Raw genomic sequence first — 288,358 nt, 5'->3', positions numbered from 1 at the left:
GCAAAGATGGCCCGGGCGCTGGGGATGGCTCTTTGGCCTCTGCCCCAGGTGCTAGAGTGGCTCTGGTCGCGGCAGAGCATCGCCCCCTGGTGGGCAGAGCGTCGCCCCTGGTGGGCGTGCCGGGTGGATCCCAGTCGGGCACATGCGGGAGTCTGTCTGACTGTCTCTCCCCATTTCCAGCTTCAGAAAAATACACACACACAAAGAACACACAGAGCGACGTGAGTACATCTCACCGATGTTCGCTGAGCAGAAGAATACAGACACACAAAAGGTACACACGGCATGATCCCACTTATGTGAAATTCAAGGAGAAATGGCGTGCTTTATTTTATAGCCATTAATCTCAAATGAACAAGAACGTTGCACCTGTATGGCATATTAGGATAAAATAATCTCTGTTCATGACATAAATGGGCATAAGCAAAGACATCATTTGTACCGACCATCTGCACACAAAACCTTAAATCTAATCACCATCTAATGGGAGAGGCTGCGAAAGAGCGTGATGTTCTTAGAAATCCATAAAAAGCCAGGAAAAAAAAAAGCCCTCAGCACTCAGCAAACATTACATCCCAGATCCCTGTGGTGGAATAATATTTTAAGATATTACCTACCCACTGGGCTCCTACCCGGCCCCAGGATTTTCCCACAGCCCTTCCTCCCACTCCAGCCCAGTGTACTCTGCGGCCAGCAGGGGCGACCCAGCGAGGGGGAGGGAAGCCTTTGTAGTTCTAAAAGCCTCACCCACGGAGAGAAGGAGGGAGGGCGAGAGCACAGAGCCCAGGAAACTGATCCCCAAGAGTACATGATGATCTGGCCTGTTCTTCCCACTCTCAGAACCAGCTCTACACAATTCCCTGAATCGATAGGAGCAAAGGACAGGGCGGTGGGAGGAATACAACAAGCTGGCCCCCCAAAGAGGTGCCCTGTGCCCAACCTCCCTGGGCTGCATCCCGGGGGTGCAGGTGGGAGGCATGATAGCAACCCCAGAGAGGTCAGAGGGGTCTGAGGGCAGAAGGTGACCAGTCTCACTCTCCAACTGGACCCTGAGGAGTGGTAAGCCTCCTCCATGTTTCCTGCACCGAGCAGGAAGACAGTGATGGCTGAACACGGGCACGGGGGCTGCCTCACAGAACTCCCGCAGGCTTGCAAGCAGAAAAAGGGAGGTGCGCCTAGAAGGGGACCCGAGAGCGGGCTGAGGGGAGCAACCAGCATGCGCTTGGAGAGGCCCAGAGCTCTGACCTGGGCCTGAGATCACAGCGCCCCTGTGGACCCAGGAGGCGAGGGAGGGCGGTGCCTCTGAGAGCGTGCCCTGGGCATGGTTGCCAGGAGCCAGCGGTCCCTTGCCGTCGTGGGGCCCAGCCTCAGCCTCGGAGCGCAGGAAGAGCCTGACTTCACTGAGACTCAGTCTCTGCCACCAGACAGGACGCAGCTAAAACAGGAATCCAGTTAAGGAAAAGCAAAGAAAGTTACATTTCTATTGTAACACGAGGCGGGACATGTCCTGGGGTCTGCACACTTGACATTTCTCTAAAGTGCCAGCCTTCGTTCGGTTTTGCTGTATTCTGATTCTCAGCTTCTCGGACTCTCAGAGGCTGCACAACGCAAGCGGTGTGGAGACTGTGGGTTTCCCTGTGCAAATCCCACTCGAAGACGCGGTGCAGCGTAGGACGGGTGAGGCGGCCTCACTCACTTCTGGGACCGGTGGCCACACAGAAGCAAACCTAGGAGAACTCCCCGGTTTCCTCTGCCAAGCCCTTTGATGGGGGCTCTGCCTGTCCCCGTGCAGCACTAAGCAGCAGCGAAGCCCCTGAGAGAGACCCGCCCAAGGCAGAGAGGCTCTCCGAGGCTTCCCCACGGCAGGATCGAGAGGCACCGGGACAGGGGGAGGCAGACAAGGTCTCGCTGGAGACCCGGACAAGGACTTGGTCGTTGATGGTGGGATGTTACCAAGTGTGCAAGGCATGAAGCCAGCGGGTGGGGAGTGTAAAGTATTCCCTCTCCCCCAGAAGAAAGGAAGAGGGCTCGGAGCCACAAAGTGTGGAAGAACAAAAGGCTTTATTGAGTACAGAGCGCGCATCCCGCCTGGCAAGGTTCCCTGGCCCCGAGGTAAAATGGAGGCCAGGGAAGTTGCAAGGATTAAACTGCATGGGAGATATTTAAAGGGGTCCCTCTAGGAAAGTCAGCTAACATAACGTGATGAAATCCCACTGGCTGGTAGACGGTCGCTTTTTTTTTTTTTTTTTGTATTTTTCTGAAGCTAGAAACGGGGAGAGACAGACAGACTCCCGCATGCGCCCGACCGGGATCCACCCAGCACGCCCACCAGGGGCGACGCTCTGCCCACCAGGAGGCGATGCTCTGCCCCTCTGGGGCGTCGCTTTGTTGCGACCAGAGCCACTCTGGCGCCTGGGGCAGAGGCCAAGGAGCTATCCCCAGCGCCCGGGCCATCTTTGCTCCAATGGAGCCTCGGCTGTGGGAGAAGAAGAGAGAGAGACAGAGAGGAAGGAGAGGGGGAGGGGTGGAGAAGCAGACAGGTGCTTCTCCTGTGTGCCCTGGCTGGGAATCGAACCCAGGACTTCTGCACGCCAGGCTGACGCTCTACCGCTGAGCCAACCGGCCAGGGCAGACGGTCGCTTTTTTCCAAATGGTTCCTGTGAAGCCTCCTTTGGCGCGCTTGGTTGTGGGCGGTCCTAGCCAAAGTTCGGGGGTCTGAGTTCCCCACGTGACCATCCCCCATTATCCACCGACCTTACAGGGAGGACGTGCAGCCTTGCGGACGATGGTGTTTAAACTTCACGGTGTTTAAACAGTATAAAGTGCAGATGATTGGAAACCACTAGGAGACGGTTGAGGTTGGACCCCTGTTGGATCACGGTGATATGCAGCCAGTGTTCTTAATAGTAAGCAACAGCAAGCTGTCCATGCTGGGGGATTTCAGCCGAATGACGTTTATTAACAGGGCTGGGGGGTAGCTCACGGAAATTGCAAGGAAGCCAGAGAACTGGACTTGGGGTCTACAGACTTGGAATGATCCCCCAAACTTCAAGGCAAGTCTTCCTGCAAGCTGTATCCCACGGTTTGTCTCAGCTGGCGGGGGTTCCAGGTCCCGGCGGGTGTGTCTGGGAGGTCAAGGCCAGGTCACGCACCTGCAGTCTGGGGAAGTATGTAGTTGCCACTTGAAGCTTCCATGGTGGGTGGTGGGCTTTCTCTGACACGTTGACCCAAAAGGAGGAGGCATTTCTCCGGACAGTGAAAGGGGTCATCGGCTGGGGAGCCAGGAGGATGGCACTTACCGGCCACCGAGATCAGGTACCTCACCGGCCCGACCCAGGGTGCTGGGTTCGGTCTGTAGTGCTTGTTAAAGGTGAGGACTGCCCGTCACTTCCCCTGAGCTGCCGACTCAGAATGGATGAGAATGAGGTCCTGCAATGGGCATTTTTTAAACCAGCATCCCAGTGAGTTTTGTGTACCTCAAGCTTGAATATACACCCCATCGGTTCACAGGTGTACCTGATAATCACTCTGGCTATCAGCATGTGTTGGAAGCATTTCTGCCTTCCCACCCAGGTAACCAAGGAAAAAGGTGTAACTCTCTATATGGAGGTTGTCCATTCTGTGACTTCAGAGTCTAACAAGCATTAGTTTGAATACCAGTCTTACTCCGTATAGCTCTGTGATTCACAAAGTTACTTCATCTCGCTGAACCTTACTTGCTTCCTCTGTGTGCTAGGCTAACAGCAGTGCGAAGCTGCATTCATTCCGGTGGGACAATCTGTGCTGCTGTAACAGCCTAAAGTCTTAAGTCTTTTTTTTTTTTTTTTTTTTTTTTGTATTTTTCTAAGTGAGAAGCAGGGAGGCAGAAAGATAGACTCCCACATGCGACCAACCGGGATCCACCCGGCATGCGCACCAGGGGGTGATGCTCTGCCCATCTGGGGTGTCGCTCTGCTGCAAATGGAGCCATTCTAGCGCCTGAGGCAGAGGCCACAGAGCCATCCTCAGCGCCCGGGCCAACTTTGCTCCAGTGGAGCCTTGGCTGCGGGAGGGGAAGAGAGACAGAGAGGAAGGAGAGGGGGAGGGATGGAGAAGCAGATGGGTGCTTCTCCTGTGTGCCCTGGCCGGGAATCGAACCTGGGACTTCTGCACGCCAGGCCGACGCTCTACCACTGAGCCAACCGGCCAGGGCAAACAACCTAAAGTCTTGATGGATTAATATAAAAACAGTTTTTTCTTTTGTTTAGACCAGGCTTAATTCAATTTCTTTCTCTTGGGTAGAACTGTGTGGTGGACACAGCTGGAGCCTGGGTTCTCTGTGCAGAAACTCTGGTGTGGGTCTTTAGGAGGTGGTCAGTGACTTCCTTCTAGGGAGGCGTGATGAACACAGTTTCTTCCCAGAGGTCAGGGGTGAGACACCTGTAGGTTTTAGAGACAGCATCAAAGGCGGTCTTGGCGAAGCTGCCCAGCGTGGCAGGGCAGCCCCTGGCCGAGATGTAGCAGTCGCCCCGCTGGCCATCAATTGCACCTTCTTGGGCACAGAGGCTGACACGATGCCAGTGTCCCTGGGAGTGGCACGAGGCACCCCAGCACAGAGCCACAGCGGAGGTCACCTTGCAAAGGGACAGTGTGGGGTTTGCCCATCTTGTCACCCCACCGGCCTCACCGCACAGGGACAATAGAGAGCTTGGGCAGGATGACAACTCTACAGGTGGCAGTGGCGACCTCCTGGGAGCACTCGCCACTCAGGCCAGGCTGGACACCACTAGGAGACGGCTGAGGTTGGCTCACTGTTGGATCATGTCCCTTGTAGTCCCCAGTGGCGACAAATGCCAGGAACCACGTCCTCCGGCCAGCACGGGTCTGCCTTTGCCCCAGCCTACTCTTTAAAACTTCGTCCTTGAGGGACGCCCTTAGGAAAAAAATTAATGACCTCAGATTCCTTGATGGGCAAGAAGAGACAGGTCTCCAGGGCCTTGATCTTCATGACCAGGAGGCGTAGCTGGGTGAAGGAGACCCACTCCTTGTCCTTGGCCGTGAGCTCTGTGACCTGGGCCAGCCCGGCTGCTGCTGTCAGCCCTCCACGGAAGCCGCTGTGGCCCCCGTTCCAGGGCTCCAGGCCCTCCCACAGCACCGTGTCCTCGCCATTCGGTGTTTTCTGGGAGAAGAAGTACAAGTTTATTTCTTGTTCTCTGGGTGGGTGGCAATGGATGGCTCTCCTGAACCGCTCTCTCTGAACCTGTGGGCTCTTTCCACGGGCACAACTTGAAGTCCTTTGCTGGAAGTTGTGTAGGTGAAGAGAGAGAGAGAGAGAGAGAGAGAGAGAGAGAGAGAGAGAAAGAAAGACTATGGGAAGTTGGCGGGGGGCATATTCCATCTGCCGGGATGTGATCAACCCAACTCCAAGGGAGTCTTGTTCCCCCGGGAGCCGAGAAGCACACATCCTGGGTAGGATACCATTGGTTTCAGCCACAACCATGTCTTAGGATTGCCGTGAGAGCTAAACGAGCAATGCATATGAAGCACCTACAAATGTTATTACTTTTAATCCCTTTCACCTCGACGCTCTTGGTTTTTGCTGCCGCTTTCAGAGAGGACAATGCCAGATGGCCAAGTTTTCGTGGTTTCAGTTACCGCAAATACCGTGTGCACCCAATCCGTCTATTCACTCTCCTGGCTGCGCAGCCTGGCCTTGGGAATGGTGACTGCGATGGGCCCGGGGCTGGCTGTCCCGCAGAGGCCTGGCGGTTCTCTGAGGGGACGTGCGAGCAGCCTCGGCCCAGGGAGCCCTGCTGCCCACCCGCAGCGCGGCCGCCTCCCGGCCGCATGGACCAGGAGCTGCTGCAGGCCACCGGGCAGCGTGTGCTTGGTCCTCCTGTTGCTCCCACAACTGGTGTCGGGCACCTATTCCGGCCCGTGCAGCCTCTGCGCACCTGTCAGTGCTTCTGGGTTCCCCCCGGGTCCACTTAATTTTGACATAGTGGTCAGACTGGTGCTAGATGGACCATGGTCTTGCACTTCAGGAGAGGGCTGAGAGTAGCCATGGTGCCAAATAAGAGACGGCCGCCACCTCTGTCGCCTGCACCCAGGAGGCAAAAGAGGAAGGCGATTTTCATCTTCTGTTTCCTTTTATTTTATTTTTTTTAACATAACCATGGATACAACATGAATAGACATTCACTACAGAAAAATTACAAAGTACACATAAGGAAAAGAGTAAAGTAATATCACCTATAATCTCACCACCTAGACATGATAGCAATTAAATTATGGGCCTTTCATTTCTTTTACAAAAATCAGATTTTACTGGGCACATCATTTTGAAGTTTGTTTGTTTGTTGTTAAATGTAATGATATAGTACAACTCGCTTCGGTCATCATGACATTCTGTTCCACATTGTCATTTGCAACAATTATGTGGTAGTGAGTGTCACCGATGTACTATAATATTTTTAAAACACTTTACCAATCGTTGGGCATCCTTACTTCCATAATCAACACCACGACACTCAGTTGATGCTAAAGCCTTGCGCACATCCTTGGCTACGTCATCACCAGCCTGGGTTTTTCCACTTCCCTCAGCTCTCCGCGTTGGAGCGGGGCGTACTGAGCAGAGAACACCTGGCTGGTCACGCTCGCTGGTCATTTAATCAGACATCCGGATTGGAACCGGTGGAACAGGTTGGATTTTAATGCCATAAAAACAAGCCAACCCTAGCTTTGACTCTTAAAATTATTCTTGTTCCCCAGAGAGTATGCCCCCAGCTCAAACACTCCCTGGCACACAGAACAAGGGAACAGCCTCATGCCTTATCTCATACCTTTAAGAGAACACACTGTCATCTTTGCCTGAGTCAAGAGAAGGAGCCCCTGGCTGCGTGGGCTGTGGGCTGTGTTACTATTTATGTAACACGCTTTCTATGCGCTCCAGGGTGCCGAATGTGTCAAGCCAAGGAGAGTGACTTGAAAGATTGCATGTGGGATCGGTATATAAAACGATTTGAAATATACCTTTTTTGTACAATGAATCTTCTTATATTACATGAAATCTACAGATCAGCTTCCAAACAGAAGTTTTTGTAATATGGCCAAAGAAGACCCTCCCCCTAAAGACAGTTTCATAAGCACAATTCCGCTCCTCCTGGATCTTTTCTTACGCTCGCCCCTGGTTCGGCACGGCCCAGTCGGAGGTTAGCGGAGCTCTGAAAGGACTGTGCCACCCCTTAGCTGTAACGTGTCCCGGCTCCTTGGCTGGCTTCACTGGATGAAGTTCCAAGCCCCTCAGCACATGTGATTTCCCTGTCCTGCCGTGTCTGGTCCCAAACCTTCCCCTGCTTTCTTAGTGATCCGCTATGGAGATAACACCTTATAATTGGTTTAAATGTCCGTCTCCTCCTCCCATAACTTGTCTTTTTAACCACAGTGTTGCAGGAAACGCCACCCAAAGGGAGGATCATAGACGCCCAGACAACTTATGGAGGAAGAAGAATTTATTAGTAGCCAGCGGAGCATGTGAAGTTAGTAGCACCAAAGCACGAACTCCCCAAAGTGAGATTTCTTACATCTTATGTATCTTTTACAGTGTCCATGCAAAGGGCACGTGATTCCATTGTCTGAGGTCCTACGTGCACCTCGTGACACCAGGTGGGATGGGGGGGTTTGGGCGGGGCTGCAAGGGGGAAGGGGTGTCCAGACCCCTGGTCCTATCTGTTTACAGATCCTATTTTTCTCATGAGTACTGTAAGCGTCTCCGAGAGATCAGTTAGAGATCTATAGGATGTGGATAATCTTTGACTGGCTGTCGCATCTGAGAACCTCGTGGCTGGTGCACAGGTGGCAATCAATAAGTGTCATTAATAACAGCTAACGCATGATAAGAAGGGTTAGTGTTTATCATGTTCTAAGAGCTTCCCATGTGTAAACCCGTAATCCTAACAGCAGTGCATGGTTTGGTACTATCATCGTCCCCATTCATGGATGAGGAAACTAAGGCTCAGAGGTTGAGCAATTTGCCCAAGATGACAACAATCCATAGATGGTAGAACTGGGATTTGAACTGAGGTTCTTAACCTGTAGTGAATAAAATTCATTGTGGAATAAATGGCGTTAAGCATGTCGTGGGGACAGAGACCACACGTGGGGAAGTACTTCGGTTTTCTCGATAGGTCCACAGGCTCCATGGACTGGCTATTTCTGTTTAAATTGTTTTCACCATTTAGTAGCTTTGCGAGTTTGGAAAAGATTTTTAAATCTTTCTTAGCCTCTATTTTCCCATTTGTAAAATGGGGATAAAATTGGCTCCATTCTAATTAGATTACCATGAACATTAAATGATGCAATCCTTATTCAGTGCCTAGCATACCATAAGAGCTCAATAAATACTGCATACATAAAGCTATTATTACCAGATCATGAGACTCATACTTACTGCTGTTTTTCTGGCCTGAAATGAATATTTAAAATGCCTTGGCAAACGGGACATTCATTCTCCAGTCACCTGCTTTGCGTGTGTGTGTGACATGAATATGAAATGACAAAGTCCCTCGTCCACCTAGAGGGCCTCCGTCAGTGTGTTCTGCACAGTCATTCATATGACAGTTTCCAGGGCAACAACAGAAAGGGCTTCGGAGTCACCACTGCACGACAGCTCTCGGGGACCCTCTAGTTCCAATATTTCATGAGTCAAAGATCCAGGCCCCTTCCAGCCCTCGGGACACCGTGAGAACTTGGAACTTGTGCCAGGACTGGAAGCAGCTCCACCCAGCACCCAGAAAAGAGCTCCCCCTTCACCCCTCAGCTGGTAAGACACCAGCATGCGGCGTCCACCCCACGAGCCTGTTTGGACTCAACCTTCCAGTGACTGACTACATTCTCGTTTAGTTCCTCTCCCACCAGGAGGGAGGTTTGCCCGTGACCTCAGATGCCCTCTTGTTTTATTTCTAGTGGGTCTAAGCAGCTGTGCCCTGAAAATACAGCTCCCACTGGAAGAAATGTGATCTTTTTTCTTTCATCATGGAAGCTCCAAGTTCAAGCCAGAAGTAAGCTGAACTTCTGAAGAGGAAAGGGAGGAGTCAGCCAGCTCCATTGAGAGGGGCGCCGGGACAAAGCACGGAGAGTCCTCAGAAATGAGGGTCCCTGAGGCTACGATGACACCGGTGCATGCAGAGCCCCACCCTGCACTGGCTGGGAGCTGTGCTCCTCCACCCCAACGTCTGGCGAACCCAGCCTTGGGTATCAGTCAGACGTCATCGGTGAAGAAAGGGCCTGGGAGACACAGTCATCTGCCTGGGATCACGGAGTCAGAAGCCTCCGTGAGGCTCGGCAGTTTCCTGTCCTTCCAGAGGAAATGGTCGCTGGGACGGGGCACAGACGCACGGAACCTGTGTCAGAAGGTGTTGGTCAAATAAGTTTTAATTATGATATATGTTTGCTTGCTTATAGTTTGCATTGGGTGTGAGGGACAGGCTGTAAGCAGGCCGGGTCGTTATACCCTAAGGCAGGGGTCCCCAAACTACGGCCCGCGGGCTGCATGCGGCCCCCTGAGGCCATTTATCCAGCCCCCCACTGCACTTCCAGAAGGGGCACCTCTTTCACTGGTGGTCAGTGAGAGGAGCATAGTTCCCATTGAAATACTGGTCAGTTTGTTGATTTAAATTTACTTGTCATTTATTTTAAATATTGTGTTTGTTCCCGTTTTGTTTTTTTACTTTAAAATAAGATATGTGCAGTGTGCATAAGGATTTGTTCATATTTTTTTTTATAGTCCGGCCCTCCAACGGTCTGAGGGACAGTGAACTGGCCCCCTGTGTAAAAAGTTTGGGGACCCCTGCCCTAAGGCTTAGTTTTAAGACTAAGCCTTTCCCACCCTCAGTGACTTTGTATCAGAGACTTCTTTGTTTGTATATTGGATTAAAGGTTTTCATTTCTACACTATAAAGTGGGGCAGACTGGGAGCTTGCTCTCTCTCAGTTCCTGAGATTAGCATTAGAGAGGAGAGCAGAGAAAGGCCACGTGGAGGAGAGAAGCAGCCAAGATGGCGGAGTGCTGAAGGAGAAGCCAGTTTGAGCAGAGTTTGTGCAGAGAGAAGGAGATGGGGAACAGAGGTGAATAAGGCTGGTGAACTAGAAACTTTTGATTCTAGGAAACTCGGATAAGTCAGTGGCTTTGGGAGCCCTGAATGGAAAGGGAAGTGTTTTTTCATTGTGTGTATTTCTTGCCCGCCAGGTGCAAGCTAAGATAAAGATGATGGCCCACCAGTTCTTGTCTCCGTTGTCTCATTACTGTCTGTCGGAATCCAATGCGAACCTGCATGGGCCAGGCGGCTGGGATGGTGGCTACGGCCACTGGCTTTACAGAAGGGCTCTACCTAGCTGTGCCCTTCTGTCTTACTGGGGAGGAACCAGGGGTCAGCGTGAACCCATTTGCCCCTGGTCACAGGGTGACAAGGTCAGAGGATGACTGCCGGTCCATTGTTCTGTCACCCTCACGGGGACACTTCCTGCCTCCTGCGGCAGACCACCCCCGGCCCTTCCATCCGACCCACCATTCCTGCCTGACAGGACTGACGCAGGCTGTGCGTCAGAGTCGTGACACCTCGGTGTGCTACAGAGCGGACAGAGGAGATGTGACAGTTTCATAGGAACTGTTACACCGTCTCTTTTTCTGTCTACTTGTGGAAGTAACTTTCATTCTGGACCCTATATATAGAATTAAATTTCCACCAAAAGAGAGACCACAGAACACCCCCGCCCCCCTTCTCCCCCGTCTAGGGTTACACCACCCAGGGAGAAGCTTTAGGTAATCAGAGGGGGCGGCCAATAAAGTTACCAAACACTTGATATAACCATTCTCTTGCTACATGTGGCTAATGTTAGCAACATTTTCTTAGTGAGAGGAAAAAAGAGAGAGAGAGAGAATTGTTATCGGGATGCTTCATAACTTTGAGTCTTTACAGTATGCAGGCAGTATTATTTAATTCTCAACAACACCAACAGCAGGTGGCTACTGTTATTACCATTTTAAAGAAGGGAAAATCGAAGCACAAAAAAAAAAAGGTTACCTAACTTGCCCAAAGCCTTGCATATAGTAAACAGTCTGACTCCAGAACGGGACTCTTGGTCGTTCTTTTGTTAACCTGCCTTATAAAACTGGGCGCTCTCCCTTCCTCACATGACTTCAGTCGATCTCCTCAAGTTCTGTTCTCCTTCTCTAGGACTAAGTTAAACTACCCCTTCAAGTATCGTGATTGAGCAAACACCTGAACCAAGTTGGTTTGTAACTATGGAGATGCTGGTATCCGATTAATTTGCAGTTTTTTACAAAATGCTGCTTTGGCAAAACTTATTTCCTATTTGAACGTGCTCCGTGGGACATAAGCAATGTTAGCATGTTGGTGTATTTCCTTTCTGCCATTTTCTTTATTTTATTATTTAACACGTACAGAGGGGGAACAGTGCTCTTCTCTCTCGCTAGGTTCCGCGCCAGAGGCTGGGCAGTGCAGACTATCAAAGGACAGGTCAACAGGAGGATGTGCGAGTTTCTTCGTGCGCGCCACGGGCACGCACACTGGGGAGCTCAGTAATGAGTCACTTAAAGGGGTGCTCAGAGTTTGGGGCTAATATTACCATCCTAACAAAGGATCAGATAAATTATAGATTAGGGCAAAACAAAGGGAAGGGGTTTGGGGCTTCTGGGGGCGGTCAGTTGTGGGGAAACTAATGGAAGATTACAGCTATTTCAGTAAGATTTGCTTGTGCAGACTCATCTCGGGGCCCCTCTGTCTCCAGTGAGAACAGGTGCTCTGATCTGGTCCCGGAGAGGGGAGGGGGGACGCTTCCACCCAGGAAAATTGATATCTTGCCTTATACACAGACGGAAGAAGGGCAAAGAGCTCTTTCTACGCTTGCTGCTTCTTAACCGTTTTCAGCTTAAAACAGTTATTATGCCAAAATGGCACCTTTGGGTCCCCTTCACATGATAGGGATGCTTTCAATTTCTAACTGCCTCTTCCTCTCCTTGTTATGTAATATGTTGTTTGGTGTGGTTATGTAGTCTTTATAACTGCCAGTTTTCAGTGCACAAATAACATTTCATGATAGAACACGTAACATTTATGATAGAAACGTGAGTAGGTTTCTGTCAGAATCTGCTCACGGTGATGGATAAATAGGGCATCTAAAACCTGATGATGAGATGTTTGGACCTGTCCCAAATTTCTCCTGTTATCAGTGCCACTGAATTGCATCTTTAAATTACCAGATATTTTTTATTCTAGTTTAGCAAAGTTTGAATTCTCTTAAGGAGGCGCAAAGCACGGTTTAAGTCTTGGTGAGTTTAGGTAGGAAGAGTTTGAGGAAATGCAGATGTGTCCTGAGCCAACCCAGAAGCCCCGGTCAGCTCAGGGAGCCACGGCCTGCGTAGATCGGTAGCCACGAGAGCGGCGCGTTGCCGCAACAACCGAGAGAACAGGTACACGCGATTTAGGAAGGCCGGACACATCACCAGGTCTCAATATTCCATCTGGAAAGACAACAGTCATATGTAACACAAGGAGCCTGCCTAGCCATCTATCTACACAGGAGCAGCTTTTTCTGAAGATGACAAGCTCATCACGATCCCCAGATCACCAGGGACATTCTCAGTTCTTCGCAATAACCCAAGTGCACACAAGCGCATGCGCAGGCAATCCAGACGGGACCATTTTTTTTGCTCGTTCCTGCTTGAGAGGTGAGCGACCTTGGGATTCGGAGTCCGGAAGAACTCAGGATCTCAGCCTCATCCCTTCTCACCACTAAGACTGTTACTGAATGTGACTGTTTCTCAGTCTTCTCACATGGTGATGTGGGAATTGCATTTAAGGAAATGATTACATGACTTTAAAGAAAAAATACTTTAAAAACCACAACACAGTACCTAATGCGAGCTCTTAATTGTGAGGGCATTTAGAAATGCGAGCTTTATTATCTAATCATTCCCCATCTCAGGGGCTGAGGGTGGAACTGATCATATCCAGAGTAGTTTGCGAGTTTTCAAACCTAAGATATTGGTGAATGCTGCTATCTATCTCCGGCCGCAGGAGATCCAGAAGAAGGCGTGGCACACCCTCAGCCTGTCCCACGGGCGTGCGGAGTCTGAGCTGCCCGTCTGCAGGGAACTGAGCAGCTCTCCGGGTCGCGGGCAACCAGAAGAGCATCCCCTTTGCTTTCTTGCTGAGGTGGTGGGAGCCCATTTTGCTCAATTACTTTTCTACTGGATCCCTTGGATCCCCGTGAATGTCTGAGCCTGTGAAACTCCTGGGAAGTCATGATTAAATCTTGGCAGTGTCTTCCACCTCCTTGCCCACCCACTCAGTAAATTTAGGTGCCAAATTCTTTGGTTCTGTTCTTTCAAATGAGCGTCCCCTCCCTGGGCCTCCAGCTGCTGCCCTGAGCTTTCTCCACGGTACACTGCCTCTCGCTTTGTCTAGTGTCATCACCTATTTGGCCTCCCAGCTTCCTGTTTCCTCATTTCAACCCATCACTGACAAAGACGGATTATAGTCCTAAAATAATACCACAATTTTTGCCTCAAAATAATCTGCTGTCTCCAATCGCCTGATGAATTAAGTACAAACTATTCTAACATTTTCAAGGCCTCATACAGAATGTCCAGGCAGCAGAGACTGCTGAGTTTGTCTCTCTTCCTTAACAAGGACTGTTTTTCTAGTGAATGTTAGCTAGACATATGGCTGCTCTGAATAAGGACTACATTTCCCAGCCTCCCTTTTGGTTAGGTGTAGCCATGTGACTTAATCCTGCCAGTGAGGTGTAAGAAGGGATTCATGCAAATTCTAGGAAGTACCTTAGGAGAGAGACCCCTGTCTTCTGCCTTCCCCTTCTTCTTTCCTGCTGGCTGGGATGCAGATGCAGTGGCTGACACACTGGCAGCCACAGTGAACAAGAGATGACAGCGACATGCTGAGTCTGATGGAAACCTGGTTCTCTGACCCTGTAGAGCAGTGGTCCTCAACCTTTTTTGGGCCATGGACCGGTTTAATGTCAGAAAATATTTTCACGGACTGACCTTTAGGGTGGGACGGCTAAATGTATCATGTGACCGAGACAAGCGTCAAGAGTGAGTCTTAGACGGATGTAACAGAGGGGATCTGGTCATTTTTAAAAAATAAAACATCATTCAGACTTAAATATAAATAAAACAGAAATAATGTAAGTTATTTATTCTTTCTTTGCGGACCGGTACCGGTCTGCGGCCCGGGGGTTGGGGACCACTGCTGTAGAGCACATAAGTCCTGAATTCACTATCGTGGGACTTCTTTTACATAGAAAAGAAATAAACTTCCATCCTTACTGTTTTGTTTTACTGTACTTTTCTACATATGCATTTGCACAGCTTTATTGAGGTATAATTGATATACAAAAGAAAAAACTGCACATATTTAACACACACGATTGGACAAGTTTGGACATATGCATACCATCACCACACTCCAGGTAATGGGCATGTCCATCATTTCCAAAAGTCCCTTTGTGACCTATTACAGTTGTTGTTAACATGAGATCTGTTGTCAACAAATTGTAAGTGCCCAACATGGTGTGGTAAGCTCTGGGCACTGTTGTACGGCAGATCTCTACAACGTAAGTAACTGGCATAGTGACACCTATACCGACTGAACTACTGCCCACTCCCCACCCGCCAACCCCTGGCGGTCACCTTTCCGTTCTCGCCTATGAGTGTGGTTATTGGAGGGGCTTCATCGGAGCGTAACCACGCTGTGTTTGTTCTGCCGGCACATGGATCTGTCACATGGCGTATCCTCCTGGTTTACCCACGTTGTCACAGAGGACGGGCTTTCCTTCTTTCTTTTTAAAGAAGCTGAAGAATATTCTATTGTCTGACCATACCACTTTTTCTTTATCCATTCACCTGTTGAAGTCGCGTGGGTTATTTTCATATCAAGTGAATAGTGTTATAGTGCCCATGGGAGGGCAGATCTCCTCAAGATCCCGATTTCAGTTCTTTCAGCTATCTGCCCATTAGTGGGACTGAGGTCAGAACACGCATTTTTAAGAACAGATTTACTGAGATATCATTTACATACCATAAATATCACCCTTTAAGACTGCTGTCTGCTTGAAGATTTGTCACCTACCCTTTGGACCCAGAACTTTTTTGTTTATTTATTACAGTTAGCCTTTATAGTTATTTATGTACCTGTCACATCTTTTCTACTCATATCCTATACTACTTGGCACTTTAAAAGGCTCAATTGTTTATTTGTTATTTAAGACTTGGTATGCTGATTATATTTCTAAATGTATAAAAATATTGGTTAAGTTCTAATTCCAAAATGAGAAAAAATAAAATACTATATTTGAGAAACCTATACATACTTTGACTTGTCCCTAGAAAATGGATTTCTACTCAACGCAACACACTGAATTTTAAAAGTTTATTTAGAATAGAATTGAAAGCAGGATCTGAATTAATAAAATTGTCAATTGTTCTTTTATTATGCACATACTAGTTAGATTCTTGACACAGAAAAAATATGGGACATCTCTAATGGTTAGTTAATATTAGTCATTGCATTTTGCAAATGAGGAAACTAAAGCCCAGAATTTTAAAAAGTATTATTTCAGGAAATGGTACCTCAATATTCAATACTGTCTAGATTTTAATCATAACCAGTTTCCTTCACTATGAGGATTTTACTTCTGCAGCATTAATCAACACTTCTCAAAATGTGGTCTGGTCCTGACCTGTGCTGGCGCAATGGATAAAGCATCGACCTGGAATGCTGAGGTCACAGGTTCAAAACCCTGGGCCTGACTGGTCAAGGCACACACAGATAGGAGTTGAGGCTTACTGCTCCTCCTCCCCGTCTCTCTCTCTGTCTCTCCTCTGTAAAATGAATTAAAAAGAAATATTCAAAATATGCTGTGTAGAAGACTACAGATGCTTGATTAACACGTAGGTTCTGGCCCTGCCCCATACCTATGAATTAGTCTCTGGGATGGGGCTCTGGAATCTGCATTTTTAATGAGCCCTTCAAAAGATTTTTTGGCACATTGGTGTTTGAGAACCTCAGCTCTCCATAATTAGTGATACAGTAAACCAGAGGACCTCAGCCCTGGCCAAGCCTCAGAAGCCTTCATGTAGCTTGAATTACCTTCCTCTGCACCCCACCGTGAGAGATTCTGAGGTGTCAGCTTTGTAGACTGCTGCATTCTACTCTCACTTAACCAAGGCTCAACTATCCAGAGGTTTGGGATACATTTGACCCCTGAACAACACAGGTTTGAACTGCACGGGTCCACATAAATGGGTATATTTTTTCAACAAATATTCAGTCAGCCTTCCACATCCATGGTTGTGTTAGTGTAGATAGCTAGATATTAATAAAGGCAGGGAGCAAAAGGAATCGGACTTCATTAGACATCATCAGCTAACAGAATCTGACAATAAGCCTGCTTGCTTCATTCTCTGCCCTTGGGGCCTAATCCCCTGAAGCAAGCAAGAAGGATCATTATGGGGAAAAGAAATAAAAACAGCAGGAGAAATTCCTCTGCTGGGCGCTTGCTCAGTAAAAGTCAAGATGGCCAGGGAGGTGGTTCTACTTTGAGGCGTGCAACAGTAAGAACCAAGATGGCTACCATAGAGACCTGTCAGTCTAGCCTAAGAAAATGATCTGATTGGATAAGGGACACAGAACCTCAGAAAATCTAGGAAATAGACGGATTAGGGGCAGGAACCAGTAGAAGACCACAAAAGATTGGGAAACTGATTGGTTAGTTTGAAAAAGCATATGGTCTTTCTCAAGCCCAAGGTAATATAATCAGCCTATCAATGGAGCTAGTGCACTCTCTCTCTCTCTCTCTCTCAGAAGCGCTCACCCTTGTGCTCACGTGTTCTCTCTCCATAGCAGTGAGCAGCTAGCAACCACCCAGACTCCAAATACAGCACCAGCCAAAGCACAACAGGGAATAGAGACTTCGCTAGCCAGACAGGAACAAAAGCTGAACTAGACTGAGCTTTGATATAAACCGAATCAAAGGCACAGACTTTCTGGGACAGACAGTCCCACCGTGAGACATCGGGAACCCGGGGAAGCCTCCTATTTTCAACCAAATAAACTTTACCACCAAACCTCGACCTCCCTTACGTGTCTGCTGGAACGCTTTCCCTGTGACTCTGTGAGAGGACTCATTTCCACCAGCCTCAGTTTCACAGCCGAGGATTTAATCAACCGCAGGCCAAGAAACAGCACATCTGTTCAATCTGCAGTTAGGAGTCCTCGGATGCGGATGGCCAACTTTATGCACTTTTCTATGCTATTTTATATAAAGGACTCAATCATCTGCATATTTTCGTACGGGGAGGAGCCAACCCCCCCGTGGGTACCAAGGGGTAACTGAAGTTTTTGAGTGGTCAGAAGTTATACTTGAATTGTCCACTGGGTGGGGGTCAGCAACCATAACCCCTGCATTGTTCAAGAGTCAACAGTAATTGTTTAGTGGACTATGCGTTTGGATGAAAAAGCAGTAAAAGATTTTTGTAAGAATCTAACATTTCACCTTAGGCATTGAATAACATGTGGAAATAGATAAGATTTCTGTATGTTCTTCAGGCTAAGCCTTCCTGGCCATGGAGGAAAGTTGGAATATTACATTTTAGAAATATTTTCAACAAGAGGGTATTAATTTTCCAAAAGACCACTAGAAAAAAAAAACACCTGTTAATCAAGAAAAACTAAGCTTCTTGGCCTCATTGTAGTGAGAGAAAACATCACCTTGACATCCAGGCTGTCTCAGAAAGGGACAGCTGAAGGGGGATATTCGGAGGGCTTGAGGACCCGGGATGAATGACCGCAGCAGCTGCGGGTGGTTAGGCGGGGAGGAGAGGGTCTTAGACTGGCTGCTAAGCAGTCCCTCTGAGAAGTCATTTTAACTGGTTCTCAGTCTTCTCCTCCAGGAGCAAGTATTTCTTAAACCAAGTCGGTAAATTATTTGGTCTGGCCCCCAGGATTGTTAAACACAGAAGAACAAGTACCTTTGTTGTCATTCTAATTTCATCCTAATGAAAATATTTGCATGAAGCCTCAATTATCTGTAAAGACCCACTTTCCAGAATTCTACATTCTGTAAGCACTAGGGTAGGGTAGCAATCAACATTTGTATTTTATTTAACAGTTTACAGAAAGATTCACATACCTTGTAATGTCTTTTGATACAACTTGTGAAATACTATAGTTAAGCCATATGCTTTAACCTTCCCATTTTACAGATGCAGACATGAAAACTCAGGGAAGTTACACTACTCACAAAAATTAGGGGGTATTTCAAAATGAATATGAAGTAATAAAAAAAGAAGCATTTGATTTTTTTATTAAACAAAAACATCAGAAAAGCAAACAACAAGTCAAAGAAAGTTGTTTGATTATGCAAATGAGATGCAAAAGCAACTTTTACTTCATTGGTGAAAATGCACCGTACAAAAGGCTGACAATACTGGAGCGTCTGCACCTTCCCTGATCCCCATGCTTTTGTGAGCAGTGTATATAACTTGCCCTAAAAGTAAAGTGCTTTACCTAGGAATGAAAACCTGGTACCCAGACTCCAAAATCCACAGTCTTCAATAGCACTACACACAGGTTTTATTATGTTATACTGTAGGATTAAAAAAGAAAGAGAGAAAACGAGAAGGGAGGGGAGGGAAGGAGAAAAGGGAAGGGGAGGAAGAAGAGGAGAGGGGAAGGGGAGGGGAGGTGGGGAGAGGAGGGGAGGGGAGAGGAGGTGGGGAGGGGAGAAGAGGTGGGGAGGGGAGTGGAGGTGGGGTGGGGAGAGGAGGTGGGGAGGGGAGGGGAGGTGGGGAGGTGGGGAGGGGAAGGGAGAGGAGGTGGGGAGGGGAGAGGAGAGGAGGTGGGGAGGGGAGGGGAGAGGAGGTGGGGAGGGGAGGGAAGGTGGGGTGGGGAGGGGGGGTGGGGAGGGGAGGGGAGAGGAGGTGGAGGGGAGGTGGGGAGCGGAGGGGAGAGGAGGTGGAGAGGAGGTGGGGAGGGGAGGTGGGGTGGGGAGGGGAGGTGGGGAGGGGAGGGGAGGTGGGGTGGGGAGGGGAGGTGGGGAGGGGAGGGGAGATGGGGAGGGGAGGGGAGGTGGGGTGGGGAGGGGAGGTGGGGAGGGGAGGGGAGGGGAGGTGGGGTGGGGAGGGGAGGTGGGGAGGGGAGAGGAGAGGAGGTGGGGAGGGGAGGGGAGAGGAGGTGGGGAGGGGAGGGGAGAGGAGGTGGGGAGGGGAGGGGAGAGGAGGTGGGGAGGGGAGGGGGGGTGGGGAGGGGAGGGGAGAGGAGGTGGAGGGGAGGTGGGGAGCGGAGGGGAGAGGAGGTGGAGAGGAGGTGGGGAGGGGAGGTGGGGTGGGGAGGGGAGGTGGGGAGGGGAGGGGAGATGGGGAGGGGAGGGGAGGTGGGGTGGGGAGGGGAGGTGGGGAGGGGAGGTGGGGAGGGGAGAGGAGAGGAGGTGGGGAGGGGAGGGGAGAGGAGGTGGGGAGGGGAGGGGAGAGGAGGTGGGGAGGGGAGGGAAGGTGGGGTGGGGAGGGAAGGTGGAGAGGGGAGGGGAGGTGGGGAGGGGAGGGGAGGTGGGGAGAGGAGGTGGGGAGGGGAGAGGAGGTGGGGAGGGGAGGGGAGAGGAGGTGGAGAGGAGGTGGGGAGGGGAGGGGAGAGGAGGTGGGGAGGGGAGGGGAGGTGGGGTGGGGAGAGGAGGTGGGGAGGGGAGGGGAGATGGGGAGGTGGGGAGGGGAGAGGAGGTGGGGAGGGGAGGGGAGATGGGGAGGTGGGGAGGGGAAGGGAGAGGAGGTGGGGAGGGGAGAGGAGAGGAGGTGGGGAGGGGAGGGGAGGGAAGGTGGGGTGGGGAGGGAAGGTGGGGTGGGGAGGGGAGGTGGGGAGGGGAGGGGAGGTGGGGAGGGGAGGTGGAGAGGGGAGGGGAGAGGAGGTGGGGACGGGAGAGGAGGTGAGGAGGGGAGGGGAGAGGAGGTGAGGAGGGGAGGGGAGGTGGGGAGGGGAGAGGAGGTGCAGAGAGGAGGGGAGGTGGGGAGGGGAGAGGAGGTGGGGAGGGGAGGGGAGGTGGGGAGGGGAGGTGGGGAGGGGAGGGGAGAGGAGGTGGGGAGGGAAGGGGAGGTGGGGAGGGGAGGGGAGGGGGAGGGGAGGTGGGGAGGGGAGAGGAGGGGAGGGGAGGGGAGGGGAGGGGAGAGGAGGTGGGGAGAGGAGGTGGAGAGGGGAGGGGAGAGGAGGTGGGGAGGGGAGAGGAGGTGGGGAGGGGAGAGGAGGTGGAGAGTGGAGGGGAGAGGAGGTGGGGAGGGGAGAGGAGGTGGGGAGGGGAGAGGAGGTGGAGAGTGGAGGGGAAAGGAGGTGGGGAGGGGAGAGGTGGGGAGGGGAGAGGAATCTGGGAAATAGCCCTTGAAGGCTGTTTAATGTAATTTGGTTACAGGAATAGTTGAGAGAAAATTATACAGAAGAAGCTATAACAGGTCAACAGTAGAGCAATAATTAAAGTATAAGTCAACCGAGCTATAAGAAATAAACCACGGCTCTCTGCGCGCCCAAACCACTGCACGGCACTTTTGTCTTGGTTGCTGTCAGGTTTTCAATGCAGACAACCTGGAAGCAAGCTCTGTGGGTTCCACAGTATAAAGTCTTACAAAGTTAAAGGTGCTTTTCAAGTTCACAAAGACTCCCTTCCCACCCACCTCCCCCAAGCCGGACCAGGAAGGTATAAAGCTTTTCAAGTGGAAACTTCCTGGTGGGGCTTAATGGACTGTGTCAATTCCATTAATGGCATGAAATATTCCACATTTCCAAATGTTCCTTTAAATTTCAGATTTGTCTAAATGGGTGTTTTCAGATAAACAAATGCCACAGTTCCTTCTGGACTAGAAAAGCACCTTCTATGGTAATCTGGAGAAATAGCTACAAAGCCACATGAGGGGAGATATCACAGAGATCATGGATATAGCATATATAATTAGCTATCCCTTAGGAACTGAATGTCCAAAAAGATTAATTAAACATCCACTGCTTCTTCCAAATGGAAAAGCTCAGTGGTGCCACGTGCTTTTCTCCAGGGGGCGCAATACTGCAAGCTGGAGGCTCTCAGCCCTCTCTGTGCATTAGGCTTCTGCTGTGCAGGCCTCCCACCAACCTGGTCAGGTATTTCCATTCCCCAGTAATTCCAGTGTGGGGCTAGAAGTTCCCGAAATGTGGTCCCCGACCAGCAACATCACCATCACCTGGGAACTTTCTAGAAATGCAAGTTCTTCAACCCCACCCAGGCCCCTATGTATCAGAAATCCTGGGGGTGGGACCTAATTGTCCGTCTTCTTCTGTGCTAAAGCACTACTAAAAAGCCCTGCTCTACATGAAAGGGCCGTATCCCTTTACCTGCAGCTTAAGGATCACAAGCCCACCCTGCCTCAAAAACTGCTCCAGACATGTGGCTTTTGTCTAAAGACAGAAGCTACTGTTGACAAAGAGCTCTGGCTTTGAGGTGAACTGCAAAGTACCACGGAAACATAAACTGTGGGGCTTTAGGGCAGAAGAGGACGTGGAAGTCCCGGCCCCAACCCCAGGGCAGGTCCTGTGAGGCGAGCTGGTCTCCTACCGAGTCTCTCCCGGGGGGACCACGGTCAGTGACCATGGCCAACACTTGAAGGTTGACTCCTAGCACATATGACACCTTCTGACTGCGAGGTGTTCTTCAGGGATCCGCCTCTCCCCATCCAGTCCCTGGACGAAGCCAGAGTCCTCTCCGCTCCGTCGCCTTACCTGCCCGGCGACACACGCGTCGCCCTGGAGGACCATCGAGACCCTTGGCCACGTACTTCCTTCCAGTCTTCATTTCCAGCGGCCTTCCGCTGTCCTCATGCTGGACCATTCCTGCTTGCAGATCTCCTAGACGCACTCACTCAACCACCCGTCTCTGGCCCTTCGCCTCCTGTCCGTCTGGTGTCTTCCCTCCAATGCCCCTGGTCGGTCTCACCCGCCCCTCCCCTCGACAAGCTCCTCACTTTCTAACTCTATTGCTCCTCCTGAGAGAATGCGTGCCCCTCCGTCAATGACAGGGAATAAAAAATATACCTGTTTCATGTCTCAAAACACACTTCCCATCACTGCTGTTTGAGTGTCATCGTTCTCCTGGACTCCCTGCCGCCCCAACGTGACGGAGGAAGTCCCTTGCGCTCCCAAAGGCGAACCTCCCCAGGTGCGTTCCGGTCTCTCCCTCCGCCCCTCCTCTACGCAACCGCGTGCTGCCCGAAGCAACCCTGATCCTCCCACCTTTCCAGGGTTACTATAGCAGCGGGTGCTTCCTGTCAGCTGTTCAGTGAGTCCGATCGGTCCTCGCTGAATCCTTCCCGGTGAGAAGACACATAAAGTCATTGTTTGATTCCCAGTCTCCCCGCTCGTTCTTCCCACGGGAGCTGCCTACATCTCCTCCTCTCTCTCACTGGGTGCATCGCTTGTTCCATTGCCATTCCTCCCCTGGACCGTGTCCCCACCACTGTCTGTCACCACGGAGCTCCGTGTGGTGAAATCCAGGCCTCCCTCCCACCTCCTGCCTTGTCATCCCCACTTGGTAATCCCCACTAGAAGATAAATGTCGTGAAAACAAAATCTTGCCTGACCAGGCGGTGGCACAGTGAGTAGAGCATCGGCCTGGGACGCTGATGAGCCAAGTTTGAAACCCTGAGGTCGCCAGCTTGAGCACAGGGTTGCCAGCTTGAGTGTGGGATCGTAGACACGACCCCCGTGGTCACTGGCGTGAGCCCAAGGTCCCTGTCTGGGCTGGAGCCCCCCAGTTAAGGCACACATGACAACATCTTTGTCTGGTACCTGCTGTATCTGCATCCCAGAATAGTTCTGGCACATAGTAGGTACTCAATAAACATATGAATCACTCAAGTTTTTAAATTCTCATCGCATTAGAGTGCATGGAGGGAAAGTAGAACATAGAAAAAAGGCACAAAAAGGATGAAAGGAAACAGGTGAAAAGAACTTGAATGAAACAGGGGCTCTACCCTCCTATCGGGAACAGCCGTGATCAGGAAGGGCTGTGGTTCCCCTGAGGCCATGCTCTCTCCAGCTGGCCTGCCCACCTTCCCAAGCTCTCCTTGCGTCCCCTCTGCCAGAGGCCTTCCCCTCCTCTGGCTTTGGTGGTATTGTCACTCCTCACACCGCCCTCCCTCCCCAGGAAACGTCAGCAGCGTCGCCTCCCGTCTGATACCCACACCACCTCCCAGTGAGATGCCCGCAGCCTGGTCCCCTCTTCTGGGCTCCAGCCCCACATCCTCACACATCCCAGCCTGCCCAACACCTCCACCTGCGTGTCCACTTCCCCATCCCCCGTGTTTCCCGACTTTCCCTCGTTCTCTTTCTCAGCAAGCCGCACGGCCTTCCGCCTGGTGACTCGGGCTAGTTATGCTCTTGGTCAAAGAGACAAGAAAACTCAACGCTGTCTTTTTGTTTCAAATAAGAGTGGTACTATTATTTTTAAATGTTAGTTCAATATGTTTGTGTTTTGGTTGCATCAGTCACACCATAATGAAAGGGGGGAAAGAACAGGATCCTGAGAAAGACGAAAGTATCAGTCAAGTGCATTTCAGCGTGGCCGAGTGCAAGGAATTGTGTTCTAAGGCTAACAAACGAAAGTTGCCGACCCAGGGCCGGAGAAACCTAATAGCCGCCATAATTGTGTCTGCTGGGTGAGGATCATTTAAGTAACTTTATCTGGGCAGGACATTTGGAGTCTGGCCTGTCTTAGGAGCTGACACGCTCCCCTTAGAGAGAGAGGGCTGGGAGAGGCTGGGCCCGGGCGGGGGGGGGGGTCCCACATCCTTCCCACTGACTCCGGGGTTCTTGTCCTCATAACTCCTGCTTCCTTCGGCCCACGGTGTTTCACGCCTGATGGGGACCCAGCCCCACTAAGGTGTCAAATTAGGTAACCTCACGCTTAGACAGTGACTCATTTGGGTCAGGCCTGTGCACTGGGGCTCAGACAGGCCTCCATTTTGTGCATTTTGGGGGGTGATGGGAGGTAGAAGGAGTTGGATTGTGTTGGGAAAGGAAATGTAGTGTTTGAACTGAAAGCATCTTTGTGAGGCTGTCCTTTTGGACAATTTTTTGCCTGGCTGCCTCGGTGCAAAGCTACGGGGAAGCCATTGCCCATTAAAAAAAAAAAAAATTATTAGATTTTGAAAGATGTCTGTAATTGTGGCAACAACAACAACAAAAGCTTGATGTCTCACTAAAAAGACTTTAGAATTAGACCAAAAGAAGATTTTTAAAGGGGACAAAGGGTTGTGATGGTCCTCTGCAAGCTTCTGGAGGGGGCGGGAGCTGGTTTATCAGAAGCATTCAGATACAAAGCCAGTAGGTCTGTCAACAAGAATGGCTGCATTTAGCTAAGGAGACTCGGGGCCGCTGGACACTGGCCTCGGGGGCTATGGCATGGACACGGGCTTTCTGTCACAAAGACCAGCTCCCTTAGCTACGAGTCCTGGCATTCGGGGTTTTTCCTCACTTTACACACAAAGCCTTGAACTTTCCCACTTTCCAACATGTCCTGGACGACAGCTGGGACGTATTTCTGAGCCTCGGAATCTCTGGAATTCAGGTGGCATTCCATCAGGGGCGTGCTGCCCAGCAGAGCAGGGTGGACTCCGCCCGCTCTCCGGGGCTGAGGGGCCTGAACTTGTTAAAACTCATTTCTGTGTTCCCTGAACAAAAACGCGCACATTCACGTAATGTTTTCCTCTGCTCGCAATATCTCAGGCTTCCTGGGATCCCCACGGTGTGACCTCGATGACCTCGTGTGTTCTCGCTGGCAGACTGGCCGTTTCGGTTGGTACACACCCAGTGGGACCCGTCTGCCTCACTCGCTGCTCCTGCAACAGGCCTGGCTGGACGCAGGAGGGAAAGGCCGGCCCCTCTGGACCAGCTGGCCCCTCCGGATCCGAGTTCCAAGACTGTATTTGTGTCCTGGGCTGAGCCACTGTCCCTGCTGCTCACAAATAGGACGGCCAGGCGTTCACAGAGACGGACACGCACACACGGGACCCCACCTTTGGCTTCCGGATCAGAGGGTCAGCGGTGTCTTTTTTATTTTGTCTGCACCTTGACATTTTCCAGTCCGGGCCAGTCTGCAGACAAATGACCCGCTCCTTGTCAGACCGCGGGCTCAGGCGACGGTGGTGGCCGCACCTGGTTTTCCCGATGCCCGCCAGGCAGTCTTCTCCCACAAGCCTCTCACACTTCCCAAAAGGTGACGTGTTAGCAGTCTGTTTATAAAACTGCGAAGGAACATTGTCATGAGGTGCGAACAGAAGAGGTGCTGGAGGGGAGAGGAATGTTTCCCACCAGGTGTGTCAGCACTGGCACCTGCCTCCCAGGTCCCTGGGACACGTCTCTTACTCTGCATGGCCCGCCGGGCCTGGTCCTGGTCCCGGTCCCAGTCCCGGTTCTGGAGGGGCAGTCTGGGCCGAGTGGGGCCCGGGAAGGCAGACACACAGTGGTGAACACTCGGCTCGGGTCCAGGATGACTGGGCCTGTCAGAATCCACCACTGTGTCTGAGAAGTGATTTAAAGTCCATGCTGAGGGGAACTTCTCTGATCACAGCAGGAGGCAAGAGTCCCAGAGGTCAAGGGTCTGCGGAGTTCAAATACCCCTGGCTGACTGTAGTTGCCCCCAGCATTATATTAAACTTGGACAGGCCATCAAGCAAATAAAGACTCCCTTCAAGGCAATGGTGATGAATCAATCATTTTCGGGAGCAGTGGCCACTGGGGCGTGGACTTCAGGAGTGTCACACGGTTTTCTCTAGTGACTTACCCAGCTTGCTGTCTGCCACCTTGCTTTTTGAACCTCTTTGGGGAAATCCCAGCATCAGAAGTTAATGTCCTGGGTAGAAGCTGCCACAGACCAGCGCGGCTCCTAAGAACTGTGCGGAATGAAGGAAACAGACTTATTAAGAAAAAATGGGACCAGAAGGACTCTTCAAAATGCTGATGGCAATATCCGAGTGCCCCACAGCCCCAGTTTGCTTTATTATATAGCCATATGCAAATCAAGGAAGTCCTTGATACAAAGTTACACATCGAAGCTAAAACAGGAACTCTCCCAAGGCATAAACAGGAATCCCCCCACCATGTATAAGTGAAATCAACCAACATCTGAACAAACAAAGAGTAAGAGGAAGGGCATGTAAATTGCTTCCAGCAACTTAAGCAAGCAAGTGAAGTAGGTGCAAATACTCAGCTTCATAGCCAATATGGCGGTGAAGGGGGGAGAACTTAGCCTTTTGCTAAGCCCCAAATCTACAAAGGCTTTTTGCCATTTACGGTCCATAACAAGAAGCTACCATCAGAGATTACTCATCAGGTCTGGCAGCAGCCACTGGTGCCCACATCCGGGGAGACTGCTTTCTCGTTCCTGCGGGGGTCAGACCAGGCTGTCCCCGACATCCCTGGGGGTCAGGGGGCTAAGTGCTGACGGATTACCCCCTTGTCTTGTGCTTCGTGTTTGAGTTCAGAAAAGCGTCGAGTTGTAAGGTGTTCCGAGCACCACAGGACCCCTGGCCCTAACCTCAGTCAAATGATTGTGACCGGGGCACGCGCCTATCCACCTCGGAGCCGAGACCCTCTGGGCCTCCACTGGACTAAATGCCCTTCAGTCTCCAGTTTACATTCTGTTCACTCATTCTTTATTTTTATTATTTTTTTAATTTATTTATTTAGTTTTTGTATTTTTCTGAGGTTGGAAACGGGGAGGCAGTCAGACAGACTCCCTCATGCACCCGATCAGGATCCACTCGGCATGCCCACCAGGGGACAGTGCTCTGCCCATCTTGGGCCGTCGCTCTGCCGCAATCAGAGCCATTCTAGCGCCTGAGGCAGAGGCCACAGAGCCATCCTCAGCGCCCGGGCAAACTTTGGTCCAGTGGAGCCTTGGCTGCGGGAGGGACAGAGAGGAAGGAGAGGGGGAGGGGTGGAGAAGCAGATGGGCGCTTCTCCTGTGTGCCCTGGCCGGGAATTGAACCCGGGACTCCTGCACTCCTGCACGCCAGGCCGATGCTCTACCACTGAGCCAACCGGCCAGGGCAGTTCACTCATTCTTATTCACCACTCCTTCGGTTTAGGATGATCGCTCCTCCCTGTGCTTCTCCCTGAGCGGCCTCGGAGCCCAGTGAGAGCCCCCAGGAAGGTGCAGGTTTGGTCCACCGTTGTCTGCTGGCCTTGCTGCCCTCTGCTGAGCTGTCATGGCTGCCACCAGCTCTTGGGCGTCCCCCTGTCCCTGCTGCATCCACTGCAGGCGGTCCACACAACCAGGAGGGCCTCTGTTTGGTCTTCCGTCCGTATCTGCACTGCTGCCCCCACCCCAGAAGCTCAGAAACGCTCATCTGCGTGTATTTCCCCTGAGTCAGCCGGGACGTGCAGGGCCCCCTCACCGTCGCCACTCTGACGCTCCTGGGCCACGCTGCCTGCCGTCACAGCCTCTCCTGGGAAGCCAGGCCATGGCGTCACTGCTCTGGGACCCTTCTGAATGTATCTGGGGGGTTTCCATTATCCCAGCCTGTCCGGCCCCAGAGTGTGCAGCATGGATCTCCCTTCCGGAAAGACACTTGCCAACCGGATACAAGCAGGGCATCAGCTGACAGGCCCAGCTATTTGTCCCTGCACGGGCAACCTCCGCTCCGGAACCCCCCTGGGCTGGCAGAGACCTTGTTCCCACCCTTCTTCTTCCCTGCCCTGTGGCCAGTCCTCTCTCTGTGTTTTCCGCAGGCCCCCCCTCCTCAACCTTCTCCCCCCACGGCTATGCACTTCTAACTGCATCCCAAGGGCCCTTCCGCTTTCCCAGGGGCCACCAGCGTCTGTCTAACCCCTAGTCAGTTCCCTCCCGTTTCCCTTCTTGTCCCCGGTCACTTACATTTATTTCCCTGGGCTGAGAAGTGGACATGGCATCACCCTCCCTCTCGATGCGCTGGGACCTCCTGTCATCTCACATGTAGTCCTCAGGGCCACTGACCCTATTTCGTAGATGCAAAGGGCTGGTAGATTCAAGGTCACCAAGGTGCCACACGGACCACGTGCCCGTGACGTACCAGGGTCCCAACTAAAAAGAAGGGGCTACAATATTTTTTTTCTTTCTCTTCTTCTTTTTCTTTCTTTTTTTTTTTTTCTTTTGCCTGCACTCATTTACCCATTAAGGGTCACTGGTATGTAACTTATATGACTGTTAACTGTTATATTTAGGACAAATTGATTTCTAAAACTTCATAGAGGCAGCTGAGCTCTTGATTGACTGTTCTTCAGGATAGCTGAGTTTACTGATTATGAAAGGCCTCAGGGTACTGCTAATCACCATCCACACTTTGATTAAAAAAAAAAAAGTCTGGGAGATGTGGTTTAAAAATGGCATAAAGAAGGAGTTTAGGCAGTGGCCGGTTGGCTCAGCGGTAGAGCGTCGGCCTGGCGTGCGGGGGACCCGGGTTCGATTCCCGGCCAGGGCACATAGGAGAAGCGCCCATTTGCTTCTCCACCCCCCCTCCTTCCTCTCTGTCTCTCTCTTCCCCTCCCGCAGCCAAGGCTCCATTGGAGCAAAGATAGCCCGGGTGCTGGGGATGGCTCCTTGGCCTCTGCCCCAGGCGCTAGAGTGGCTCTGGTCGTGGAAGAGCGACGCCCCGGAGGGGCAGAGCATTGCCCCCTGGTGGGCAAGAGCATCACCCCCTGGTGGGCAGAGCTTCGCCCCTGGTGGGCGTGCCAGGTGGATCCCGGTCGGGCGCATGCGGGAGTCTGTCTGACTGTCTCTCCCCATTTCCAGCTTCAGAAAAATACAAAAAAAAAAAAAAAGAAAAGGAGTTTAGCCTGACCCAGCAGTGGCACAGTGGATAGAGCATCGGATTGGACACAGAGGACCCAGGTTTGAAACCCTGAGGTCGCTGGCTTGAGTGTGGGCTCACCAGCTTGAGCATGGGATCATAGATATAACCCCATGGTCGTGGTAAGGTCTCTGTAGCGCAGTGGATATAACCCCATGGTCACTGGCTTGAGTCCAAGGTCACTGGTTTAAGTAAAAGGTCACTCGCTCTGCTGAAGCCCTCCAGTCAAGGCACATGTGAGAAAACAATCAATAAACAACTAAGGAGCCGCCACAAAGAATTGATGCTTCTCATCTCTCTCCCTTCTATCTGTCCTTCTCTCTGTCCCTCTCTCTCTCTCTCTCTCTGTCTCTGTCACAAAAACAAACAAACAAAAAAAACCCCAAGGAGTTTAATCTGTGTTTGAACTAATGAATGAATGAATTATAGGATATAAGAAATGTAATAGCAGAGAAAAATACCCTTAATGGTGCTAATTCATCTGGCTCAGTATCTATGACTTGTACAGCCGTAAGGTGAGAATTCTGGTGATGGACTGAGATATTCTACTCATGATGAAACCCCAAGGAATTGACAGAAACTGGCACTTCTGTGGAGATGGCTTGTTTGCTGTGGAGGAAACAGAAAGACGACAGAGCAGGCAGCCGTGGGCTAGAAGTTGGAATGGGCACCCCGCCAGGGATGGAGCTGTCTGTGAATTCAGGTTCTGCACCAGTCAACTGTTTAATCGTTTAAAGTAGCTCTGATTGGTGATGTGCATCTAGGACAGTGCTTCTCAAAAGCGCAGGCGCGTGTAAATCCGAGAGCATCCGCTAAAGTGCAGGTTCTGATTCCGCAGTTTCAGGTGGGACCTGAAACTACACTTTTAAGAAGCCTCCCAGGTGACACCGTGAATGCTGCCGGCCCGTGGGTCTCGCCTGAGTCCCAGTGACTCAGAAAGACGCAGAGAGCTCCATGCTCAGGGCCAGAGGCACAGAGCCTATTTCGAGAACTTCTTCTCTCTCATTCCTAGCCCACGCTTTCAAAGATTCTTGCAGAAGTCCAAGGGCAGCTGGCAATGTCCACTTTGAATGTTTTTATTGAGAAAAGTTATCGAGAAGTGAACAGAAGCTACAGAGCCTACAGCAGCTTCGTGTCTGTTGAGCCATCCTCTCTCCCAACCTGCGAAAAATGTTTCCAGAGTGAGAGTGTGTGCCACTAAGATGGCTTCGTTTGATGGATACGCATAGCATTGAATGACCTTGAATGGACAAGGATATTACTACTCCCTGATTATATCAAGGAGGAGGTCTCTGTTGGGTGCTAGTAAGTCTCTGAACACTTGTCTCTTTCCCTGTATGGGGATGTGATTGGTTGCTAAGATCAGAAGGGCAAACTCAAAATGTTCTCAGTAACTAATGGGAACAGCAAGGGCGGGGCCTCTGCCTGGGGCTCTCCTGTGCTGACCTCCCTCTGGGGCGGGATTTGTATTTGTGCTCAACATTGGTTCCAGTCAACATTCAGAAGAAGAGATGCATTCTCTTCCAGGGGTTCCCAAAAGAGAGAAAATACTCCCCCCTCTCCCCAGAGCCTCCAGGAAATTTCCCCTGTTTTCATCAGCGCACATTGGTTCACAGGCTTCAGTCTGAAAATCCCAACAGCCAGGAGTAGCCCGAAGCATTCACCCTAGGTCCCTGGCCAGAGGACTGGGGGCGGGGCGGTCAAACCGAGAAAGACTCTCTTCACTGGCTGGGTGCCCTTTGGCAGATAACAGTGTCTGGCTTGATTTGAATAATATGAGCGGTGGTTGTTTTTTCTTTCTTCTTTTTTTTTTTTCCAGTTGCCCTCTCTGGGTGGCAAACGGTACTGATTTTCTAGTCACCGTTGAAATAAGAAGTTTTGTTTTGAATGACTTCTATTTCAGGTAAAAAATGTAATTTAATTTAGAGGAAGAAAACATAGAATAGAATACATGATGCATGAATGTGGTAACAATTACGAAGGCGATGAGAAAACGAGACGTTCGAGAACTCGCGGGAAGCTCCTCCTCCCTGGCTGACGGAGAGCGGCCGCTCTGAAGACAGCGGATTCGCGGGAAGGGGCTGGCGGCGACAGCGGCTCAGTGTTTGCAGCTGTGGCCCGAAGGGTTTCCAACCCAGGATGGATGTCTCAGTCTGTTTGGGCTGGTTAACTCTGTCCTACAGGCTAAGCAGCTTGTAAACAATAGAAATTTATTTCTCACAGTCGCGGCGGCTGGAAGTTCAAGAGCAGGGTGCCATCGTGGTCTGGCGAAGGTCCTCTTCTAGGGTGCAGACTGTCTGTTGTGTCCTCACTTGGGGGAGGGGATGAGAATGCTGCCTTGGGCCTCTCTTGCAAGGGCATTCTCCTTCGTGAGGTCTCTGCCATCGTGACCTCCATGACCTCCCAGAGGCGCCATGTCTAACACCACAGCATCGGTCACTGGGGTTTCAGCGTAGGGCTTCGGGGGGCACACGAACACTCAGGCCATAGCACTGGATTAGAATCACGTAGGGTTTTGATAAAGCAAATGCCAGGGCCCCACCCCACAAAGATTACCAGTGGTCTTCCACGGGGTCTGGGTAGCCATATATATTTTTTTTAATTTTTTATTTTATTTTATTTTTTTTAAAGAACACTTCACAGAGTATTCTAATATATGGCTAAAGTGAGAACAGCTGCGTTGGAGAATCCTTTATTGGCGGTTTAAAGGAAGATGGTGTGGCCGATCGCTAGGCTGTTTCCATCCCAGAAATGTCGTGTGCTGTCTGCACCCACTAGGAGTCCAGTGCAGGAGAACGGGGCGGCGTGCGCTGCTGGCCAGACAGAGGGGACAGAGCTTTGCTGTCGCCAAGGTGACTGCGGCACGTTTTGGAAATATCGCTTCTCAAGCAGCGTTCTCACAATAAACTTGCAAGGCTGCTTATTAATGTAAGAAGATGCTCATGATAGATTGCAGTGTCTCTAGTGTGTGCTTTTGGGGAAAAGGCATATATTAGGGCCTGGAGTATTTGTAAACTAGTCTAAAAAAACACACACACACAAAACTCAATGTTGCTTTTGTAATTATATTCTTGGTAATAAAAATATTAACCTAAGGGTGTTCAGCTTCGTTCGTCTGCTCCAGATCTTAGCTAGGGGGTTGAAGACGGGCACAGTTGCTGGGAAACCAGTCATACGGTTTCGTCGTGCAATCATTGTCCAATTTACCCAAAAGGTCGTCCACGGTGCTTTTCTGCTGCTTATGGCATTTACAAAATGAGCTGCCTCGCTCCTCCCTGGCCAATAGTAAGATCGATATAATTTAGGAGCTTGCTAATCCACTTCCACACTTCCTCCCCACAAAATTACATGAGTACCTTTGGCCTTCCTTCTGTGTCATAAGAGCATTGACATTGTTAATTCAACTACCTTGTAGCATAAGTGAATGTCAACAAAGGTGCTTTGTGTTTCTATGTTAAGAACTGTTAAAAAACGAATAAAGAGACAAGTTAAGTGATAACAAACAAACGTTGAGGCTTCCCAAAGTAGACAGTCTCCTTTCATGGAATTGTAAAATGGGGCAGAGTGGGACGTGTTATAGGATAAAAAAAAATAAAGAACAAGAAAGAGAAATAGAAAGTATTTGATGAACTGGGACCTCGTAGTCAGCCTTGTCTGGAATGAGAAGGCCCACAGCTGGCCTGGCGTTGGGGGACCGGCAGACCGTGCTTCCGGTCAAGCGCACACTCGCAGGCACCTGACAGTTATCTGAGCGTCGGGCAGGAGCAGCTCCATCTTGGGCCTGGAACACGATTTCAGCAAAACTAAACGTGAAAGGCGAACGAACATGGATGACACCCAGGTGCCGAATGGACCTTCTGCAACTCCGACAGGTGCCTGTCTTGCTAAGGAGGCTCCCAAGATGCCCCGGGGCTGGTTCAGGTGTGAATGACCTGTTGAAGATGGGCCATCAGGTGGAAGAGAAGGTGCCACCACCACCATTTGCTCCACTTTCCATCCTGCTGGCAGTTTTTATTCAACATTCATGTAGTCAACAAATGTTTATTTAATACCTACCTGTGGCAAGCTGCCCCCACTGAGGTAACAAATGTGCACGTACAGTTCCTCCTTGAAGGTTCAGCCCAGGCCAGAAGCCAGGCCTTCATCGCCAGCTAGAGAACTCTTAGCATGAAGCTGACGTTCAGTTCCAGGGGACAAGACTTCTACTGGGGACCATAACACGCAAGTAGGAGTGGAAGAATGGACGTCCTTCGGCGGTGTCAGTGTAACTTCTCTCCTGGGGTGAGGTCGTGTCCCTGGGCTCCTCCAGCAGGCATGACTCGGTCCCAGCTGTGGTTTCCTCCCTGTGCCCCCAATCGCCACCGCCCCTCACGCCACCGCCCCCCCTCACGCCACCGCCCCTCAGGCCACCACACCTCACGCCACCGCCCCCCCTCACGCCACCGCCCCTCAGGCCACCACACCTCACGCCACCGCCCCTCACGCCACCGCCCCCCCCTCACGCCACCGCCCCTCACGCCACCGCCCCCCCTCACGCCACCACACCTCACGCCACCGCCCCCCCTCACGCCACCGCCCCTCAGGCCACCACACCTCACGCCACCGCCCCTCACGCCACCGCCCCCCCTCACGCCACCGCCCCTCACGCCACCGCCCCCCCCTCACGCCACCGCCCCCCCTCACGCCACCGCCCCCCCTCACGCCACCGCCGCCCCTCACGCCACCGCCCCTCACGCCACTGCCCCTCACACCATCCCCTGACTGTTCCAGGAGCCCAGGTCCTTGGTGTATCTTCAACATTTGTATCATTTTTCCCCCTCCTTTCAAAATGTGTATCTTTTGTCACACGTCATTAACATAGAGACTTCACTGACTATTCCGGAATTGCATCTGAATGTCACTTTTTCACTTATACATTCCGCACTGAAGTGAACGTTTTGTCTAGAATTTTTTTTATAAAATTTCCAGAGCATTTTATTTTATTTTTTATTTTTTATTTATTCATTTTAGAGAGGAGAGAGAGGGAGAGAGAGACAGAGAGAGAGAGAAGGGGGGGGAGGAGCTGGAAGCATCAACTCCCATATGTGCCTTGACCAGGCAAGCCCAGGGTTTCGAACCGGCGACCTCAGCATTTCCAGGTCGACACTTTATCCACTGCGCCACCACAGGTCAGGCCTTGTCTAGAATTTTTTGCTTTAAGAATTTAAAAGACAGGAAGTTAATGCATAACCTAGATCAACGGTACGTCTTGTTGCAACCATACTACGTCCACATAGGGTCTTATACCACGATACACACAAACACCGGGACGCTGAAACGACCAAGTTACATGATGGTCGCCTGTCAACGATATTCAGAGGTATCAGAAGGATGTGTTAAAAATAGTAACATTATTTCAAGTGATAGAGCAAGTCCCTGAGCCTGACATCCTTTGCAGTGTGATAGCACATTGACAGGATACCGAACCGCGGAGAAAACCCACGCATTGGCACCTGCCTGCTAACTAGCCAAGCTGTGCTCCATGTGTGTGTGTTTCAATAGACTGTTACTTTTCCTCCAGTCTTACTTTTTGACCGGTGTGCACCGAAATGCACGTTTTAACTGGATGCTGCTTTATGAAATATTTACTTGTTCCTTGCCATATCCTCTGAAATTTACTTGTTCCTTGAATATCCTCTGAAATTCAACACAGAAAGGGACGGCGTCGAGGGTTGAGGCGCGAGGCGATGTGCTCCCTCTGACGCGTCAGCGCCGAGGATTGTGTGGTGAGGTTTGTGTGCAGAGGAAATTACAGGGGAAAAGTCGTGCGGAACAAACTAGGGCTTGTCAGATTACCGTTTCTCTTTTTAATGTAACATTAGAGGTTACAGCCCCGACAAGTTTTCTCTAGCTTCCTACTGAGAAGCCCTCTGTCCTTACTGAGGCTTCGGGCTTGCACACCCACGCCCGAGGGAGGCTTTGTGTGCGTTGCTGGACGCTGCCTTCACTTAAAAGGGTTCAATGTTGTAGCCCTGGAGGGCAATTCATTCATTTAGTTTCCTTTGGTCGAATGGCTTCTGGGCACTTACTTTAGAGGAGTATCGATCATTCGGCCCACTAAACTATTTGCGCAGAGGCAGATGAAACCACTTTGTGCCTTTTGTAAAAATCCTTTCAATTATAGTTGAAAGAGATGTATTTACACCTGCCTATGCTGCCTTCTGTGTCTCCGCTCTCCTTTCTGCAGAGCTGAGCTTCCCTCCATCATATCTCTAACGGGTGCAGGTCCCCGTGATGGCGATCAAACGCAGGAGGAAATGCCGGGCTGTTGCAGAACTCTGCTCCGGTCCCCTTCTCAGATAGTCTTGAGAGCTGTCCCCACACACAGCAGGTCCTCCCCTTCTCAGATAGCCACGAGAGCTGTCCCCACACACAGCAGGTCCTCCCCTTCTCAGATAGCCACGAGAGCTGTCCCCACACACAGCAGGTCCTCCCCTTCTCAGATAGTCATGAGAGCTGTCCCCACACACAGCAGGTCCTCCCCTTCTCAGATAGCCACGAGAGCTGTCCCCACACATAGCAGGTCCTCCCCTTCTCAGATAGCCACGAGAGCTGTCCCCAAACACAGCAGGTCCTCCCCTTCTCAGATAGCCACGAGAGCTGTCTCCACACACAGCAGGTCCTCCCCTTCTCAGATAGCCACGAGAGCTGTCTCCACACACAGCAGGTCCTCCCCTTCTCAGATAGCCACGAGAGCTGTCCCCACACACAGCAGGTCCTCCACTGACATCCTCTCAGTGGGACACCGGTGAGGGGCTGGAAGGACTGCACTCCTGTTTTCATCCATTGGCCTGAGGTGAAATCGGTTTTGTTTACACGTCATCTCGCTTGTGGTTGCAGAATCCGTGGACAGCTTAAGGAAGGACTTCCCTGTACCCCAGCTCCCCCTCCTACCAGACTCTAGGGAGGTCCGCACTTCCTGCCGGCCATAGGCGGGGAGTGGTCATCAGACTGGCTCCGCTGGAGAGAGAGGGATGTGGAAGTGGTGTGTGCCCTCTCCCCAGACACAGTGGGCGCTTTACAGACACAGTAGGTGCTTTACAGACACAGTGGGTGCTTTACAGACACAGTGGGCGCTTATCCACATCCTCCTTTCCTTTCCCACTCCTATCGTGACCAGCCGCGGTCCACAGCATGGCTGTCCTTCGGCCTGGCTCCCGGACAGACAGCCACAAGGAAGGGAAACAGAGCTCCTACTGCCAGGTGACAGACACATGGCCTAATTATAAACCTTAGCTGTGCTAAACTCTGTGAAGGGGTGCTCTTTGTTACAGGAGCATAACCCACACTCTCCTATGACATCTTTTGTTTTGTTTTTTTTTTGTTTTTTTTTTTATATGATCTTTTTTATTTTTTTTATTTATTCATTTTAGAGAGGAGAGTGAGAGACACAGAGAGAGAGGAGAGACAGAGCGAGAGAAGGGGGGAGGAGCTGGAAGCATCAACTCCCATATGTGCCTTGACCAGGCAAGCCCAGGGTTTTGAACCGGCGACCTCAGCATTTCCAGGTCGATGCTTTATCCACTGCGCCACCACAGGTCAGGCCCGACATCTTTTGTTTTAAGATTCTCTTATGAGCACCAATGGAAAAGGAATTTGGTTTAAGAGTCACAATAACCAAATGAGAGTATCGTCCCTTACCTACACGGAGCAAATTCATTCAGGTTCTGTGTTTATATACTGAGCCCCGCAGAAGTGTCTCCCTCTCTCTGTAATAGCTTCCTTATTAAACAAAAGGAGAAGTCAGGGACCTTGGGGCCACCAACCGCCATTGCCTGTTTCATTTGGAGGTTTATTTATTTATTTTTTTTTTACAGGGACAGAGAGAGAGTCAGAGAGGGATAGATAGGGACAGACAGACAGGAATGGAGAGAGATGAGAAGCATCAATCATCAGTTTTTTGTTGCAACACCTTAGTTGTTCATTGATTGCTTTCTCATATGTGCCTTGACCGTGGGCCTTCAGCACACCGAGTAACCCCTTGCTTGAGCCAGCGACCTTGGGTCCAAGTTGGTGAGCTTTGCTCAAGCCAGATGAGTCCATGCTCAAGCTGGCGACCTCAGGGTCTCGAACCTGTGTCCTCAGCATCCCAGTCTGACGCTCTATCTGCTGCGCCATTACCTGGTCAGGCTATTTTTTTATGCCAATTTTATTACTAAAGAATATGTTGTCCTGAGCAAGTCACGGCACTTTTTCCGGCCTCTGTTTTCTTACTGTGGAGAAGGACAAATTAAAACTGGGAGAAATTAAAGCAACAATAATCTGCGCTTAACGCGTGGTTCACAGAAATCACCCAGAATACTGAGTGGAGCCCAGACCTCAAGACGTCTGGCTCTTCTTGTGGGTTCTGTGTTACCAAAGCGTAAAGCCATTTTGTCATAGATCTATATGTTCTTGCAAGAGAGGGGCCTAGAAAAAGGATTTTTCAAAGAAATAAAAGTATTTAAAATTTTGGTGTTTTGTTTCTTCTTTGTATTTTTGTCCATTTTTTGTTTGTTGGCTTGTTAGTTTGTTTTAGTATGTGTTTGATTCAAGGATAATCTATCTACATCCGGGAAACACACAAGTCCTAAGAGAAGAGCTCGGGGGATTCTCTTTCACACAGTGAACACACTCGGAACCAGCACCCCGAAACCCTCCCCTGTCGCTACCCCCTGACGTGGGGGGTCCACCATCCTGACTTCCACCAGGCTGACTGCTAGCAGTAGTGATTCACTTTGCCGCGTTTTAACTTCATTTAAGAGCGCCGGATGGTGAGCTCGGTGCCGTCCTCCCTTATTGAAAGGAGACCTACCTGTGTCTCTGCGCGAAGTCCCGGCTAGCTCACTCTCCTCGCTCCGGAGTATTCCGCTGCCTGACCTCAGCACGGCCCACCCCGGTCCACTGTGTGGGAGGCTTGGCACGTTTCTACGTTGGAGCTATTATTAACAGTGGGCATTTGAATGCCTGCCTTTTGGTCAAGGAAATATGATTTCCTTGTATTTTCAGGTTAAGGTTTTAGAGGGTAGACATCCTGACACTTACGCAGGGGATCTAGGTCTGCGGCAGGAGACTGCATCTTGGAGCATCTCCGTAGGGGTGAAGAAGAGGGAGCAGCTCTATGGTCCCAGGGCCCCAGGTAGGGAGCGCGGGAGAGAGTCACCGAGGGAGGGAGGGGAGGGAGGAGAGGGAGGGGGAGGGAAACTCTAGGGAGCTGGAAGATGAGTGCAGTTGATCTCCCTCCTCCCAGCAGGAAATGCATTGTTCCTTTAGTTTAATCCTTGAGCCTCAGGCAATGACACTGAGTGGAATTCCCAGGGAAGCATTTTCTGGACCAGCATTGCTGAGCTGTGTCAGACAGAGTGGGCAGTCAGCAAAAAAAAAAAAAAAAGATAGATACTTAGAAGGAAAATATTTTTTTTCTTAGACTTGTTATTTAAACTTGAAGGAATGCTGTAGACAAACACAACATGTCAAATACTAAATAGAAATGCACCCAAGTTCACACAGGAGACAGAGCAGAGCGGGAGCGACCCAGGGTTCACCTGCCTCCTCTGTCGGGAGATCGGGGGCTCACAGCCCTCCTCCTGCACATGCGACGCTGGGTATGTAATCGTGTCAAAGAAATTGAAGCTGATCCTTAAGCATGACTTTTTCTTTATACTTTTCTGCAGAAAACCATGAAATGATAAAAGAATAAATGAGAGGCAGCGTGCCCCTAAGCTGGTCAGTTGCAATGTCGTACTGGCTCTCATCCCTGAAGCGTGGCGCCCTCCTGGGCCTCCCAGACGCAGGGGCGCCCTGCTGCCAGCCCACCTCACCCCTCCCCACCGCAGCCTGATTGACAGCTCCTCTCCTTCACAGCTGGTGCCCTGCTGAGCCACCGCTGCCAGCTCGAAGAAAGCAGCTGTTTAGTCCACTTCATGTAACCGATTGAATACTTGACACGCATTCTCTCTAATCCTCCTGACCATTTTGAGCGTTATTGTCCCTGTTTCGCAGATGAGAAAGCTGAGGCTCGGCAAGGTTAAGATCCGTGGCTTAAAAAAGACGCAAAGTCACTACTTGGACAGACGCATCCTCTTGCCTTCCGTCTTTCGGGGGGCGGGGGGGGGTGTCTCCGTGCTGAGACTCACACTCTCAAGCCAAGGCCATGGCAGCTGAGCAGATGGTGCCTGCTATCCTGAGAGCACTGGTTCATATCAGAAGGCTATTTTGTCCCTTCACCCCAAGGGATGTGTGACAATGTCTGGAGACAGCTGAAGGGAAGGAGATACTACTAAAATCTAGTGAGCAGAGGCCGGGAATACTGCTGAACATCTTCCAGTGCACAGGGGAACCCCACAGCAAAGAATTCCCTAGCCCAAAATGTCCACAGTGCTGAGGCTGAGAACGCTGCCTCACAGAGTGCTTTGCACATCATCATGTTGCAGGAAAATGGCACCTGAACAGAGGGTAATAGACACCCAGGCAACTTAATGGAGGAAGAAGAATTTATTAGTAGCCGGCGGAGCACGTGAAGTTAGTAGCACCAAAGCATGAACTCCCCGAAGTGAGATTTCTTATATCTTATGTACGTTTTACAGTGTCCATGCAAGGGGCACGTGATTCCATTGTCTGAGGTCCTACGTGCACCTCGTGACTCCAGGTGGGACGGGGGAGTTTGGGCGGGGCTGCAAGGGGGAAGGGGTGTCCTGACCCCTGATCCTATCTGTTTACAGATCCTGTTTTCTCATGAGTACTGTAAGCATCTCCGGAAGATCAGTAAGAGATCAGTTAGAGATCTATAAGATGTGGATATTCTTTGACTGGCTGAGTCAGTCATTCCTGCAGGCCCCTCCTCCTGCATCCTTTTGGTTTCTCCCCTCTCAATAATGGTATTTATTACATTTAGAAGAGTGATAGGTTGTATTTGAAGGGGGCAGTGAGGGATAATTGAAAACACATCGAGAATCAGAAGGTTGGCCCTGGCCGGTTGGCTCAGTGGTAGAGCGTCGACTTGGCGTGCAGAAGTCCCGGGGTTGATTCCTGGCCAGGGCACACAGGAGAAGCGCCCATCTGCTTCTACACCCCTCCCCCCCTCCTTCCTCTCTGTCTCTCTCTTCCCCTCCCGCAGCCGAGGCTCCATTGGAGCAAAGTTGGCCTGGGTGCTGAGGATGGCTTCACGGCCTCTGCCTCAGGTGCTAGAATGGCTCTGGTTGCAACGTCCCAGATGGGCAGAGCATCGCCCCCTGGTGGGAATGCCAAGTGGATCCCGGTCAGGCACATGCGAGAGTCTGTCTGACTGCCTCCCCATTTCCAACTTCAGATAAATACAAAAATAAAAATAAAAATCAGAAGGTCTGTGTTTCAGTCCAGGTCCCTGTCAACTAGCCTCATAGCATTATGAAAACAGACACTCTAAACCTCCATTACCCTATGAGCAAGGAATGATAATAGTGTCTGCCTTATTTATTTACTTACTAATTCATCGAGTTTTTATTTATTACCTACATTGTGCCAGGCACCTTGTTAGACACTGGTTATGTGACAGGGAACAAAGTAGGTAGGCATTGTCCCTGCCTTTGAGTAACTTGAAAGGAAACAGAGCAAGATAAATGGAACTGTGAGAGGCTCTGATAACCTAGAGCAGTGGTAGTCAACCTGGTCCCTACCGCCCCCTAGTGGGCATTCCAGCATTCATGGTGGGCGGTAGTGGAGCAACCAAAGTATAAATAAAAAGATAGATTTAACTATAGTAAGTTGTTTTATAAAGATTTATTCTGCCAAACTTAGCAAAAATTCAACAGAAAGTACTTGGTAAGTAATTATTATTATATGCTTTAATTTGCTGTAACTCTGCTTTATAAATTTTATAAAGTAAAGTTACTTCCCTACTTTATAAATCACCATTACTGTGGAACCGGTGGGCGATTAGAAAATTTTACTACTAACAGAGATAGAAAAGTGGGCGGTAGGTATAAAAAGGTTGACTACCCCTGACCTAAAGAAAGGACACCTCTTCTAGTCTTGGGAAGTCAGAGAAGCAACATCTAGACTCACAACTGGACAACAAGAAGTTAGGCAGGAAAGAAGGCAAAAAAGTGGAGAGTGTCAAAGCCCAGCAGTGAGAAAGAGCATGGGACAATCACGGAACTGAAGAATGTGCAGTGTGACTGGAGTGTAGAATGAGAAGGGAGGACCTAGGTCCGCCCTGGGAGGGGCGCAGAGGTCAGATCCTAGAGGGTACTGTGAGCCAGGCTAAGGAATAGAAACTTCAGCCCGGGGCAGAGGCGAGGGAATGAAAGGTTTGAAAAGCAATGGGATGACTCTGGCCGGTGGCTCAGTGGATAGAGTGTCAGCTTGGAGTGTGGAAATCCCTGGTTTGATTCCTGGTCAGGGCACACAAGAGAAATGACCATTTGCTTCTCCTCCCTCTCCCCTTCTCTCCCTCTTCCCATCCCGCAGCCAGTGGCTCGATTGGTTCGAGTGTGGCTCCTGTTGCTAAGGATAGCTTGGTTGCTGAGCGCATCAGCTTCAGGTGCTAAAAATAGCTCAGTACTGGAACATTGGCCCCAGATGGCGTTGCTGGGTGGATCTAGTCAGGATGCATGCAGGAGTCTGCCTCACTGTCTCTTCTCCTCTTGCCTTAAAAAAAAAAAAGAAAGAAAAGAAAAAAGAAAGAAAATGAAAAGGAAGCAATGGGATAACATAATCAGATTTGAGTTCCCAATGAGACTCAGTTCTCAATGAGAGCCCTCCTGCTGGCTTCAGATCAGGGGTCCCCAAACTTTTTTCACAGGGGGCCAGTTCACTGTGCCTCAGACCGTTGGAGGGCCGGACTATAAAAGAAACTATGAAAAAATCCCTATGCACACTGCACATATCTTATTTTAAAGTAAAAAGACAAAACTGAAATAAATACAATATTTAAAATAAAGAACAAGTAAATTTAAATCAACAAACTGACCAGTATTTCAATGGGAACTATGCTCCTCTCACTGACCACCAATGAAAGAGGTGCCCCTTCCAGAAGTGCGGCGGGGGCCGAATAAATGGCCTCAGGGGGCCGCATGCGACCCGCGGGCTGTAGTTTGGGGACCCCTGCTTCAGATCATTTAGGCTGCAGGGTAGAAAAATGGATTCTAATCACTCTAGGGACTGGGAGCCCAGATGGAAGTTCATCACTGTCCCAGAAGAGGTCATGGTGACTTCAACGGAGGTAGAGGCAATGGGAGAGAAAGGGGACCCTGGTGTCTCTTCCTCTTCTTACAGGGGTAATAATCCCATCCTGGGGGCTCTACCCTCATGACCACATCTAAGCCTAATTACCTCCCAGAGCTCCCACTGTCAGCTACCATCGCAGCAATGGAAGTTAGGACTTCAACATATGGACCTGGAAGAGACACAGACATTCAGTCCATAGCGTGATCCCTGAGGCCGTGCAGACTGGTCAGCCAGAACCCAGGCTCTGCGACCGGACTAAATCCTGGTTCTGCCATTGACCAGCCATGTGAACCTGGCGAACTATTTAGACTTGCTACACCCCAGGCTCCTCATCTATAAAATGGGTTAGGTACAGGATCAATTTCATAAAGTTGTTATGAGAATAAATTAGTCAATACACAGAATGGCTACTGAGCAGCGCCTTGGTCATACAAAGAGCTCAATCAGTGTGATTATCATTGTTCCCTTCTGAATCCAGGTATGTCTTAAATCAATCTCTTCTCAAAATACTTAACCTGGTTTACGCGTCCCAGCAGCTTTCTCCTTCTACCCCAGCCTTTGGTTGAACCTCCCAGTTGAAGAACAAAACAAAGCTGTATTTATTACACAAACAATGTTATAGTAATGGGGATTCATGAAGGACATGGCTGAAATTCCTGGGGGTGGGAGAGGGAGGGAGGGCAGGAGGGAGGCATTTCGGAAGTTCTGCACAGTCATCGCAGGCTGGGGACAGAGGGAGGCTGCTGCACCCCGGTGCTGTTCCCTACATGCAGTGTTGCTCTTTTTCCCGTTTCCAGAAGCTCTATTTAGCCATTGTAATTTGTGGTTCTCTCCAAAGCTAAGTATAGAGCAAAGCATAACAGTGCAAACGAGCTCGTGCTGAGCTGAAATGAGTGGTGTTCTCTCACCAAATTCTGTGGCGAGCTCTGATCCCTTCTTTAATTTCTCTGCTATTTTCCCAATGTTGCGTCCCTGTTCCAGAAGTCCTCATTTCATCTTGGCTGACCTGGCTTTTCCTACGCTGGGAGAATGACCAAATCATTCTGCTCCCGACCCCCTGCCACACCTCTATTTGGGGTTTCCGGCTCCCATTCTGGGTTTGTAACCAAGTTAGCAGTGATTGATTATGGCGAGAGGCTGTCACCGAGTCAGTACTGGAGAGGGAGTGACTTGTCAGAACATGTTATTAGAGGAAAACCATGTCCAGAGCAGGAGGAGAGAGGGTGAGCAGGCTCTCCATACTCACTGTACTTGCTTGGGAACTGATGGAGTCGTTTCTTTGACTTCATAACACACTCTTCCTTTTTTATTTTTAAGATTAATATTAGCCTCCGACAGAAGGCAGGAAAGTTCCCTGCCTGCGTGGAGACACAAACACTGTGTTTACACTGTAAGCTCCCAGAAAGGGCAAAACACTGATGCCCGCCATGTCACAGGAACTCAGGAAACACGAGTTAAAGTCTGCAGGCAGAAAGAGTCGTGCTTAGAAAAGACACTGGGTTGGACATTGGTAACCATTTGGCAGCTTTACCAACTATGTTGTTTCTATGATCGGATCTTCCTACCCCCCAAAAAATAATGTCAAAAGAGGCAGGAAATGGAGACGGAAAGAGACTTCACTCGGGGCAGAAGGTGTGCAGATGGTGTTGGATGGAGCTGTGTACTTGAAATCCGTGTGGTTTGGCGAACCTTGTCATCTCAATAAATTAAAAATAAATTAATTAAGATGCTCTTCTCCCCACACCCACTCTGCACGGGGTCGCCCTCAGCCCCTGAGCCCTCTGCGTACCTTCGCTTTCTCTTCCTGAAACAGTTCTTCCCACAGGGGCGCCCACTGCCCCCACCCGCCCCATCCAAACAGTGCCAAGTCACCTGCCCACGGGAATTAGTCCCGCCTCTGGGCGGCCCCACAGCTCTCACCCCACCCCTTTCTCATCCCACTCCCCTGTCCACCTTCTAAACTCAGACCCAGTGCTGGGGAGTTGGGTAGAAGAGGCTATTTGGGGAGAGATCCCAGGAAGCTTTGAGGGAGTAAAGGGGACGAGACCAAAAAAAAAAGAAAGCTAATAATGTGCTGTTTTGATGAGCAGTTTACTTCGGTGGGCGACCAGGCTCTACCCCGTTGGACACCCCTTGAGATCCTAGGTGGGGTGGCACTTGCTTAAAAGAGTCCTACTGAAGGGCAGAAAGCAGCCATCCTCCTGGGATGCGAGCTGTTCTGGAGCTGCCAACTCTCCCACACGTCGCCTCCGCCTCCAGCTCCTGAGCTGCTCCAGGGCTAAAGAATGCCTTCCTGTGGAGAGATGCTGGAAGCGTGGCCTCTAGGAGAACTACCCAGAATGAGAGGAGGCGGAGGTGGGAAAGATGTGGACCTGACAAGGACAGCTCGCTACAATGGCATTAAACAAATACATATAGAAATACTATGTGCCAGAGAGTGGACAGATGGGCCTTGTTCCTCATCTTGGGGAGCTGACAGTCTCCCAGAAAAGATCGGCAATGGGCCTGGCCTGTTTGCTCAGTGGTAGAGTGTCAAACCAGTGTGTGGAAGTCCCAGGTTGGATTCCCGGTCAGGGCACACAGGAGAAGTGACCATCTGCTTCTCCACCCCATTTCTTCCCCCCTTCTCTCTATCTCTCTCTCTTCCCCTCTCGCAGCATGACTCAGTTGGAGAAAATTGGCCATGGGCTCTGAGGATGGCTCCATGGCCTCCGCCTCAGGCACTAAAATAGCTCAGTTGCCGAGCAACAGAGCTGCAGCCCCAGATGGGCAGAGCATCACCCTGTAGGGGGCATGAAGGGTGGATTATGGTCAGGGTTCATGCAAGAGTCTTTCTCTCTGTCTCCCCACTTCTCACTTAAAATTAAAAAAAAAGAGAGAAGAAAAGATAGGCAATAAACAAATAATTACAATGAGGGTGACGAGTATATTGACTGACACCATCCACGTCTTATCGCCGTTGGCACCCCTCTACCACCCACTGAGACAAAACCTGTCATTCGATTCTTAGCTGATTAGATTTTTATCTTCTAAGAAGGGGAACTTCATTTTTTTATTTTTCCTATAGAGTATAGAGACCAAGAATAATTCTGATGAATTTTTGGGGGGTGTCATTTCATATTCCGGTTTGATGGATCAGGTGTGAGAGACATGACAGGAAATGGGAAATGGAAATGTGGAGACACAACCTGCTGATTCCTTTCAATTATTTTTCTTGAAGAATGATCTGTTCAAATAGCTAAGTAGATTCTTGATTCTAGAAAGCAGAAGTAAAAGTCCATTTCCTTGCCTTGTCTGATAAATAAGACTCCGTGAATGCTGAAAAGAAGCTCAGAAAAAGGAAAGGGGAGAAAAAAAAACTGCCCTCTAAAAGTGGGCTGTTCTGTTCTGACTTCCATTCGAGATGAAGAGGCTGAGTGAGACAACCAGCGGAACTGAGGGCCACAGTACTTCAGGTTTCTAGAACTTTAAAAATAGTGACTTTGAGGACTTCCAGTTTCCAACCCGGCCTGCGAGGAACTTGGGATACACTCAAATGAATCGGAAACTTGTGTTCACACCAACGCCGGCGCGAAGACGTTTAGAGCAGCTCGACTCACGGTTGCCCAAACCTGGAAGCAATGAAGACTTCCTTCAGCAGGGGAGTGGATGCAACGCTGCAGGGCCGTCAGGATGAGGGGCTGTTATTCAACGCTGGAAAGAAATGAGCCGCCAAGTCACGAAACACACGGGGGAAGCCTGCGCCTGTTTCTAAGTGAAAGAAGCCCGTTGGAACGGACTATATATGGTACAGTTCCAACGCCAGACATCCTGGGAGAGGTAGAACTTTGAAGACAATAAAAAGAACAATGGTTGGCAGAGATTGTGAGGGAGAGAAGTAGTAGGCAGAGCACAGAGGATTTTTAGGATGGTGAAACTATTCTGTATGGTACGACAATAGCATATATTGATATATATATATATATATATATATATATATATATATATATCAATATATACACACATTGCTGACAAAAACTAGGGGATCAGGGAACGGGCAGATACTCCAGGACACTCAGCCTTTTGTACAGCGCATTTTCACCAATGAAATCAAAGTTGGCTTTGCATCTCATTTGCATAATTGAACAACTTTCTTTGACTTGTTGCTTTTCTGATGTTCTTGTTTATAAAAAAAAAAAAAAAAATCAGCCTGACCAGGCGGTGGCGCAGTGGATGGAGCGTCGGACTGGGATGCCGAAGGACCCAGGTTCAAGACCCTGAGGTTGCCAGCTTGAGCGTGGGCTCATCTGACTTGAGCAAAAAGCTCGCCGGCTTGGACCCAAGGTCGCTGGCTCCAGCAAGGAGTTACTCGGTCTGCTGAAGGCCCCGGTCAAGGCACATATGAGAAAGCAATCAGTGAACAACTAAGGTGTCGCAACGAAAGACTGATGATGGATGCTTCTCATCTCTCTCCATTCCTGTCTGTCTGTCCCTAACTATCCCTCTCTCTGATTCTCTCTCTGTCCCTGTAAATAATAATAATAATAATAATATCAAATGCTTCTTTTTATCACTTCACATTAATTTTGAAATATCCCCTGATTTTTGTGAGCCATGTATATGTATGTATGTAGCCTAAGTATGTAGTCTCTCTATACAGGTATTCTATGGTTTCCATTATATATATACATATCCACTATTGTATATCTCCACTGTTGTAGTGTGTGCATATGGATATATATATATATATATATGTCAAAACTCATAGAACGGTACATCGAGTGTGAACCATAATGGAAACTGTGGACCTCGGGTGATAATAACGTGTCAGTGTGCGCTCACTGATTGGAACAGGTGTGCCACTGTGGAGATGCTCCTCGTGGGAAGACTGTGCATGTGTGGGGACTGGGAGTCTGTGGGAACTCTCTGTGCCTTCCGCTCAATTTTGCTGTGAAGCTAAAACTGCTCTAAAAAAATTAATCTCATTGATTAAGTAAAGATTGAATTGTTAGAAACACAAACCTGTATTTTGCCAAATTAAAGATACTTTTTCTTTTGGAATCATGGCAACACTAATTAACTTCAGGGTGACATAATTTGACATGAGAATTCATGGTGCCTTTTTACATTTATATTTAAACTACATGTAATTCAATAAAGTACTTATTATGGATTCTACTGCCACTCACTTTGACAAGAACTATTGAGAAATATTAATCTAAAAATACATAGTTCAGAGATGCTAGATCATCTTTATTCATGAAAGGATGTTCCCAGAAGCAGTCTGGGCTTCATGTACACGACTGTGCTTCCCTGCATTTCATTCCCGTTTGCTGTCTCCGCCTTCCTCCCTGAGCATACGGAGGGCTCCGCATAATGGTCCAGGATTTGCGATATACATATAGAAAGCAGTCCTAACTTGCTTCGCATTTTTAAGTTCAGAGTATGTAACTGTTAAACTATTTATATATTATTCTAAATACAGGTAATAACTGTTCTAGCAGTCTTACCTATCAACCACAGACGTTTTATCCACGGGGAGATTAGGCAACTGAATGATCACCCTTGTGCCCTACTCTGTGAGAACAAGGATGTGAACACATTTGGGGGCCAGCCTCACCTACCTGCTCCATAGAGTCCAAGAGTGTTTCGTTGATAACCAGCGCTGTCTTCTCCTGTAACTTACCCTGAGTAGCACACATTTTTAAGTGGGATCACCAAGACTTTTGTTTTTATGGGTTTTTTTTTTCTCCCTACTCTGTTTTTAATAAGTTTGTATTATGGGTGCCATGAAAACCTTGTGGGACAGGGACAGGGTATTTGTTTGTTTGCTTGCTTGCTTGTTCGTTTGAAAAGCTTCTGTAGGAGGGGTTTCTCTGAACAATTCTTAACCACTCTTGCTCTTTGGCCCCCTGTGGCAATCTGGGGAGACGTGAGGACGCCTCCCAGAAACAGATCTGGAAAAGAGACAAGCTTGCTCTTTGGATAGAGTGGAAGCCGGGGTGGCACCCTGCGCTCCCAGCACTGATGGAGAGAGTGAGTGAGTGAGTGAGTGAATGGGCAAGCCAGGAAGGGAACTGCTGACGGGTTCTGCCTGGAGCTCCCAAGAACGCTGTGCTTTGTCACAGCAAGTACCCCGAGGCCGTTCCGGGCCCTTCTTTTTCATCCTGTGAGGGTTCCAGTCGGGACATCTGAAATATTAAATGTCTGCATTTGTCACAAAGCTGGTTTAATTTGCAGACTTTCACAGACAAGAGGTTAGAGCAGTGGTAGTCAACCTGGTCCCTACCGCCCACTAGTGGGCGTTCCAGCTTTCATGGTGGGTGGTAACGGAGCAACCAAAGTATAAATAAAAAGATAGATTTAACTATAATAAGTTGTTTTATAAAGATTTATTCTGCTAAACTTAGCGAAAATCCGACATAAAGTACTTGGTAAGTAATTATTATTATATGCTTTCAGTTGCTGTAACTCTGCTTTATAAATTTTATAAAGTAAAGTGACTTCCCTACTTTATAAATCACCATGACTGTGCAACTGGTGGGCGGTTAGAAAATTTTACTACTAACAGAGATACGAAAGTGGGCGGTAGGCATTAAAAGGTTGACTGCCCCTGGGTTACAACCTGACAGAGGACATTGCTCCCAGAGAGTCCCTCCCACTCGAAGGCTCAACGGGGCTCCAAGCTGGGCATCATCAAAGACCCTGCCAGGGGCTTACTGCGACTTAAAAACAGCAGAACGTCCTGGCCCTAGCATTCGGCGGGGCCCTGGGCATCTGAGTGCAAGGCAGGAATTCACAATGAGAAAGTTACTGCGCCCTGTGCTGGACAACCTTTCAATTAAAGCTTTTAGCATTTTCCACAAGCAGACCCCAGGGGTCAGTCGTTCCCAGCGCCGGCTTTGATGGCTGGCCGGCTGACACAGCACATGACCCACTCAGCTCACCGCAAACACTGCAGCCTCTCACAGAGAACTTTGCTTCCACAGACGGCTCCCCATGCTCCACACAGACGTGGGTCGAGAAGCTTCAAGAAAGTGTATTGTACTTAGACGAATGCGGACAGGCCAACGGGAGCAGAAACTCTTCCTGTCGCGCGTTTTTGTCTTTGAGTCATTTCAAGATGAAGAGAAGAAGCACATCCTATGGCCGTCGTGTCACAGACCGGGTGGCGCCTTGGTATCGAGCAGAACGGACCCGATTAAAACGATTAAAACCCCAGGCGGCTACTGACCGGTGTGGCTCCGCAGGCCAATCACTTCATTTCTCCAAGTCCCCCTTCTCTCATCTCTGCGATGGGGGTAACATGCCCATCTCGTAGTTTTCATTCCAATTCAAAGCAGGAGCCTACCTAGTCAGTACCTAAGGTGTAGTCGCCATTTCTCGTGGGTCTAACTGTAAGGAGCCGTGTGTACAAATGCTATTATGTGTGTATGTGTGCATGTATATACATACATACATACATAATCTATCTAGCCAGCTACACATATTGTACACCCATATATGAGCTGACATTTAAGAACTAGAAAATTGCGTACACACATCTCAGATTTGCTGTTTCCTTTGAAAGTAAAATCAGAAGGTCCGGCAACATCAGGCTGCGTCTGAGTGGCACCCGCCCCTCGAGTCACGACAAGTGTGTACAATCCCATGCTGCCTGGACCGCTTCGCCTGTGCCGGGCTCAGCCTTTTGGTCATTTTCTGTCTGCACTGCCCCCTACCTCCCACCCTTGTGGTGAGAACTCTTCAGAAAAGCAGAAGCAAACTCCGGTGAGATAGATGTGGCTTCCCGTGAGGGGCTGCTTTGTCCGTCAGCTCGCGGGGTGGCTACACTCGGAAGAGAGGGGTCCAGAGGAGATGAGTCTGTTCTTCCAATCAGGAAAATTTCCAGTCTAACCCTGCTCCCCAAGGCCTTCTCCTCTGCGCAGATGGTGTTGCTGGGGGTGGCGGGGGCAGCCATGAGTCCCCGGATAGATACTATATTTCAGCTCTGACAGTGCTTCTCCAGTCGGAGGGTGTCGATAACTCGGGAGACTTTGTTTCGGTTGTTACAATGATGGAAGGTTACCACCTGCAGTCAGAGGGTTGGGCCAGCGTGGTGGGTCCCTTGAGAAGTGCAGGAAAATCTCCCGCAGTAAAGGATTTGCTCTATCCTTCGCAGCTTTTGAACGCCCTGCCCGATATTCACGTAGGTGAAAAACTTAAAACCAGCTGAGCGTAGAACCCAACTCCATTAATACATACAAATATTGTACAAAGTGTTCTCAAAGAGTTTGAATAAGCACGGAATTTTCTAGGAGTCCGGTACTGCATAAATTGAGAGAAGGTGTGTGTGTTCTTTCCTTCTTTGGAAATTTACCAAGAATTGGTCTCCATTTCAGAAACTACCCTAAAGCATCACTGTTCAATATATCTGGGGTTCCCTGGCCGGTTGGCTCAGTGGTAGAGCGTCGGCCTGGTGTGCAGAAGTCCCGGGTTAGATTCCCGGCCAAGGCACACAGGAGAAGTGCCCATCTGCTTCTCCACCCCTCCCCCTCTCCTTCCTCTCTGTCTCTCTCTTCCCCTCCCGCAGCTGAGGCTCCACCGGAGCAAAGATGGCCCAGGCGCTGGGGATGGCTCCTCGGCCTCTGCCCCAGGCGCTAGAGTGGCTCTGGTCGCAACAGAGCGACTCCCCGGAGGGGCAGAGCATCGCCCCCTGGTGGGCAGAGCATCGCCCCCTGGTGGGCGTGCCGGGTGGATCCCGGTCGGGCGCATGCGGGAGTCTGTCTGACTGTCTCTCCCTGTTTCCGGCTTCAGAAAAATACAGGGGAAAAAAAAAAAAAAAAAAAAAAAAAAAAAAAAAAAAAATATATATATATATATATATATATATATATATATATATATCTGGGGTAACAACAACTCAACCAGTTGAATCAGTCTGCCTGTGTAGAACCTTCATTCTGGGTGTTTTTACCTGCAGCAGCAAATGTCTGGTTATTTCATTATTTCATTCTCATTCACAATGTATGGACGGGGAAAGCTTGTACTTCCATGGAAAACGATCTACACTTAGCACGCTCGTCTGGGTCATCTGATTCTGGTTCCATGGGAACTATTCTACAACTCTGTAAAATGTAGCTAACTGATAACAATGCAGAATAATTTTTGACCGCAGACTTCCAAATTCTGTCCTGTCTGGTAGAGGTTCAGTTGACCTCTCTTCCCCGCTGTTGAAGAAACTCCTATAGTTTTGACTATATTGTACATCATTCCAGTATTCCTGATCTAGTATATGTATGTGTCCATGCTGTGGTTTTTCTCTTAAGCAGGTTATAAGATTTGCCTACTTCCTCCGTTTTGAGTTAATTAAAATATATACATATGTTCATTTTTATATCTGGATGCGAGTCGTGAGTTTTACCTGTTTTCTCAAATTACCTACTAACAGTATTCTTTCTAGGTATTTGCTAATTGAGATACGTACCTTAATTGAAAATTCCTTTACTTCTCCTTTAATATAGGATGTTATATTTATTACATTTTAATGTGAAATATTTAAATATCATTTCAGGAGAATAAAAAGGGCATTCAGATATTTGTTATAAAAGGGCACATTATTTGTTATAAAAGGTATGCATGGTTTGCAATCACAGATTCCCAACAGAAATTCTCTGAACAAGCCCACATGTGTAACTGATCAGCTGAGTCATTATTTTCCCCAGTCAGACAGAAAGTTCTAGAGCTGCCTGCTATCTAGAGTGACCATTCAGCTGTGAATTGTTTCTGAAACCACTTCCTTGCCCCCAACTCCAGCTCAGTTTAGAGAGGACAGTTATAAAGTAGTCCCTAATGAGACCCACTAACCCAAATTTCTGCTTTTTTTTTTTATATTTCCCCCCAGACCATCAAAACCAAGCAAACCGTTGCTTGGCGATCTTGGGGAACACCAAAAAAAGATCAACTGAAGGCACTTTCCCTCATTCCTCCTTCCCTGAGACATTTACTTTCATCCCATGATGAAAAGCCCGCGTGGAGTCCACGTCACCCGCGTCACCCCCAGGCAGCCCTGGTCCCCACCTGCAGCCCTGCAGTGACTCTTAGGCTCGAGGATTGGAAAACACTCACCTGATGTCACATTTTAGAATCTAGAAAGGGTGAGATTTTAGGCTGAAATTTCTTTATTGCTTTATTTATTTATTTATAAGTTTTTCATTGAGCCTGGCCTGTGGTGGTGCAGTGGATTAATCCTTGACCGAGAATGCTGAGGTTGCCGGTTCGAAGCCCAGGGCTTGCCTGGTTAAGGCTCGTATGACAAGCGGTCAGCGAACAACTAAAGTGAAGCAGTTCTGAGTTGATACTTCCTGCTCCCCTGCCCCTTTCTCCCATCTCTCTGTAAAATCAATAAATAAAATCTAAAAAATAAAAATCCATTGATCTGAGAGAGGAAAGAAAGGAGAATAAGGGGGAGGGGAGGAAGAGAGAGAGAGAGAGAGAAGCATCAACTCATTCTTCCACTCAGTCATTCCACTTAGTTGTGCACTCATTGGTTGCTTCTCAAATGTGACCTGACCAGAGATTGAACTTGTGACCCCAGCAAGCCAGGACAATGCTCTAGCCACTTAGCCACCCAGCCGGGACTGGGCTGAAATTTTTCTTAGCTCAGAAAAAAAAACAAAACAGTGACGTGGCTCACCATCTTGATGCCATAAATTTCACCCTTGCCGCTGTCTGGGAATGTGTCCAGCTGACAATGACGAATGAAAGAGGAAAAAAAATCCACTCCTGGTTTACTACTAAAATAGCCTTATTTCAAGATATCGCTGTTTTTTTCATTAAACAAGCATTTATTCCCCCCCCAAAAGTACAGAAGAGCTTAAAAAATAAAAATAAACTTTAGAAAATTTATGAGCCTGTCGTATAGCTGGCTTTATTTAGAGGATGATTTGCACGTATTTCTTTCCTTCTACCTACCAAAAGGAACATGCATAATAAATGAAACTCATCTTGGCAGGAAATCTATCAATAAGGCTAACTTAAAATGTAGACAGGGTAGCAAGTATCCATATGGACATCAAAGGGCTTGTTCTTAGTTCAAAGACAACTGACTCACACAGGACCTGAGCTCCTAGACAATTCCTCTCTGAAGAACCAGGTAGAAGGAAATCTCAGCAATTTAAACAGCCCCATTCTGATAGTGCCTTTTAGGAATTCACGTTTAGGATCACTTATAGCACAGGAGCAAAGGTGGCCCTGGCCGGTTGGCTCAGTGGTAGAGCGTTGGCCGAGCATGTGGATGTCCTGGGTTCAATTCTCAGTCAGGGCACACAGGAAAAGCAACCATCTGCTTCTCCACTTCTCCCCCTATCCTGTCTCTCTATCTCTCTCTCTTCCTCTCCCACAGCCATGGCTCAGTTGGAGCAAGTTGGCCCCAGGCACTGAGGATGGCTACATGGCCTCACCTCAGGCACTAAAATAGCTTGGTTGTCAAGCAACGAAGTAACGGTCCCAGATGGGCAGAGCATTGTCTTGTAGGGGGCTCGCCAGGTGGATCTTGGTCGGAGCACATGCAGGAGTCTGTCTTTCTGCCTCTCCGCTTGTCACTTAAGGAAAAAAAACCGGCCCTGGCCGGTTGGCTCAGTGGTAGAGCGTCGGCCTGGCTGCAGGAGTCCCGGGTTCGATTCTCGGCCAGGGCACACAGGAGAGGCACCCATCTGCTTCTCCACCCCTCCCCCTCTCCTTCCTCTCATCTCTCTCTTCCCCTCCCGCAGCCAAGGCTCCATTGGAGCAAAAGATGGCCCAGGCACTGGGGATGGCTCCTTGGCCTCTGCCCCAGGCGCTAGAGTGGCTCTGGTCATGACAGAGCGACAACCCGGATGGGCAGAGCATCACCCCCTGATGGGCATGCTGGGTGGATCCCGGTCGGGCGCATGCGGGAGTCTGTCTGACTGCCTCCCCGTTTCCAGCTTCAGAAAAATACAAAAAAAAACAACAAAAACCACAGGAGCACAACTGAGGCTAGACATGGCACTGTGCTGGTGAGCAGGAGCTCAAGGCCTGGGCAGCTTGGGTTCAAACTCTGGTACCGGCACTCACAACTCAGAGTTTGTGAGATACAGAAATTCCCTTTGCCTCTGTTTCCTCATCTGTAAATAACGACAGCATACAGTGCTATATAATGTTACATATCATATGCGGAGCTGAGCAGAGTATACTATGAGATAATCCATAAAAGTTCTTAGCATTGTGCCTAGCATTATTATGATTATAAATTAGTGAAGACAATTTTTTAATACTATAAATTGGTGAAAGGCCGAGGGCAGAAATATGAAATAGCATCATGTTAGAGACGGGTGATTTTAAAAGAGCAGCTTCTCCAAAAAGGAGATAAGAAAATAAGTCCTCAGAAAATGATAGAGAAGTTTTGGGGTTTTAACATGAACAAATCTGTTTCTCCCTGAGGCTTTACTCTTTTCTCGGCCTAAGTCCTCCATCGAAGACTGTACTGAGAAGGGCTCTGAGCTGCAAGGAGGAAAAGGGGGCTTTCTTATTGATTCTATTGAGATTAAGTGTGTCCCTAAAACACAACAGACAAAAACCTTGGGAAGAAAAGGCTTTAAATGTCTTCAGTAGTAAGACACTTCCTAATGCTTCAATTTCTTAAGCCATAAAATAAAAAGTGTTAGAGCCAGTGCAATAAGCCAAGAAAAAGAAATAAAAGGCATCTACATTAAGAAGGAAGAAATCAACTTATCTCTCCACAGATGACATGATCTTGTATGTACAAACCCCTAAAGATCCCCCACACAAAGAAAACCTGTTGGAACTGATAAACAAATTTTTCCAAACTGCAGGGTTCAAAGTGAACACACACAAATTAATTGTTTCTGTACACTAACAATGAACAGCCTAGAAAGGAGAAATAAGGAAATGGTTCTATTTGCAATAGCATCAAAAGAATGAAATACTTAGGAATAAACCTACCCAGGAGGTAAAAGTCTTATGTGCTGAAAACCATAAAATATTTCTGAAGAAAATTAAAGAAGACACAAACAAATGAAAAGACATCACATATCCATGGGATTAGAAGACTTACCATTGTTAAAATGTCTATACTACCCAAAGGAATCCACAGATTCAACACAATACCTATCAAAATCCCAATGGCAGACTTTGCAGAAATAGATAACTTCATCCTAAAATTCATATGAAATCTCAAGGAATCCCAAACAACTGTAATAATTTTGAAAAAGAAGAGCAAATTTAAGGGACTCACACTTTTTCATTTCAAAATATATGATGAAGCTACATTAATCAAAACAGTCGGCTACAGGTATTCTGACAGACAAATACACTAATGGGATGGAATAGGGAGCTTAAAAATGAACACTTGCATGTATAATCAAATGACCTCAAACAAGGGAGCCAATGGGGAAAGGACAGTCTCTTCAACAAAAGGTATTGGAAAATGGGATATTCACATGCAAAAGAATAAAGTTGGATTCTTGTTTCATACCATTTACCAAAATCAACTCTAAATGGGTTATAGATCAAAATTTAAGAACCCAAACAATAAAACTCTGAGAAGAAAATACAGGAGGAAATCTTTATGATGTTGGGTTAGCAATGACTTCTGGCATATGACACAAAAAGCATAGGCCACAAAAGAAAAAACAGGAAAATGGGATAGGTTAAATTTTAAAACTCTTGTGCATCAAAAGACACAATCAACACAGCAAAAAGGCAACCTGCAGAAAGGGAGAAAATATTTGCAAGTCATAGATTTGATAAGGGGTTAATATCCAGAATATATAAATAACTCCTATAGCTCAACAACAAAACCTTAGACAACCTGATTCAAAATGTGCAATGAACTTGAAAGGACATTTTTCCAAAGATTATATATAAATGGTCAACAAACCTATGGTAAGATGCTCAACATCACCAATCGTTAGAGAAATACACATCAAAACCACTATAAGGTATCACCTCACACCCATTAAGATGGCTGCTATAGAGAAGGGAGGGAGGGAGGGAGGGAGGGAGGGAGGGAGGGAGGGAGGGAGGGAGGGAAGGAAGGAAGGAAGGAAGGAAGGAAGGAAGGAAGGAAGGAAGGAAGGAAGGAAAAAGGTAAGTGTTAGTGAGGATATAGAGGAATTGGAACCCTTGTACACTGGTAATAGGATTGTAAAATAGTGCAATCACTATGCAAAACAGTATAGAGTTTTCCAAAAAATGAAATAGAACTACTATATGATCTAGTAATCTTACTTCTATGTATATATCCAAAAAAATTAAAAAGCAGGGTCTTGAAGAGATATTCGCACACTCATGATTATAACAACATTATTCACAATAACCAAGAGGTGGAAGCAACCCAAAGGTCATATATATGTATATGAATAACACACACACACAAACAATGGAATACTATTCAGCTATTCAGCCTTAAAAGGAAGGAAATCCTGTCACATGCTACAAAATGAATAAACATTGAGGACATTATGCTAAGTGAAATAAGCCAATCACAAAAATACAAATATCCTGTCATTCCACTATATGAGATATCTAAAGCAGTTAGATTCACAGAAACAAAGTACAATGGTGAGTACTAAGGGAAAGCGGGAAAGGAGTTGTTACTTAGTGGGAATAGTGTTTCAGATTTACAAGATGAAAAGTTCTTGGAGATCTGTTTTTTTCTTTTGTTGTTTGTTTAGTGAAAGAAGAGAGAGAGAGACTGAGACAGGCAGGAAGGAAGAGTGATAAGAAGCATCAACTTGTAGTTGCATCACTTTACTTGTTCATTGATTGCTTTCCATATGTGCCTTGATGGGGGGGTGGCTTGAGCCCAGCCAATGATCTCTGGGATCCAAGCCAGCGACCTTTGGGCTCAAACCAGAGACCATGGGGTCATGTCTAGAATCCCGCACTCAAGCCAGTGACCCTACAATCAAGCCGGACGAGCCCATGCTCAAGCTGGCGACCTCAGGGTTTGGAACCTGTGTCCTTACCGCCCTGGGTCAATGTTCTATCCCAGGGGTCCCCAAACTACGGCCCACGGGCCGCATGTTGCCCCCTGAGGCCATTTATCCGGCCCCCGCCACACTTCCAGAAGGGGCACCACTTTCATTGGTGGTCAGTGAGAGGAGCATAGTTCCCATTGAAATACTGGCCAGTTTGTTGATTTAAATTTACTTGTTCTTTATTTTAAATATTGTATTTGTTCCCATTTTGTGTTTTTACTTTAAAATAAGATATGTGCAGTGTGCATAGGGATTTGTTCATAGTTTTTTTTATAGTCTGGCCCTCCAACGGTCTGAGGGACAGTGAACTGGCCCCCTGTGTAAAAAGTTTGGGGACCCCTGCTCTATCCACTACCATTATCAGTAAGGCTTAGAGATTTGCTTTATAACAAAGCTAATATACTTAACACTACTGAACTGTACACTTAAAAATGTTTAAGGTGATATATCTCATGTTTTTAACACAATTTTAAAAATGAAGAGTTCAATCAACAATTTTAAAAATGAAGAGTTCAATCAGGTGCATGTAAAGGATTTGGGAAGATTCCTGACATGTAGCAAATGTACATTAAATGCTTAACTATTAGTTACACTGGGGAACAAATTTTTTTTTTTCATTTTCTGTTGCATGAGGTTTTAGAACTGTTTCTATATATTTCTGCATCGCTGATTCCAAATCTGAAATCTGTTTTTTGGTGCATGCTCTAGTTTTTATGCAATTTTAATTTCTTTTTGTTACAGTTAATGGCCTGCATTGGTTTTTAAATTGGAGTTAAAGGGCAACGACTCTTGGATTGAACATAACCACAAGGCAATTAATGTTTTACAAACATCACTTTTACATAATTGTAGTTGTTTTTAAATGTAAAAAATTATTATCTGATAAAAACACCCTCTTATTTTGTTTTAAGATTGAATCATGGCTTCTTCGAGTGGGCATAAATGTAAGAATAGTCCTGACACCTTCTGTTATATATGTGGCTGTTACACACTTCAACGTCAAAGGCGCAATATTTCATCATTTGTCACACATGCATATTTTGCCTATTTTCAGGTTCCCCTTGGTGATCAAGACAAGAATTGGGCTCCTCATATTGTCTGTCATAATTGTGAGGAAATGCTTTGTGACTAAACAAAAGGAAAACACAAAGGAATGCCTTTTGGTATTCCCATGGTTTGGCATGAACCTAAGGACCACAGCAGTGACTGTTATTTCTGTCTGATTCATACAAAGGGCATCAGCAAGTAAAAACGGCATATGATCAGATATCCTAATATTCCTTCAGCAATATGACCTATCCCACACTCTGAGACACTCCCGGTTCCAGTTTTCAATGGTTTTATTTCTTCTAAGAACAAAGAAAGTGAACATGGTGATCAAGTGTATTTTGATAAGATGCATGAGGAAATGGTTGTAGAATCTGAAGGGTCTTCTGATGCCAAGCAGTCATTAACCTCTCAACAGTTTAGCCAACTCGAATTGAATGACTTAGTAAGAGATTTGGGCCTATCAAAGAAAGCAGCTGAGTTATTAGCCTCCAGGCTTCAAGAAAGGAATGTACTTCACCGGTCAGCTAAAGTAACCCATTCCAGGAAGCATGAACAAATTTTCATGGACTTTTTTTCCGAAGACAAACACTTTGTTTACTGTCATAATATTGGTAGTCTTCTCAGCCAGCTAGGTGCTACCACTTACAGTCCAACAGAATGGTGGCTATTTCTTGACAGCTCTAAACAAAGTCTGAAATGTGTTCTACACAACGGTAATGTTTATGCAGTGGTTCCAATTCATTATTCAACTCATCTGCGAGAAGATTATAATGACATAAAAATTGTCCTCAACTTTCTGAAGTATAAGGAACATAACTGGATCATTTGTGTGGATCTTAAAATGGTCAATTTCCTGCTAGGACAACAGAAAGGTTTCACGCAGTATCCTTGCTTTCTGTGTTTGTGGGACAGCCAAGCTCGAGGGAAACACTGGACACAGAAGGAGTGGCCAAAACGTGAAGCTCTGGAGGTAGGGATGCAAAATATTGTGAATGAACCTGTAGTTAATCGAGACAGGATCGTTTTTCCCCCACTTCACATCAAACTTGGCTTAATGAAGCAGTTTGTTCAGGCTTCGAATAGAGAAAATGAATGCTTTCAACATACTGTTTCTGCTTTTCCTGCCTTGTTTTTCAAGAAGAAAAAAGCAGGTGTATTCGATAAACCTCAAATACATGACGAAGAATTTGCCAGGAAGATGAATAAGGAGGAGAAAGCAGCATGGCAGTTTTTTGTGGCAGTTACAAAGAACTTTCTTGGCAACAAAAAAGCAGAAAACTATGAACTTCTGGTTCAAAGGATGCTGTTGGCTTTCCACAACATTGGATGTAACATGAGTGTTAAGATTCACTTCCTGAACAGTCACCTTGATAAGTTTCCCGAAAATCTTGGAGCTGTTAGTGATGAGCAGACTACTGCTGGAGCATCAAACGAGATTGTCTTCAACAAGTACACAAATGCAAGAGCTACAAATGCAAATTTTTGCCTGAATAGAATTTAAATAAGTTTTGTGCAAATTTTATGATTAAAATAAGTGTTTTAATATGTTCTATTTTGAAATTGTAGACAAATTCTGATGCAATCATATCTTTTAGTATATTAGTGTATTTACTACAGTATATAAATTATTATATTCACAAAGATGATGCCCAAGAAGACATTCTACTTCATTATGTTAAACTAAATGTTGAATATTTTACGATAAGATGAAAACCTAAAATCTTGAATTGCAAAAAAAAAAAAAATGTAGCTTATAGAGAAAAACTAATGTCAGATTTGAGATCAGCACACTCGAATTAGGTAAGAACAAGTGTTTTTGTGGATGCAACAAAAATTTTGTACCCCAGTGTTATTAATTGGGTTATCAAATGTTAGTCCTCCAACATGGCTGGGCATTTCTTTTCTTTTTCTTTCTTTCTTCTTTTCTTTTTTTGAGAAAGGTAGAGAGAGAGACAGGAACATGGACCTGTCTCTGTATATGTCTTGACCCAGGAATTGAATCCAGCAACTTCCACACTCCAGAAGGGTGTTCCATCCATCCAATCCTGCCATCCAACCCCGCCAGGGCTTGACTTATACTGAGTTTTAGAGAGACAGAGAGAGGAAGGGAGAGAGAGGGAAGGGGGAAGGGAAGCATTCATTGTTGTTGTTCCACTCAGTCATACCTTCCCTGGTTGCCTCCAGTGTGTGCCCTGACTGGGGATTGAACCCACCACCCTGTCGTTTGGGGACAATGCTCTTAACCAGCTGAGCTAACTGGCCAGGGCTGCTGCAGCCGGGCATTTCTGACTCACTCCTGTAACTTCACTCGGCTACTTTCTCAACCCCCGTTTCGGACTCTGGTGTTCTGCTCCCCCTCTCCGTGCAGTGGGAAGGGTGCAGCGTCCCATCACTAGAGAGAGCAGGAGGGGCTCCAGGCCTGCCGTCCCTGCGCTGCTGGGCTGTCCCGGGGAAGGTACAGTCCACCTCTCGGCTCTGTCCGGCCCTGGGCTCTGTGTGTGACACGCAGAGAGACGCGCACGGGATAGTCCGGTTTCTGCTCCGGCCTTTAGGAACCGCGTGGGTGGTGACTGGGGCGACCTGCCGATGGGAGGAGTGAGCGGCCAGGTCCCGGCCGTGGAGAAGCAGAGGGCAGTGAAGGCTGACCACAGAGTCCGCAGGAAGTAAGGCTGTTTCTGGAGCCAAGGGCCAGTACGGTCCCCAACGCCGGGCTGAGGGAACGCTCCGAGCTGCAGAGGCTCGGAGCATTCGCACTGCTGGGCATTTCCTGAAATTACTAGTTACACTCAGTTGAATAAGCACCCCTAAATGCAATTACGAATGTATTATATGTTAACTTCACGAATGAGCTCGGGGAAAATACTCATTATCTTGTCTCTCTGGGAGGGACTACACTTACTTCCAGGCTTTGTGTTCGTGTCACAGTTGGAGGAGACACACCAGGAGGGGAGGGCCCGAGCTCCCCAGCCCTGCTGGGCCTGCCTTTCCAGCTCCCACGCCCACACACAGAGCTTGTCACCCCGACTTCCTGCGCGCTTGGAAGCCCTCCCTGAGAACGTGTGAGTGGCGAGGTCGGGAAGGGCGCCCTCCCGCCGGGTCCCAGGAGCACCCCCACAGCAGGTGGCCTTCAGGGACCCCCAGGTGGTGGCTCCCAGTGAGAGCTGGGCCCCTGGGAAAGGCAGAGGCCTCAGAAAGGGCGCGGTGGGGACTCCTGGCCCCCCAGGGGAGCCTCCCAAACCCGTCCTCCCCCTTTTCATGGGAGAAGGTAAGCCCACAGGCTCCCTTCCTCCGCCTCTCCCCTTTCACAGCTGTGAGGAGCACCCAGAGGGCAATAGGGTTCCAGGCTTCAGCTCCTTCCGCAGAGGAGTTTCGCCATTGGTTTGACAACCAGCTGTGCCGGCACTCACTGTCCACTCGGAGGTCCTCACCCCTTAGCAATCTACATGAGGGGCTTTGTGGCCTCCTCACTCCAGGTGACGCCCCCACGTCAGCCCTGGTCGCATAACCTGAGGGCTTGTCAGCCACGCAGAGCCCCCCCGGAACCCCTGACACAGAATCTGAGTGTCACATGGACCTCTGGGGCGGGGGGGGGGGGGGGGGGGGAGGAGATTCGGATGTTAGTTTGGGCAGCACTGACCTCAGGTGAACTAACCTGAGTTCAAAGTCCAGCTCCCCCATTCAAAGCAAGTCACTACCTCTCTGAGCCTGGGTTTCCGAGTCTATAAAATGGAAATAGAACTAGGTCCCACCTCACAGGCTGTTGCGAGGAGAAAGTGTGGTGCTGTGTGTAAACCACAGCATGAGGTCAGTGCTCAGAAAACCATGCCCGGAAACGCTGCCCCGCCCAGTTGGGGACGGAAGGGCACCTCAGCTGCCTGGCCTCCTCTCTTCTCAGCCTACATTTGCAACAGTTGATTCATAACACTTAACCTGGGGGTGATGGTGAGAGGCAGCTTTAATACATCTCAAAGACCACCAATGGGATTCACTGACTGTCCTCTTGCTCGAAACAGAGAAAACAAATTCGGTCTTCCACCAGTCACCCACGGTGGCAGTATAAAGCCAGTAGCCACAGCCACCATCACAGCCGCCTGGCCCATGCAGATTCGCATTAGATTCAGACAGATGGTAATGAAACAATGGAGCCAAGAACTGATGGGCCATCATCTTTAATCCTAGCTTGCACCTGGCGGGCAAGTAAAAACACTCACTGTGCTCCAAAACCCACACATTCAGTGCTCACAAAGCTACTGACTTATCCGAGTTTCCTAGAATCAAAGGTTTCTAGCTCACCAGACTTACTCACCTCTGTTCCCCATCTCCTTCTCTCTGCACAAACTCTGCACAAACTGGCTTCTCCTTTAGCATTCTGCCATCTTGGCTGCTTCTGCTCTCTTCCATGTGGCCTTTCTCTGCTCTCCTCTCTAATGCTAATCTCAGGAACCGAGAGAGAGCAAGCTCCCAGTCTGCCCCACTTTATAGTGTAGAAATCAAAACCTTTAGTCCAATATGCAAACAAGGAAGTCTCTGATACAAAGTCACTTATCTGAGGCATAATGGGATTCCTCATGAGAGTGCACCAACCTACATCATGCAATCAGTCAAGGGTGTGGGGAAAAGCTTAGTCTTAAAACTAAGCTTTAGGCTGTAACGACCCTGCCTGCTTACAGCCTGTCCCCCACACACAATACAAACTATAAGCGAACAAACATATATCATATTTAGAAACTTATTTGACCAATAGGCAGCCAGACCTAAGGTGGCCCTCTCATCTCTACCTCAGTCGTCACACACCTGGGGTGAGCCCCTCACCCTCGCAAAGGGCTGACCTGTGTAATGCATGAGACTGCAGAAATGACAAAGTGTGACTTTCAGAAGTCAGTCATGAAATGCCTGGCAGTTCCTGCTTTGCTTTCTTTCAGATGGTCCTCTCTTAGAGGACCAGCCACCACACCATGGGGACACTCGAGCAGCCCTACCCAGAGGTTCACAAGGTACAGAACGGAGGCCTCCTGCCCACAGCCATGGGGAGTGTCACCTTGGAAGTGAATCCTGCAGCCCTAGTCCAGCTCCAAATGACTCCTGGCTGGCGGCCCCAGGGAGCGGTTTAGACACCCTCTGGAGAGATCCTGAGTCAGCACCTCCCGGCACAGACATTCCGGGTGAGGGAAGAAATATTCATTGTTGCAAGTTACTGTGGGGGGGTCATTTGTTATGCAACAATAGATAACTAATACATCCACGATTGCAGCCAGATGTGTGCGTGTGTGTGTGAGAGTGTGTGTGTGTGTAGTCTTTCCCAAAAAACCCTCATATCTAAAAAAGAAGAGAATGAAATTCCCTTTTGCTCTCATTTGATAAGGCATTCCAAGAGTTCCAGACAAGCAGAAAGCAAGCAGACTCGAGATAAGAAATGTTTGCAAAGGCGACACATCCTCCCTGCCTCCTCTTAGGTTTTGATGAAAGGAATGGATTAACCACTCCATTTCCCAGGAGGAGAGAAAGCATGCCTGACAGCTTCCCTGCCACAGCCTGTGTCCCCCACTCTCTCGGCCTGGGGCAGCAGGCTGACCCGGAGGACACCTTTGGGAGAAGGCACTCACTACCCGTTCTCAGCTTGGCCCGCCCGCCCTCCCAGCTGCAGGGAAGGCGGACTGCAGCCCCCGTGAGTGGGGAGAAGGGGAGAAGAAGGAAGAAGGGGGAGAAGCGGGGAGAAGGGGGAGAAGCAGGGAGAGGGGGAGAGAAGGGGAGAAGCGTGGAGAAGCGGGGAGAAGGGGGAGAAGGGGAGAGAAATGGGGAGAAGCAGGGAGAAGGGGGAGAAGGGGGAGAAGGGGAGAGAAGTGGGGAGAAGTGTGGAGAAGCGGAGAAAGGGGGCATAAGCAGGCCCTGCAGGGCAGGCTGGCAGGGGTGTGCCCCTTCCACGGAAGCTGTGAGGACTCTTAAATTAGGTGGGGTATCAGGATCCATGTGCCACATGCTTAAGCTGCGTCCTCCAAGCCAACTTTGTCATTAGCAAGGTGTCAGTCTGATCTCTGTCGGTGTGAGTTTGTGCCTACCTCTCCGTTGGTTCCAGATTTGGAAGAGTAAGGGAGGGGTGTTCCTAACCTCAGTAAGAAGCACGGACATCCAACCCAAATATAAGTTATTCTACATTAATTGTTTATGGCCAGTCATCCTCAGCAATTTTCCAGCTATTGTTCCTTGTGCCACCGCCAAAGAAAGAAACTTCTGGTACATCCTAATTCCAGCTTCGCCTTCTGAATATAATCACTAAATCCTCGCCGTGCTCGGCACGGGGAGAAACTAGGGGCTGAGGAAGCCAGACCACCTCAGTCACAGTCACAACAATGACACCTACCACGCACTGCAGTGCTATTTACGGGTCTCTCCTTTGACCTTCCTGATAACTTCATGAGGTACCTGTCACTCGTTCCCACTGTCTGGAGGGGGAACCTGAGGCTCAAAGAGACGGCTTATCCTGTACATAGAAATGGCCGAACGTCCTAGGATCTGAGCCCGTGTCTGGCTGGCTCTGAAATCTCTTCTGTTTCTAATTCATAATGCTACATTGTAACTCGACTTTAGAACCCAGTCCTTAGTTTAAGAAACATTATTTTAATTCTGACCTAAAGGGTCAATTCAATAAATGGAATTGCATCCCTGGCTGGGTAGTTCAGTTGGTAGAGCATCAGCCTGAAGCACAGAGGTTGCCGGTTCAGTCCCCGGTCAGAGCACATACAGGAACAGACTGATGTCTGCCTCTCTCTCTCCCTCCATTCCTCTCTCACTGAAATCAATAAATTACAAAATAAAAAATTTTAAATAAATAGAATTTATGCTCTTTTTATTAGTAATTTACACAGCCCGACACCATGCAAAAGTAAAGTCTTCTCTTTAAAACAGTGGTACTCAACCTTTTTTGGGCCACGGACCAGTTTAATGTCAGAAAATATTTTCACAGACCGGCCTTTAGGGTGGGACGGATAGATGTATCACGTGACCGAGACAAGCGTCAAGAGTGAGTCTTAGACGTAACAGAGGGACTCTGGTCATTTTTAAAAAACAAAACATCGTTCAGACTTAAATATAAATAAAACGGAAATAATGTAAGTTATTTATTCTTTCTCTGTGGACCGGTACCCAATGGCCCATGGACCAGTACCAGTCCACGGCCCCGGGGTTGGGGACCACTGCTTTAAAACGATGGTATGCCAAGTGCTTTCATAGCATAGCGTTACTAAAAGTGGAAATAAATGAACAAACCGAGTTTCAGAGAAGCATGGCACTTCTGGTCTGAGAAGGTTTTCGAATATCATCAAGTCCGGCCCTACCCCCTCCATTTACAGATGAGGAAGCTCTCGGAGAGATTAGATCACTTCCTAGTAACTCAGTGGTAATCTGTAAAAGCTATGAGTAACCCAAACTGCTTATATGACTACTGAGTTAATTGTGCAGAGATTTTTATTCACAGGGGTCTTGGTATTTGGCCATCCAAGTGCTGACATAGACCCTGGCCAACCAGCTCGGACGCATGGCGCGGGTCCGAGACACTCAGACAGCCAAGTCGGTAAGTGCTCTGTGCCCCAAACCCCTGCCGCTGCTTCGAAGGCAGGTGTAAGAAGGAAAGATACATACAATTCTTCCACAGACCAACAAAAACATTGGGTTTCTCTCCATCCACGCTTTGAATTTCAGCTTTTATAGTGAGTCACAGAACGGTGAGAACTGGGGCCTCTGGACAGAAGAGACCTGAATACGTGCACAATTAATTACAAATGTTTAAGAAGGCCAGTTTGCCCCCAATGCAAACTCGGACGTCGTGTAAGCATGTTGGATTCGGTCCGCGTTGGAGGCGGCTCATTGCTGCCACAAAACCCATCTTTCGTAGCTAAAATTGACTTAGAAACTTTACTTCTGACGCTTTCAAGAATTTCCTTGCCATGTTACCAGGAAACAGCAACGTATTTTGAAAGGAAAACGACTCCCACACTTTCCTGATATAAAGGACCCATTGCAGCGTGAGGAAGCCTGGATTTACACGGTCCCCTCCCATCCCCGCGGGGCCCCGCCCGCTCAGACCCAGGGCAGCGGGGCCCCTGGCCAGCACCGCCGCCGCCCAGCGGGAGACACGTCCAGCACTGTAGGGCTCCGGACTTCACCTCATTGTCTGCTAATGCCGCTGCGATGGCCCGGGGACCAGGCTGCAGCTCGTGCCTGGCACCCTGCGGTGTCTCCTTCCCCTTGCTGTTCTTCCGGGTCCTTCGGGCATGGGGTGCGAAGCAGTGAAAAGAGCCGACTTCCAGGTCAGAGGGTCCGAGCGCGCTGGTTTCCCTGCCAGGATCCGTCCAAGCGCTGCGGCCTTGGAGACGATGAAGGGCCGGTGTCTCTTTACCCTCCGGCCCTTGATTGCCTCACCTGTGAAATGGGAACAAAATATCTCATAGGTAGAGCTGTTGTGTGGACTAAAGGAGATGATACTTGTCTCACATCTAACACAAAACTCGTCCTGTATATGTTCCCTTAAATCAGAGTTCTCCCTCCCAGTGATCCCTCGGAATCAACAGTTTCTAAAAACATCCATGTACAGGACCCACGACCAGGGGGTTGACCTAATTATAGATTTTGCAAAGCTCCTCCTGTGACTCTATGGCCCCAGCCAGGTGGCTCAGTGAATAAAGGATCGCCCCACACACCAGAGGTCGCGGGTTTGACCCCAGTCAGGGCACATACAGGAAGCAATCTATGAGTGCACAACTGAATGGAACTAAGAGCAACCACAGGGTGATGTCTTTCTCTGTCCCCGGCCCCTCTCCCTCTCTCTCTCTCCCTTTCTCTCTCCTCTCTCTCAAATCAATGGGGGGGAAACTTTTTTAATTAAAAGCTCCCCTTGTGAATCTAATGTGCAGCCAGGGTCAAGTACCCACAGACATAAACCTTTCTCCCTCTCTTCCTGGTTCCCACAGTCCCTTATGGAGATGACAGTTATTCATCCAGTACGGTTCTGTCCCTAAGCTGACTCCTTGCCGGAATCGGACTCAGGACCTGCCACCCTCGGTCCCCAAGCATTGCGATGTATTCAGGTTATCCCGTGGCAGCTGCACATGTTTTCAGTTCCTTGTATTGTACCAGGCCTTTTAACACATCTGTTAAAATATTTAAATCTCAATTAATCTCCATTTTTAAGCCTTTCAAATAAATGATATTATTGGCTCCATTATTCAGAGTAAAAAAAAAAAACTGAAACTCATAAATGTACAATTTTCTCAACAAATATTTATTGCATGCCATAAATAGTAGGTGCCAGCCACTGCTCTAGGTGACACATCGAAGTGACACGTCTAGGTGAACAAGCTTGCCAGGGTCACACAGTCTTAAGAGAGGGAGCGTGGGTTCCACCTCAGACCATCTGAGTCAATGTTAGCATTGCTCAGCCCAGTGTCAGGACCCTGGAGAGGCTCGTGTTTAATCACCCCTTCCACCTTTTACCCTCCAGGGGGCGCTACTCACACCATGTACTGCCTGAATGGTGATTTCCCCAAGTTGTGCAAGCCAGCTGCCCTGTCTTTTCCATCACTGCCATTTCACAGCTGGGGGAACCAAGGCACGTAGAACCAAGCTGGTGTCTCCCAACCCTCAGGCTGTTTCGCTAGCTAGCTTCCAGGGGACAAGGGGCCCATCCTCTGTTAGGTTAGGCCATGGCCTTGTGTGCTGCCAAGGTGTCTAAGCCACATCAAACCACGGCTGAGCCCTGCCAGGCAGGCCCTCCTGTGGGAGCCGGTGCCCTGGGGACAAGGGCGGGCAGTGAGTCTCACGGTTGTAGGTTCCAAGCAGAGGCCAACCCTCGACATGTGGTGGTTGTGTCTCTTCAGGATTATAATTAGCCGGTATTGCGTCGCTTGCTCAACCAAACATATGAAAACACAGTGTCCGTGTCCAAAGGACGAAATATTGTTAGGTTCGGGGAGGTGTGCTGTGGCTGCCAGAGTCTAACTCTTGGAGGAGCAGGAAGAGGGAAGTGCTGACAGGGTCCCTGTGAGGCCAAGAACAAAGAGATCAGCACAAAGCTGAGCAAACATCCTGCATTCCATTGGTTAGAGACCTTTAGCAGAAGTTTATGTTTGAAATTCGCCACTGAGCTAAACCCTTCCCCTGTTGCTACGCTGCGCGCGACCCTCCTAGCGCATAGCAAACTGCCACATCTGCTTCTGTATAATGCTTGCTCACTTAGGATATATAAGGACCTAGTTATAAGCGCCAGGCGCGACTCTCGTTGGCAGCCCCTTGTGGGTATGGTGTCTCCAGACGCCTTGAGAGTTTGCCCCTGCGCAGGTTAAACTTGGCCAATAAAGTAAGATCTAAACCCCTGAAAGTCTCCGACGTTTGTTCTAGCGCTTGGTGGATGCAACAAATATACCAAAAGACAGCGAGGAGACGGGACGTGTCAGGAGGAAGAGGGTGAGCCGCTCCCTTCCCTGCTGTTCCGGGGTCTGGTTTGCCCTGAGAGCTGCTTCTGCCCACAGCTGCTCCCATCGGGCGTCCCTAACACCACGTCCTGCAGCGCTGGCTTGTCTCCGCGGATGCCACATCTCCCGCTGTTCCCTCTGCCCCGCCCACACTTCTGTAAGGGGTCCCTTCTGAGACGTCTCTGACTTTGAACTTTCTGGAGGTGAATTTGGTTTCCTGCCAGGATCCTGACTGAGAAAGGCAGGAAACTTACCATTCACTGCATATCCTTTTTGTATCATTGAGATATCGAGCCATGTGCCCGTCAGGCCAGTAGAAACGGCACGTGTTAAAAAAACAAGTCATTGCACCGAAACTCCACCTTGACTGGTCTAGATCAGGAAGTTCCAAAGAGCATCACTAATGCACCGGTCTCCGTCAGGAGTTAGCATCCCCTCATCTTGGCTGGCTTTAACCCGATGCCAACAAGAAATCGTGATAGGCCCTGGCCGGTTGGCTCAGCGGTAGAGCGTCGGCCTAGCGTGCGGAGGACCCGGGTTCAATTCCCGGCCAGGGCACACAGGAGAAGCGCCCATTTGCTTCTCCACCCCTCCACCACACTTTCCTCTCTGTCTCTCTCTTCCCCTCCCGCAGCCAAGGCTCCATTGGAGCAAAGATGGCCCGGGCGCTGGGGATGGCTCCTTGGCCTTTGCCCCAGGCGCTAGAGTGGCTCTGGTGGCAACATGGCAACACCCAGAATGGGCAGAGCATCGCCCCCTGGTGGGCAGAGCGTCGCCCCTGGTGGGTGTGCAGGGTGGATCCCGGTCGGGCGCATGCGGGAGTCTGTCTGACTGTCTCTCCTTGTTTCCAGCTTCAGAAAAATGGAAAAAAAAAAAAATCGTGATTTATTTTCTTGTATCCCAGCCCGGCTGGTGCCGCTAATGGGGGACTTCCTGGGGGACAAGGACCACAGGGGATGTTTGCAGTGCACACAGTACCTGGGTAGCCAGGGGGTGATGGGATGCCGGGTCACTCTCAGCTTTGGAGTCACACACACTAAATTCACACCACATCAGTGCTACCTGCTCACTTTGATTCCATGGACCTCCTGTCCCTCCTGGGCCCTTTAGGGGACACATCCCATCACACAAAAGGACTGTGCAGTTTGGAGACGGCCCCTTGCATACCATGAAGGTAAATACTTTTCCATTCTTTCAGAAGCCTGAGAAGCAAACAGTGAAACTCTTAGCTGTTTTCCTTCCCATAACTGTGCGACAGACCCTTGCCTGGGGCGGAGCCACACCCCTACAGACTGGAGTAGGACGCCCCGGGGCCAAGCATGGGGGGGAGGGAGGGCTGGGACCGAAGGCGCTGACATTTAGAGGACACATCACATGTAAATAACGATTCTGAAAGCTTAACATCTACTTAGCAAGAGTAATGGCTTCAAGTGGAAAGCCGCCAGATGGTGCGCACTGTTAATAACGCCCATCTGTGAGCCCGATCATGAATTATAGAACTGGTTTGGACGAGAACATCTCCTGCTGTCTGCCCAGTTGCCACACTGTCCCCCGCTAGGTCTAGGGGTTGGGTGTGGGTGAGGCAGGCTGAGGCACACGTTGCTTTAAAATAATACTATATAATATTTTTACATAATAATACTCACTGCTCATTTTTGCATGCTCATTTCTTTTTTCCTATCTCCGGCCTCCAGAGGGCCGTGTCAGGACCTCCCACGTCACACCCCGCCTGCCACGAGCGAGGGACACAGGAACACCTGGCTGCAGGCAGGGCGCTGTGCCCGGTGTTGCACGGAGCCAGCTTCTGACCAGCCCTGGCTCTGCCGCCCTGACTTCTGGCCTCCTCCCCTTCACCCGGGCTCCTGACAACGGCCTCGGGTTCTCTCGTACCGAAGGCCACTTCACCGCTGCTTCTCCACCCGGACCCTGCAAACCCGGGCCACCTGACGTCAGAACACTCCGTCCTTGGGCCCCCAGGGCTCAGTCCCCTAGGGGCAGAACAGGCTCCGTAACCCTCACAGGCCCAGACACTTCATCCGTACGGATACTCCCCGAGCTGTGACGGTGACCCTCACAGGCCCAGACTCTTCATCCGTACGGATACTCCCCGAGCTGTGACGGTGACCCTCACAGGCCCAGACTCTTCATCCCTACGGATACTCCCCGAGCTGTGACGGTGACCCTCACAGGCCCAGACACTTCATCCGTACAGATACTCCCCGAGCTGTGACGGTGACCCTCACAGGCCCAGACTCTTCATCCGTACGGATACTCCCCGAGCTGTGACGGTGACCCTCACAGGCCCAGACTCTTCATCCGTACGGATACTCCCCGAGCTGTGACGGTGACCCTCACAGGCCCAGACTCTTCATCCGTACGGATACTCCCCGAGCTGTGACGGTGACCCTCACAGGCCCAGACTCTTCATCCGTACGGATACTCCCCGAGCTGTGACGGTGACGACTCGTGCCAAGAGCCTTCCCGAGGGCAGTGATGGCACCAGAGGAAGCCAGTCGGGGGCCGTAGCCCCAGGACAGTCTGCTCGCTATTCCCAGGCCCCAAGCTTGCTGCTTGCGTGGCTTTCTGTCTCGGCTGCGGGGAGTCCCCTCCCCTTGCTCCCTGGGGTGCACAGCCCTACTCGACACCTCCCCCGTGAGCCTCCTGACGACCCCACGCAGTGCTCCTCCTTCCCAGCATCCCGGCCGGCATGGCACCCGCCGGCTACCCTGTGCCCTGGGCTGCCCTCAGTCCTCTTCCCGTGTGCCACCCTGTCTCTCAGATGGACTCCTAGACAGTCTCCGGAGAGCCGTGCCCGGGGACTTGGCACCTTCTCCCATGGCGTGCTGACCCAGAGCTGGGAAGACACAGGAGCATGATTATTTCTGTTCACTGTGCAATTAGTGCATCTTGTCCCGTTGTATCCGCGGCCCTCAACCCCCACTGTGCACCAGAACCAGCCAGGACACTGTCAATACCCAGCTTCTCAGGCCCCGGAGATGCCAATGAGCAGCTCAGCGTGAGGGCCACCATACTGTATGAACCAGGGTGACTCGCATTTGTGCTCTAGACCAGTGGCCCCCAACCCCCGGGCTGCAGACCGGTACCGGTCTGTGGGCCATTTGGTACCGGTCCTCAGAGAAAGAATAAATAACTTACATTATTTCCGTTTTATTTATATTTAAGTCTGAACGATGTTTTATTTTTAAAAAATGACCAGATTCCCTCTGTTACATCCGTCTAAGACTCACTCTTGACGCTTGTCTCACTCACATGATACATTTATCCGTCCCACTCTAAAAGCCGGTCTGTGAAAATATTTTCTGACATTAAACTGGTCCGTGGCCCAAAAAAAGGTTGGGGACTGCTGCCCTAGACACTTCAGTTTGTCTCCTGGCTGCACTTTCACCACTTGAACATTTCAAAGTATAGCTTACAAGTTAAAATCGCCACCCTCAGCTCCTCTCTTGGGGTAACACAGAAGGTGTCCTCTGCGGGCAAGTGAAAATTTCCTGCCCTTACCTCACTGGACAGAGTCGGCCTGTAAAGCACCAGCCGAGTCAGTCCCCTCAAAATGAGACCGGCGTTCATCAAGGAGCCACCCCCCAAGCGCCCGCATGCAGCCAGAGTGTCAGCACTGTGACTTCCTACCTTCCCCCAGGTGAGTCAGACAGAGAAGAGAGCTGGCCACCAGCACGGACCAGACGTGCCTGTATGCGTTGGGGTCAACAATAAGGAAGGGTAAGAGACGAGGAAGACGGAGGAAAAATAAGGATGGCGAGCGAATGAGGTCATTATGACAAAATGATTGAATGGCAAACACGTGACCCCTAATTAATGAGGCTTTGATGGTGTTTCCAAGTTCCGCTGCACTGAAGCAGCCCAGCGAATTCTGTATCCCCTGGAAAAATTTTAGAGACATTCTATTTTGAAAACTTCTGCTAACAAGACAGAAAAAAAACAGCCTTGAGGAATATATTTTTCTCATTTGCGTCTTTTCGGTTTACGGCAGTTTTAACTGCTGATGAAAAGAAATCATGAGTTAAGAAGGAAAAAAAAAAACAAAACCCAACAACCCACAGAACTCTCAAGCAGTCAGGGTGCTTTTAAATGTAACTTTCTGTAAGATGGTTAAAAGAAAAAATAAAAGGTGACCTTGAAGAAGTGTGCGGCGTAATGGGCTGGCCTCTACAAGTATGGTTTTCAAAATTTTCCATCAGGCACCGGTAAGTTCTAAATATTCTGTCAGATCATTGTCTTAACAATTCCTCTGAAAGCTCTCTTTACCCGTTCAGGACCAAGAGAGCTGTTGCACTTTGGTATATTATAAACTGTGGAGCTGCTTTATTGAGGATCTATAACTTCCACTGTTTCTCTGCAGTGTACAGTTAAACTATATTCTAGAATATCATCCTTGTCTTCTGCACCTACCCAATCATTCTTTTTCTTTAAATTTATCGGGGTGACATGGGTTAATACAGTTATATAGGCTTCAGGGGTACAATTCTATAACACATCCTCTGTATACTGTACTGTGTGCTCCCCACCCCAATCAAGTCCCCTTCCTTCACCATTTATCCCCCTTCACCCTCCTCTACCTCCCCACCCTCCTTCCCCAATCATTCTTTTCATGAACAAAGCTTTCATTACTCATGAATCTTTGGTATTGAATGGCTTGCTTATTTCCTTGGAAATCATTTCAGGATGTTGTTTTCATTAAAATTTGCCATTTTTTTCTTCTACAGAGAAGACACACGCTGGATGACCACACTGCTCACAGACCCCTCTAGGAGGGACACACTTTCACTCCCCCCTCTAAAATGTCCACCGAGGCCAAGGATCACCAACAATGAGAAAAGGCTCCAATGTGAAAGAGAGTGGCTCAAACACAAATACAGATTTCCCCGCCGTCGGAAAATAGAGCTTTCTTATGAAAACTTTCGTAAGCCAAAATGACGTAGAGCAAAGAAGCAGTTACCACTAATTTGTATAGAAAATTCTTGAGCTTTCCCAGACCCAAAATGTAACCTATGAAATTATGCCAAAGAGCACTAACATATAGTAAAAGCAGGAATGTTATGATAAATACACAGCTCATATAAAGTAGCGATAACGTATTATAGCAGTTTTGCTCACCAGGGTGGACTGCCTCCAGGATGGCTCAAAACAGACGCTAAAGGCTATTTTTGCTTTTTGCCTTTTTTGGTAAAAGTGAAAACCCCCTTAGGATTTCTTTCAATTAGCAAAAGCAGGTACCGTTGACCCTTGAACAATGTGGGGGTTGGGGCACCAACCCCTCATGCAGTCAAAAATCTGCAGGTAACTTTTGACTCTTCAGGGGGCTCTTCTCATCCATGGGTTCTGTTGCCCTCAGACTGAGACAGTATTTTTGATACACAACTGGGATTCCTCAGTTGTGAATCCGCAATTAGGAATGCAAAAACACCGTTTTCAATCTGCAGTTGGTTGAAGCCACAGATGCAAACCCTGTAGATATATCCAAGGCCAACTGCACTTATTGAAAACACTCCGCAGTTCAAACCCATGTTGTGCGAATGTCGACTGTACCAATGTCGGTCTTTCATAAAAGCAAAGTGATGTGAAGCAAACCTTCAAAATGTGTGGAATACCTGTATACAGGCTAAAGGGATACAGACAAATGAGAGATAATGAAGCAAGCAGAAGGAAACATGGGAACTTTCTTATCTCTCAAGAGAAAAGGGAAGATACTGCATCCATTAAAAAAAAAAATCAAATCTGGGGAAAAAGATACAATCAAATAACAAAAAAGAACTCATAAAAATTTAAACTATAATAGCCAAAATGAGAACTTTAGTAATGACATGATAATAAGTCAAGGGAACCTATCACAAGTAGAATAAAAAAGAAGCACACACATTAAAAAAAATAAAGAATAAAAGAGGTTCAACAGCCACCTCTCATCCAGAATAGGGAAACAGGGGTGCATAGTGAAAGGAGGAGGAAACGAAGCAAAAATTGTCCAGGATTGAATGATGTGAATTTTAGGTGGAAAAGAATGGGTTCCAGGAAGTCAGTCATAGTGACTTTCTGAACAGGGACACATGGGGTGGGGTGCAGGAACCCAACAAAGTCAAAGCACTTAAAAGTTCTAGAACAGCAGGGATAAGGGATAAGGAAAGATCTTAAAGCTTCTGGTAATCGTTTTCTTTCAAGTTTACATCCAGTGGAACAAGAATTAAGATGGCCCCCACTTTATCAACAACAATGCTAGACTCTAGAAGACAATGGAGCAGTGCCATCCAAATTCTACAAGACCTCAACAGTTTAACTCTATCCCCCTTTCTTAAGCAAGTATTAAAATATATACACACACACACACACACACACACACACACACACATACATACTAGCAAAAATAGGAAATGAACTAATAATCAAACTCATTGATTCAAAGAAACAAGAGATCCACCACGAGGGGGAAATTCAAGGCCAACATCTATGGCCAGATTGGAAGAGGTCAGAAATCTCTGAAAGTTTTCCAAAATAGTAATAACAATAATAATAATAATAATAAGTAAAAAGAAATTTCCAAAATTAAAGTTCCAATTTATATTTCCTTTAGTAACGTTTAAGAGTTCTAGTTGTTTCATCTCCTTGGCAATACTTAATATTGATATTATCAGTTTTGTTTTGTTTGTTTTTTTTTAACTTCAGCCATCTGGTAGGTTGTACTGGTATCTCATTATGGTTATTTGCATTTCTCTGATAATAAATGATATTGGGTACCTTTCCATTTGTTTATTGACCATTTGGTTATCCTCTTTTATGCCTGTTCAAGCCTTTTGCTCATCTTTTAAATGGTGGTGACTTTTTCTTTATGAGAGTTATTATTACAAAGAAAAACAGATAGAAGGTGACGGAAGACAATTTGACTTTGGGTGATGGGTATGCAACATAATCAAATGTCAAAATAACCTGGAGATGTTTTCTCTAAACTTATGTACCTTGATTGATCAATGTCACCCCATTAAAATTAATTAAAAAAAAAGAATTATTATATTTTTTGTATTCTAGGTTTTTCTCTGTCAGGCTTGCCTTTATACCTTCTTTTTTATTTATTTTTTTATTTTTATTTTTCTGAAATGAGAAGGCAGGGGCAGCAGACAGAGTCCCGCATGTGCCCAACCAGGATCCACCCGGCATGCTCAATAGGGGACGATGCTCTGCCCATCTGAGGTGTTGCTTCATTGCAACCGGAGCCATTCTAGCTCCTGAGGCAGAGGCCATGGAGCCATCCACAGCACCTGGGCCAACTTTGCTCCCATGGAGCCTTGGCTGCAGGAGGGGAAGAGAGAGACAGAGAGAAAGGAGAGGGGGAAGGGTGGAGAAGCAGATGGGAGCTTCTCCTCTGTGCCCTGGCCAGGAATCAAACCCGGGACTTCTACACGCTGGGCCGACACTCTACTGCTGAGCCAACTGGCCAGGGGCTATAGCCTTTTAAAGATCTCTTTTTATGAATAGAAGCTATTTGTAAATTCCAATTTATCAGTGTTTGTTTTTATGGTTTGTGCTTTCTAATATCCTATCAATGCTGAAGTTTTTGTTCCAAAATTGGTATTATTCCATACATACTTTTTATAACATTTATAAGCTTACCAATACAATACAAAGCATTTAATGCCATAATATTTCTTCAAGAAGGCTTTTTAAAATGACTACATAGTATTCCATTGTGTGGTTGTGTCATTTCTTACGTAACTCAACACTTACTCTTCTATATTCAGATTGTTTTTTAGAACAGCAATTTTCAACTGGTGGGCCGCAAGAATTTTTCAAACATGCACTACCTGACTATTCAGTCAGGGGCATTGACCTCTTTTCCCTCAGACTGTCAAATTTAAAAATGGCAACAGCCAACACAACAATAGCCATCCATTGTGAATGAATCAAAGTTATACCTATTTTCTTTTGTCAGAGTGGCAAAAAATATACTTTTTTGGTGTGCCTCAGAATTTAAGTAGTTAGCTTATGTGTGCCACGAGATAAAAAAAAAGGTTGAAAATTGCTGTTTTAGAACATTATTTAAATAAAACTATAAAGGTCGTGGGTGCATTACAAATTAGAAACCCAAGATTTTTAAAATCCAAGTTTGACGACTTCCAATACTCATTCCCCAGTGAGTACTCAGGGAGCACCTAACATTTCTTCAGCACTGTGCCGAATATTCTAGGGGGGGCAAAGAGAAAACTTAAGATACGACCTGTTTCTAAGAAGCTGACAACATGTTCAGTGGTCCAGACTTCACCTGTTAGCAATTTACGACTAAGGAATGGCTCGGCTGTTAATAGCCGTATGTGGGACAGGTGGGACAGGAGGCAGGCGGGCCTTCGAGGAAGGAGTGGGTCTTCAAGCTGCTTCCCATGACGGGGTGAGCGTTCCACAGGGCAGAAACTGCCGAGTCACGGGTGTGTCTGAAAAACAGAGGCGTCGCCCCACGTGGGAAGTCAGGAGAAATGTGGATGAGCTGTGGGACACAAGAATGGACAAGTAAGACGAAGCTACGCTGATGAGGATGAGGTCTCTGACAGGAGAGTCTGGGATTTGGTTCCGTAAGCAATAGGCCCCGTGAGGCGCGGGTGGGGACCCAGGATATCACACTGCAGTTTGGGAAGTTCCTTAAGGTGAGCAGCAGGTGGGCACAGGTGAGTTCAGACAGACAGGTTAAACTTTATAGGGCTAATCCAGGGGCCCAGGGATGGTTAGCTTAAAATAAAATTTTATATCTATGATGCAATTTTCAAAAGAAACAGAAAACTGGCTATTGGCCTCCACAATCTCTTACGTAATTCTAACCAACATCCTGAGTTAGGTTTTAAGTGGCATTTCAAAGAGAAGGACGACGCCTCGGCAATAATTATCAAGAGATCACTACCGAGTGTTGTCTCTAAAAAGGGTCTAGAGACAGGAAGATTTATGATTCCGTCCCCGTTTGGGGGAAAAAGGAAAAATAGGACTGACTGAGCGAGCACTGTCTTTTTGCTGTACTCACATAGGAAAGCATCAGAAGCTAGTGGTCTCAGTTCACATTCTGAGCTGTGCCATTTTGAGAAGTCATGGAACCCCTCCGAACCTCGATTTTCTCTTCTGTAAAACGGGAATAGTCATAATTAGGAAAATACCTGTCCCATAATAAATGTTAACTGTTACTAACTGTGAGCTATCAATGTTGTTTTTATAGGTTCATTAATCAAAGTACTGACTGCATAGGGGTCATTTATATTAGAAAGAATACTGTCATTTATTGCAGTGGCAAAGACGGAGTCAAAGGATGTTGTGGGTAATAGTTAGATAACCACGGGGAACTTGATCCAAGGCTCTGCTGAGGGCAGAGCACCATCCTTGGCTTTGCGTCTGTTATAACTATGGCGTTATTCATAGTCATCAAGCGCTTGGTTTCTACAGCACCTAGGACTTGGAGACAAAGCCAGGGGACATATGTATAGGTATATTTATTTAATCGTGGGAGACCTGGCACATATGGTGACAGGCATGGTGTCCCACTAAGTGGGACGATATGCATGCCTCCTCCCGGCTTCTATAGAGGGACCGCTATTCATCAGAGCTGGGGCACTTCCTTCAGAGAGCTTCCCCCGCCCCGGAATGGAAACGGCACACTGGCAATTTGTACACAAAGGCCAGCCCACGCTTGGCCTTGCACACTCACTGGGAAAACTGCGTTCAGTCTGTTGTTAGTTATTCATGGACATGCTCCGGTTTCGGATGGGAGTCCTGTGGTTTTGTTTGTTATTATTAGAGTACAATTAGAAAGCAGCAAAGAAGGAACTGAAGGGCTGGCATGTAAGACATCATCTAGCTGACAGATCATTCTGTGTGTGAGTTTTCAGTTCAGTTGCCATGTAAAAATAGTGGTAATTCCCACAGCCCTGTGTTTGGAGTGTGCACACTGGTCCTTGCCAGGACTGTCCAGCCGTGCCCCCACCTTCCTCCGGTGAAATCACCTACCCATCACCCACCCTAGGAGAATTCAACCTGCCCTGCAGAGACACTGTGGCTCTGGATGCATGAACACCTGTCTCTCGAAGCAGTGTCATTTATGTTACTCTGTTGGAACATCTCTTCATTAACATCTAATGAAATGGCATAACCAAACAAAATTGCTTTGCCGTAGAATCTTGATTCAAAAAGAATACTGTCTCCAGCCAATCGGGCAGCCAGAATCGTTTCTCACCCCTTAGTTGGACAAGTGCCTAAATCTAAATAAGATTTCTTTCCAGATAACATAGTAGCTCACATCTGCAGAGGATGATGAGCACATTCACAGGACCATCACATCTGATATTCACAAGAAGCGAGAAAGAATGACAAGGCACGCGTTGTAACACTCATTGTACAAATGCGGACTCCGAAGTCCAGGAAGATGAACCGATTTAGTCCAAATCTCACAATGAGGAGGGGCGGGAGTAGAGCCCGAATTCAGTGCCCAGTATCGATCCTGTTCACCGCTTCCTGCCACTTCCAGAAATGTGCTTTGCCAAGGAAATCGGGCTTTGTCTTCGATAATAATGAGTTAAATCCCTAAATAATAAAGAATAAAAATAAGTCGTTTCTTCAAGTCCCAGCAGGAAAGCAAGCGTGATACTAGATTGCTTGGGCATAAAATATATAAGAAACCTAATGCTGTCATTTTGTTGGTTGGATTTCCTCATGGGATCAATTCTGTGCTCACCTTAGTTCAACCAACCTTGACCTGAGCAACCGCTATGGAGCAAACAATGTGCGAGACACTGAAGACACAAGAGGGCGAGTTTCAGACCTTGTCCCGACAGCCCTCGGTGGAGACAGAAAAGCCAACAGGTAATATTTCACGGCACTCTAGACACTGTGGTAGAGAGGTGTGTCTCGCTGCTAGGGAGAACCGGAGGAGAAGCTGGGTGGGTCAATTCAAGTGTTTCCAAAGGAACATCTAAGACTAGTTTTGAAAGATGACTAGGCGTTTTCCAAGCAAAGAGGAGAGAAAAGAAATGAAGATAGAAGACAACAGGAGTAAATACAGTTTCTGCTGAGCAAAGAGGTGGAGGATCATTTTAAAGAGGAATGGCATGTAATCATGATAACAGCTAAAGTTCCCATCGCGCTTACCATGTGCCAGGCTCTGTTCTAAGCACTTGACGTAGACAAACATAGTTAATCCTCAATAACTGCTTTGGGAGGTAGATGTAACCACCATCCCCAATTTTGCAAATAGATAGTGGAGGCACAAAAAATATTAAGCAACTTGGCTTGTCGCATGGAATACAACATGTCGCATGGAATACAACACTTGTGAACACTTTGCTGTATCTCCTGTCAAAAGAGTGGTGGGAGGGAAGAGGGGAGAAAGGGAGGGAGAGGGGAAAAGAGAGGAAGAGGACAAACATAGAAAGTTTCCAAAGAGAGAAACAGACATGAGCAAAAGTTTGAAAAACATATAAATGGTAGAGAAAAAAATAATCGAAGGGCTTTGCTCTGGAAAAACGGGCTGAGTCGGCAGTCTGGAGGGACTGAAGCTCAGTGTGAATAAGGAGCCTGTAAAGTAAGCTCAAGTAAGAATTTTCTGCCGATTGGAAGGAAGCTGTGTCAGACCCGCATCACCCAGGGCGCTCGTCAAGCCCCCTTCTTGCCGGCTGGCCTCCTGGGAAACGTTCTGACCCGTCAGCACACGCGGACAGGTTATCAGGGTGGCACACGAGAAGGACACATGGCTCCGCTGGAATGTGTAAGCCCTTTGAGGGCCGATGGTCTGTAAATACTGATTGACAGCCAATTGTGTTCAGTGCTATCACTAAGATGAGTAAAAACAAATCAGAAACACATTGAATCGTTGTTATGATGCATGGCTAACAGGTAAAAATTCAGTAAGTGAAGTTTTATACTTTTCTCTTTTTTTAAGGACTCTAGGTGAGCAGTCACTAACTATGAAGTTCAACGTTAAAACCGTGGTCCACTTCTGGCAAGGCAGAAAGAACTTTGTCATATGTGTTTTAATTGCTAATCTTGCCCTCATTTTATCTTATTTTTTCAGTGCTTATCTCCTCTCCATATTCACTATTTCCTTCTTAAGAATTTTGTTGCATTCTATGTAGCTCTGAAAATGATTGCACATTCTTTTGCAATGAGATATGGTAATAAGTAAATGTATACATAAACCAGATGTTACTTTGAGACCCCTTAAAGCTTTACTTAAAATTGCTTTCCCTTAATCCAGGGACCTCAGAGATCCGCATGATCCTCACACTCGTGTGGGCCATGGTAGTTCCCACTCATTCATTTATTTATTTATTTTACTCATGCTTTCAATGAGTATATTTCTTGACCACCTTCTACATCCAGGTATTACATATACTGCTCACAAAAATTAAGGGATATTTCAAAGTGAATATGAAGCGATTAAAAAAAAAAGAAGCATTTGGTTTTTTAATAACCAAGAGCTTCTGAAAAGCAAACGACAAGTCAAAGAAAGTTGTTCGATTATGCAAATGAGATGCAAAACCAATGTTTACTTTATTGGTGAAAACGCGCTAGACAAAAGGCTGACAGTACTGGAGCATCCCTGGTCCCCTCATTTTTGTGTCTAGGCAATAACAACACAATGGTGAAAACTACAATCGAGTCCCTGCCTTGGTGGGACTTACACCCTACTAGGTGAGAGGTAGGCGAACAAGCAAACAAAAGTACGAGAATGCGGTGCGTAAAAAGATAGTTTCAGACAGTGAAAAGTTTGAAGACAATGGAACAGCATAGCATGAGGTGCTGAGATGTGGAGAAGAGACTGTCAGTGAATTTCCCCTGGCGGTAGGGGGTGGTGGTGATCACGGAAGTCCTCTCTGAATAGTGACCACTGCCTGCGACCTGAATGGTTCGCTTGGTGGCCTGCAGATCCCAGGGCGGGGTTCCCAGCACAGGGCAGCACCAAGGCTTTGAGGCAGGGCTGAGCTTGTCGTGGTGAAGGCGAGGCAGGGAGGGGTCCGCAGGGCTGGCCAGGAGGGACCAGCAGCTGTCAGGGAACGGGAAACAAATGGCGCTGTCAAAACCCAGAGAAAGAGATGGTAGTTGACTCTTCGTGGGGGTCTGACGGACCTGCTTCATGATTTTTAAAGACCAGTGTTTCTGTTCTGTGGCGTGAAGACTAGGCAGAATTAGGAGGCTTTTGTCGTTGTCCAGGGGACAGAGAGTGGCCGCTGGGACTACAACAAGGTGTTAGACACACCGGTAGAAATGGGGGGAGGGGCGTTCAGGTTCAGAGATGGCGGAGATGGGCATCTTCTACCCTCCAGCCCAGCCCCACCTACTCCCCGCACAATAAATCCAACTGCACCAAGACTGTAAATTTTGAAATTTTACTTAAGATTTGTGGGGCCAGATGGAGGGGCTCACTTAGGGGATATGGGGGCATCTTTGCTAGGGACACTTTGTCTCGCTTTGCCCTTCTCGGGATCCATGGCGCCCCCCTGTGACCTCCTGTCTATACAAACCCTCTGCCATGTGCCGTCCTGTCCCCGCAGCCGGCTTCCTCGGAGGAGCCAGGCCCCTCTGCACGCGCCTGTCGTCGGGATCACTGCAAACGTGTGACGCCCTGGACGCCTCCCACACTCCACCCTCAATACTGTTCACATGTGAGTCGTTTTCCGGCTGACTGGGCGATATGCCGTGATGGGTTGCAGGCCTTTAATTTGACGTTTATTTTTATTTCATGATTTTATTTATGGTTTGCCTGTGATCTAGTCAATTTATTTTTCAGGCCTCGACATTCTGTAGCCCATGGCGAAGCTTGCGTCCTCTGTGCCCGTGCAGTTTCCTGTTTTCAACGGCCGTGACCAGACTGCCTGCGTGGCCCAGGCTCGCCGGCCTTCTGGCGGACGACACCGCGTCCCTGTCGCTGCGCCCACACACAGAAGTCGTGTCGGCTCCTGCAGCGTCAGCGGGATTCCCTGACACACACAGTGCAGACACCCCTCCCGCACACGCCCCCCTCGGGGGCCCTGAGAGGGCAGACAGGGCTTCCCGTGCAGCCCTGCTCCTACCACGGCTGCTCTGCACCCCCACCCTCCCCCACTCCCGGGACCCTGGGCTTGGGGCGGTCAACTCAGACCTCGAGGGCGCAGAAACTCTGGGCTCCGGGTGTTCCACAGCGAACTCCGGGCTGGCATGGCCTCCACTGAGGAGCCCCATGGCGGCGGAGGGTGGGGTGCTGTTCCGGCCAGAGAAAGAACCCGGAATCTCGGGGCAGAAAGTTGAGGACAGACCAACAGCCTGACCTGTGGTGGCGCAGTGGATAAAGCGTCGACCTGGAAATGCTGAGGTCGCCGGTTCGAAACCCTGGGCTTGCCTGGTCAAGGCACATATGGGAGTTAATGCTTCCAGCTCCTCCCCCCTGTCTGTCTGTCTGTCTCTCTCTCTCTCTCTCTCCCCCTCTCTCCTCTCTAAAATGAATAAATAAAATAAAATAAAATAATTTAAAAAAGAAAGTTGGGGACAGAGCTGGATACATGTGAGAGGAGGTGAAGGGGCAAGAGCACAGTGAAGGGCCGGCCACACAAGCCCCCCTGCTCCCTCCGTTCGCGAGCCGTTCCCATGCCTGTCCCGTCACTGCCCCTCCCGCTGCTCCTTCCCGGGGGCCTGCTCCACGTGTGCAGAGTTTTGAACACACTGGCTTTAGAGCCAGTTTGCTTGGGCTCAAACCCCCGCCCTGGGCATGCCTCTTCAGACGCTCAGGCCTCAGTTTCCTAAGTTGTAAAGTGGGATACCAGTTCCTACTTCACCAGGTTGTCGCGAGGTTCCCTGCAACGTGCTTAGCGTACAATCAAGACCCGTGAATGTTCAGCTATTGTTATTTTAAAGAATTGTCGAAACAGGATCATGAGATTGCAGTGTATTTTAATGTTGACATTAATAAATTATCATTTTAACTCAAAAAACACAATGGTGTGTTAACTGTGCTATTCACAGGTAATGACCAAAATTCTGGTTTTGGTTTTTGTTTTTAATTATTAATTCATAGCACCGAAAAGGTTCAATCATAGGACACAAGTTAGAATCAAATGAGAAGCATCTGCGTTTATAACTTTATTTATACATCTCATTTGAAAACAATGCCAAAAGTCTAAATTTGAGGTCTTTTGTGAATGTTTGTCTCCAGGCCAAATGCTTTTCCCGATCCCTGTCTGACCCCCACTCCTACCCTCATTCGTATCTTAAAATAAATTGAGCGCATTAACGTGAGGAGTTGGAACAGACTCCACTTCCTGTCTCTCTGATTTCCACATTAGATAAATAGGGCACAAGACCTTTCATTCTGTAATTGGGTGATTTATGTGTGTTTGCATATATCAGATAACTGTATCTATATACAGCTCAAGATGCAAACGTGGTGGGGTGGGAACAACTGAGGTCAGGCCAGCAAGTCCCCAAGGAGAGCGCAGCGAGTAGGGGAGGCGAGCAGGGGAGGTGAGCCTCCACTGTGGGCCGGGTTTGTTTTAGCGCAGTCTGGTTGTACGCCCAGGAGGAGCTGTGTGTAACCAGCAAGGCGCGGATGATTTTCCCCCAAACGGCACTTCACAGCTACGCACGTGACCCTAAATGACAGCAGCGCCCCATGTAGGAGCCTGGGAGGGACGCAAGGTGCACGCTGCTGCGTGGTGGTTTCCCTTGGAAACGCCAGAGCCGCGCTGGGAGGGCGGAGCGGGCCGACCCGGGGGGACCGTGGCTGGCAAAACCCTGAAACGGGAACCTCAGGGGCCCTCCGGGAAGTGTAGATGAAAGCCTCCCTAGGGGAGAGCTGACTGGTTGACCTTTCCGAGGCTCTTTTATCCTTCAGAGTCTATGGGTTTGATGTCGTGTTGAGTCTCTTTCAGCCTCCTCTCAAGAAGAGTCAGTGAGTATGAGAAAAGTGTCTGGTTATTTACTGATGCCCTCTAACCCTAGAGCAACGAAGAAATGTCGTGGTTATTCAAAAAATAAGAATTCCAACAAGAGGAGAAATGGAAAATTTTCTACTTTGCAACCTTAAGAGTTGAAAATGCCTATGGAGAAACACGTAGTGAGAAAATACACTTTTTAAAGATGAAAGACAAGGCACCATCGCTCTCTGCACAGAGTAGGAACACAGCACGTTTCAGAAGAGGGGACGAGTTGTGGAGGGACACAGGCTTCCACGTCTTAATGTCAATTATTTTGGAAAAATAAAGTCAACAGATAATGATGATAACTTTAAACATTGATGATACTTATTGAATGCATTTTATGTCAGTTCTCTATTGTTGTGTAACAAACCACTACAAAACGTAATGGCCTAAAACAATATTTTATTATTTCTTAGGACTTGATGGGTTGATTGGGCTCAGCTGGGTGGCTCTTCTGCCCCACGTGGCATCTGCTGGGGTTGGCACATCCACGATGGCTGCCTGGAGCCTCAGCTGGGATAGCTGGGACAGCTAGGGTTTGACCTGGCATTTCTCTCTCTCTTCAGGGGTTCTGTCCAAAAGGATACCCTAGCTTTTTTATATGGTGGCTCAGGGCTCCAAGGGCAAGTGTCCCAAGGGGGCAAACCTCTATGTGCAAGCACTTAATAAGACTCTGCTTCCAGCCTGGCCTGTGGTGGCGCAGTGGATAAAGCATTGACCTGGAATGCTGAGATCCTGGTTCAAAATCCTGGGCTTGCCCGGTCAAGGCACACACAAGAAGCTACAAGCTGATGCTTCCCACTCCCCCGTCCCCTACCTTTATTTCTCTCTCTCTCTCTCTTTTCTCTCAAAAATCAGTAAATAAAATCTTAAAAAAAAAAAAAAAAAGCCTGACCAGGCGGTGGCGCAGTGGATGGAGCATCAGACTGGATATGGAAGACCCAGGTTTGAGACCCCACGGAGCGCGGGTTCATCTGGTTTGAACAAGGCTCACCAGCTTTAGTCCAAGGTTGCTGGCTTGAGCAAGGAGTCACTAGGTCTGCTGCAGGCCTTCCCCCCCCCCCCCCCCCCGTCAAGGCACATATGAGAAATCAATTAATGAACAACTAAGGAAGGAACCACAATGAAGAATTGATGTTTCTCATCCCTCTCCCTTCCTGTCTGTCTGTCCTTATCTGTCCCTCTCTCTGACTCTCTGTCTTTGCCACACACACAAAAAAAAGACTCTGTTTTCATACCACTTGCTAGTATTCCATTGGCCAAAGTAAGTTACCCAGCCAAGTCCAGAGTCAATGTAGGAGGGAAGTAAATAAGGATCTCAACACTGGTTCATACGGCACGGTTCATTTGGGGCCACCAGGGTAACAGTCAACCACACAACATATATGCATGCTTGTGTTGAACATTTTACATCAATTCATCCTCTTCTAAAATCAAAACAACCCTCCAAGGTTGACATTACTTAGAATCTTCGTTTCAAGAAGAGAAAACTTAGACACAAAGAAGTTAATGACTTTATTACCCAATGTCACACTGGTAAGAAGTGACAGCTGGGGTTCAATTCAAGCCATCTAACCCTAGAGTCAGAACTCACAAGCCTAAGGCCTAAGTACAAGAATAAAAAATTATACACCTTGGCCAGTTAGCTCAGTCAGAGTGTCATCCTTAAACGCTAAGGTTGTGGGTTTGATCCCCAGTCAGGAAACACAGGGAAGTGATCAATAAATGCACAGCTAAGTGAAACAACAAATGTTTTTTCTCTCTTTCCCACTCCTCCTTCCTCTCTTTCTCTAAAATAACAAAAAGGAAATTATGAACTTCCATAATATACTGCTCACAAAAATTAGGGGATATTTCAAAATGAATACAAAGCTGTAAAATATCCCCTAATTTTTTGAGCAGTATATTTCGATAATATTTGGTTAGCAGGTCTACACCTTGCATAGCATTTAGAGGAATGTTGTCCCCCTTTTTCTAAGAGAGGTCATGAACATCTTCCCTCCTGAAAGAGTTGTGAACCAACAGAGAGCTAGATGAGTTTCATGGACCTGGGTTAGGATTTTTTTTGTTCTTACTCATCACTCAATGACTTAATTTCCTCAACTATAAAATGAGAAGGATAATAATATCTAAGTTACAAGGTTGTGGTAAAGATTTAAGGAGATAATATCATGAGCATAAAGGATCTAGAATGTTCCTGATGTATATAAGGTGTTCATAGCCCTGTATAAATATGGATATTAGACAAAGCTAACCATGGTAGGACATGTAGGAACAGAATTTAAGGAATTCATGAACACCGACATGAACTCCCCAGAGAATGACTACCACAGTGAATTTTAGCCGCAGCATGGACTGATATGTCTGCCCACGCTGGGAAGCACGGACCAGAACAAGATCAGAAATATTACTGGTCTGAACCGCCCCACCATAGGAATATCAGAAAAAGAGATACCATGGTTCCTGGCAGCCCCAAGACTGGAATCCTCCCAGAACTAGCCTGTTTAACCTAACCCAATTTGACCAGGCTCTATTATCCACAAATTTAACCCAGCTCTCCAAGGACCTTTTAGGATAGTCCCAAATTCGGGAGCTCTGTGCTAGCCCTGTGAGGATCAGTTATCTAGTCCTGGTCCCATTCCAATGCAGAAAACTATTTTGACCCTAGTGGAGATGTGGAAAGAGGGAGAAAGGAAAAACCAATTCATCATGGGTGACTTCCCCAAACTCCCTTTCTGTCTCCGGCCGTGCCAGCAGCTGTCTGCTGCTCCTGAGACGGCTCAGCTGCGAGAAACAGGACCCGCGCTTCCTCCTTTGGGTTTTTGGTTTTGCTTTGTTTTGTTTTTGAATGATGGCTTTTTCCATGATATGATAGTCCCAGCTCTGTACGTGAGTTATGGTAGCTTTGAATCACAGCCACAACGGTATGGGGGGGGGAGGGTAAATCCCTCCCTGTCTTCCTTTATCTCTGAAGCAGTCGGGAAGCAGCGAGGAGGCCACTTCCCCAGAAGAGCTGAAGTAATGGCGGGGGGTGTGTCAGTGCCAGGAGAGGCAGCTGGCGGCAGGCTTTGCTGTCAGGCCCTCAAAAGCCAGCGTGTTATTGTACCAACCTCCCTTCCCCAGATGCAGGAGGAAGGGCAGAGGGAAAGAGGGGGTGAGTGAGGAGACGGGGATGAGGGCAGACTCTTAAAATCTGCTCCTGCCACTTAGGTCTTTGGTAGCATATTGCCCAAACACTGCTCTCCCAGGGCTGAGGGCAGCCCTCCCAGGGCAGAGCTGTAGGGTTAAGGAAGTCTCCCATAACTCATTAAATGTGTCCAGCGCCTCGATCCGGTGCCATGGTTTCCACCCTCTCAGCTCTGTAAACACACGGCAGTCGTCTCACCTCATTCAGCTCAGTTTTGTCGTCTGCGAAATGGACGTCGTGGCAGCTACATCCCAGTGTTACTGGGGTAGCCGACTGAAGTTGTTTGCACCTTCCTTTCTCTCGTCCTTCTTCCAGGCGTCTTACCAATTCTGCCCCCACGTGTCCCCGAGCCGGACTCTCTGCGCCCTCTCATCCTGCTGACCACTGTCTCTCACCCGAGCCGCGGCGGGAACCCCCAGCAGGTCCCCTACTTTAGAGAGCTGGGGGATTTCCAGAGCCCACAGGACCCTCCTCCACCTGGAGCTCTTTGCTCAGTCCTGCTGGCTGTCAGGCCGCATCCAAACTTCAGAGCCGGGCCCCGCGCCTCTGGCTTGGCCTTGTGCACCTCCCCACGCCACCGCCCCCCATTTTCCACTCACAGGTGGCCACTGGTCGGAGGCTGGTGTGACGTTTGAGAAGAGAACGAAAGCTATCCGTCAGAGGGCAGAAGTAAGAATCCACAAGATTCGGGCAACGGTGTGGTCGCCTGGAATGGTGGCTGAATGCCGAGCTCTTGGTTGATGTTTCTGGGTGGAGTTTGTGGTCAGACCCCGTATCTTGGTCCTTGGCAGACCGTCAGCTACGGTCTGTTTCCGAACAAAGGCATTCCCTGGTCATCTTCCTCCAGCTTAAAAGACTAGCTTGCTCGTTATAATTTTTAAACAAAGTAAAAGCGAGCAGTACTCTTCAGCTTTGATTAGAAAATTCCAAGGAAGGCTAGTTAGTCCCTGGAAGAGGCAAACGAGCTTGGAGGCTACAGGATGTAGCTCGGACGTCACCGTGTGGCACAGAGATGACACTGTGGGGTCAAACACTCTCGCTCCACGTGGGCTCCTTCAATATCTGCGTTTCAAGGAAGAAAGATGATTATTTGAGTGGAGAGCTTTACATCCTAGGCAGGAAAGGGTCAGAAGCTAAAGGACAACTTTGGAAACCACATGAGGACCACAGACTTCTATGTCACGATCAGGAGGAACAAATGACCGACACAGGCAATACCTGGGAGACTCTCAAAGGTGTTAGAGTATGTGGAAGAAGTCAGGCACAAAAGGTTGCATACTGCATGACTCCGTTTACTCGACACTGTGGAAAAGCAGAACTTCAGAGACAGACGGATCAGTGGTTGCGGGACGTGGGGGAGGGGGACTGACTCCAAAGGCACAGGAGGGAATCTGAGGGTGATGGCGCTGTTCTGGGTCTTTACTGTGCTGTTATCACGAGACTGCGTCAACACTCAACTAACTGCCCATCTATAAAGGGTGAATTTTACTGTGTGCAAATTATACCTCAGTAAGCTTCACACACACACACACACACGCACACACACACACACACACGCGTGCACACACGCGCGCACACACACACACACACACACACACACTCATTCAGGACTGTCCTGCTAGAACTAGCTGGAATCAGGTGTCTAGGAAACGGCTGTGGGGTGTTGCTTGTGTTATCCATTAAGATTCTGTGGCAGATTTTGTTTGTAATAAGGGTTCTGCTACGAAAAACATTCAGAAACCACTGGGTGAGATTAACCTCATGTCCGTGGGGCGCAGCTGAGGTGTCTTAAGAGCGCAATCCTCTTTCTGTTGTTTTTCTCAGAGGTGTCTTACTGCAAGACAGAAACCAAAAGGAGGGGAGGAACTATACACATTTACTCTTCCTGAGTGACCCTCAAAGTGTTTTCTGTTCCCTGAATTCAATCGTCATAGGAACCCTGTGCTCTCACCTGACCTGTGGTGGTGCAGTGGGTAAGGCGTCGACCTGGAATGCTGAGGTCGCCGGTTTGAAGCCCCGGGCTTGCCTGGTCAAGGCACATACGAGAAGCAACAACTATGAGTTGATGCTTCCCAATCCACCCTCTGCCTCTCTCTAAAATCAATAATAAAATCTTTAAAAAAATAATAAAATAAAAGAGAAAATCAAGAACCCTGTGCTCTCTATATTTGGGAGCAAAGGCTTGGAAACCGCCTCCCGTCGCCGGCTTGGGGGTGGGGGCATCAGAAGGGCGCCCCCCCCCCCTCTGGAGCCTTCGTTCAGCCAAACCAGTGTTAGCAATGGGAGCGCAGCAACACATGGGCTGGGAACGTGGAGCAAGCTGGGAAGTCGACTGAATAAATCATCCCTGCAGCTGTGCTTTGGCTCCCAGTCCCCGACAGCCCTCCTGAATGCCAGCTGAGTGACGTGCCGTGGCATTTCCTTCCGTGGGCTGGTGTCCCCTTTCCACAGTCGCCAGTGCCTGTCCCTGCCTCCCCCTGAACCCCCGTTTCCTGTCTGGGCCCTGGAGGTGTTAGCTTTTATGAAAGCTGTTCAGGCTTGCTGGCAAATGCTGGAACTCACGGTAGCCATTGGAAGATGAAATTCCTTCTTCCAGGGACATTTCACATCACATGGGCAGGTGGCTAAGTGCTCAGTCGTCCTTGGAAGTCCAGACCTCCTGTGTCACCCGTCCTCTCTGGGACTCTTACCTCATGCTGCTCGGGACGTGTCCTAACCCCTCTCTGTCTCCCCCTCCTGACCGCCCACACAGCCCCTGGAAGCCACCATCGGACACGGCTCCTGCTGCTGGCCCCGTTTCTGGGCTCCTTTTCCTCCCGGATGCCAGGGACAGCACCCCCTCCCCCACTCCTCCCGGGTGGGGCTGTGACAGCCTCCCTCACCCTGCCCACTCCCTGTTCACGGGCCTCTCATCACATTGTCTCCAGCTAAACCCGTCCACTGTCTGATCTGACTTCTGTCAGGGAAGCGACCCTTACAGTTCCCTACTGCACAGTCTAGAGCAGGGGTGGTCAACCTTTTAATACCTTCCGTCCATTTCTGTATCTCTGTTAGTAGTAAAATTTTCTAACCGCCCACCGGTTCCACAGTCATGGTGATTTATAAAGTAGGGAAGTAACTTTACTTTATAAAATTTATAAAGCATAGTTACAGCAAGTTAAAGCATATAATAATAATTACTTACCAAGTACTTTATGTCGGATTTTCGCTAAGTTTAGCAGAATAAATCTTTATAAAACAACTTACTATAGTTAAATCTATCTTTTTTTTTTTTTTTTTTTTTGGTATTTTTCTGAAGCTGGAAATGGGGAGAGACAGTCAGACAGATCCACCCGGCACGCCCACCAGGGGCAATGCTCTGCCCACCAGGGGGCGATGCTCTGCCCCTCCGGGGCGTCGCTCTGCCACGACCAGAGCCACTCTAGCGCCTGGGGCAGAGGCCAAGGAGCCATCCCCAGTGCCCGGGCCATCTTTGCTCCAATGGAGCCTTGGCTGCAGGAGGGGAAGGAGGGGGGAGTGGAGAAGCAGATGGGTGCTTCTCCTATGTGCCCTGGCCGGGAATCGAACCCGGGTCCCCCGCACGCCAGGCCAATGCTCTACCACTGAGCCAACTGGCCAGGGCTAAATCTATCTTTTTATTTATACTTTGGTTGCTCCGCTATCGCCTACCATGAAAGCTGGAGCGCCCCCTAGAGGGCGGTAGGGACCAAGTTGATGACCACTGGTCTAGAGTGACTTGTCGGTGGCCTTGGGAAAAAACTGAAACTCCTTTATGCCCCAGGCCCCCGACCGCATGTCCTCCTACCCTCCTCTTGTCCACCAGGTTCCATCCCGTTCCCACATTGCCCCGTGTGGGGCCCTTCGCGTTTGCTGTTCCCATCCGGAATATTCTTTCCCCACATGTTTGTGCAGCTGTCTTCTCCCATCCTGTTCTTTGGTCAGATGTCACCACTTCAGAATGGCCTTCCCAGGCCACTCTAGATCCCCAGCCTTCTCCCCAGACCTTCTCCATCCATTACCCTAGTCTGCCTTTTTTAGGTCTCATCACCGTCTCAAACTTGACCAGTTGTATGTGTGATTGTGTCTGCTGTCTGTCTCTCCTCCGAGCTGGTGGGAACCCTGACTTAGTTGCTATTATTTGGTCGTGGCTACAGCCAGACAGCGGTGACGGCACGCTCACACGAGTCCAGTGAAAAGAGGTTGATAAAGGAACCATTCAGACAGATGACGGTGCGAAGGATGACACAGTCCCCTGAGGCTGGTGACACCGAGTAATCAGAGGGCTTGCCAGGACTACGGGAAGGTGGCTGAGTGGAGAGGCTGCCGGACAGGAGCTGTGACCTTCAGCGGCAGACCTGCAGCAACCGGCAGGGAGGCAGGCCGGCCGGCCACTTCCGCCTTCCCTTCCCTCCCATCTGCTGCGAGTGCTTCCCACTCTCTGGTGGGAAGGTGGGGGCCACAGAGTGATGCCACCCTGGCAGGCCTGCTTGCTGGAACATGGAACAGAGTGACGAGGATGAAAGAGCATGCGCCATGGAGTAAAGACAGCCCGGGCAACACTGGGCCGGCCGAGTCCGGGACAGCACTCTGTGCCAGGCCACCACACCTGACAACCCGGAGCATCACTTCTGTAGAGCTGTGTGTGACATGGTGGCCCTGCCTGGCGGCCAGGTCTCAGAGAAAGAGAAACGGAATGAACTCATGAATTCCTGTGGGTCTGGCTTCAGGTTCTGGGGACTGACGGGGGACCCTTTACTCCCTTCTTCCTAGGAGACAGTCGGAGCACATAGAGCCACGCTGCATGGTGGGCTTCCTGAAGGAGGCTACCAGGATCTCAGCCCCGGCCCTCGCAGACGGAGAGAGAGAATTCTCGTGACTGCTCTAGGTTTGTAGGTTCCGTGCCAAGAACATTTCTGAAGTTGAAGAACAATCTCTATTTATGTGCGGCACAGAAACATGAGATTGTTTTTGCATTATGTTGGGAGGCAGAGAGGAATCAGGTAGCAAACTGGCAACTCCTCTGATTTGTCATGGTGCGTGGAGTTCTCCAGGCTTTGTGGGGGTGGGGACAGGATCTCCACTGGCCGGTCAGGCAGGGAAGGAGCCAAGCCATTGCACTCGGCTGCCCTCAGTCTTTAGCAAGGTGTGGAGTTACCATGGTGACGCAGAGGGAGCAGGTTGATATTGAAGTGGAATTATTCATCAGAAATCCCCCTTGAGTGCCTACTAGGTATGGGAAGCGGCAGGGATTCACAACAAAGCGAAGACAGAGGTTTGCCTTCCGCCGCAGACCACGGTTGGACGCGTGATTAGGAACCGGCGACAAGGGGCATGTTCCACTGTTTCTGAGGGTGGAGTGGGTCACACTGTCAGGAGGGTTTGAACATTAGGCTAGAGAGTAGGATGTCGTGATGGAAGCTGCTGCCGACACAGCTTCCCCCATTTCCTCAGTTAGGACAGGTGGAAAGAGGATGTGACGTGGGCTGGCCGTGGCCGTGGCCGTGGAGGAGCAGGGCAGGCAGGCAGGACTGGCGGCCAGGGTGGACAGCTCAGGCACCCCGGTTAGAGCAGCGTGGTTTCCTTCCAGAAACAAACACGACAGAGTGGCGCACAGCGGCAGGCTCCGTGCGGCGGCATTGCTGGGTAACTTTCATTCCCAGCACAGCTCTCCTGCGCTTGATCCCTGCTGTGTGACCCGCAGGAAGGACGTTGTCCTCGCTCTCAGTTCCTGCGCGTTAGCTTCGCTGCAGGAGGAAGAAGACCAACCACCTCACCCGCCTGTGTTCATCTCTGGTGGGAGTGCTGTCTCCCCATAAGGAAAGCGGCTGCATGCTTGTTGACCGAGGACACCAAAAAAACACACAAAAACCTCAAACCAGAGATTCCATATCCTCTGGGGACTTCCACTTCAAACTTAGGATGCTGAAACTTGTTCATTCATGCCAGAAAGCCCCCCGAGGAGCCAGCTGATAATAGATTAAGAATTTACTTTCTATATAAGATTTGCATGTGATAAGGAGGTCTTCACCCAACATTTATGGAGCCTTGTCTTGTGCCAGGCATGGAAGATACAGAGATGAGTAGGTTGGGCAGATAGCACCCCCGGAAGCCTGCAGCCCAGTGCAGGGGGGGGGGCACAGCAATGGTGACGGAGACTGGAACCAGGGGGCAGGGAGAGTGTATGGGGTCTCCCACCTGCCTCTCCGTCCTCCTCCTGCCCTGGGGCCTGGTTTGCAAGGGCTGCTGCTTCTAGTTGGCCCCGGGTATTAATTCTCTGGGAGTCCTCATCTCAGAATCACAGCAGAGGGGCTGTTTCCCTGCCCCCACCCCGTCCAGTGGCCCTCGCCATACAGCTCTTTCCTCTGGGGTCTAGAACCTTCTCTCCGCTGCTCCTTTCTGGCCTCTGGGATGATCACGGTTCTAGCCATCCAGTACGTGGGGCGCTGCTGCACCATCACCTTTTGGTTTCTTTCAACCCCGTTCACACCTTTCCAACTAGCCATCTCCTTCCTGCTGGATTCTGAGAGTTAAGGAAGATTTCCAGGGAGAGGGAGTGCCTGCGCGGAGAGGGACGGGGGTGAAGGGTGGGGAGGGGCGCTGAGAAGACACGGGAAGACATGGAGGGAAGGGAGGCCCCGAGCGCTGCAGACGCCGGGCATGAATCCTGGACTCTCCTTTAGCCCCGGCGTCCACCTACCAGGACACCGAGCCCGCACCTCCGACGTCCCTGCCGGCAGTCTCTCCAGCCCGCCCCTTCTCCGCGGTCCCCACCCCCCGCGGAGTGTCCTTCCCGCTCACCGCCCCAGCTCTGCAGTCATCCTCGCAGACCCGCTCACAGCCTGTAGCGTTTCCTCCTAACCCGCCGGATAAATGCACTCCCCGCCCCGTACGACCGACGTCAGCTTTCCTTTTGTGCCTGTATTCTTTATTACTTTTCTGTAAAATGGGAAATAAACGTGGTGAGGAACACTGAGGGCGGGCACGATGATTACACGAGAATAGCGTGCCTTACGCAGAGAGCTCTGGTCGCGCAAAAGTAAAAGCTCCGGCGGGTCCCAGGAGGCGAGTTTCTCTCCGGAGTTGCAGGTCTCGGCCCTTAGCTTTCAAAACACGGAGGGGCATTTTCTCCATTAGACACGGTGAGTATGAAAATGCATTATTTGTTTTAAAATCAGAAGAAAATGGAATAAAATAGTAGTGAGTATGGCCTGGATGACATTCATCTTTTATACCAAGGCAATTATAATATATGAGTTTAAATCTTTTTTTTTTTTAATTTTAAGTAGAGAAAGGACTCCAGGAACATTCAAGTGCCCAAGGCTGACAGAAGTCAACTGTCTCAGTTTCTCCTGTCGTCCGATTATTGTTCCAATGGGTAACTTGAGTTGAATTGCTGTAAGCCAGACCGTGTGCTATACCGAGTGAAACCTAAAGAAGAGTGAAGGGGGGGCTCCCTGATCTCGGGGTGTCACCAGGCACAGCACTGGGTGACGTAGGGTGGAGACAGAGGACAAGACCTGGCATAATGCGGAGAGAGGTCCTGTCGCCTCCCAAAGCCGGCGATGCGGGTGTTCCCAACACGTGATCCCAGTGTGATGAAGCCCGTGGCTCCAGAGGTCAGCGACACAGCACTGTGCATTGTGCCATTTTCCAAGTCAGGAGCCTGAAGCTAAAAATAAATAAGTAATCTTTTTTTTTTTAATATATAGATGATTACACATAGCAGGCGTCCCCAAACTATGGCCCACAGGCCGCAATGTGGCCCCCTGAGGCCATTTATCCAGGCCCCACTGCACTTCTGGAAGGGGCACCTCTTTCATTGGTGGTCAGTGAGAGGACCACTGTATTTGGCAGCCCTCCAATGGTCTGAGGGACAGTGAACTGGCCCCCTGTGTAAAAAGTTTGGAGACCCCTGTCTTTTTTTCTTTTTTTTTTCATTTTTCTGAAGCTGGAAACAGGGAGAGACAGTCAGACAGACTCCCGCATGCGCCCGACCGGGATCCACCCGGCACGCCCACCAGGGGCGACGCTCTGCCCACCAGGGGGCGATGCTCTGCCCATCCTGGGCGTCGCCATGTTGCGACCAGAGCCACTCTAGCGCCTGGGGCAGAGGCCACAGAGCCATCCCCAGCGCCCGGGCCATCTTTGCTCCAATGGAGCCTTGGCTGCGGGAGGGGAAGAGAGAGACAGAGAGGAAAGCGCGGCGGAGGGGTGGAGAAGCAAATGGGCGCTTCTCCTGTGTGCCCTGGCCGGGAATCGAACCCAGGTCCTCCGCACGCTAGGCCGACGCTCTACCGCTGAGCCAACCGGCCAGGGCTGATTTTCCCTCTTGATGTTGGCAATGCGTCATGCCTGAAATTAATCTTGATTGTGCTGAGCTACCTAACACATATATAAACTCTGAAAGAAAGAGAGTAATGTGCAGAAGGGGAGGGCATCTGTGGGTTTTACCACAGGAGTATCCAGGGAAAATTTCCGTCACTTGGGGCAAACAGCAAAACAAAAGAGAATTATTAGAATACTACAATGTGTTCTAGCAACTCTGGGTGGGCAGCTGTAGCTTATCTCTAGGGCGTGGAATTGTGAGTAATTTTCTCTTCTTTTAGCTTATCTCTCCATCTGCTTCTGTTTTTGAACATCTGCAAATTTTCTCTCTAAAAATTAATACAATTTTCCAAACCCAGCTATACAAATTACAATGTCAGCCACTAAAAAATTTCTTTCAAGAAAATAATTAGAAGTACATGATGGGGTCATTTACAAAACTAAAAAATGAAAATAAACTAAGTATTAATCAAGACAGAATTGATTAAATACATTTTAGCCTACCTTTAAATGGTCATTAAAAATTATTATCAAGATTGATATTTATTGATATGGAAGACATTCACAATATTGTTAAATATAATGTACAAAAATGTATAAAAGAGTATACATGACATAATTCCTTTCTAAAAAAATTTAAATGTCCTTTTTAGGACCAGAATGGATATACATTAAAATATCAGCAATAATTTTGTAGTGTTAGAAATACAGGTAATTGTTACATCTCTGGATTTTTGTTTCTAGTTGTATTTTTTTTTAGCTTTATCTTTTTATTCATTTTTTAAGTAGAAAATAAACCAATTCTGGCAGGTTGGCTCAGTGTTATAGCGTTGGCCCAGTGTGTGGATGTCCTGGGTTCGATTCTGAGTCAGGGCACACAGGAGATGTGACCATCTGCTTCTCCATCCTTCCTCCACCCCTTCTTTCTCTCTCTCCTCCTCCTCCCACAGCCATGGCTCAATTGGTTCGAGTGTATTGGCCCTGGGTTCTGAGGATGGCTCTGTGGAGCCTCTACCTCAAGCTCTAAAAATAGCTCCTTTGTGAGTATGGCCCATATGGGCAGAGCATCGGCCCTGAATGGGGGTCACCAAGTGGATCCTGGTCAGAACGCATGCCAGAGTCTGTCTATCTCCCCTCCTTTCCCCTGGAAACAGAAGGGATAAAAATGAATGGAAGTAATTCTACTTTTTTAATTAGAGTTGAAGAAGATTGTCAGATGCCCGTCACACAAAAAGTTTTAAGAAATATTTCCTCTGAACAGCATGTCTTCCATTGAAACCTAATGTGATTTTGAAAGAAGAAACAAAGAAAAGTACTACTGCCACAGCTTTGATATCTCTAAGATCTACCAAATCTTTCCCCTATGAAACCCGCTTCTCCTTTCTTTTATTGTGGCCATTCTTGAGCTCAGAAACTCAGGCACTTGTCACCCAAACCAGTGTCACAGTGGCTATCATGACTTCATGGCTAGAAGGAGGGTATGTTTAGAACAGGCTGGGGGACAGGCATGCCAGGCAGGGGGAATGGTGTGGACAAAAGCTGGGAGTTGAGAATAGGCACACTGTCTTTGGAAAATAGCAATGAGACCCCAGTGGATAAATGAAGAGTTTGTGAGCAGATTGGTGGGTTCGATAAAGTGGGGCCAAGTAGAGGGTCTGAAATGTCAACCTGAGGGGCCCTCGGTTTACCTAGGATGTCATGGAACCACTGGGGTTTCTGAGTATCAAAAAAACAAAAGGTGCCTGACTGGGCGGTGGTGCAGTGGATAGTGTCGGACTGGGATGCGGAGGACCAAGGTTGGAGACCCCAAGGTCGCCAGTTTGAGCACCAGCTCATCTGGCTTGAGCAGAAACCTCACCAGCTTGGACCAAGGTCACTGGCTTGAGCAAGGGGTTACTCGGTCTGCTGAAGGCCCGCGGTCAAGGCACATATGAGAAAGCAATCAATGAACAACTAAGGTATCGCAACAAAAAAACTGATGATTGATGCTTCTCATCTCTCTCTGTTCCTGCCTGTCTGTCCCTATCGATCCCTCTCTCTGACTCTCTCTCTGTCTCTGAAAAACAAAACAAACAAATTTTTTTAAAAAGGTGATTAAAATTTTAAAAAGACATTCGAGGGCTAAAAGCAAAAATACCAGTTTTAATGCTGTTGTTTGTATATGAAATGAGAAGAGTCTGGATTAAGACAGAAATAGTGGGAGAGAAAAGATGACAAATGAGAGACCTACATATTAGGGGTCTCCAGAGAAACAGAACCAGGAGAGTTCATGGATGGAGAGAGAGGGAGAGGGATTTAGTCTAAGGAATTGGCTCACACAGTAATGGGAGCCGACAAGTTCCGAGGTCTGCAAACTAGGCCCAGGAGAGTGGACAGTGTGAGTTCCAGTCTGAAGGTGAGTAGAATGAAGACCCAGGAAGAGCTGATGTTTTAGTTCAAATCAACAGCAGGAGAAGATCAGTGTCCCGGTGTGAAATGGATCAGACAGAAGGCGTTCCCTCTTACTTCTCCGGAATCAGTCTTTTTGCTCTGCTCAGGCCTTCGACTGATTAGATGGGGCCCACCAGGCTGGGTGGGTGGGACAATCTGCTTCAATTAGTCTACTGTTTCAAATGTTCATCTCACCCAGAAACACCCTCACTGACACACATAGAAGAATGTTTGACTAAAAGTCTGGGCACTCTGTGGCCCTATCAAGTTGACACATAAAAATTAACCATCTTACTTTCCAAAGGAAAACCGTTTCACTATGTCCATGTGCAAGGAGCATATCCACAGGTATTTCCCACCTCCGGGAAGTCACACCTCCTTTTACCTCAGACACAAGCGTGACACTCTTCTGTGACACAAGGGCCACGGCTGTGACGTCCACCACTGAGCCCTCGGGCAGGTGTGAGAGCAATGGCCGGCGCCCATAGATATAGAAACATCTGTCTAGACACACCTGAGAACTTCCCAGTGATCAGCTGGTATTGTGGTCTTCTACCCAATTTAAAGACAAGGAAAACCGAGGCCAGGAACATTTAAGTAACTTGCTCAAAGTCTCATAGCAACTAGCAGCACAGGCAGGACCAGAAAGGGAAGCAGGCTTCTGAGCACCAGCTATGGACTAGGCCACGAGCCAGGTTCTCATTATCCATGACTGTGGTTAATCTTCACGGTAACCCTAGATGCTGCTATTATTATCCCCATTCTGCAGATGAAGAAACTGAGATTTAGAGGGATGAGAAATCTTGCCCAAATTAGACAAGGAGACTCGGATTGGAGCTCATGTCTGTTTGACTCTAAAGTCCCATGCTGCGTTTCACTGGTGATGAGAAGTCACATGAGCGCAGAGGGAAGAGTTAAATGTGACCAAGGACAGCAAACCAACCTAGCACAAATAACTAAAGTTAATGAGCCAAAAAAATTCCAATTCACTGTTTGGCGTCTACGAGCATCAAGTTCTTTCCCCACGGCTCAGCCCTGCGGTTTATCCCAGGCCTGTCTCCTGACGCTTTCCTCTTCCGTCCCACACACGGGCCTGTAGGCAAACGCTCGCTGCTGCTGGGAACCCCCAGAAGGGCTGGACTCTTTTGATCACGACAGAGAGGAACTCAGTGTTAGCAAACTGAAAGCAGAGATCCCAGCTGTCAGAGAAATTCACACTTTGCCTGATGCCTACTCCCTTAAAAGCCAGGCAGCCCTAAGTCACCAGCTGGCTGACTAATTAGCAGAAGATTCTTTGCACGGAGAACTCAGAATGAGCCTCCAACAGTAAAAGCAAGGTCAGCTCTTTGGAATCGCCTTTTTTTTCCTCCCTTACAGGACACATCTCTAAACGGGAACACTTTGTGAGCAAGCTTCACCGGGGTCTTCAATTTCATTTCTTCGATGTGGAGAGATCAGTGGATGAAGAGAAACAGAAGCATTGGAAGCTCCCTTAGGAGTCCTGTCCACCCTCTCTGCTGGCCTCCCGCCATGTCACCCTGCAGGGGAGGACAGGAACCTACAACCGGGCGGGACTGGTTGGGGCCGTGTTGCTCAGGTTCCCTCGAAGTGAGACGTCTGTTCCACCTCCTCACCTATGGGCACCTACTTTCCCCCAGAGTCCTTTATATGATCCTAAGGTCTAGCTACCCAAACAATTTTTAAATTCCCAAAAGCCGCAGCAGACGTTTGTATGACGTCAAAGCGCCTGGGCCCCCCTTGCGGAGAGGTGTCCTGTGCCAGCAGGTGAGGGCTCCCGTTCCTCCAGTGCCAGCCAGATGCGCCCTGTCCAGCTTTGTCTGCACTTCAACTTACACGTGACAGCGGGTGCTCTTGACCGCCCCTCCCCCCTCAAGGAAATAGTTGATGTTCTCAGATTCGACCTCTGACTGGGCTCTTCTGTCCACACAGACTCAGGGAGAGGCCTCCCTCGGAGACTGGGGGGCACCGAACTGCACGCCTTTCAGAGGAGTCTGGGTGTAGAGGCACGATCCTCTCTCTCTGCAGCCGGTTTACCTCGTCCCTGCGGGCCTGAGCCCCACGCGACCCGGTCGGAGGAGGGCAGTCAGCAGACAGAAGCTGCAGCCCAGAGCACAGGGCAGGGCGATAGCGAGAGCAGCAGCTAGGGCAGCGGCCGGCCGGCCGGGGACCGCAGCCAAACGCCGGGAACACTAAAGCTGTTGCCGTCCCCGTGATAACGCTGACTTGGGTCTGATTTTGCCTCCAAGCTCCAGCGGTGCAGGAACTGAGCCCAAAGCAGTGTCAGGTGGCTGCGGCCGGCCGGGAGGCCAGGCCACCGCCCAGTGCCAGCTAATGAACTGACCCGAGAGAAAGGAGAGAAGGCTGAAGAAAGCAGTGAGTCATGCCCCACCTCTCCCGGCCAAGGGCTGATAGCCCTGCAGACAATCGGAGCGGCGACAATTACCACCAGTCCTCGTCCCCTTGGTTTTGGTGGCACTGATCTATGCCACAGTCTCCAAGCCCTGGCAGGCTCGGAGAGGGCAGAGGAGACATTCGCCTCTGCGTGCGGATTTCCACAGTGTAGGTACTGTTTCTGCTGCTATATCAGAGACAATCCGTCACAACTAGGCTGTGAGGGCTTCTCTGTGGTGCTGTTCCTTTGCAGTGGACACTCTGCATTGTAAAAGACACTTTTTCTGTTCTTCTTTGTCTCAAGCGGTGATTCACATAGCTATTACTCCATGCTTGTGGTCATGATTATATAGCAGAAGGGTGGCTTCATTTCTATTTAAGCAAGCAGCCAGGCTCAGTGATCTTTTTGAAGAGTACCATACTTGTTACCAAAACCATGTGTTTTACAGAATGCTTAGTAGTAAGGGCAGCTCCAAAATTTCTACGCAGCTGGGGCTCAGGGCGCTGATATGTTTGGAAATAGGAGGCCGGACACTGCATTTGCACGGCCCCTTTCAGGACCTGGAGCAAACATCACCCGACCCTCTTGGGGTGAGCAGGGACTGGAGTCCCCCCACCCCTGTGCCCTCACTGCTTAGCTGAGTCTAAGATCTGTCATCTTTTCCCACTCCTCCGCAAGGAGAGTTTTGTTTACGTTTAGCATTTTATGCTCAAATCAGTTTTTCAGTTGATTTCCAGTATGTTTGTTTCCACCTACAACTTCCATCACGGTCATGAGGCACCCTTGACTCCTCTCTTTTGAACCCCCCTATCCCTGGGCCATCCCCCCCCCAGTCACAGATTAACGTCAGGGCCGTCCTCTCTCCCCTAGACCGTTGTAGAAGCCTCCCACCTCCCCCGTCCCCCTGCCGCCTGCAGGCACCCTCCTAATGTGTATTCCAGCCAGCGGCTCCCTTCTTCACAGACCTCTGTGCAGTCCAGTCTGACTTCCTTCACATGACGCCTCTGGGCTGCGGTGGTGTGGCCCCCTTTCAACCATTTTCAGCAAAATGAGAGGCGTTCTTCCCGCTGGGGCGGAGGTGAGCGTAAGGAAGGCTTTTATCGTAAAACACCTCCATGCCTAGTCCTTGCGGAACACATCAGCGTTCGGCGGCTGCCCTGCTGCTGACTGGCTTCCAGGGGGTAATCTTGACGCCAGAGATAAGGATAATCATTTATTTGGTTCTGTCCAGAAATGAGCTTTCTTAGGCTCTTCCCAAGGTCAGCCCGGCGAAAGCACAGGGTTTCAGATCACGGCAGGCCACACAGCTGCACGCCTTCCCAGGTAAATGCCTCTGACATCAGACACGGGCTTACACTACTTCTCGGCGTTATGAAAGCTTTGAAGGACTGGAATAAAAATAGCCAGTCTAATTATCCACTCTGTTCAGAAGCTCATGACTCAAGGACAGGCCTGTTCGACAGCAAGAGGGAGAAACCCACGTGGGCCCCACTGAGCCCCGTCTGCCCTAAACGATGCGTTGTGCACTGGGCTTTGTGCTTGACGACTGAGGCCTATGGGCGTACTTCCTCCTTAGGCCTTGAGACCCGTATCAGTCATTTCTTAAAGACGGAAGGTGACAGCAGGCACACTCTTACTCTAATGAGGAGAGACCCAGGTAGGCCTCAGAACTAAGTAAACGGGGAGGGGCCAGCTCTTGGCAAAATGCTCAAGAAAATGTGTTTTGTGTCCTCGGCCACGGCCTCCCACATAGGATCCTTCCATGACGCCTCACCAGAGCAATGTGGGGACAGTACGGGGAAGGTGGGCAAGGGGTCCACAGCCTCAGGTAGTCGGATGACTTAGCACAAGCCGACGCCATCCGGTCTGTCCCAGGCCACTGCCTCCCGGGTCCCTGTCAGCCAGCAGCCTCCACTTCCAGCCCCTGACAAGGGGAAGCCCATGATGTCTGCCTTTGTATCAAGGGCTTCCGCCTCAGACCAGCTGCTTGTGCTTCTCTCTCGGAAGCCTGCTCGTGGGAGTCAGCCCCTGCAGGTGTGGCAAAGATGTGTGGTCAGGCTCCCGTGGGGGCTCATGTGGACGCCTTTCCTTTCTTGTGGGAGTCAGCCCCTGCAGGTGTGGCAAAGATGTGTGGTCAGGCTCCCGTGGGGGCTCATGCGGACGCCTTTCCTTTCTTGCAGACATCTGGATTCGTGAACCTCTGCTTGCCTTCTGGGACCAATGCCCGCTCCTGTGGGGCACCTCCTAGTCTGGGTGCCACTTCACCCCGACTCTACTCCTGGACCACTTCAGAGCTCAGCCTGCCGTGCCCAAAGCTAAGGCTCCCACTGGCCCTTGCCAGTGACTCGGCCAACTCGGAACAGCTCCGGGCGCTACCTCTCTGAGCCGTGCACGTGGGACCTGCATAATGTGCTCCAGAGACGGGCTAGCAGAAGGGGGCGGGGCTGGCATGTCGCAAAGGACTGAGGAGCTGCGGGCGAGGGGAGAGAGTGGCACGACAGAGAGGGCCTGTGGGGGACGTTGCCTGCCAGCACCGGGGGTCACAGATGTGTCTGACAGTCCCTGCTTGAGGCCTGTGTCCCTGGCCAGGATTGGAGGCAGCTGACTCAACCAGTAACACCACTCCTGAGCCTCTCTCCACCTGGTGCTCTCTGGGGGGACAGGAAACACCCTTGAACTTGAAGCGAACAACCTCCTTTCCTCCGTATCCCACAGCCCTTCTCCAGTAATGGCCAGGGTGCAGAAATCGAGGCAGAAAGCCTCAAAAAGAGTAAACAAACAAACAAAAATGTCGCCAGCCACAAACAAAGCTCAGCTATACTGCTCACAAAAATTAGGGGATATTTCCAAAATGAATAGAAAGCGATAAAATGTCCCCTAATTTCTGTGAGCCGTTTATCTTGTGCACCTGTGTGTCGTTCGACATGGACACCGCTCTGCACGTTTACAGAAGGAGAGCAGAGAGGACCATGGGAACTGGACGGTCAGAACGGAGCCCTGCTCTCTGGATCCTGAGTCATTACCTGAATGAATAAGCCCCAACCCCGTGCCCTTGAGGCAAAGGCCTCCGCACAATTGCAGGACTGACTCCAAAACCCCCGTCAGCCCCTCCTGGCGGGAGGTCAGAGCCAGCAGCCCTCGGCTCACAGGCTCTGCTCTCTTTCCCTCTCACGAGCCCCAGCAGACACCACAAGCAGATCCCAACCCGAACAAGCGAAGATGCCAGGGCTCACTTGAACATTCAAAGATCAATGCAATTATAAGCATCTTTGTACTTTCAACAGACTGCTTCATGATTAACGGGAAATTAAAGCCTGTTCTGAGCTCTCGCAATCTGGTGTCCCGTAATTGTATTTACTGCTACTGCCCTGAATTTGAACACTTGGGAACAGAGATAATAAATAAAGGATGTGGCAGGTCCTCGGCATGATTCCTTTCAAGTGGGACAAGGGTGGCTTTGAAGGGCTTTGCCGCTTGTTTGAGACACCTGAATTCTCTGAGCCTTAGCTTTGTGTCACCAAAACAAGGACGGTTACACCAGCCACCTCGGCTTCCACTCTGCGTTAGTGCCAGTCTCTTCGCCAAGGCATTTACCACGTAGTCGGTCCATCCCCGGGCAACTGTGCCTGTAGCAAATGACATACCGCCCACCACTATCACCAGCCACCTTGCTAATTTAAAGTCAGAAGAGACTGTGGCAACTCTATGAAATTCCAAGCCACTCAGATCAAGAAAGCTGGAGCTGCCTGACTAAGTGGTGGCGCAGTGGATAGAGCGTCGGCCTGGGATGCTAAGGACCCGGGTTTGAAACCCTGAGGTCACCAGCTTGAGCGCGGACTCATCTGGCTTGAGCGCAGGCTCACCAGCTTGAGCATGGAGTCACGAGCTTGAGTGTGGGATCATAGATATAACCCAAAGGTCATGAGCTTGAAACCCAAGGTCGCTGGCTTGAGCCCAAGGTTGCTGGCTCAAGCAAGGGGTCACTTGCTCTGCTGTAGCCCCCCGGGTCAAGGCACATATGCGAAAGCAATCAATGAACAACTAAGCTGCCACAACTATGAATTGATGCTTTTCATCTCTCTCCCTTCCTGTCTGTCTGTTGTGTCTGTCTTTCTGTCTCTCACTAAAATAAAAAATCATTTCTTAAATAAATTTTTTTTTAAAAGGCTGGAGTTCATCCTGAGATTACTCTAGTAATAACAAATTTATATCAGAGCTATCCTGGCCAAATGAGTAACTAACAATCCCGCTTTTAAAGGCATCTAGTTGTCAAGCCCATGATCGTCCTTGCTGTGCTATTCCAGAACTTAAATAACGACAAGAACAGTTCAGGTTCTCTCCTGTTCCGCGCCTAACGCCCTCACACTGCCGGGTGCGCTCTTCCTCCCGCTCAGCCTGCCGGGAAGCTCAGCACGTTAACCTCTCCAAACATGAAATCACAGCAACGAGCAGACACAGTGCTCGCTCGTCTGTTTCTTCGCAGGTCATTCGTTTCATCCTCACAGCAACCCCAGTAAATACCGTTCTAAACCCCCCCTCACAAGCAGGACGCTGAGGTCGGAGGCCACACCCAGGCGGAGCTGGGATCCGCCCCCGGGCGCCTGGCTCCAGGGTCCACGCCTACACTCGCCTCACACCGTTTTGCCTCTCACGTAGTTAAAATCTCTGCCTGGCGTGCTATTTGCAAATTTACTTTTTTGTTTGTTGGTTTGTTTGTTTAAGTGATTCCTGAAGAAAAGCCAGAACTTTTTTTCCTCATTATTTAACAAATAAATGTAAGCCCAAGATCAAAACTTTCAGAAAGGGTCTTTTGGTCACTGATGGAGAAGAGTCCTTGCCACTGCCAGACGAAGCCAGCGTGGGTCCCCTCGCCGTCTAACTGCCAGGGAGCGCGGCACCCAGCCCTGGAGCGGCAGCAGGAGCCCGCTGGCCAGTGTGGACACGCAGGAGACCACCCACGTGGACTGAAGAACCCAGCGGAAGGGTCGTTTAGGTTTGTACCGCGTGTTAGAGGCCCTCTGGCTGTTCCACGTCATTCACTAACTGGGCTGGGCAGAGAACGGTGGCTCAGACTCTACCTGCCTGTCCTCATTACACACTGCACACACCTGCACCAAGCACACACGCATGCACACACACAATTCCTTTTCATTTCCTTATTGTAAGCCACTACAATAAGTTCCTGTTTGGCCTGTCCTGTCTCCCCGGACTTCTCATAAACAGAGAAATCCGCTGTCCTAATCGTCCACCTCCCTAGCACATTTCCAAGCCAGAACCAGAAACTAGAGAATGCACATAATTTAAGTACATAAAATGTACTTGATATCTATCATCTAGCAAGCTATCATCTAGCTAGCTAGCTGTCCAAGACGGACGTGGATTTCAGGTCACAACCTTAGTGGTTTCAATAGATAACTTTATGTCGTCTCCAAATAATCAAACGTAGTGTGTTACGTGGAAACAATCTCAGTCAAAGAGGATTTCTTCTTTCTTCTAAGCGGCTGGGGGAGGACTGTGTGCCCCGACATTGGGTTGGAGGGGGTGCCCGGTGTGGGTCATTATCCACCCACGGAATGAGGCATCTGCCACTGTCTGGGAAGAGAGCCCCTGGTGGCCCGGAGCTCGGTTTCCTCGGGGGCCCTTGCCAGGCTCTCGTGCTGCCCAGGGCACAGCCATCACTGAGCTGCTGGGCTGGGCACCCAGGGCTCCCACATGGATGGGTGATTCCCGCGGCTTCTGCTTCTACCTGTTTCCCAACCTGAGAGTAGTTTGCTGGGGGAAGGGAGTAGAGATACTCACCACTCAGATCTTATGACTTCACCTAGTATTTTTTTTTTTTTTACCCTCCTTTGTACTGCCTGCCCAGAGCCTCAGCCTGCAGAAGGGAGAGTGCTGGAAACCGCTCTCAGGCCACACGAGCCGGTCGCTGCTGGCTCTCCAAGTCTCTTTGTTTCCCCCTCCCCCTAACCTGTAAACTTTCATGGGGGGGGGGGAGAGGGGAGAGGAGTGGAAGGGAAAACTTCCTCTTTCTTAATAGGATTCTTCGATCCCCCAGCCCTCCGACTTCTCAAACACAAATGTTTTTTCTCTGCTACAGTAACTTGAGGCAAAGAGTTCTGTGCCCAACTGACACGGTGGGGGACCACGGGAACCACGGGAACACAACACGCAGGGTGTTGTTCTCATCCGGTCATGCGTTCCCATACGGGAGCGCAGAACAAATGCCTGCCGCCTGCGTCCCAGAGTGATATATATGTATATGTACTCAGAACACAGGGACTATATTTAAGCATAGAGGCATGACTCACCCAATGTGGTTTTAGCCCATCAAGTAGAGTGCCATGACCAGCGCGGGGGAAGTGACGACCTGAGTGGGGGTGATGGAGGATGAAGGAAAACACAGAGACATAGAGGGAGTTTGGGCCAGGTGGGACCGTGTGCTCTGATGGGGACACAACGACTCCAAGCCTGTTTCCAGCCTGGCGACCTCTTGGGGCTTCGAACCTGGGTCCTTTGTTATCCCAGTCCGACACTCTATCCGCTGTCACCACTGGCCCCGCTTTTGGCGTCAATGCCACGAACAACCTGCACGTTGTTTCAGTGACCTTGCCCTGCCAGGTCCCTCGAGGCCCAGGAGGGCCCTTCCTCTGCCCTCAGCTGCCCGTGGGCCGGGCGCGTTCATTTGCAGTGGCTCTCTACGGGACGGCTTTGGCTGGAAGGAAATCCATGGATGAATACTTCTCTCTAATTTTTAAATATTTAAGCCACAAGCATTTTATTTATGTTTCTAATTTAGGGTTTGTAGGATATTGGGAGAAATGGAGACACAGAAGATGATGGTTGATGGCCAGGTAGGTAGATAATAGGTAGATGATGATAGATGATAGATAGATAGATAGATAGATGATGGATAGACTTCTCATCACCAGTTACAGAAGAATTTCTGACTCAAGCACCACTCTGGAACAGTTAACTCACCACAACCCCACCATGTCATTTAACTTTATTAACAGTCTTATTCCATCATTAATAAGAGCTTTTAAGTGCTCAGATACATGGCAGATATAAAATCACAGATCTCAAATAATGAAGTTGATTGTGCTTGAGGCTTAAATAGTGGTTTCTTCGTGAATAAGACACTTTTAAATACTAATCAGGCCGTGAAGAATTTACAGTTCTTGTACCAAATGCCACGGTTCAGGATATTTTTCTTGGCATGAAATTGCCATCACGCTTGATTCAGACACACCTAGAAAAAAGTCAGATCTTATAGGATCCTTCTATACAAACTGTTTGCAAAAGGAGCGTTGGGGGAAAATAGCAAATCCATCTTAGATTGGACTGATCACATCTTTAACTTAGCACTACTGACTACTTTAAGTCAAGAATTCAATTTATTTCCCCCTAAACATGCAAAGGAAATATTCCTCCTGTGGGAAAGGAGAGGGGAGAGATGTGACAGCTTCTGGTTACTTGTGTCGAGGGGCAGGACAACTATTTAGAGAAAAAATACCCCATTCTTCTGACAAGCCTGAACTTTTTTTTTTTGTTTTTTTTTCATTTTTCCGAAGCTGGAAACAGGGAGAGACAGTTAGACAGACTCCCGCATGCGCCCGACCGGGATCCACCCGGCACGCCCACCATGGGGCGACGCTCTGCCCACCAGGGGGCGATGCTCTGCCCATCCTGGGCGTCGCTATGTTGCGACCAGAGCCACTCTAGCGCCTGAGGCAGAGGCCACAGAGCCATCCCCAGCGCCCGGGCCATCTTTGCTCCAATGGAGCCTTGGCTGCGGGAGGGGAAGAGAGAGACAGAGAGGAAAGCGCGGCGGAGGGGTGGAGAAGCAAATGGGCGCTTCTCCTGTGTGCCCTGGCCGGGAATCGAACCCGGGTCCTCCGCACGCTAGGCCGACGCTCTACCGCTGAGCCAACCGGCCAGGGCAAGCCTGAACTTTGAGAGGGAAAACTCCTCTTTCAAGCTGTAGAACAGGCGATTGTTTTTATTTCTGAATATGTAAACACTGTAAATTCTAAACAATTAAGATTTAGGGAAAATGCTCTGGCCGGATAGTTCGGTTGGTTAGGGCATCGTCGTCCAGAAGCACAGAGGTTGCCAGTTCGATCCCGGACAGGGCACAGACAGGAACAGACTGATGTACCTGTCTCTCTCTCTCTCTCTCTCTCTCTAATGCCAATAAAAAAAATATAAAAGATTTAGGAAAAGTGGTTTTGGAGGAATTACTTGGAGGGGTGATAGGCAGAATCCTGGGGAAGTGCCCTGAGGTAAGGGTTGCCAAATTTAGCAAGTAAAAAGGCAGGACATCCTGGTCAATTTAGATAACTAAAATTAGATAATTTTAGATAACTAATATAAGGCACTCACAAACATTGCACAAAGCATGACTAAGCTAGAATTATTTGGAGACAAAGAGTGGCCCCTGAGTGAACGTTCAGTGGGAATATGGGTGCCAACCAAAAGAGGAAACAGGTGACCCCTGCATCCACTGAGCCCTGGGCGTGCCGGCCGCAGAGCGTAGCTGAGAACCTGCTTCCTCCCACAGCACAGGGGGCCTTGACAAAGCCAGCGGCAGACAGGCAGGCGGAAATGGTGCCCCTAACCTGAGCCTGCCTTGCCGCTAGCCTGAGCAGCCTGGCACAGCGATCCAGTGCCAGGGAGGGACGAAAGGGGGAGCAGCAAGCCCGGGAGCCCAGGGTGGCTTTCTGTCACGCCGCTCTGGGACCGGGGTTTAAGTCACCCTCGCGCACAGAACCTGTTCTCGCGAACCTCCTCGGTTTCTGTGTGTTTATAGCTTTCATTTTCAGTCTTCTTACGCTTTCCTCTTATTCCTCAGGCAAGTTTAATTTTTGAAAATCCCAGCATCTGTCTCTACGTGATTAACATCTAGGTCTTTAGTCTTGATCATCCTCATCAATCCCTCTTCTTTGTGGTAACCACAGTGTGTGTGTGTGTGTGTCTCTCTCTTTCTAAAATTAACCATATTGAGGTATATTTTATGTGTAACAAACGTCACCATTTTATGTGTATATGCATGAATTCTGTGCATTTTGAAAATGTGTACAGTTGTATAACCACCACCACAATCCAGATTACAGGACATGTGCATCCCACCGAAAAGCTCCTTCGCGGGCAATCTGCTTCTCCCGTACCTGCGCCCCGGCACGCACTGTTCCGTTGGCTGTCACTACAGGCTGGCCTTCTCTGGAATTTTCTATAACTGGAATTATATTGTCTGTAGTCTTTTGTGTCCAGCTTTTTTCACTTTTGCATAATGCTTTTGAGGGTCATCTCTGTTGTTGTATCAGGTGTTCATTCCCTTACACCGCCTTCCATATATTTTGTTAGATTAATATCTAAGTGTTTCATGATTTTAGATGCTTATTATGCAAATGTTATTTTTTATTTCGATTTCTAATGTTTTATGGATAGCATATAGAAACAGAATGTGTTGTTTTATATTGACATTGAATCTTGCCAAGTTGCTAACTTTTTTATGGAGATTTTGGATATTCTTTGACTTTTTTTTTTTAGTTGAGTAAATGTTTGGAGAGTCTTTGACCTTTTTTTATATAGACAATTATGACAGCTATGAATAGAAACAGTTTTACTTTTCTTTCCAATTTATACGCATGTTATTTCTCTTTCTTGCCGTATTATACTAATCAGGACTTCTACTACAATACTGAATAAGAGTAGTGAGAGTGATGGTAGCTGTAGTAGGTATGCAGTAGTTGCACAGAATGTTACATGTGTACTTAATAAGACTGTATATTCTGCTATTAGGTAAAATGTTCTAGAAATGTCAAATAGGTCAAAAGACACTTGAAACCAATATCATAATGTCAACTGTAGTATAAAAAATAAATGAATTTTAAAAATTAGGTCAAAAGGGCAAAGATACCTTTTATCAAGTTGAGGATTTCCCCCTCTATTTCTAGTTGGCTGAGAGTTACAATATGAATACATGTTGATTTTGCAAATGCTTTTGTTGCATCTGTTGAAATGATCTCGTGCTTTTTCTTCTCTATATTGTTTTGATAGGATTAATTATATTGACTTTTTCAGATGTTGAACTGAACTTAAATTCTTATGATAAACCCCACTTGGTCATGATATATTTATTATCTTTTTATAAAACTGGATTCCATTTGCTAGCATTTTGTTTCAGGTACTGGTGTCTAGGAAAATTGGTTTGTAAGAATATTGGTCTGAAGTTTTCTTGTAATGTCTTTGGTTTTGGTATCAGAGTAATACTGGCTTTACAGAATGAACAGGGAAGTGTCCCCCACTCTTCTAATTTCTGGAACACATTGTATAGAATTGCTCTTATTTCTTCCTTTAAGGTTTAGTAGCATTCACCAGGGTAGCCATCTGGGCCTGGATTCTTCATTATTGAATGGTTTTAACCATAAATACAATTTCTTTAACAGTTCTAGGGCTAGGGTTATTCAAATTGCCTATTTCATATTGGATGAATTGTGGTCATTTGTGCTTTCCAAGGAACTGGTCCATTTTATCTAAGTTGTCAATTTTATGCATGTAGAGTTGTTTACAGTATTTCCTTATTATCATTTTGATGTCTGTAGGGTCTGTAGTGATACCTTCTGTTTCATTTTTTATATTGGTGATTTGTTTCTTCTCTCTCTTTTTTTGTCAACTTTACTGATTTTTAAAAAAGAACCAGTTTTTGTTTCTTTGATTTTATCTTTTGTTTTTCCATATTAAATTTCATTGATTTCTTCCCTTTTCATAAATATTTTATTTCTTCTGCTGGTTTAATTTGCTCTTCTTTCTAAATATAAGTCTTAAATTCTATAAATTTTCCCCATTTTGGCTGATATGCTGTGTTTTCATTTTCATTTAATTAAAACAATGTTCTTATTTACCTTGTGACTTCAGAAAGGTTACTTACATACATGCCTTCAAATGGAGGCTATGTGCCCGAAGCCTGGCCGCTACAGAAGGTAATCACCCAGATGTGTTTCATATACTTGTTACATGTCATAGTAAACTATAAGCAGAGTGATTTTCTTTGGATAATTTAACATACTATCACAGTATCATTTTCAAAAACTTAAAAATATAGCACTTGTATAAATATAAAATAAACATGTCAAAATTTTATTTAGATCATTGATAAGAAAATTCTTAAGATGGTAAAGCTGGTGAGAAAAGCATGGGGGAAACTGGGTATTTACAGGCAGTAAAAAAAAAAATGAAAGAGGCCTTGGCCGGTTGGCTCAGTGGTAGAGCATCGGCCTGGCGTGCAGGAGTCCCGGGTTCGATTCCCGGCCAGGGCACACAGGAGAAGCGCCCATCTGCTTCTCCACCCCTCCTCCTCTCCTTCCTCTCTGTCTCTCTCTTCCCCTCCCGCAGCCAAGGCTCCATTGGAGCAAAGCTGGCCCGGGTGCTGAGGATGGCTCTGTGGCCTCTGCCTCAGGCGCTAGAGTGGCTCTGGTCGCAACAGAGCAACACCCCAGATGGGCAGAGCATCGCCCCCTGCTGGGCATGCCGGGTGGATCCCGGTTGCGTGCATGCGGGAGTCTGTCTGACTGTCTCCCTGTTTCCAACTTCAGAAAAATACAAAAAAAATTTAAAAAAAATTAAAAAATGAAAGAGATTACTAGATTAGATACAAAATTGGTTATAAAATCACAGTCTTTGAGGATATCTTTTCTATCAGACAGAAATCATTTACATCTCTACCAGACAAGAAAAAATCCACAAGTTACATGTAATTTCACAAAGTCTGGGAACATTTAATGTTAGTATAAAAAATGAGTTGAATCAAGACACATTTCCCTAGACAATTAAATGCTGATTGGTGGGTTTGTTAAGCTATGCCTCAATATGATAATAAAACGCTGTGTCTTTCAGTGAATCAACTAAGACTTCTGTGATCTTATTTTCAAGTTTTTCTTGATTGTTTTTCTTAAAAACACACTAGGAAACCTATTGTACTTGTGTCAAAGCCTTTGACAAGGGTGAGTGCTAATTGTGTGGGTGCTGTAACTTATGTAAGATTGGGCTCTTTTTTTTTTTAAATGCAAAAATATTTTAGTTTTACAAATCTTACAAGAATAGATAAACATAAGAATCCGTGGTTTATGTTTCTCCAGGACCTTGAAAGGACCATGCACAAAAGGGTCCCTGACACTTAAGATACATTAAGCTTCATTGTAAATTTCCTTTGCCTTCGATCATAACATTATTTTAGTATTAAAATAATATAATAAAAATAATAATAATATAATAACTGGTGGGAAAGAATTTTCTTTTTACCTTAAATCTCAGTCTATAATCAAGCATCTTTAATTCTGGTTTAAATATCACCAACCTGAATACCTATGATTTCCTGAGTTACCTAATATAATGTATCATGTTAGGATCACTCAGTTCACTGACCCAAGTTATTAATACGGGCAATTCAGTTGAATGGATTAACCACATCTTGCAAAGTATCTCAAAAATCTTATACTGGCCCTGGCTGGCTGGCTCAGTGGATAAAGCATCGGCCCAGTTTGTGGGCATTCCAGTTTCAATCCCTGGTCAGGGCACACAAGAGAAGGGACCATCAACCTCTCTTCCCCTCCCTCTCCCTCTTCTGAAATTCTTCCCCACCGCAGCCAATGGCTCGACTGGCTTGAGCGTCAGCCCTGGGCTTTGAGGACAGCTTGGTTGGTCTGAGCAGATGGGGCTGCCGGGTGGATCCCAGTTGGGGCACATGTGAAAGTCTGTCTCACTATCTCCCCTCCTCTCACTTAAAAAAAAATCTTATACCAGGAAATATCATATATGCAGACATTGAATTTTCACTGGCTAGGAGACATTAAGGGCCAGTGTGACTAAAAGGATTTAGTTGTGTGTTGTCCACCAGTGACAGACTTAAGATTTTTAATGAATTGTGTTCTCAGCATTCTCTTCTATCCCCATTCACTAAAAAGGCTTCTGCACATACATACTTCCCAGCCCCAAGCTCTGCCTTTAGGAGACTAGCTCTTCCACCTATTGGTGGAGACTTGGAGTGTGAGAGAGAGGGGGCAAGGAAGAAAGAAGGGAGAGGCAAGGGAGTGTGAGAGCACAAGTGTAAGTGTACTGAGTGCTTCCTGTGTGCCACACACCAGCCTAAGGGCTCTGCATGGATTAACAAGCCAGGGGCAGGAGCTACTCCTCTCCTTATAATACAGAAGAGGAAACAGGCCCTGGCCAGTTTGGTCAGTAGTAGAGCATGGATCTGGCCTGTGGATGTGCCAGATTCAATTCCTGGTCAGGGTACACAGGAGAAGCGACCATTTGCTTTTCCTCCTTCCTCTCCCCTTTCTCTGCCCCCCACCCCCACCAGCCATGGCTTGACTGATTCAAGTGCATTGGTCCTGGGCGCTGAGGATGTGCCTCTGCCTCAGGCACTAAAAATAGCTTGGTTGGGAGCATCAGTCTAAGATGGGCAGAGCATTGGCTCCAGACGGGGATTGCCACTCTAAAACTGGTGTATCCCAGTCAGGGCACATGAAGGAGTCTATCCCTCCTCTCATGTAAAAAAAAAAAAAAGAAAGAAAGAAACAATGATGAAATAATTTTCCCAGGTAAAGCCAAAATCTACATATTTCTATCCCAAAGCAAAGTAACATTCAAAGAAACACAAAAGATTCTGTTTCTTCTTTGTAGGTCCTTTGAAAAACTTAAAATCCTTGAAAAACACAGAGTTTGTGTCTATTATTATTAATAAAATCCATTTGCTTCTCCAGCTCTCTAATTCTGTGTGCCTTTGGTTCCATATCACAAAAACCCAACTCAAACTTTCTCAAGCCAAAGGGGTTCTGGTGAGGCTCTTCGTAAGCAGGTGTGTTCTCCCTCAGGTACTGCTGGATCCAGCAGCTCTAGCGATGCCATCAAAGCTGTGTGTGTGTTTCTCTCTCTACCTCTGGGCTCTGCTTTCCTCTGTGTCCTGACTTTTCTTTCTACAGGCAGTTTTTCCCATACTCCCAGGGAAAATTGCCTCTGGCGGACCCAGGCTCATATAATCTCTGCACTAAGACACCCCCAGGGTAAGTCAGACACCTTTTCTTTTCCAGTGTTCATACATCATGTCACAGGGAAGGCCAGTGTCCTGAAGAACTGAGACCTCTGGTTGACTACCTGAGGCCTTAGGTGGGAGATCATGAGGGAAGGTCTTCCAGGGCCGCATGGAGTCTGGGAAGCATACTGCCTCAGTTGGCCTTCCTGCAATGCCCTCCACCCCCACCCGGCTCTCCCCATGAGCCCTTGCCCGCCCCAGATCTCCAGCTGGCTGGCTTTGCTTGGGGAGGGTGAAGTAAAAAACATACTGCCCCAGAGAAAACGAAACGTGCTATGATCTGACCAAGAAGACAGAATACCAATCAGAGGAAGTCAGCCCGTGCTCATGAGATCCTGACCTGCTCTGCTGGTCCCCTCTGCTGACACAGTCCTCCTCTCTTCCTCGCCGTTCAGAGATCACCGTCTGACACCCGACAGGCCTGCCTGGATCTGCCCCCCTCTCCACAGATGTCACTCTAATCCACCGCTCCCGGAGGCCACGGCCCCTTCTGACTTAGACGTACAGTCAATCACTGACGTTGTAAGGTGATTTGTTTCACTAAGCACTGCCCACCCAATAATATTCAGACTCAAAGTCTAAGCAAGCAAATAAAACCTACATTCTAGTATAAATTAATTGTAACATAAACACACGACTGTCCACAGAGGTCCATGTTTCCCTGTGCTAGCCACTGTCGCTCAGAGCCAAGGATGTCAAACACTCCCACTGACCACACACCAGACCATCCGGGTAGAAAATCCGAACCTGACTGAAACCTATACACAAAATTCCATCCACAAAGAGCTATAAGTTGCGTTGTTATTGTTGTTGTTTTAGCCTGAGACGCGTGGGTAGCAGCTTCTCCTCAAAGGGACTGATTAGGACTCAGAATGATCTCTCTTCCTCCAGTTGTCCGAACCCAATAGCTGGCCAGACCACATTTTATCCAATGTCACCATAGCTGAGCAGCCCCTCTTCAGTGTTCTTAAACAATTCTCTTTCTCGACGTACTTCCTCTCTCTGTAGTAGCAAGAACACTTTCTAACCCCTTACCGTAGTCGTCTTTGACCAGTTCTATCTGCATAGTAAACCCTCGGATGAGCGCCGCCCCCGCGATGAAGGAGGGAGGATTGTATGGTCCGGTTGGTGGAGCAGCACCTCAGACGCTACAGATCGTGGGAGGAGATGGAGCACGCCGTTCCTTCTCCGGCACTGGGCGGAGGAGGCTGCTCTTAAACCCGCTAAGAGCTCGCTCCGCTCGAGAGCGGCAGCCAGGAGATCCCACTGCTGGGCCAACCTGTGGTTCTTAAATGGGTTCGGCCCACAGGTTGCCCTGTGTTTTCTCCAAGTTCTTTCTTGTCAGCAAATGAGCTCATCCTTCACCCCCCATTTTTCACCCCAAAGTGTTGCAAGGTCTACCTGCGCCCTGCAAGCAACACGGAGTGTATTTCCAGTGGAGTGAGACGCACTATCCACGCCTGTATTTCTCCCACCTTCTTCCGGTAGGCTTGGCACCCATTCGTGCCCAAGCCTACTCTCCAAGGGAAGGGCTTCGCTAGTGTGGAAATGCTAACTGATACACACATCGCCAGAGTTTGTTTTCTTCGTTCTGTTGGTGCCATGGGTCCCCATGGGCCCGAACAATAGGAGCTTGCTGTACAACACGCTACTATAAAATATTGCCTTCCCGCCTGACCTGTGGTGGCGCAGTGGATCAAGCGTCGAACTGGAATGCTGAGGTCACCAGTTCAAAACCCTGGGCATGCCCGGTCAAGGCACATATGGGAGTTGATGCTTCCTGCTCTTCCCCCCCCCTCCTCTGTCTCTCTTCTCTAAAATGAATGAATAAATAAAAATAATTTAAAATATTGCCTTCCCTTCCTGTCTTCCTTAGACTCATGTTTCTCTATCAGCCGTGATCATTGTTGCTAAGGCCCCAGGGACGGCTCAGGCTGTGTTTCCAGGATATCCACATACCTTGGAAACAGTGTGGACTGCTGAGTGGAGCCCATTTGAAAGTCCTTTTGCATGAGGGTTAAGAACTAATGGGAAAGACCCCTAAAAGAAGGAGAATCAGTGTGGGTATGTGAGCAAAGGTGAGTGGAGGGGGGATTCTGCGTACAATGGAGAGGGCGGGGCTCGCCAGGCCCTCCGGATTGGCCTTCCTGCAACGCCCTCCACCCCACTGGCTCTCCCCTTAAGCCAGGGGTCCCCAAACTACGCCCGCGGGCCACATGCGGCCCCCTGAGGCCATTTATTCACCCCCCACTGCACTTCCGGAAGGGGCACCTCTTTCATTGGTGGTCAGTGAAAGGAGCACATTGACCATCTCAGTAGCCAAAAGCAGGCCCATAGTTCCCATTGAAATACTGGTCAGTTTCTTGATTTAAATTTACTTGTTTTTTATTTTAAATATTGTATTTGTTCCCATTTTGTTTTTTTACTTTAAAATAAGATATGTGCAGTGTGCATAGTTCATAGTTTTTTTTATAGTTTGGCCCTCCAACGTTCTGAGGGACAGTGAACTGGCCCCCTGTGTAAAAAGTTTGGGGACCCCTGCCTTAAGCCTTACCCCTACGTCTCCGGCTGGCTGGCTTTGCTTGGGGAGGGTGAAGTAAAAAACAAAGGAGAGGCATTTCAGTTAAAGCTCCAGAAGGAGGGCTTTGAGAGCAGAAGGGCCACGTAGCCTGTGTTGGAGGGGGGAACGCCAGTGGACATCAACATCAGGGGCATCCTGGGAGCCCAGCAGTGCCATCCAAGTTGCAGAGCCAAAGCCACCTGGCCCAGCCTGGTGCTGCCTGGACGGACAGAGCCAGGAGGATGTCACAGAGGACAGGGGCAAAGCCGCGGAGACACGTTATGATCACATCTTACGGCGGTTGCCCTGACCCTGCAGTGTTTGGGGGTAGAATGGTGTGGGGCAGGGGTGGGAGGGATGTATAGCTCGAGTCCCTGTACTTCTGTGATTAGAGGCAGAGTCCAGAAAAACTTATTATTTCTGTGATTCTGTTTCCCCCAGGTGTAGTGTGGAGAAAGAATGAGATTCATACTTACGATAACAATGCATGTGTTCAATTGTCTGTGAGTTGTTCACCCCCCCCAAAAAAATGTATTTTTGACTCTAAGTTGCTCCATTTTCTAGTCCTTACATGAGCTGATGTGTGGGATCAGTCCAGTGTTTCTTTCATTGGCGCTGAATTGTGCACCATTTCCAACAGGCCCTACAAGTATTGAGAGGCAGATCGGTCCAGAGATTACGATACTGGTTTCAAACACCAAATCCACTTTCTGCGGGGTGAAGAGAGCAGGCCAGACCCTGAGCCGAGCTTCCCCTGGGTGGCCCTTTTAGAGACTGCAGTTTGGGTGCCTGCAATTATTGGCATTTTTGTTGCTAATTACTCCCGCCTTTGGTGCAACCAGCCACTTTCGGGTGCAATTACCCCCCCCCCCCCCCCCGGAAGCAATTGCATATGAAAACAGGTCTGCACGTGCAGCTAATGACCACCAAACAAAGGAGGCTGGAGAGGACAACTTGGCTCATCGCGTCCGAACTCCAGCTTCACCCGCGTGCCAGCTACAGGAGGCGCAGCCGTGGGACAGGGCCCTGCGTGGTACAGGCAGCCGCGCTGCGTCCACCCTTCCCTAATGCGGTGCGAGAGCATTAGATTGTGGGTGTATTTCATTAGAAAAGAACAACTCTGCTGGGCCTTTTGTTAAAGCCAGTTCTGGATATTAAATCGAGCCCAAAGGCTCTCCAATTAAGCATGCAGGCTCCTAGGTCATGCCAGATTCTAATGAAAGTTTCTTTTTCCAACAATAACACTGACACATCCACCCCGCTGACTTATACTGTGCTCACAGGTCTCCCTCCCTTGTCCCTCTCCACTGGATTTGCCTGCACAAGAACGCTTCAGCCTTAGGATTGGGAATGACAGTTTGATGGGCTGACACGGGACGTCTGACTACCAGGAGCAGTGGCTCCAATGGGCGAATGTATCCAGCATTTTATATGAAGCATGGCAGGGTTTCCAGGAAGCCCACATGACAGACAATTGTCTATCATATCTTGTTGCCTGCTTCCAATTTTAGATTAGAAATGAAAAATTGGACCACCTCTAATTCCATGATCGGACTATATTTCTAGTTCAATCAAATTACACTCACACACACACACTCACACACACACACACACAGCCTATGGCTACCCTACTGTGCCCATAGCAATTCTGTTCATGGAGACAGGTGAGCCCACAGGCTTTGCGGCCAGAGCACCCTAACCTCCTCCCCTGTAAAATGAGAGCAGTCGCAGGCCTGCCTCCTGGCGCCGTGACAATGACTGAAAAAGCTAATCCGAGAAAACACGTAGGACAGCGTCCAGCACTCCGTCCACGTTGACGGTTTTTATCATCGCCTATGACGTTGTGCCGCAATGATGTATTTCTAGATCTGCCTCCTCTCTGAATTAAGAAAAATTATCCAAAACAAGATAACCATACCGTGTTAAGTTATCCTCAAGCATTATCTCACACGCAGGCCTAAGGAGAAGGTAACTTTGTTTGACCTATTACTTTCTATTGACTAGAGGCCAGCTTTGGGAAAGTTCAGCGTTCATTTGTAGAAGGTTAATAATGAATTTTAAGCAGTAAAGAGTAAAACTCTTCCTGGCCACGTAGTGGTGCAGTGGCAGGGGTCCCCAAACTTTTTACACAGAGGGCCAGTTCACTGTCCCTCAGACAGTTGGAGGGCTGCCACATTCAGTGCTCCTCTCACTGACCACCAATGAAAGAGGTGCCCCTTCCGGAAGTGCAGCGTGGGCCGGATAAATGGCCTCAGGGGGCCTCATGTGGTCCGCGGGCCGTAGTTTGGGGATGCCTGGAAGAGCGTCGGCCTGGGACGCTGAGGACCCAGGTTTGAAACCTCAAGGTCACTGGCTTGAGTGCCAGATCATAGACATGACCCCATGGTCTCTGGCTTGAGCCCTGAGTTTGCTGGCTTGAAGCTCAAGGTCACTGGCATAAGCAAGGGATCAGGATCACTGGCTTGGCTGGAGCCCCCCCACCCCCCCGTCAAGGCACATATGAAGAAACAGTCAATGAACAACTGAGGTACCACAACAAAAAATTGATGATTGATGCTTCTTATCTCTTTCACTTCGTGTCTGTCTGTCCCTGCCTGCCTGTTTGTCTCTCTCTCACTCTTTAAAAAAAAAAAAGAGTAAAACTCCAATAAAAATAAAAAAATTAAAAAAGACAAAAGTTGCCTGCCCGGGTGGTGGCACAGTGGATAGAGCGTCGGACTGGTATGCGGAGGACTCAGGTTGGAGACCCCAAGGTCGCCAGCTTGAGCGCGGGCTCATCTGGTTTGAGCAAAGCTCACCAGTTTGGACCCAAGGTCACTGGCTTGAGCAAGGAGTTACTCGATCTGCTGAAGGCCTGCGGTCAAGGCACATATGAGAAAGCAATCAATGAACAGCTAAGGTGTCGCAACGGAAAAACTGGTGATTGATGCTTCTCATCTCTCACCGTTCCTGTCTGTCTGTCTCTGTCTGTCCCTCTCTCTGACTCTCTTTCTCTCTGTCCCTGTAAAACAAACAAAAAAAACAAAAACAAAGACAGAAGTTAAGGTGTTCAGGGTTCTATAAGACATTACCAGTTTTGTACGGAACTTTGCAATCTTAATCCAACATGTTCTTTTTCCTGCTGACCACCGTTAGCTGTATTTTTCCTGTCCTCTTGTGAACCAGCTTCACCACTTTGTTGATCCCTTCATTAGTGAATTGTCTTTGACACACACTCATTAGGTATTTATCTGAACTCATGTTTTTATCTTTTTAAAAACAGTAGTCGTTGTCCGGAGCGGGGTTCGGAAGGTCTGGGCAGGAGCGGGACAAGCGGAACTCCTCGCCAGCGCTGCTGGCCCAGGTCCGGAGACAGTGCCTGGACTTGGAAAACGTCTGCGCAAACACCCGCCCCTGTGAGCACACAGCGGGAATTACTCCTTATGCCCCTCCCTCCAATCCCTGCATTTTCACAACATAACCTCCAGGATGCAGAGGGTCTGACTCGGGTGGGGACTGTTAGTAAACCTTGCTCATCACAGTGACTGGTTAAATAAGAAGTGATCAAGAGGGCAAGGGGGGAGGGGAAAGGGCTCCCCAATAATAGGAAAATATGATGGTTAGGATGTCAGAACTCAGCCACCTGCGATGCTTATGGGGCCCCGAGCCCCGCAGACCCCCCATGACAGGACCCTCAGCGATAGGGTGACCCCAGCGCACTGCCCTTCCTCTTCCCCAAAGCCAAGGGGAACCTCCCTGAAGCGATCTTGGGGTCAGAGAAGTGAGTCACAGCTGGCTTTGCAAACACTGTGGGGACTTTTAGCCTGCTGCTTTGGGGTATCCCACCTTCATGGGGCATCTTGTATTAATAATTAACAAGCCGTAAAGTCTCCATTACTAGAAAAATAAAATAATCCATGTACCTTGTATGAATTTGGGAAGAATCGTGCGTGTCTAGTGGATCTCAACCCTGGCGGCACAGGAAGATGGGAGCGGGCATGGAAACACGCCTGTGTCCGGGTGTGCCCTCTGGATGGCCCGCTGCAGAGTCCAGGTGGGAGCAGGCATGGAAACACGCCCGTGCCCGGGTGTGCCCTCTGGACAGCCCACTGCAGAGTCCAGGTGGGAGCTGGCATGGAAATACGCCTGTGCTCAGTGTGCCCTCTGGACGGCCCGCTACAGAGCCCGGGTGGGAGCGGGCATGGAAATGCGCCCGTGCCCGGGTGTGCCCTCTGGACGGCCCGCTGCAGAGCCTGGGTGGGAGTGGGCATGGAAACATGCCTGTGCCCAGTGTGCCCTCCGGACGGCCCGCTGCAGAACCTGGGTGGGAGCGGGCATAGAAACATGCCTGTGCCCAGTGTGCCCTCCGGACGGCCCGCTGCAGAGTCCAGGTGGGAGTGGGCATGGAAATGCGCCTGTGCCCGGGTGTGCCCTCCGGATGGCCCGCTGCAGAACCTGGGTGGGAGTGGGCATGGAAATGAGCCCATGCCCGGGTGTGCCCTCTGGACAGCCCGCTGCAGAGCCCGGGTGGGAGCGGGCATGGAAATGCGCCCATGCCCGGGTGTGCCCTCTGGACAGCCCTCTGCAGAGCCCGGGCGGGAGCGGGCATGGAAACACACCTGTGCCCAGTGTGCCCTCCAGACAGCCTGCTGCAGAGCCCGGGCGGGAGCGGGCATGGAAACACACCTGTGCCCAGTGTGCCCTCTGGACGGCCCACTGCAGAGCCCGGGTGGGAGCGGGCATGGAAATGCGCCCGGGCCCAGGTGTGTCCTCCAGACGGCCCACTGCAGAGTCTCGGGTAGGCCTGGCCAGGAGCATCCTCAGTACCACACTGTGTCCTCAGGGGAACAAGCCATGGCAGCCACAATGCCCTTCAGGTGCCTGGGAAGGTGTTGCTGTTGGCTGTCAACTCCGCCAACCATTCCAGCAACACCTCAGGTCTGAGTGTCTCCAGTCACTGTAGGAGTGGCAGATTTTCAAAGAGTAATTTTAATTCTCTGTACTTTATAACGTTAATGTCCAGAGATGGCTTTGGAGGGAAAAGTCTGTGGAAACACCAGGCAGTGACACGTGAGGCCTGGCCATGAGGCGTGACTTCCCCCAAGAACCTGGGAGTAAAAAGAATAACACTCCCCCTGAGGCTGAAGCTGACAAAAGTCCACGTAAAGTGGATAGAATGAAGCAGCTGAGAAATGATAAGTATAAGTATGGGATTCGGAAGGGCTTTTTGCAATTTCCTTTTACAAACTACTTTTTTAATTGAGATATTAAAATACTTCTAAAAATAAAAGGTGTCGCCTTGAGAAACAAAGCTATGAGATAAGAGCATAGAGCCCCCCATTCCCCACCCCCTTCCGCAGCCCACTTCTCGTCCTGCTGGGGGAGGGGGGTTGCCTGGGAGATGGGGGTGAGGAGAGCTGGCTTCGGCCCTCCATTAACGACGGGGACGCCTCTGTAGGACTCCCGTCCTTGTCCGAAGGTTTATTCCAGGCCCGAAACAATTGCGAAGGTGCCGGTGAGGTGAGGAAGGTTGGGAAGAATAACGTCCAGCACTGTAGGAAGATGTCAGTACAGGCCAGCAAGAGGAACGCCAAGTGCAGACTCCTGTCGGGAAGGAAAGGGGAAAGGAACGGAAGGACAGCTAAGACAGAGCGAGCAAGGGCCAGCAAGCCTGTGAGACGAGGCGTGGCCACCACGTGCTGGCACTGAGCCGGGTACTTTCCATGTGCTGTTTTATGCAGTTTTCAGGAGAGCCCACCGCAGTGGGGGTCGCGGCCCACATCTCTCAGGTGAGGGTCTCTTTACTGTAGTGACGCTCAGTCAGCATCTTTCCCCACTCCGCCGACTTTAGATCATTTCCAATTGTGATGTCAGGGAGGGGAGGGCACAGCAGGTGCCTGAGGCTGGATGCCTCTGCGGGGACAGAGAGGGCCCTGAGTACCTCCAGAAAAAATGAGCCCCAATAAAGAAGGAGGCTGGGCCCCTAAATAAGCCCAGGGAAAACCAACAGACCAGGAACACCCACACTGGACTGTGAGTGAGCAAGAAACAAATTTTTACCCATCCATCCATCCACCCATCCATATACCCATCCATCCATCCACCCATCCATCCACCCATCCATACACCCATCCATACACCCATCCATCCATCCATCCATCCATCCACCCATCCATCCATCCATCCGTCCATGCATCCATCCATACACTCATCCATACACCCATCCATACACCCATCCATACATCCATACATCCATCCATTCACCCATCCATCCACCCATCCATCCACCCATCCATCCACTCATCCATCCATCCATCCAACCATCCATCCATCCACCCATCCACCCATCCATACACCCATCCATACACCCATCCATCCATCTATCCATCCATCCACCCATCCACCCATCCATCCATCCATCCATCCATCCACCCATCCACCCATCCATACACCCATCCATCCATCCATCCATCCAACCATCCATCCATCCATCCATCCATCCACCCATCCATTCAACAACCACCTACATTGATTTGCTGTGTGTTGGGCACTGTTATAAGGCCTTTTAAACATAACTGCTTTAGTACACAAAGCAACATCAGGAGGCATGTGCTAATATTATCCCCATTTCATACATGAAGAAACTAGCAGGCAGAAAAGCTAACTAACAAAAAGACAACTGTTGTTCTACACCACTGATTAGAAGTTGTACTTATATCTGTTACAACGATGAGGTTACCCTAACGAATACAGTGTCACTATGTTGATATTTTCTATCCAGATTTACAGGAATAATTTTGTCAAGAAGTGACAAAGTCCAGAAGAATGACTTCAAAGACATTAGAAGTGAGTTTCAAAACACATATCACAGCCCTGGCCAGTTAGTTCAGTGAGTTAAGAGCATCATCCCGAAACAACAAGGTTGCGGGTTCGATTCCCAGTCAGGGCACATATAAGAAGCAATCAATGAATGCATGACTGAGTGGAACAACAAATGAATGCTTGTCTTCCCCCTCCTATTTCTCTCCCTTCCTCCCTCTGTCTCTAAAAATCAATCACTCGATAAGTAAATAAACCCTGGCCAGATAGCTCGGTTGGTTGGAACGTCATCCTGGTGTGAAGGTTACACATACAGGGATGGACTGAGCTCCGTGTTCCTGCCTCGCTTAAAAACAAACAAACGAAAAACCACAGATCACATTGTAGCGTGGCTCAGTGCAAAACATCTATGACAAGGATGAGTTTATCTGGATGGTGGAGAGGGGGAATAATAAGTTGACAACTAGTAATTTTTTTTAAGGGATTGATACAATTTTACCTTAAAATCTCTTGTGAAATTCACTGTCTTTTAAATAAAATGATTAAGTTCATCATTCAGATCCTGGTGCCCAAGCGTATTTTTATCTGTTAAATGAAGGATGGGGACTGGGGAGCTCGAAGTACAATCCAACATCAACATTAAGCAACAGTGTTAAATTTCCCCTCCTTCAGGCCATCTCAACACAGGAAATTTAAAGGAAAGGAAGAGTAATTGATTTCATGAACAGCTCCCAATCTCAAGACCAACTCTGAGCCTCTGACCTCAGTCGTAACTCTGAGCCGGGAGCAGAAGGCATACGTCTGTGGAAGCGTGGGGGTGTGTATAGTTTCCCGCGAATGGAAAAGGACGGTAACCACACCTTCAGTTTGCTATCATTTTTTTAAAAAGTATAACACAAAGAGATGTATGACCTGTGTACCTTGGGTGCAAGGACACACAGTACTGCGACATCCAGTGTCTAAGAGGAAACGTATCAGAGCTGCAGAGACAATCTGACTTCCTCTCTCTCCCATTGTTTTCAGCTGCCCTTCGTTCTGTCCTCTTAGGTCCCCTCCTTGGGGCCTCTGGCTCTGTAATTCTGCAGTCCCACCGCGTGACATTAAGTCACCTTTCCTCTTGACAGCCCTGCTGCTTTCTAGTGTCCCTTTTCTAACTCCGCAGAGATAGGAATCTCATTCCTCAATGAAAACTGAGGTTGGGACACAAAGTATCAGTGGGAATGCACTTAACTGGCAATGAAACACGAGGATGATTGGAGGAGCCACATAACTGACTCCAGCCCCAAAACGCAAGTCTAAACCTGGCATAACTATTACCTTTCATTCCATGTCAGAACTGAACCGAAATCACTAGCTTTTGAAGGTTTTGTGACATTTAATCGAGTATTGCAGCAGGCGCCTGAGAATGATGGTGTTTACAATTGTCGTCGGAAACCACCTGCACTGCCTCTGGCTTGAACCCAAACCAAACCGGAACAACCTTGGGTGTAACTAGAAATTAAAACCCAAGCAGAAAAATGTCAAGTTCTGCTCCATGCCGGGAAAAAGCAGCAACTGCTATTGATTTTATCAAGTCGACTTAGTAATCTCTAAAACAGGGGTCCCCAAACTCTTTACACAGGGGGCCAGTTCTTGTCCCTCAGACCATTGGAGGGCCGGAGTATAAAAAAAAACTATGAACAAATCCCTATGCACACTGCACATATCTTATTTTTAAGTAGAAAAACAAAACGGGAACAAATACAATATTTAAAATAAAGAACAAGTAAATTTAAATCAACAAACTGACCAATATTTCAGTGGGAACTATGCTCCTCCCACCAACCACCAATGAAAGAGGTGCCCCTTCCAGAAGTGCGGTGGGGGCCAGATAAATGGCCTCAGGGGGCCGCATGTGGCCCGCGGGCTGTACTTTGGGGATCCCTGCTCTAAAATCAAACACGTCTGAGGGTTTGATTTTACCCTTCAGATAAGTAGATTGATGCCATAAGCTAGTTAGATACCCAATTTTCTAATCTCTCTCTCTTTTTCTCTCTATCCATCCTCCCACCTTTCCCTCTTTCCTTCCTCCCTTCCTCCTTTCCCTCTCTTCTCCCAGATCCTCTCCCTCTTTCCCTCTTCTTTTTTTTTAACTTTTGATTGGGTGACGGAGGTGGGAGGGGACAGCCCATCAAGACTCAGCCCCTTTACAATTTCTCCCTTAAGGGATCCAATACATACTTTCTCATAAATTCAACTCTTTGTCTTGGTCTGTAATTTCCACTTGCTGCCTCTAGTTTTAGCCTCTCACCTGAATTCCAGGTCTACAGGACACATTCACACGGATGTTGTATCTCGTCCCCAAGAAAGCTCCATCCATTTCTTCTCCTGTGGAGAGGTGGAGCCTGTTCCCTTACTCCCTCCGATCAGGGAGGGGCCCGCGGCTGCTGTGACCGGCAGAATAGAGTGGTTGCAATGCAGTGAGACTTCTAAGGGTTGGTTTCCAGGAACCCTGCGACTTCCACCTGGCTCTCCAGGAAGACGAGTTTGGGGAAAAACCAGCCCTGGAAGAAGCTAACCACCATGAATAAATCCGACCATCCGAAGACCACCATGCTATGAGGAAGCCCAAGCTAGCAAGGAAGAGGCCGAAGAGAGAGACAGTCGCCCAACCAGTCCCCACAGGGCCCAGATACCGCAGCCCAGCGCCAGACACACAAGTAAAGAAGCCATAACATAATTCCTGCTTTGGCTGCCAGAGGACTGCAACCCATGAGGAATCCCGGGTGAGTACTGCCCCGTCGGGCTTGAAAGACCGCAGAACGGCGACCGATACCAATAAACGGCTGCCTCGCGTCGTGAAGTTAGATTCTCATCTCCTTGAAGACAGAGAAATCCCCAAGGTCGTGTTGTGTGCGAGCACCCCAAGAACGCTGAGGTGACGCAGACGGGGTCCTGGCCCTTGGCATGTTCACGGGCTGGTGGAAGGATGCCCGCCTGCACCCCGCATCCCGCGCCCTGGGGCACGGAGGTGGGCTAACCACGGGACAGGCCGGGGCTCTGGCGGCCCCCGCGCTGGGCTTCCTGGAAGCAAGGCCGCACGGCTGTGGTTCGGGAGGAGCGTGAGAATCAGGTCTAGAAAGTAGCAGGTAGAGGGGACTGTAAGCTGCTCACCCCGACCCACACCGCCTGGGCCTCCTCTTCCTGGGGCACATTCAACGCGAGACCCAGCTCAATATCCAAAAAGCCCTGCAAAGGATTTTCAACACATTCCTGAAGTGTTTAACACAGGCCTAAAGCAAGAGGCACTGTGTGACTCACAGCAGATGATCCGAAAGTCCCTCCTGGCCATCTGTGCCTCTCTGCGCAGCTGCCACTCAGAAGTCCCTGCTGGCTCTTGGCCATCCTTCCTTCGCAGACTCTGCCCTGATCTCCTCCAGCCCGGGCTGTTCCCTCCGCCTCCGGCCTGCGCTCCGCCCTTCACGGGGAGACATATTTAGCTCTTCTCAGTCTCTTCCGACTCATTGTTTATTCTCAGCAGCAACCCCAAGCCAGGCTCCGAACCTCCCTAGAAAGGAAGGTTGGAGGCGGCTGCAAACGTGTATTATTATTATATACTTCTTCTTCGGCCCCATGGCAAGTGCCCCCTACGAAAGTCCCGCAGGTCACCTTCCAAGCCCACGACCCACCCAGCCGATTTCACCCAGCCCTCCTCTCTGACTCCTCGGACACCCCTGAGGGGCCGGGGTGGGGGTGGGGGACGCTGAGGCTGCCTGTGAGACCTGCTGGGTCCTTCCGAGGATCTTCTAAAACAATGACCTTTGACCTCTCTTGGAGACGCATTGTGAACAATGAGTTTTCACTGCAGCTAAGTAGACAGGTGCAAACACGCACGGGCGAAACAAGAGCTAATAAAAGACGACTTAACCTTCACTCTCTATTTTCTATCCCATGTACATCATTTAAAATAATAACAATCATCACTTAAGAATATATAGCAAAGTACACACAGATGAAATGCTGTGAGGTCTGCAACTGGCGTCAGAATAAGGCAGACAGAGGTCTGGCGTGCAGAGGGAACCAAACTGACTCTGAGGAGATAACTGTTGAAATCGGGTGGCAGGCCCATGGCGGCACATTACATACCGTTCTTTCTAAGGCTTCGTATATTTGATCTTCTCCATAACAAAACATTTAAAGCAAAACAAAACTACTGGTCCCACTCACTTGATTTCACACTCCGTCCATAGGCCAAGAACTACGTTTTGTAAAATACCTTCTAGAAAACCTAGGAATTGGGAAATTGGAAACCAAGTGACAGGGAAACGCATCAACATCCACACTTAACCTCATACACACACCCCACCCCCAACCTGGGTCTGGTTCTCCTCCCAGGCCCGTGAGATGGGGGGTGGGCAGCATGTGGCTTCCCCTGGGGGGAGGGGGCAGTACAGTGGCTATTCAGCTGTCTCTCTCTTTGCCCAACGGAACCTACACTGTAGTTCTCTCCAGCCACCAAGATTCAAGTCTGGCCTGACCTGTGGTGGCGCAGTGGATAAAGCGTCAACCTGGAAATGCTGAGGTCGCCGGTTCGAAACCCTGGGCTTGCCTGGTCAAGGCACATAAGGGAGTTGATGCTTCCAACTCCTCCCCTCTGTCTCTCTTCTCTCTCTCTCTCTCTCTCTCTCTCTCTCTCTCTCTGTCTCTCCCTCTCCTCTCTAAAATGAATCAATCAATAAATAAAAATTTAAAAATTAAAAAAAATTAAATAAAAAAAAAAGATTCAAGTCTGTGTCTTGTGAACTGAGATCTAGACATTAAAGGATTTGTGTCTGAGGCTCACAGCCGCCCAGTCAGACTGGAAGCAAATTAGGGGACATGGTGACCCAAGCCATGAAGAGATGCCGAGAGGGCTCAGGATGGCACAAGAACCTGCTCATTCATCACCCACAACCAACAGCTGATCACCACTTCCGCTCCTCGGGTGCCCTGCTGTGCCCCCGCCCCCCGCAGTGGTCTTGGCAAACCTCTGTGTTAACTCCATCCTCTTCTTCTAATTAGTTTATCAAAGTGAGAGTTCAGACAGCGCTTTGGTTTGTGAAGGCTGTTCACTATCTCTTAGTCACAAGCTGCTCTGGACTGGCTTTGACGCCGCTTCTCCAAAGCTCTTGGTCACACTGTGCCCGGTGGATGGAGCCGCCGTCCCCTGTGTCTGAAGGCATGACTGGACCAGTTCTCTGCTCCCTTTAGTGCGCAGCTATGAGCTCTACATAGAAACCCCGTTTGAGTGAAAAATCTTCCCATCATGGAGGCGATTCTGCTGTGAAAAAACAACAGAGGATTCCGGATTTAGAGTCCGCAACGCTACCCGTGTGGACCCACACTCCTCGCACCTGAAGCCTGTCATCTTCACAGCTCAGGGTTCCACTCTCCGCCCCTACCACACTCCCTCCAGTTTCTAACAGCAGAGAGCCTTACTGGTGGTTCCCAATACTTACCACTAAAACCACCACAGCATCCCAAACAGCCTCCCGTGGTACCGGGCACTAGGGACACCTGTAAAAATTATACGGTTAAAAAAAACTAATACGGCAGAGCAGGCAAAATGCGTGAAAAAGGTGTGAAAAAACAGCCAAGACAGTCCTGTACAGTTCTGTTTTAAGTAAACAACGGCAACAAAAAAAGGAGGTGGTTGTCACACCCAATCTGGACATGACAGTGAGCTTTAGCAGGAATACGGACAGCTGAGCTCGTCAGCTGTCCTCCAGGGGTGCTGTTCAAAGCTTACAGTTGATGACAAGTTGCCAACCCCTTGAGATATGACCTTCGCTGAGGAGTTTGCTGCCCTTATGAAACAAGGCAGACTCCTGGTTGAGGCAGGATGGCTCATGACTCTTACCTGTAATGTGGAGGGTGCGGCCCCATGTCCTATCTAAGCCAGGTGGCTGTGTAGCCCTCCTGGCTGGCGTTGACCGGACAGTGACCGATCGCCTCAGGAGAGCCCTGGCTGTGTGGCTCCCGACTGCGGACCTGCACAGCCTGTGACCTGTTAGATCCCCTGAGTGGGGAATGGCATGCGACACCTGCACCATCATTCTTGGAAGCCATCAGCAAAGAAATTCAAGCCCAACCTTCCAACTCCTAACCAGGGACATGGGGGGGGGGTAGGCCCCTCAATATGCTACTGAATTATTCTGAGTCTACAGTGTGTCCGTAAAGTGATGGTGCACTTTTGACCGGTCACAGGAAAGTAACAAAAGACGATAGAAATGTGAAATCTGCACCAAATAAAAGGAAAACCCTCCCAGTTTCTGTAGGATGATGTGGCAGCATGTGCGCATGTGCAGATGATGACGTAACACCATGTAGGGAGGGAATGGGGGGAGGGTAGGGGCACAAAGAAAACCAGATAGAAGGTGACGGAGGACGATTTGACTTTGAGTGAGGGGTATGCAGCATAATCAAAGGTCAAAATAATCTGGAGATGTTTTCTCGGAACATATGTACCCTGATTTATCAATGTCACTGCATTAAAATTAATAAAAATTAAAAAACAACAACAACAAGGAGCAAAGAAGAAGCCACAACAAACCTGGTCACAGAGAGACAGACATCTCTCCAGCTCCAATCAGCTCAAGACACAGCTGAAAACAAGAAGTGGAGAGGAGGGGCACTAACTCAGGTCTCCATGGAGATCTGAGATACACCTTCCCCTACTGAAGCTGAGAAAGCAACCTGCCCCCAGAGTCATTAACTGGCAGAAGAGGACTTCAAAGCCTCAGGTCACTCCCATCACATTCCTGGATACAGTTTCAAATAAGCCCTCTGCTGAGATAAAATAAACAAGACAATCGCCTGTTAAAAAAATAAACAAATCAAGACTTCAAAGCGGCCCAAATCCGAAAGTGGATTACAAATAATAGCTGATGCCAACCCAAGAAGACCTAGAAATAACACAATTGAAAACTGGAGGCAGACAACAACAAGCCTAGACTCAACCAGCTCTACAAATAAAACACCCAAATACACAGATACAATGAGAAGACAGAAAAGTGCAATCCAAATGAAACCACAAGAGAAACATTCAGAAAATGAACTGAGTGATATGGAAATAACCAAACTTCTGGATGCGGAGTTCAAAATAATGATTGTAAGGATGCTTAGGGATCTTAGAACAACAATGGATGGTCGTTACGAACACCTAAATAAAGAAATAGCAATTTCATTGCAGCATTGTTCACAGTGGCCAAGACATGGAAACAACCAAAAAGCCCTTCAATAGAAGACTGGATAAAGAAGATGTGTCACATATACACTATGGAATACTACTCAGCCATAAGAAATGATGACATTGGATCATTTACAACAAAATGGTGGGATCTTGGTAACATTATACAGAGTGAAATAAGTAAACCAGAAAAAACCAATGATTCCATACATTGGTGGGACATGAAAACGAGACTAAGAGACATGGACAAGAGTGTGGTGGTTACCTGGGGGGGGGGCACAGGAGGGAAGGAGGGAGAGGAGAAGGGGGAGAAGGAGGGGCACAAAAAAAACTAGATAGAGGGTGACGGAGGACAATCTGACTTGGTGTGATGGGTATGCAAAATAATTGAATGACAAGATAACCTGGACATGTATTCTTTGAATATACGTACCCTGATTTATTGATGTCACCCCATTAACATTAATAAAAATTTGTTCATAAAAAAAGAAATAGCAATTATAAAAAAGGATATTGAAATATTAAAAAAGAATCAGTCGAATATGACAAATACAATATCAGAAATGAAGACAACAATGGAAGGAATTAAAAACAGTATGGATAGAGCTGAGGATCGAATCTGTGAGTTGGAGGACAACTGGAATGAAGGCATGAAAGAAGAGAAGAAAAAAGAAAAGAGACTCAAAAAGTCTGAGGAAAAAAATAATAAAAATAAATAAATAAATAAATAACACCGTGTATACACAGCAGCAGCCCACGGCCATGCCAGTCGAGATGTGGACGGTACAGAGGAAAGTTCAGTGTGTTCTGTGGCTCGCTAAATTCGAATCCGTGACCAAAGTGCAACGTGAATATCGGCGCGTTTATAACAAAGCGCCACCACATAGGAATAACATGACTCGGTGGGATAAGCAGTTGAAGGAAACTGGCAGTTTGGTGGAGAAACCCCGTTCTGGTAGGCCATCAGTCAGTGACGAGTCTGTAGAGGCTATACGGGATAGCTACCTAAGGAGCCCTAAAACATCTGTGCCTGAGCCCACATCAAACTGCACTGAATAGGTATGAAACTGGGAGAGTTTTCCTTTTATTTGGTGCAGATTTCACATTTCTATCGTCTTTTGATGCTTTCCTGTGACTGGTCAAAAGTGCTCCATGACTTTACGGACACACTGTATTTCAACAAGACTGCAGAAGGGTACTCTTGGCTTATAAATATAGAGACTGACTCCTGGAAGAAATTACAAACCATTCCCAATCCCATAAAGGAGACAATGAAAAGCTTGCTGTCATCTCTCATAATAATTTACACACAAAGATTAGAGATTCTGGTGGTAACGTCAGGAACTACGGTAACCCACCATGGTGGGACCTCAGTGAGCCCTCTGGTTTTACATACCGCACCCCCTGCGGGAGCCTATTCCCAACCTGCCTTCCAGTCCCACCCCCACGCCCCACCAGCTCCCTGGAGACGCCCCCAGGGCAGAACCCTCCTGAGTCACCGGCTCCTTCAGCTAAGACACGTGCTGACCGGCTCACGGGGCTCTGAGGGTTCAGACTCCGCACCCGGACTCGCTTCCCCTCCCCCAGATCGCGCACGCTCAGCAAGCTGCTTCTTTACCAGGATGCTGCTCTGAAAATGGACACTAGCCCAGCTTCGCTGAGGTCATGTTCTGGGCTCCAGAGTCCCTGGCCCGTGGGGGCCGGGGAGGAGGTCTGGTTTAGGACTAGGTCATAGGACAGCCCATTATATATTAAAAATCTGTTTATACCTAAGAGTTTTCTCTTCATTTTAAAAGATATTAAAACATTTTTATGGATCCTTAAAGACATCGTGTGCCCTGGATACTGTGCCTGTTGGGTCTAAGTATGTGTCAACCCTGTCTGGAGGTGCCCCTGGTAGTGTCCGTACATGGGTGGGGCTAGGATATTGCGGAGACGGAGGTCTGCAGACTGTGTTTCCTTCCGCCTGGCCGGGGCCCCAAGCTTCCGGTCTCGGCCGGGACTGCCGAATCTCCACTCACTGTGAAGAAGGGGAGAGTGAGTGTGTGTGAGGGACGTGTCATTTCCCACACGTGAGTCACCCCAAAACTGTTGTAGTAACAGAGGATTACCGTTTCCAATTTTAAAAGGAAACGCACTGAAGCTCAACAGAAATAATCATGTGAAGAATAGATTTTTGTCCTTCGTTCCGCAGACATCCCTGCAGATGCCGGAGCGTTAGAACACTTTCAAAGACGTTTACAAAGCTACCTCCAGAATCTTGGGCTGAGTTATAATATTTTTCAGCTGTTGATTATGTATCCAGTTTTATGACCCACTGAGCTGCAAATAGAAAGACATAAGATTGGCAATGCCTTCTACAATATTGCACATTTGTCATTTTCAGAATTTATTACCAAGAGACCATCATAATGTTCTTTGTCACTTTAGTTCTAGTTCGCTTCTTCCTACCTTATTCTACAGGTCTGCCGATGGTCAGAATTTAAGATGCCATCCTGAAATTTCCTACTCTTTTCAAAAGTCATCTTAGTGCACTTGAGCCTAACCCGGGGTGGCAGTCAGGATACTTAGCAGTGTGCCAGTGTGCGGGCACTCCGACAGGATGGGGGGAGGGGCGCTACTAAGATTGCTATCGTTGGAGAGGAGAAAGTAATTTTCTCTCTATCCTCCTGGGTTCTTAGCTGAAACACTCCCCCTCCCACCCCATAATAAAAAGATTAACAGGAGAAAAACAAATTTAATTATGTATGTATGGGGACCCCACAAAGATAGAAGACTCAAATTGAAGCCAATATAGCATCCTGAGCTAAAAAATGGGATAAGGGCCTGGGGCTTCCAAGGGGAGGGAGGGCATTCACAGGAAGGTGAGCAGAGCAAATGCTTGGGAAACAAATATTTGCCCTGCCCAAGCAAATAAGTCTCTGAGATGAAAAAGTTACCACTGGGCCTGACCTGTGGTGGCGTGGTGGATTGAGTGCTGACCTGGAACACTGAGGTCGCCGGTTCGAATCCCTGGGCTTGCCGGTCAAGGCACATATGGGAGTTGATGCTTCCTGCTCCTCCTCCATCTCTCTCTCTCTCTCTCTCTCTCTCTCTTTCTCCCTCTCTCTCTAAAAATATATAAATTTTAAAAACCTTTAAAATTAAAAAAAAAAGAGTTATCACTGGGAATAGCTCTCTTCCCAGTGTGCCAGGGAGAAGAAGTTTTTCCTGAGTCAGCTGGGTCTTGAGTGCCTTCAGCTCAAAATAACCACAGGCCGAGGCGGCCCGTCCTGAGGTTGCCCGCCCAGAACTCCGTCCTGGCTTTGGCAAAAGGGGGCAACTACAGCCTGTGGGCCAGGTTCAGCCCACCTCCTGGTTTTGTATACCCCGAGGGATAAGAATGGTGTTTTATGTCTTTAAAGGGTTGAAAAAAACAAGACGAAAGGAGAAAATATTCAGTGACGTGAAAATCGTGTAAAATTCAAATGCCGGTGTCCGTAAGCAAAGTGTAATCGGATCACAGCCGTGCCAACTCATTTGCAGGTTTTCTGTGGCCGCTTTCATGCCGAAGGGCGGAGTTGAGTATTTCTGACAGAGACCATATGTCCCACAAAACTGAAGAATTTACTGTCTGTCTCGTTACAGAAAATGTGTATTGACCTCTGGCTCACTGTTGCCGAAGGAAATACGGTTCTTTCACGGAGTCTCAGGAAAGGAATTTGGGGGACTCAGCATCGGAGAATTTGAGGTATTGCGGCAAGATTTATTGGAGAGAAAACAAAAGGCTTCTCCCAGGTGTCGGATGTCTGGTCCACAACCAGGTGCCTCAGCTCCGAGTCTGCGGAAGCCCAGCCTCTGCACAGGACTGCACCCACACTCATCAGTCCACAACCCAGTCCACAACCAGGTGCCTCAGCTCCGAGTCTGCGGAAGCCCAGCCTCTGCACAGGACTGCGCCCACACTCACCAGTCCACAACCAGGTGCCTCAGCTCCGAGTCTGCGGAAGTCCAGCCTCTGCACAGGACTGCGCCCACACTCACCAGTCCACAACCAGGTGCCTCAGCTCCGAATCTGCGGAAGTCCAGCCTCTGCACAGGACTGCACCCACACTCACCAGTCCACAACCCAGTCCACAACCAGGTGCCTCAGCTCCGAGTCTGCAGAAGTCCAGCCTCTGCACAGGACTGCGCCCACACTCACCAGTCCACAACCCAGTCCACAACCAGGTGCCTCAGCTCCGAGTCTGCGGAAGCCCAGCCTCTGCACAGGACTGCGCCCACACTCACCAGGCCCAGAAGGGCCAGGACCCAGAGACGCAGAACGTCTCTGTGTCTCAGTCCCACATCTGCTCGTCTACTACTGAGGCCCGATGGGGCCTGGGTGGTGACTAGCACTGAGCTTCCGTCCAGGCAACTGCCACACCCAGGCCTGTGGGGCTGCTCCAGAGAGAGAACGCAACGCAACTGGGGCCTTGGGTAAACTTTAATTATATCTCCTTGGTTTGGGGAAGGAGCAAGCTTTTCTTCAGACTCACCAATCTTCTTCCTAGCCTTTCTTTCTTTCTTTCTTTCTTTCTTTCTTTCTTTCTTTCTTTCTTTCTTTCTTTCTTTCTTCCTTCCTTCCTTCCTTCCTTCCTTCCTTCCTTCCTTCCTTCCTTCCTTTCTTTTCTCCTCTTCTTCTTCTTCTTCTTCTTCTTCTTCTTCTTCTTCTTCTTCTTCTTCTTCTTCTTCTTCTTCGAAAGGAGGATAGATAGTGAGGCAGACTTCAGCATGTGCCCCAACTGGGATCCACCTGGCAACTCCACCCAGGGCCAATGCTTGAGTACTGAGCTATTTTCAGTGCCTGAGGCTGTCATGCTCCAATTGTGCTACCCTCAGCACGTGGTGCCACACTTAAACCAGTTGAGCCACTGGCTGTGGGAAGGGAAGGTGGAGAGAAAGGGGGAAAAGTGCGGGGGAGAAGCAGATGGGCACTTCCCTTGTGTGCCCTGAGTGGGAATTGAACCCAGGACGTCCATACACTGGGATGATGCTCTACCCATTGAGCCACTGGCCAAGACTTCTAATTTTTCCAGAGCTTCTACTGGCCCCTCCCTCAATCCAATTATTTTCTTACATCTTCTGGGGTTTTGTGCCCTTTTCTTATCAGATCCTTTCCCCAGAGATTCCCAAGCTAGGCTCCTTTTATGGTCAACCTTTTGGCTCCCACCACACATGCCTCAAAGTTCTCTTTGCCATCTGCTTGTCCTGCACGTGTGCACTCGGTCGAAGCGCCTCTCCCTGTGCCATCTTGGCTTCTCCTGCTCATGGTCCCAGCAAAGGAATTTCCCCCTTGTGAGCTGTCCTTCCCCCCAGTAATCTGGGCGAATGGGCCAGTTATTCCCCAGGGCGATTAGAAAGCTGTCCCTTTGGCAGAGGATGCAGCTGTCCCCTGGGGTGTCTGGGAAGCTGTCATTTCCCAACTTAATTAAGCTTCACCAGCCTACGCTAACCTTAGAGTGTAAGAATTTCCACAAAGGATCAGAGCCACAAAATTTCGTCTAGTAATCCCATTACCGGAACCCTTACCCAGAATAATACTGCTAGTTAACCTCTGCTGACCTCTTCACTATGTGCTGGACCCTGTGTTGGCTGTTTTTATCCATTATCTGCCTTAATCCTCACAACAATCCAGTGAGGTCGATGACGTCACGACCTCCGGTTTCTGCAGGAGAAGCAGGAAGCTCGAGGGCAGCTGATTGGCCAGCGGCTGCCCTTAGCAGCTGCGCTCACTGAGATCCACACTCGAGACCACCTCGTGCCAGAGCGCACACCCATCAGCCAGGCTGCCACTCGTCCTCACTCCGCACGCTGGTCTCGGTGTTATTGCTCTGTTGTCAAGATTTGCATGAGACTTACTAACTGCTGTTCACATTAAGGCTTCCCTTTATCTGTCCTAATATGCACCTTTTCCAACTCCACAAGCACGCTGGGTCTGACAAACCTGCTCTCGATGAGTCTGTGTCCCTCCATAGCTTCTCTTATTGCGTGTCCTGGAGCCTGTCTTAGCCTGGGGGAGAGGCAGTCTCCGATCTCTGCACATCGGGGCCCCCTCTACCCTCCACGCCTGCCACGGCTTTGCTTTCGTTTCGTTCAAGTGCACTGCCCAGAACAACATATGATATCCCCGCGTCGGTAAACTGCCCAGACAGGGCTGATGTCCATTTCCTGGGTCTTCCTTAAGGATTCTTTGCGTTTCTCTGTTGTTTTGTTTTATTTTCTTGTGGCCACAGAAGCAAAACAAGGCAACATTTTCAGCTTAGAGTGACTTTCCAGTCCCGTTCCAGGACCCTAACTTTATGAGCCAAGAGCTGAGGATCCGATTACACTGCTCACATCAGTTTTCTCGGAATCGCTTCGATAGCATTTTCCTGCATAGTTCGAATTTTTTAGTTCTCATCTTAAAGGGAAAGTTGCGTGTGTCTCTGTGTGCGTGCGCACGCGTGTGTCTGTGTGTGTGCATGTCTGTGGGCACCGCGGAGGGCTGCCCAGCGAGGCAGAAGGCCTCCATTCCTTTGCAGAAACTGGAGCTTCCAAACATCTCCCCGAGAATACCAGACGCAAGCTGACCTCCCAGCTGGAAATCGGCCGACTGTTCCCATGACTCGTGGCTCTAAATACATCTTTTAACAATCAGGCCTTCACTTCACAGGCGTGGGCGTATCCATCACCTGAGCAGCGTGGACCAAGCAGATACTTTGTAAAGGCTCCCACTGCGTCCAAAGAATAGAAACAATATTTTGATTCACAAACATTATATCCTGTCTTCTTAAATGTCTTTTCTGAAACGTGAGTCAATCTTCATGGAAGCGTGTCTTCAGAGGCCACAGCACAACTGCCCGTTGGCCGTCACGGGCTGACCCTGCCACAGCTCCCCGAGGGGGCGCGCCCAGGTCTCCACGGTAATCGGTCTCACACGCTGTGTGATAGGAGATGGTGTCATTCCTCCAGCTGGATGAGAAAGACTGTGTGATTCCTGCCTAGCAATTCATCTCCACAATGAAAAATTCCTTCTGGGCACTCATGCAACTTTTTCAGTTTCCTGAAACGTTTTGGGTTTTGGGTTTGTTTGTTTTTTTGTATTTTTCTGAAGTTGGAAATAGGGAGGCAGTCAGACTCCCGCATGCGCCCTACCGGGATCCACCCGGCACGCCCACCAGGGGGCAATGTTCTGCCCATCTGGGGCATCGCTCTGTTGCAACCAGAGCCATTCTAACACCTGAGGCAGAGGCCACAGAGCCATCCTCAGCGCCCGGGCCATCTTTGCTCCAATGGAGCCTTGGCTGCGGGAGGGGAAGAGAGAGACAGAGAGGAAGGAGAGGGGGAGGGGTGGAGAAGCAGATGGGTGCTTCTCCTGTGTGCCCTGGCCGGAAATCGAACCCGGACTCCTGCACGCCAGGCTGACGCTCTACCACTGAGCCAACCAGCCAGGGCCAGTGAAATGTTTTTTATTACTTCTCTATGACGGTCTTGCGTATTCCACCTAATCAGCTAGTTCTTTACACGTAAACTTCTCTCTGTTCCTTTTTGGAAAACCTAACAAAACTTTCATCTACTCTCACTGTTCAACACATTTTCTATCTTATATTGTGGGGGTTTTCTTCATTTCACTCTGTTTTGTCCTTTTAGAAAACCAATGTCAGAATATATAAAATCAACGCGTTTAAAAAAATGTTTATGTAATAAACATCCCCAAGTGTGTGGCCAGTATCCACACCTAACACCTGGGCCCACTGAGGACCAGCACACACATTTCTCAGGTGGTCAGAATTCCACAGAAAACAGACTGCCTTGCCCGGCTTTATTAGGACTCATACAACTTCATCAATAAATGCCATACATTGACAATCGATTTATTGAAACTTGGTATGGACCTTGTGTCACAAAACCAGCCAGCAACTTCAGAGGAGGCTCCCAAAGCATTTATGGACAATCAACGTCTAGGGATAAGGGATCCAGGTGACATCAAGGCCAGACTCAACCGAAAGCACCCAGAACTGAGAGCCCACGCTGAACAGCGGCTCGCTGTTCCCAGGTTCAGCGGGGCCTGCAGGAGACAGCCTGACACTGGACTGCAGCCTGTGAACAGTATCCAGCCCGTCAGAACCTTGAGTCAAAGTGAAGAAGTCATGAAGCTGGCCGAGCTGGAAAAGGCGAATCAACGCTTTCAGTCGTGTCCGAAATAGCTGGATGCTGTGGGTCTCTAAGCTTGTAATGACCCATACTGACTAGAATTCTCCGGAACTGGGTAAAGAAGGACATGTGGTCTTGAGTTTTCTGTGCGTGCACACTGTGCAGTGAGCAGCAAGACAGAATGAAAGACTGCGAATCCCAGGGCTGCCTCTTTTACAGAAGATTTTCCTGACCCTTTCAAAAATCACAGAGTGGCCCTGGCCAATGGCACAGTTGGTAGAACATCATCTTGGAGCTCCGAAGTCATGGGTTCGAGTCCTGATCAGGGCACATATGAGAAGCAATCAATGGATTCACAACTAAGTGGAACAATGAGTTGATGTTTCCGTCTCTCTCTCTCTCTCTCTCTCTCTCTGTCTCTCTCTGGCTCTTCTCTCCCTCCTTTCTTTTCTCTCAAATCAATGGGGGGGGGTTAAAAATAAAGTTACCCTTGGGGAAGAAAAAGGATCACAGAATGTTACTTATCATCTAGAAAGGTCGCCCTGGATAGGGTGCCTCTAATATATAATATTAGGAACCCAAGTAACCAGAGACAGCTTATATTAAGAGAACCATTTGCAGATAGCTCTTGAAACAAAGAATTTCTACAATGTTGGTATCTACCTGTTTTATTATTAAATGCAGTATACATTTGAACTCTTATCTGCTTTTTAAATTTTTCAACTACAAAATACCACAATAAAAAAGACAGAAAGAAGAGGGTAACAATGCCACCCCGTGCTTGTCATGTGGTCATTTCTTGCTCCTACAAACAACCGTGTAAGAAACAAGCTGAAAATTACCACTGTTTCTTATACATTTTCAAACTTTCTATTTATTAGAACTTTTTATATCCTCATTAACTGATTTCCTAGATCAACCTCATTATTGATAATGCTATTGTATGCAGACAGGGAAACATCATCATAAACATGGAACATTTGTACCTAAAAACCTCTCACATGTCAAAACATACTATCACCCATCAGCTTTGGAAATAAGAATGTATTTTTCAAATTGGAACAAACAATCTTTTTTATTCTAGTTTAAATCACTTTAAAAATATTTCGTATTTAACATATTTTACACAATCTGTTCATTGTTCAGTAGAGCACTTTGAGGGCAAACTCAATATGTAGACCTTGGTGTCATATAGAATAATCAAAATTAGTTATTTTCTTTAAAAAAATAACTTGAATCAAAAAATTAAATTGATGCTTTAACATTAGAAATTGACTCAGAGACCTAATCTCTCTGATTTTTGTGTAGCAAGATCCTTTCCAATAGTAATATTGCTAATACCTTTATCAATGACTTACTCGGACAATGTCTTCATAAAATACAATTTAGAGTTCTGGTTCTGATTATGGCCGACAAGCTTATATCAAACTAATATTCCTGCAGATAATAATAATAAACTTCAGAAAAAAATACTTAAAAACTATCATTATAAAGCAGCGGGAGCAGCCAAATTCTGGCAGAAATGGAAGAGAATAAGGAAGAATGCGATTTGCATTAATACAGTTTTGTCCCTGAAAGTATCAACCCCGGTTTAAACTTCTCAGAGTGGCTAAGATTCAAGTGGAAAACAGCAATTTTGTTAACTTAGAATGTCAAAGGACTAAGTTCAAAGCTGCTTAAAAACACCTGGAAATTAAAGGAGGAAATCCCCCAAAAGAGGGAGACACAGGAGAGCCCTAAAATCTGGGGATAAGCCCCTCTAAGTCCTTGGCTGATTTCTGATCTCTGCATGTGTGGGAGAGGCTTCCAGGAGCCCTGGGGAAGCAGCAGCTCCAGGGCCATGAAGCTAAGCAGATACTTCATTTGCCCTGGAGTACGGGGAGACTGAATTTAAAATTGTGAGTTCTGCAAAATTAGAAAGGCTGGTACATACCTTACACCGAAACAGACCTGCTCTGTATTAGCTCAAGTCTGCAGAAATTCAAGGTGATTAATCAGTCAATAATTAAACTGATGATTACAAGAAAAATGAATACTGTTCAGAGGAAGACAACACAATCCAATGTCTATCACATATTAACCATAATGTACACTATACAGTTTTTAAATTAGTAGATAGGCTAAACAGGGGACAGAAAGCATCCACTAATTTAAACACAATAAAAGTTTAATATAAATAATGATTAGATAGGATATAACAGTAATTATAAAGTTGTAAAGAGAACTACTCTGAGGCTGAGACAGTACTCAGGAAGAACAAACTAGGAAGGGAGTCCTCTTCCCAAGACTGGGGTTCAGACCTCATTGCAGAAGGTGTGGTTATAATGCAACGGCTGGCAGAGAAATCTGCTGGGTGGCCCAGTCCAGAGCTGCTCTGTAGCACACGGCAGCAGGAAGCAGTCTTTCAGGGCACAGGTGAGCCGAGACTGGCAGGTGGGTTCGTAGAGGGAGAGAGGGAGGGTGTTGAGAGCCTGAACGCTGGCAAAGTGACACAGCCTAGGGGACGCAGTGTCCGTGTCTGGAGGGTCTTAGGAAAACAACTCTCTGGGGGTGCCGGCCAGCCAGGGCAGGGTCAGAGCACCGTGGCCAGCACAAGGACCGAAATATAGCAGTGTCTGCATCGGGAAGACAACAGGACACAGATCATCGGCACGTAGGCAAATTGAGATGAGGGGCCACTGTACCCAGGGAACGGAGGCACCTTCCCCAGTGTAAGGCCTGCAGGTGCCACTGTCCACCCCAGGAAGGGGCGGCACGGCGGCCAGCAGGCCTGGGAGAGCACTGGCCGCTCACGGAAGAACTGTGCGTCCCCACCCACACACATGCCAAAGGACACCGAACAGGAGCGGTTAAAAACAACCGAGCATATTGAATAAGGAAGAGAAATGGAGAAATGCCCTTCCTCCAGCCCCGTGTTTCCAGCCTCCTCCACTAATAAAACTTAACATCATGCTCTTTACATAGAAGAAATCCTTAAACAGTCGATCCATATTTACAGAGCAAGTACCAAAGGGTAAATTTGGAATGAGAGACAATAAGTTGATAACAGGCACACTTGCAAAGAAACAAGAAAACGTCATCTGAGGCTAAAAAGAAAAGCCTTCAGTAGAAATCAGCCCGGGTATTAAAGATGGGAATTAGCAGGTGAGGACTCTGCCACAGCTACTATAACTATGTTCCAGAGCTTAAAAGAGAAGATGTCACGGTGACTGAATAGATGAGAAATGCCAGCAGAGAAATGCACACCATTAAAAAGAGAACCAATGGGAATTCTAGATCTGGAAATAAAATATCAGAACTTAAAATAAATTACTTAACAGTATATTAAAAAGGAGAAGAAAGGGTCCATAAACTTGAAGCCATATCAATAGAAATCATCAAATCTAAAGAACACAGAGAAAAAAAGATTGAAAAAATAAACAGAGACTCAGTGGCCTATGGGACAGTATCAAGGGGTCTCACATACAGTAACTGGAGACCTTGAAGGACAGAAGACAGAAAATGAGGCAAAGGAAATATATTTAAAGAAATAATGATGAAAAACACCAACTTAGAAATCCAAGAGTCTCCACAAACTCCAAGCGGATAGATACAAGAAAAACCACACCTAGAAAAATTATAATCAAAATGATGAAAACTAAAAATAGAAAATCTTGAAGTCAGCTAGAGGGGGGGGGAGAATATATATATATATATATATATATATATATATATGGTCTTCTACTGGAAAGTTCTGTCCGTTTCTATCTCAACAAGTTTCGACACGTAAGCACATGTTTATTTGGCGCATGTGTGCCTCTCTATTTTTATCACTTAATGTATACATACTGACGTAGCAAATTAACTAAAACAAAGTTGATTCACGTTAGTCTTATGTGTGAAGCGATAGTGTACCCATGGCTACTGATGAAGTTCATTTACGCCACTGTAATTTTTACGAATTTCAACAAGGAAAAAATGCTACAGAAGCATACTCCCCGGACTTAGCACCCTCCGACTATCACTTGTTTTTGTCCTTACAAAATTTTTTGAAGGGCAAAAAATTCAAAAATGAAGAGGATATCAAACAAGCACTGGTTCAATTTTTCGCATCAAAAGATAAAACATTTTTCAAAAATGGGATATACAAATTGCCCTCACGCTGGCAAGAAATCATTAATAATAATGGCAATTATATTGTTTAATAAAGTTTATTGACAGTAAGAAAAATTTGTATTTTGTTTTATTCCAAAAATGGACAGAACTTTCCGGTAGACCTTTACATATATATATATATATATATATATATATATATATATATACACACACACACACACACACATATACACACACACACACACACACACACACATATATATCACATGCAGGAGGAAAAGAACACGAATACAGATCACTTCTCTTCAGAAGAAAAGAAAAATGGAGGCTGAAGCTAATGAAATGACATTTTAAAGTGCTGAAAGAAAATAAAAACTGTCAACATAGATACTTCTAGATAAACCAAGACTGAGAGAATTTGTCATGAATAGATTTGTACCACAGAAAACATTAACAGAAATTATCTGGCTGAAGTGAAGCAGCACTGAATAGAAATTTGAAATTTTGGAAAGGAATTAAGAGCACTGGAAATAAAAAATATTTGAATAAATATAAAATTTTTTCTTCTTTTAAGTTATTTAAAGAACAGTTGATTGTTTAAAGCAAAAATGTATAACATTGTCTTGTCGGATTGATCGTCTACTTAAGATATATGACAATTATAGCACAAAGGATGGGGTGGCATAAAAATTTATACTGTTGGAACAGAACTACGTCTAAATAGACTGTCATAAATTAAGATGCACATTATACCCTTTAGACCAACCAATAACAAATTACAAAGAGATATATCTAAATAATGGCAGAATCTAAATAAAATACTCAAATGTGTTTGATAGCTCTTATGAAGCCAGAAAAGGAGAAACACATAGAAAACAAATAGCAAAATGTAGACCAAATTCAACTGTATCAGATATCACATTAAATGTAAATGGATTATGCAATTTAATGAAAAGGCATAGAACTATTCAATATTTAGCTGGATTTTGGATTCTACAAAATCAAGACCCAGTGCTCTCTCCAAAGGATAGGTTAGCATACAATTTCTTTCTGAATGGATATTTCTTAATTTCTAACATAATGAAATTAGAAGCATTCCTAGTTTTAAGTAAATATGTTTTAGATATTTGGAGTTCAGTTAAGCTGTTAAAGTTTCCTCGGAGGGTCACAACCCGCTGAACAGATGGAATTTGAGAATCTCATGAGACCAACTTGTTTCTGCTGCTGCCAACTGATTGTTTGCATAACCTCCTGCTCCCTCTCTATCTGTATGCATTAAAAATGTCATATTCAAACTTCAGATGTGATCTAATATCTAAAACCACTTTTAAGCATATAAAATTGTGGGTTGACATTCTCATAGTCTTGCATGAAGACCGATATGATCAGTAAATATACAAATCACTGGCCTAAGAATCCAACATTCCTCAGGGGCGTTTCCTGCCGCTTTAGAGGCTGTACACGGAGGCTGGAAGAAGCTCCTGGCATCTGCAGGGGAACAGGGGTCCAGCCCACCGTGCTTTGACCCCCATCTCTTCTAACTGGCAGTGGGACCTGAGAAAAGCTGCCTAACTTTTTTTTTTAATAAATAAATTTTTATTTTAATGGGGTGACATCAATAAATCAGGGTACATATATTCAAAGAAAACATGTCCAAGTTATCTTGTCATTCAATTCTATTGCATACCCATCACCCAAAGTCAGATTGTCCAACGTCACCTTCTATCTAGTTTTCTTTGTGCCCCTCCCCCACCCCCTCCCCCTCTCCCTCCTTCCCAAGTTGCCTAACTTTTGTTTTTCTCATGTATCCCTTCCTACGTTTAGGAGGATGACTAGATGCTTAGGTTCTAATCAAACCACCTCCCTCTAACTAGGTAGCCAAGGGCCAGTTGCTGAAGGTCTCCATGCCTTAGCTTCCTCATCTGTACAACAAGTATAATCAGAGCCCTGCCCTCACAGTTGATGGGGACCAATGGCGTGGGTATTTGTAAATCACTTAGGCCTGGCCTTAGGAGGCACGAAGTAACTGCTTGCTAAATAAAAGAAATACCTGCCTCATTGGGCTCACATAACAATTCGTTAAGATAATTTAAATAAATCACATAGCTGACAAACAGGAAGTACTCAACAGGAGTTACTGTTACAGGAGGTGCTGTGGGGTCAGCGTGCTGCAATCAGGAACTGTCTTACTGGCCCGCCTCCTGTCGGGCACTGGGGAGAAGTGTCTGTTCGCTAATCATGACAGTCGACAACGTGTATGCATTTTTTTTTTCTCTTGATGGACTACACAATCAAATATAAAAGTGGTGGCTGGCCCTGGCCGGTTGGCTCAGCGGTAGAGCGTAGGCCTGGTGTGCGGGGGACCCGGGTTCGATTCCCGGCCAGGGCACACAGGAGAAGCGCCCATTTGCTTCTCCACACCCCCCTCCCTCCTTCCTCTCTGTCTCTCTCTTCCCCTCCCACAGCCAAGGCTCCATTGGAGCAAAGATGGCCCGGGCGCTGGGGATGGCTCCTTGGCCTCTGCCCCAGGCGCTAGAGTGGCTCTGGTCGCTGCAGAGCGACCCCCCGGAGGGGCAGAGCATCGCCCCTGGTGGGCAGAGCGTCGCCCCTGGTGGGTGTGCCGGGTGGATCCCGGTCGGGCGCATGCGGGAGTCTGTCTGACTGTCTCTCCCTGTTTCCAGCTTCAGAAAGATACAAAAAAACAAACAAACAAACAAACAAACAAAAACCTTCTTAGAGGTCCCCTAAGAAGTTAGAAGTTAGAAAATCCGTGTGCGGAAGGGGTTGGGAAGAAGTAACGCTGAGAGACACGAAGGTGGCACTGAAGATGGTTCACAGCTGACGCAAACGTCCATGAAGAAGTAGGGCTCTAGCAATGGCTGCCTCCGGCCTGGCGATATCGGCTGCAGGAGGGAACGAGCTTTCAAAGACGGCAGGCGGCGGACAGACTGGCGGCCGCGGCGCCCCCGGGGAGCTGGTCAGAACTGCGGCATCTCGGGCCCCTCCAGAATCAGAACGAAGTAGGCCCCTGGGTGATTCCCACGCAAAGTAAAATTTGAGAAGCCTCGTGACAGAATGCTGTCACTGACTCCCGGAGTTATGTTGAGTAAACCGTGTGGATATTATTGAGATTTGGGTAATAGTATGCATTGTTAGAGTGACACACTTTTCCCTGAAGATGCAACTTTAAAATTTGGCTTGCAGGCATGATTTTATTATATCCTGTGGACAAATTTTTCTAATCGAAAGCCACTTGTGGTTTTTAAAGTCGCCGAGCAGGTTGGTTTTACAGTTGATGTCACAAGCATTTCTCAGTTTCATTCAATGAGGGTTGCATGTTTTTTAAAATAAAAAAAAATCATCTTTTTTTTTTTTTTTCTGAAGCTGGAAACGGGGAGAGACAGACGGACTCTGGCATGCGCCCAACCCGGATCCACCCGGCACGCCCACCAGGGGCAACGCTCTGCCCACCAGGGGGCGATGCTCTGCCCATCCGGGCGTTGCTCTGCCGTGACCAGAGCCACTCTAGCGCCTGGGGCAGAGGCCAAGGAGCCATCCCCAGCGCCCGGGCCATCTTTGCTCCAATGGAGCCCTGGCTGCGGGAGGGGAAGAACTAGACAGAGAGGAAGGGGGGGGGGGGTGGAGAAGCAAATAGGCACTTCTCCTATGTGCCCTGGCGGGGAATCGAACCCGGGTCCCCCGCACTCCAGGCTGACGCTCTACCGCTGAGCCAACCGGCCAGGGCCAAAAAAATCATCTTTGAGTCACTAGTTCCCCCTCGCTCGGCCTGCAGATGAGGAAGGAAGGATGCAAAGAGGTGTTCCTGGTCCGTGCTTCTTCTGTGCTAATGAAACCACAACTCAGCGACCTTTAAAATAGAGTGTTTCAAGGCTAAATATTTTATTTGGATGTCTCTGAAGGGCTAAAATATTTCTATTGAAACTCCCTGTGAGAAAACATTCTCAATATGAAACATCTGTTTTTGGTCATTTCAGTTAAAGGCTACTATTTGCACAGGGCAAGAAGGTGATGGCGTGTGGCTGTAAGTACAGTGTTTCCATGACGCAGTGTTCCTGAAGAACTGGGCAGAAGTACCCGCCCCGTCAACGTGGTCCAAGCATCCCCGACATACCTGGGAATGTGTGTACCTGGAAGCCTGCAACACTCGCTTTCTCCCTTCCTCTTTCTTTTTCTTTCTCAGAGTGAAGGGTGGAGAGAGTTTGAGTGGGGTCGGAAACCCCCCAGAAGCTCAATATCAATGGTAAAGTGTCTGGAAAGAGCCAAGGGAGGCAGGAGTATCAGCCTTAATACTTCTCGGGAGGGGTGATTATCAACAGATCGTTCTATTTCTCTTTCTTTCTTTTTTAGAGAAAAAGAGAGAGGCAGGGACAGACAGACCAAAAGGGAGAGAAATAAGCATCAAATCATAGTTGCGGCACCTTAGTTGTTCATTGATTGCTTTCTCATATGTGCGTTGACCTGGGGGTTCCAGCCGAGCCAGTGACCCCTTGCTCAAGCCAGTGACCTGGGACCCTGTCAATGACCCCACTCTCAAGCCAGTGACCCCACACTCAAGCCAGCGACCCTGCACTCAAGCTGGCAACCTGGGGGTTCAACCCTGGGTCCTCAGCATCCGGGATGAGGCTCCACCCACTGTGCCACAGCCTCGTCAGGCCAAAAGATCTTTCATATGATTCCCTGGCCCAGAGTGAAGATGACCAAAGGCCTGCCGTTGACTGTGGCGTGGGTGTGGGGCATCCAGTCCCCCTTTTGCAGAGTGAGGGGTCTGAGAGTTGCGCCCACTGGTGTAATGTCCCTTGTGCAGAGCACTGCAGCTCCAGAGCTCACGGTCCACCCTGCAGGCTCTCAGCCCCGACTGCACCCTGAGAACCACGGGGGGAGTTTTGTCATTTTATTTCTCTCTCTCTCTTCTTTTGCTCAATCTCTCCACCGCTCCTTCACCCAGCCCCCGCCCCTCTGACAGTTCTCTATCTGTGGGTCTCTATCTGCTTTCTGTGGGTCTGTCTCTATTTTGCTCATTAGTTCATTTTGTTCATTAGGTTCCACATATGAGAGAGATCATGTGGCACTTGTCTGTCTCTGACTGGCTGATGTCACTCAGCATAATGCTCTCTAGGGCCATCCGTGCTGTTGCAAAGACTAAGATTTCCTTCTTTCTTTCTTTTTTTATCAGAGTCATATTTCATTGTGTAAATGTACCTGGGAGTTTTAAAAGTTACTTATGCCCAAGTTTCACTGCAGCCATTCTGATTTACTTGCTTTTAGGTAGGGCCTGGGTGTTGAGATGTTTTAAAGGGCCCCTGGGGACCACTGTCCAGGCCGTGGGGCCGCAGGAATCGCCCCCCCTCCCTTCCTCAAGACGCCCCCCCCCCCCCAGTCCTGTTGCAGCTCCTCTAAGCATCCGACTCCTTCTCTCCCTCCCGGTGTTGCTGTCTCAGCAGCTGTCCAAGGCTGAGCTCTCTTGTGACCTGAATGGTGTCCCTCCAAAATTCGTACCCTCCAGTGCCTCGGGGTGGGGCCGGACCGGGAGGCGGGACTTTTCAAAAGGTAATTAAGGTAAAATGCATTCGTATGGGTGCGGCCTGATCCAATGTGGTGAATTTACCAGAAGGGGCGATTAGGACACAGAGAGGCACAGAGGGAAGACTGTGTGAGACAGTGTGTCGCCTACGGTGCCGAGGAGAGAGGCCCTCAGGAGGAACCAACCCCGCCGACACCTGGATCTCAGACTGCCGGCCTCCAGCACCGTGAGGAAGCACATTCTTGCTGTGAAGCTCCCAGTCTGTGGTACTCCCTGTGGCGGCCAGAGTGACAAAGACAGAAGCGGTCCCAGTACAAAAGGTGCCTTGCGTCAGGGTCCTCCTCTCCGTTGATTGGTCTTTAATATCTGAGCGAGCTTTCTGCACAGAGAATACCCACAGTGATATGAACTCTGCTCGATGCTCAAGGGGCTGAGCTGTTTGGCGCTAATAAAAAAATTGATTAAATTCCTTTACTTTAAATTGAAATTGCAAACCCAATATGACTTACATTCTTTTGAACACTTCAACATCTTAAATAGCAGATGAAATACACAAATATTATAGCAAGACTTATTACATTTAACTTTATTCTAAATACCAAACGGCATATGTTAAATTTATTTCTTCATTAAAGTTGAGTTATACCTGCCTAGCACTATGGATGAACTTATTTCAGTAATATTAGTTTAATACCTTGTAAGTCACAATTCCCACCAGGCCCGCAAACCCACTGAGGGTCTGGATTTTTAAAAATGTCTTGGCCCTGGCTGGTTGACTCAGTGGTAGAACATTGGCCTGGCATGTGGAAGTCCCGGGTTCGATTCCTGGCCAGGGCACACAGGAGAAGCGCCTATCTGCTTCTCCACCCTTCCCCCTTTTCTCTCTTTCTGTCTCTCTCTCTCTCTCCCCTCCCACAGCCATGGCTAATTAATTCAAGCACATTGGCACCAGGTGCTAAGGATCGTTCCATGAACCTCCACCTCAGGCACTAAAAATAGCTCGGTTGCGAGCATGGCCCCAGATTGGCAGATAATTGGCCCCAGATGGGAGTCACCAGGTGAATCCTGGTCGGGGCACATGTGGGAGTCTGTCTCTCTATCTGCCCTCCTCTCCCTTGGAAAGGAAGAAAAACAATGTCTTGGTCAGGCCACAAAGTTTCATTTGGTTCCCCTGAAGTGAATTAAATCCAAGCCAACATTACAGGGACAGCCTCTTTCTCTTGTTGTAAAACTTAGCTGCTTCATTACTTAGTTATTAGGTTACTTGGTTGTGAGGTTCCTTAGTTGTTGAGTGATTCCTTTTTCTAGATTTAAGTTTGTCACCAGAGTTTGACAATTGCCTCTGAAAATAATATATTTTAAGTCTTACTTGGCCAAGCTTATGCATAGCATACCCACAGAATGGGATGGACTGATCTGGTGTATTAGGGTTACAAACAACATATGTGTCTTTTTTTTTTTTTTTTTCTTTTTTTTTTTCATTTTTCTGAAGCTGGAAACAGGGAGAGACAGTCAGACAGACTCCCGCATGCGCCCGACCGGAATCCACCCGGCACGCCCACCAGGGGCGACGCTCTGCCCACCAGGGGGCGATGCTCTGCCCATCCTGGGCGTCGCCATGTTGCGACCAGAGCCACTCTAGCGCCTGGGGCAGAGGCCACAGAGCCATCCCCAGCGCCCGGGCCATCTTTGCTCCAATGGAGCCTCGGCTGCGGGAGGGGAAGAGAGAGACAGAGAGGAAAGCGCGGCGGAGGGGTGGAGAAGCAAATGGGCGCTTCTCCTGTGTGCCCTGGCCGGGAATCGAACCCGGGTCCTCCGCACGCTAGGCCGATGCTCTACCGCTGAGCCACCGGCCAGGGCAACATATGTGTCTTTATTGGTGTTCTGTCACCATTAGTGGAACCCCTGAGGTCTCACGCCCTAGGAATTGAGTCTCTGTGCTTGGCAACCCTCTGCAGGGGATGCAGGAAATGTATCACCTTGGAATACACCCCTGAGCCCTCTCTTTTATCTGGCCATTGTGAGTGACCCCGGTGCTGACTAACTGTTGGGCCCCTTTCCATCTCATTGTTCTACACTTTCTGCTCGCTCACTAATTAGAAATTCATTCCCCTCCATAGACTCCACTTGTTTCAATTAACCTTAATATTGTCTTTTTTATGCTGAAAGCATCACATCACTACCAGCACCTGAGTTTGAGTCACATAAAAAGTGTCTACTAGTTAACACCAGAAATACCTTGTTCAAAGAAAAGGCCTTGTTCAAAGGCTGTGACCAAGCCCAGGCCTCCTCCGCCTTCACTCCCACCTGGGGGACCGGGAGAAGGGCAGTCTCCACCACACAGGCGTGGGCTCTTCTGTGAGGAGCAGGTGAATAGAAAGGACAGGGTGTCTCTCTTCTTCCTCGGCTGATTTCAAACCCGTCCAGGGAGGCTAACGGCAAATGCAGGCAGTCAGGCGGGAGGTACCTGTGAGACCAGGCTGAGCAGAGCTGCTCTGGGGGCTCACGTGACCGCCCACAGCCCAGAGTCAGGGGGGAGACCCCCTTGTCCATGGTAATGATGGGGATGAGGGCTGCCTTTTATTATCTGCTCACTTGGTCCAGAACCTGTACTCTTACTTCACAGATATTACATGCACTGTCCCATTTAATAGTCCTCCAAATAATCTTTTGAGCTAGGTACTATCTCTATTGTGTAGATAAGAAAGTACAGCTTAGTGAGCCTAGGTACTATCCAGCAAGCAGTGGGCAGAGATTGATCTAATGGCTAAATGTTTCTTATTTTATCTATTTACTTTTTTCGCTTGAACTTTGTCACTGAGGTAAAATGCACACGGCTGGACGGTGTCATTACTAGCATGCCGATGGATGAACTATTGCAGGGTGAACAGCCTGCTGTAAGTAGCCACCGTGTGGACCAGGGAAATGGATGTCACCAGCACCTCAGAGACCTTCTCATAGGCCTCGTCCCCAAAGCCTAGCCACTGTCCTGACTTCTAACACAGATTAGTTTTGCCTAGTTTTTAACTTTATATAGTAAATTCAGTCATATAGTATGTACTCTTTTGTGCCGTTTTTTAAAAAATTAAACATTATGGCCTGACCAGGCAGTGGTGCAGTGGATAGAGCATCAGACTGGGATGTGGAGGACCCAGGTTTGTCAGCTTGAGCACGGGCTCATCTAGTTTGAGCAAAGCTCACCAGCTTGGACCCAAGGTCGCTGGCTCGAGCAAGGGGTTGCTCGGTCTGCTGAAGGCCCATGGTCAAGGCACGTATGAGAAAGCAATCAATGAACAACTAAGGTGTCGCAACAAAAAAACTGATGATTGATGCTTCTCATCTCTCTCTGTTCCTGTCTGTCTGTCCCTGTCTACCCCTCTCTCTGACTCTCTCTCTGTCTCTGTAAAAAATAAATAAATAAGTAAATAAATAAACATTACATTGTGAGCCTTTCCCCTAATGTTGTATGTAGCAATATTTTCATTCATTACCACTACAGTATTGTATTCCATCATGTGAGTATAACAATTTACTTACTCTCCTGTCAATTACACTCCTAAAAATACTGTTATGAAAACTTGTAAATGTCTTTTGGTGCCAAAACGTGAGCATGCTTTTTTTGGGTGTTCACCTATGGGTGGAATGGATACACCCTAGGACATATATGTTCAGCTTTAAGAGAGCGTGTGCTTCACATAAGAGCAGGGGGTGTGTAATAGCAACATGACTTCTTCCTGGTGATATTAACCAGGATCCATCCCGAAGGTCGTGTCTGCCGGTTTTCTCCACCGTGAAGTTACTACTTTTCCTTTCTCATATTCTACTCAGTAGAGGTGAGTCACCACGTCCAGCCACACTCAAGGGGAAGGAAGTTCCACCCCATCTCCTGAAGGAAGGAGTGAGAAAGACTTTGTAAGCTTAAAACCACCATGAGAATTAGTATTTGGGGGAAATTTTCTAAAGCTATTCAAATACTGTGTTTCTCCTAAAAGTGACATCCACTAATTTTGGCACCCACCAGTGGGTCTTGCTTTCGGCAGTTACGACTGTGGTATCTCAATGGTCATTTTCTATCTTTCTCATTCCTTCCACACGTGGCACTGACAGGTCTTCTGTAAGGAAGATTTGTCCCTTTTTCTTCATTTATTTATTTATATCAGGATAGAGGCGTGAATGTTTATTTGGGGGATTATAATCCAATACTATCATTATTTATTTATTTGTGTATGTATGTATGTATATATGTATTTTTAAGTGAGAGGAAAGGAGATAGTGAGATAGACTCCCCATCTGGGGCCAATGTTCAAATCAACCAAGCTATTTTTTTAGTGCCTGAGGTCAGAGCTTGGACCAACCAAGCTATCCTCAATGTCTGGGGCCAACGCTCAAACCAATCGAACCACTGACTGTGGGAGGGGAAGAGAAGCAGATGGTCACTTCTCCTGTGTCTCCTGACTGGAATCGAACCCGGGACAACCATATGCCCAGCTGATGCTCTACCGCTGAGATAACCGGCCAGGGCTCATTATTTGTCACTCAGATTGTTCCAGCTTTGGTTACTGGGAGCTCTTTCCATTCCCATGTGCCTTCGACATACCCCCATCTCCCTACCTTATAAAGCACTTCTTTCTTTCTCTTTCTTTTCATTCTTCGGAAACAGCTTTACTGAGGTGTAATTCGTGTGCCACAAAATGAACCGTTTTCAGCCTGTGTGCATGTTCAACTGTAGGAGGTTTCGTGTTCATCATCTCACGTCAGGGATACATACTATTACTATGATTTTTAGTATCTTCACAGAGTCGTGGGACCACTAGGACAATTTGCAAATATTTCCATCATCCCTGGAAGAAACCCCGTGCCCATGTAGTCTGGCCCATGCCCACTCTCAGCCATCGCCCGCCACTAATCCACTTGTGGTCTCTGTAAATGTGGCCTTCCTGGAGACCTCACTTGCTTTCCGGCACTGTAAAGAGCTCTAGGCCCATACTGTATTTTCCCTGCCTGTGCCCTAAAACCATCACTTCTTCAAGGAGCAGGAGTCTGTCTGTGGGAGAATGGTATTTAGAAACCAAGACCTGGCTGTTAGGGGTACTTGTTGCTACTTGAGTGTCACTGCTTCCAGCTTCTCCCAGTGGACAGAGGTAGGAAATAAATGTACACACACTAACCAATGTGTACACACGCATGCCTGTGTGTGTTTCTGTTCCAGCGCCCTGTCTAGCTCTACACTGATATAAATATAAATTCGTGCTGAGACTATAACTGCAGTCCAGCACCACATGGTTCATTCTGTCATTCTCTCTTGCTTACTGGTAATTTCCTTCTCTGACAGTGAGAAAGCTAGTTCTACTTATGTACAATATGTTTTCTTATTCAACACTAATGTTGAATAAGAAAATGTGTGTTGGGTACCCTTAGAAAGGATATGTCCAGGTCTTTACCACTAGAAGCTGTGAATGTCCCCCTTATTTAAAAAAGGGTCTTTGCAGATATAATTAAGTTAAAGATCTCAAAATCCTTATCCCAGACCATCTGGATGGGCCCTGAATCCCAGGAGAAGCGTCCTTACAAGAGACGCACAGAGGAGAGACTCACAGGGAGAAGAGGCCACAGGGAGCATGAGAAGGGGTTGCTGCAGGTGGTGGCGGTGAGGTCAACGTCCTTCAAATATCAAATGACATTTTAAGAACAGCTATCTTTTAACATTCACTTTAAACACTGCTTTTATTTTATTTTATTTTTTTATTCAGTGAGAAGAGGGGAGGCAAAGGCAGAGCCCCGCATGCACCCCAACCGGGATCCACCCGGCAAGCCCACTAGGGGGCGATGCTCTGCCCATCTGGGGCTTTGCTCTGAGCTCTTCTTAGCACCTGAGGCGGAGGCCATGGAGCCATCCTCAGTGCCTGGGGCCAACCCGATCCAACTGAGCCATGGCTGCAGGAGGGGAGGAGAAGTGTGAGATAGAAAGAGGGAGAAAGAGAGAGAGAAGCGAGAGAGGGAAGGGTGGAGAAGCAGATGGTCGCTTCTCTTGTGTGCCCTGACTAGGAATCGAACTCGGGACATCCACACACTGGGCTGACACTCTACCACTGAGCCAGTTGGCCAGCACCTAAAAACTGCTTTTAAATGCAGCCTATCCTTGTTCAGTTTACACTTTCTGTTCTCTAATCATCAGTACATTTGTGGACCCAGAAACAATTTTCCTTAGAAGTCAAATCTGAGCTTTATTAGAGGAAAACAAAAACAAATAAACAAAAAATAGTACCCTTAAAGCCTTATTTTAATACTTTTTTGAAGGCTGTCTACTTAATTAAATTAAATTTCATGGCTTGCCATCTGGGACTGAGATCAAGAAAAATTAGACATGCTATCTCGTTTTTTTGGGGGGAGGGGGGTTCTGCTGGAGTGCCGCCTGTCTCTCATGTATCAGATAACCAGTGTTCTCAGAGCCTCATGCCCTGCCCCTTGGAATTCTGCAACAAACAACTCTCAAGTTCAAGAGTGACTTTCCCGGAACACGGTGCTCCAGGTAGGAGTCCAGCACCCTTTCACATCTGGTAACTCAGAGGAAAGGAATCAACACTCACAGGACGTTCTCTCCCAGGCAGCGTGACAGTGAGGAAAACATGGGATCCTGGCAGCCTCCGTGGCGTGACTTAACGTGTTATCGCGCTGGCGTGTAACAAAACCAGCGGAGCCATTCTCCACGGTGCTGCCAGTTCGGTTATTACTGCAACAGGCATGCAGAACACAGCCGTGGTTTCCGCAAGTACGCGACTCACTGTGGAAGACAACACGGATGCACCGTAATGCCCGGGGGCTGCGGCGGGGCAGGAAAACTGATGCTCTGGGGAGCACACGGTTCGGCTGGGAGTGACGGAAGCTGGTTTCAGTAGCTTATCCAAACAGGCGTTTATTTATCTAATGTAACCAGAGTCCGGAGTGGGCAGTGCAAGGCTGTGAAGCTACTTGAGAAAGCAGGTCCCCTCTTCGCTCCCACTCCACCCTCCTTAGCATCATCCCAGACAGCTGCTCTGTCTCTGAAACGCATCAGCATGGTCTGAACCAGAGGGGGGCCAGGTTACAGGCAGGATGCTCAGGCCAGCAGAACAGTGCTTCTTTAAAGCGTTGGGAAGTATGTCTCCACGAAATAACTCCCATTTCAGCTCACTGACCAATGGATCAGATCAAAACCCTAGCTGGAAGGGCATTTTGGGGAAGCAATTCAAATTTCATTTGCTGTTCCTCCCTCCTGCCAAGCAAATTTATGATTGTTGCCCGACCAGGTGGTGGTGCAGTGGATAGAGCGTCAGACTGGGATGTGGAGGACCCAGGTTTGAGACCCCAAGGTCACCAGCTTGAGCGCGGGCTCATCTGGTTTGAGCAAAAGCTCACCAGCTTGAGCCCAAGGTTGCTGGCTCGAGCAAGGGGTTGCTCGGTCTGCTGAAGGCCCACAGTCAAGCCACATATGAGAAAGCAACTGATGAACAACTAAGGTGTTGCAACGAAAAACTGATGATTGATGCTTCTCATCTCTCTCTGTTCCTGTCTGTCTGTCCCTATCTGTCCCTCTCTCTGACTCTCTCTCTCTCTCTCTGTAAAAAAAAAAATTATGATTGTTAGCAAGGAAAAGATAGCAGATACTGGGTAAACAAGTCAGCAATGTCTAGCACGTCTGATTAAGTGCCACATTTTATATTGTAAACCCTGCTGTTAGACCTGCGCACGCCTCTGAAAGTTCACCACCATACAAATTGTAACCAAATTTTCTTTTGACTCTTGTTTTTCAACTTACTTGATTATTCAATCAGAATGGACAACCTCTGATACATCCATTTGATGGACGGATTACTGCAGTCATTCCAAAAGACAAATGTGTAGCAAAAGGTCTGCCCAAGCACTGCACAAAACAGTGTCCGCGTGACTAACGAAGACATGGAAAAGATGCACGCCTTTGCCATTGGAAACATGCAAATGAAAGCAGAGGAAATGACTATTCCGTTCCCAGCAAAAGGTTTAAACTTAAAAAAGGAGATTATATAATACCAGATGTCGGCGAGGATGTGAGCTCTGGAAACCTTTCTGCATTGCTGAAACATTGCTGGCGTCGGGGTGAAACGGTGCCGTCTCTTCGGAATGGTTCTATCTGCTAACCTGCCCCAATGCGCTAGCAACCCCACTCCTAGGCTTTGCTGACCTCTGCTCACCAAAGTACACGCATAAATGTGTTTCCGTTCAGAAGAGCAAGAACATGGAAACTGAGCAAAGATGCACCAAGAGTAGAACTGATAAGTAAATTATGGTCTAGTCATGCAGCGGAATACTATACAGTAATGAGAATAAACAAACCAAAATTACATGCGATAATTTGGATGTCTCTCACAAATGTATCTGTGTGAAAGAATCCAGATACTGTCACAAGAAAGGACCAGTAGAAACCATTTTGCATAAAGTTCAAAAATGGGCAAAATTATCCTATGACTTCAAAGAAGTCAGAAAGGTAGTTCAAATTCTGAGAAGAGAGTCATGCTGTCTAACGGGCAAGGGGACTCCGGGACCCTGATACTGACTTGTGTCTGGATTTGGATGCCGGCTGATGGGAAATTCACTTTGTGGAAATACATCAAGGTTTCTAGTTATGACTGATTCACTTTTTCTGTATGTATATTATACTGCAGGAGAAAAGAAGAAAAAGTCACAATTATATATTGCTGTTATAATAAGATATATCATCTTTTGTCTACAGCCAATTGTATCCAACTGTGCTTTGGATCCCAGACTTTTTTTTCTTAATATTCCAGAATCCTGACATGTCATTTATCTTCCTTTTCTCTTGTATCTTTAACAGCTCCTTCTCCACCAAAGTCATGTCATCAGCATTTAATCATGGTCAAGATTCTCCGATTAAAACAACCACCACGACCTCCCCTTATCCATATGTTCCCTGTGGCATTATTCTCTCCTTATACGATCAGAATTAAAAAAAAAAAAAAAGTTTAGAGAAAGGAGAAAGGGAGGGTGAGGGGGGGAGGAGGAGCGGGAAGCATCAACTTGTAGTAGTTGCTTCTCATATGTGCCTTGACTGGGCAGGCCCAGGGTTTTCAATCAGCGACCTCGGCATTCCAGGTTGATGCTTTATCCACCTCACCACCACAGGTCAGGCAGTCAGAATGTTTTAGTGGAGAAAACTTGAATGCCTGCCTTCCACCTTTTCCCTTTGTCCCTTGCAATCTGGTTTACTTCCCCACCCGTCATCTAAATCTGTGTGTGCCAACTTTCTGAAACAGCCTCTGTGTTGCTAATCCAGTGAACATGTTCATCTGCCTCCTATTTGATTCCTCAGCATTATTTGCTACTCTTGACCGTTCCTACCATGTGGGCATTCCTTGGGCATTTATGACCTACTAACTTCTAACTTCTCTGGCCACGCACTCTGCCTTCGTCATCTTCGTCACGTTCTGCAAACGTCATCTCCTCTACTCATTTCTGAAACGTTACCTTGCGTCCAAATGGCTCTGCTGAACTGGAGCTGTGTATCTGAACGCTGGGCGACACTTTCACTTAGAGGCCTCTCAAGTATTGAAAAGTCAACCAAGCTCAACATCTCCCTCAGTAATATTGCTCATCTTCCCCCTTTTCTTGTCTCAGTAAGTATAGCACCGCATGGTAGCCAAGCCTGAAACCAATGTTCAGTCTGTAATTATTGAATAAAACACAGAAAACGCAAAATTGTAGGTATGGCTTCTGCTCCCAGCGTCATGGCGGACTAGACATTATGGGGGACTCATCTCACTGGAAAACAACCAGACACTGAATCAGAAATGTTTTCTTAAATATTTTCCTTGGCTCTCAGAAATTAGAAAAATCTTCAAAGACCCCTCTTCACCCCAAACAAGAGAACTACATCTTGAGCAGAAATTCAAGTAGGGGTTTGTGTGCAGGAGATGGGGTTGCTCTGAGCGCAAACGCCAACAGCAGCTGTGTGGGAGGGGTGACTCATACACTTCTGAGTTGGGGGCACCTCTGAAAGGGTCCCAGGTCACCAGCACTCCTGGGCACAGGGCAGAAGCTGATGTAAATCATCTTTGAAAGAAAGCGTACTCAATTGAAGCCATTAGAATTTCCACGTTATGATCAAGGAAATATGGATTTACAATCTATACTACTCACAAAGCACACAAGGAGGTAAACCACCATGGGTGAGATAAAATAAAACAAACAAAAAACTTATTTAGGCAACGGGATTGTCAACGTATAGAACAATTAAGTTAAAAAATGTTTGAAGAAATAAAGTATAGAACCACAAAAATGGGCAAGCAGTAAGAAACTATCAGGAATAACAAGGAAGACTTGAATAGCAATAAAATAAAAAGTCTAAAAATAAAAAATAGATTTTTAGAAATAAAAAATAAAAATTCAATGTAGGGATTTAACAGCAGATGAAACAGTCAAAAAGTGAACCAGAACATTTCGTTGAAATTATGCAGAATGTAGCACAGAGAAGTAAAAAGACAGAGAATACAAAAGAAACCAAGAGATAGGAAGAACAGGAGGAAAAGGAAATATTTATTCTGAACCCTAAGAGAATAGAGAGAACTGAGGAAAAGAAATAATCGAAGATATAATGATTGAGAAATTTCCCAGAGAAATCACAGATGTAAATCTATTTATCCAAGTAGAGTAAAAACAAAACAACCCAGCTATAGACACAACATAGTGACACTGGAGAACAGCAAAGACTAAAAGATTTCAAAAGAAGCCAGAGAAAAAGAACAGATCATTAATAAAGGTGCAACAGCCACGATGAAAATCAAAACAAATGGAATAATATCATCAAAGTGGCAGTCTTGCATTGTAGACCTTTTATTTTTAAAGAATACAAGTGACATAAAACACTTCAGATAAACAAAACTAGAGGGTTTATCACCAAGAGACTGCCATTAAAATAACTTCTTTAGATTTACTTTAGGAAGAAGGAAAGAATCATAAAATAATGGTCTGAGATATGAGAAGGAATGATAATAAAATAAAAAATGTTGATGTGTTAACAAACAACTGTGTAAAATAATAGCGTGGAGAGGCATGGCCAGATTTAAAGTGCTCTACGGTCCCTGCATTGCACGAAGGGAAGGTTTAAGATATTAAGTTAAAGCTTCTTTCTATTAAATATGCATGGTAAAATTTCAAGAATGAATTTCTATTCAAAAAGAATAGAAATTGAACAAATTTCACATGAATGAAAAATTAAAAGGATAGACTGGCTGTTAATTGAAGGACCAAAATCCAGCTCTGTGAAATTTCACAACAGATCTCTAAAATTTAAGAACAGGGAGAGGTGGGAGAGAGGGAGGGAGGGAGAGGAAAAAGAGGAGAAGAAATAAGAAAGGAAAGACAAGGGAAAGGGAAAAGGAGAGAAAAAAGATGTCAGATAAAGATCAATAAAGAGAAAACTGGCACAGCGACCTTAATTTTTCACAAAATCGGTTTTAAGACAAAAATCGGTATTGGTGGTAAAGAGGGCCACTACCAACCATAGAGGTTACAATCCTCAGAGAGAAAATAAAACAATTTTAACTTGTATGTACCTAATAATTTCAAATTATAGAGCAAAAATTCCGAGTTTCGAGGTAAAATGGAGAAATCCTGAATTGAAGGTACTCCTTGTTCTTTACTGGAAAACCATAAATAAAAGCAAGTGAATACAGTCACAAGATAACATTTGTATAGCTTGTGGGGCTAAAGGTAATTTTTCTCCATTTCTAAACCTTTTCTTGATTGTGTGAATTTATATAATTAAAAAAATTTAATCAAAAATGAAGTGGAAAATTTAGTTGAGGGCTTAGTTAATTATGGATTTACTATATTTGGGGTAATTCTATGCAATAGTTTAGTTCCTAGGACATTCTTTATCAGTTTGAATACATTTTAACAATGACAACTTCTTGTTTCTTTGTATTTTGTTAAAGTGTCAAGTTGAACTTAAATGGCTGAAGCATCCTCCCACTGATAAATTAAGGAATCTGATTTACCACAGTTTGTTTTCATGAATAAGAATAAAAGAATTTTGAAAAGAACACCCAATAATGCACTCCAGATTTAAATATGCTGTTACCAACTGCCAATGGCTACATCATTCCGGATACTTGTATCTGCTTCTGCCCAGCCATTGCTATTATCATTGTATGGATCAATTACCCTAAAAAAAAAAAAAAAAAAAAAAGAGCGAGAAAGATACAGACTGGTAATTCTTTTTCTCATATTGATACTCCCTTACTTTTTACTGCTAATATTAAAACTCCGTGTTTTTACCTCTCTTTAAATCTTTGGAAACATTTGTAGTAAGTAGTAATTGTATGAAATAGCTACAGATCCTTGTATACAAATAGAAAATAAGGCAACATAATATTTTATTTCCAGACTATTATCTTGTTATATCAACATGTAGGGAAACTGGTTCTAAAGGAAACAAGCACAGGATTATTTTAGCATAGTACTGAAAACACAGCCTCTCTGTGGATATATCATCTAAAAATATAAACTGTAAAACCTAGTCTATTATACAGAATACATTTTTCATAGTTGTTTAAATCTTACTATATGCTTCTCTGGGAAAATAAAACACTACGTTGGAAAAGTAAAGCAGTAATTTTGGAATGTATTGTTACATTTTGACAAATATAGAAAAAAAGGATAGAAATTCTAAATTCTCATGAATTTTTTACCCAGTGGATGTTTTAGAATCTTTTGAGATTTGAATCAAGGGTATTTAGCCGGTCTACTCCATTTTTCTGTTTAAAGACAATAATAAAATAAATAGAACAAAATGCAATTATTTCCCACTCTCTGATATAACAAGATAATAGTCTGGAAATAAAATATTAAACACTTAAGAGTAGATTAATAAATAAAACTCAACCTCAATATGCTTCTTTAAACTATCATTTTATTATTGGTCTTTCCTCTCAGTACCAGTGTTTATTGCTTAAATTTATTGCATTATGTATACCAAAAACACAAATCATAACTGTACAGCTTAATGAACTCACAAAGTGACCGTTTCTGTGTTATCAGCACAGTTACATCAACTTTTAAGGTGATAAATCGCTAAAATTAAAGGATTAAACCCATCAACAACCACTACAAAAAGGCAAAGTAGTAAAGAACGAGTAAGTGTAATCAAATCAGGTAGGAAAGATACTTGCGAATTTGAAACAATTTTGGGCACACACTTTATACCACATAGGTATTTCAAACCATCTGAACATTGATGGACACAATATGTCAATCTGATAGGTTCCTGACTTGGGGGAGGGGCATCTATTGTGTTCCCCCCTCAGCAGTAGCTGTACATTTCAAAGCAAACAGTAGAAAAAATATTCGACTTCAGAACCAATTAGATTGCTTGGCAACGTTTTTTCTTTTTTCCTGAGCTACCTCCTGTCACACACTGTGTACCACGCACGATAACTTTAAAATTGAAAATCAGCTTTTTGACTTTTAAATGCTTTTTCTTTTTTTTCTTGATTGGTAGACCACTTCTGTTCACTTAAAATAGAAATTGTAGGACGTCTTCTCAACCCAGAAGTTAGTGAAGATGTTGCCAGATTCACACACAGGTTCTCTACCCAGTTTACCCTGTAAAATGTTTTTTAAAGGCCATTTTCAGATTTGGGTCCCGAGATTATTGTACCTTTCAAAAACAAAATGATTACTGTGTTCACTCAGCGAGCCCTTTCATAGGTATTTAATTCTTTGCATTTGCAGCGATTTCTTCGACCTTCCAATAACTTTCCCAGTTAATAAAAAAATAGTTCACATTGTTTGGCATTGACAAGCATTGACAAGTGATGGGGAACAGATAAGGCGGGAGGGGTTCCTCCAGTCAAAGCATCCACAGAACGCGAGGTCCCTGGTACCCAAGCGAGGCAACAATGAAGGAGCCGCAAAACTCAGTCGTTCCTGCCGGCCACCAGCGCCGGCTCTGATTGCAGGTCGCCCGGGCGCCCGCCCGCCTGCATTCAACGGCCGGGGGACAGACGGGTCCGGGAGAGAGGATCCCACTGGGGACGCCGGAGATGCGCGCGGGCGATTCTTGTCACAGGCCACCCCCACCGCAGACAGGAGTGAACGCTCCGCATCCCGTCACCAGGGCAACTCCGCAACCCGACACCGGGACTCAAGACGCCGCATCCCAAACCACCGGCCGCAGGAGAGGCGCATCACAGCACGGCCGCGGGGACTCCGGGGCGCCCCAGACGTCGCCGTCCCCCGGGTGCTTCATGCGACAAGGGAGACGCCCTGTGCGCGGACCCCGGGTCCGAGGCCGGACCACCCGCAGCGACCCGCCGCGCTGGGCCCTCGCTCCCGGCACGTGGCGTCCGTGATTGTCCCCGAGCGGTATCCCTCCGCGCCCCCGCCCACCCCCGCCTCAGTCCCCCTCTCCCTTCCCGGGACCCTCCGAGCCGCGCGCGGCGGAAGGATCGCACGCACGCGCGCGCACGTCCCTCCGTGGCGGCGGCGAGGTGGGGGCGCCGCGGCCGGGAGCAGCCGCCGCCACCGCCGCCGCCGCCGGCCCAGCTGTTCCTCCGCCTCCCGGCGCCGGTTGCCAGGCCCGCGCTGCGGGCGGGAACCCGTCCGTCGCCGCGTCGCGCGTCCCCCCGCGCAGCCCGCGGGGAGGGGGCGGTCGGTGCCTGCGCAGAGCCACCTCCTCCCGCCCCCGCCCCGCCCCCCGCCGCCGCCGCCGCCGCCGCCGCGCCCGCTGCTCTCCGTCCCCGCTGCAGTGCGAAGGGCTCGAAGATGGCCGGTTGGCAGAGCTACGTGGATAACCTGATGTGCGATGGCTGCTGCCAGGAGGCCGCCATTGTCGGCTACTGCGACGCCAAATACGTGTGGGCAGCCACGGCCGGGGGCGTCTTCCAGAGCATCACGGTGAGGCCCGGCGGCGGGGCGCGGGGCGCGGGGCCCGGCCCGGACAGCGCGGGGCCGCCGGCAGGTGTGCGGGCGCCGGCGCCGGGCTGCGGCTGCCAGGCCGGCGGGGAGGCCGAGGCCGGGGACGCCCCCTCGCTCGGGGTGCGCTGGCGGCGGGGGCGGCGGCCGGCTCCCGGCTCCCGCGTGCCCAGACCGGCCCGGGCGGCCCGGGGAGGGGGGCGCCCGTCCCCGCGCGCGGCTCCTCGGCCGCCCCGCGAGCCGAGCCCCGAGCTGTGTCGGGCGGGAGCGGGGGCCTGCGGGGCCCAGCGCGGGCGGGGACCCCGGCGGCCGGGGTGGCCTCGCTCCGCGGCAGCGCGCCACCCGCGCCCGGCCCCCGGGATCCTCGCCGCCACTTGGCGGAGGAGGTTGGCCGGTGCCCGGGCCTCCGGGGCTGGCGAGAAATGGACGCGGGCGGCGTAGGTGGGTTCGTGAATCCCGACTTCAGCCCTGGCTCTATAGGATTCTTTTTCTTCTTCTTTTTTTTTTTTTAACTTTCCAAGATGGCGAACTGCCATTGATTTCTCTCCTCCTCCTATGGGGGGTTCATCGATATACCGTTATCCCCAATTACGCAACAGAGCTCTAAAAAGGGGGATGCTTTCCTGGGGTTCCCAGTAATCCGCGAACGCCAGGGGGACGCCTCCCGCCTCCAAGTCCCTCCCTCCTTCGCGATGGTAGTAAGGAACTAATAAAGCCCGTTTGTGCTTCCCGGTGCCTTGTGGCTTCACGGTTTTTCCTTGGTGGCCACACGTGTGGAGAGTGTCACTAAGCCTCCAGCGCTGCTTTATTGTTTTTGCCTCTTTCTGTCCAGGGCTCTTTCTAAAAATTGTAACGATTGTTTCCATTGTAGGACTATTCCCTTAATAATGTCTCTTACCCTCACGCTCGCTTCCCATCAGACGCCAAAATTCATGCCCCCTGTTAAGGTGCTGCCGATTATTCCTGCCCTGCTTAGCACGGTGTGAGGTCTAACTGTGTGGAGCCCTCGGTGCTAGGACTGAAGGGCTCCCCTAGCCGCAGCGGACTACGATTCTTGCAGAGAATTGACATCTGGTGATCAACTTTTTTTTTTTTCCTTCCTTCTGCAGCCCTCCTGTTTTTTGTGTGTGAGTTCCCGCTGTCTGGCTGGGAAGATTGCAGGACTGGGCTTGGAAATGGCTGGGGCCTGCTATGACTCTGCAGTTCTGATGGGGGCGACGCCTTCCTTATTCATGGAATGTTAGCGTGCACGTTTTTGTCCTTTCCCGTCCTGGTGGCTGCCTCAGTTTCTTTCCAAACCCCCGTCCATTTTCTCCTCTTTGACCGTTGCGTGCTGCAGTGCTACGGACATTTGCCTTGGCATTTGCCAGAATGGAAACTAATGACTGGGGTGGGGGGGAAGGGAAGCTGGAGAGAAAAGGGAGTAGTGACTAGAAAAATAGGAGGGAAATATGAATTTGGGAATATGCTGAGGTCTGGGGTTTGAAGTTCGTGCTGTGGAGGAGATAGATGTCAAGGTATCTGAAGCGGGGGGAACACCTGCTATGTTTGCGTGGCCTTTATTTCAGGAGACTTTCAAGCAACTTTAAAGTTAATGCAACATGACTGATTAGAACGTGACTGAATATGATAGATGAGTTGTTGCGGAAAGTTTACAAGTTTATAAGCACCTTGGGTCCCACCTGACTTGATACAGTTTATAAATGACTCTTAAGTTTGTCATTTATCTAGTGTCAGCTACGAACTCTAGAGATTCTTTTTATTGATTGGCCTTAAGTTAGTGGACTACACTGTGAAACCTGATTACTGTGAAACATGTACTCACATAGGATTAGGTAATCGTTAGAATAGAAGAAAGCTGGATTTTATATTAGTGAAAAGTGGGTGTCTTGTACTGCTACTAAAAACTTGGTACACAGTCTTTCCTGATCTGTTGAGGCCTGAAAGGAATTAACTATAACTTCATGTTTTCTTTTTTCTTTTTCTTTTTTTCTCGGGGGGGGGGGCAGCCAGTAGAAATAGATATGATTGTAGGAAAAGACCGGGAAGGCTTCTTTACCAATGGTTTGACTCTTGGCGCGAAGAAGTGCTCCGTGATCAGAGACAGCCTGTATGTGGATGGTGACTGCACGATGGACATCCGGACGAAGAGCCAAGGCGGGGAGCCCACGTACAACGTCGCGGTGGGCAGGGCCGGCAGAGGTAAGCCAGGCGCTCTTCGGGTTCAAGGTTGCATGCCATGTTACAACTTACGAAGCAGTTTCTTTAACATTTTGAATAAAAGTGATAGTCCATAATGGCTATTAAGGTGGTTTTTGTGAGCTGCCCAGCACTGAAGGGGGGGGACACTGCTCTCAGGGGACTCACTGCAGCGGCTGCGTGACCGGCCTCACCTCTGCATCCTGCCTTGACGCTAAAACGGGTTCGTAGCAGCTCTCGAGTGTCAGCTTTAGTAAATGAAAATCTTTCTCTCAAACCGCTTGACTGGCCCAATGATAATCTTCTTTCTTTCTTTCGTTTTTTAAGATTTTGTTTACTGATTTTTAGAGAGAGGGAGGAGAGAGAGAAAAAGAAGGAAGGCAGGGGGAGGAGTGGGAAGTATCAACTCACAGTTGTTGCTCTCACGTGTGCCTTGACCGGGCAAGTCCGGGGTTTTGAACCGGCGACTGCATTCCAGGCCTGCGCGTTCGCCGTCGTGCCACCACCGGTCAGGCTGTCCGGGATAATCTTAATGTGTATTCAGATTGGTAGGTTATTTTAGTCCCTTTGAATCTACCTTTGGATCTCTTCCTTTTCTTTCTTGCTTCCATTCATTGCTCAGCATAAAAATGGAAAAATTAACAGGGACTCACTTTTCTATTAGAAACATTGCTGGGGACTAGAGAAATAATTGGAATAAGTTGCCCCTCTACTAAAATAGTTCCAAAGATTTAAGTGTGTCTGTGATCTAGATTTGAAAAGTAGGAAATTATATTTCATTAATACGTTTGGTCCAGAAATTGTGGTGTCTTTTGACTTGTCAACCCTGCAGAAAATCTGACTGCACTGAGTAATAAGTAAGTCAGGCTGCTTTTTCAGAACTTTCAAAATTGAGGTTGATTATGGTATGAATTCACTGACAAGTATATTTCAATGTGTTGACCTGTGTAAACATTTTGTAAATGAAGAGGGCTCGTGTAGTCTCATGGAGCGGACTTGGCTTGTCTAAGTAAGGCCCGATCTACCGTGTGAAGGATCTGGAAGCTCCTGAGCTGCAATTTACTGTCATGGTCCTACCAGCTCTCTGGGGTTGCCAGAGTTACTTTCTTACTCTGGTGTGAGTTGATGCATATGATTATTCTCTGTAGGAAAATTAGGTGACTCAAATAATAGACAAATCTCTTTAAATATTAGCTGAGCTCAGATGAACATAAAGAGCATCAGCCACGTGACACACAGTGTGAGGTTTTCAGACCGTGGAGCGTTGCTGACATCTAGTGGCGAGGAGCGTCAAGTCTGACGAACATATTTTGGGGATAGAACTTTCACCTGCATCCTAGAAGTTGTTGGAACTAGTCAGTCTATTTCAGGAGTTTAGACTTATTTAAAAGCAAAGCTAGATCAGTGAGGGTATCAGCAAGCATAGCCGTAAGTACTTTCATTGGCCTTTTCTGAATAGCACTGCAACTTTGGTCCTGCTTTCCAGAAGTAATAGGCACACGTGGCCTCACTGGTTAAGACTCAGTAACGGGTAATCAAGCTTGTTAAATTGGAAGAATTCTGTAAAAACAGTCACCAAGTTTTTTAAGTTTATATTTTTGGAGCAAGTCTAATATGTCTTTGTCAGACTAACCAGAAGTTTCTTGCCCTCGAACAGAAGCTAAGCGGTCACCCTTTTCCCCCGGCTAGCGTAGATACTTTTATAGAGTGCTCTGGTTGCTCTGGCTGCACTCCAGGATGCAGTTCGCAGGGACAGTGCTGTAGCGTATAACTGATCTGAGAGTTCTCCGTTTGGAGACCTGGTGGACTTCAGTGCTTGACAGTTCATGGAAAACTAACTTAATGTTCACTTATTAATGCAGGTCTGTCTGCTAAAACTTATGTGACTTTCTTGATTAACACTTCTTTTGAAACCCTTGTCTTCTTTCTCTTTCAGTCTTGGTCTTTGTAATGGGAAAAGAAGGGGTCCATGGAGGCGGATTGAATAAGAAGGCATACTCAATGGCAAAATACTTGAGAGACTCTGGGTTCTAGCTGCTAGGCAGACTGTTAAGTATTAGGGAGAATTGCTCTTAAACTTTCCTAGCTGTAAGCTTGAGTCTTAATTCTGGAAACTTTACTAGCAATGCAGGGTGATGGGGTATGATCCTGTGTCTGCTTTGTATCCCTCTGTTGGTGGGGAAAGGTGTCTTTCTCTCTGCCCCCCGAGTAATTCTGTTCGCTTCTGTTTTGTCCCCTGTGTACTCCAGCATTGGTTATAGTCATGGGAAAGGAAGGGGTCCACGGAGGCACACTTAACAAGAAAGCGTACGAGCTCGCTTTATACCTGAGGCGGTCTGATGTGTAAGCAGCCTCTCCCATCTACCTAGCAACTGTCTTCATCAGCACCCAGGCACAGTCACAGTGCTGCCAGCCTAAGATGGTAGCCGCCTTTTCTTTACCTGTTTTCTGATGTCATGGTTCCTGTTTGAGCAATGCATCATTTGTATGTAACCGCAGTATGTAACCAACCTTTATCTGGCAACATAATTGCAGCACAACAATGATTTGCATGAGACCTTGAAATTTGGGGGGAGGGGGCATGCCAACATGGGCATCACTTTGTTTTAGCAATCAATGGGATATCGATGACTAAAATAAGCTCATAAGCAAGGTGCCGGTGTACAATCTCTGATTTGGTCAGTCTTCAGCACTCTGAGCATCAACTCCGCTCACGTAGTCTCCCCTTGCAGCGCATGGTTGGGAGGGGAAGTGCATGCATCTTTCCTCCGCTCTTTTCTCACCCCGCCCTTCGCACATAGGTATTTGGTTTGCTCCCCCTTCTTTTCTGCAGTGCCTGGTTTACTTAACCAGTTGATGCTCCCTCTTGTGGATGAGCTATTGAGAGCTGCGGTAGTTGGCTTTTAGTATTGTTGTTGCACTTGAGGAGACAACCCTTTCTTCATAGTGTCTACGGGACACAGGACAGTGCAACTGCAAAACCAGAGCAAAAGGCACCTCCCTCGTGCCACGCCCTCCCAGTACCGCCCCGACTGCGCCCCAGGGACCGGCCATCGCTGCAGTAGCTCAGACTTCTGTTGCTCTCTTTTCTTTGCACACCAGCTCTACTCTTTAGTCCAATTGTGAAAGGCTGCCATTATGGACATTAGGTATCCCAACATAACCATCTGGAGTGTGTCCACTTTGTTCTTCATAGGACCAATTTTTATTTGCAGCTTAAGTTTTTATATGAAGTTGCATTATTGTGGACTTGGCTGTCTTGTGATGAATTTTTTTCATATGTATTCTGTGCCATACTATTGTTCAAATAACTGTTGCTATTGTGAGATGGATTTTAACTGACCTATTAAAGGTTTCTTTTGAATGGCACTATTTTAGGGACATTCTAGTACTTGCTTCTATTGTTTGGGCCTTGTGGATAATGTACAGATTTAAAAACAGATCTTGTTGCTGATTTGTCCATTTCTTTCCCTGCACTTTGTTACATCTGGGATACAGTCTAACTCATCTGATTTAATATGCATTTAAAAAAATGCCATAACTATTAAACACCTTGTTTACAGACAGATGAAATAAATTTATTCCAACCAAACACTCTGTGCTCCTGTTGTTTATACGACTGGTTGGCTACTGTTACAGCTGACGTGGACACAATGGGAACATACAGAAGAGGCCACGCTCTGCCTTTTCAACAATCCACTTCCTGTAGTATTTACTAGAAATAAAATCAGTGAGTGCCTGGGAACTTTGTAATGGTCTTTATTAAAATGGCTTTTAGTTATCTGAGGCTCATGGCCAGGCACATGGGAGAAAAGTTAATGTAGCCTTTAGAAATGAAATCCTTTTCTTTTGTTGCTGGTCTGTCGGGAGTCCGGTGGGCAGCAAGGGACCCGGGACCAACAAGGGCTTCCACGTCGTGGCTTCTGTGTTGGGCTGGGCCACGCGACTTCTTTGGGTTGGGAGGCTGTGTCGGCAGCTGCAAGCCTCACCTAAGGAAAGACACTCCTTCGGCAGCTTATAAAGTAACTGGAGGTTCTTGCAGTTCCTGGCTTCGGCATGTTAACTCCAAAGTTTAATCCCAAGAGGTCAAGGTCCCTGAGATACATTGAAGGTTAGTAAGTATGTAAGTTTAATAATGTTTAGAGCAGGGGTCTCAAACTCATGGCCTGCGGGCCGCATGCGGCCCGCTGAACAATTTTGTGCGGCCCGCAGACTAATCCACAAAGTTCAAAATATTTTGGATAAAATTAAGTAAGCCTAGGGGCCTACTTGTATTTTTCATTTCTCTAGCATCCTAGCTAGATATTAGCTTAGTTAACAGCAGTTGTGATGCGAACTACAGTTTCTGGTCGTTTTGTGACACTGAGTAAACTGCATGTACGATTGTGCTTGTTGTACTGATTTTTTTTTTTGTTTTCAACTGCAGTGAGAAAAGTGTTGCATAACAGTTGCCTTTTGTAGACCTAGTGCGGCTGAACGGCTGTGATCTTGCTCTGCGGCCCACATGCTGAGTTGAGTTTGAGACCCCTGGTTTAGAGAAATCATTACCACGAGCTGGCAAGCAGAAGTTCAGAGCGGGCCTGTAAGTCAAGCTGGGGAGCTGGTTAGAGGGCCGGCTCTGGGCTCTGGAGTTCCACCTGGAGAAGCATGACAGCATAGGCCCGGCAGGCCCCTGTGGAAACCACGGGCAGGTCGCCTGAGTCCCTTAGGTCCCGCTCTGAGAAACGGCACAGGGGTCAGGGCGAGCACTGGTCTCTCGGCCTCACTTCATACACTGCAGAGCTGGAGGGCTTCCTCTGACAGTGCCGCCAGGCGGCAGCCCTGACCTCGTCCGTACAGACAGGCACAAACCCGTCTGGAAGGCAGTGTCGGGCCACTTTGACAGTTGGGTAGGCACACCTCAGAAATCGTAAAACAAGAACAAAAACCTCAACTTCCTGACCCATTAAGATCCGTTAAGGAACTAAAGGTCGGTCACATGAAAATTTGGTTGGGTTGCAATGATGTGGAATTTTATTATAAGATGTTCACATTTTTAGCTGTAAAGAATTGTTAGGCTAACTAATTAGCAGCAACCAGGACGGTGAAACCCTTAGTGAGTGAACCTGTGAGCAGGTGTGTGTATATATGTGTGTGGAGTGTGAGCAGGTGTGTGTATATGTGTGTGGAGTGTGAGGTGTGTATGTGTGTGTGTGGAGTGTGAGCAGGTGTGTGTATATGTGTGTGGAGTGTGAGCAGGTGTGTGTATGTGTGTGTGGAGTGTGAGCAGGTGTGTGTATGTGTGTGTGGAGTGTGAGCAGGTATGTATATGTGTGGAGTGTGAGCAGGTGTGCAGGAGGTGGTAGTGGGCTTCTGCATCATTAGTGTGTGTGGAGTGTGAGCAGGTGTGCAGGAGGTGGTAGTGGGCATCTGCATCATTAGTGTGTGTGGAGTGTGAGCAGGTGTGCGGGAGATGGCAGTGGGCATCTGCATCATTAGTGTGTGTGGAGTGTGAGCAGGTGTGCGGGAGATGGTAGTGGGCATCTGCATTAGTGTGTGGAGTGTGAGCAGGTGTGCAGGAGGTGGTAGTGGGCATCTGCATCATTAGTGTGTGTGGAGTGTGAGCAGGTGTGCAGGAGGTGGTAGTGGGCATCTGCATCATTAGTGTGTGTGGAGTGTGAGCAGGTGTGCAGGAGATGGTAGTGGGCACCTGCATCATTAGTGTGTGTGGAGTGTGAGCAGGTGTGTGTATATGTGTGGAGTGTGAGCAGGTGTGCAGGAGGTGGTAGTGGGCTTCTGCATCATTAGTGTGTGTGGAGTGTGAGCAGGTGTGCAGGAGGTGGTAGTGGGCATCTGCATCATTAGTGTGTGTGGAGTGTGAGCAGGTGTGCGGGAGATGGCAGTGGGCATCTGCATCATTAGTGTGTGTGGAGTGTGAGCAGGTGTGCAGGAGGTGGTAGTGGGCATCTGCATCATTAGTGTGTGTGGAGTGAGCAGGTGTGCGGGAGATGGCAGTGGGCATCTGCATCATTAGTGTGTGTGGAGTGTGAGCAGGTGTGCGGGAGATGGTAGTGGGCATCTGCATTAGTGTGTGGAGTGTGAGCAGGTGTGCAGGAGGTGGTAGTGGGCATCTGCATCATTAGTGTGTGTGGAGTGTGAGCAGGTGTGCAGGAGGTGGTAGTGGGCATCTGCATCATTAGTGTGTGTGGAGTGTGAGCAGGTGTGCAGGAGATGGTAGTGGGCACCTGCATCATTAGTGTGTGTGGAGTGTGAGCAGGTGTGCGGGAGGTAGTGGGCATCTCCATCATTAGTGTGTGTGGAGTGTGAGCAGGTGTGCGGGAGATGGTAGTGGGCATCTGCATCATTAGTGTGTGTGGAGTGTGAGCAGGTGTGCAGGAGATGGTAGTGGGCATCTGCATCATTAGTGTGTGTGGAGTGTGAGCAGGTGTGTGTATATGTGTGTGTGGAGTGTGAGCAGGTGTGCAGGAGGTGGTAGTGGGCATCTGCATTAGTGTGTGAGGAGTGTGAGCAGGTGTGCGGGAGATGGTAGTGGGCATCTGCATCATTAGTGTGTGTGGAGTGTGAGCAGGTGTGCGGGAGATGGTAGTGGGCATCTGCATCATTAGTGTGTGTGGAGTGTGAGCAGGTGTGCAGGATATGGTAGTGGGCATCTGCATCATTAGTGTGTGGAGTGTGAGCAGGTGTGCAGGAGATGGTAGTGGGCATCTGCATCATTAGTGTGTGTAGAGTGTGAGCAGGTGTGCGGGAGATGGTAGTGGGCATCTGTATCAGTGTGTGTGGAGTGTGAGCAGGTGTGCGGGAGGTGGTAGTGGGCATCTGCATCATTAGTGTGTGAGGAGTGTGAGCAGGTGTGCGGGAGGTGGTAGTGGGCATCTGCATCAGTGTGTGTGGAGTGTGAGCAGGTGTGCAGGAGATGGTAGTGGGCATCTGCATCATTAGTGTGTGTGGAGTGTGAGCAGGTGTGCGGGAGATGGTAGTGGGCATGTGCATTAGTGTGTGTGGAGTGTGAGCAGGTGTGCGGGAGGTGGTAGTGGGCATCTGCATCATTAGTGTGTGTGGAGTGTGAGCAGGTGTGCGGGAGATGGTAGTGGGCATGTGCATTAGTGTGTGTGGAGTGTGAGCAGGTGTGCGGGAGGTGGTAGTGGGCATCTGCATCAGTGTGTGTGGAGTGTGAGCCGGTGTGCAGGAGATGGTAGTGGGCATCTGCATCATTAGTGTGTGTGGAGTGTGAGCAGGTGTGCAGGAGATGGTAGTGGGCATCTGCATCATCAGTGTGTGTGGAGTGTGAGCAGGTGTGCAGGAGATGGTAGTGGGCATCTGCATCATTAGTGTGTGTGGAGTGTGAGCAGGTGTGCAGGAGATGGTAGTGGGCATCTGCATCATTAGCGCAGTAAAGAATGAAACCAGCCATTGGCCCCCCAGCCACAGTTTCATTAGAAAAACACTTATGAAAACATGCATGTAGCTTTGCTTCATACTGAATTCTAGGAATTTAACCTACGGAATTGCAGCTGGACAAAGTCATACACCAGAATAGCCGCCACCTGGCATTACTTCTAACAGCTACACTTGGAAAAGTACGAGGTTGAACTTGGAGGGTTATGGTTGGCGTAAGTGATTTTCAGGATGAAATAGTCATTGCAGAATGACGAGGAGGTGCTCGCCAGTGGATGTTACACAACATGAGGGCATAACCGTGTCACAATACAGTGTCAATATAGGATATAATATACATATATTTTCCATACGCATTTTCTGGAGGCAAAGCATCACGATAAATTTATCTCCGATTAAGTTTCCGGGTGACTATCCTTTTATAATCAGAAGACTGGGGCCAAACACATGGATTCCAGCAGGGTGAGGAACGGGATCAGTAGGCAGTCACCAGACATAAGACGCCACAGTGGCAGGAAAAGACGTTTCCTTGCCATCTAGAAGAATGTTACTTGTTCTTAACCGTGAAAAGCGAAAAAATATTTTTCAATTATGGGAGGTATTGAATAGAAATCAATTTTAATTTGACTTAATATCCTCCTTTAAAAATTGTATAGTTCCACCCTGAAGGCATTATAAACGATTTCAACCGGTTTAACAAGTAACAAACCTAGACAGTGCTATTTAAATAAGATACTTCATAAATTTTACAACTAAAAGTGACAGTCTGGAGTTTAAAAATATTTTACCTCAGAAAAACTCCAAACTCCACTTTAAGAAACAAGGCCCTCTGAATACGCATTATAGTGACTTAACATTTCCTCATTTTAAAAATAAGTTTTAGGTATGATATTCTTATCACTTAATAACTGTAAGAGCTATCGTTTCTTATAGATTTACGTGCCAGGCACTGAGTTCAATGTTTTGTCCTCACACCCTACCTTAAATAAAAAGCAGTGATACAAACGACTGCCTCCTACAGCTCCACCAGCTACCCCAGTGAACAGGTGTTCAGTTGCTCGTGCCTGTGTTCTGTTTCTAAAGGAGGGGTGGATGGAAATGTGGTGGTATCAGACGGTGGGTACTGAACTCAAAACTTACTTTCATAAGCAGGAAAATAATTTTTTTTTTCCATTACAAGATATTTTTCTAAAAAGTAATTCAGAAAGTGAAATTCCCCCAATGGTGTTTATTATTTTTTCTATTTTTACAACCAAGGCTCCCATACCTCGTATGCTCACTGGTCCCTCACTTGCTTCTGTGCGGACGGGTCCACGTCGGGGCGGCCCTGGGCAGACTCAGTCCCATCGGGGCTGTAAGCGGTCATCCGGTCATCGGGGCGGCCCTGGGCAGACACAGACTCAGGGCTGTACGCAGTCATCCGGTCATCGGGGCGGCCCTGGGCAGACACAGACTCAGGGCTGTACGCAGTCATCCGGTCATCGGGGCGGCCCTGGGCAGACACAGACTCAGGGCTGTACGCAGTCATCCGGTCATCGGGGCGGCCCTGGGCAGACACAGACTCAGGGCTGTACGCAGTCATCCGGTCATCGGGGCGGCCCTGGGCAGACACAGACTCAGGGCTGTACGCAGTCATCCGGTCATCGGGGCGGCCCTGGGCAGACACAGACTCAGGGCTGTATGCGGTCATCGGGGCGGCCCTGGGCAGACTCAGTCCCATCGGGGCTGTACGCGGTCATCCGGTCATCGGGGCGGCCCTGGGCAGACACAGACTCAGGGCTGTACGCGGTCATCGGGGCGGCCCCGGGCAGACACAGACTCAGGGCTGTATGCGGTCATCGGGGCGGCCCCGGGCAGACACAGACTCAGGGCTGTACGCGGTCATCGGGGCGGCCCCGGGAAGACACAGACTCAGGGCTGTACGCGGTGGTCGGGGCGGCCCTGGGCAGACACAGACTCAGGGCTGTATGCGGTCATCGGGGCGGCCCCGGGCAGACAGAGACTCAGGGCTGTACGCGGTCATCGGGGCGGCCCCGGGCAGACACAGACTCAGGGCTGTACACGGTGGTCGGGGCGGCCCCGGGCAGACACAGACTCAGGGCTGTACGCGGTGGTCGGGGCGGCCCCGGGCAGACAGAGACTCAGGGCTGTACGCAGTCATCGGGGCGGCCCCGGGCAGACACAGACTCAGGGCTGTACGCGGTGGTCGGGGCGGCCCCAGGCAGACAGAGACTCAGGGCTGTACACGGTGGTCGGGGCGGCCCCGGGCAGACATAGACTCAGGGCTGTACACGGTGGTCGGGGCGGCCCCAGGCAGACACAGACGGTCCTGTCGGGGCTGTATGGAGCTGTATAAGGTGGTCAGGGCGGCCCCGGGCAGACACAGACGGTCCTGTCGGGGCTGTATGGAGCTGTATAAGGTGGTCGGGGCGGCCCCGGGCAGACACAGACGGTCCTGTCGGGGCTGTATGGGGCTGTATAAGGTGGTCGGGGCGGCCCCGGGCAGACACAGACGGTCCTGTCGGGGCTGTATGGAGCTGTATAAGGTGGTCAGGGCGGCCCCGGGCAGACACAGACGGTCCTGTCGGGGCTGTATGGAGCTGTATGGAGCTGTATGGAGCTGTATAAGGTGGTCGGGGCGGCCCCGGGCAGACACAGACGGTCCTGTCGGGGCTGTACAGGGTCGTCGGGGCAGGCCCGCAGGGACACTGTTGGGATGATGCTGGCTGCAGTTCTAACTTGAGGAATTACCTAATTGCTTGTGAGCAGTTACCTTGTGTAAGATTCTAAAGTGGTTTGTATTTATCTGACCTAAACTACCTCCACCATCGGACCTTTACGGCACTGCACAGAAAAATAAGGCTGACGCAGGTAATGCTCTAGTACAACAAATCAAGTTCTTAAAATGGAAAACGTGTTTATTAACATTGAAACTCCCTTCATACAGGCCATATAAAAATTCTCAGCATTTTGATTATGAGTAACTCGTATTTTCTACAGTTACAATGATGTATAATACTTTTTAGCTTTTCATAATACATTGTTTACATCATTAGTTCTGTTAAACATAAGCAATTATTTTCAAATCCAACACTCGACCCCTGTCCTCTGAACACAGTTGAGCAGGGCTGTCTGTCCGGCGTCAGTGGCTCTGAGTAAGAGGTATATGATCTGCATGTTAACAGGTGCTGAAGTCTGGGGTCTGTACAGCTGTCCCTTTTTACTTGGATCACAACACACACCCTTAAGGATGCTGAAATTCAGTAAGTTAAGCCCAGTGACGTTTTGCTTGAGCGCACAAATCAAATTCATACATTACACTTGAGTATGAAAAACCTTCAAACTTGAATCTGCAGCAATACAGACTGTTTCTTTCAGGATAAGACTACTTAGGAATAGAAAGGAAAAAGACAGCTTTGAGTTTGTAATGCCAAAGGCTCCCAGGGACACGACACTCCCCAAGGGGTAAGGACCGAACTTCCATCCTCCTTTGTCCACTGGGGCCCACGGAACAGTCCCGCTGACCACCAGAGTGTTCGCTAGTATCTGTGTGGTGGGTCTGGCTCAGTACGATGACGTAAACCTCTCACTGCACCTGCAAGTTCTGCGTCTCCTCTCCCTACCTTCCTGGCCAGCTCTGCCAATACTACCTGAACCCACTCGGAACCATTGTTAAAATGGGGTGGGGGGCGGGCGGGACATGTGCCTGTGCTTGAAATCAGGGAAAGTGCCATCCACGTTCGTGAACACGAGGAGGATCCTGTGAGGCAAAGCAGGGCTTGCCGGGTGGATCCCGGTCGGGCGCATGCGGGAGTCTGTCTCTGCCTCCCCTCCTCTCACTAAAAAAGGGGGGGAAAAAGAAGAAAAACAATAAATTAAAACATGAATTAAAATAGCTAAATCTGAAAATGTATTCTTTGAAAAGACCAATAAAATACACAAAATTCTGGTGAGCCTAATATAAAAAATTGAGATCCTAAATATTCCGTATTAGAAATGAGAAACTAATCCAGCCATATGTCTGAGGGAGAAATACAGACAGACCACTACGTACAATCTGTGCGATCATTTGACTTAGAAGGAGGTGTCTGGAGCGACCAATATCCGTGGGTGAAATAAAAAGCCATTAAGACATCGCTACTTCTTAAAAGTCACAAAATAATTTTGTAGGCAAGTTCTTTCAAATTTCTAAATTTAATAGATGGTTTCCTACCTACTTAAATTGTTACAAAACAATTAGAAGCATAAGAATCTTTCCAATTTATTGAAGGTAATCTAACCATAATAGAATATCTGAAAATGCACATATAACTGATCCTGGTGTCACTGACGGCTGAGATGGGACCTTCTAAATAACACGCTATCCAATTCAACACAGAAATACATTGAAAAGGCCCACCAGCCTCAAGAGATGCTTTCTCACAGGAATGCAAGGGGAGGTCAACGTAAGGAAATCCTGAGCAGCTGGTCCACTGACAGGTCAAAGGAGAAAATAACTGTTCTCTGTATGTTTTTTTGTTTTATTCATTTTTAAAATAATTGTAAGGAAATATAGAAATGAATCCTTCTAAGAGCTGGCATTCTGGCACCAGCTCTTCCCTTTGCTTCCCCCAGAATGTGCCAGGTGCCTCCTTGAATGAGGTCCCACCTCAAGCATCACCACCGCTGTATCTAAATTAAGATTTCTGTTTACTATGGTATTACCTAATTGTTTCTGAAAACACTTGTCACTTTGTGAAGTTATCTTGTTTCCAGTCTCTAAGCTTGCTTATCTCCTCCCCCGCCCCCACGATCATCCCCTCTTCCTCTCTATTCCACCACACAGGACACTATAAACCCTATGGAAACAGGAAACTGACCTACCTCGCCAATGGACTCTGTGCCTAGAACTCTCAGCAGCTTAAGTGATTTTAAATGGAAACATCCTTTTCAGTAAACCAGAAACAGAATTTAAAAGTGCCAACTAACAGCCAATGTCATGCTTAGGGGTGAAATGAGATGTTTTCATTGTGATCAGACACTAAACCAGGCACCATTTTACATTATTCAGAACACTGTTCAATCTGAAGCCAAGGGGCTGAGTTAGCCAGAATGAAGGCTTCTACCGCCTCCCGGAGATGTCCCTGGGTTGTGATTCCTGCATTTACAAAACGAAGATAATGAAATATGGACAGGATAAAACTCGTTTTAAATCTTAGCTCACTGAGTTCCTCTTCTGCAACAAGTGAGGATGACAGCGTGTGGCCCCTTGAGTGGCTGCGACTGCTAACGGTAGCAGCGTGACAGTGTGGATGAGTTCAGTATTAGTCACAGAATGGGATACAGACGTAGAAAGGGTTTTTTTTCAGTTACATGCTTAGTTTTTAAATGCTGGCCTCCTCGAGTGCTTTCCTGCCCTGCAACTCCTCTGCTCACCCCCTCGTCCAGCAGGCCCTGCTGGCCCTGAGCTGTCTCCGTACTCCGCCTCTCCCGGAACTTTACACAGTTGGAATTAGACAGCAGATAGCCTTTCTAGGTTGCTCTTCGCTGAATAACACACATTAGAGTTACTTCCAAGTCTTTTCATGGCTTTATAGTTTTTTTAAAAAGCACTGAATAATATGCCATTGTCTGGAATTGAGTGAATATTCATGTTGGTAACATTGGGAACTAAGATTTTTCAGTGTAGCTGAAGTGAGCTCCAAATGTAAGATCAATGAGGTTAAGTTAAAAAAAAAACCCACAAACTTAAATAGAGAGTATAACTATAATCTTATGATCAATTTTATCTTAAATTTTTTTTCCCCAGTTCTGCCTACTTAAAAGTCCTAAAAATAATGATTAACCTAATAGCAATGAGCCCCTCTAGGGTCCAGATTGTGGTTCTAAAAATAATTTATCCAAAAGAAACCAGGATGGCTGATTACAGGCCTGGCTCAGAAAATATATAATATAAATCTAAAATAGGCCCTGGCCGATTGGCTCAGTGGTAGGGGGTTGGCCCAGCATGTGGATGTCCCAGGTTCGAATCCTGGTCTGGGCACCCAGGAGAAGCAACCATTTGCCTCTCCATGCCTCCCTCTCCCCTTTCTCTCTCTCTTCCCCTCCTGCAGCCATGGCTTGATTGGTTTGAGTGCATCCGCCCAGGCACTGAGGACGGCTCCATGGTGCCTCTGCCTCAGGCACTAAAAATAGCTGGGTTGTGAGCACAGCCCCAGATGGGCAGAACATTGGCCCCAGACAGGAGTTACCAGGTGGATCCCAGTAGGGGTGCATGTAGGAGTCTATTTACCCTCCTCTCACTTGGAAAAGAAGAAAAAAAATCTAAAATGGTTTTTTATACTAGAAATCAAAGAAGCTTCAAAGACTACTAGTAAGTTCCTGTAAAAATGAAAGCGTCAACCTGAACAAGTCCTTCCAGAGCAAAAATAGGCTACGTGTAGCACCAGTAGGCCCAATGGTGATGAACTAAAGCACATCAAATATGCTGAAATCCACGAGGTCACGATAGTGCTTAACAAGAAATGATGAAGAGCCTTTGAAGTATGCTCAGAAAAACTATTACAGTGGTACCCTGAGATACGAACAGACCAACATACGAATTTTTTAAGATACGAGCCGCAACTCAGTTCATATTTTTGTTCGAGCTCTGAGCGAAATTCCGAGATATGAGTTGTGATTTGGGAAGCTGCTGCTAGTTGGCGCTTTGGCGCACGGGTCCAGTATCTGCAGTTTGATATACGAGTTGACTGACTTATGAGCTCGGTTACAGAACGAATTAAATTCCTATCTCAAGGTACCACTGTAATTTGAAAAGCTGTAAAGAAAAAGAATTCAACATCTGTCATTCCTTTCTTATATAATCCACAGCTCAGTAGAAGCCAAGAAGAAACATTCCATATCAACAACTCTAGGTAACTTTATGGAGATGGGAGTGGGCTTAGCTCATGCTAGCTGACCACAGCACACTGACAGCGTGTGCAAAGCACACCATCTGCATACTGCGATCTAGGTTTTAACTGCAAGCTCTGCTGAGAATCGTTTTGAATGCCTTGGCTACATTTCATTCCAAAATAAGAGCTGGTCTGATGCTTGAGTCACAGCGCCCGTCTGTTATTACTTACTAGTGAAATGAATTACACTCCTGCAGATAAACACTAGATCAAAAAGTGAAAGACAAACTTTCAGTAAGATTAAACTGAAGAACACTAAAAATAAGTTCTTTCTACAGAAATCTGCGATGGGAGCAACAAACTCAAACGACGTACCTACATGAACACGTTCCAGGGAGCCAGCCGGCGGCCCGAGGGGTCAGACCGTGTTGGCGAGGCTGTAGTCCCGGTCACCGCTGGACTGCAGCTGGACCACGACGCTGTGCTCGGCGCCCTCGTTCTCGGCCTCGCTGCTGTCCGTGTCCTCGTTGTCATCTTCCTCGTAGTCTGAGGACTCGGTCAGGTTCTGGTGCGAGCGGGACTCCGCCAGGGCCCCGAACGACTGGGCGCTGCCGGCCGCCAGCGGTCTGAGCAGGGGCGTGTGCTCCGATGCCTCGTTCTCCTCCTGGCTGCTGTCCGAGTCTGAGTCCGAGTCGCCTTGAGAAGAAACCACTTTTTGCTTGCAGACGGGACAGGTTTTTTTGGTTTTAGTTAGCCAAGGGTCTACACACTTGCAATGATAAGCTGTTGAAGCAAAACATACACCTTTAGGTACTATACTGTGGTTGTGAGCAATTCTGATTTTTTACCATGTTCACCAATGTTCTTCTGATTTATATGCATCATGTAGGAATAAAAGAAGAAAAGTTTGTTCAATTTTTAAAATACACCTCCATCCTTTAATGAGACCACTAGCTAGTACAGGGCCTGGCTTTTAATGTGCTAATAACTATGTTCTGTCTTCCCCTCTAACATTGAACCTAAATACAAATGTGCTATGCCAATCCCAAGCAGTGTCCTCATCATACCATGGGCACAGGGCAGGATTCTGAGCTTGTCTCCATCTTCATATTCATCCAAACAAATGGCACAGACATCATATTCATCACCTGTGACAGAAAAGAATAGGTAAAATTTATTCAAAGATGTAGAGAAGTAATCTGAACTATTCAAACTTTTCAACTTAGTTCTTCCTCAGTCAAGTTACTTTAAACGCCTTTTGATTTATTCACCTTTAAACGACACCTTTTTTCCCCCAGATCAGGGACCTGACTCAACTAGAACTTCAAGAACCTCAAGTTTTAATTTAAATAATTAACCTTTTACCTAAAATAAGAAATTTAAAAATGTCAAGTGTGTTTACCTTAATATCTTTCCAAAAGATTCCTATAAAAATAATTCCATTAGTGTTTTATGTAACTATTAAAATGGTAGTTCTGAAATAATTTATGGCACAGGCAACACAATTTCACTATTTAGATTCTTTCAAGTCTCCTTAAGTAAAAAACGGAAACATGTTAGAACATACTCAATTTTAAAAAAATATACTAGTGAATAGAAACACATCTGGAATGAGACACACTGAGCTTCAAACCTCTGACTCGCCAGTTCTGTGGACCCTGGCATGCTGCCGGCCTCGATGCCCAGCTCCTGTATCTGGTAGAAGATTCTATCTGCCCCGCAGGGCTGGAGGACGAAGTGAGGTCATGCACGTGGAGGGCCAGCAGGCGGTACGCACGGAATGGTGTTTATCATTAATATCACTGCCCTGATTTAAATTTCTTACTATTGAACCTACGACCTTGAACATGGACATTTACGAATTCCTAGCTCTGCTGGAACTCCCGCGTAAGCGGTGCGGGCTTTAAGGAACTCGAACTGGCCCTCTTCCATCATGTGGCACACAGTCTCGGGTTGAGTCAGTGGTGGCAGTGACCACTGTGACGGCTTCCAATTCCCAACCTCAGGGCACAGACTCAGTGTCCCGCTCACACACAGTAACGACCTTGGGAGGCCCGTTAGGAATAAAGTCCGTGTCTGTTACCCATGCAGACTCGGCCCAAACCATTACCAGATAGATACTAGAACACGCACAACAAACAGACCTCTTTACTTTAAATGTCAACTATCACTGTAACCAAAACATGCTAACATCAAAATATCACTAGCTTAAACTTAGGTTACTGGAAAGAAATTACAAGTGTAATATTTATAAAGTTACACAATTTTAAACTGCTTCAGGATTTTGGAAATCTCTTTTTTCATCATAAAAGAAATGTTTAATGACACTAATACTTTATTGACGACTTTCAGTTAAGGGGCTGTTTTTCTTTTTTTTTTTAATTATTTTTATTTATTCATTTTAGAGGAGAGAGAGATTGAGAGAGAGAGAGAGAGAGAGAGAGAGAGAAGGGGGGAGGAGCAGGAAGCTTCAACTCCCATATGTGCCTTGACCAGGCAAGCCCAGGGTTTTGAACCGACAACCTCAGCATTTCCAGGTCAACGCTTTATCCACTGCGCCACCACAGGTCAGGCAGGGGGGCTGTTTTTCTAATAATCACCACACCATTTGTTGAGCTGTTTGTGAGTGCCAGGCACTGTTCTAGGCACCCCACCACCACCACCGTATGAAGCAGGTATTGTCAGTCACACTGACGCACAAAGGGACGTGCAAACAGAGATTAGGACACTTACACAAACACAAGGTCACAGAGCTGATAAATGGGTGATGAGAATTCCAGCCGGGTCTGTGGCAATCAGGTCTGTGCACGTGCGGGCTATCACCTGCTAGCGCGCGCAGTGAGAATTTCACATTTAAATAATCCCCTTTGATTCAGAGTGTATAAAGGGTAAGAGGTTAAGAAATACTCTTCACCAGCCACTTACTGGAAATTAAAATGTTTCCAATTCATAAGCCTGCAAAACACTCTTGGCTTTCAGATGTCACACATGGCAAAGAAACAAAGATTGTTTTTTATTCCTATTTCCCATACTTTCATATTTTTATAAGCCTTTCTAGGATGTTACAAAGTAGCAGCTCTATTCTACAACGTTAAGTAAATGTCTTATACAATGCCAATGACAACAGAGCATGTGCAACATGGAAACAAGACTCCACTGAAGGAGAGAGAATTCTGTTGGCAACTTTGCAGGGAGCGGTGAGGAGGGAGGAAGGGGGGAGGAGATGTGGTAATTACTTCATTAATTGACAGTAAAAGTAAACTACCCTAGAAACCATAAATAAATCCATATAACAAGCTTAAAATCCAAGCCTATGCATTGGTATCAGCGTTGACCAAATTCCATTTTTTTTAAACCTAACCTTTCCCTGTATTCTGAAAGGCCTTTCTCTATTAGTTTTTATTGGCTCTAACTTGGGTACATTATGCAGATAAACTAAAATTGCACCTAAGCTCGTTCTGAATAAAGAACCAAACAGATTCAGAGTTGTCATTATTCTGAAGTGAAAATTCAAAGTTAAAAGGATTTTAGAATGTTAAATATTGTCAGACCACAAGGACTTAGAAAGCATTTCCTTGTACTGAGTACTATAGGCTTCTGTTCTTTTTCATTATTCCTTCTCAGGCCACTAGAAAATTGGTGTACAATACTCTTCCACAGCTAACTTCAACAACCTCGGAGTTAGGCATGGCTTTAAATCCTTATGTAACCTAACTCAATAATTATTTCATTTTCCTTCACATAAGGGCATTTAAACAAAAAACTTGAGCAGCCATACAGCTAGGGTTTAAAGTGGAGGAAGCCCCGGGCCTCCATTACTTTGGCATGAGGCAGAATTTCTTCTAGATGACTTCTGCCTGTTCACTAGACTGGGCTAATATTTATTAACTCTCTATGTAGCAAAGGTGACTATTAAAAAATCATACATAAAAAATATATTTCTATGGACTTTAAAAATAAATCATAATACTATTACCCCACCTAACAAAAGGAACACTAATTTCTTAATATCATCCAATACTGAAGGCATATTCAGATTGCCTCAACTGTCTCAAACTGCCTTTCTACAGATGATTTACGCAAACTAGGATCCAAACATTATCTCTAATGTTTTTTTTTAAGATCTATTTATTGATTTTGGAGAGAGGAGAGAGAGACAGAAAGAGGGAGTGGCAGGAAGCAGTAGTCACTTCACATGTGTGCCCTGACCCAGCAAACCCAGGGTTTCAAACTGGTGACTTCAGCGTTCTAGGTCAACGCTCTATCCACTGCGCCAGTACGGGTCAGGTGCACCTGATGTTTTTTTTTTTTTTTTTTTTTTTTTAATTTTTTCATTTTTCTGAAGCTGGAAACGGGGAGAGACAGTCAGACAGACTCCCGCATGCGCCCGACCGGGATCCACCCGGCACGCCCACCAGGGGCGACGCTCTGCCCACCAGGGGGCGATGCTCTGCCCATCCTGGGCGTCGCCATATTGCGACCAGAGCCACTCTAGCGCCTGAGGCAGAGGCCACAGAGCCATCCCCAGCGCCCGGGCCATCTCTGCTCCAATGGAGCCTTGGCTGCAGGAGGGGAAGAGAGAGACAGAGAGGAAAGCGCGGCAGAGGGGTGGAGAAGCAAATGGGCGCTTCTCCTGTGTGCCCTGGCCGGGAATCGAACCCGGGTCCTCCGCACGCTAGGCCGACGCTCTACCGCTGAGCCAACCGGCCAGGGCCGCACCTGATGTTTTTAATGTTTGGATGGTGCCTTGTTTCTTTTAACCTAAAACAATCCTGCCTCTTCTGTATCCCTTTTTGTTAAAGAAACTGGATGCTTTGCCCCCTGAATGTGTCTACATTTGGATTTGGGTGACTGCATAGAGCAGCAGTTCTCAACCTGTGGGTCACGACCCAGGCGGGAGTCGAACGGACAAAACACAGGGGTCGCCTAAAGCCATCGGCTTAGCCCTGTGTTTTCTGATGGCTTTAGGCGACCCCTGTGTTTTCCGATGGCTTTAGGCAACCCCTGTGTTTTGGTCGTTCGACCCCTGCCGGGGTCGCGACCCACAGGTTGAGAACCGCTGGCATAGAGGATTGTTTTTTAGACTGCTGCATCACTACATTAATCCTTTTAAGTTCAGACCAAAATTCTGCTGGCTCAGTGGTACCTTTGTGCAAACTAAGGGGGGAAAGAAACACTTCCACAAGGTACTTTATTGCTATCTGCCAAAAACTAATGATCACAAATATAAAAATCCCTGACAAGGAAGAATGAACGTTAACTTCCCAGAGCTGGGCAGTGGAGGACCTGTGCAGGAAATCTGGTGATATACACACTCTATGACTTAGTGGTTTCACTCCTAGGTAAACAAATGATCCGGAAAGACACATACATATAACCAAGGTGGTAGAAAGAAGAAGAGGTAGCAGAGGGTGGAGGAAAGGGCAGAGACTTCCAGTGACTGGTCTGGCATATAAGGAGCTTAGAAGTTATTTATCACTTCTGTACTTACAAGGAAAAAGCTAAAAACAAAAATTGTTTTTGAAAATCAACAGCTCTTCTTAGATCTATGGAAGGGATGAGTTCCCGGGTAAAACTGCTGTCGACAAATCAGACAGGCGGGCTGACATAAGCACAGCTGACTGCAGCAGAAGCCCAGCAGCAGAGCACGCTGCAGGGCCCCAAGCAGGGTAGAGAAACGGACCTGTGACTGACGCGGGAGGCTCCGTGTGGGCGAGGTGAAGAGCTGAAAACTCCAGGGAGGTTTCCTGCTACAGCGTGTAAGGAGCTGAGTCACCCTTCTGTCCTAACAAGTGAAAAGCTGAGCAAACTGAAAAACGAACAAGTCTTAGATCCATCAGAGAAGTAAACCCACAGGGCAAACTCCTGTCCCCAAACTGGATGACCAGACAGGCAGCTACAGAAAATCACCATCAGCAGAAACCCCGAGTAACACACCCACGGGAACCAGCACCCAGTGGGAACCCTGGACAGGAACTGAAGGGCCAATGGCTCGTCCGTAAAAGTCTGTGAGCTCAGCTGACAGGGAAGCCTGACGCCCCTGTTCCACCCTGTGGAGCTCCACCAGGTTCTCGCTGGAGTCCTGGAGAAGCAAGTTCCCGTGGGCTTCTGGTGGAGACAGAGAGAAAGAAGCCATTTTGAAATATGCCAGAAACTACAGTTCTTAACAAGCCTGCCCTCAGGAGAAACTACCTAACCAGATAACCTACTAGTTTGCTTTTACTTTATTTTTTACATTGATTTTTAGAAAGAGAGAGGAAGGGAGAGAGGAAGAGAGAGAAAGAAACATCAATTTGTTGTTCCACTGACATGCATTCATTGTTTGCTTCTTGTACATATGTGCACTGGCCGGGAATCGAACCGGCAACCTTGGAGTATGGGGACAGCCAAATGAGCTGCCTCCCCAGCCAGGGCTTATTTTAAATCAGAGTCTGACTGACATGGGAGAAGAGAAACACCCAGCTCCACCCCCTGCAGCTATTGGGTGCCATCAAAGCTGGGAAAAACTGAGGCACCGTGATGTTCCCAGCCACAACCCACGGGCTCATTAAAACACAGACAGAATCACGGGGCTGTGGGCTCTTTGGGCTCTTTCCACCCCCTATGCCTTTACCAAAAACTTATTTCCTGGAGGCAACTACACTGGCACCTTGAGATACGAGCAGACCAACATACGAATTTTTAAGATACGAGCTGCGGCCCAGTCGGTATTTTTGTTCGAGATCCAAGCAAAATTCCGATACAAGTCGTGATTTGAGAAGCTGCCACTAGTTGGCGCTTTGGCACACGGGTCCAATATCGGCAGCACAACACCAGCATCTCGTTCTTTCTCACATGTTACCCGCAGAATCAAGTAGAATCTCATGCACTGTACTCGTTCTTGCATAATTTTTGCATTTTTTACTAACGTTTTTTGTGTGCTATCATGGGACCAAAGAAAGTGAGCGTAAAGCAGTGGTCCCCAACCTTTTTTGGGCCACGGATCGGTTTAATGTCAGAAAATATTTTCACAGACCAGCCTTTAGGGTGGGACAGATAAATGTATCACGTGACCGAGACAAGCGTCAAGAGTGAGTCTTAGACGGATGTAACAGAGGGAATCTGGTCATTTTTTAAAAAACAAAACATTATTCAGACTTAAATATAAATGGAAATAATGTAAGTTATTTATTCTTTCTCTGTGGACCGGCACTGGTCCGCGGCCTGGGGGGTTGGGGACCACTGGCGTAAAGGACAGTGCTGAAAAATATGTAATGTTAAGCTTAAAGTTAAGAACATGCATTTTTTTACAATTAAGTTTTTGTGGTTTCATTTTAAGTAAAGAAAGTGCAGTTTTAGTTTTGTTTAAAGTTAAGAAAATGCAGTTTTAGTTTACATTTAGTGTTAAAGTGCAGTTTTAGTTTACGTGTCTACAGTGCCCGCATCCCTTCCTCCCCCCCCTCCTCCGCCACCTCTGTTAGCCACACTCGTCAGTCTCCACAGTAAGAATACAGTACTAAATAACACTTTTTTATTTTTTCATATATTTGGTTATGCATTGGTAAAGTATATATAATATGTGTATTGTGTGTTTGTTATTAAAAACGTCTTTTTTCATAATTTAGGATGGTTTGGGGAAGTTTCACAGGGCTGGAACAGATTAAATCTATTTCAGTTATTTTAAATGGGAGAAATATGTTTGATATACGAGTTGACTGACTTACGAGTTCCGTTACAGAACAAATTAAACTCTTATCTCAAGGTACTACTGTAAAAGGTGAAAAGAAAAGAAAAGAAAAGAAAAGAAAAAAGAGAAGAGAAAAGAAGGAAGAAAGAAACAAAAAGAAAATCTAATTTAAAGAGACAGAGTAAGTGTCACAACCAAATTCAGATATGGCAGAGATGTAGGAGTTAGCAGACCATGGATTTAATACAACGTGACTAATATGCAAAAGGCGTCTGTTAAGATAAAGCAGACAACATGCAAGAACAAATGGATAATGTAGGCAGAGATGAAATTTTTGAGAAATAAAAAGAAATGCTTAGAGGTAAAAAAAAACCCCACATATTAAGAATGACACTGCCTGACCTGTGGTGGCGCAGTGGATAAAGAGTCGACCTGGAAATGCTGAGGTTGCCGGTTCGAAACCCTGGGCTTGCCTGGTCAAGGCACATATGGGAGTTGATGCTTCCAGCTCCTCCCCCCTGTCTCTCTCTCTCTGTCTCTCTCTCTCCCTCTCTCTCTTCTCTAAAATGAATAAATAAAATAAAAATTAAAAAAAAAAAGAATGACATTAATGGGCTCAGAAGACAGGATGCGTTGGCAAAAGTCTCTGATCTGGAGGATGTATCAGCAGAAACATACAAAGCCAAAAAGCAAAGAAAAAGCCTGGAAAACAAATAGAATACCTAAGAACTGTAGGAAAACTAAAAAAAAAGGGGGGGGGGGGTATAGCATATGCACAATGAGAATACCAGAAGGAGAGAGAACAGAAGCATCGATATCTGAAGAAAGGATGACGGGCATTCCCTCATGTTAATGTTAAGACGGCAAACCGGAAATCCAGGGAGGTCGAATGAAGGTGAGTAAACTGGACATATACATGCTATAAAGTGGATTAAGCTCACCAAAATCTTGTCACTAACAGAGGTAAGACAGAAATGCAATTCAGAGAGAGGAAAGTAAGCCACATTGACGTGGAATGCATACACAGACGGTAAAACTTCAGAGAAATGAAGGATGAAATCATGGCCGTCAGCCCAGTGGACGACGGCTCCCAGTGTGGACACAGGGATTACGGTCAGAAGGCACAGCGGTTTCTGGGCTGCTGGCAATGTTCTAGTCCCTGAACTGGACGGTTCCAGAAACACGTCATACGCTTTTCTGAATTCACATTATCCTTTACATTTTTAAAAAAGGGATGTAAAGATAAACACTACTCCATACAGATGAGCAAGACTAGAGAAAAATCACTTATGCTCACTGGTCCAGAACCAAGAACCTTCAAGGGAGGCTCACACTGCCACAACACATAGATTTCTGCAAACTATGTTCCAGTGCCCTCGTCTGTCTGCCTGCCCCTCTTCTAGAACAATTTTCTCTGCCTTTCTGTTCTTAAGACCCCAGCATATCCTGCGCTGTGATCGCCTTCAGCTGATGGCTGGGCTTCCAGCCTCGCTGAGAAAGATGGAAGAACACTTCCCAACGCCCCCGGTCAACACCCATCTCTCAGCAGCCCGCAGTGGCAGGCCCCCCTCAGCTCGCTGCCCCTGCGCAGACACGATTCCAGCGGCTCCCCCGTCCCCGCCCACAGCACACGCTGCCGATTCGATTCCAGCGGCTCCCCCGTCCCCGCCCACAGCACACACTGCCGATTCCAGCGGCGCCCCCGTCCCCGCCCACAGCACACGCTGCCGATTCCAGCGGCTCCCCCGTCCCCGCCCACAGCACACGCTGCCGATTCCAGCGGCTCCCCCGTCCCCGCCCACAGCACACGCTGCCGATTCCAGCGGCGCCCCCGTTCCCGCCCACAGCACACGCTGCCGATTCCAGCGGCGCCCCCGTCCCCGCCCACAGCACACGCTGCCGATTCCAGCGGCGCCCCCGTTCCCGCCCACAGCACACGCTGCCGATTCCAGCGGCGCCCCCGTCCCCGCCCACAGCACACGCTGCCGATTCCAGCGGCGCCCCCGTCCCCGCCCACAGCACACGCTGCCGATTCCAGCGGCGCCCCCGTCCCCGCCCACAGCACACGCTGCCGATTCCAGCGGCGCCCCCGTCCCCGCCCACAGCACACGCTGCCTTCCGCAGACAGGCTGGCCCAGTCTGACCCAGCTCCCCCGCCAGCTGACCCCCCACTTCTCTGCTCCCTTTTGTAGTTCCTTTTCCTGAAAACATCGTGTGGTTACTGTCTCCAATCTCACTCCCATTTTCTCTTAAATCCACCTAATCGGGTTCTTGGCCTGACTGTTCTGTCAAAACTGCTCATCAGGATCATCAGTAACCTCTAATGGTCAGTTGTCACTCTCAGGAGCGTCTGACCTGGGTTACCTCTCCTGCTCCTTGATGGGTCTGGATCCCTTGTTTCCGGTAAACAGCCCCCTCCCGCGCTTTCCGGTCTGTGGCTGGTCCCCCTGGCCCCCTCCTTGGCTCCGACGCAGCTGCCCTTCGCTCAGCGCAGGCACACCCCCCAACCCGCCACTCACTGTCCCGGTGAGCCCACCCATTCTCGTGATTTAAATGTCTGTATACCAGTACTTCCAGTTCACACCCCTTTCTTAAACGCCACTCACTTATTATGCCTGGTAAACAGATCAAATCCCACATGTCCAAGACCAATTTCGCACACTTTCCCCAAACCCTGCTCCCCCATTACTGGCCGCCCTTGTGTCTCTCCAGGGCGCCATCCTTCCTGCTGCCGAGACCACAGGGCTGACGTCATCCCGGTTCCTCTCCCCACATCTAGTCCCCAAGTGAGTCGGGGTACTGCACCTTCCCACAGCCAGGGTCTCAGACATCTTCAGCACCCCCACGGCCAGCTGCCCTCCCCCTTGTCCGAGCACGTCTGGGTCTCTGCTGATACCCTGACTCGTAACACAGGAGCAGAAAGATCCTTCTAAGGTTCCATTTCAATCTTACGTTTCCTCTGTTCCAAACCCTTCAGTGGTTATGCATCTCACTCAGAGGAAAAGCCAATTATGTGTGCCTTTTCTAGGCCAGGACAAGAGCACCATTACTTTTTTAAACATTTTCTTTTTCTGAGCTTAGGAAACAAAAATAAACACATAAAATGGAGCCTAAAGAAGTGAGTCCTAAAGCCAGGCTTCAAACTACTTCTGGTCCATGAAGAGCTCCTGCTTAACCGTCACTGTATGGTAACCGTGCAGTGCCTTTTTATAAACGTCTTATTTCTTTTAACATAGAATTTTCCCATTTTTCATAAAATTATGGTTATTGTAATTGATAGGTTTTTAAAAAAGCATTTTATTAACTTGGAAAATAAAAATCTAGCAGAAGTTTTAATGACTTCTCTGTTCCTCCTTTCTATTCTGTATGCATTTTCTTTGTGGAATCAAAAAACAGACCATTTTTAGGGGTATGTGGAACCGCACAGTTTGTCAGCTGCTGGGCAGCAGGTGACCCAGTGTGTGCCGGCACCGAGAGCTCACTACGGCACAGGCGGCAGGCCCACACCGCTCCCAGCTCTGCCATCGCTGGCTGTATGGCACTTGTCACGTGCCTCTCGGACCCACTAGTTCTTCATCGATAACACCCAGTACAGCACCCATTTCATGGAGATGTGAGCGCTAAACAAGATGACACACTTAACACGTAATGACACGTAACAGCAGCCTGCGTGTTCAGTTAACGCAGGTGACCGCAGTGCCGTGCGGTGGGAGGTGGAAGATGGGTGCAGGCCCCCCCCCAGACGGAGAAGTACTCACCCACTGATGTATACAAGTGCTGGCACGTGGTGGTAACAAAGCATTGGGCTGGTTAAATTGTTTTTAAATTCTCTGCAGACCATGGACCCTACTTGCCTTCTCTGGGACACAGCACAGCAGAGACTGCCTGCCATCATTCGCTGTTAACTGTGAGGCACAGTGCACAGCAGGGATTTAGAAGGTGGTGTGGCCACCATGCTTTTTGTTTTGTTTTTTCTTTGAGAGAAGCATCAACTCGTTCCACCTGGTTTGCCACTGACTGCTTCTCACATATGCCTTGTGGGGCTCAAACGGGCCACGTCAAGGTCGGGCCGGGGCTCTTGGGAGCCGCCAGCACCCTTGGGGCTCCAGGACGACGTCCAGCCACTGCACCCTGGCCAGCACCCCAGTCACCACGGAGTCTTAAATAAACTAAGGGTAGTTACTTAGAAAATAAAAATATTCACCCTTTTTGAATTTATGTACAGGGAGTTTCTTAAGTTGATCTTTATGAAGTCTGTTTCTTCTAGCTCTGTGTCTGTCCTGGACAAATTTTGTGATCTAAAAAGAAAAAATGAAGAACCAGATATTAAACATACAAACAGAAAATGGCTATTAAGTAACAAATATCTTTTAAGTTTCTGAATAGCTGCTAAAAATCAATTCAATTTAAATTCTAATGGCAATATTAAAGCATTAAATTACATTAGTGATTACCCCATTAAATTATCTTTTGGATTTTTATTCATTGATGTAAATTATCTTTAGTGTACTCTGACTGAAACATTATACATATGCTTGTTTGAAAAAATACAAATGACAAAACTATAGGCCACAAAGGTCAAGAAGAGTGGGAGGGTTGAAATTCCTGCACATTACAAACAAAAAAATTACCGTACTTTCAGTTCTATCATAAAAATACAGACCACTACTACTACAAATATTCAAAATGTCAGATAACATACAAAGATTTTTAACTATAAATTACTATGCTTGCAAGAATAAAAAGCAAGACCACAGGACTAGAACTAAATGCCAAAACCAACATCCATAAAAGAAAATTTTGACAAATTTAACTACATCAATGTTAAGGACTTCTGTCCTCAAATGACATTGTTAAAAGATAAAACAAGTCATAGATTGGGGAAAAATATTTTCAAACTGCATATCTGATAAGGGATTTGTATCCAGACAATAAAAAGAACTCAAAACTCAATAATAACAAGACAACTTATTAGAAAAATATGGCAATGGCCCTGGCCAGTTGGCTCAGTGGATAAGAGTGTCAGCCTGGCATGCGGGCATCTCACACATGAGAAGCGACCATCTGTTTCTCTTCCCCTCCCCCTTTCCCTTCTTGCAGCCAGTGGCTCAACTGGTTCAAGCATTGGCCCCTGAGGATAGTTCAGCTGGTCCGAGTGTTGACCCTGGGCACTGAGGATAGTTCAGTTGGTCCAAGCCAGGCTCAGGCACTAAAAATAGCTCCACTGATTGGAGCATCAGCCCCAGAGGGGGACTGCCGGGTTGATCCCCCGTTGGGGCACATGCAGAAATCTATCTCCCCTCCTCTCACTTAAAAAAAAAAAAAAAAAAAAAAAAAAAAGATGAATCTGCAGACCCAAGAGTAGTGCCTAGTTCATCCTAGGTGCAAAATAAATAGTTGCTGAATGAAAGGGGGAAAACCTCAAAGTCTACTTCTCTGAAAGGCAAACCAGGTAAACTGACAACACTGTGCAACACACTGATGGATATGAAGAGAATTCATTCCACATAGAGCAGAAATTCTCTTTAAACTGTGATATGAAGATGTAAGCACTATAATCACTTTATGCTACTATATTTGATAACAAACAAAACACAATTTCTTAGAAATATAATTTAGAATGGAAGTAGCCAATGAGCTGAATGCCCAGGTAACTATGATAAAGGTCAGAAGACCTAGATGATTTTATAGGCAACTTTCACCAAAAAGTTAAGTAAAAGATAATTCTAATTATAGAAAAAAATATTTTAGAGAATAGAAAATAAGAGAAAGCTTCAATTTTATGGAGCTAGTTTTACTGTGTCTAGTTATTTTTACATTATTTAAAACAGTAAAATATACATAACAAAATTTATTATCTCAACCATTTTTAAGTGCATGCGAATTATGCAGGGTGGGGCAAAAGTAGGTTTACATCGTTTGTATGAAAAATACTACAATAATAAATAATCACACAAGAATACGCTGTTTCACGTATGCACAGCTCTGTGGTATCAGTACACCTAAACTATGTGTTCCCATCACCACTATCCATCCATAAAATTACTCTCATCTTGTAAAACTGAGCAATTAAACAGTAATTCCCCCTTCTCCCCAGCAACACCCATTCTACTTCTGATCTCTGAATGGGACGACTCTGGGTACCACATAGAAACAGAATCATACAATATCTGTCCTTTCATGACTGGCCTATTCATTTAGCACAATGTCCTCCAGGCTCGTCCATGATGTAGCCTGTGTCAGAACTCCCTTCCTTTTTAAGGCTGAATAATAACTCCATTGTATAATCCAGTGGTAGTCAACCCGGTCCCTACTGCTCACTAGGGGGCGTTCCAGCTTTCACAGTGGGTGGTAGCGGAGCAACCAAAGTATAAATAAAAAGATAGATTTAACTATAGTAAGTTGTTTTATAAAGATTTATTCAGAGCCCTGGCCGGTTGGCTCAGCGGTAGAGCGTCGGCCTAGCGTGCGGAGGACCCGGGTTCGATTCCTGGCCAGGGCACACAGGAGAAGCGCCCATTTTCTTCTCCACCCCTCCGCCGTGCCTTCCTCTCTGTCTCTCTCTTCCCCTCCCGCAGCCAAGGCTCCATTGGAGCAAAAATGGCCCGGGCGCTGGGGATGGCTCCTTGGCCTCTGCCTCAGGCGCTAGAGTGGCTCTGGTCGCAACATGGCGATGCCCAGGATGGGCAGAGCATCGCTCCTGGTGGGCGTGCCAGGTGGATCCCAGTCGGGCACATGCAGGAGTCTGTCTGACTGTCTCTCCCTGTTTCCAGCTTCAGAAAAATGCAAAAAAAAAAAAAAAAAAAAAAAGATTTATTCTGCCAAACAGCGAAAATCCAACATAAAGTACTTGGTAAGTAATTATTATTATATGCTTTAATTAGCTGTAACTCTGCTTTATAAATTTTAAAAGGAAAGTTACTTTTCCCTACTTTATAAATCACCATTACTGTGGAACTGGTGGGCGGTTAGAAAATTGTACTACTAACAGAGATACAAAAGTGGGCGGTAGGTATGAAAAGGTTGACTACCCCTGGTATAAACATACACATTTTGTTTATTCATCATTGATGGACAATGGGGTTGCTCCTACCTTTGGCTGTTACAAACAGTGCTGCTATAAACACAGTTTCAACTCCCTACTTTCAATTGTCCTAGGTGTACACCCAGGATTCCAGTTGCCGGGTCACAAGGGATTGCCTAGTTCTGAGGTCAAGATTATTTCAGCTCCATAAAACTAAAACTTTCTCTTACCTAGACATTCAAATGGCTAATATTTTATTTAGGATGTCTGCATCTATGTCCAAGTATAAAACTGACTCATATTAGAAATCTGAATAACACAAAGTGCAAAGACAAAATTTATATATCATAATCAATTAGTTAACCCCAAAAGTACAGGATTTTTTAAATTTATAAAAAAAAATTAATGCAATCAAACTTAATAAAGAGAGAAAACAATGATAATTACAATAGATAGAAGACATAATTCAGCACCCATTATTTATCTTTAAATGCACTAAAAATTTGGTTTCTTTTATTTCTAATCCTTATACTATAGCTTTTTTTTTCATGTTTTACCAGAAATTATAACACAATGCTAATACCAATTGGCATCCTTTTTTGTTTCTGACTTTCAAGAGAAGGCTTCTAATAACTTACCACTTAATGATATTCAAGTTTTTAGTTAATAATCTCTATCAGCTTAAGGGTATTTACTTCTATTGCCAGTTTGCCAAGAATATTTCTTGTTTGTTGTTCTAAGTTTCTATACTTCCTTGTTTCTACACTGAAAACTCAAGAGATTCAACAAATTCAAATTATTAGAAAAGGAGAATTCAGCAAGTGTTTACAAACAGAAAATTATTATATAAAAATCAGTAATGGCCATTGTCCAAGCCATGGTTTCTAAATAAAACTCTCACGACAACAAACCAGGGCTCCTTGGAGAAACGTCTGATTCTAGGGCTAGGACAAGAAAAATGTAAGATGAGTCTGAAGGTTCTTATATATAGTATCAGACATAAAGAAGGACTTAAAAAAGAAAAACAAAAAAAACGAATGGGTCAACGAGACACAGAAGCAAGCCTAACACAGCCCCCAATGGTCAAAGAGCAAATCATTTAAACAACAAAATTAAACACTGTAGTATTTTACCCCGAAATGTACATACACGAGTACTTATTAATATAAATAAATAAGTGCATAAATAAATGCCAAAAGAGATAAACCCTCCTTACAAAAGAATTCTAAATCATTCGCATAGCAGCCGCTGCCACCTCGGGCCGTGGGCCCATTTCCTGCCCCTCTCCAACTTCAGGGCGGGCTCACTGAGTGCCCTGCCTTCCAAGGAGAACAGAACAGAGAAGGGAAAACAGGAACTTCACAGAGGAGAGAGGTGAAGCTGGCGAACACCGCCTCAGCCGAGGGTGGACAGTCAGCCTGGCCAGTGACGTTATGCAGAGATCAGTACCCCCGGCCCGTTATGATGAAAACAGCATCTCGCCTCGGACCTTCTCTCTACAAACCCGGGATCCAGTCTAACCCTAAGAAAAATGTCAGACTGAGAGACATTCCACAGGATGCCTGACCAGGACTCCTTAAGACCGTCAAGGTCATGAAAACTGAGAGTCTAAGAAACTCTTGTGGATCAGAGGAGACTAGGATGACGTGAAGTAACGCAACACAACCAGGTACCCTGAACTGGGTGCGTTCCTGGGAAAACGGGTGAGACCCACACGAAGTCTGGGCTTTAGTTACTGGTAATGTACTATTGTCAGTTTCTTAGTTTCAACAAAAGTACCCTGATAATGTAAAATGTTAACAATGGGGGATGAGGCCCTGGCCGGTTGGCTCAGCGGTAGAGCGTCAGCCTGGCATGTAGAAGTCCCAGGTTCGATTCCCGGCCAGGGCACATAGGAGAAGCGCCCATTTGCTTCCCCACCCCCCTCCCCCTCCTTCCTCTCTGTCTCTCTCTTCCCCTCCCGCAGCCAAGGCTCCATTGGAGCAAAGATGGCCCGGGCACTGGGGATGGCTCCTTGGCCTCTGCCCCAGGCGCTAGAGTGGCTCTGTTCTCAGCAGAGCGACCCCCCCCCCCCCGGAGGGGCAGAGCATCGCCCCCTGGTGGGCAGAGCGTTGCCCCTGGTGGGCGTGCCGGGTGGATCCCGGTAGGTCGCATGCGGGAGTCTGTCTGACTGTCTCTCCCCATTTCCAGCTTCAGAAAAATACAAAAAAAAAACCCACAAAAAACAAACAAACAAAAAAACAAACAATGGGGGATGAGAACTCTCTCTTTGCGGTTTTTCTGTAAATCTTGATGTTGTTATTGTAAAATTAAAAGTTCATTGTAAAAAAATCAATAATGTTCTATAGACTAGACTAGTAATAACCAATTAAAAAACGCAATTTCAAAAAAGTCTTAACAAAAGACAAAAGATACAGAAAAAAAATTATTAAGCTGATAGATATGAAAGCCTAAATAAATGAAAAGAAATACCACAGCACCATGGGAAGACCAACCACTTCAAAGATGTCATTCAATCTTTAAATTAATCTATAAACTCAATACAAGAAGAAACTTACTGAATGTTGATAAGATGCCTTATCAAAATAAATGAAGTTAGAACAGTAGGACTTGTTATATCTGCAAATCTCACTTCATATCTATCTTAATAGAATATAGAGTGCCTCTCAATCTGCTTTTGCCCAAAGTTTGTTTTCACATCACGTACCATTGGCCTCCAGAAACCTCCGCAATAAACCCCGAGAGACGAAGAGTGCGTGACAAAGGCAGACAGTATCTCAGTCTTGTTATGAAGCTAATTTTGACCCACTAACCCACAGTCCTGAAACCAGACGTTGGTAACCACTGGTTCGGGAGAAACAATGTGTCATTCCACTTCACCTAAAGCCCTTGTGCTATTTTTTATTTACATTTCAGTATGAAAATTTTCCAACACAGAAAAGAGTTGAAAGATTTTTTGTAATAAATATAGCCACTAGGTAGATTCTATAATTAACATTTTACCATGCTACTTTTTATCATATCTCTATCTATCCCTCTATCTACCCATCAATAAATCTTTTTTTTCCTGCAACTTTTTACAAAATACAATGCAGAGATCAGTATACTCCCCCCAAATACTTCAAGATGTATGTCATTACTTAGAATTTAGTAATTTTTCATGGTAAAATTTACATACAATAAAATGCCTAAAATTTAAGTAGACGATTTGGTGATTTAGGCGTTAGTACAACCCAAACCTCTTCTACGATTCGGGCCATGGCTCACAGCCCAGACAGACTCCTCCTACCTGGCCCCTCCCAGCCCCCAGAAGCAATCACTGTTCTGATTTTCTACCCAGTTATCTTCGCCTTTTCCAGAACCAGTACATGAATGGACTCATACAATTTATACTTTTTAATGTTAAGGCTTCTCTTAGTCGATGCAATGTTTTCTGGAGATATCTATATGTCTTTAAAGTATTAAAAACTCATTTATCTACCATGAAGATGACAATCAGGATGAGACAGATGCCCACGATGATGAGGAAGGGGATCAGGTAGTATTCCAGAGGGAGACTAAATTCTGGAACTAACACGATGTGGCCCCTGGAAGAAAAAAGTGAATCAATGAGAAATACTAAGAATTGCCAAATTACAATGCTAATGAAAACCAAACATATTTTTAAAAAGCATTTAGACATTACAATTCAATCCATCAGGCACATCTCACTTCCTAATATATGATTTCCAATGACTTAAGAGGTGAATTTTTCGCCTGACCAGGCAGTGGTGCAGTGGATAGAGCGTCAGACTGGGATGCGGAGGACCCAGGTTCAAGACCCTGAGGTTGCCAGCTTGAGCAAAGGCTCATCTGGTTTGAGCAAAGCTCACCAGCTTGAGTCCAAGGTCGCCGGCTCGAGCAAGGGGTTACTCGGTCTGCTGAAGGCCCGCGGTCAAGGCACGTATGAGAAAGCAATCAATGAACAACTAAGGTGTTGCAATGCGCAACGAAAAACTAATGATTGATGCTTCTCATCTCTCCATTCCTGTCTGTCTGTCCCTGTCTATCCTTCTCTCTAACTCTCTCTCTGTCCCTGTAAAAAAAAAAAAAAAAGAGATGATTTTTCCATATTTGCCAAAATAATTTGTCAATATACTTAAAAGAAGCTTTCAGACTGGGAAGGCGAAATCATCCAGTCAGTACTTACTCTGTCCATCCTGGAAACCTGTCATTTACTGAACTTAGTGTGCATACTTTACATGCAAAATCAGCACTGAAGTAATGGCTACCTTGGGCAGTGTGTCAACAACAACTGCACCCCAACCAAATTACTGTTCACCAGCTCCTCCTACGGGAAAGCTCTAGAGCCAGACTGAAGAGAACACACTCGCCCCTCCCCTCATGCCTTCCTGGACTGTTTACACCAGAGTCAGTGGACACAGCCTCTGTTCTCCGCATTTATCTGTGAAGTACGGCATGGAAGACCGGTGACAGAATCCAAGGAGTTGTAGCTTCCTCTCTACCGCTTACCTTATCCATTACTCAACTAGAAAAAAACTACAAGAATATGTCTGCTGTCAGGGGAGGAGTGGAGAATGCCACATGCCTTATTCCCCTGTTTGTCAACATGTTATTAGTTACTGTCACATTACTAGTGTAAAAACTGATGGGGACTTATGAAATGGAACTTATCAGAACAGGCATACTATTTGTGTTGGGTGAGCAAATTTTACATGGCAGCCAAAGCCTGCAGTCGGCAGTTCCGCCGTGTGGCTGATTTCTCCACGGTGCTCCGGCGCTACCTGGCTAACGAACATGGCGCCAGCAATACCACCTGGTCACCCACTGCCGCGTGAGCCTTTACAGAGCAAAGCGAGGTGCTTCACCACACAAAGATTAAGTGCAGAACAAAAATTCTCAACTTTACAGAAGAAAGTAAGACTAGGCCGACTCTCCTCCCCCACACAGAGACACAGGCTATCAGAGTACTTAAGAAAAACAGTATAAAGAAAATGATTTGTATTCCAAAGTGATTTTTAAGTCTTCATGCTGTTATTTATTATACTCACATCCAAAGAATATCAAACTTCACCAGAAACAAAAACAATCAAAAGAGATTATACTGGAATTCCTCCCCCAAAATTTAAATATTCTGCAAAAACTGTCGAGATGGCTAGAATAAAAATAGCTCTTTACTTCAGTCACTTCCTGGCAGACTAGGGGATGACAAAGAATCACATGCGGTATTTGTATCTTCACATAAAACACCGAGTGGCGGGTACCTCAGCAGGGGAGAGGGACAGGCAGGGCCTGGGCAGCTCTGTCTGACCCCACCTCTTCTGCACAAGGCCAGCTCTGTAAATAATGCCCCTGCTCTTGGCAGGAACCCTCTGAAAGCAGCCCAGGCCTATCAGCAGTGGGCCTTTAAGGTATGTAAAAGAGCCTTCCTATGAGATGCTTGGTCCTGGGCACACCTCCTGCTCACGCCCAACCCCTTGCGATAAATGAACACTGTTCAGGGTTGAAAACCGACTACAGCATATCCTCAATTCAAAACTCACAGCATCTAAACACCTCAGCAACAGCAAAGCTTACATCTCAGACTGTTTTCTCTTCTTTCGTGATTTCCTAAGGGACATATGGCCGAATTAGATAAAGAAATGAACACTGTCCTATGAGGAAAGACCCACAGAAAAAAATGGAACTAAAAGAACAGAGCAGGAAGACCCAGGGAACCAGAAATTAAGAGACTTTACTGGAAACTCCCGGCTATGTATAACCACAGGAATGCAATCAATTCCAGAATTTTCGAGCATTAGGATTCACAGGCCTGTGTTCTAAACGTCGTATGAATGCTTGCCAATCCTATCTCAAACCATTTTAGTTCAATGGAAAGACATACTGTGAGGATTTTTAAAGGATCTACAATTGATAGAAGATTTTAAGCATCTTAAATTGAAAGCCAAATGCACATTCAAGATGTGCTTTTTCTCAACCAAACTGCTTGTGGTGAGAGGGGTGGCAGAGACGACCCTACAGATGGAGAACAACAGGGTGTCGGTCCCCTAGTTCTATTTCAGTCTCCTCTGTCTGCCAGACTCCCCAGCGGAGCCCGCAGACGGACCCAGTTCATCTCAGATCAGTGGTACTTGGAAAAGGAGAGGCTGACATTGCGTCAGTATCTTACCAGAAGACCTCCACGTCCACCCCTAAATGTAATCCACACCCTGAGCTCTGCAGCCAAGATGTGATCACTGAAGCAGAACCCTAAGCAACCGAAGAAATAGTGTCCTGTTCTCTTGTCCATGAGTTACCAGGCTAATTTCAGACCACGTGTCTCGGCCTCAACTTTATAAAAATAATCACTGTCACTTCCCAACCCCTCTGCTGACACACAATCTATTGCCTTGTTGTCTGTTTTCCTATCCAGCGCCCACCATCTTGGATCAAAGAGCTCTGGCCAAACTACTGGGCTCCAGTGGACACACACCAAAGTCTCCCTTCCAATAAACAACTCTCTGGCAATGACATGTCATCAGCCCAACTGCTGCACACCCTATTTCAATGACAACTTGCCTGAACTTGTCCCTTTCAGACAAGGCTCACCTCCAGCAGCCAGCCTGCCTTCCTCACTAGACAGGCCCACCGTGCAGTCCCGGGGCCCCACCTGTGGCCCCCGTCTGCCACCCGCACTGAGCTGTGTCCTGATGAACCGTCCTGAGACAGCACATTTACTGAACATGCTGTCACCGTGCCTGGTGCCACGGGCGGAATGAGAGCAGACGGAGAATGACCAGGATTCTTTGTTCTAACCCCTCATTTTCAAAAGAGAAAGTAGGTCCATGAGAAGTAAGTGAGCCCCAAAGACCACACCCCAGCAGTATCTCCAGTACACACTGCTACTCACTATGATCAAAAATAATTCTTTCCTCAGCCCACAACTGTCAAAAGTTGTATGTCATCCAATGTTATTTTTCCTACTAAAAAGTTACTAAATGTTTTTAAAATTCCATTTCTTAAAAAGAAATAAATGACATCAAAGAGTTTACAAAAATGTTCTCTACAAATAAAGAAACGCTAATTGAGCCAATGAATTTTCTTATCACAGTGATAAATAATCAAGAAGACAGATACATGGTATTGGCAAGAGTTGAGAAAGGAAAGATAACTGGCTCACATTTTTTGGAGGACAGGAAGATAACTGTTCACTACACTTTAAAACCATTATCCTCAGGACTTCCACTTGCAGGTGCTTTTGTTAAAAAACATTTGTACAACTGCACAAGAGGTATGATCAAGGATATCGTCATAACACTCGGAAATGGGCCACGGCTGGAGAAAAAGGATTGAGAGCAAACACTTATGAAGCACTGACTTTGTGCCAGGTGTTCCTTAGGAATTTGATCGATGTGTTTAATCTTCACAGCAGTACAGTGTCATTTATAAGATGAGGGAGGCTATGGGCCGGACGTGATACACTTTGTTGAAGGTCTTACAATTAAGAAGTGATGTAAGCCAGGATTACAATTCACACAAGTCTGACTCCATGCTTATAACCAGTGGTTATTCTGGTTAAGTAAGTAAAAGTATATCTAAACGATAGACTGCTACACAATTTTTTATTTATTGATTGATTTGATTGATCTGAGAGAGGCAGGGGGAGACAACGGCAGAAATATGGATCTGTTTCCGTATGTGCTCTGACCAGGGATCGAGCTGGCAACCTTTGCGCCTCAAGATGCTGCTCTAACCAACCAAGCTGCCCAGCCAGGCGATACTATTCTTTCTAACTGTGGTTAGAAGAATGGATAATAGTTTAAAAGAAGTACAATAAAAGAGCTATTGATGGATAATTTCGTAATAGGATAAAAAGTGAGAATCTTACTTAAAGAGGAAACGAGCTTTCTCACTGGAGTGAGGAACAAGACAAAGATGCCAGCTACCAGCTATCTCCACTACTATTAACACAGTACTCATCAACGTGGTTAGATAAGAAAAGACCATTAGAAGCATAAGAATTAGAAAGAAAAGAACAAGAGGGACCTGGAACACCTGGTCACACACCAACTAAAAGGACCAATTAGAACAGGGGTCTCAAACTCAACTCAGCATGTGGGCCACAGAGCAAGATCACAGCCATTCCGCGGGCCGCACTAGGTCTACAAAAGGCAACTGTTACGCAACACTTTTCTCACTGCAGTTGAAAACAAAAAAGAATCAGTACAACAAGCACAATCGTACATGCAGTTTACTCAGTGTCACAAAACGACCAGAAACTGTAGTTCGCATCACAACTGCTGTTAACTAAGCTAATATCTAGCTAGGATGCTAGAGAAATGAAAAATACAAGTAGGCCCCTAGGCTTACTTAATTTTATCCAAAATATTTTGAACTTTGTGGATTAGTCTGCGGGCCGCACAAAATTGTTCGGTGGGCCGCATGCAGCCTGCGGGCCGCGAGTTTGAGACCCCTGAACTAGAAGCTCCTAGGTTCCCATCAGAAGTCAGGATTCAAGTTGAAGAAGTCTGAAATGGAACAATGCGAACATCACGAAGGATGGTAACTGCAACAGACTAAAGCATATAAAATAGGTTTCCACTCATGAGTTCATGATACTTAAAATATATATATTCAATCATCTTTGGAAGATGCTAGTGAACCAACTCACTTTGAAAAACAGTAAAGGAAAAGAATCAAGTGTTCATCCTGTCTTTCCTAAACATGTTGAATATCAAGGCAAGCACATAATTGCTAAGGTACAAGTCCTCCTTAGAGAAGGACTTGAAGTAATAAATGCAGTATAATATTAAATGACTTGCATCACAAAGACAGAACCAAGCGCTGTGTCTCCTGGTGGAAATACACACCACCACATATAAAGTACCTGTCTCCAGGACCCAACACCTCCTGAGTTGGAAGAAACCTCTAGATCTAATGATCAGTTTACAGAGGAGATAAGTAACAAAGGAATATTCTAGACCAGGGGTCCCCAAAGTTTTTACACAGGGGGCCAGTTCACTGTCCCTCAGACCGTTGGAGGGCCGGATTATAAAAAAAACTATGAACAAATCCCTATGCATACTGCACATATCTTATTTTAAAGTAAAAAAAAAAACAGGAACTAATACAATATTTAAAATAAAGAACAAGTAAATTTAAACCAACAAACTGACCAGTAATTCAATGGGAACTATGCTCCTCTCACTGACCACCAATGAAAGAGGTGCCCCTTCCGGAAGTGCGGCGGGGGCCGGATAAATGACCTCAGGGGGCCGCATGTGGCCCGCGGGCCGTAGTTTGGGGACCCTTGTTCTAGACACTGCCCAAAGATTCAGTCAGAAAAGCCCAGTGGGTAGTAAGAATTCACAGGATAAATTAGAAAATAAATAAATAAAACAAGACATAAGAGCTACTGCAGTATATGGATATTTGGAATATTAAAAATGTTTTTAAAGAAAGGATTTCAAAGTTGGGAAAATCTGAAGACTGAAATATGTTTTGAAATGCATTAATGTTTCTTAAAGGTATGATAATGATAATGTGATTATATTTTTTATATAGCCCTATCTGCCAGTGATATATCCTCAGATATTTACTGCTGAAATCATACTGCACCTGGGACTGGCTTCAAAATAATCATGGTGTGGGGAAGAAGGGGAGTGAGACGGGGTCAGGGGATGAGCGTCCCCAAAATCCTGGCCACGAGTTAATAATTTTGGAACTGAGTGATGACATTCATTCCAGTCATTTCCTTATTTTAAATATGTATTAAAGTTAGGTTAACAAAAAGCAGAATGAACTGCTGACTAGGTAAGAGGCAAGCAGGCAGGCCGGCCGACAGCTGTGTGGGGCAGATCTGGGCTGCAGCCCCTTAGGCATGGCTCTGAAACCTACAAAGCTTTAGAAATAATGTCTGCAATTACTTGATAGTCAATTTAAACTGACCTGACATGATAAAATACACATTCACTGCAGACATGCAGGAGTGGGCAAAAGTAGGTTTATACTTGTAAGTACATGAAACACAAGTCTGTCCTTGTATTATTATCTGTTCTTCCATATGAACAACTGTAAACCTACTTTTGCCCACTCCTGTGGATACTTTGTTGATGGGATGCTCCCTCAAATCCTATTTGGGATGTTACTTAAACTCTTAAAAATCTGAAAAACTTTTAAATCCACAATACAACTGTTCCTAAGAGTTGAAATAGGAAAATGTGTGGGCTTGTATCAACATAGAAAGCGTCTCAATATTAAATAAATTAAGCATGTTACAACATACTATGTATTCCTTTAGTTCTGTTTTATGAGCACATCATCACTAATTAGTGATGAGTCAAATATGGGGAACAATTAAAAGCTTTCTATAAACAGTAGCTGTTGCTAGAGAATGGCATCATAGGAAATTGCATTTAATTACTTTATATTTCTGAATTGTTCCTTATTTTGCGAACACATATGTATTACTTTTCAATTTAAAAATGTATGATTTTACAACTAAAAACAAGACTCTTTAAAATACATATTAAAATATACAGAATTTTTCTAAATGAGGGAACAATATTGAGGTAGAAGCAAACACTAGTCTCTCCCCTCTACTAACTACACAAACAGGGCTGACACAATAGTATCTTGACTATTTTAATAGAACACCCAAAATTACATCCCCCTAACTTAATAAAGATGTTCTTAGCATATCATATGTCAGCAGTTTCTTAAATATCACAACGAAATAGGGAAAAGGGCAAAAACAGGAAACAGAAAACCTTCCCCTCCTCTTTTTACTCATTTTCAAACTCAAATATTCATGGATTTATTCCCCCTACATAAGAGGAATAAAATTTCATTGTGCCAGTTTCCTCTTTAGGCAAACACATAGCAAGAGATCAGAATAACCTAGAGTCTTGTGAGAATGAAATGGGTAAGAAATGCAAGTCTCGGTTTCATGGGTGCCCGGCACTTGCTAACTACTGAATAAATATTCCTGCTTTTATTATTCACATTTTGACCATCCTCTTGGTCAAAAGCCTGTCCCTGCCCACTACCTTTTGGCATCTGTGTCACGGAAGAAGCCCTTAAGTTTTGAGCGGCGTTTTCTGTAGTAGATGAGACAGCTATGTCCTAAGTGAGCTTCTGTTTCTGTGGTACCTTGATAATGAGACCAGGCGTGGGCGATTCCATATAGAAGTTTTTATTCCAAATCAAACTTTTTAAACTTGCAAACAAACTTCCTGCCTCTGTAAAAGTTAGTAACTTAATATACTGTTTTGAAGTGTTTATAAAATAATATTTTCATATAATATAAATCTCTTAAAGTGTCAAATTTAAATCACATTGTTTCTAAATACTAACGGTTTGATTAAACTATTAAAAATGTTTTTTTTATCTTTTTAGCAAATGGGTGCTTTAACCTCTCTAGCATGAAGATAGTTTCAGTATATAATCACACACAAAGAAAACATTAGAATATAATAAGTATTAAAATCATGATGACTGAGATAACAGCACAATACAGCATTCTAAAACATAATCTTTATGAAAACATAATCTTGATTACAACTAACATCAAATTTCACGCAAATGTAAAGAAAAATTTTAATCTACATGATTATTTTCTTATATTCATTACTTACCCTCTTTCATATGTGAATTCATCTCTCAGAGAATTAGCTGATGATTCACCAATAAAGACAGATGGTATGTCAATTTTCTTTAGTACACCGACTGTATAAAGCAATAATAAAATTATTCTTAAAAGTATACACTTAATGTACAATCCACTTAATTTCCTTCTAATAGCAACATATGCAATTGGAAACAATTACAAGCAATTCAAATTGCATACTGGTTGATATTCCCAACTGTAGATTTACACCATCATCCAAGTGGCCAAGAAATACTACATTTATTGTAACGAAAGCTACCAGTTTACAAGTATACATTACCATGCTATCTCAATAGTCCTATGAGACTGGGATATAATTATTTTTAATATTCCCATTTGACGTATCCTTTATAGACATAATTAACTACTAGAAAAGGAAGAAGAGAGAGAAATCTTAAGTTTCCTTTCCACACTTAATTCCTAAATGAAAGAGTGGAAAAGCTCGTTTCACATACCCATTCCCCGGAGAGGTTCAGCCTAAGAATGTAAAGAGAGAGCACTTTACAGCAGGCTGGGAAAGGACAGCACGCATGTGCGGCTTCCCAGAAAGGAAGAGAACGCAGAACTGAGAAGGCGCAGCACAGGAAAGCTGGGCGATTTCTACTTCCTCCTCACCCGGGAGTTCACGGGAGAGCTTGGTGTTTGGACGGGTGTCTTAGGAAATTTGACTCCTACACCTATTTTACAAAACCAAAAGCAAGTGCAAATGCCAAAAGAAACCGTAGAAATTACCCGTTACTCGGGAAGAGAAATAAACACAACCCTCTTAAGGTTACTATAGAAAAAGCAGCCTTTCTGGACGTTTCATAAATGAAATCACATGACATGAAAAGAGAAAAGAAAAGAAAAAGCCTTTCTTCAGCTGTGAGTTAATTTCACAGATTCAGCTGTAGAGAAAGCCCATTTCTTTCATTCTATGTTTTTCATGATAATTTGTTCTACATTTCTTTAAAAATGCATGTTCATTATTTTTTTTTGAAAATAATAAATACACATTTTAAAGGGTAGAGGATACAAGTAAAGAAAACAGAACAAAATCAAAATCTTTTCCACCCAGAGTTTTTATTTGAATAAACCTTTGTTTAGACAAATGTATATAATTATGTAACCACTATCACAATCAATATATAGGATATTCTAACACCCCTCAAAATAATTCCTTTCTACCCCTTTATAGTCAACCCTTGCCCCCCGAATCAGCCACCACTCATGTGTTTTTCTTTAATCCTTATAAAAAAAAAGTTTTAATGCTTTAAAATCTTGGTACTCCTAGCATGGTCAGGCGGTGGCACAGTAGATAGAATGTCAGACTGGGATGCAGAAGACCAAGGTTCAAAACCCCGAGGTCACCGGCTTGATCGAGGGCTCACCAGCTTGAGCACAGATCCCTGGCTTCAAGCCCAAGGTCACTGGCTTGAGGACCAAGGTCGCTGGCTTGAGGACCAAGGTCGCTGGCTTGAAGCCCAAGGTCACTGGCTTGAGCCAACCTCCCCTCCCCCACCCCAGTCAAGACACGTATAAGAAACAATCAATGAACAACTAAAGTGACACAACTGTAAGTTGAGGCTTCTTACTCTTTCTCCTCTCTCTCTCTCTCTCTTGCTTACTCTTCCTGCCTGGCTCTGGCTCTGTCTCTCTCAAAAATCAATCAATCAATAAAAAAAAGAATGGAAAGAGTTCTACTCAAACAAATGCTGGCTTATACTATAAAAATATATTTTGGTCAGGGAATCCAGATATTTCCTATTGAAGATATAGTTACTTAAAGTCCTAAATACAGGCCCTGGCCAGTTGGCTCAGCGGTAGAGCGTCGGCCTGGCGTGCGGGGGACCGGGGTTCGATTCCCGGCCAGGGCACACAGGAGAAGCGCCCATTTGCTTCTCCACCCCCCCCCCTCATTCCTCTCTGTCTCTCTCTTCCCCTCCCACAGCCAAGGCTCCATTGGAGCAAGGATGGCCCGGGCGCTGGGATGGCTCCTTGGCCTCTGCCCCAGGCGCTAGAGTGGCTCTGGTCGCGGCAGAGCGTCGCCCCCTGGTGGGCGTGCCAGATGGATCCTGGTCAGGCGCATGCGGGAGTCTGTCTGTCTTTCCCCGTTTCCGGCTTCAGAAAAATACAAAAAAATAAAAAAATAAAATAAATAAAGTCCTAAATACATTCCAACGTGGTATATCAGTCCATAGGTTTATGTCTGCTCTTTGCTCCAAGCTCTTTTTTGAATGTATGACTCAATGGAACTTACTAGCAAGAGATGCTACTGCTATGTACTAAAAGGAAAACAAAAATAAACTACCTAATCATGAATGCTGGTGGTGTATTTTGGGTTCTGAACCAATTTCGTGTGTGTGTGTGTGTGTGTGTGTGTGTGTGTCTCCCTCCCTCTCTCTCTCTCTCTTTCTCTCTCCCATAAACCATCAGACAACTCCAGTGAACTCAGGTCGGATGCTACATAGCTGAAGACAGCATTAGATTCCACAGGTTAAGGGTTCAGTGTCACAAGACCAGACCCCCCAAGACAGAAGTCAATTGCAAATCCACTTGTCACTGTGCTTCTGATTGACCAGCTCCAGATGGGAGGTTCCATCCCCTCGCCCGCTGGGTCCAGTTAATTTGCTAGAGCAGCTCACACAACTCAGAGAAATAGTTTCCTTACTGGATGACCAGTTTAGTAGGAAAGAATGTAACTCATGAACAGAGAGACAGGTGAGATAGAAGGGGCAAGGGAGGAGGAAGGGGCGGAGCTTCCACGTCTGTGCAGGCACCCCCTCCCCCAGCACCCCCACTTCTCCACTCGCTCACCGACCCAAAGCTTCCAAAAGGCCATCTTGGGTTTTTTTGGTTTTTTGTTTTGGAGGCATCATTACAGAAGCACCATAATAATAGTCATGCCCCAGGCCCTCTCTCCTCCCTGGGGGTCGGGGGTGGGACTGAAAGGTCCAACCCTCTAAGGCAGTGGTCCCCAACCCCCGGGGCCGCGGACCGGTACTGGTCATGGGCCATTTGGTACCGGTCCACAGAGAAAGAATAAATAACTTACATTATTTCCGTTTTATTTATATTTAAGTCTGAACGATGTTTTATTTTTAAAAAATGACCAGATTCCCTCTGTTACATCTGTCTAAGGCTCACTCTTGACGCTTGTCTCAGTCATGTGATACATTTATCTGTCTCACCCTAAAGGCTGATCTGTGAAAATATTTTCTGACATTAAACCAATCCGTGGCCCAAAAAAGGTTGGGGATCACTGCTCTAATACATGGCTGGTTCTCCTGGCGACCAGCTCATCTTTAGGTGGGGTCCAAAGTCACCTCAGCCACAAAGCAGACTTCTCTTATCATCCTCGCTAAATTAAGTGAAGGCACACAGCTTAAAAATTACTTTCTAGGCCCTGGCCGGTTGGCTCAGTAGTAGAGCCTGGCGTGCAGGAGTCCCGGGTTCGATTCCCGGCCAGGGCACACAGGAGAAGCACCCATCTGCTTCTCCACCCTTCCCCTTCTCCCTCCTCTGTCTCTCTCTTCCCCTCCCACAGCCAAGGCTCCATTGGAGCAAAGTTGGCCAAGGTGCTGAGGATGGCTCTGTGGCCTCTGCCTCAGGCGCTAGAATGACTCTGGTTGCAACAGAGCGACGCCCCAGATGGGCAGAGCATCGCCCCCTGGTGGGCATGCCGGGTGGATCCCGGTTGGGCGCATGCGGGAGTCTGACTGCCTCCCCATTTCCAACTTCAGAAAAATACAAAAAATAAAATAAAAATTACTTTCTAATTAAAGGAAGTTATGTCATTAAAACTGGCTCATTTTCCTTACACGCCAATATTGAGTACAGAGTAAGGGACGATATTTTCATTTTAAGTGAAGAGCTATAGGAGTGCTAATGTATGTCAAGGGGCTAATAACCAACTGGTATTTAAGAAAGCACAAGTACGTGGCTTTGGAATTCCACAAGAATACAGGAGCCTCACATCTAAAACGTACTCTTGTGACTAAGTAAGTCACGAAAATTCTTTGATGGCATCCTTAACTCGGCAAGTTTATCTCTATTAAAGCTTTGGTTTTCCACCAAAATATCAACACATCTTCTAAAATGAACCATGTTAACTTAAAAAAAAAAAAAAACTAACTGTTCAGATAAGAACAAGTCAATTCAAATTCTACTGTGAATAAAATTGTCCCAAAGGGGTTAAGAATTGGGAATCACCTTACTGATGGAGAAGAAATTTTGTTTTAACATAAAATGAGAGAAAAAATGTCTTGCTAAGCTTTAGTTCTAAAGATCTGTCAAACAGGAGAGAAGAAAAGTGATACCTGTACTTACTGTCGTTGGATCCCATGCTAATGAGGTCATCAGACTCAACATTATGAACTATGGCTGCTTTGAATCCGGCTCTCTGAGCATTTAAAACCTGCAAGTCAGAAAACAGTCATGAGAAAGAAAGTGCTTTGTCACAAAGTCCCTCAGCTTCAACAAATATAAGTCAACAAGTCTCTACCATATACCTAGGACTTCTTACATATCATATAGGTACATATGGATAGATCTCAAGTGTGTTCTTAAAACATAAATGGATGTTTTTCACTCGACTGTCAAGAACTTCTTTAGGTATCTTCTTGATTTCATTCCTGGCATTAAGTGGAATGAGAAGCTAACAACAAGGTAGTTAGGGTTCAAAGCAACAAACCCATCTAGCTCCAAAGAGGTAGAGACGTGCTTTGATCAAGTTCGATTCGTCAACCCTTGGGAGTTCAAACCTACCTCCACCGCTTATCAATCGGACAAGCTGGAGCATTTTCCTGTCTTATTCCTTAGTTCCTCCCATTTTAAAATGAGAATGATAACAGCAGTATTTTCCTAATGTAAAACAATCCTTAAAAAATTAATAGCATGACTAACATGTAAAAACGAGTCAAATGAAAGCCATTTTCTAAGCTGTGTCAATGATGATGGCTTTAAAATTCATTTCGAACACTGTGAAAGAATTAAAAATACCTCCAATCTAAAGTAGCTTACTTTGGTTCTATCTCCCTGTTTCATCTTTCCTAAAGCTAGTCTCCAAAATAGTAACTTCTGCATCATAAGAGGATGCTTGATTCACAACAGCAGCCATTTTTAATCTAGTCAATCCTAATTTTATAATAATATAACCTTTAGCTTAGTTCACTATTCCAACATTTTTATTAGAAATGTTAAAAAGTCACTTAATATTATTAGGAAGCTGAAAGAATACAATGAAATGTATCAGATTATGAGTAATTCATGCAGAATAAAAAAATATAGGGGGTCCTTGGGCTACGACAACCTCCATATACAACATTTCAAGTTTAGGACGCTCACTCCCATGAGAACAGAGGCTTACGCTGCTCCTGCGCACGCACGGACCGCAGGCAGCAGAACACGCGGTACCGCAGCACGTCTGTGTTCTTAGGTTCTAGACTATGATTTTACAACTGTGTTAGGAGAGGTGAGTGATTCAGGCTAGGGTGTGTTTCAACTTACAGCAAAATTCAGTTTACGTCACTGTCGTACCAACGGAACGGTGTCGTAACCTGAGGATGACTTGTACATCAAAATTCATGGGATGCAGTTAACATAGGATACTTGACAAAATCAATACCTGTCATGATAAGAACACTCAACAAGCTAGAAACAGAAGGGAACTTCCACATCCTGATTAAGAGCACCTGCTAAAAACCCATGGCTAACACCATACTTAAGAGTGAAAACTGAACACTTTCCCTCTAAGAGAAAAGAGACCATGATTACTATCGTGACACTGCTGTTCAATGTCATCCAGAAGGTTCTTGCCAGGGAAATTAGGCAATCAAATAAAATAAAAGGCATCCAGTTGTAAAGAAAGGAGTAAAACTATATTTTGCAATGACATGATCTTAGACTCAGAAAATCTTAAAGAATCTACAAATAAACTATTAGAATAAATGAGTTTGGCAATGTATCAGAATATACATATATACCAACATTGAACTACCCAAAATAAAAATCAAGGGGGGAATCTCAAATATAGCAAAAGCACTAAAAATAAAACGTGTGTGTGTGTGTGTGTGTGTGTGTGTATTTAACAAAATAAGTACAAGACTTGTACATTGAAAAGTCTAAAAACAATGAACTGTATTAAAGAAGACCCAAACAAATGTAAGGTATTCCATGTTCATGGACTGTTAAAGTTACAATACTCCTAAACTTACCTAAGATTTCAACTCAACCCATATAAAAGTCCTGACTGGCACTTGCTTTTTTGGAAAAATGAACCAATCCTAAAATTCATAGAGAAATTCGAGAGACTCAGAATAATCAGGATAATCTTGAAAACTGAATCAAGATAAAGGATTCAAATTTACCCATTTCAAAGTATTTCACAGAGTTAGATTAATTGAGACAGTGTGGTATTGCTTAAGAATACACATACAGAACAACGGAACCTAATTAAAATGAAGGAAAAAATATTTCACATGTAGAATTCCTGTCAAAATGTCTACTTAAATCTAATCACAAGGAAACAATCAGACAAAGTCAAAGTGAGGGGCATTCTGCTAAACCACTGGCCCGGATTCTTCCAAATATCAATGGCATAAAAGACAACTACAGGATGGGGAACTTGTTCAGCTGACCATGAGAGTAACTGATACAGATTTCCCTTCCACCATAACTAACTAAAAACCTGGACAGTTTATGAAACAGCTGCTTTCACACACTGGATAACCAGTGCAGTACCGTCCGAGAGAGAGAGAGAGAGAGAGAGAGAGAGAGGCGACGCCTACACACGCCCTGGCTCTCCCTTAGGAGCCTGGTGGACCACTGCCTCGCAGAGCCGCGCAGGGCAGGGCACAGCACGACAGTCCCCCCTGCATTCTGTACAGAGAGCTCTCAGTTCAAAGCAGCGGGGATGGCTCGGATTTGAATTTCCAGGCCACAGTACCAGAGGAGGGAAAGTACTTCAGAAATCTACACTGGGACTCCGTGGGTCTGTGGTTGAATATAAAGATGTGTAAGTAGGTGCACAGTGAGACTCTAGGAGGCTAGAAAAGCACTCCCACTGGGGATGAAACAACTATGACAAGCTTAAGCTGAACAATTCTGAGAGTTCAAACAGAGTCATAAGAATTTCAAGTTCTGACCAGGCAGAGAGGGGAAACTACTATGAACCCCCAAGACGTTCAGAGGAAACCCTAGAAGAAACACAGCTTCGTAGCAGAGCTAAAACAGTACTCTTAGAGCAAAGGCCACTCTTGATCAACTGAAACTTGATCGAGCCTCAGTGTGTCCAGGTGGTGGCGCAGTAGATAGAGCATCGGACTAGGACTCAAAGGACCCAGGGTCAAGACCCCGAGGTCGCCAGCTTGAGCGCGGGCTCGTCTGGTTTGAGCAAAGCTCACCAGCTTGGGCCCAAGGTGGCTGGCTTGGGCTGTAGCCTCCTGTTCAAGGCACATATGAGAAAGCAATCAATGAACAACTAAGGAGCCACAACAAAGAACTGATGCCTCTCTTTTCTCTCCCTTCCTGTCTGTTTGTCACTATCTGTCCCTCTCTCTGTCACACACACACACACACACACACACACACACACACACACACACAGCCTTTCAAAAGACCAAACTCATCAGCAAGTAACTTAACTGTCAGCAAAACAAAATTAGTTGGTCTTTAAAAAAGACAACAAAACCCAGACACTCAACAATATAACACAATGGCCAATCAAAATTTACTAGACATTCAAAGAAACAAGAGAATGTGACCTATAAACAGGAGAAAAATCAGTTAAGAGAAACAGACCCAGAAATGACACAAATACAGAATTAGCAGACAAGAACTTTGAAACAGCTATTACAGACAATAACTTATTATAATTGTATTTATTTACAATAACAATATAAACTATACAAAAGTATAAATTATGTTCAAGGATTTTAAAGAAAACATGAATATAAATAACACTGAGAGGAAATGGAAAAGACACATGTACACACACAAACAAGCATGCATTTTAAAAGATGCAAATAAAACTAGAGAAGAAACATACCATATCAGCAACACAAAGTTCACTAGATGGACTTAACAAAAGATTAGACAGGACAGAAGGCAAGATCAGTGAATCTGAACACAAAGCAGTAACAATTATCTAAACCAGCGGTTCTCAACCTGTGGGTCGCGACCCCGGCGGGGGTCGAACAACCAAAACACAGGGGTTAAATATGTATTTCCGATGGCTTTAGGCGACCCCTGCGTTTTGGTCGTTCGACCCCCGCCGGGGTCGTGACCCACAGGTTGAGAACCGCTGATCTAAACTAAAACACTGACGTAGAAAGGTAGGAGAAAACAGATCAAGAACGACTGCAGAATACCAGGGACATGACCACTAGTTTGATGTGTGACCCATGATTGGCTTCTGGAATGGGTAAAAACAGAACAGCTACACAGGACGATTTAAGTACAATTAGGAAATATAAACACATATATTAGTAGATAGAATATGCTACCTAAAAACATATTATATATATATATATGTATGTATGTGTATATATATATATATATAGAGAGAGAGAGAGAGAGAAATGCTATATACTATTTACACATGGTATTTATCCATTTTAAATTTAGTAAGTGTAACTGAGTTTTGTGGACAGTAGGAGAAAGCTGCTGTGGGAATGAGAAAGTCATAGACATAAAAGATGGAGCTATTTTTAAAAGTTTAAAAAAAAAACACTTGAGAATTACTAACAACGATAACTTCCACAAGATACCTACCTATGTTTTCATTTTGTTAAATAAACCACAAGTCTCTGTCTTGAGAGCAGTATTTTTTAATACCCATCTGGGTACTCTGACAACCTGATAACATTTTAATCAAGCCATCTCATAATTAACTTTAAACAGAATAATTTTCAACTGCCAGAGTTCATTAATAAACTTACCTAATTTCACCATTTCTCAAAAAGACAGAAGTAAAATCCTGCTTCACTTAAAGATAAATAAAAATCACAATACTAGAAGACTAATTTTGTAAAAATTTATATATTTTTTAAAATTACAAAAGATCGTCTTCTCACACTATTTGGTAAAACATTATCAAAAAACTAAACCAATTATCACTTGATAAACAGGAATCTGATAACATCTAGAGCAGGGGTAGTCAACCTTTTTATACCTACCACCCACTTTTGTATCTCTGTTAGTAAAATTTCCTAACCGCCCACCGGTTCCACAGTAATAATGATTTATAAAGTAGGGAAGTAACTTTACTTTATAAAATTTATAGCAGAGTTACAGCAAGTTAAAGCATATAATAATAATTACCAAGTACTTTATGTTGGATTTTCGCTAAGTTTGGCAGAATAAATCTTTATAAAACAACTTACTATAGTTAAATCTATCTTTTTATTTATACTTTGGTTGCTCCGCTACCGCCCACCATGAAAGCTGGAGCGCCCACTAGGGGGCAGTAGGGACCAAGTTGACTACCACTAGGGGGCAGTAGGGACCAGGTTGACTACCACTAGTGGGCGGTAGGGACCAGGTTGACTACCACTGCTCTAGAGCATCCCGAATGCCAGACTTTATGTTCCTTAAAGAACCGCCTTGTTTATTTGTATATCTCTCAAGCCCAGATATAGTGTTAGATATAGCCTAGATATAATGAAGAATCTCACTGACATAAATACTTGTTTAATCAAACTAAATCAAAAGGTAACTGCCGATCCAGCCCTAACCAGCAAGATATATGTCACAAAACAAAATTTCCTTCTATCTGTTCATTAGTCTCTCCTAAGATATGAAAATTTTTACTTCAGTCTTTGTGGATAAAAATGTTACTGAAATAATGTGCATTTCCCCAGCTTTCCAAGTAAAAGACACCAAATATAACTTGACCTTTTCCAGTGACATGAACACGCTTCACCAGACCTTAGCTGGTTTTCTCCTGAACGTTGTGTCAAATATCACTTCCTCTCTCTCTCTGAGCTTGCTCCTAGTTGACAAGTACACTGCTCACAAAAATTAGGGCATATTTTATAGCTTCATATTCATTTTTGAGATATCCCCTAATTTTTGTGATCAGTATAGTAATCATTTCAGCCTCACTCCAACCTTGTTAAAAAAAAAAACAAAAAAAAACCTGAGAAGTAAACCTAAGAATTCTAAATTAAAAAATAAAAATTAAGGCTATAAGGCAGGGGTCGGGAACCTTTTTGGCTGAGAGAGCCATAAACGCCACATATTTTAAAATGTAATTCTGTGAGAGCCAAACAATGACCTGTGTACATAAGCATTATCCAATAAAAATTTGGTGTCATCCCAGAGGACAGCTGTGATTGGCTCCAGCCACCCGCAACCATGAACAGGAGCGGTAAGAAATGAATGGATTGTAATACATAAGAATGTTTTATATTTTTATCATTTTTTTTATTAAAAATCTGTCTGTGTGGGCCTGACCTATGGTGGCGCAATGGGATGGAGCATCGACCTGGAACACTGAGGTTGCCGGGTTCAAAACCTTGGGCTTGCCTGGTCAAGGCACATGTGGGAGTTGATGCTTCCTGCTCCTCCTCCTTCTCTCTCTCTCTCCCCTCTCTCTAAAAATCAATAAATAAAATATTTTTAAAAAATTTGTCTGTGAGCCAGATGCAGCCATCAAAAGAGCCACATCTGGCTCGCGAGCCATAGGTTCCCGACCCCTGCTATAAAGGATCCATGAGAAACTGTTAGGAAAAGTACATGATTTCAATGCTGCAACTGTGCAACATTTATTGTGGTAGGACAGAGGCATGCGCTCTTCTCTGAATTTAGGTGATGTTCTGAGTGTTTATTTTTAACAAATGGCACTCTACAACTGTGTATCTTTAGTTAGGCTTAGTTAGGCTTAGGAGATAAGCTGAATTTGTTTCTTTAGAAAAAATTTTGGTAAGGCCAGCAAAATCTGTATTTGTATGCAAAGCCATAGTTATTTGTTTCAAATATAGCAGAAAACAGAAGCCAGAATCCCTGGAACTTGAAACAATCAACATGACTTGATGTTATACTTCAGTGGCAGCATCTGAAAGCCAATCTCTGGCACGTGGGAAAATAACTTTTAAACATATGGGTAGTGAAAATTGTGGGTAATAAAATAACTTACTTTGGTAAACTTTTATGTAAAAAGAAAAGTTGTATACCAGAGAGCATCGGAAGTAGTACAGGTATGTACTGTTTTATAAAACTTTATAATAGTCTGTATGTTGTTATAACTGGGGCACAAGTAAAAATAAATGTTGTAGTGTGGGCTGCAGTCAAAACGTCTGAAACCCACTCACAGTCAGTTCTTAATGTTCTGCAGGTTGGCTGCAGTCAACACGGAGATCTGTAGTATTCCACTCGCTGCAACAACATCCTGCAACACCCATCACAAAGTCAGTCATTCGTGTACAGGTCTTTGAATGTGCCTGTTTCCAATGAATTTTACTATTGCATCTGGTACATGATTTAGTCCTAACGATTAAAACTAATCTTTTTCTCAGTGACATTAGGTAAACCTAACTAGGAAGACAAAATGGCGCTGGAGTAGGCGGACATACCAACATCCACCTCCCAGAACCAAAGTGGATTACAAACTAATTTTAAGAACTATCATCTGGAAAAACCAACTTTGTAAACTAGGAGGACTCTTCACCCAAGGAACACTGAAGAAGCCACACCAAGACAGGTAGGAAAAGCAGAAATGCGGAGAGGGCTGCCCAGCTCCCTGGAGAGAACGGCAGCCGGGAGAGACTCGCGTGGCGGGAACTTAGTGTATCCCAAGGTTCTCTTTACCACGCCACAGTCACCGAGCTCCAGGGAAAAGCAACCTGGTCTCATCTCTCCAGGCAGAGGAGAACAGAAGCTCCATCTCCACACAAGCTGCAGATGGCTTTTCCAGTCTACATGAATCATTACCAGCTAGAAGCAGTGGTCATTGGGACTTGAACGTGAGCTGCAAAGTATAGAATTGTGACAATTCCAGTGCCATGCGGACTTTTCTTGGATGTGGACTTTTCCTGGACTCCTGCTCTTTGTAACAGCTCCTAACAGACAGAACTGGGGTTGGGTTGCATTTGCAGGGATTTGGAATGGTGTTGGTGCCAACTTGGACTTGGTGAACATGTTAAGGACACTACTCTTTTATGGATTCTTGCTGTATTGGCCAAGAGTTTGCTTAAAGGCTTTAATCACTGTAAAAAAAAAAAAAAATAGAAGACTGGATAAAGAAGATGTGGCAAATATACACTATGGTATACTACTCATCCATAAAAAATGATGACATCGGATCATTTACAACAAAATAGTGGGATCTTGATAACATTGTACAGAGTGAAATAAGTAAATCAGAAAAGACAACAAAAAAATGTATTTAATTTGGTAGGATTAAGACTTTTTTACCTTTTTCTATTTTGTTACTTTTGTTATCAGGAGAAATAAAATACATGTAGTTTTCAAATTACCCACAGTCAAATACTAAAGATGTTAATTCTATTCTGTAAATGTGTGCTAATAAAAAGTTTAGATTTTTAAAGAATCTCTTACAAAAATAAAAAAACCTAACTAAACATTTATGTGCAGCTATTTCTGATGCGTGTTAGTTTGAAGATACTTAAAAAGAACAGAGAACGTTTAGCCTGACCAGGTGGTGGCACCGTGGACAGTGCATCAGCCACGGATGCTGAGGACCCAGGTTTGAAACCCCAAGGTCTACAGCTTGAGTGTGGAATCATAGACATGACCCCATCCATGGTCGCTGGCTTGAGCCCAAGATCACTGTCTTGAGCAAGGGGTCACTCACTCTGCTGTAGCCCCACGGTCAAGGCACATATGAGAAGGTAATCAACGAACAACTAAAGTGCCACAATGAAAACTTGACGCTTCTCATCTCTCTTCGTTCCTGTCTGTCCCCGTCTGTCTCTCTCACTAAAAAAAAAACAACTTTTACTTTATAATGAACTATTACCAATTTTTAAAAATGACATTAGTTAGCCCTGGCCAGTTGGCTCAGTGGTAGAGCATCGGCCTGGTGTGCAGAAGTCCCAGGTTCAATTCCCAGCCAGGGCACACAGGAGAAGCGCCCATCTGCTTCTCCACCTCTCCCCCTCTCCTTCCTCTCTGTCTCTCTCTTCCCCTCCCGCAGCCAAGGCTCCACTGGAGCAAAGATGGCCCGGGCGCTGGGAATGGCTCCTTGACCTCTGCACCAGGCGCTAGAGTGGCTCTGGTCGTGACAGAGCGAGGCCCCAGAGGGGCAGAGCGTGGCCCCTGGTGGGCGTGCCGGGTGGATCCCGGTCGGGCGCATGCAGGAGTCTGTCTGACTGTCTCTCCCCGTTTCCAGCTTCAGAAAAATACAAAAAAAATAAAAATAAAAAAAATAAAATAAAAATGACATCAGTTAATAGCTCCCTAAATACTTAATTTTCATTACTGAAGTTTAAGAAAGGGTCCCACACGACGGTCTCCAGTTACCTGTGCACATTAAAGTACATTAGCCCTGGTCGGCTGGCTCAGTGGATAGAGCATCAGCCCCACATGCAGACGTCCCAGGTTCGGTCCCAGATCAGGACACACATGAGAAGCGACCATCTGCTTCTCTTCTCCTCCCTCTCTCCCTTCTCTCTCTCGTTGCCTCCCGCAGCCAGTGGCTCTGTTGGTCTGAGCATCCGCATCAGGCACTGAGATAGCTCGGTTGATTCAAGAGTCAGCCCCAGACAGGGTTGCTGGGTAGATCCCAATAGGGTCGCATGTGGGAGTTTGTCTATCTCCCCTCCTCTCACTTAAAAAAAAACTACATATTAAAATGGAAGACTGATGCAAGTTCACGTGATAGGATTCATATCCATGCAAACCTTAACTGTTTCTCATTCTAACACAGAAGCTCATTTCAACCCACCCACCACTGTAAATAAAGTTTGATGGGAGAACACTGTGTGCAGCAAAAGAATAACTCCCTGAACTTGCCATCAGCCTACTGGCTGGAAATTTGCAACTAATGGCAGGGACTGTGACGCTCAGCGCCACCCGGTGACAGACCTCTGGTCATCCTCCTCCCCTGCCTGCCTATTCATTTTGGTGTTTTAGGCAGTGAACTAAAAGCTCAACTCCAGAGCAGCTGAAGTAAGAAAGACAAACCCATGAGTTTTCTAGGCTGGAATCAAGAGAAAAGAAAAGAAATATGTATCATGGAACAAAAAGAAAAGGCTCTACCTGAAGAAACAAGAGCCTGACTGTGGGGGCAACAGGGGATTGAGCGTCGGCCCGGGACGCTGACGGTCCCAGTTAAAGACCCTGAAGTCGCCAGCTGGAGCACAGGCTCATCCGCTTGAGTCGAGGCTTGCAGCTTAAGCACGGGGTCAGCGGCCTGTGCATGGGCTTGCCAGCTTGAACACAGGTCACCAGCTTGAGCACAGGATCATGGACTGCCGGGGTCCAGCCCCGGGGGGGGGGGATCCAGGGGTCCCACAGGAGGAGACGGCGTTGGCGAAAATGGAGTGAGAGCGGAATTCTTTTCTTTCTCTTTATTCTCTGGTTAGCATTTACTGCCAGGCATCTCTCCCAAATGCTAGTATAGCTCCCTTTTTATACACGCACACTGAGTTACAATCACATGGTGTTAATTATTGCTTTTGTTTCACTATGTTTGCATGTTTCCTGATAACAGTTAATTTACATCTATGAGTCACAAATCAGGTAGCAAATCATTCAAAATACAAAATAAATTGAATAGCGATAACAACATCAGTAAAAGCTTTTAGAGTATTAGTTCTAAAAGTTAACTAACTTTACTGCTGTTGTGAGTTAAGGGGCAGAGAGAGATTTAGCAGACGACTAACAATGGACCACCGCTTGCTTGCTCAGGTAAATGGCCTTGAGTTTATGCAGTGTCCTACTTTTTCTCACAAGATTCTAAAAGGTTTGCCTCTAAAGAAATTAACATAACATTAAGAATAGCTTTCACCCAAAGATATGCAGAGTGCACTTGCAAGATAGCCCAGCAGCAACACAAGACATTCCATGGATTTCCCTACATTTTTAAATCTCATGAGAACATCTCATTGAGAAAGCCTAGCAATTGCCTTTAGTCAAAAGACAATTCTCTTAGTAAAACATTTTTTTTTCTTGCTGACTGTGCTCTCATCCTAGGCCACACAATGGGCCATTCTACTATACCTTACCTAAGATACTATTGTCTAGTCAAATATTACTTATTTATTATATTTAAACACTAGTTAAGTTCTGACTCTATTCTTCTCAGAATATACCACTATTTGCAGATCAAATAAGCAAGAAGAAAGGAATGTTTCTCTACTTATCCATGAAAAGGCTAGGGAGGAAAAAATGTTAAGTGAAGGCCGAAGGGTGCTCTGTGCACAGCCACTGCCTCCTAACCATTCACAAGTCACAATCTATACTTTTTAACATGATTAAGAAGGAATTCTCCTACAGACTTAACCCTTTACGAGGGATATCATAGCCAGCCTCTTATGTCTATAAGCCCAGTTCAAGGGGCTTACAGGCTTTTCTGTGGAACTCACACCCTCTGTCTCATTTCCAAAGAAATCACTACGAATCTACAGGGAAAGCATGGTACTATTATCCCTGTGCCATAATTAATAGCACACACCCAGAAAAGGGGGGATATAAGGCCAGATTAATTCAAAAAGTCAAAGGGGGAAGTATCGTTGTGCCTTTCCTTTGCAGTGACTTTGTCACCCCTCAGCCATTGGTCTTCTCTGCTGTGACTTTGTCAATCAGCAGTTTTTGATCTTCTTCTGCTGTGACCTTGTCAGCCAGCAGTTGTGGGTCTTCTTCTGCTGTGACCTTGTCAGCCAGCAGTTGTTGATCGGCTCCCGACAATGGACATGATCCCAAGGTTGCTGGGTCTTTTTGTTTTTTGGTTTTGTTGTTGTTGTTGTTTTTTTACAGAGACAGAGAGTCAGAGAAAGGGATAGATAGGGACATACAGGAACGGAGAGAGATGAGAAGCATCAATCATCAGTGTTTTGCTGCGACACCTTAGTTGTTCATTGATTGTTTTCTCATATGTGCCTTGATCATGGGCCTTCAGCAAACCAAGTAATCCCTTGCTCAAGCCAGCTGGCGATCTCGGGGTCTTGAACCTGGGTCCTCACCATCTCAGTCTGATGCTCTATCCCAGCGGTTCTCAACCTGTGGGTCGCCTTTTCCGATGGCTTTAGGCGACCCCTGTGTTTTGGTCATTCGACCCCGGCTGGGGTCGCGACCCACAGGTTGAGAACCACTGCTCTATCCACTGCGCCACTGCCTGGTTAGGCGGTTGCTGGCTTGAGCAAAGGGTAACTGGCTTGGCCTAAGCCCCCCAATTAAGGCAAATATGAGAAGCCATCAATACACAACTAAAGTGAAGAAACTATGGATTGATTCTTCTCATCTCTCTCCTGTCTCTCTGTCTCAATCCAAAAATAAAAACAGGAAATGCACTTCTATCACTGGGGTCTGCTATGGTCTTATCAAAAAATCCTTCCCATCTCAACCCTTTCAAACACAAGTCAGAAAATAAGCAGCTTGAATAAGCAATCACCTTATGGCATGCTTAACATCATCATCACTTCATTACAACATTTGAAAGCACTGTAACAATATTAGAAAGAGGAAACTCCTTCATGAAGATCAGATGTTAAACTCACTTACTATAACCCCTGTGCTAATAAAATCTAAACACGGAGAGTTTAGCACATTTAACACAGCAGGACAGACACTGGTGGCTCTGAGGCCAGGTCCCTGACCGTCCTGGCTACGCACACTGGGTTTGGGCAGTTCCAGCTGCCTCAACAACTGCCAAAAGTGAGCCCCTTCCTGCCCAGCCTCCCTCCCGGTCCTGGGGGCCACAGGAGAACAGCTGCTCCACGGGAGACAGTCGCGGGCTCCAAGAGCATTTCATCCGCATTACATGAAGTTCAGTCCTGTAAGGTCAGTCCTTCCCGCTGCCTGCAGAGCGTGTCTTTCCCCACCACTGGCAGTGCCTCTGGGTAATCTGGATAGCTGGACTTTAAAGCAAAAGAATGCGTGGGGAAGAGATTTGTAAATAATTACCGGAATAACACAGCTTCATTGAGTTAGGATAAAGTACATGTTATTTTACCATTTTCATCTTTTTTCTGTCACTGAATATTACCTTCCTAATTCTTTTGAAAAAGAAGAATTTTGGCCCTGGCCAGTTGGCTCAGTGGTAGAGCATCAGCCTGGCGTGCAGGAGTCCCAGGTTCGATTCCCGGCCAGGGCACACAGGAGAAGTGCCCATCTGCTTCTCCACCCCTCCCCCTCTCCTTCCTCTCTGTCTCTCTCTTCCCCTCCTGCAGCCAAGGCTCCATTGGAGCAAAGTTGGCTCAGGCGCTGAGGATGGCTCCATGGCCTCTGCCTCAGGTGCTAGAACGGCTCTGGCTGCAGCAAAGCAATGCCCCAGATGGACAGAGCATTGCCCCCTGGTGGGCATGCCCGGTGTATCCCGGTAGGGCGCGTGTGGGAGTCTGTATGACTGCCTCCCCGTTTCCGGCTTCAGAAAAATACAAAAATAAATAAATAAATAAATAAATAAAAGGAAGAATTTTCCTTTGTTGTTTTAAGAGTGAATAAATTTGTGTATAAAGAAACCTAATTATTAAAATGCTGATGTGTTTATCAGTTAAAGGGTAGAAGTAACAAATGAATAAATTAACTAAATAGTAGCATAAAGCTGTTTAATCCATATATGGGTAGAAAAATTTCTATCCACCAAGTAAGTATCCCTGACACATTCTTTCAGTGGATTCTTTTAAACATAATTCTGAAGTAGATGAATAACAGATGCTATACATTACCTTGTAGCTGTATGTAGAGAAACGTAAAAAAATTAAATAATGGCATTAAATAATTTTCAGATAATTCCAGAGATTAATTTCTACCCAAGGTCATACCTACTTGCTTGGTACTACTGAAATAAATGCGCAGTTCTGGGGACACCATGTATGAGCCAGACACCTGACCGAGGACAATGAAAGGTAATCCTAGAAAGGGAAACCAGAGGCTATTCTGTAAGATAAAGAATATTTTGCAAAAAAAAAATTACATATATATTACTTATCATTATGACCTTAGCATCCAAATAACACAAAAAAGTTTATGGTAATTTTTTTAAAATTCTGATAAAACATTTGGACCTACAGAAAAGTATTTGTGGGACAAATGAATACCTAGATTTAGAAATACATGCCTGACCAGGCGGTGGCGCAGTGGATAGAGCGTCGGACTGGGATGCGGAGAACCCAGGTTCAAGACCCCGAGGTCGCCAGCTTGAGTAAGGGTTCATCTGGTTTGAGCAAAGCTCACCAGCTTGGACCCAAGGTCACTGGCTCAAGCAAGGGGTTACTCGGTCTGCTGTAGCCCCATGGCCAAGGCACATATGAGAAAGCAATCAACGAAAAACTAATGACTGATGCTTCTCATCTCTCTCCGTTCCTGTCTGTCTGTCTCTATCTAGCCCTCTCTCTGACTCTCTGACTCTGTAAAAAAAAAAAAAAAAAAAAATACATAAGAGCATTTAGTTAAATGCACATGAAGCCAAAGAAGGTTCCAGTAATATGGTTTATTCCCTAACCCAGTTAAACTTAATTGTAAACACTTAGGGTTTTCTAAATTAGTTCATTCAGCAAATATTAATTAACCATCCATCAAGTACCACAAAGTATGAGGCATTAGACCTGTAGAATATAAAAAGTTATCTTTCCGCTCACAGAGACTGACATGGGATTAAATTAGTGCTATATAAAAGAAGTGATCCATTCTGCCTCGGAGAAAAATCTGGAAAGGGTTCCACAGGTTTCCTAGACAGACAAGCAGAGGGGGCATTACGGATGACGAATATGGTCAAAACCAAGACAGAAGGAGAGAGACTGCCCCATATATGGGCCTTGTGAATTCTTGAAGGTTAAGGTTGAGAGGTCAGGGGAAGTACAGACGTGACCTGACAGTCAGAAGTCAGGTCAAGTAGGGGTCTGTACCCCAACCAAGTTTTGTGAAAGTCACATTCCAACAGAAAATGATGATGAACCTATTCCTTCCGCATCCCAGTCTGACACTCTATCCACTGCGCCACCACCTGGTCAGGCGGACCTATTCCTTATCTACAACCTACATGCATCTCCGTCTATGCCCCCCAAAAACGTGGAGGAAATAGTATCTGTCCTTTCAGCCTCTTGATAATGGCTTAAAATACGGCTTTGCAGCTGCATTTTTTTCAAAAATAATTATTAGAGCGTAAAACGATAAAATTGGGAAGTACATGCACTGCATCATTTCTGTTTACCAAGCTTCCTTAGAGTTCGGTTAGAAATGAAGTCAGTGGCTACCCAAAGAAATAGTTGTCTTTGTATTAAAACCACATGGTAGCCTGACCAGGCGGTGGCACAGTGGATAGAGCATCGGACTGGGATGCCGAGGACCCAGGTTCGAGACCCCAAGGTCGCCTGCTTGAGCGCGGACTCATCTGGCTTGAGCAAAGCTCACCAGCTTGGACCCAAGGTCACTGGCTTGAGCAAGGGGTCACTCGGTCTGCTGAAGGCCCATGGTCAAGGCACATATGAGAAAGCAATCAATGAACAACTAAAGTGTCGCAACGAAAAACTAATGATTGATGCTTCTTATCTCTCTCTGTTCCTGTCTGTCTGTCCCTACCTAGCCCTCTCTCTGGCTCTCTCTCTGTCCCTGAAAAAAAAAAAACCCAAAAAACCACATGGTAGAAATATCCTGGACTGTAATGACAATGGATGGTGGATGGGTTTCTGACAACTAATCTTTACTCAGCTAGAAAAAAGAAATGTGTACAGTTTTGAAAAATTCTAGTTTACATGATTATCTTAATGTTCCTGAAATAACCAGATATTTTTACAAGTTTTTAAATAATGTACTTCCCACTGGGATACTGATACAATCCTTGTGAGAACTCTGCCTCAGAATGCTAAAAGTCATTTTTCTAACTGAAACATTTAACTATTTAAATACTAAATATTTAATATAAAATTAATATTAATAATATTGATATTTAACATAGCCATAATTTATTTATCCAAGAGCCAGCAATTTTTTAACTTTAAATACCCAGGACTAATATTTCCAAAGAATTCTATTTTGTCACAGTAAAGAACAGCATTGTGCAAAAATAAACAATATAACATTGTTTTGCTTTTCTTCTCAGGAGCCTGATATTTCAGAGGCTCCAGTTCCCAGTGTGAGTAAAAGTGATTGTTTTCAGAACAGCTGGCGGGTAATCAATAGTTCTCACTGGCCTTCTGGACACCCACGTGTCCCCAGTTCTGTTTCTGAATGCAGGCTTTGCTGTGTCTCTTCAGGGCGAGATAAATTTAAAGGCTCAGATGTGCTTCTCCCCACAGAAGATTAAAACTTTTGTAAATGCTCTTTATTTTGGACTGCACAAATAACGCAGTTCCCTAATGTGCGCCCACCGTCTTGCTTGGCTATCTCCTCTATCTACGTCCAAACACTGGGGTAGCTTCTGATCTGCTGTCTCCACTATTCTAACACATAACTTCACTTCATTGTTATGGAGAAAATAAAAGATGTCTAGGTTTCCTTAATTACGGTACCATATTCATCTCTGAAAGGAAAACTAAAGAGTTTACAAAAAGTAAAACCCTAGAATACCCATAACCATTAATCGTTTGAACTATCGTGATAAAGATTTTTACTTCATTCTTTTCTCTTGTGCTGTCATCAATGAAAAGGGTTCCTTTCTCTAAGGGAAGCTTTAAGAGCTTTTCTCATTTGCCTGAGATAGTCTGTCTGAAGTGGTCAGTTTGGACAAAAAAAATAGCCTTGTAACTACTAACAACTGCAGCATTCTGTATAGTGCTGAATTAAGCTTCTCTCGGTACTCAATCCCAGCTTGCTACATCAGGAAAAGGGAAAACTTCTCCTTTCTTAAGTCTATGCATTCATAGAAAACTGTGGTTATATGATAAATGAACCACTATTTATTATCCACAAAGAGTATTCATTTGTAATTCAGAAAAAACACTGTACATAAACGGTAAATTAGGGTCCATAATACAGAGCTTGATCTAATCATCAATATGAATGTCCAAAAAATACAGGCATAGATTTCTGACCTGAAGGTTACGGGCAATAAAGCTAATGGCCGCCCGCCAGTGACTGCCCTCAGAAAGGAAACGGGTGAGACACGATTGTTTCTCCAGTAATGACGGTCTCCTTACCAAGTCACGTGACCTCCGCAGGTGACCTTGACTCTTATTCTTGTGCACTGATGGAACATTTTATTCCTACGCACTACCATAACTTGAGCTGTCCTTTCTAAGCCGAGTTAGACCTTTTACCATAAACTGACACTGAGTGTCTACATCACGATGTGAATCACCAGCAGGCTGCAGTTTATGAAAACTCAGTGCAATGGTTCATTTTGTGTGTCAGCCCCATGGGGCTAGCAGTGCCTCGCTGGCTGACAGAACATGATTTTGCGGTGTGTCTGTGAGGGGGTTTCTGGAAGAGAATGGTATTCGATTCAGTAAAATGAACCAAGATTAGTCTCCACTAGTGTGGGCGGGCATCGTCCACTTCACCAAGGGCCCAAACCAGACAGAGCAAAAGAAGGGTAAACTCCCTCTCTCTGGTGAGTCCGAACAGCCAGTAATTCCCGGGCTCCGGGCTCACAGCCCAACCACCCCGGGGGCCGGGTCTCCGGCGCAGCCTGGATTAGAGCGCGGCCCCTCAGCTTGCGGTTCCTCAGCTTGCAGACTGCGGGCCACGAGGCTGCCCGGCCGATTAGTAGGCATCTCTGCCACTGTTACCATCAATCAATTTGACACCAATGGCACTACCCAGGGAGGGACAGGGGGACTGTTCTACATGTTTTTACATGGACATGTTTATAAAGAACACACTATACCCCTAAGTAGAAGGCTTACTACCATCCCACGTAGTCTGACTTACCGAATCTCTACTGCTCTCCTATTGTGCACTAGGATACAAATTAAACGTGAACTCTAAACACAGGAAGCTCACATAAGTGAAACATACAATTAAAAAGCAGTAATGTGACAAAGAGCAACGAGGAGGTATTTGCAGAGTGGGAGGGTGGCACACCGAGCTGGGTCGACTCGTTCTGCCAGAGGGGACAGAAAGAAAGTAAGGCTTCCAGGAGAACACACCCGCGCCAGCACTTAGATGATGCAGCTGTCAGAAAAAGGTCGTCGGAGTCACCTGGGCCTCACAAGCCCACCTGCACACTTCTGGGCTGTGCTCCACCCTCAAAACTAAGTATTCATTTACAGGATTTCCCTCAGTGTCACAGCGAACCACCTCTCATCCGCATCTACAAAAGGAAGGTACAAAGAAAGTAAAGGTATTCTGGTTTCTACTTACCAAAGACTGAGCTGAGCGCGAAATTACACAGTGCAACAGTGTAACAAACCTCGGAACAGTGTAACAAACCTCGTAACCGTGTAACAAGCCTCCACAGTGTAACAAACCTCACAACAGTGTAACAAACCTCACAACAGTGTGTAACAAACCTTGTAACAGTGTAACAAACCTTGTAACAGTGTGTAACAAACCTCATAACAGTGTGTAACAAACCTCATAACAGTGTGTAACAAACCTCGTAACAGTGTGTAACAAACCTCGTAACAGTGTAACAAACCTCGTAACAGTGTAACAAACCTCACAACAGTGTGTAACAAACCTCACAACAGTGTGTAACAATCCTCATAACAGTGTGTAACAAACCTCACAACAGTGTGTAACAATCCTCGTAACAGTGTGTAACAAATCTCGTAACAGTGTGTAACAAACCTCACAACAGTGTGTAACAAACCTCGTAACAGTGTAACAAACCTTGTAACAGTGTAACAAACGTCACAACAGTGTGTAACAAACCTCGTAACAGTGTGTAACAAACCTCGTAACAGTGTGTAACAAACCTCGGTGTCAGCAGCTAGTCTGTTTCACTTTTCAGAGGCAAGAAATTCATGAAGTACCAAATAATATTTCATTGTTTTGGAATAATCTATCTATAATTTATTACAGCTTCGTTTTAGAACAGATCTTAAAACGGTTTAAATTCAAACTACTAAAAACAACCTAAGAACTCTGAAGAGCAGGAAATCGACTATATTTGACTTCAGGCTCTAATCTACTTCCCACTTTAAAGGCGATTAAGAGTTAAGATTTACCAATAAAAAAATGGGAAGAGGACATGAACAGACACTTCTCCCAGGAAGAAATACAAATGGCCAACAGATATATGAAAAGATGCTCAGCTTCATTAGTTATTAGAGAAATGCAAATCAAAATTACAATGAGATACCACCTCACCCCTGTTAGATTAGCTATTATCAACAAGACGGGTAATAGCAAGTGTTGGAGAGGCTGCGGAGAAAAAGGAACCCTCATACACTGTTGGTGGGAATGTAAAGTAGTACAACCATTATGGAGGAAAGTATGGTGGTTCCTCAAAAAACTGCAAATAGAACTACCTTATGACCCAGCAATCCCTCTACTGGGTATATACCCCAAAACCTCAGAATCATTGATACGTAAAGACACATGTAGCCCTATGTTCATTGCAGCACTGTTCACAGTGGCCAAGACATGGAAACAACCAAAAAGCCCTTCAATAGAAGACTGGATAAAGAAGATGTGGCACATATACACTATGGAATACTACTCAGCCATAAGAAATGATGACATCAGATCATTTACAGCAAAATGGTGGGATCTTGATAACATCATACGGAGTGAAATAAGTAAATCAGAAAAAAACAAGAACTACATGATTCCATACATTGGTGGAATATAAAAACGAGACTAAGAGACATGGACAAGAGAGTGGTGGTTACCAGGGGTGGGGGGGGGGAGGACGCAGGAGGGAGGGAGGGAGAGAGTTAGGGGGAGGGGGAGGGGCACAGAGAAAACTAGACAGAGGGTGACGGAGGACAATCTGACTCTGGGTGAGGGGTATGCAACATAATTTAATGACAAGATAACCTAGACATGTTTTCTTTGAATATATGTACCCTGAAATATTAATGTCATCCCATTAACATTAATAAAAATTTATTAAAAAAAAAAAAAAAAGAGTTAAGATTTATTACTAACATACAACAGTAACAGTATCTACTATTTACAAAGTGCTCTAGATTTTCACCCCCCTTCACAGTTATTAGTTTTATTCCTTAATAAGGTTATTATGGAGGTGTTATTTCTTTCATGAAATAAAAGGAGCACATACAATGCAGGCACAGTCCAAAGACAGATCTGCAAAAACAGTATTGAAAGAATCAGTGCTTAACCGGCGGGGGTGCAGTGGACAGAACTTCGCATGGGACGCTGAGGTCCCCAGCTCGAACCCCGAGGACTGGAGCACAGGCTTGCTATCGCGTGCAGCACAGGTTGCTGGCTCGAGTATGGGATCATCAACAGGATCCCATGGTCTCTGGCTTGCCTCAAGGTCACTGGCTTGAGCAAGGAGTCGCTGTCTCAGCTTGAGCCCCCCTAACCCTTGTCTGTCAAGGCTCATATGAGAAGCAATCAATGAACAATTTAAGTGAAGCAACAACGATTCTCATCTCCCTCCCTTCCTGTCTCTCTCTCTAAAATTGATTTGTAAAAAGTGAAAGAAAAGTATCAAAAAACACTCCTTTAGTGTTGCACTAATAATGAGGGTGAGGGAATTCCCCCAGCACTTTGTTTTACTATCTGAAATGCCAGCTTAACCCACTCTGGGGAAGATGAACTTTACACAGGCAAGTGGATCAGCTTATTACAACAGAGAAATCCCCATGTCAACACAGACCCAGATCTAGGAAGTGGAACAGGAGGCTGAAGACATAAAACCAAAGGTTAACATTTCCATTCCTCCATTAGGTCAGGCAAGATTCCATCACTCAACCGCAGTTCAGAGATGCCCAATAACCACCTGGAAATTCTTAGAACCAGTAGTAATTATTTATGTCCTAGCAAATTTGTCTGTTGTCCATCTTATTAAAACTGTGACTCATAAAACCAATGGCATGCCCCTCTTCGTACTAGCTGCTGAAAGCTCAGAATACATTTTGTAGCAAGCGAGGAAGACTGATGTATGCTTGCTCCTGTATTTCCACCCTCACCATCTCATCTTGCTTTTGTCCTCACACTTTCCATTTTTAAATCTGAATTGTGTAAACTTTCTTAAATCCTTACTGAAACAAGAAAGAAAGGATTTAAGATACTAACTAAACATACAGAAACAAAAAAATATAAAAGCAAACATTACCTTTACATCAAAATTGCAATCAAGTCTCCTAATTAACACGATGAAAGCGCCAGACGAGTTGTCTCTTAGCGGCGGAGGCACTATGGGTTCACAGGCATTCTCGGGTTTTGAAGTAATCAAAAAACCCTGAAAAAGAATTGGTAGTAAGTTTCACTGTTAGACCTCCCAAAAATGCAACGCAACTTGCTTCGGTAAATTTCTTTTCAATTTGTTCCACGCGTTATGCGTTATGCTACATGATTATCTGGCAATAGTTCCTAACTTTCAACTGCCAACAACTGCAGAACTTCTAATTAGTACTTGGTTTCAGAAGCATTTTGTTTTTTTAAGTAAGTTCTGTTTCTGCTATTGAAGTCTGTTAAAAAGTCACACACAAGTCATTACCTCAAAACAAGCATGTTAGCATGTTGGTATATTTCCCAACAATGAGGGACATTTTTGAATCAAGCAAAGACTTCCTTTAAATTAATTTTTTACTAGTCTCATTTATTTGTTTTTAATTGAAATTAATTTTTAAACTGTTTTTATATTATCAAACAATGAAAATGTACAGAATTTCTAAAATTTATTCCATAGAAACATTAGTTGGCCCGGCCTGTGGTGGCATAGATAGAGCACCAACCTGGTACCCTGAGGTCGCTGGTTCGAACCCTCAGGCTTGTCTGGTGACAGGACACAGGACAAGCAACCAATGAACAACTAGAGTGAAGCAACGACTTCTTGCCCTCCCCCCACTCTGTAAAATCAAAAATAAAATCTTAAGAAGAAACATAACTGGAGTTCATAAAGGTGTATGGCCCCGGCTACATTGTTTTTCAGTAGCAAAAACCTGAAACCATGCACATCAATAAGGTAGCCATTTAAAATATTATAATATATTCATTCAGCAAAAAAATAATGAGGCCCTGGCCGGTTGGCTCAGTGGTAGAGCGTCGGCCTGGCGTGTAGAAGTCCCGGGTTCGATTCCCGGCCAGGGCACACAGGAGAGGCGCCCATCTGCTTCTCCACCCCTCCCCCGCTCCTTCCTCTCTGTCTCTCTCTTCCCCTCCCACAGCCAAGGCTCCATTGGAGCAAAGTTGGCCCGGGCGCTGGGGATGGCTCCTTGGCCTCTGCCCCAGGCGCTAGAGTGGCTCTGGTCACGAGGCCCCGGAGGGGCAGAGCATCACCCCCTGGTGGGCGTGCTGGGTGGATCCCAGTTGGGCGCATGAGGTAGTCTGTCTGACTGTCTCTCCCCATTTCCAGCTTCAGAAAAATACAAAAAAAAATAATAATAAAATAAAATAATAATGATGAAACCGATTAAGGTAACTCTGGCCGGTGGCTCAGCAGTAAAGTGTTGTCCCTGTGTGCGAATGTCACAGGTTGGCCTCCCAGTCAGAGCACACTGATGAGCGCACAACGAAACTAAACAACTAAGTGAAACGAGTGGATACTTCTCTCTCTCTCACATCAATGGAAAAACTTTTTTTAAAAGAATGAGGCAAAAAAAAAAAAAAAAAAGAATGAGGCAGCCTGACCAGGCAGTGGCGCAGTGGATAAAGCATCAGATTGGGACACGGAGGACCCAGGTTCGAGTCCCAAGGTCACCAGCTTTAGCGCGGGCTCATCTGGTGTGAGCAAAAAGCTCACCAGGTTGGACCCAAGGTCGCTGGCTCGAGCAAGGGATTACTCGGTCTGCTGAAGGCCCGTGGTCAAGGCACATATGAGAAAGCAATCAGTGAACAACTAAGGTGTCGCAATGAAAAACTGATGATTGGCCCTGGCCGGTTGGCTCAGCGGTAGAGCGTCAGCCTGGTGTGCAGGGGACCCGGGTTCGATTCCTGGCCAGGGCACATAGGAGAAGCGCCCATTTGCTTCTCCACCCCCCCTTCCTCTCTGTCTCTCTCTTCTCCTCCCGCAGCCAAGGCTCCATTGGAGCAAAGATGGCCTGGGCGCTGGGGATGGCTCCTTGGCCTCTGCCCCAGGCACTAGAGTGGCTCTGGTCGCGGCAGAGCGTCGCCCCTGGTGGGCGTGCCGGGTGGATCCCGGTTGGGCGCATGCAGGAGTCTGTCTGTCTCTCCCCGTTTCCAGCTTCAGAAAAATACAAAAAAAAACCCTGATGATTGATGCTTCTCATCTGTCTTTGTTCCTGTCTGTCCCTATCTATCCCTCTCTCTCTGTCTCTGTCAAATAAAAAATAAAAAAAAAGAATGAGGCAAATTTATATACACTATTTGAAAAGATGTTCATAAGAGTTGCTTTCCCAGAACTACAGGATGGTTTGACATCAGTAAATGTATTAGTATAAGATGTTATTTATTATAATAAATATAGTCATATAAGATGTTATATTAATAAGTGTTATTTATAATATAAAGTATTACTGTATATTGATATTAACAGAAAATATTAACTTAATAGATTAAAATAAAAACCAAATGACTATCTTAGCAGATGTAAAAAATGCATCAAGATGATCAAATTCATTATTTCCATTAATAAAAAGAAATGAAGCAATTAAAGCTATGACAAGTTTCTCTGGCCCTGACCAGTGGTTCAGTGGATAGAGCATCAGTCTGGCATATGGACATCCCAGGTTTGATTCCCAGTCGGGGCATATAAGAGAAGCGGTCATCTGCTTCTCTCCCCTCCTCTCTCCCTTTCCTCTCCCTTTTCTCCTCCCTCAGCCAGTAACTCGACTGGTTCAAGCATTGGCCTGGGCGCTGAGCACAGATCGGTTGGTCTGAGTGCATCAGCCTCAGATGCTAAGGATAGCTCGGTTGATGCAAGCATTGGCCCCAGATGGGGGTTGTCAGGTAGATCCCAGAGCGCATGCAGGAATCTGTCCCACTGTCTCCCCTCCGCTTAAATAAATAAATAAATAAATAAATATATAAAGCTATGACGCATTGCCTCAACAACAGTCAGTAAGGTCTATTGGTCACACAAACAAGCTATTCCAAAGATTTAGCAATTTCTCCTGCCTTAAATTTCATTGCTTAGCTTGTGATAGGGAATGTTTTTGCACATTTCAGGACTAAAATGCATCATATCTTCATTTACTCATAAAATAATTCTCCTTTATTTCACAAAGAGTTTGGTTTTAACTGGGGCTGTGGTTATCATTTCAACAATGAATACTTACTTCTCTCATATTGAATTTACACCCTGCTGGTCTTTTCTGCACCTTCATGCATACATACTTTTTGCTTTAATGCCAAATGACATAGTACAGTTCTTTTCAAAACATTTATAACAGCAATAAAACTGAACCTGTGTAGTACTACTAAGGCATTTAACGCAACCGAAGTAAAGACAACATTAGCAGGAAGGCCAAATGTCCCATGTCCTGGTGACGACAGCTCCATCACCATGACTGCCACCTGGTGGACATCAATTGAAAGACATCTCCCAATTTCAGGGATGTTAAAACATGGGAAAATAAAACGCATCTTAGAATCAATAAACTTATAGTATTAGAATCAATAAACTTATAGTATTAGAATCAATAAACTTATAGTACGTACAGACTAAAAAAAGGGGGGTCTACAAGTGTAACTTCCAGAGGTTTTTGCTTTTAAGCTTTTTAGTACTGTGAATGTGTTATGACAAACATGTAAAAAAGGTATGTATAAAACGTACATAAGCTAAAAGTACAAAAAAGTATTAGCATCAATTAAAAATTGAATTCTTTAAGAACACGGGTCTTAAATTATTAAACATTATATTTCCTGTTGATTATGCTAAAGAATAACTTGCTAAAACAGCTTACTAGTTCCTATTCTTCCTTCAGACGTAAGTCACATAAAACTAAATGCAAACTTACTTTCTCTCATCCACAAAGTCTATGAGGTAGAGCAACAGGCTTGCCAATGAATTTGGCAGAAGCTTCTTAAATAGGAGTGGCCCAAAAGGTGCTGCTGCAGCCAGGCCCACATGCCCAGCATCTCCCTCGAGGACCAATTCCTTCTTATGGAAAGAATGCTTGCTCCAAAATCAAGAATTCTCCTCTTCTGACAGTGGTACTCTGCAGGAAACCCAAGAAAACTGCCTGGGCCTGGGAGACCCAGAAGCTGGGGGCCCACCTTTCCTCTCTTTGTGGCTATAATTCTCTGATGACTAAACAAGGTGCTGGGCAAAAACAGCGCATGCAGACTGGCACCTGGATTACCATCAGAGGCATAACGCAGGTAAGTTCACAATATATTAGTATGTCGCTTTTCAAAAAGCTTTTGTGAGTACACAGAAAGCCAAGTGCACAGCTTATGATTTTTCAACTTAATGACTTTCACAAACTGACCACAACTGAATCGGGACCTAGAACGTGAATAGCAAGCACTCCAGAAGTCCCCTCCCCTCCGCCACTCACTGCTCCCCGGCCGATCCCCAGGTCCATGGCAGGAACTTCCAAGAGCTTAGACTAGTGTGGGCCTAATCTGACACTTAACATGAACAGAACCACACAGTATATACAGGAAATGCTCTTCCAGATTTCTTTCTGCCAGTACTATATTTGTGAGATTCAACCCTGCGGCTGATAGATTTTTCACTTTCATTTCTATGTAGTATCACATTGTGTGAATATGCCAAAGTTTATTCTTCATTTATAAAAATGAACAAGCAAGGATATCAAGGCTGATTCTGAAATTTGATACAAATACCTCAAATGTCAAGATGTTCACCTTTCTGTCCCAATTTTTACATTCAAATCTAGACCAGGAAGAGTTACACTGATCAATCAGACTTTATCAGCTAACATTTTCCTAACATGAGCCACATGATTCTCTTTATATCAACAACTTTCTAGAATGTTAAAAATAACCACAGCCCTTTTGTCTAACTTGTTATTAGATCATTCTTCCAAAACCTACCAGTAACTTTCACTTACAGTACACATTTAATCTTTTTCACAAATGGTCGATTGCTCTCCTCCTGTGCAGAAACATCCTGTAACCAAAATCCATATCACAGTAAGTTCTTTTAACACTATGCTCCAAATACATTGGTCATATTCCATGAGGTCTCTGTTTACGCAGTAGGATGGTTAAGACTGAGTCCCTACTCAACTAATATCTGAAAAGCATGAACGTATCCAATAAGATAAAACAAAGTATAAGCAGCATGTACCACAACTGCACAGAACAGAGCACATCATTCTAACTATGGGAGGCAGTAACAGAAAAGATAGTGTAAGCCTTGGTTCTGACATTTAGTAACAGAAAAGGCAGTGTAAGCCTTGGTTCTGACACTTAGTAACAGAAAAGGCAGTGTAGCCTTGGTTCTGATAGTAACAGAAAAGGCAGTGTAGCCTTGGTTCTGACACTAGTAACAGAAAAGGCAGTGTAGCCTTGGTTCTGACACTTAGTAACAGAAAAGGCAGTGTAGCCTTGGTTCTGACACTAGTAACAGAAAAGGCAGTGTAGCCTTGGTTCTGACACTAGTAACAGAAAAGGCAGTATAGCCTTGGTTCTGACATTTAGTAACAGAAAAGGCAGTGTAGCCTTGGTTCTGACACTAGTAACAGAAAAGGCAGTGTAGCCTTGGTTCTGACACTAGTAACAGAAAAGGCAGTGTAGCCTTGGTTCTGACACTAGTAACAGAAAAGGCAGTGTAGCCTTGGTTCTGACACTAGTAACAGAAAAGGCAGTGTAGCCTTGGTTCTGACACTTAGTAACAGAAAAGGCAGAGTAGCCTTGGTTCTGACACTAGTAACAGAAAAGGCAGTGTAGCCTTGGTTCTGACACTAGTAACAGAAAAGACAGTGTAGCCTTGGTTCTGACACTAGTAACAGAAAAGGCAGTGTAGCCTTGGTTCTGACAATTAGTAACAGAAAAGGCAGTGTAGCCTTGGTTCTGACACTAGTAACAGAAAAGGCAGTGTAGCCTTGGTTCTGACACTAGTAACAGAAAAGGCAGTGTAGCCTTGGTTCTGACACTAGTAACAGAAAAGGCAGTGTAGCCTTGGTTCTGACACTAGTAACAGAAAAGGCAGTGTAGCCTTGGTTCTGACACTAGTAACAGAAAAGGCAGTGTAGCCTTGGTTCTGACAATTAGTAACAGAAAAGGCAGTGTAGCCTTGGTTCTGACACTAGTAACAGAAAAGGCAGTGTAGCCTTGGTTCTGACACTAGTAACAGAAAAGGCAGTGTAGCCTTGGTTCTGACACTAGTAACAGAAAAGGCAGTGTAGCCTTGGTTCTGACACTAGTAACAGAAAAGGCAGTGTAGGCCTTGTTTTGACACTAGTAACAGAAAAGACAGTGTAGCCTTGGTTCTGACACTAGTAACAGAAAAGGCAGTGTAGCCTTGGTTCTGACACTAGTAACAGAAAAGGCAGTGTAGGCCTTGTTTTGACACTTAGCTGTATTTCAGCTGGGCGCCAAAAGCTGACCCGACTACTACAAGTGATCTGACTGATGTAACAACAAATAGGAACTATCACTTTCTTTTTAAGTTAAAGATGTAATTGGCCTTATTACAGAATTCCTGAATACAGCATCCCATCTAGCAAACAGAAATGTGCTCTGAACTAGCACTCTGGAACCTGCTGTAGACTCCTATCCATGCACTGGAAAACCAGGTTTTTGGCAAGTACACCACAGTTGTTTCAACAAATTTTTGACACTATGACTAAGCTATATTTCTTTTTTTAAAAAGATTTCATTGATTTTAGAGAGAAGAGAGAGAGAGAGAGAGAGAGAGAGAGAGAGAAGGTGGAAGAGTGGGAAGCATCAATGAATAGTAGTTGCTTCTCGTATGTGCCTTGGCCAGGCAAGCCCGGGGTTTGAACCTGTGATGACCTGTGTTCCAGGTCGACGCCTTAATACTGCGCCACCACAGGCCAGGCTAAGCTATATTTGTACTCCTTTTAGTACCTACCTTCTAAGACTCCAGGGCACTACATTAGCATACTGACCGTCAAGCTTCCTGCCACCTGCAAAGTGGACAGCCCTACTTCCACGTCCTTCTGCACATCACTGAGGAGTGCACTAAGACACAAATACGAGGGTTACGCATGAAGAGGTTTCCAAAACCTCCTCACAAATTAGGTTTTATATTTGTAACATTATTCAGAGTGGTGACCAAGTGTCTTTCAACCTCAAAGGTATTCTCTCTCACCTTGTATACATGGTCACTATTCTCCCCAATAACCTTTCTTGGTTATATATTTTATCAATGAGTAGATTTTAGATTTTAAAAAAAATCTAGATTGAAATATGTCATACTAGATGCTTCCAGTCAAGATGATGAATAAACACTGCATCTGTGCCCTGGCCATGTGGCTCAGTTGGTTAGAGCATCGTGGTGATAGCCAAAGGTTGAGGGTTCAATCTCCGGTCAGGTCACATACAAGAATCAACCAATGAGTGCATAAATAAGTGGGACAACAAATCAATGTTTCCTCACTCACTCTCTTTCTCTTTCTCTCTCTCTGTAAAGTAATTAATTAAAACAAAACAAAACAAAACCACTGTGTTTCTCTCCTCCCATGACCACATCAAAATTACAACTAAATTATCGACCAATAATCTGGAGAACCAGCTAAAGACTATTAGAACTCCCGTAAAGAGGGAATAAAGAAGCCACATGGAGATTGGTGTCGGGACGGGGGAGCCGGGAAGCAGGAGGGGTCTCTCGGCTACAAAGGTCCACGTGAGGAGTGGAGAGTCCTACTGGGGGCTCCCCAGCCCAGGGCTCCAGTGCTGGGAGGAGGAGTCCCCACATCTGGCTGGGAAAATCAGGGGGGCTCAGTCCAGGTGGGAGGAGGGGCTACTGGAAACGCAGCATCCTCTTAAAGGGCCCATGCCCAGCTCACCTGCTCACAAACACTCATCTAACGCTCCAGCGACCGGACAGCAGCGTGAGAGGTGCGAGACGCACAGGGAGAAACTGAACTGTGTGGCTGCAGAATGAGGGCCGGAGGGACAGCAAATACTGTTCCTGCGCTGAGCCCTCTCCCCATACGGCCTGCGGGCACAGGCCCTGCAGACTTTCTTAAAAATTCCCAAGGGTCCACAGACCCTAGGCAGGCGACAACTGGCCTCACTGTGCACTGTGCCTCTTGCTGAAAGGCCCGGCCCAGCACTGGGACCAAATCAGAATATTCGTGACCAACGCTCGTCCCACCCGTGACTCCGAGACCGAGCCCCGTCTGAAGCCCTTTCACCAGCTGCTCCTCACAGGCAGCTGCCCTAGCCCGCGTTGCTGCATGGCCCATCTCCGTGGCCCTGGGGCCTCTCCCACAAGCCTCCGGGCCCAGCACAGGCAGCGGTGACCTTGGCCAGGACAGGAGCCCCATCGAAGAGGCACCAAACTCACATACACCCAGTGGCCGGCTTCAGACCACAACAGGGCACCACCCAGTGGGCTCCACAACCAGCACCCCGAGGGCAGTCTCGGCGGGCCCGCGCCTCACAGGCGATCCGGCTCCTCGAGGTCCGCCCCGCACAGTGGCTCCTGCACTGCGGTCATGGCCAGTCCTCCCAGCCGGCCAGCCCCACCGACTTGCCAGCAGCAGTCAAGGCTCAACTACAAGAGGAGGGCGCGCACCACCCCCCGAGGGGCACTCCCGGAGCCCCTGGTGGAGGTCAGGAAGACACGCCTCTGGGCTCCCCAAGGCACCCCACCCCCACGAGGGACACTCCCGGAGCCCCTGGTGGAGGTCAGGAAGACACGCCTCTGGGCTCCCCAAGGCACCACCACCCCCACGAGGGACACTCCCGGAGCCCCTGGCGGAGGTCAGGAAGACATGCCTCTGGGCTCCCCAAGGCACCCCACCCCCACGAGGGACACTCCTGGAGCCCCTGGCAGAGGGGTCGGGAAGACACGCCTCTGGGCTCCCCAAGGCACCCCACCCCCCCGAGGGACACTCCCGGAGCCCCTGGTGGAGGTCAGGAAGACACGCCTCTGGGCTCCCCAAGGCACCCCACCCCCACGAGGGACACTCCCGGAGCCCCTGGCAGAGGGGTCGGGAAGACACGCCTCTGGGCTCCCCAAGGCACCACCACACTGGGCCCCCCGAGGGACACTCCCGGAGCCCCTGGCGGAGGGGTCAGGAAGACACGCCTCTGGGCTCCCTGAGGCACCACCACACTGGGCCCCCCAGGGACACTCCCAGAGCCCCTGGCAGAGGTCAGGAAGACACGCCTCTGGGCTCCCCCAGGCACTACCACACTGGGCCACTGGCAAGCCTGCGAGAAGTGTAAGCTCTACCTGATACCTGGAAACAAACACAGCGCGCACAGAAACACGTTCCAGATGAAAGAACGGGGAAAACTCCAGAAAAAGAACTAAACCAAATGGAGGCACGCAGTCTGCCAGAGTTCAAAACACTGCTTACAACAGTTCAAGGAACTGTTCAGTGAACTCAGGGGAAGAAGAGATAAAAACGTCTCCACAGGTTTGAGCTTTTTTTTTTTTTTTACAGAGACAGAAAGTCAGAGAGACGGATAGACGGGGACAGACAGACAGGAACGGAGAGATGAGAAGCATCAATTATTAGTTTTTCTTTGTGCATTGCAACTCCTTAGTTGCTCATTGATTGCTTTCTCATATGTGCCTTGATCGTGAGCCTTCAGCAGACCAAGTAACCCCTTGCTCCAGCCAGCGACCTTGGGTTGAAGCTGGTGAGCTTTTGCTCAAACCAGATGAGCCCGTGCTCAAGCTGGCGACCTCGGGGTCTCGAACCTGGGTCTTCCGCATCCCAGTCCAACGCTCTATCCACTGCGCCACTGCCTGGTCAGGCAGTTTGAGCATTTCTTACATTGACACCAGCCAACACCATAGCTAGTATTTCACTAAAGTATGTGACTAGTAACTATAATATATAGCGTACAGTTGGTCAGCCAGAAAAATACAGCGTCCGACTTGGAGAAACAGTCTGGCCAAGGACAGATAACTCCTTGATTAGCATGGGTAGAGGCAGAGTCCAAATATTTTGAGTTCAGACCACAGAGCTTCTGGTCAGAGAAAAGGAGACATCCACCACAGGTCTGTGGCCACGTTCATCCTTTATCAAGCCAGTTCCACTGGGGGTTCTGGGTTTTCCCTCTAAAATCGTTTGGAAAGTGCTTATGATAATGTGAACATCTTTATCCCTTCACAAATCCCTTGCTTGGTAAATCCACTAGAAAGAATTCCACTATAACAATGAAGACACTTTTCATATACACAAATGGTAACCAAGTATGAACTTGGTGAGTTTATCAATTTACGAGCTAAAGCACTGCGTCCTCAGGGGAGAGACCCAAGAGTCTGCAGGGCACACACCCCCTGATGCAGGACTCTGAAGGGGAGTGGGACTGCCAGGCACAGGCAAACAAGGCAGGAGGAGGCTGCTTCCTCTGCAGGGCACACACCCCCTGACGCCGGACCCTGAAGGGGAGTGGGACTGCCAGGCACAGGCGAACGAAGGCAGGAGGGGGCTGCTTCCTCTGCACACTGCTGGTTAAATGCTTCAGTGACAGGCAGTCACACCATGCTGGGAGTTTCAAAAGTAATTTCAAATCATGCTTGCTTTGGCAGCACATATACTTAAAATAATTTTAAATGTTTTTTAAAGCAAAAAGTGACGGTACTTAAGAATTTTTAGCCTGACCTGTGGTGGCGCAGTGGATAAAGCATCAACCTGGAAATGCTGAGGCTGCCGGTTCGAAACCCTGGGCTTGCCTGGTCAAGGCACATATGGGAGTTGATGCTTCCAGCTCCTCCCCCCTTCTCTCTCTCTCTCTCTCTCCTCTCTCTCTCTCTCTCTCTCTCTCTCTGTCTCTCCCTCCCCTCTCTAAAATGAATAAATAAAAAAATAAAATAAAATAAAAATAAAAAAAGAATTTTTAAAAACAGAACTGAAAATATTATGTGATACGTATACACACAATTTCATGTATTCTAACCTATATAACATAAATCTTCATATTACCTTGGAATGGGTAATAGAGGTAATACTCTCTAACCATGACCCCAGAGGTAGAAGGAAAAAACAGGAATTTTTAACTACAAAAACAATTTTTATAGTAAAAACAAAATTTTTGAAACCTTAAAGTTAAAAACGGGAGACAAACTGGGAAAAATGATCTGAAGCATATAAGGCAAAGAACAGGTTGATATTTCCAATATATAAAGAATTCTGCTCTGGCCGTTTGGCTCAGTGGTAGAGCGCCGGCCTGGCATGCGGGAGTCCCGGGTTCGATTCCCGGCCAGGGCACACAGGAGAAGCACCCATCTGCTTCCCCACCCCTCCCCCTCTCCTTCCTCTCTGTCTCTCTCTTCCCCTCCCGCAGCCGAGGCTCCATTGGAGCAAAGTTGGCCCGGGCGCTGAGGATGGCTCCATGGCCTCTGCCTCAGGCGCTAGAATGGCTCTGATTGCAGCAGAGCAACGCCCCAGATGGGCAGAGAGCGTCGCCCCCTGGTGGGCATGCCGGCTGGATCCTGGTCGGGCGCATGCGGGAGTCTCTCTGACTGCCTCCCCGTTTCCAACTTTAGAAAAATACAAAAAAAAGGAAAAAAAGGAAAAAAAAAAGAATTCTTACAAATCAATAAGAACCAACATCTTAATTTAAAAACAGGAAAAGAGCACTAACTACCCCCTCACCCACATACACACACTAGACATAAAACATTAGAATGGTCAATACTCTTTAGGTATTTATCAGTTGACAAAAACTTAGTAAGATCTAGGTATGAGGAAAAGGACAGACCCAGATACTAGGTTTGGAAGGACAACCCAGAATATCAACAAAATGTTAAATATGTGTTTCGTAAACAAAGTAATTCTACATTTGGAAAAGTATCTTATGCAAATAAATAGACAAATACACAAGGATAAAGACATTCACTATAGCATTGTTTATAATAGCAAAAATTGCTATCTAAATAGCCACACGAAAAATAAATGAACATTCAAAAATTCATAGTTTTTTATTTCAAAACTACGCAGCCATTTCAAATAAAAACGTACCTCCTCTATTAGCATGAAAATATTTTCTAGATATGTCATTAAGTAAAAAAGGCAGGTGACCAAGTAGTATGCTTCTATTAGTGTTAAATTCCGACTCAGTATAAGTAAACATTTACATGAATGTACATGCACACACGTCTACAAACTCACATACAGCACAGACTCTCGACAACAGGTCTGAGACTCTGCACACCAACTCTTAACAGTGGCCAGTCCAGGGCCTTGCTCTCTCTTCCTCACACAGAGGGAAGGGTCAAAGGCTGCGCAAATGAACACGCACACATTTTATAATAAAAGGAACAAGGATTTCATTCTTTAAACAAATAAAGAAAAACAAAATCACCTTATTAATACCTGTGGCTTCGCCATATATTACTATTTTCTTACCTTTAAACCTTCAGCTGGAAGTCTATAACCAAATCTTGCTGGAAGGTCATCAAATGTCTGAGACACATTTTCAAAATTATACTAAATGTAAAATTAAAAATAATCAAGTTACAACCAATTTACACATAACATTCAAAACAAAAAGCTTATTAAATTGTTATCATTTCCACAATTCTGATTTATTAACATAGTTTATCACAAGAAAAATAAGTTTATAAATGCACATCAACTGAAATAACAAGGAATACATGCAATTTACTACATATACAGCTGCTTAAACTGGATTTCGAAGTCATGTAATAATTAAACAACAGCAATACATCTGTAACATTAAACTGTCTACTATTTTCTGAGTTTTTCCCACAGGCAATAATACCCTAGAGTAAGGAATTTTCTAGACAGATTATTTCCCAGCAAGAACTCCATTTTATTTTGTCTGTTATGAGGGCCTGACTTAACAGAAGAGACGTACAGGATTTCCGGCTCTGGTTATGAGAAATACCTTTTCCCCAGAGGAAGAGGAGCATCGAATCATACTTTCAGAGCTCTGCCATTTTAATATCTGAACATTTTTATCTATGGATGAACAACAAGAGAACGAAAGTCAAGGAAGTGCATGCATAGAAAGAGCTGAGGGCATTCAAACTCATTTTAACAACTTTCCCCTTCCTGACAGAGTCCTGGGCTGCAATTTGCTACAGTACCGATCAGTCCTCTACCAAAACAGAACAAGGGTTCCCTCTGCTTTTAGAAGATAATGGTGGTCCTGGCCGGTTGGCTCAGTGGTAGTGTCGGCCTGGCGTGCGGAAGTCCCAGGTTCGATTCCCAGCCAGGGTACACAGGAGAGGCGCCCATCTGCTTCTCCACCCCTCCCTCTCTCCTTCCTCTCTGTCTCTCTCTCCCCCTCCCGCAGCCAAGGCTTCATGGGAGCAAAGATGGCCCGGGCGCTGGGGATGGCTCCATGGCCTCTGCCTCAGGTGCTAGACTGGCTCTGGTCGCAACAGAGCAATGCCCTGAATGGGCAGAGCATCGCCCCCTGGTGGGCGTGCCAGGTGGATCCCGGTCGGGCACATGCAGGAGTCTGACTGCCTCCCCGTTTCCAGCTTCAGAAAAATAGCAAAAAAATACCAAAAAAAAAAAAAAAAAGAAGAAGATAATGGTAAATACTCATTGTGAAGTGAGTTTACTGTATTATTTAAAAAGGTCTCCTCTGCTATATGGAAGACAAGAGAAACAAGAAATACTGATGAAACTAATCAAAGATGTTATCTGAACATTAACTTTTGAACAACTAACTTTTGAAACAGACAAAACGTGTAAAGTGAATTAGGAGTTAAGCTTGTTGCCAGTAACTGTCGGCAAAAGACAGAAACACTAGAACACATTAGTTCTGAATAGAGATAAAAGGACAGAACAAAGCCAGAGTGTTGTCTAGAGAGCAAAGGATGGAAGGACCACGCCAACCTTAAGTATTCACAAAGCATGGGTTAGGTGCACATCCGGATGTCACCCCAAAATCAAACACTTCCTGGTGATCCCCATGTTAGCCTCATAGGTCATCTGTCATCTGCAGCCCATGCAGATAAATAATAGCTCTCAGGTTAACAGCAAGTCCCAGCTGTGTTCTTGTGTAAGTACCTGGCGTCTCCCCAACAGAGCAAACAAAGGTTGGGCCCAGGCACCTTCCACCTGTCAAGTCCCCTTGCTAATCCTCAACTCAGGTCCTGGTACCCTCACTGTCCCCAGGGCAAGCTCATGCAGCACAGGCAGGCTGGACGGACTCTGAACAGGAAAGAGGAATTGGGCCGTGCAGTGCCCGCACCCCCCGCTGCCCTACCCTCTGTCAGCATACCCATCTGCTACCTGCGCTTCTCACTGCGCACCTGCAATTAATCCGATCAACGTGTGATTCCAGCACCTGCCAGTGCTCCCTGAGCCCACCCACCAGGGTTACCGCTGGAAGTCAGCACTGCCTCTGGGTAATTCCCCTCCGTGACACTAATCCACATCTGCAGAGTGCTTGCTCTATGGTCACAGAGTGCTACTACATCCATCACCACATGGATCATTTCTCTCTCAGGTAAAAGGCCTTTCTCTAATTGACTTAATTCAATTATGATCTGCTTGGCGTTGAACTTCAGGTCAGGCAGCAGTCCTTTTCTTAAAAGATACTTTCAAAATCAGGAAATGGAAAATCTACAACTATACAAAAGTATTCTTATTTCACTTCCTATTTCTGAGGAGTTTCACTTTTTTGACTAAAAGTTCAGAAATAAAATATTGAGTTTGAACTATAGTACTCAACACCAGGACTTGGAACCAGTTCTGTTACTGAGTGAGACCGATGTTGAAATTGCTCTGTCTGCCTGACCAGGTGGTGGCGCAGTGCATAGAGCATCGGACTGGGATGTGGAAGACCCAGGTTCAAGACCTCGAGGTCACCAGCTTCAGCACGGGCTCATCTGGTTTGAGCAAGGCTCACCAGCTTGGACCCAAGGTCGCTGGCTCGAGCAAGGGGTTACTCGGTCTGCTGAAGGCCCGCAGTCAAGGCACATATGAGAAAGCAATCAATGAACAACTAAGGTGTCGCAACAAAAAACTGATGATTGATGCTTCTCATCTCTCTCTATTTCTGTCTGTCTATCCCTCTCTCTGACTCTCCATCTCTGTAAAAAAAAAAAAAAAAAAAAAATTTAAAAAGAAAAGGTCTTTACCTTGACCAGTTCTCTACTTTGACAGTAGTCTTAACAAAAGGTTTAATTTAATTTAGAAAGTAAGAGTTATCGAGCATTTATGACATCATGCTACACACTTACCAGGAATTCACCTACTGAACACTTACAACCCCATCAAGTCAGACTCTGTGGCCAGCATCCTAATTTAGAGGGACCACAGGTACCAAAAAGAACTGGCTCTAGTCAATTAGAGGAACACGGGTTCCAACCCAGGCATTCTGGCCCCAGAACCCTGGCTCTTTCATCAAGTCTCGTTTTCCTAAGTAAAGACTTAAGAAATGTGAAATTCAACGCACATCCCGCCTCCACTGCCAGGGCTCTTCGCCGCCATGCTGTGTGATCCGCCCCCTCAGCCCTGGTGCCTGCTTCTCGCCTGCTCTGCCCGCTGACCCTCACCATCACCTACTTAGCAGTGAGTTCTCTCCGACAGACCCCCACAACAGAATCAAAAGGCAGACAGCCGTAAACCCAGACGGGGCTGCGTGACTCTGAAGCACACAAGATGGATCCTACTTCTCAACGAGACCGTGGCGCTACTCAAAGCTAACAGGTCACTTGTAGCCCGTGGCCTCAGCCCTGATCTGGCGATCTCTCACGGGTCATGTCCCTGCCAATTCTAAAGCTCCATGTCCTCTCACATTTCCTTTTTTGTCAAAGGAAAGAGATGAAAGACAGAACTGCTGACAGAAACAACAACGTGAAGTGCCCAGGAATGAGAGCTAGAAAAGAAAACACAACAGAACTAAGTCTCTAAGGCACAGCTATTCATCAATTCAGAGTGACCAATCCCTACTGTGTGACCTCCCTACTGGGTGACATCCCTGCTGGGTGACATCCCTACTGTGTGACTGGCAGGAGGCACCAGGAACAACGTTTAGTGCCTCCTTTTCAGGTTCTCATGAACTAGGGAGCTTGCTGATTAGTTAGCAACATGCTCAGTCGCATCTCCATTAGTCTCCTAGCACTCACACTAGTTGCACAAATAGTGTTGTCAGGGAATTAACAGTTAAGTGGGAGAATTCAGCTGCCAAACATAAAATCGCCTGGCAAACAGGATGACTGAAACTATCCTTCCAAAGGCAGAATCCTTACACCTGTCCAAAATGGAGCTAGACTCAGTCTTGACCAGCTTACTCAAATCTGTATCGCTGCAAACTCAGACTGAAGGGATGCTCTTGTTCAGTCACAAGGAAGAGCTCATTTTTCTCCCTCCTGACTCGCTTCCTTTGCACGACTGAGTTGCCACATCCGGTTCTCAGGCTGGGTATGCAGTTCCTCTTTTGACCAGTGACCTGCATTCCCCACCCACTGCCCTGCACCTCCGCCTGCATTCCTGTCCACCCTCTCTCTCCACCCTCCCTCTCTCTCTCTGTCTTCCCCCTCCGCCCCCGGCCCCCGCGTGGGCACAAGACCAGGCTGCAGCAGCTGCCACGCGCTGGTCCCTTCACTACATGACACCAACACACACTCCGCAGCCCGCCCGAAGCACAGGCTGCACAGATGAACAGAACCGGTGGTCCTTCCACACCTGCTGCTCTGCTCGCCTCTATTAAACCACACCCGGGCAGTCTCATACACGGCTCGAGGGAGGCAGTGAAGGACGCGGAGAATAACATGTAGTTATAAATGCAGACACCACGTTTACTGTGTGTCAGATACCTCACTGAGTCATCAGCACAGCTTATACATAAAGGAACTGAGGCACCTGTAGTGGCTAAGTAATTTAATCAAGCCCCAGCCCGATAGCTCCACTGGTTAGTACACTGGCCGGAAGAACAGAGGTTCGATTCCCGGTCAGGGCACATACAGGAGCAGGTGTTCCTGTCTGTTTGTCTGTCTGTCTCTCTCTCTCACCCCCTTCTTCTCTGGCCAAAATCAATAAATAATTTTTTTCAATTTTCAGAAAGTCCTTTGATCAGGACCACACACACAGCCCTCAGTTCCCCGAGCAGTCCAACGACAGCCATTTACCCCGTCCCCTCACAGCTGAACCACAAGGGACAGCCCACTTCCGGTGAGAAAGAGGGCAAAAAGGAGTGGCAGACGTGAGAAATAACAGAAAGAGGGAAGGAGGGCGGGGCAGCGGAAGAAATCAAAGGAGAACATGTAGACAAGAATGTCAGTCAGTCCATAATCCTCTACCTCATTTCAAAAGCCATCTTGAGACTATGCCAAGGACTCTGGGGACCAGTGTAGAGGAGAGAGGTTTGAGTAACAATGGACTCCTAGTTCTACTTCCATTCCAACTCAAAACTATCTACTTTTCTAGAAAAGAATCCACCAGTCCCTCCTGGAGAGGGTGAGAGAGAGGGAGAAGCCTCACCGGGAGTAGGCGTGCTGCACCTTCCAAACCACGGGACAGAGACCAGCGGGTCCTCCCGGGACGGAAACCAGCGGGTCCTCCCGGGACAGGAACCAGCGGGTCCTCCCGGGACGGGAACCAGCGGGTCCTCCCGGGACAGGAACCAGCGGGTCCTCCCGGGACGGGGACCAGCGGGTCCTCCCGGGACAGAAACCAGCGGGTCCTCCCGGGACAGGAACCAGCGGGTCCTCCCGGGACGGAAACCAGCGGGTCCTCCCGGGACAGGAACCAGCGGGTCCTCCCGGGACGGGGACCAGCGGGTCCTCCCGGGACAGAAACCAGTGGGTCCTCCCGGGACGGGAACCAGCGGGTCCTCCCGGGACGGGAACCAGCGGGTCCTCCCGGGACGGGAACCAGCGGGTCCTCCCGGGACGGGAACCAGCGGGTCCTCCCGGGACGGAAACCAGCGGGTCCTCCCGGGACGGGAACCAGCGGGTCCTCCCGAGCGCTGCAGGGAGCCTGGACCTCCCGCACGCGCTGCGGGACGCGGGCCCAGGGCTGAGGACCACCGCGAGCTCTGGCCCCTCTGCTTCTCACCATTATGATGTCAATACAAATAACCCCTTGTACCAAGAAAGTGGAAGCAGAAACCCTTGGCCCAGTACCTGGAGCACAGATGTGCACAGGGACACAGCACACACAGTCCCCTCCCAGACGTGAGGAGCAGAAAACAACGACACTTCCCAGGGTCGGGGGCAGGAGGCCGGAGCCTCGATAGGGCACCTAAGGGTCTGAGCAGCTCTCGTCTCTAGAACCGTTTCTGTCCGCACAACAGACAGGACCGCTGTGCTCTTCTGGCTCGGTGACGTTAACCTCCCTTTACTATTTTCTATGGACATCTTGCACAGTTTTTAAAAATAACATTACCCAAGTCATTACAGATATACTAATTATCAGTCACGGGAGATTCCACAGAAACACACACACACAGATGCGCGTGCACACGCACTCTCGGGAGCCCACCGACAGGGTCCTGACTGTACATCAGATCTCACGCTAGATGTGAAGCAATAAGAAGACGAGTAAGGTCCTCCTCTTTCAAGTGACAACTATGTGTATGTGCCCCATGTTTGCTGTAGAGTCCATCATTCAGGACTTCTTAAAAGCTTCTCCTCTAGGGCTGTTTTTAGACATGAGTCAATGTTGCCATACTTACTGCTAAAATGTCCGCCTCCACAGGCAGCAGGTTGAAGAACGCGAAGAGCTGCACGGTCAGGAGGGTGTAGACCTGCGTGGCCGACAGCACCAGCATCCCTATGGAGAGCAGCATCTCGCCGTGGTCGCCTGGAAGGCAAGTGGCAGGTAAACAATGAGCTCTGCTGCTACGTCCCCGCAAACCAGTGACTCGCTACATTCACTCCTGCTGTCCAAAACAGCTCTTCTAATTATAAATGTGGTAACATTAAAATTAAACACATTTCAAAAGCATAAGAATTCATACAGGTTTAAACATGTAGTTCAACACCCAAGGTGAGTCAATACAAAGCATTAAGACAGGGTGGGTGAGTTACTTGAGGGTGATGCACCATTTGTTCAAAATTAAATGGAATCAACAAAACAGTGTAGAGAGACGGAAGGGGAGAGGAGCCTGAGATTGTTAAATGCAAAACAAATGCAAAACACAAAGTTCAAGCAAATCAACAACGAAATTACAATTTAGGAGCGAGGGGGACAGTGTGAATGTAGTCTAGATATTAGATAGACATTTTTTAAACAATTGTTAATTTTCTTCGGTATGATTGTAACCACAGAATCAGCTCCAGCTGGCCTTCTCCTGTTTCTGACTGAGCTGCTTCTCAGGGACAAGAGAACAGAACTGTAATCATGCAGTGGAAGGATGCGCGGAGGAGACTTAACCTTCGATAACAACCAGAACCACCACCACCAACCAAATAGGTAGATCGGGACTAGAAATGTTATCACCAGAATCCTTTCAGATCCAATGTCATGAAGCTTTCCCCTATATTTCCACTTAAGAGGTTTCTACATTTGATCCATTCTGAGTTAATTTTTGCATATGCTATAAGATAGGGTCCAGCCTGACCAGGTGGTGGCGCAGCGGATAGAGCATCAGACTGGGATGCGGAGGACTCAGGTTCGAGACCCTGAGGTCGCCAGCTTGAGCACGGGCTCATCTGGCTTGAGCAAAAAGCTCACCAGCTTGGACCCGAGGTCACTGGCTCGAGCAAAGGGTTACTGGGTCTGCTGAAGGCCTGCGGTCAGGGCACATATGAGAAAGCAATCAACGAACAACTAAGGTGTCGCAACGAAAAACTGATGACTGATGTTTCTCATCTCTCTCCATTCCTGTCTGTCCCTATCTATCCCTCTCTGACTCTCTCTCTGTCCCTGTAAAAAAAGAAAAAAAAAAAAGACAGGGTCCAATTTCATTCTTTTGTTTGTGGCTAGCCAGTTTTCCCAAACCTATTTGTTGAAATAACTATCTTTTCCCCATCAATGGTGTTGGCACCCTTGTCAAAAATCATCTGACCATATATGTAAAAGCGTATTTCCAGGCTCTCTATTCTACTCCTCTGTTCTCTGTGTCTGGTTTTTTTGTTTTTTTTTTTCGCCAGTACCAACTGTTTCGAATACTGTAGGTTATAAAATCAGACATGATGGGACCTTCAACTTTCTTTTTTGTCAATATTGTTCTTGGCTAGTTGAAGTCCCTTGAGATTACATATGAATTTTTGAATAAATTTTTCTATTTCAGCAAAAAAGTTATTGTGATTTTGATAGGGATTATACTGAACCTATGTATTGTTTTAAACAATATTGATGTCTTAACAATATTAAGGACCACCAATCTATGAACATGGGGTGCCTCTCCATTTATCAGTGCCTTCTCTAATGTGTTTCAGCAACACATTGTAGTTTTCAGTGTACAAGTCATTTGCCATCCTTGGTAAATTTATTCCTCTAAGTATTTTATTCCTTTTGATGCTATTGTTTAAAAAGAAATTGTTTTATTTCCTTTGGGGATTGTTCACTGTCAGTATTTAGGAAGGGAATTAAATTTTGCATGCTAATTGTCCATCTTGCCATTCTGCTGAAATCCACTTATTAGTTCTAATAGGTTGTTTTGGGAAACCTTTATGGTTTTATGCATGTAAGATCATGTTGTCAATAAACAAATTATTTTACTACTTCCTTTCTAATTAGCTGCCACTGATTTCTTATTCCTGCCTAATTTATCTGGCTAGGACTTCCAGCACGATGAGGAACAGAAGTGGTAAAAGCAGGCATCCCTGCCTTGTTCTTGGTCTTAAAGAAAAAGCTTTCCATCTTTTACCACTGAGTATGATGTAAAATATGAATTTTACACATATGGCCCTTATTGTGGTAAGGTGGTTTCCTTTTATTTTCAGCTTGTTGTGCATTTTTTTATCATGAAAAAGTGTTGGATTCTGTCTAATGCCTTTTCTGCATTGAGACAGTCATGTGTTTTTTCCCTTCAGGCTGTTGATGTAGTATATTACACTGATTAATTTTCTATGCTGAACCGTCCTTGCACTCAACAAGTAGTCCGACTTGCTCATGGTTCTGTTTAACTTGGTTTGCCAGTACTTACTTAGGATTTTTGCATATTCATAAAAAAAATACAACCATACCTCAGAGAAGTTGCAAGTTTGGTTCCAGACCATTGTAATAAAGTGACTATCACAATAAAACAAGTTGCACAAATTTTTTGTTTTTCCAGTAACATAAAAGTTATGTTTATACAATACGGTAGTCTATTAATTATGCAATAGCATTATGTTTAAAAAATTACCTTAATTTAAAAATATTTTATTGCTAAAAATGCTAACCATCTGAAGCTCCAAAGAGTCATAATCATTTTGCTGGTGAAGTGTCTTGCTTTGATGTTGATGAAAACACAGTATCTACACAAAGTGCAATAAAGCAAAACACAATATAACGAGGTACACCTGCATCGGTCTGTAGTTTTCTTGCAGTATCTTTGTCTGGCTTTGGTATCAGGGTACTGCTAGCCTTATAAAATGAGCTAGGCAGTGGTCCCTCCTCTTCAACTTTTTGGAAGACTTTAAAAAGGATTGCAGTTCACTGTTCTTCAAGTGTTTGGTGGACTTCGCCAGGAAAGCCATCTGGTCCTGGGCTTTTCTTTCTTGGGAGGTCTTATGTTATTGATTCAATCTCCTTACTAATCAGAGGTTTACTCATATTTTCTGTTTCTTCATGATTCAGTTTTAGTAGGTTGTGTGTTCCTCAGCATTTATCCATTTCATCTAGATTATCCAAATTTTTGCTCTAGAATTTTTCATATTACTCTATTTCTGTAAAATCAGTATTAGTGACCCCCTTTCATGTCTAATTTTAGTTGAGTCATCTTTTTTCTCCATAAACCGAGCTGAAGATTTATTAATTTTATTGAACTTTTCAAAAAATCTAACTCGGTTTTGCTGATTTTCTCTTGACCTCATTTTTGAGGACTTGAGCACCCTGGCTGGCATATGTGATTATCTGTCTGACTTACGAGCACAGATGACAGTTACTCATCAACTACTGATTTAGTAATTGCAAATTTTCAATTTTTCCCCAAGCATCAGAGTAATCTAAACTCACACCTAAATCTATGACAATATTATGTAACTCAAACTCACCTACACAAAATTACATTCTAGAATTTCATTTTACAAATGAAGATGCATTTAGTAAGTATTTAAAACCAACATTACTTTCAGGGAATTCCTTTCCAAATTACTTAATTCTAAAGATGACTCACATTAACTACCTTACTGTCAAATACCACTAACGAAACAGCTAACCAATCTCCATCTCTAAAACAGCAATTCTACCCAGCCTCAGGGGCGCACACCACCCGTCCCCAATGTTTCATGGATACTCAGATTGATGTTCCCCCGACAGAAGCAAGTCTTGACTACTGCCCTAAAAATTACCAACCATAATCAAATCAAGAACATTGCTACTGTTAAATGACAGAACTCATGTCCTGTTCCTCTCCCAAATACACTTCCTTCGTCCTTATACAGATACAGGCAAATGGGTTGTCCTTTTCAATATTAAATATTATTAAGCATTATGCATAAAAGTAGAATTAATAAATTGTGGTATATACATATAATGCAATTCTCTACAATAATAAAAATGAATGACAGCTACATGAACATAGATGAATGTCACAAGAATAACCCTGAAAGAAGCAAGTCACAAAGAATGCAAACACTATATCCCACTCATATAAAGTTCTTTAAAAGGCAAAACAGATGATAAATATTCACATTTAAGAGGTAAAAACAAAAAAAAATGAGGAAGTCGTCATCATAAAAATCAAGATAGTGAATACCTCAAGGGTAAAAAAGGGACGTGTGATCAGGGAAAGGGTGCTTGCAGGAAGCCAGCAATGTCCGGCGCTGTGGTAAGATGGGAGTTTACGTCACAATTATTCTTTATACTGTATGTGAATGTTGTATGTGCTCTTCTGTACTTATGCTATCTAACCATTCTTGAAAAGAAAAAAATATAAGGACCCTTGCAGGTTGGTTCAGTGGAAATAGCGTCGACCTGATGCACCAGAGGTCGCAGGGTTGACCCCTGGTCAGGGCACGTAGGAGAAGCAACCAGTGGGTGCACAACTAAATGGAAGTACTAAGCAAAACAAGTTGATGCTTCTCGCTCTCTTTCTCTCACTTTCCCCCTCCCCCTCTCTCTCCTTTCCTATCTCAAATCAATGAAAAATTTTAAAAATGAAAAAATAAGAATAAAGCAGCCCGCCATTGTAAATAAGATTTACTTTTGTTTTGTTTTTCTGACTACATGTAAATATTATGAAAGCTAGCAAGCACTAGCCTACCAAGATCACAAACACGCCATGAGAGTCAATATATAAGCAACTATTAAAAACTAGACTCATGTTTGACCCCAGAGATAAACCTTCTCATTCAGAGACGTTAGATCAGATCTGGTCATCTGTATTATTCATATTATTGACATGAACTACAAGTGATTCTTAACCACCAGGGAAGTTTGTAAAATATGCTTTATGACAGGGGTCCCCAAATTACGGCCCGCGGGCCACATGCGGCCCCGAGGCCATTTATCCGGCCCCCGCTGCACTTCCGGAAGGGGCACCTCTTTCACTGATGGTCAGTGAGAGGAGCATAGTTCCCATTGAAATACTGGTCAGTTTGTTGATTTAAATTTACTTGTTCTTTATTTTAAATATTGTATTTATTCCCGTTTTGTTTTTTTACTTTAAAATAAGATATGTGCAGTGTACATAGGGATTTGTTCATAGTTTTTTTAATAGTCCGGCCCTCCAACGGTCTGAGAGACAGTGAACTGGCCCCCTGTGTAAGAAGTTTGGGGACCCCTGCTTTATGACATATTACCTGGGAGCCTGTGATAAAAATAAATGTTCCCCGGCCCCTCCCCTCCCCTCAAAAGTCAGACAGAAAGCTTATTATTATGCTTTTTAGAGAAAATGTGCCCTACCCCTGTCTGATAGGCTTAGTGGATAGAATGTCATCTGTCACACTGAGGTTGTGGGTTTGATCTCCGGCCAAGGCACGTACAAAAAGCAATCCGTGAGCACACAACTAAGTGAAACAATGAGCTGATGCTTCTCTCTCCCTCTCTCCCCCTCCTTCCCCCCGTCTTGAATCAATGGAAAAAAAATTTAAATGTCCCCTAGTGAATCCTTATAATCAAGCCAAAATTAGAAACCACAGACTGCCATGTGGCATACCAAGCATTAGTCATGGAGTTCTTGTAAGCCAAAGAGGGGTGGGGTAGAGGGGCAAGTCAGTAAAAGGAAAGAAAGAAAAAGAGTAAGAGAAATGCTAACAAAAGTACACTTCCTAATTCTCTCAAATACCACTGTTGTCACATACTGCCACAGGCTGCCAATTCCAGCCACATTCCACTCAGCCAACTTGAAAAGCCGACTGACAACTAAACTGCTTTCATGGATATCAGAATCTTAAGCACCACTTAAGGAAACACGCAGAAAATTCCGGTTTTCTAGATTATCAAATGTCACGCCCAGGGCACTTCGAAGCATAAAATCTCCTGAACCAGAATTGTTTATGATGCTTCACACAAATGTCACCACCATTACTACAGACAAAGCAGTAGAGAGCTTAATTTTGTGCCAGGTGCTCTGTTTAGCATCCGACATGAACGCTCTTCCACCTAACCCTCAGAACAACCTTGTGAAGTAAAACAAAAACAAATGAACACAATGCAGTCTTCTTATCATCCAGTTTCCTGCTTGAGAGGACTCCACTTCTATGCAGAAGCACTGGACACTAGGTGACGGTCCCTAACCTATTACCTCCAGCCCCGCCCTCCTAATTCATGCATAATTTCGGAACAGAAACTCAGCGTGCCAAGCATGCCAGTGAGCCCTACGCAGTTTGGTATCCAGTTCTCTGGTCTACTGTGTTAATGGAGGGTTATGGGTACAGATCAAGTGGTTATCATGACTGTTTCTTTAGAATACTGCCCCAGAGGACTGTTCCTGGCTTTCTTTTCTGTACACCACACTCCCACCTGACAAATGTCTGCGACCCGCCTACACACCTACCACGCCTCACTCCTTAGTCTCCTCTACACTCTTTATCATACACACGTCTGTCTGCAACCCGCCTACACACCTACACCTCACTCCTTAGTCTCCTCTACACTCTTTATCATACACACGTCTGCGACCCGCCTACACACCTACACCTCACTCCTTAGTCTCCTCTACACTCTTTATCATACACACGTCTGCGACCCGCCTACACACCTACACCTCACTCCTTAGTCTCCTCTACACTCTTCATCATACACACGTCTGTCTGCGACCCGCCTACACACCTACACCTCACTCCTTAGTCTCCTCTACACTCTTTATCATACACACGTCTGCGACCCGCCTACACACCTACACCTCACTCCTTAGTCTCCTCTACACTCTTTATCATACACACGTCTGCGACCCGCCTACACACCTACACCTCACTCCTTAGTCTCCTCTACACTCTTTATCATACACACGTCTGCGACCTGCCTACACACCTACACCTCACTCCTTAGTCTCCTCTACACTCTTTATCATACACACATCTGCGACCCGCCTACACACCTACACCTCACTCCTTAGTCTCCTCTACACTCTTTATCATACACACGTCTGTCTGCGACCCGCCTACACACCTACACCTCACTCCTAAGTCTCCTCTACACTCTTTATCATACACACGTCTGTCTGCGACCCGCCTACACACCTACACCTCACTCCTTAGTCTCCTCTACACTCTTTATCATACACACGTCTGTCTGCGACCCGCCTACACACCTACACCTCACTCCTTAGTCTCCTCTACACTCTTTATCATACACACGTCTGTCTGCGACCCGCCTACACACCTACACCTCACTCCTAAGTCTCCTCTACACTCTTTATCATACACACGTCTGTCTGCGACCCGCCTACACACCTACACCTCACTCCTTAGTCTCCTCTACACTCTTTATCATACACACGTCTGTCTGCGACCCGCCTACACACCTACCACGCCTCACTCCTTAGTCTCCTCTACACTCTTTATCATAATACTCATAACTTCCTATCATGCTATATACTTTGCTTACACGTTCTATTTATTGTTCAGTGTCTATCTCTGTGACAAGAATACAAACTCATCCAAGACAGGAATCTTTATTTTATGGGTGTATCATGAAGTATCTAAACAGTGCCTGGTATATATATTAATAAATATAAGGGACTTAATATTTACAGAATGAGTGTACACATGACCTTTCTCCATATTATCTTCTACAGAGCCTCTGAAGGCAGCCACCTCTTAACTACGGCAAAAAATAAAAATAAAAAAAGACCTGAACACTAAAAATGCATAAATTACATGAAACAAAACAATTAGTTAATGTATGTAAATTGTGGGTGGGACTCTATATGGTCTTTGTTTTGTTTGTCCCCCATGTTTCAGAATAAAAAACTAAAACCTTCTAGTCTATTTCATTTTATATAACAGACACCAAACAAAAGCCTAAAAGAAAATACAAGGTATTCTAGCACGACCTGTGGTGGTGCAGTGGGTAAAGTATTGATCTGAAACTCTGAAGTCACTGGTTCAATACGCCAGGCTTTCATGGTCAAGGCACATATGAGAAGCAACTACTACAAGGTGATGCTTCCTGCTCCCCTGCCCCTCTTTTATAAAAAAGAACGAAGGAAAGAAAGAATATAGTATTCTTAGTAGAAATTTGTTTCATTTGTTCAAGTTTTCTAAGTGTGCTGTAATTATTTCTTCTGAAGTAAAATGTGTCATCAAAGCAGAACAAAGGGCAGATCCTGAGCTAAGAATGAACAAATCCAAACTGTCATTTTCTCTCTTAAAACACTCAATTATTCTCCAAGACTCCATCCCCGACTCCAGGCTTTGTAATTATTATCATTGCCACAAATGTCCAACGTTGCAGCCATTGGGCTTTGAGGGTGTGAGTCAGGTGGCAATATAGTTATGTGACCCTTAACGAAGGGGATATGTTTTGAGAAATGTGACATTAGGCAATTTTGTTGTTGTGGGAACATCACAGTGCATTTACACAAACCTAGACAGGGCCACTCCCTAATGTCGGCAACTGTAACACAATGGCAAGTATCTCTGTACCCAAACATATCTAAACACAAAAAACAGTACAGTAAAAATACAGTATAAAAGATTTTTTTTTAAAAAAAGGCATACCTGCACAGGGCATTTAGACTACACTGAACTCATTAAAAACTCTTCAATAATAAATTAACCTTAGCTTACTGTAACTTTTAGTTTATAAACACTTTTAAACTTTTCAACTCTTCTGTAATAACACTTAAGACACAAACACATTACACAACTGTACAAAAATATTCTTTCTTTATATCCTATTCTACAAGCTTTCTTCTACAGCTAGTGCTCGACTTACGACCACGATTAGTTTCGACAGACCAGTCATAACACAATTTGGTTGTAAGTTGAGTAAGCTATAAGTACAGTACTGTGAAATGATGTTATAAAAATCTTTAAGTCATATTTTATCATAATTTCTTTTCATTATTGTTATATATCATAATTTTCTTTGTTCATTTTATGCCATTTGTATCATCTTTATACCATTTTGTTTCTTATTTTTATATTCGTCAGGTTTTAGTAAAACACTGCATTACCAGTACAACTAGTTTAATATTTGCAAAGACAATTTCCTCTTGGTAGACATCTTGGGAGGGGTTTGATGAAAAATATCCAAGACACAAAACACAAATTGCAGTACCGAGTCTGGGATAACAGTTGAAATGGTGCTCGCGGAGATGGTCCGCACTGTTGTACGCCCAGCTGGGCAACACTTGCGTAGCCAGACACGGAGCAGTCGTGGCTAGCGTTTGTGGTTGTAAGTCGAATGGTCCTAAGTTGCATAGGTCGTAAGTCGATCAATATGTGTACCTTTAAATTATTTTATTTTATTTTTATTTTTTTCCAAGTGAGAAGAAGGGAGACACAGAAACAGACTCCCACATGCACCCCAACAGGGATCCTCCTGATAACTCCCATCTGGGGCCATGCTTGCAACTGGGCTACTTTTAGCACCTGAGGTGGTGCCACGGAGCCATCCTCAGTGCCTGGGCTGGTGTGCTCAAACCAACTGAGCCATGGCTGTGGGAGAAGAAAGAGGGGGGAAGAGGAAGAGAGGGGATAGAGGGATGGTGGAGAGGGGGGAAAAGGGGTGAGGAGAGGAAAGGAGAGAGAAGGGGGACAGTGGGGAGAACGGGGGGGGGGGGAGAAGTAAGGAAAAGGAGGGGGGAGGGGATCGGGATGGGGGGGAAACAGATGGGTCTCTTCTCCTGTGTGCCCTGACCAGGAATTAATTGAACCTGGGACTTCCACACGCCTGGTTGACACTCTCCCACTGAGCCAACTGGCCAGAGCCTTAAATCTTTTTTTAAGTTTTCCAACATTTTTATTAAAAATCAAGACACAAACTAACAGAAAACGTTTTTGTTACGAATGAAGACACATGAGCCTAGGCTTACTCAGGTCAGGTCGTCTCCCGCCTCCCCTCCTGTCCCCCTGGAAGGTCTGCAGAGGCAGTTCCACTGTGCAGCTGCTGGCTCCGATGAGAACACCTTCCTCTAGAACACTTCCTGAAGGGCCTTCCCGAGGCTCTTCTCCAGAAGATAGCCTTCTTTTTAGAAATATTCAATATATCCCTGGTGGTTTGCTTGTAAAGCAATTAATGTACCATGAACACGCCTCTCAGGGAAACCTTTTGGTGTTGGGCCGTGTTTTCAAACCTTTTAAGGAGGCTGACTGAAAAGCAATACTATCACTGCTTTTCCGCTTCTATAGTCCTTAATCACTTTTCATTCCGTTTCCAGGTCAATTACTCAATGTGGCCTCTTACTGGCAACATCAGCGGTGCATTTACATGCTTAGGGGCCAACACGAGATTAAATCAAACACAAAGGGAAATGATACGAGACACAAGGATAAACACAAGAGGTGTGAAGCTGCTGCCAGCCTAATAATTTGTTTCACAGCCAACTGGTTAAAAAGTAGAAAGAGTACACTCTAAAATATAATATAGTAAATACATAAACCAGTAATAGTACTTTATCAATTAATCATGTCAGTAATCACAAATATCAAGTATTCAATAGTATGTACTGTACATAACTTGTGCTATTTTACGCTGCAGACAGCACAGTGGGTTGTTTATGCAAGCACCACCTCAAACATGTGGGCAGTGCAATGCACTACCACGTCAGCAGGCAAAGGGGTTTTTCAGCTGCCTCCTAATCTTACGGGGCCGCCCACGCACATGCCGGCCATCACTGACCAGAAGGTCATAATGCAGCACATGACTCTGCACTGCCATCATCCAGAGACAGCCTGACACACTGTGTATCACGGGGTACCAGCACCCCATCTCCATTGGCGAGGAGCTCGGCACAGGGCTCAGGCCCAGAGGCATGACCACACCAACACCAAACGCGCCACTGTTTAGGTCTACCTCCTAGAACTCCACCAGGCACCAAATCTGTATCAGCAGGGGTTCAGTCAAGAGACAGAAATGACAGAGTAACAATCACTAAACTGTGTTAGGACAGTAACTATAAAGATGTAACCAGGGCAGGAGAAAGGGACCCCAAAGGGGTATCAGGACACCTCTGGGAGAGAGGGGTGTGTTCATTAACTTCATTATGGTACTGGTTTCATAGTTTTATGTGTGTGTGTGTGTGTGTGTGTGTGTGTGTGTGTCCCAAAGCTTATCCAAGCATATGCTTTAAATATGGACTACTCGTTACATGTCAACTGTAAGTTGATAAAGCTGTTTTTAAATTTTTAAGGAAAAAAAATAATTAAACTACGTTGGGAAAAGGGCTGAGGATACCCAGGGATCCACGTGGCAGGCGGGTCCCCCACAGGCGGGTCTCTCACTGGAAGGTACGGCTGCAGCACATCAGGGGACAGAAAACTGCACGGGGGTTTCCCAAGCCAGAGCTGGTCTTGCGCTGCGGGGCACGCAGGACACGCAGGACGCACTCCGGGGCGCACGCCAGCAGGGGTCCTCAGGGCACTGCAGGCACGGACGAGGCCTGGCTAGGCAGGGTCCCCCGCGGAACGCCACGACCAGGTGGTCACCAGGACTGGAGTGGGGCTACGAACTCAGGTCTCTGGGCGCACGGTTGAGAAAGAGCAACACCAGATGTCCCCAACCATAAACTGCTGACAGACCACACGGGGGGTGGGGAGGGGGGGAGGCAAAGAAAAAAAGGAAAGCACAGCTCAGGAGGACTAGAAAGGAGAAAATCCTTCCTCCGTTGTTTCCTCCAGCGTTCATTCCCCTCGAACGCCCGACAAAGCTAGCGTCACGCTCTCTGTAAAGAAGTGATTGAGTCCAGTCCATCTCTGCAGAGCATGTACTGAATGGTGAATTTGAAGAAGAAAATAAATAAATTGGCAACTGGCAGTTATCTTTCTATTTTTAACAGTATTTAAATAAGGCAGTCTTCTCTCACTTATCACAGCGAGATGCCCTGGCCGCACAGCTCAGCTGGTTGGAGCATCGTCCTGAAGCAGAGAGGTTGCTGGTTAGATCCCTGCTCTCTCGCTTCCTCTCTCTAAAACCAATAAAACATTTAAAAAAACAATAGAGAGAAAGAAAAAAGTGAACATATATGATCATTAGTGTGTTATCAACAAGCAGAATCTAAAAAAATATCTAGTCTCTTTGAAATATCATTTATTTTTAAAAGTCGCATAAATTTCTTATTCTGGTCCTGGCTAGTATCCATGTGTGTTTTAAAATAAAACTTTTAAATTACACAGTCGATTGTTAATGCTCATCGGCTTCTAGAGACTGCCTACACGCCTTGGCTCCTGGCTCTTCCTCCATCTTCAAAACCAGCAAAGGCAGATTGGTTCTTTCTCACATCATGTTATTCCAAACTCCAGCAAAGGCAGATTGGTTCTTTCTCACATTATGTTATTCCAAACTCTTCTGCCTCCCCCTTCTACACGTGAGGACCCTTGTGATTACACGGCCCACCTGGATAAGCCAGGATAATCTTCCCACCCAAAAGTCCTTAGCTGAACCACATCTGCAAAGTTCCTTTTGCCATAACATATTCATAGCTCCCAGGTATTAAGGGAAGGGACATCTTTGGGGGTTATTATCCTGTCTACCAGTCATTATCCCATTTCTCACTGACTTTTCAATTTACTCATGGATTGCTGTTTTAGTCTTTTACAGTTACTATTATTATTTTGATGCCCAATTGTCCCCAGTTTGGCCAGTAGAGGCTCATTCAAAAGGCTCCTGTGCCTTTCTGACATGTTCCCATCATGCTTAAGCACTTCTTTGTTTTCTGCCACCAGATTTCTGGTCCTATCCATTCTTTTCCTGCCCCAGCCCTGAAACCAGCCATTTCTCCAAAGAGAATGTCCTTGTTTGTAGTCATCTTAAAGTGAAGTATTTGTTGGGTACAGAACATTAGATCAACAACTTACTCTCAAATAATTAAGGGGGAAAAAAAGATCTCTGTACTATGTGTACAACATAAAAGATACCTTGTGATTATTTCAAAATAAGTAAATAATTTTACTTTAATTGCACATCTTTGAAAGTTCAAAACAAATTATTTGAGGCCTGTCTAAATATTAGTACTGCAGACTAAAAATTTACCATCTACAATAATCACTGTGGTTTCTTTCAGAACCTGACAAACTGAATTTAGCTTCTGAAGTATAACTGAGCCTGGCCTGGGGAGGCACAGTGGACAGAGCCTGGCCTGGGGAGGCACAGTGGACGGAGCCTGGCCTGGGGAGGCAGTGTAGATGGAGCCTGGACCTGGGGAGGCACAGTGGACAGAGCCTGGCCTGGGGAGGCACAGTGGGTAGAGCCTGGACCTGGGGAGGCACAGTGGACAGAGCCTGGCCTGGGGAGGCACAGTGGACGGAGCCTGGCCTGGGGAGGCACAGTGGACGGAGCCTGGCCTGGGGAGGCACAGTGGACGGAGCCTGGCCTGGGGATGCACAGTGGGTAGAGCCTGGCCTGGGGAGGCACAGTGGACGGAGTCTGGCCTGGGGAGGCACAGTGGACAGAGCCTGGCCTGGGGAGGCACAGTGGACAGAGCCTGGCCTGGGAAGGCACAGTGGACAGAGCCTGGCCTGGGGAGGCACAGTGGATAGAGCCTGGACCTGGGGAGGCACAGTGGACAGAGCCTGGCCTGGGGAGGCACAGTGGACAGAGCCTGGTCTGGGGAGGCACAGTGGACGGAGCCTGGCCTGGGGAGGCACAGTGGACGGAGCCTGACCTGGGGAGGCACAGTGGACGGAGCCCTGGCCTGGGGAGGCACAGTGGACGGAGCCTGGCCTGGGGAGGCACAGTGGATAGAGCCTGGACCTGGGGAGGCACAGTGGACAGAGCCTGGCCTGGGGAGGCACAGTGGACGGAGCCTGGCCTGGGGAGGCACAGTGGACGCAGCCTGGCCTGGGGAGGCACAGTGGACGGAGCCTGGCCTGGGGAGGCACAGTGGACGGAGCCTGGCCTGGGGAGGCACAGTGGACGGAGCCTGGCCTGGGGAGGCACAGTGGACGCAGCCTGGCCTGGGGAGGCACAGTGGACGCAGCCTGGCCTGGGGAGGCACAGTGGACGCAGCCTGGCCTGGGGAGGCACAGTGGACGCAGCCTGGCCTGGGGAGGCACAGTGGACGGAGCCTGGCCTGGGGAGGCACAGTGGACGCAGCCTGGCCTGGGGAGGCACAGTGGACGGAGCCTGGCCTGGGGAGGCACAGTGGACGGAGCCTGGCCTGAGGAGGCACAGTGGACGGAGCCTGGCCTGGGGAGGCACAGTGGACGGAGCCTGGCCTGGGGAGGCACAGTGGACGGAGCCTGGTCTGGGGAGGCACAGTGGACGGAGCCTGGCCTGGGGAGGCACAGTGGACGGAGCCTGACCTGGGGAGGCACAGTGGACGGAGCCTGGCCTGGGGAGGCACAGTGGACGGAGCCTGGCCTGGGGAGGCACAGTGGACAGAGCCTGGACCTGGGGAGGCACAGTGGACAGAGCCTGGTCTGGGGAGGCACAGTGGACAGAGCCTGGCCTGGGGAGGCACAGTGGACGCAGCCTGGTCTGGGGAGGCACAGTGGACAGAGCCTGGCCTGGGGAGGCACAGTGGACGGAGCCTGGCCTGGGGAGGCACAGTGGACGGAGCCTGGCCTGGGGATGCACAGTGGGTAGAGCCTGGCCTGGGGAGGCACAGTGGACGCAGCCTGGCCTGGGGAGGCACAGTGGGTAGAGCCTGGACCTGGAGCACTGACCTTGCGGGTCTGAAATCCCAGGCTTGCCCAGTCAAGGCACATACAAGGAACAATTACTAAGAGCTAATGCTTCCCGCTCCTCCCTCTCTCTCCCTCCCTCTCTCTTTCACCTCTCTCTCTCTCTCTATAAAAATCAACAAATAGCCCAGGCCGGTGGGCTCAGTGGTAGAGTGTCTGCCCAGTGTGTGGATGTCCTGAGTTCGATTCCTGGTCAGGGCACCAAGAAGAAGCAACCATCTGCTTCTCCACCCTTCTCCCTCCCCCTTTCCCCCTCTCCCTCTCTTTCTTTTCCCCTCCCGCAGCCATGGCTCGACTGGTTTGCTGTGCACTGTTCCCAGGTGCTGAAGATGGCTCCTTGGAGCCTCCGCCATAGGCACTAAAATAGCTTGGTTGTGAGCATGGCCCCAACAGGCAGAGCATCGGCCCCAGATGGGGGCTGGTAGGTGGATCACTATCAGAGCTCAAACAGGAGTCTGTCTCTCATTTTCCCTCTTCTCACTAAATAAACAAATAAGTAAATAAATACCTCTGAGAATAAAGTTATTCATGTTTATTCATAACAAAAATTTAAGTATTTTGAAACAAAATATTTAAAAGCTTCTATCAAGGAAAACTAAGAAAGGGAAACTAAAATATAATAGTGATAATTTATATATTCAAATCAACCTCCACGCCAATCAATTTTTCTTCTTCATGGATCTCTAAACCGGATTTGGTATAAATACGGTTTATGCCTCAGGCTTTCTCTACAACATCAGAACTTAAGTAACAAATAGTAAGAATAACCTTTAAGTGAATTATTACATTCACACCTTTCTCCAAGCTTAAAGAAAACAAAATGAAATATTTTATCTCCTATTATAATGCCCAAGCATATGTAACATACCAGAAATGCAATAATTTAATTAAATAATCATTCAACACTACGCTATAAGAATACTCAATGCTATTTCTATTCAGGATAATCATAATTAGACATCAGAATTCTTCAGTGTTGCAATTTCCACTTTCTTATTTACCTATATAATCCAACTCATATATGTAAGAAAGAAAAGAAATGACTACTGAAATCAATGTTATACACAAAAATCAGTTGTGTTTCTATACACTAGCAATAAACAACTCAAAAATAATTTTTTTTTTTTTTTTTCTGAAGCTGTAAACGGGGAGAGACAGACTCCCGCATGCGCCCGACCGGGATCCACCTGGCACGCCCACCAGGGGGCGACGCTCTGCCCACCAGGGAGCGATGCCCTGCCCCTCTGGGGCATCGCTCTGTTGTGACCAGAGCCACTCTAGCGCCTGGGGCAGAGGCCAAGGAGCCATCCCCAGCACCCGGGCCATCTTTGCTCCAATGGAGCCTCGGCTGTGGGAGGGGAAGAGAGAGACAGAGAGGAAGGAGAGGGGGAGGGGTGGAGAAGCAGATGGGCGCCTCTCCTGTGTGCCCTGGCCGGGAATCGAACCCGGGACTTCTGCACGCCAGGCCACCGCTCTAGCACTGAGCCAACCGGCCAGGGCTCAAAAGTAATTTTTTTTTAAATTCCTTTATAAAGGCATCCAAACAATAAAGTGTCCAGGAGTCAATTTACTCAGGAGGTGAAAAGAGGTCCGAGATGGCGGCAGTGGAGGAAGGCGCTGAGCCGCCCGGCCCAGAGGAAACTGAGTCTCCATGTGCACAGAGAGCAGGCCCTCCTGTGAGACAGGAGTGCAAACAAACAGTGCCTCAGCCAGGGCGAACGAAAGAGAGGGAGCAGGGAGAGCTAGGAAACCGCAGGGGCTCGCGAGCGCGGGGCAGCTCTCCAGACTGCAGGTGCCACTGAGCACAGGAGCTTACACACCCTTCTTTCCCCGGGGCAAGCAGAAGCTCTACTTCAGGTGTTCCGCCCCTTAGGACCTCCCAGCAGCCCACGCCCAGCCACAATGCCCAGGCACTCCCCCCACCAAAGGGAGATAAAGGATCATAGGGCGTCACCACACGCTTCCCACCCACAGCTGCTCCAGTCAGCCAGGGCCCCCAGGTGCCACAAGGGACTGCCAGGCTCCAGCTGACCTGCCAAACGATGCAGCACACACAGCCTACACAAGACCGCTCACAGTAAAACAAAAGAGAGAAAGTGTAGAGAAGGCTGGGGAGCCACGGGAGCCCTCCAACAGCTGCAGGCATTCTCTGGGACTGAAGGTGTCGGTGACAGCCATTGCACACGTCCCCCTTTCACCCCCACAGGGTGGGTGAGAGCTTACCCAGGAGCTCTGGCCTATCTGCAAGGTCATTGCAGAGCATTCCCGAAACACCCACCAGGCCCACTCCGGCTCGAAACAGAGGGAGCGAGCAGGATCAACAGGTACTACTACATGCACCTGGCCTCGCCACTCAGGGCGCTTCCAGCTCAGCGGGTCAGCGCCCCAGTCACCACAGGCATCTGCTCGGCTCCAAACGGCCTGCTAAAGCCACCCAGCACACAGCCTGTATAGAGACCACATTCACACCAGCACACAGCCTGTATAGAGACCACATTCACACCAGCACACAGCCTGTATAGAGACCACATTCACACCAGCCACTTTCTGAAGACCGGCAGAGAGCTCTTTTGTCTAATTCACATACATATAACCACAGAAAATCAGACAAATGAATACAGTATTTCTCAAATCAAGGAACCAAAAAAATCCCCAGGGAAACAAACCCTAAGGAAACAGAGATAAGTAATTTGCCTGATAACTGAATTCAAAGGAAGGCCCTGGCTGGTTAGCTCAATCAGTTAAGAGAGTCATACCAAAACAAGGTTGTAGGTTTGATCGCCAGTCAGGGCACACACAGGAAGCAACCAACAAGTGCATGACTGAGTGGAACAACAAATGAATGCTTCCCTTCCCCCTCCCCTCTCCCCCTGTTCCTCTCTCCCTCTGAAAGTCAATAAAAATTAAGCTCTGGCTAGATGGCTAGGTTGGTTGGAGAACTGTCCCAAGCGTGAAGGTTGCTGCTGCTTTGACTCCCCAGTCAGGGCACATAAGGAACAGCTTGATGTTCTTGTCTCTCTCTCAAAAAAAAAGTCATAAGGATACTCACCAAACTTTAGAGTAGAACAGAAAAATTTAGGGAGAACTTCAACAAAGAGAAAGTTTAATAAATAATTTAGTAGAGCTGAAAAATAGAATAACTGCAATGAAAAATACATTAGAAGGGATCAGCAGCATATTAACCAATGCAGAAGAACAAATCAGCAACCCAGAAGACTGACTACTGGTTAGCAATCAGAACAGCAAAAAGGAAAAAAAATAATAATAAAAACAGTTTAAGAGATCTTTGAAATAACACCAAGCACACAAACATTCACATTACAGGGATCCTAGAAAGAAGAAACAGAAACTCTATTTAAAAAACTAATGGCGAAAACCTTCGTAACTTGGGAAAGAAAACAGACATCCAGGTCCAGGAGGAAGATTTCCAAACAAGATGACTCCAAAGACATCTACACTAAGATTTATTATACAGTCATTTAAATGGCAAAAGTTGCCTGCCCTGTGGTGGTGCAGTGAACAGTGTCCATCTGGGATGCGGAGGTCCCAGGTTGGAAACGCTCACCAGCTTAGCAGGAGCTCACCGGCTTGAGGGCAGGCTCACCAGCTTGAGCACGGTGTTGCTGGTCTGTGCATGGACATTGACATGACCCCATTTAAATGAGACGTCCAAAATGAAAACGAGATATCCAGGACATTCACAGAACTAGAAAGCAGACTGCTGGTGGTCGGAGCTGGGAGGAGCAGGAAATAGGAAGGAACTGCTTAGTGGGCATAGTGTTTTATTTTGGAGTGATAAAAATGCTTTGGAGCTGGACAGAAGTGGTGGCTATATAAATGAACTGAATGCCATGCAACTGTTCACTTTTAAATTGTTGATTATATGTAACCTCAAAAAAGACTTTAAAGCAATTAATGATTATAATACACATTAGACAAATGTATAAAACCTCAAAAAAGACTTTAAAGCAATTAATGATTATAATACACATTAGACAAATGTATAAATTACAAGCACAGTTCTTCCTTTCTAAAGGTCAAACATATAATTGCAAGCACAATAATTAGGCAAATAAAGATCAACATTTGAGTTTACTATCTAAGCAAGATAAGAAATTCAACTCCTAGTCTCTTTCACAACATGATTTAGAACTATTCACCAATCACCAGTTGTGGTCATTTCCCCCTAGAAATTCATTCCCTCTATAAAATTTAACTGGATAGCTTGTTCATTATAATGAAATTGAGCTTGAACTAGAGTCACATTCAATTAATTCAACTTCAACAAGTTTCTAGCCCCTTAGAAATGATTATAAGTCAAATTTTTGTAGCTGACCAGAAGCAGCTCTCTTATTTCAACTAGCAGAATACCCATGTGGCTATGAACACTGAAATGTTTTCATGTTGCATGTTTTCTAAAATTTTCAGGGTTACTCATGCCCTAAAACCACAAAACTGACACTTCCTCAAACTTTATGTCAGCATTAAAAGACTGATTTCCTCAAGTAGGACTATAACACTGAACTAACTAGAAATAACACTGAACTAACTAGAAATAACAAAAATAACTTCCTCATGAATCATTCCCTTAGGAGGAATATAAAGGAAGACAGAAAAATGCCTGATTGTGTTACTATCTGCGCAAAATTCCTCAACAGATTCAATAACTTTCAGAATGAAGTCCACAAGTAAGTTGTGACTTCCCACAGAAAGTGGTTCACGACTGGCCCTACCTGGGACTCCAGCTCTCTCCCTAGTGTCCCTTCTCAGATCACATGATCCTCCTTCACCCAACCGTTCATCATGTGCCATTTAAACCGTCCATCCCTCCCATTATTATTTTCTAAATCTATTTTTACTTTATCTTTTCGATCTCAGAAAGAGAGGGAACAAGACAGAAACAGACACAACGATCTGTTTCTGAGTACAGTATTCTTTCAAAACTCCCTGAAGTTAAGGACTAAACCTTTTTGACCTCATATACTCAGCTCCTAGGACAATAATCAAAGGCTGTTGTAAAACTGAAGTATGGAAGTAAGAGTAACTATTAAAACCCACTATTAGTGTGTAAAATATTAGTTTATTTTTTCCTATATAACATAAGCAAAAGGGAAATATATATAGACTATATATTAGGCTATAACTTGCTTTCTTTTTTTTTAAATTACAATGTGGCCTTACTAGTAAATAACATTAAATAGATAACATCAATTTTGTAAACACATTTTTAAACATCTTGTTCACTAATAAGAGTATAAATTTAGTCCTTCTTATTAGTCAATGAAAAGCTCGTGATCAGCTCCATATTATCTGAATTTTAAGTGAAACACTACTGCAATAGATATTTTGTAAGAATCTTAAAAGCAGGTTTTTTAAACTAGAAAATTCCAATTACCTCATCTTACAAATGAGGAAATGAAATGAGAGAGGTCTAGTTATTCATGCAAAGTCATCCTTACTGCTGTTTTCAGCTACAATATAACCTTATTGACATTTCCGCCTCACAGGCAAGCCAGGCAGCGCGATCCACAGCACCCTTCTCTTCTTCCTACCTTCAGTCTAGTGCGTACATGGGCGAGTCCTTAACACTGGCTACATTTAACTGATTGATTTATATTTAAGATCTGGCCCCAACCTTAACACAGCCTCCTCCTCCCCATCATAAACACTTAATTAGTACCTACACTTACTGATCATGAAATACATCTAAGTCATTCCAGTGGGAAGAAAGGGAAATGGAGAGACACACAGAAGACATTGTCCCTGCCTTCAAAGTGCTCTACAAAGTCAGATCCGATCTGGTATGATACTTTTATTACTGTCATCTGTTTAAGATGGTGTTTTTATAGAGTACATGAAAAATCTCATTATGTTCCATTATTAAAATATACCTTATTTGTCCCACTTGAAGATAAGCCCCATGAGGTCAAGGACCTTGTCTCTTGGCTCACTCATGTAGGCCGTGCCCAGAACAGTTCCTGACATAGAAGGTACCTACGTATTTGTTGAGTGAATGAATGCTTTAGAAAAACCCATGAAAAGCAGAATCCAAGTAATGTTTCCAACTATGGTGTGATAGAATATGTCAACTTTTTCTTGTCCTACTGTTTGTGCCTAATGTTCAATTTTTTATTTGGCCAGTTACTCAGGCCTTACATTTCAAGGAAGTAAAAACAGTTCAGAGATAGATAAATTATAGTACTTAGTTTAATATCATGCCCTATTCACTGCATCAAATTCTAGAAACTGCCAAGAGAGCAACCAACCTACCAGCCCTTCAGACCTTACTTAGTCACTTATTTTTTTATTGATTGATTTGAGAGAGGAAGGGAGGAAGAGGGAGAGAGAGAGGAACATAGATCTGTTTCTGTATGTGCCCTGCCCAGAGAGAGAACCAGCAACTCCTGTGCTTCAGGGCGACACTCTAACGGTTACCAACTGACCTATCTGGCCAGGACAGGAGTCACTTTTCCAAGTGTAGAGAGTCTCCCGATAGTTTTCTTCCCTTCTCAGAATTGGTATCATCATCTTACAGAATGAGGAAACTGAGGCCAGAGAATGGGTGGTTCATTCACCGAATCCCTCTTCTTTCCACCACACCAATTAGCCTGCTCTCTTTCTCTTTGAGGTTCTTCTTCCATAATCTTAGCAATAAGCACAATACAGTCTCTCTAGGTCCCTGTTATTGCTGCCCACATTCTAAAATGCTCTCTGATTTTAGAAGTTTTACTATTAATCAAGTGAGGTCAACAAAGGAGGAGTGAAATAATAGCAAATCTGCCTGACCAGTAGTGGTGCAGTGGATAGAGCGTCAACCAGGGACACTGAGGTCCCAGGTTCAAAACCCCAAGATCCCAGACTTGGGGGTGGATTCATCTAGCATGAGTGCAAGTTTGCGGACTTGAATACAAGATCATGGATCCCAAGGTCACTGGCTTGAGCAAGGGGTCAATGGCTCTGCTTGAGCCCCCACCCTCCGGCCCAAGGCAGTAGGAAAAGCAATCAGTGAAAAACTAAAGTAACACAACTAAAGTAAAACTATAAGATGATGCTTCTCATCTCTCTCCCTTCTCATCCTCTCTCTCTCTCCCTCTCAAAAAAAAGTTACAAATCTGCTGATGTCACAATTCACATTCAACTGTGTGTATAAATGCCTGGCACTATATAAAAATCACAGCATCGTTCCAAGTTCTTAGTTAGCCTCCAATTTGTTGGCTCTTTTTTGAATAAATATAATATGCATTACAAACACCTATTAATATATTATATGTAATTACATAATCTTCATACAACATCATGATGATGAACTCTTTTGCAGACCGGCCTGAAGTTTCTGGCAAACCAACACTGACCTACCTGCACACTGGCAGTTGAAAGCCACTGATACAAAGTTCTTAGGTGGTACAGTGGATAAAGCGTCAACCTAGAATGCTGAGGTCGCCTGTTGGAAACCCAGGACTTACCTGACCAAGGCACATACAAGAAACAACTACTACAAATTGATGCTTCCTACTTCTCTCCCATCTTTTTCTCTCTTCTCTAAAATCAATAAAAATCTTGCCCTGGCCGGTTGGCTCAGTGGTAGAGTGTCGGCCTGGCGTGCAGGAGTCCCGGGTTCAATTCCTGGCCAGGGCACACAGGAGAAGCGCCCTTCTGCTTCTCCACCCCTCCCCCTCTCCTTCCTCTCTGTCTCTCTCTTCCCTTCCCGCAGCCAAGTCTCCATTGGAGCAAAGTTGACCCGGGCGCTGAGGATGGCTCCATGGCCTCCACCTCAGGTGCTAGAATGGCTCAGGTTGCAACAGAGCAACACCCCAGATGGGCAGAGCATCGCCCCCTGGTGGGCATGCTGGGTGGATCCTGGTCGGGCGTATGCGAGAGTCTGTCTGACTGCCTCCCGGTTTCCAACTTCAGAAAAATATAAAAAATATAATAAATAAATAAAATCAATAAAAATCTTTAAAAAAAAAAAGAGCAAGCCCTGGCCAAATACACTGCTCACAAAAATTAGGAGGATGTTTTATTGCTTCATGATTATTTCAAAATATACACTATACCTGTCATCACCTCAATAATGCAAAAGTTGTGGGTTTGATCCCCGATCAGGGCACATACAGGAAAAGATCAATGTTTCTGTCTTTCTCTCTAAAATCAATCAATAAATTTTTAAAAATAAAGAAAGTGCTTAGAATTGTATGTGACCCATAGTAAATAATCGATGTTAGATTAGTTATTATCACTGCCCTTGCTATTTTTAGGCTCTGATGTGTAAACTCTGACAATACCAATTATATGTTCTTGCTGTTTCCAAATCAACTTTTAGATACTACAAAAGCTTAATACTGTTTTGTTTGTTTGTTTTTTTACAGAGACAAAATCAGAGAGAGGGATAGACAGACAGGAATGGAGAGAGATGAGAAGCATCAATCATTAGTTTTTCATTGTGACATCTTAGTTGTTCACTGATTGCTTTCTCACATGTGCCCTGACTGCGGGCCTTCAGTAGACCGAGCAACCCCCGCTCAAGCCAGCGACCTTGGGTCCAAGCTGGTGAGCTTTGCTCAAGCCAGATGAGCCCGCGCTCAAGCTGACGACCTCGGGGTCTCAAACCTGGGTCCTCCGCATCCCAGTCCGACGCTCTATCCACTGCGCCACCACCTGGTCAGGCTGTATTTTTTATATATGCTCAATAAAGTTACAGAATACATGAATTTTTAAACAATGATTTACTACCATCCTGTATTAAAAGAAATTCACTTGTCTATTAATTTAGTTCCCTCTTTTGAGAAAACAATGTTTACCAATGTTCCTCCCTTTCTGTCATGTGAAACTACCATATGCAATGCCATAATGGTAGTAATATGTCAAATGATGCAAAACACTATTTTGATTCAAACTCATTTGCCTTCTGCTTCACATTAATTCCCAAATTTTAAAATGTCCAAAATCATACTATTTTTTCTATTCCTAGGTCATACCAACATGAAGCACTCCACAATATCTGACCAAGCCATTTCATTTTCAAGCATCTCTATGGCAATCACTATAAAACATAAAATGCCTTCCTATCCAATTTATCACAAAGACATAAATACCCTTAGTCCTACCCTTACTTTGTTAAAAATTAGTGCCTGAAAAACTTCTATTACACCTATGCTACTCTAAGATGCAGAGAAATATAAAAAGAAGGGTATGGAATGCTAGTATCAAAAGGCTTGAGAGAAATGAGCTTTAAACAAGGACAGATGAGAACTTATACTCTAAAGTTCATATACTAAAACCTCACAAACCAAGATTCTGTCCACATGACTCACTATTATTACACATGGAGACACCAAACTGGCTGGTGTCAAATAAAGGTAGATGTAAAAAATACATTAATAAAATGGTTGTCATTTTTGACTCAGAAATAACTGGGTCTTAACCAGTTTTAAAAAAGAAGCTTAGCCTGACCTGTGGTGGTGCAGTGGATAAAGCATCGACCTGGAATGCTGAGGTCGCTGGTTCAAAACCCTGTACTTGTCTGGTCAAGGCACATATGGGAGTAGATGCTTCCTGTTCCTTCGCCCTTTCTCTCTCTCTCCCCTCTAAAATGAATAAAAAAAATTTTTAAAAGAGGTTTAACTATGTAACATTTTATTTCAATTAACTCTTACAATTCTTCCCTATTTACAGATACTTTCACAGAATTGGTAAATAAAAGAGCTGAAAACTGAACCCAGCCTGACCCCTACATTTGGGATCCAGCATTTTGACATAAACCACTTTAATACGGTATACATTAACATCTTCCTCTTCACCCACACATATCCCAGAACAAAAGCTTCCTAAAATATTTAAGTCTATGGGATGTCCTCTGATCTCTCTCTCTCTCTTCCTAATGTTAATGTCATGCATTAAAAGGATTCCAAAATCTGCCTGACCTCTGGTGGCGCAGTGGATAAAGCGTCGACCTGGGAACATTGAGGTTGCCGGTTCAAAACCCTGCACTTGTCTGGTCAAGGCACATATGGGAGTTGATGCTTCCTGCTCCTCCCCCCTTTCTCTCTCTCTCTCTCTTCCTCTCCCTCCCTCCTCTCTAAAATGAATAAATAAAAATAAATTCTTTAAAAAAAAAAAAAGGATTCCAAAATCCGTTAATAACTTCCCATGTCCCCAAATTACACTTACTTCCTGTTTCAAGTTTCTTTTTTCTCTTTATTTTGCTATCCCAGTCCAGTTTTGTTACTCTGAAACGGAGCTCATCTCCCCAACCCATTAAAAATGGTCCTTAAATAGAGTCTATGCTTCAACCTGGACTGGATCAGTTTCTCCACTAGAACTCTTGGGGGGCGGCACACCCATCGTGTCACACTGTATCAAACTGCAGATGTTCCCCTCGGAAAACATCAGACCGCCGCTGAAAGACGTGCCTTTGTTTAAGTTTCTGCTGCATCACTGACCAGAAACAGAGCGGGCAACGTTTGGAGCAACCAGAGGGCCTGAGCGGCTGCCCACGGTGCTGGGAACTGAGGGCGCAAGGGCAGTTCTGGAAACTGACTATTGCGGAATGAGGACAGAACATGCATTTGACTCCGTGGCTGCCACCCAAGTTATGCGGGAGTGCTTCTGGGTTCGCCTGGCTCCCCTGCCGCCGGCCGGCCCCGCTCCCTGGGACAGACGCCTTTCCTCGGGCCGGGTCAACTCAACAAGCCGGGCCGAGCCGCACGCTCCGGGGCAGGGGCGGACGCGCCTGGGTCCCCAGCACGGTCACGTCCCACCTTTGACCGGAGCTTCCAGCGGGGCGGGGGGACTAGAAGGGGAAAGGTGGGACAGAAAGAAGGTGACAGCGCTCTTTTTCAAAGAAAACATTAGAGTCCCCGCCACTAAAGTCGAGAGATGTCGCCTGGGGACTCCGCGACAAGTGCCCGGCCAAGAGATGCCCTGCAGACACCTCCCGCGCCCCTGTCACCTCAGCGGGGACGCGGGGAACCAAACCGATAAACCACCAACTCAGCGGGACGGAGGAGGGGGGCACTCGGCCTCCCCAGGGTAAAGCTCCCCACCCCCCCCCACCCCGCTTGTGATTTAATTTCTTTTATTTTTAAGCCTTTCAGGAAAAGTCTCCTTTCCTGCGCTCTCAGCCCCAGGAGGAGCAGCAGAGCCCTCGGAGCCCCGAGGCAGGCGAGGGGGTGTGTTCCGGGCCCCGCGCGCCGCCCCGCCCCGCCGCACTGCCCCGAGGCCTCCGCGGTCTTTACCTGAAAGCCGGATCCCGCAACACAAACGGGCTCGCCGGCGGCGTCGCTGCGGGAGCACCCCCTACCCGGACTCCATGACCGCACATCCGCACCGAACCCCCGGGCCCGGACTCGGAGCTGGGACGGCGGCGGCGCCGGGCAGGCGGAAGTTCCGCCCCGCGCGCCTCATTGGCTAGCTCCCGAAACCCGGAGGAAGCCATTGGCCCACAGAGCTGCTTGCTAAGGCCCTGCCCACTCCTGCCGGGCGTCACTGCCCGCCCGGGCCCGGCCCGGCCGGCTCGAAAACATGCCTAGTACGCGGAATGGAGCTCTTGGCCGCGTGATGGGTCTTCCCTCGGAGGGAGGAGCAGGATGGACACACTTCTGACTAATTTCGTCAAGGGAGGGAGCGAGCTGGCCTAGAGGACAGTGCTCCCGGGAGTGGGGGCCGGAGGGGACCGGAGGAATCAGGAGGGCCGGGCGGCCGCCCTCGCCCGTCGGGCTGTTGGGCAGAAGCAGCCCGAGAGCCAGCTGGCGCTGGTGCCGGCATCTCAGTCGCTTCCCCGCACCCACTCGCCCCCCGCATTAGAGGCGGGACTAGGCCTCGCCCGTCCGCACCGCGTCTGCGCCGAGAGCGGGATGGGTGGGACCGAGGCCAGCGGGCTGTCGGGCGGCAGCAGGGGCCACACGCGAACCCTCTGGCCGGCGGGGGCTGCGCTGCTCCGTGCGCCCTCGCGCCGGCCGGGCCGGCCGTCGACTCGGCGGAACCAGACCCTGTGATGAAGCCCTGGGTCTGACTTTTCATACCTTGGCCTTCATTTGATGAACCAAAATAACAAAACAAAAAAGTCTCCTCCCCTGCTGCCCTTCTGGTAAACAGTCCCCGTCCCAAGCGTTCCCATCTTAAACCCAGCTAGCTACTTGGACATTTAAGCGGGTCGGACCATCCACACTGATAAACCACTTGCCAATTAGCCACTGGAATAAGGCAATGAAAAATAAAAGAAGTAGAAGCAGTGGGCTTACTGCAGCGATTGCTGAAGGGCCTGAATGAGAAGGCCAGGAGACCTAGATACCGGGCCTGCTTCTGCTTCCAAGGAAGGCGCTTTTTAAAGGCCTACGGGGGCTTCGCATCCTTCGACATCATCTTTTAAGCAAAGGAGGGGTGAGAGGCTGCTGTCACAGAAAACACCTATAGAATACCCTTGGCTGCAACTTTTAACCTTTATTATTCTGGGGAGGCTTGAGTGGCTGAAAAACAGAAACGAGAGGAAGGCTTCCTATTATATATTTTTTGGGGCCTTTGAGCTTTGAACTTTGTAAATACTGTCTACTCAAAAGATCAATACAAAAAAATTAAAAATCAAATTACAACGAAGTAACAAAGGTCATCAAAGGTATTTTCCTCTTCTATGTACACCACGACTATATATTCTATATATTCTTAAATTTCACCAGTTGTAAAAACAGTCAACACAATACACAGTCCTGCCTTTAAGATACTCATAAATAAAAGTCAGAATTGGGAATATTACTATGAAGTCTAGAGTAATAAGAGTAAACATAATTGCAATATCTATAAGCATTTCTTCATTATCAAATTTGGCTTTATATTAAATCATATTTCTTGTATGACCTCGAAAAAAGTAAGAATAATGTTCACATATTACAGGTTAACTAACAAAGGAGAGTTCTTATTCTGTAAATAAAAGCACTTTGAATAAGAACATGTTAATCTGACTCTTCTGCTCCTCAGGTTATAATTGGTATAAACAAGGTAAAGTACTATTTGTATTGCATTTAAGCCAACTAACTGTGCTATATCCCAAAGAAGTGCAGTATTTATTCACTCCAAAGTGTTGAATAAGGGTAAATTGGAAGAAAATTGAGTAGAAAATATGTACTAGTTTATTAAAGGTAGGTTAAGACAGTAAAGTTGATAGATATTATAATTATGATTTTCAAGAATATAGGGCACATGATATTAATAGCCACTAATTATCTCCTTATAAAAACAAAAGAGGCCTGACCTGTGGTGGCGCAGTGGATAAAGCGTCGACCTAGAAATGCTGAGGTCGCCGGTTTGAAACCCTGGGCTTGCCTGGTCAAGGCACATATGGGAGTTGATGCTTCCAGCTCCTACCCCCTTCTCTCTCTCTGTCTCTCCTCTCTCTCTGTCTCTCCCTCTCCTCTCTAAAATGAATAAAAATAAATAAAAAAGAAATACTGGTCAGTTTGTTGATTTAAATTTACTTGTTCTTTATTTTAAATATTGTATTTGTTCCTATTTTGTTTTTTTACTTTAAAATAAGATATGTGCAGTGTGCATAGGGATTTGTTCATAGTTGTATTTTTTTTTTATAGTCCTGCCCTCCAACGGTCTGAGGGATAGTGAACTAGCCTCCTGTGTAAAAAGTTTGGGGACCCCTGCTCTTAAGGTTACTATAGAAAAAGCAGCCTTTCTGGACATTTCATAAATGAAATCACATGACATTAAAAAAAAAAGAAAAGAAAAAGCAGCCTTTCTTCAGCTGTGAGTTAATTTCACAGATTTGGCTTTAGAGAAACCCATTTCTTTCATTCTGTTATGTTTTTCATGATAATTTGTTCTACATTTCTTTAAAAATGCGTGTTCAGACCTGTGGTGGCGCAGTGGATTAAGCATCTACGTAGAACACTGAGGTCACTAGTTCAAAACCCTGGGCTTGCCTGGTCAAAGCACATATGGGGAGTTGATGCTTCCTGCTCCTCCCCGCCCCCTCTTCCTCTCCCCTCTCTAAAATGAATAAATAAAATCTTTAAAAAAATGCGTGTTCATTATTTTTATTTGAAAATAATAAATATACATTTTTTAAAAGGGAAGGCTACAAGAAGAAAATAGAACAAAATCAAAAACTTTTCCACCCAGAGTTTTTATTTGAATAAACCTTTGTTTAGACAAATGTATATAATTATGTAATCACTATCACAATCAATATATAGAATATTCTAGCACCCCTCAAAATAATTCCTTTCTACTCCTTAATAGTCAACCCTTGCCCCCCAAATCAGCCACCACTCATGTGTTTTTCTTTAATCCTTATAAAAAAAGTTTTAATGCTTTAAAATCTTGGTGCTCCTAGCCTGGCCAGGTGGTGGCACAGTGGATAGAGTGTCGAACTGGGATGCAGAGGACCAAGGTTTAAAACCCCAAGATCGCCAGCTTGAGTGTGGGGTTGCTGGTTTGAGCGTGCGATCATAGACACGACCCCATGGTCACTGGTTTGAGACCTAAGTCGCTGGCTTAAGCAAGGGTACACTCGGTCTGCTGTAGCCCTCTGGTCAAGGCACATATGAGAAAGCAATCCTTGAACAACTAAGGAGCAGCAACAAAGATGCTTCTCATCTTTCTCCCTTCCTGTCTGTCCCTATCTATCCCTCTCTCTGACTCTCTCTCTATCTCTGTCAAAAAAATAAAAACAAAAACAAAATTAAAGCAATTAGATACTATCATTATTACTTTTTGCTTCTCATATTGGTAATATTTGGTGTTAGTGAAGATGTTGGTTTGACTGTAAATTACCAGCATTCCATTTTTAGAGATAAATTTGGCAATGTCAATTAAAATTTAAAAAGTAGCCCTGGCAGTTTGGGTCACTGGATAGAGCATTGGCCAATCCTGGATTCGACCCCTGGTCAGGGCACACAAGAGAAGAGACCATCTGCTTCTCTCCCCTCCCCTCTTCCCCTTCTCGCTTCTCTTACTCTTCCTCTCCCGCAGTCAGTGGCTTGATTGACTCAAGCGTTAGTTGTGGGCACTGAGGTTAGCTCAGTTAGTCTGAGCATCGGCCTCAGACAGGGGTTGCCAGGTAGATCCCAGTCAGGGTGCATGCAGGAGTCTATCTCACTATCTCACCTCCTCTCACATTAAAAAAAAAAAAAAAAAAGTAAAAAACATACTCTGAGCAATGCCAGTACTAGGACCTTATGCGACAAAAATAACAGCATTTCAGGCCCTGGCCGATTGGCTCAGTGGTAGAGCGTCGGCCTGGTGTGCAGGAGTCCCGGGTTTGATTCCCGGCCAGGGCACAGAGGAGAAGCGCCTATCTGCTTCTCCACCCCTCCCCCTCTCCTTCCTCTCTGTCTCTCTCTTCCCCTCCCACAGCCAGGGCTCCATTGGAGCAAAGTTGGCCTGGGCGCTGAGGATGGCTCTGTGGCCTCTGCCTCAGGTGCTAGAATGGCTCTGGTTGCAACAGAGCGACACCCCAGAGGGGCAGAGCATCGCCCCCTGGTGGGCGTGCCGGGTGGATCCTGGTCTGGCGGACCCCGGTCGGGCGCATGCGGGAGTCTGTCTGACTGCCTCCCCATTTCCAGCTTCAGAAAAATACAAAAAAGAAAAGAAAAGAAAAGAAAAAAATAATAATAACAGCATTTCAGCATGTGTGCACTATCAAAACTTTAAAAACAAAATAAATGATTATCAATAAGGGAATGAGACATTCATTGAATGGAATTCTATGTAAACATTATAAAGAATGGAGTAACTTCTCATGAAATTTAACTCGGAAGATGTCTAATGCACATTAAATGTAAAGAGCACATTGTAGAACAATGTGTATATTATGATCTCATTTCTGTAAAATTGAAAAAGTATTCCCATGTGCATATACATATAAATTAACATCTGCATAAACATTAAAAAGTCTGATAGATAGGAACCAAAATATTGACAGTGGTTTCCTCCAAAGTGTGGGATTCATGCCTCCCTTCTTTTGCTCATTCATTCATTCATTCATTCAGCAAATGTCTTTTCAGTGCATACTACAGTCTGAGCACTGCTTCAGTCATGGTGGATACAACAGGAAAGTGGACAGAATTCTTGCCCTCATGCAGCTTACTTTTTTTTTTTCAATGGACAGAGAGAGAGAGAGTCAGAGAGAAGGATAGATAGGGACAGACGGACAGGAAGGGAGAGAGATGAGAAGCATCAATCATCAGTTTTTTGTTGCGACACTTTTAGGTGTTCATTGATCGCTTTCTCATATGTGCCTTGACCGCGGGCCTTCAGCAGACCGAGTAACCCCTTGCTTGAGCCAGCGACCTTGGGTCCAAGCTGGCGAGCCTTTTTTTTTGCTCAAGCCAGATGAGCCCGCGCTCAAACTGGCAACCTTGGGGTCTCGAACCTGGGTCCTCCTCCGCATCCCAGTCTGATGCTCTATCCACTGTGCCACTGCCTGGTCAGGCCAGCTCACTTTTTAATACAGGGAGTCAGACAATAAAGAAGATACAGTATTTCAGATGGTGACTATGTTCTATGGAGAAAAATAAAGCAGAGAAGGGAGATGGAAGGGGAATTTGCAATTTTAGATAAGGGGGGTTGAAGTGTAGAAGAAACACTTTACATCTTTATTTATTTATTTATTTATTTGGCGGGGAGGGAGGGAGAGAGAGAAAGGGAGAGGGAGAGGGACAGACAGACAAGAAGGGAGAGAGATGAGAAGCATCAATTCTTTGTTGTGGCTCCTTAGTTGTTCATTGATTGCTTTCTCATATGTGCCTTGACAGGGGTGGGGTGGTGTTGGGGCTCCAGCTGAGCCAGTGACCCCTTGCTCAAGCCAGTGACCTTGGGCTTTAAGTCAGCAACCTTTGGGCTCAAACCAGCTACCCTGGGGTCATGTCTACTATTCTACACTCAAGCCAGCGACCTTGTGCTCAAGCTGTGTCCTGTGCTGAGCCCATGCTCAAGTCAGCGACCTTGGGGTTTGGAATCTGGTTCCTCTGCATCCCAATACAACACTCTATCCACGGTGTCACCCCCTGGTCAGGCGGTGTGTCATTTTTGTTATTTTTCCCCAAAGACTTGCTTTGAGTAGTACGAATGTTCATGTACATCCTCGTGCCTCCTGACCATTCATATTCATAGTACAATCAATTTATTTTAAAAATGTGTAAGGCAACATTAAAAAAAGGCAAATGTATGTTCTTGTTTCCATAAGTTGGTTATCAAACAAACATGATTTTAAGTTAATAAAACTGGAACTGGAACTAATTTCATTTTTTTAAATTTATTTATTTTTATTTATTTATTTTTTGTATTTTTCTGAAGCTGGAAACAGGGAGAGACAGTCAGACAGACTCCCGCATGCGCCCACCAGGATCCACCCGGCACGCCCACCAGGGGCGATGCTCTGCCCCTCCAGGGCATCGCTCTGTTGCGACCAGAGCCACTCTAGCGCCTGGGGCAGAGGCCAAGGAGCCATCCCCAGCACCCGGGCCATCTTTGCTCCAATGGAGCCTCGGCTGCGGGAGGGGAAGAGAGAGACAGAGAGGAAGGAGAGGGGGGGTGGAGAAGCAGATGGGCGCTTCTCCTGTGTGCCCTGGCTGGGAATTGAACCCGGGACTTCTACACGCCAGGCCGACGCTCTACCACTGAACCAACCGGCCAGGGCCCTAATTTCATTTTTTTAAAATAACCCACTCAGAGGGTTATGTTTGCCTAAGGGCCTTTGAAAATTGGTTTGCATTTCTGAGTACAAACCTATAGGGAAACCTGATAAAATGCAAATTGCTTATCTGGGAGGAGAAATCTCATTAACCTAGGTGAATCTTACCCCGTGAGAGAGCAAGGGACTCATTGGTGAGGGACAAAAGTTAAGAATTTTAACAGCTATTAAAGCACACCAAACTGATTGCATGTCCTTGGACACAGGGACCAGGCCTGCAGATGGTGTTTTGCAGTCTTGTTGTGTGCAAAGCCTGTGATGACAAAGCTGGCGATGACTGCAGGCCCCTTCCCAGGCTGGCCCCTTTGGCCTCTCTGAGAGGCTTGGAAGGAGCATGAGGAGGAAGGAGGAACAATGGTTTGCCATCTGCAGGCAGAGCAGAGGAAGTACAGGCAGCACTGCCACAGAAAGATTTCAAGTTAATCGTGAGACTACCACGTACTGGATGTCTGGTCTGGTGCCGCAACTATGAGTTGATGCTTCTATCTCTCTCCCTGTCTGTCTCTCCCCTTCCCTGCCTCTCTCTCTCTCTCTCTCTCTCTCTCTCTCTCTCTCTCTCTCCCCCCTCTCTCTCTAAAAAGAAAGGATTATTCTGAATTCTTTGACAGTTCATAGCTCTGCATTTCCTTAGGATCAGTTATTAGAGATGTGTTAGTCTCCATTGGGGATGTCATGTTTATGAGAGGTGTGTATATGGGTATGTGTACGTGGTCCTGGATTCCATAGGTTGGTCTCTGCATTTGGCGAGAGGTCTCCTCTTCCAGACTTTGGCGGAAACAGTTCTTCACCAGTCAGCCTAGTTTGGGTTTCTGGACGTGTCTACTGGTAACGTCCTTGGGCAGGTGGGGTTTGCTATTAGGGTCTATTTTGGGGCAAAGCAGCTCTCTAAGCCCTGAGGTCAGGTCGGTGGTGTGCCACTGGCTGCAAACCACTGAGCAGGACTGCTGGCTTGGTTCCGTGCCTGAGTGAGGCTGCAGGATGAGGTCCAGGATTGCCTGGTGCTCAGTCAGACTCATCAGGCAGTCAGGACCGGACATTGTATTCAGCAATAGGTGGGCTATGAATTAGCGTCCCTGCTCCGACAGGGCAGCAGGACAGTCCCCAGGGCCTACATGGCCCTTGTCCGGGGACCCAAATTAGGCAGACTGTGCACTGAGTATCCTGGTCAGGTGAGGCCACCAATTTCACTCTGAGGACAGGGAAAGACACAGGCTGTGTTCTCTGTTCAAGTGCCCCCAGAAGCAGGGCTGTGGGGTGCCCTGTGCAGCTTCCTGTGTGGTCTGCTAAGGTCCCCAGGTCAGGTGTGCTGAATGTTGTCTTCAGCAATAAGTGGGGCTACAGATTAGTGTCCCTGCCTGGGTGCAGCAGCAGAAGCAGTTCCAGCGACCACGGGGTCATGTCTATGATCCCGCACTCAAGCCTGTGAGCCCACGCTCAAGCCGCAACCTCAGGGTTTCAGACCTGGGTCCCCAGCATCCCAGGTCAACACTCTACCCACTGGTCATGCAAGTGAGAACCCTGTTTGTGTCATATCCTCTCTGCATTTAACTCTGAGTGGCCCACTGCTCCCACCTCCCAAGAGCGGGCGTCCCCTCATCCATAATGGCAAACAGTGTAGCCCTGCCCTTCACTGGGCCCTGCGTGTAACACAGCTGCTGGAGACGGCACATCCAGTGGAAGGCAGGACTGGGAGATTGGGGACACAGGGGACAGGGGGCACAACAGGGCTTTCCAATCCTTAAGGACACTGGTGACAGCCATCACTTCCTCATCACCCTTCCGAAAACGCGGTGGTGGGACTAGCAACCCCACCCACCAGCCCTCCCCAGCTGAGCCCTATCTTAGGACACTGGCAGCGATCTGGCCCCTCTGGGTGCGGGCAGCCCGGTCCCAGGCAGCCCCCCAGTCCCCGAGGCTGAGACAGCCCCCCAGTCCCCGAGGCTGAGACAGCCCCCCAGTCCCCGAGGCTGAGGCAGCCCCGGCCCCAGGCAGCCCCCCAGTCCCCGAGGCTGAGGCAGCCCCCCAGTCCCCGAGGCTGAGACAGCCCCCCAGTCCCCGAGGCTGAGACAGCCCCCCAGTTCCCGAGGCTGAGGCAGCCCCCCAGTCCCCGAGGCTGAGGCAGCCCCGGCCCCAGGCAGCCCCCCAGTCCCCGAGGATGAGGCAGCCCCAGCCCCAGGCAGCCCCCCAGTCCCCGAGGCTGAGGCAGTCTGGCCCCAGGCAGCCCCCCAGTCCCCGAGGCTGAGGCAGTCTGGCCCCAGGCAGCCCCCCAGTCCCCGAGGCTGAGGCAGTCTGGCCCCAGGCAGCCCCCCAGTCCCCGAGGCTGAGGCAGTCTGGCCCCAGGCAGCCCCCCAGTCCCCGAGGCTGAGGCAGCCCTGGCCCCAGGCAGTCCCCCCAGTCCCCGAGGCTGAGGCAGCCCTGGCCTCAGGCAGCCCCCCCAGTCCCCGAGGCTGAGGCAGCCCTGGCCTCAGGCAGCCCCCCAGTCCCCGAGGCTGAGGCAGCCCTGGCCCCAGGCAGCCCCCCCAGTCCCCGAGGCTGAGGCAGTCTGGCCTCAGGCAGCCCCCCCAGTCCCTAGAGCACGGATTCAGGCTTTGAGTTGTCCCCCCTCCTACCCCCCGCAGAGACAGGGAAAGTCAGAGAGAGTGACAGATAGGGACAGACAGACAGGAAAGGAGAGAGATGAGAAGCATCAACTCCTGGTTGCAGCTCCTTAGTTGTTCATTGACTGATTTCTCATACGTGCCTTGACTGGGGGGCTACAGCAGACTGAGTGACCCGTTGCTCAAGCCAGTGACCTTAGGCTCAAGCTGATGAGCCTTGCTCAAACCAGATGAACCCATGCTCCAGCTGGCAACCTCGGGGTCTCTAACCTGGGTCCTCCACATCCCAGTCTGACGCTCTATCCACTGCGCCACTGCCCAGTCAGGCCGGACTTTGAGTTTTTGACCACAGAAGGCACAGGCCCAGAAAGGGGTTGTTCGGGTTGCAGAGCTTGCCAGCGTCAGAGCCAAGAGCAAGGTCACTCCCTCCTCACCATCTTCCCGTGGGTGTGGAGTCTCTCATGGCAGCTGAGGGTGGGGTGGGGCTGTTATTCCCAAAGTTGGCCCCGGTTAAGCGTCTACGGCCATACCACCCTGAACGCGCCTGATCCCAAAGTTGGTCCCATAATAGTAACTGTCTCACAGAAGAGCTTTGGGAAATGGTCTATTCCTGTGTTAGGAATGACTTTAACCCTCCCTTCCCCCCTCCCCCCCCCCAAGGTGAAAAGAAGACAGTGCCCATTCTTTCCTGCATTTGCATAAAAGCTCCAGAAGGAACTGGTATATCTGTTACCTTCAAGAAGAAAACTAGATGCCCTGTGGGAAGAGTTACTTCTGTGCCATCTGAACATGGAGCCATGTGAGCACATGGCCTGTTCCAAATAAATACCCTTTAGACAATATTCCTGAAACCTCGGGCTGGGAATTTCAGAACCAGTCCCTCGGTTCTGCCCCACCTCTGCCACACACCGTGTCTGGACAGCGCCGTGAGCTCTCAGGCCATGTCCTCCACTGAGGAGTCTGCGTGCGCTGATCGGTCATCTGCCAGTCTCCCTTCAGCTCCGAATGACTGATTCCAGACTCCCCGGGTGGATCCTAAAATCCAGGGAGGGGGGAAGGGTGGGACACGTCTGGAGTCCTGAGAGAGTCCTTCTTTTGTAAATCTTGGCCCGGGGGCGGGGGGGGGGTGTTTGTTTACTCAACTAGAAGCCACCCCCTTCCTGGGACCCAGGCCCTCAGACCACGCTGCCCGGGGCTGTTCTGTAAGCCCGGAGGAAGACAGGAGATGCTGACATGGGGAGTGCGGTCCACAGAACGCAGCTCTCAGAGATGGACGGACAGACCCAGGTTCAAATTCTGGGTGGCCTTGAGCTATAGTCATTTCACCTCTATGGGCCTTAACTTCCTCAACCATAAAATAAGAAGAGCGACATCACAGGTTAAAAGAATCGCACGAGATAACATGGAGAGCACCGGGTGTGCAGATGTTCTGCCAAGGTCCACTTCTCCTGCTCCCCCCTGCTTCAGAGCGGATGGGCACGGGACACAGGAGGCTGGCGTAGCTCCTATGCTCTGTCAGTTGGTTATCTTATGGAAATCCGTGACACATGGCCGTCTTAAGTTGGTTCTGCTGCGTTTCTGTTGCTGCAGACCCAAGTATGGAGGCTGTGCCCACCTCCCTGCCCACCTAGGACTTCAGGGGGGTCCTTTTGCACTCGTCTACATGGCACCAGCAGTGGGCTCTGGAAATGGCACAGGCGGTCTCCACCTGGTAAGCAGTGGAGTTAGGGAGGGGCGCAGGGAGAGACGGAGAATGTCATCACTTCCCACAGGTGGCAGCAGAGGACCAGGGCCTCGGGGTGCAGGGATGGGGTAAGAGAGGTCTGCCTTGTAGGGAAATGAGCTATTTTCTCCAGGACTCCAACACTTACAGGTCTCTGATCCTTGACTTTTCTTGTTCATAAAAACATACCTCTACGTCACAGGTTTATTGTGATGATTAGATCAGTGACCTCGGAGATGTCCTGTGAATACGAATTTTTCCTTCCTCTATTCTTAGGAAGGAGGTAAAAGCATTCAGAGAGAAGGGAACATTCACACCACCCTTTAGAAAATGGACCTGCAGAGATTTAACTAATGTACAACACACAGGAGGTTACGAGATGGCTATGACACAAGACTAGTCCCAAGGCACACAGAATCAGCCAAATGACGAACTGTTCTTTTTTCTGTGTGGTAGACTGATGACCATAAAACACAGGGGGCACATGGATCGTGGTTCTTACTCCGTGACACTGAAATGAGCAGTGAGGTGGAGGAGAGCTGGTTTCTATGCATCAGAGACTAGGGCAACTCCCAGCTTTCAGAACAAGAAAAATGGGGGCCTTTTATTAAACACTGAGACAGAAGTCAGAGAACACCCGGCTGAGAGCGGGCC

At 46.8% G+C, this 288,358-nt stretch overlaps 2 protein-coding genes and 1 pseudogene across 7 annotated transcripts; 1 reads left to right on the top strand and 2 right to left on the bottom strand.

Moving 5' to 3' along the window:
* Positions 1-4,259: 4,259 nt before the first annotated feature.
* On the bottom strand, positions 4,260-21,914 carry LOC136311629 (small ribosomal subunit protein uS5 pseudogene; annotated as a pseudogene).
* Positions 21,915-164,087: 142,173 nt separating this feature from the next.
* On the top strand, positions 164,088-170,109 carry PFN2 (profilin 2). Of its 2 annotated transcripts, none has more exons than XM_066241739.1 (3): positions 164,088-164,298; positions 166,326-166,518; positions 168,765-170,109. In XM_066241739.1, exons 1-3 carry the CDS (start codon positions 164,167-164,169, stop codon positions 168,860-168,862), a joined length of 423 nt encoding a protein of 140 aa, XP_066097836.1. In that variant the 5' UTR covers positions 164,088-164,166; the 3' UTR covers positions 168,863-170,109. The 2 variants fall into 2 exon arrangements, with proteins under 2 accessions (XP_066097836.1, XP_066097835.1); XM_066241738.1 differs by having other exon boundaries at positions 164,090-164,298; positions 168,452-170,109.
* A 6,693-nt stretch (positions 170,110-176,802) lies between these two features.
* Positions 176,803-277,081, bottom strand: RNF13 (ring finger protein 13). Of its 5 annotated transcripts, XM_066241734.1 has the most exons (12): positions 276,924-277,077; positions 275,140-275,273; positions 250,983-251,110; positions 244,730-244,810; positions 232,411-232,536; positions 211,428-211,515; positions 207,088-207,178; positions 198,954-199,059; positions 192,653-192,746; positions 181,850-181,930; positions 181,158-181,565; positions 176,803-177,749 (listed from the first exon to the last, which is right to left on the bottom strand). In XM_066241734.1, the coding sequence occupies exons 3-11, from the start codon at positions 251,094-251,096 to the stop codon at positions 181,201-181,203; spliced, it is 1,146 nt and encodes a 381-aa protein (XP_066097831.1). In that variant the 5' UTR covers positions 251,097-251,110; positions 275,140-275,273; positions 276,924-277,077; the 3' UTR covers positions 176,803-177,749; positions 181,158-181,200. The 5 variants fall into 5 exon arrangements, with proteins under 5 accessions (XP_066097831.1, XP_066097830.1, XP_066097832.1 ...); XM_066241733.1 differs by lacking the exon at positions 275,140-275,273 and having other exon boundaries at positions 276,924-277,081; XM_066241735.1 differs by lacking the exon at positions 275,140-275,273 and having other exon boundaries at positions 181,162-181,565; positions 276,924-277,081.
* Positions 277,082-288,358: the final 11,277 nt, after the last annotated feature.

This window comes from Saccopteryx bilineata, chromosome 8 (assembly GCF_036850765.1).
Source record: "Saccopteryx bilineata isolate mSacBil1 chromosome 8, mSacBil1_pri_phased_curated, whole genome shotgun sequence".
NCBI classification, from domain to species: Eukaryota; Metazoa; Chordata; class Mammalia; order Chiroptera; family Emballonuridae; genus Saccopteryx; species Saccopteryx bilineata.
The sequence above is the reverse complement of the archived record's forward strand: the minus strand, read 5'-3'. Positions and strand labels throughout refer to the sequence as shown.

What these genes read in the sequence shown, in the direction of transcription:
- PFN2 (XM_066241739.1), top strand. Translation starts at nt 164,167, where the DNA reads ATGGCCGGTTGGCAGAGCTACGTGGATAACCTGATGTGCGATGGCTGC. An exon ending in GCGTCTTCCAGAGCATCACG is followed by an intron (nt 164,299 to 166,325) that starts GTGAGGCCCGGC and finishes GGGGGGGGGCAG; the next exon opens with CCAGTAGAAATAGATATGAT. An exon ending in GGTGGGCAGGGCCGGCAGAG is followed by an intron (nt 166,519 to 168,764) that starts GTAAGCCAGGCG and finishes TGTGTACTCCAG; the next exon opens with CATTGGTTATAGTCATGGGA.
- RNF13 (XM_066241733.1), bottom strand. Translation starts at nt 251,096, where the DNA reads ATGCTGCTCTCCATAGGGATGCTGGTGCTGTCGGCCACGCAGGTCTAC. An exon ending in GAATTCACATATGAAAGAGG is followed by an intron (nt 199,060 to 207,087) that starts GTAAGTAATGAA and finishes TTTTTCTTCCAG; the next exon opens with GGGCCACATCGTGTTAGTTC. An exon ending in TGTACATAAATTCAAAAAGG is followed by an intron (nt 181,931 to 192,652) that starts GTGAATATTTTT and finishes TTTCTGTCACAG; the next exon opens with GTGATGAATATGATGTCTGT.